The sequence below is a fragment of the Peromyscus leucopus genome, chromosome 19 (assembly GCF_004664715.2).
Source record: "Peromyscus leucopus breed LL Stock chromosome 19, UCI_PerLeu_2.1, whole genome shotgun sequence".
NCBI lineage: Eukaryota > Metazoa > Chordata > Mammalia > Rodentia > Cricetidae > Peromyscus > Peromyscus leucopus.
The window spans coordinates 48,559,359-48,838,448 of NC_051079.1; the positions used below are offsets into that span (position 1 = coordinate 48,559,359).

Here is a 279,090-nt window from a genome sequence, read left to right on the forward strand (position 1 = left end):
CCTAGTGGCTGGAGAAATGACTTGGTAGTTAAGAGTGCTTGCTGCTCTTGTTGAGGACCAGAGTTCGATTCTCAGCACCCATATCAGGTGTTCACAACTGACCATGATCCGACTCCATTGGATCCAACACCCTTTTCTGGCTTCTGTGGGCACCAGCACACACATGCACAGACATACATTCAGACACACACAATCAACAAAAATAAAAATAAATATTTTTTTTTTAAAAAAAAGCCAAAATATTTAACTATGGAGACTCATTTACCCTCAGGGGGCCATGGGGAAATGTCCACATTATTCTTAATTGTCACAATTACAGGGGACTTCTCTGGCATTCAGTGGGTGGAAACTGGGATAAGTATCTTCAGTATATAGGACAACCTTCTACAGTGAAGAATTACTTTACTCAAAATGTCACCGGGGCCAAGGTGAGGAGCCCTTGCTATGGAAGATGGTGCCACAGAAGAATGCTCTGTGGTCACTAGAGTGAAGAGAAGTACCTTTGAAAGCCATCCATGACATCTGGCAAAGAAGGAAAGAGCATATTACAGTCTGGTGTACAAGAGCATTCTAAAAAAGCTTTAAGTATACAAAAAAAATTTCATTTTTATTTTCTTTTTTGTCTTCCTATATTTTATAAAGTTCAGTAGTCAAGAACATGTAAAACTTATAAATTAAAAACAAAAAATGCTGAACACCAAAGATGTGCCAGACAGCCCTGGAAGAAGCCCTAGGGAGCATATCCTGATAGGTCCCTGCTCTCATGAAGCTCCCAGTCCAGTGGGGGGAGGCAGGGAGGAGGACAAGGGAGAAAAGCCAAGAGAATGTCTGGAAGGGATAAACACAATGAAGGAAATAGTATGGGATGACGGGCAGGCACCGGAAGACGGTGGTGTGGTGCTTCCTTGGGCTAAGATAACAAGAGCTGATGAGGGATACTAAAACTTTATAGTCTGCAGATTATGGAGAACTGGGCAAGAGTGAGCAGGCTGCTCAGGTGGATTATGGCATCTGCTTTAGAGAAGTTCAGATAGTCACATGGACTGTCAGAGTAAGGACAGCCTTGTGTTCCTCCCCTTTAAATATGTATATATATATACATATATATATATATACATATATATATTTTTTTTTTTTTTTTTGGTTTTTCGAGACAGGGTTTCTCTGTGTAGCTTTGCGCCTTTCCTGGAACTCACTTGGTAGCCCAGGCTGGCCTCGAACTCACAGAGATCTGCCTGGCTCTGCCTCCCGAGTGCTGGGATTAAAGGCGTGCGCCACCACCGCCCGGCTATTTATATTTTATACATATATACATACACACACACAAACACACACACACACACACACACACACTGTGACTGGTTTATCTCATTAAGAAAATGCTGAAGAGCAGTAAGAATGAATGAACTGCTGTCACACATGGTGATAGAGATAAAACCACAAACGTGCTGAACTGAGAATTTTGCCAAGGTAGCGTGTGCAGATGTCACGGCTTACCATTGGGTGGAGAGGGGTACCTTTGTACATAGTACTAAATGGGTACAATGCCCCCGAGAATTTATTACACTTTACAAAGAAGGAAGTAATCCAGTTTGCAGTAAAGTCCCCTTACAAAGGTCAAAGGGCCAGGAACTGTTCGTAACCGCACATTCCATGGTATTTACAAGGCACTGTTGTTCACAGCCTAGGACTGCCATGGAACCTAAAATAAGGTTTATCCACAAATAGAGGGCTCTTTCCCATGTCCTTTTGTGCAGAGGAGGCACAACAAGGAGAATTCTGGTGTTTCTAGATTCTCTGGAGTTGATAGTCCACAGACTGTGGCATGTATTTCTGATTAACAACCCAAGGAAACCCAGGCTAGAGTCAGAAAAAGCACATCAAGGCACCAGGAGAAAGATCAAGTTGAAAGGAACTAGATTATAAAGGTCAGCCTCTCTGGAAGGACCAGATGTCAATCAGAGGTTACCTCTGAGCAGTAGAATCACGTGTGCTTTTGACTGTCCTTTTGCATTATTTTCTGCAGAGAGCATGCATTATTTTTATAATGAAAATATTATGGAAGGCGTGTTATTTCTTTTTTACAAGTGCCCTTAAAATACTAAAATTAGAACATCATTGGAATCCAAACCCAAGAAAGCCTTGTGTGCAGAAATTATGAAATCAGGGCCAAGAGGCGGTTAGACCACAATATACCCGTGTACATGATGCAAGCAGCCTGGTAACAACCATGGCAATCGAAGCCCCACACTTGGGAGGGTTATGGAAAGAGGGAGTGACTGTGGGGTGGTTAGCTTTAACTGTCAAATGTACACAGCATAGAACCACCTGGAAAGACTGTCTCAGTGAGGGATTGTCCACACTGGATTGGCCTGTGGGTCTGTCTTTTGAGGGTTGTCTTAATTAAGATAATTGATGTAGAAGACAGCCTACTTCGGGCAACACTATTCCCTAGGCAGGGGTTCTGAACTGTAGAAGAATGGATAAGTCAAGCCGAGCACAAGCGAGCAAGCGGTCATGCATGCCTTTATTCTCTCTCTGCTCTTGATTGTGGATGTGATGTGACCAGCTGTCTCAAGCTCCTGTTGCTATGACAACTGCCCCCCCCCCCCACCACAACGTGATGGACTGTAACCTGAAACTGTGAACTTAAATACATCCTTTTCCCCCTAAGTTGCTCTTTGTTAGGGCATTTTGTCACAGCCCAAAAGAGTGGAAGGTTTGGGTTGGAAGGATGGGTGGGGAGGCTTGCAGCGGCTGTATCAAAGTTCTAGCCCTTCCTGCATGGAGGTCTATAGATACACTTGTTGGCTCTTGTGATTGACCAAGAAGCCAAATTATCCTAAATAGTAATGGTCAGGCATTGATGTCACAGACAAACAAAGCCCTGAGGGCAGAGAGGACACATTTACAGGTGAGCTGCCTGTGGCATCCTCCACACGAGTGCTGTGCAATTGAATGTCTTCTCTGAGCTCCTTATCAAACCAGGGTGTAAAGAGTCACCACTCCTGTTCTCTCTCCCAGGGCCCAGTGGCATCTGGAACATGCTGATCCTCATAATTCTTATTCTCAGGAAGTATTAATGACTTAATCCCTCAGCTTGCTCCTGCCTCTGTGTGGCCTTCTCAGGGAGATTTACAGACAAGATCCAGAGAAGTCCAGATTGACGCAGGGCACATTGAATTCAATTTGCTGGGAAAACGGCCCTGGGAAGGCCTGGGCTTGAACCCATCCGTGGGAGCAGCTGGAGGAAGTCCCAGCCATGGGTGAGGTGACAGCCGAGGAGGTAGAGAAGTTCCTGGACTCAAACATTGGCTTTGCCAAACAATACTATAATTTTCACTACCGGGGGAGAGTCATCTCAGACCTCCTTGGGGCCAAGGAGGCAGCTGTGGACTTCAGCCACTACCACACTGTGAATAGCGTGGAGGAGAGCGAAATCATCTTTGACCTGCTGCGGGACTTTCAGGAGAATTTGCAGGCTGAGAAATGCACGTTCAATGTCATGAAGAAGCTCTGCTTCCTCCTGCGGGCTGACCGCATGAGCCTGTTCATGTACAGGACCCGCAATGGCATTGCAGAGCTAGCCACCAGGCTCTTCAACGTCCACAAGGATGCTGTCCTGGAGGACTGCTTGGTAATGCCTGACTCCGAGATCGTCTTCCCTCTGGACATGGGTGTCGTGGGCCATGTCGCCCACTCCAAAAAGATTGCCAATGTCCCCAACACAGAAGAGGTATGCTCTCCCTGTAAGAGAGACTGTGGGGATGCACTGATTCCTGGGGTTCAGGGGTCCACATGGGCTGGGTGGGTTGTTGCTGGCCACCAAGCCTGGGTTAGTCATGGCACGACACTGCTCTCTATTTATTGACAATACTTAGAACTTTTTATTTAGAAAAAAAAAGAATATTCGAAACTAGCAGAAGTTTGAAATACTACAAAGGACTGTGTACCTTTCATTCATGTTCACCAATTATTAACATCTGGTCACATCTGCTTCTCTCTCTACTTCTGTGACCTACGAGAAGGAAGTTTCAGGCTTGCCCTTTGGTCCATACAGCCTTCATTCTGTATTTTAGAACAGGACATTTCTTCCTTATCCACAGTACAATGGTGGAATTTGGGGGGCACAACACCCACATAGCACAACCATCTAATAGTTCATATGCCGTGTTTTCCAGGTGTCTCACGTACGCTAATGCAGCCCTGTCTCTTTAATCTACCCCCATCTGAGACCGCTCCTCGGTCCGTCTTTGTTTTCTGGAAAGCTGGTGTTTTTAAAGAAATATATTTTTGTCAACTCAGACAAACCCACAAATATTTTACAGAAAAGTCCTTCCGTTTTGGCTTATCTAATCCCTACCGCCATGATGGATTTGTTAGAGTATTTGTTTGATTAAGTTTACTATACTCTCGGGGAGGAGAAGGGGAGACAGACAGACAGACTTGGCTGACTCATGTGGCATCCCAGGCTGGCCTAGAAGTCCCTGTGTAGCCTAGGCTGGCCTAGAAGTCCCTGTGTAGCCCAGGATGGCCTCAAACTCTTGGCAATCCTCTTGTCCCAGCTCCCTGAGTGACGTGATTACAGACACGAGCCACGACGCCTGGTTGTCTGATATGACTTCACAATTAGATTGGGTTTCACATTCTCACCGAAGCATCACTAAGATAATACTTTTTTTCTTCATATTTTATATCAGGAGACACGGGAGCTGGTTGTCCCGTTACTGAAAATGCTAACAGTGATTACCCAATCCTTCTTAAAATCCAGAAGGCTAGAGGGTCACTGAGAGTTCTAAGCCAGCATGAGCTACAAGGTCCAGTCACTACCTGGGCTGCAGAGAGACTGCCTCAAAAACCCAAACCATAGCAAGTCAACCAAACCTTGTGGCTCATGGAATTTTACCGGCAGGTCTGACAAAGATTCCCATGAGTAGATCAATTTCCCTGCTGGATATTAACTTCGATGGCTCTAAAGTAGTTCCACTTAGTCTCCTGCCCAAGTCAACTCACCCTTCAGATCTCAGCTCGACAGTCACTTCCTTGGGAACACCCTCTGCCATAGTTGTCCCCTTCCTGAAGTGAAGTCAAGGTGAGCTCTAGCATCAGGGACCTTATTTACTAGGTATTTATCCTGAGATCCTGCACAATGTCGGGCATAAAACAAGTGGTTAATAAACAGAGCCTAAAGAATAGGAACTTTGCAGGAATTTCCCATTCTCTCCGCAGGAAGCTAGTCCCTAGATGCCATGGGCCTCATTTACGAGTACAGCAGCCATGCTAAGATATCAAGTTTAACCATTTCCAAGGTCCAGCCCCAGGACATTCTGTGTCATTTTTATTTGTTTGGTTGTTTTGAGGCAGGGTCTTACTGTGTAGCCCTGGCTGGCCTGGAACTCGATTCGTAGACCAAGACGGCCTTGAACTCACAGAGATACTCTTGCCTCCATGTGCCGTATGCGGGGCCTCCTGGACATTTTGTGACTTTGTCTTCACCTTGCTTCTGTATTTATTTCAGATAAATAGTCTTAAGGTTAAAAGGGAAGAGGAGGGGCTGGAAAGTAACCCAGTCAGCAAGGTGCTTGCTGGGTAAACATGAGACAGAACCAAAGTTCAACCGCTAGAACCCACATTAAAAAAATAAATAAATAAAAATAGCCAACCACTCTGGCATATACCTATAATCCCAGAGCAGGGGAGATAAAGATGGGCAGAATCTGGGTTTGATGGGTAGCTAACCTAGTTAAATCAATGAACTCTAGGTTCAAAAAACAAGGTGGACAGCAATCTAAGGAATGGTACCCAAAAAGGACCTTTGCTCTTCACATGCAAGTACACATAAGTGTAACACACACACACACACACACACACACACACACACACACACACACACCCCTCATCCAACTGGATCCAGAGGTCTTGAGAGGGGCTCACCTAAGGTCACCAAAGCATTAAGCCCAGTCTAATACAAGAATCCAAAGGGGTCATCAAACAGTGATTACCTGGGCGTTTTCCAGCAGTTTTGAGAATCACTGAGAGTTCTAAGGTAGCATGAGCTACAGAGTCACGTCTCAGGCCAGCCTGGGCTACAGAGACCAGCTCTGTGGGAAACACTAGGCAGACTGCCGTGGGGTTAATGTCTCCCTGCGTGCCCACTTGACATCAAGGACTAGGGCTTTGGGCAGGGAGTCTTGCTGGATGCCATTTGTCTCTTTTCTCTCCCCCCCCCCCAAACTTTGGTACATTCTGTCAGAGACTGTGAAGACACAATCTTGTGTAATAGCTCTCACTATCTTGTGCTTATAGCATGGAAACTCTTGCTCAGGGTCACACAGGTATAAAGTACAGATGGAATTTAAACTTGGGTCCTCTGGCCTTGAACCCATGCTCTTAACCCTCTGCTGCCCCATACTTCTCCTTATCTGTGAAATAAGGTCATGGGATGGAGTGTTATTCAAGAAAGATCATTTCCAATCATATTTCAAGAGCTATGACCTTATGCCTTGAGGTCAGAGCAGAATGCTAATCTTGCCACTTCCTAAGAACACAGCCTTAGCAAACCATTTAGCCAGTTCAGGCTCAGTTTTTAATTTATGTACCATTGGTAGTACCCTGTCTCTGCCTCCAACATGCTGGGATTACAGGTAGGCTGTCACACCTACCCAGTTTTTACATGGATTCTGGGGCTCTGAATTCTGGACCCAGACTTGCAGGATAAGTATTTTACCCATTGAGCTATTTCCCCAGGCTCCTGGCACCAGGCATACATGGGCAGTTCCTGTTCCTTATTTTAATTCCATTACTGTTAGTAAAGATCTAAGTCACAGATCCATACCACATCTGTGTGGGCTCTGGAAGATTCTAACCTTGCCTTTCTGGAGTTTTCCTTGATTCTTTTAGTCTCTGGAAGTGCCGAGCCCTTTGTAGGCCTTGCTGTTGTAGAATTGAGGATCTGAGAAGGTCCTCTGATTCCAGAAGATCCAGGCCTAACAGTGTGATGAGCCTCAGGGCTGAGCTGTTATTTTCTGTTCAGCTCTGAAAGATCACCCTCGCAGCCACACCCGTCCTTCCTCAGAAGCCTTTCAATCTGGGGCCGTGTCCCAGGCTGTGAGTGACTCGGGCCTGCAGGTGAGTTCAGTGAAGACCAGGAAGTCCCGAGTGCTTGCCATTTGCATGCTGTTTGCTGCTGTTCTACTTGAGAAATCTCACTCAATTCCAGCCTCTGGGATGGACATGATCTTACCAACAGTAACTAGAAATTGAGTGGCCAGGGAGAAGATGGTGTGGACTGGGGTCTGAGCTGTCTCTGAACCTCTATAAAGTTCTAGTTTGAGCCTTCATTGTCCTAAAAAGTCTGGGAATGGTGACACTCACTCTTTTGTTGGAACGTGAAACTACAAACTAAACTTTCCGGGGCTCTCCCACGCTTCTGCACCCCTGGCAACTAACTCCCTGTTCATCCTCTGCTCTTATTCTTAAAAGCCTTAAGATCGGCATTGCCAAATAAAATGGAAGGTGATCAGCTAAGTATGGATTTTAAATAAACAGAGTAGTGTTTCAGTATAAGTATGTCCCATGAAATATTAAGATATGCTGCAACTGAAAATAATTATCATCTACCTGAAATTCAGATTTAACTTGGCATCCTATTTCCATTGTTGTTGATATCCAGCATTAATCCGTAGTGGTCGGGTAGGGTGCAGAGAATTATTTCAATTTTCTTGTATCTGTTGAGACTTGCCTTGTGACCCAGTATGTGGTCAATTTTGGAGAAAGTCCCATAAGGTGCAGAGAAGAAGGCACGTTCTTTTGTGTTTGGGTGAAATGTTCTGTAAATATCTGTTAGGTCCGTTTGATTTATTATGTCCGTTAGCTCCAGTATTTCTCTGTTTAGTTATTGTCTGGATGACCTGTCTATTGGTGAGAGTGGGGTATTGAGGTCTCCCAGCCTATGAGGTGTATGTCCCCATCTCTCTGCTTTACTGCTTGTCCCTGACACCTTGTCCAGTGCCTGGGGTAGAGTGGGATACTCACTGAGTGAACGAATGAGGGTCAGCCCTTCTTCAGCACCGAGCAATTCCATTTCTGAAGGCTGAACCTGTGACTGTCGGGCCTGGAAGGACTGTCAGAGAACTGTCCCCTGGAGCCTCTCAGGTGTAGCCTGCCTCTCTTCTTTCCTTATGTGCATGGTGTACATAGAGTCTTTTCCATCAGAATGTCCGCACGCCAGCCATAGCGTCTTCCCCAGGACCCTGGGAGGAATCTACTCAGGACGGGCCCCTAGGAAAATCCCGATATTTCTGGGGACTCAGAACTTGGCCCCCTAGGCAGGAGAAAAACCTCAGCCATCACTCTGACGTCACCGCAGGGGAAACCTAGGCAGTGTACTAAGTAACCACTGAAGCCATTTACCGGCAAGCTTCCCCATCTTTGGGGCTCATCCCATTGTCAGGTGCAGACTCACACTGTGGTTTGGACTGTATGTTCGTGTTTAACATGATATGCCGTCACGCTGTAAGCACCTCGTGTTACCGGTTGTCTTAGTTCCTTTTCCTGCGGCTGTGACAAAACCCTAAAGGAGAAGGTTTGTGCTCTCTCACAGTTCAAGGGGAGTCAAGGCAGGAGTTGGAAGCAGCTGGTCACAACACATTCACAGTCACGAAGCAAATGGGTCATGGGTGTCTGCTCGCTCTCTGTTTACACAGTACAGGATCCTAGCCAGGGAACAGCACCACCCACAGTGGACAGGTCTTCCCATCTTAATTAGCAGTAAAGATATTTCCCCACAGGTCTTGACCTATCCAGTGCCTGACACAGAGCCAAGGCTCAATAAATACAAATGAATGGATGAATCAACCCATTAATCAGTTAATAAATCTACAACTAGTGAATGGGTCCATCAGCTGCACTTCTCACCAGCAAGGGACTTGTCCGTGAATGAGAAGGGACAGCTGTGTAGCAGCGCTGCTTGTCAGGGCTGATGTGAGTGAATTCGATAATATATGGAAGTCATCTGGCTCTGAGCCTAGCACATCCTTACTATTCAGTAGGTAACGGATCCCACCATGCGTCCGACAGAATCAGTACTGTGAGTGTTTGAAAAGAGGAAGTGGGGAACAGGGATTGAGAAGCAGAATTGCATTGCACTTTAAATCTAGATGTGGTGGTGTATACCTGAAATCCCAGCACTCGGGAGGCTAAGACGGGAAGATGGTGAGTTTGAGGCTGCGTGGGGCTACGCAGTGAGTTATAAGCCAGCTGCAGGTATGTAGAAACTCTGCTGCACAATAAACAAATGAATAAATACATACGGAGGCTCACCCCTCCCCCTCTCCCCCTCTCCCTCAATGCTTCCGATGCACAGATCTTTCTTTTCTTCAAGTCTCCCAAACGCATTCCCACCTCCTGGACTTGGGAGTCACTATGCCTCTCCTTGGAATGAGTGCGCTCCCTCTGCCTCGGGTCCCAAGCTCAGCGTTGTGTCTCCAGACTGTGTCTCCAGAAGAGGCTTCCAGACTCCGATTCGAACCCAAGCAGCTTCAGTCTGCTGTCCCTCCCCTCTCTGTTAAGGTGATTCTGGTTTACTTCCTTCGGAGCAGAACATCTCAGGCTGCAGAGAGAATGCCGAACCATTTTCTTACTTATTTTTCCGTCTCCTCTGTTTAGCTGGATGTTTCCCTGGGACAGACGATGTCTCTTGTTCTCTGCCCTAGCCCCAGGGTTCACAGCAGTGCCTCACACAGAAAGCGTTCTGTCAATCCTGAATGAATGGATGATGACGCTGGACCTTCCTTGGCCACGTCTCTTGTGCCAGGGCTTTAAAGTCAATGGTTTGGGGCTGAGGAGATGGCTCAGGCAGTGAGAGGGCTTGCCGCACAAGCCTGAAGGCTTGAGTTCAAATCCCCAGCCTCCACACACACGCACGCACGCACGCACGCACGCACGCACGCACGCACGCACGCCCGTGAAAGAAAACATTAGAATAAATAGTTTGAGTAGAAATGCCTCCAAAACCTTTTGCTTCTGGTCCACTGAGGTCCTATGATGTGATTGGGGGTATTTATTATGGTATGGCTACAGGGATGGCGATGTTGGGATAGACTCCAGTCGTTTGGGGGCTGGGGTGTTTGTGAGGAGTTCCTTGACTGAGAACTCAGTGTGGGTGATGGTTAACAGGGTCAACTTGGATCTTGACTCACCTCAGAGACAGACCTCTGGGCCTGTCGGTGAGGGAGTGTTCTGATCAGATTAAGTGAGGTGGGAAGAGCAACCCTGGGCTCTTTTCCCTGGGCGGAGGTTCCAGACAGGATAAAAGGGAGAAAGCAAACAGAATATTATCCTTTGCTCCTCACTGCTCTCTGCAATGTGATTGGTTGTCTCATGCTCCTGTCAGCACACCTTCCTGGACAGGGTAGACTGTATCCCCTCAAACTGGGAGCCAAAATAAGCCCTTTCTCCCTAAAGCGGCCCTTGTCAGGTATTTGAACACAGCATTGAGAAAAGGGCCTACTACACTGGGAAAGAGGGCGCTGGTAGATTTAGAGACACCTGCCTCGGAGGCAGATGAGGCCCAAGTACTGGCTTCCCTGGATGAAGGTAAAAACTGTAAAGCTGAACTAGCTGAAGTGAATCTGAGCATGCTTGGCCTTGGGCTGTGCTCAGGCACTCAGCCGTGCCCTCCGAGGATGACTCAGAGCCCCCTCCCCCCCCCTCGGCTGCCACTGTCCTCCAGTTTTTTCTAATCCTCAACTGCTAATTCAAGTAGAGCGTGACTGGCTCATCCTAATTCCTTTACCCTTCACCTGGGTGAGCCAACGTCACTGACGGGACGCTGTTGCCTGTTTGTTTAATCTCACTCCCTCTGGAAAGAAATCCCGACCTACAGAGAGCATCACACCAGGAATAGGGGCTGTAGGGGAAATTCTGCCGCCTAAGTTCTAGAGAAGTTCCGTGGATTGGCTGTGTGGATGAATCGCCCTTCTCAGAGCAGCATGCACAGTACATGTTTGTGCTGGCTCATGTCCCGTGGGACGTGGCAGTCAGGAAATTTACCGCGGTGACAGAGACAGAAAGGTGGATTCTCCTGGCTCTAGACAATCCAGCCTCTGTCCCCTCTTCCTGGCCATGTAGCCTATGTCAATCAATGCCTCTAAAGCCCTGCCAGGCCGCGTGTGGGGGTTGGGAGTCAGGGTGTGTGGACCTCTGCACTCTACAGTTTTCGGCTAAGCCCTTAGGGCCTGTGTTACTGTATTACCTTCTTCTGTACTGCCGAGACCAGATACCCCACAGAAACAACAAGAGGCCCCCGGGATGGTTCAGTGGCAACTCCAGTTTGATCCCCAGAACCCATACAAAGGTAGAAAGAGAATCTATTCCACAGAGCTCTTCTGATCGCCACACAAGCACTGGTGCGTGTCTCTCACTATAAACATCATGCCTCTCCCACGATAATAATAAGTAGTGTTTTTACTTGAAGGAAAGAAAGATTGCTTTGGCTCATGGTTTGGGGCTAGGAATCCATCATGGGGAAGGTGTGAAGGGACAACAGGGCAGTTCATACGGTGGCCGTTGAGCAGAGGAAGAGAATGTCCCGGATGGCTTTCCCCACCCCTCTGCTTTCTCTAGCTGGTGTACCAGCCTATGGGATGATGCCGACGCCTTTAGTGATCTTTAGTGATCCTCTCTGGAAGGGCCCTCCCAGACACGCCCAGAGGTGTGCTTCCCTAGTCTCCTAGGAACTTCTCAACCCAATCAAGATGACAGTCAAAATTACGGTTAGTGATTCATCCGTGAGGAGCTTGAGTCCTAACCACTTGGTAAAGGGCTGACATGTAACAGAGCTTTCACAGAGATTTGTTGGATGGGGATGGCCATTGAAACGGCCATGTACTCTGTAACCAGCTTGTTATAAAAGGTGAAAACACATGCCTATGATTCCAGCACTCGTGGGAGGCTGAAGCGGGAGGATTGAGTGTTCAAGGTTGGCACGGACTGTATAGTCAGACTGTGTCCAAGTAAATAAAAGAAGAGATGGGGCAGGGATGGGGGCTGAAAATAACGAAGCCTTTGGTTCAATGAGTGGACCCCGGAGTCACTTCACTGGGGCTTATGTGAGCAGAGCTGAGCTGAGGACAGGCTCTCAATGCCCCCAAGTCGTGTTAACTTTGTGAGAAGGGCTGCTGGTCCCTCTCCCCTAGGCTGTCGGGAGGATGGAGATGAAAGGATGAGAGGGAGCGCCATGTGCAGTGCCCACTGGTGGTCATCGTGGTCATGCCCCTAACTCCCTCACAGCTGTCGCTTAAGTTTCCACCTTGGGCTTCACTGCCAGGAAGTGTTTGTCCTCCGTGGCCCTTGAGGGGGGGGGCTGCCTCTCAGGCCTTCTTCTCTTGATGGATGTTGGAGGTGTTCATGATCTCCTCGGGTCATCCTGCCCTTGCCAGAGGGGAACCAATGAATGCCTTTACCCCCTCTTCAGCAGGGGCTCCGAGATGCTCTTCCATCCTTATATTCATTTACCTCCCTGTCCTGGCCTCTGCCTTCTTCCAGGATGAGCATTTCTGTGACTTTGTGGACGGCCTCACCGAGTATCAGACCAAGAGCATCCTGGCTTCCCCCATCATGAATGGGAAGGATGTGGTAGCCATCATCATGGCTGTGAACAAAGTGGACGAACCCCACTTTACCAAGAGAGACGAAGAGGTAAGACTGCTTGAGATGCTGCTGAGGACACCATGGTAGTCCATCCCTCCTGCTCACAGAATCCCCCAACCTTGCTAATTGGCTTGGCTTTTATTTCCCCATGCATAAGGCAAGAGGACAGGCCAAGTATGGTAGCCCATGCCTGTAATGCCAGTATTTGAGAAGCTGTGGCAGAAGTATTGTCACAAGTCTGGTGTCACTATAATTGCATAGCCTGGGTTGTATAATGAGTTCTAGGGCATTGTGTGCTACAGATCAGATAGACCCTGTCTCAGAAACTAAAAGACAGAGCGGGCAGGGTTCACCTGCTAAACTCTGCGGGAGGCAAGGGAACATAACAGTCCAAACATTGGATTTTGGAGTTAGGAATGAGAGGTGTTTGTTCTGGATCTTTCAAAATCTTCTTGTTTTATTTGGATAAATCACTTATCTCCTCTGAATCTTTTTTTTTTAAGTGGGGGCGATTAAACAATATCTCCCTCATAGTGACTTGTAATGACCAGGTAACACACAACAGTGACTTAACCCAGGGACACCAAGTTCAGTAAATTTTTATGAATACACTCTCATTGACAAATCAACAAGCACGGTGAGGTTCCGTTCATGGAGCCACGTATGGCTCATCTGTGCAAACTGCCTCTGTGCAAGTTTTGATGGTGGTCAGACATTTACTTGCCGGTGGCAGAAGTAGCCCGAGGAAGGATTTCTCTGTTTCATCTGCCGTTTGAATTTGTAGATTCTTCTCAAGTACCTCAATTTTGTGAATCTGATCATGAAGGTATTCCATCTGAGTTACCTGCACAACTGTGAGACTCGGCGTGGCCAGGTGAGTGGCCCGAGCCTGCCCTTCTACTGAAGCTTTGGTGTGGTCAGGGCAGCTGGTGTGAAGGTCCTGGGAACTACTGAGCTGCGTCTAGTGGGCGCCCCCTGTATCAGGAGGTGAAGAATGCGTGTGAAGTTGTATCCTGCAGCGGTTATGCTTGCATTGGAATGCTTGCTCGCTAACGAGCTGCCAGACCTTAAGCGAGTTGCTTATCTAATAATCTAATAATGTGGATATGTAAGGTGGGCATGGTGGTGTAGGCTTGTTATCCCAGCGCTCAGGAGGTGGAGGCAGGAGGATGAGGAATTCAAGGTCAGCCTCAGTGACGTAGCTAACTGGAGGTGAGACTGGGCTGCACAAGACCCTGTCAAAACAAACAAAACATGGGGATAATTGTATATATCATTCCCAAAAGAGTGTGTTATCAAAATAAATAAGGTAACCTAGGTAGGGTACTTATACTCAACTGCTTATTATCATTTTATTGTATGGTTTTTGCAGTGATGGGAATTGAGCTCAAGACCTGTATGACTGACCTGCATCCTTAAACCCTGTGCTTAATATATTTTATTAATAGCATATGAGATAAAATAAGTGGAAAGAGTTGGACCCGATGCCTCAGTCTTTCCACCTGTAAAATGGGGCACATGAGCCTGTTTCTCTAGGTTATTGTGAGAGTTAAATGGAATAAACGAGAAAACTTTGCAGAATTGTTATTTTCTATCTAAGAAACATCTACTTTGTGCTTCAAAAACTCTGATTAGTGTTTCAAATGTCTTCAGATATTGCTGTGGTCTGGGAGCAAGGTCTTCGAAGAGCTCACGGACATAGAGAGACAGTTCCACAAAGCCCTGTACACGGTCCGAGCTTTCCTCAACTGTGACAGATACTCCGTGGGCCTCTTAGACATGACCAAACAGAAGGTAAGAAAACCACAAGAACCGGCCTTTCCAAGAGACACAGGGTGACGAAGCGCAGCCTAGTCAGGAATTCAGCTAGCACAGGGCACACACAGCCTGGGTGATCCGGATGGCTGTGAAAGGTTTCACATATGGGGTAGGGAGATGGCTCAGTCAGAAACGTCTTTGAAACTGTGAGGACCTGGGTTTGACCCCCCAGAACTGATGTAAAAGGCTCATGCCGTACATAACACAGGTGTAGAGGTCAGAGGACAACTTTTGGAAATCAGTTCTCTCCTTCCACCGAGGGGTCTGGGAAGGAACTCGGGTCACCGGGCTCTCGTGGCAAATGCTTTTACCTTGGCACCATCTTGCTGCCCGCGGGAGAGTTCTTTACAAGTGCGGACCCGGGTCCTCTGTCTCACAGCCATCTTCTCCCACTCGGTGCTTTCTTTCTCTTAAAAGTGTGTTCTGGTGACTATAAATCGGAGTCATAGTGTAGTGGAAGGAATCAGTTTTTCTTATGGCTATTGACTTCTGTGGCCTGTTTAAGAAGGCACAAAGATCAGAAAGGCATTTACTTATGCCACTTCATGTAAGTTTTATTTTTATGAATTCTACATGTAGCTCTACAGTATACCAAAAATTTTAATGTATACTATAATACATGATAATAATAATAAATATTACTGTTCCACGTGGACACACAACCAGCCAATTATCTCATCTGGAAAAGACCCACACTGCCCCACTGCATTACTGAAAGTCCTCTTCCTCACTGCACTATAGAAAGTCCACCCTTCCTCACTGCACTATAGAAAGTCCACCCTTCCTCACTGCACTACAGAAAGTCCTCTTCCTCACTGCACTATAGAAAGTCCTCTTCCTCACTGCACTATAGAAAGTCCTCTTCCTCACTGCACTATAGAAAGTCCTCTTCCTCACTGCACTATAGAAAGTCCTCTTCCTCACTGCACTATAGAAAGTCCTCTTCCTCACTGCACTACAGAAAGTCCTCTTCCCCACTGCACTACAGAAAGTCCTCTTCCCCACTGCACTACAGAAAGTCCTCTTCCTCACTGCACTATAGAAAGTCCTCTTCCTCACTGCACTACAGAAAGTCCTCTTCCCCACTGCACTATAGAAAGTCCTCTTCCCCACTGCACTATACAAAGTCCTTTTTCCCATTCCCCACTGCACTACAGAAAGTCCTCTTCCTCACTGCACTACATAAAGTCCTCTTCCTCACTGCACTATAGAAAGTCCTCTTCCTCACTGCACTACAGAAAGTCCTCTTCCCCACTGCACTATACAAAGTCCTCTTCCCCACTGCACTATAGAAAGTCCTCTTCCTCACTGCACTACAGAAAGTCCTCTTCCTCACTGCACTATTGAAAAGTCCACCTTTTCTCACGGTCCCATGGAAAAGCTCATCTTTCCTTGGGTTGGTTTCTGGAATCTCTATTTTGTTGCGCTGGTTTATTTCTCTATTATTCTATGTTACCTTAATTTCAGTATGTATCCACAATATCTTGATACTCCCTTGTGAAAAGACCTCTAGGGTTGGTGTTTGATGTTAGAGCTCTTCACTATGTCTTACATTTCTTGTAGTTTCTCTCTGTACTCTCCACCCTGTCATTAGGGACTTCAAAGTGAGTATTTCTTTTCCTCTACCTGCTATTGCTTATCTTCTTCATGAAACATTAAGTTCTTCTAGGGCAGTGGTTCTCAACCTCCCTAATGCTGCGACCCTTTAATACAGTTCTTCATGTGGTGGTGAGCCCCCAACCATAAAATTATTTCTTCGCTACTTTATAACTCTAATTTTGCTCCTGCTATAAACCATACTGTAAATATTTTTGGAGATAGAGGGCTGGCGATGGGGTCTCGACCCATAGGTTGAGAATCTCCACTCTAGGCCCTGTGCCTAAACAGGTGGCAAACATGACATGGGGCCCTGGTAGGTCCCCAGTTCACATGGTCACCCAGACCAGAATTTCTTTCTTTTGTCAGAAATCTAGGGAAAGAGTCTGGCTGGAGAGAGAGCATGCCGAGGGCGTGGCATCTGAACTTCATGTGACCTCCCTTCTGTTTGTCCTCCGGGGTGACATTAGCATAAGCAAACCACCAGGATTAAGTGTGCTCAAAGGAACGAGGCAGAGGGGGTGGCATCTACACACAGCAATGCAGGCCTGACAGGTCACTGTTTGTCCCCAAGTGTTAACAGCTCAGTGATCAGAGGGAGCTCTGGACCAGGAAGACCTTCTCTGCAGGCAGAGACTTTGACCTAACACAACCTTTGTCCCTCCATAGGCAAAGAATAGTGGCAGAGAAGCCACAAGCCACAGGCGGAAACCTGGGTAGCCAGCTAGCTATTGGGCTGGGCGGTGGTGCAGAGCACTTGGGAGGTAGAGGCAGGCAGATCTCTGAGTTCGAGGTCAGCCTGGGCTACAGAGCGAGTTCCAGGAAAGGCTCCAAAGCTACACAGAGAAACCCTGTCTCAAACCTCCCCCTTCCCCCCCCCCAAAAAAAAAAGAAAAGAAAAATAAGGTTTCTTGGGCTTGCTATGTAGTCAAGGGTAGTCTTGAACTCCTGATCTTCCCATCACTACTCCGTAAGTGCTGGAATTCCAGGCAAGTGCTTCCACACTCACTTTATTCAGTGCATGGGGTTGGAAGCCAGGGTTTTAGGCCTGCTAGGCAAGCAGTCTATCATCTGAGCCCCATCCCCAACCCTTTTTAATTGGTCTTTCTTTTGCATCTCGGACCACGGTAAAAAGGAAAACTTAAGATAAAATAAGCTCAGTAAGGGATGATTCGTGAAGCAGGTGGTACCCAGACAGGAAGCTGCCAAGGGTGCTGCTTACAGCATGAGCAGTGAGCTCTTCTGGGTTGAATGGAGTAAAGAACAGGAACAACGTGATTGGCTGCCGTTGCACATGTGTCTGATCTCGGTGTGATCTGATCGGTTGGCTGTCTGTGATCGACTAAAATTTAATGTCATAAAAACATGTCTCTTAGGTTATTACTCCAGGGCTGGGGGTGGAGCCTAGGGCCTTGCACATGCCAATCAGATGCTTTACTTCTGAGCTCCAGTCCCAGCTTTTCTTTGTTATGAAGGGACATGTACTGTAGTGCAGGAGGCCAAACACAAGGTCAGGTTCAGGTGCGTGCCTGTTTATTGCATTTAATAGCTTCTAGGGTCTTTTGGATTTTTTTTTTCCCACAACACTTTAACAGTTAAAAGCAGTGTTTCTGGGGTTGACAGTGGCATTGGGTGATGTATTTTGGGGCCTCATGGATAGGTTTTGAATCCCCGGTTGCTGGGTATCCGCAGCTGCCAATGTAATAAGTCAGTCAAGCCGAATTAATAAATCCAGGTTTAATGAACAGAGCAAAGCAATCCTGGGTGACCCTGGGGAAGACAGGGGTAGTAGAGTCACATGGCAAATACGGCTACCAGGCCTTAAAGGTAACCTGTAGTCGTGGTCTTGAGCAGCTCCAGGGAGGGACTGGCTTTTGGTGGGCTTCGAGGGGGCTGGGGTCTGGAATGGGAGGGCAGTTCTAGGGGAAGGGCTGCTGTTTGGCGGGCTTTGAGGGGGCAGGTTTGGGGAGAGAGAGGTGAGGGAAGGGAGTTGAGGGGGAGCATCCACCAGAACACTCACAACGCCTTTCTGATTGGCAGAGACACACCGCTACATGATTATACAGCTGCGGCCTCACTGCTCTATTAACTCCATTCCAGATGCTTGGATTGTTCTCTACAGAGATCCCACTTTTAAAAAAAGTAGTGTGTGTGTGTGTGTGTGTGTGTGTGTGTGTGTGTGTGTGTGTGTGTGTGTGTTTTATGTATGTTTCCATGTGAGTGGGGTGTGTACATGCCACCACTCACAGAGGCAGGGGACATCTTCAGGGGCCCGTCCTCTCCTGCCAGGTTGGCTGAGACAGGGTCTCTTACTGTTTGCTGTTGCATGGGACGGGGTGGAGAGCTTCTGGGAATCCCCCTGCCTCCACCTCGCATGTTGCCCTCAGAGCATCGACAGTATACAGAACGTGCAACTGACCTGGGTATCTAAGGATTCGAACTCAAGTCCCCACACTTGCAGGGCAAGTGCTTTTACCTACTGAGCTATTGATTTCCTCAGCCCCAAGACCTCATTTCCCTGACTAGCATCTACAACACTGGGGACACCCCATCTCATCACCCACATTTTGGCTGATTAGACAGATCCTGTTCATCAATATTTAACAAATATGATTATTCTCTGACTTTGTCCTTCCAGCCAAATTCAAGTGTCAGTGACCTTTCTGCCTTCAAACTTCAGTGGTAGACAACTCATATAGGTTGGACTTCACTTTAAAAAACATGTAATTATTATTATTATTATTATTATTATTATTATTATTTACTCCTAGGAATTTTTTGACGTGTGGCCAGTTCTGATGGGCGAGGCTCCAGCCTACTCAGGTCCCAGGACTCCAGATGGAAGGGTAAGTTGCTTTGTGGTTTTTTTTTCCCATATGTAAGGCTTGGCAGAGTTTGCTGAAGGATACTTATTTTTCATTTGTATTTATCTTCAGATATTAGTCTGTCTTTCCTGTATTATGGTAATTCTTCACAACTCTCCAACCCTGTCACTCACAAATGTTAAATATCTTGCTGGAGTTTCGAAGGGACCCAGAAGAGCAGATGAGGCAGGAATCCATACCCACCTTCTACAGACAAGAATGCGTTAAGAGATGTCACGCAGCTGGCTCATGTATCTTCCCAGCAGGAAGTTAGAACCAGTTTGGAACTAGAAAGAGGCTTCACATCTGATCCAGAATGTCAGCTTTGTGGCCAGAGCCCAGTCCTAATTACTTGATACGCTTGTTAGCTGTGTGCATTCCAGTTCTCGTTTGTTGGTACTTACCAAAACTGGACTGGTTTATAGTGACAGTCAGTTTTGTTTTGTTTTTTTGTTTTTCATTATGATCTCTCAGTTGATTTTGAAAAGGTTGAAGGTCAGTTAGATGGGACCTAGCAGCCCACAGGATAGATTTGATTGGAGCTATGTAAGAGCTGCATCCTTGGAGAGTGCCAGGAGCTACCCGGTTAGCCACAGTCCACACCACTCAGGCTTCTTCTATCCTCCTGGCTGGGTGCTCCTGTTTGGCCCCCACCCCTCGATAACGCAGGGTCACAGGGTGTCATATAATCAGGTTATACTTGCAAATGCTGCGGTTGCTCCAAAGAGGGAAGGGAAAAGAAAATCAGCATTGACTCTGAATTTCCGAATCAGTGAGTGCCTCACTGTGTGTGTGCCGGGCAGTTCCGTGTAGTGGCTCTGACAGCTCTCCTTTCAGGGGTGGCTGAGTGGGCAGTGTGTACCTTCTAGAACACTACAAAGACACACAAGAGAATCCCTGCACAAACCCACAGATATCCCAAAGAACAGCCTTGGAAAAGGCGAGTCAACTTTATACTGTTGTTCATTTAAGAATGGGAAATAATGAACTGGAAAGACGGCTCAGTGGTTAAGAGCAGTGGCTGCTTTTCCAGAGGACCTGGGTTCAATTCCCAGCACTGATATGGCTGCTCCCAACTCTTTGTAACTTCAGTTCCAGGGGAGTTCACACCATCATACAGAGTATATACAGGCAAAACACCAGTGCACATCACATCAAAGATATATATATATATTTTAAAAAAAGAATGGGAAACAAATAAACGACAACAAAACCCAGGTATGGTGGCTCATTCCTACACTCCCAGCAATGCAGAGGCTGAGACAGGAGGCTCACTGCCAGATCAAGTCCACTCCGGGCTACATAGTGAATTCTAGGCCAGCCTGGACTATACTGTGAGACCGTCTCAAAACAAACAAAAACAAAATGGCAATGAAAGTTAAGCCTAGTGGCCTAGATCTGTAATCTTAGCTACTTACATAAGAGGCTGAGGCAAGAGGATCACAAGTTCAAGGCTCCTGGGCAACATAGAATTCTATTATTTATTTATTTATTTGGTTTTTGTTTGTTTGTTTGTTTTTGTTTTTGTTTTTCGAGACAGGGTTTCTCTGTGTAGTTTTGTGCCTTTCCTGGAACTCGCTTTGTAGACCAGGCTGGCCTTGAACTCACAAAGATCCTCCTGCCTCTGCCTCCCCAGTGTAGGGATTAAAGGCGTGCGCCACCACTGCCCGGCTTTTTGTTTTGTTTTGTTTTTTGTTTTTTGGGTTTTTTTTTTTGTTGTTGTTTTGTTTTTTGTTTTTTGAGACAGGGTTTCTCTGTGTAGCTTTGCTTTTTTCCTGGAACTCATTCTGTAGACCAGGCTGGACTTGAACTCACAGAGATCCGCCTGCCTCTGCCTCCCAAGTGCTGGGATTAAAGGAGGCGTTCGCACGCACCACACTGCGGCCAGGCTCTCTAGTTTGAAAAACAGAAAAAAAAAAAAAAAAAAAAAAAAAAAAAAAAAAAAAAAAAAAAAAAAACAAAAAGTAAAGCCGGGCGGTGGTGGCGCACGCCTTTAATCCCAGCACTCGGGAGGCAGAGCCAGGTGGATCTCTGTGAGTTCGAGGCCAGCCTGGGCTACCAAGTGAGTCCCAGGAAAGGCGCAAAGCTACACAAGAGAAACCCTGTCTCGAAAAACCAAAAAAAAAAAAAAAAACAGAAAAGTAAAATGAGGGCTGGAGAGACAGTTTGATGGTAGAATGCTTACCTAGCGTGTGTGAGGTCCTAGGTTCAATCCCTTGTGTGTGTGTGTGTGTGTGTGTGTGTGTGTGTGTGTGTGTGTGAGAGAGAGAGAGAGAGAGAGAGAGAGAGAGAGAGAGAGAGAGAGAGAGAGAGAGAGAGAACATGGTTGATGTGCATCTGTTTCTGGGGACAAACTGAATGTGGTTGGTCCCACTTTAACTGGACCAAGTGGATCTGTACTGGATCAGAAGTCATAATAATAAGTGTTAGAATTGGTTGATATACCCCATAGTACAGAATAGGGATTCAAACAATGGTGTTATGTGCTGAAGCCCCTTCAGCTTGAAGTTCATTCCAGAGAAGAAGTGAATAGACAATACCACGCGGGACTCTATTTTGGAGTCAAAGATACACTGAAGACTTGGAAACAGAGCCTGCAGAGATTCCAGAAATCGATAAAATTCTAGATATATTGAGTTCATCACTAAGGCACACAGGAGAAGAAAATTCTCCAGGGAACGAAACACAGATAAATCTTATTTCACAAAGACCACCCACTGGATGCTGTCCTTAAACTCACCACCAAAGCTGAACCTAGAGGAAACACACACAGGCATGATTTGGGCCCAGACACGGTCACAGGATTGGCTGGGCCTGACCATGTAAAGAAGGTGGGTGTGTGGCCAGTGAGATGGCTTACTGGGAGAAGATGTCTGCGGCCAACCCTGACAACTAGGGTTTGATGGCCACTACTCATTCAATGGAAGGAGAGAATGTACCTCCATCAACTTGTCCTCTGATGCCCTCTACACGCACACACACATAATACCTAAAGAAGTAGTAATAAAACTATTTTTTTGAGACGGGGTCTCTTTATGTAATTCTGAATGTCCTGGAACTCTCTATGCAGACCAGGCTGACCTTGAACTGGCAGAGATCTGTCTGTCTCTGCCTCCCAAGTGCTATGACTAAAGACATGGAACACCATGTCTGACTTTTTATTTTATTTTTTTTAAGAATGTGGGTACAGTGGGAAGACACCTGAGTCGTGACACTAACTGGTCTTGTGGGCTTGGGACATTTCCAGAAGCTCCCTTCCCATTCTGTCATGCTGGGGTAGGCCATCCTGTCCCTGGGACTTAGGTCACTAATGCTGTGCTTCCCACTGGCATGCAGTAGGCACTCTGGTATAAAACCAGAGCTGGCTGGTTGCATCTCACATCTGCTGGGCACTGTACTTGAACTGCATTGTTTTGTGGTACTATAGATTGAACCCAGGGCCTCTCGAATATCAGGCAGGTGTTTTACCACTTCCTCAACCCTTTTTTTTTTTTTTTTTTTTAGAGACAGGATAGTTTTGTTGCCTGTCCTGGATCTCAAGCTGTAGACCAGGCTGGCCTTGAACTCACAGAAATCCTCCTGGCTCTGCCTCTCGAGTGCTGGGATTAAGGGCATGTACCACCGCTGCCTGGACCTTTTGTATTTTTTTTTAATTGCTTTTATTTTGAGACAGCTTGCATAAACTGGCCTTGAACTCACCCTTTAGCCTAGGGGGTGCTTGAACTTGCGATGCTCTTGCTTCAGACTCCCAAACAGCTGGAATTACAGACTCGCACCAGCAGGCCCGGCTGCCATTTATTCTTTCTAATTTGTCTACGAACCAGTTGTTTTTATTTCCCCGCTGGACAGTTGAGGAGGTTAAGATCTGGAAAGGGCAAATCATTTATACACATTTAAGACCAGGATGCTTTTCTCGCTGGCGGCTGTCACCACAGACATGCCTTCTCATGGCCCCTTTCGCCTTCTAATAGGACTCGTGCTTTACCGGCTGAATTCAAATGCACTTTAAAAGTGCAGTGTCTGACTTTTAGCCAGCCCTCCCTCAATCCTAGGTCCAAAGCCTTCTAACAGCCAACTAGATCTTATTTCATCTCCTTTAGAAAGTAAAATGGCGTGAGTGTGTGTGTGTGTGTGTGTGTGTGTGTGTGTGTGTGTGTGTGTGTGTGTGTTAAAGTAAGAAAAAAACAGTACAGGCTAACTAGGCCTCATGGAAAAAAACACAACACGCTTGTCGTCAAACTGCGGTATTTCCAGGCCCTGTTATTTGGCTGCCGCTGGACTGGCGGCTCTTTCAAAGACTTCTGTCACAGCGTCGGCTGTGCAGCACAAGGTAACAAAGGTGCCCTTGATGGCTGTGGTTTGGTTTTCCAGAATCTGTGAATTCGTACATGAATGTGGCTTGAACACTCAAGAGCTGCCGTGTGTGGGAAAAGCCGTTTTGCCTAACACACTGGTTCTATTTTGCTGCTTTTTTTTTCTGAAAGCAAACTGATTCTCCAGTAGGCTTCGGGAGGAAGAGAACATAAAAACCCAGCACACTAGCCAAACCTGTTAGACATGCTAGGAACTTTTCGGACGAGTCCCATGGCAACTGTACTTGGCACTATACGTCAGCCACGCAGGCAGCCCCAGTGGCCACATGCTCACTCACCTCCTAGATGCTACAGCAGCCTGTGTTGCCCAGCTGGGATGTTTGAGAACCTTTTCTTCTCTTGTCTTTCTTTATTATTATTTATTTTTTATTTTATGTACATTGGTGTCTTATCTGAAGGTATGTTTGTATGAAGGCATCAGATCCCCTGGAACAGAAATTACAGACGGCTATGAGCTGCCATATGGGTGCTGGGAACTGAACCTGGGTCCTCTGGAAGAGCAGCAGGTGCTCTTAACCACTGAGCCATTTCTCCAGACCCTTTTCTTGTTTTTTTGTTTTTTTGGACAAGGTCTTACTCTATAGCTCAGGCTAGCCCAGAACTTACTATGTAGACCAGGCTGGCCTCAAACTTGTAGTGACCCTCCTGTCTCTGTTTCCTGACTGCTGGGATTACAGGTGTGACCACCACAGTTAGCTGACCCAGAGTCTCTTAATATAGCTCAAGTGGGCCTGGAACTCACAGTCCTCCTGCCTCAGCCTCCGAAAGTGCTTGGACTACTGGCATGAGCCACTATACCCAGTGTTTTTCAGTATTTCAACTTACAGTGGGTTGGTGGAGCTGTAACCCACTGTGCGTGGAAGAGATGCAGGCTGTGTTTGTTTAATCACTTTCCCAGTGATAGTTGTGGTCAGGTGTGGCCTGCTCAAAGTTCTTCTGGGGTATAGAGAATAGTGCCTTCAGGCTGTGCCTTACCCTGAGTGATTCCTCATTATAAAACAACAGTCGGTTCCATCTCAACCACAGGTGCTGATGAAGAATGATTTGGTATGTCATTTGTGCAAGTAAACAGCCACCATCTGTCCAGCACCAACCACGAGGCAGACTGATAACTCACTTACGCAAAGAAAGTATGACTCCCTCTGAATGTAGCATATTAAATAAGGAACATATGGTTATTTGCATCAAAACTATTATCAGAGCCCAGGTCATACATGTCTTTGATCCCAACACTCTAGAGGCAAAGTAGAGGCAGAGGACCAACCTGGTCTTCTACATAGTGGAGTTTCAGGATATCCAAGTCTACATAGTGAGTCCCTATCTCAAAAAGTCAAAAACAAAACAAAACTGCATCAGAAAAACCAGGCCTGTGAGTCCACTGAACACATGAGACTAATGAATGAATGAATGAATGAATGAATGAATGAATGAAGCAACTCTGTACTTGATTATATAAAATAAAATAATGCTGGGTACTACAGCATTCTCCAAGCCCTTCATCAGACCATCCTGTACATGAGTCATGAATCAATAGGTACTGAGCTCTCAACTCTTCTATAACATGTTTTACATGCACACACACACACACACTCATATACATACACACACACATACACACACACACACACACATGCACACACACACACACACAGAACACTATGTGAAGTGTAATGCATACTCTGAGAGTTAATATTTGTATGTAAGATCGGATTGAAAAAAATCCCAGGACGGCCAAAAACCACAAATGCCAAGTGAGATCAATAGTAATTGGTGAGTTTAAGCCATTGACATTGATATAGTTGTGAACTTGTTATTCAATAAATTCTGACATTATAGAAGGAGACAAGTGTGTCAATCTATGCTTCTGACATGACTTGCTCACAGAGGAGGTTTGGGGCTCTCGCAAGGCCTTTTAAAGTGATGTGGCCGAGATTTGTGGATGTGACGGGCATCCTTGAGACGGTGTCTATAGGATGCATTGCCATACATGGAAATGCTGAGTCAGAGAATATGTGCACTTTGGTTCTAGAGACATCCTGCTAACTCTCCACTTGCAACTGTAAATCATAGGTAGGAGCGTGCATCAAAAAGATTTTTTTTTTTATTGCTGTGGCAAATATTGAGACAAGAATGAGGTTTATAGGATGGAGGATTCCCACGCCGTCTGGGCCTGGCAGAGTTCTTTGTCTGCAGCTCCATTTCTTTGACTGGTAGAGAATGAGAGCCTTCTGTAATTTTTCTCTGGGAGTCAGATTCAAGATCCAGATTCCTGAGCCAGGTGGTGGTGCATGCCTGTAATTCTAGCATTTGGTGCATGCCTGTAATTCTAGCATTAGGTGCATGCCTGTAATTCTAGCATTTGGTGCATGCCTACAATTCTAGCATTTGGTGCATGCCTGTAATTCTAGCATTTGGGAGGTCGAGGCAAGATCAGACGTGTAAGGTCAACCTTGGCTGCATACCAAGTTTGAGGCTAGTTAGAAAGGACTACATGAAACCTTGTCTCAAAAAAAAAAAAAAAAAAAAAAAAAAAAAAAAACCTTACCAACAGAGCTGGTCAGATGGCTCAGCAGATAATAGCACGTGTTACCAAGCTCAATGACCTGAGTTTGATCTCTAGGTCCCAGATCATGGGAAGAAAGAATCAAATCCTACAAGTTATCCTCTGACCTCCCCACCTTTGCTGTGATGTGTGCACATGAGCACACACACACACACACACACACACACACACACACACACACATACACACAATCAATCAATGGATGGGCTGGAGAGATGGCTCGGTGGTTACTTCCTATGCAACCATGATGGGGAGGGTAGGCAGAGGGAAAAGAGAACCCTTTGGGCTTGCTGGTGGGCCCACCATGCCTCAGAGGCATATAAGGCGGCAAGTGGTGGAGGAAGATACTGAACACCCTCTGCTGGCCTTCCCACATCCGCAGAGGTTCATGCACCTGCCAGCACCGACATGTTGCACACACACCCACACACAACCCAAACCAAACAAATTATCCAGACTCCTGTATTTCAGCTCATCACACTATTTTTGTAAATGGAAAGAGGTCTAGTAGCTGAGGGAGAGACACGAGTGTGGAGTCAATGCTTCTTAATAAAAGCAGCCACGTGTCTGTTTCAGTAACAACTAGTTTGCAGGCTTGCAGCCGTCCAGTGGTCATTGTCTGAGTAGCTGTGTCCCAGGCAACAGAGATAGAGATCGCAGTGCCATTTTATGCTTCTATCCCTAAGTCATATAGTTGAAGGGTCTCTGAGCTAGAGATCAAGGACCCAGGCTCTGGTGCTGGCGCGTTGCATTGTCTCACTATGCAGTAGTCCTTCCTTCTCCTGCATCTCAGTTCTCATCTATGAGATGGTTGCTAAGCAGCCCATCACTCTCAGGCATACAAAGGACCTGATAAGATAATAGAATTTTCCATGGAGAGCAAGAGGATTGGAGCCATCTGTCCACTGGTTCTCTGAAGGCCTGTGACCTCCTATGACCTTCTTTGAGGGTCAGCTAACAACAGTAAGTGCTGGAAGGCAGCCGAGTTGACCTTAGAGGGAGCTAGGAGCAAGCTTGGTGCCCCTGAAAAACAGGGGCAGATGACAGTGAAGGACATGGGTGCCATGTCTTAGGCATGGGTAAACTTTGTGTGCTCTTTGCCCTGTTTAAAACTGAAACAAAAAAAGGGAACGGAGAAGAAAGAATCGGTCTAATCTCATGGTGCACTTCTGCGGAAGCTCTGCCCTTATTCCGTGTGTAATTTTCCTCTTTTGGCAGGAAATTAACTTTTACAAGGTCATCGACTACATCCTGCACGGCAAAGAAGACATCAAAGTAATCCCGTAAGTTTCACCTCCAGACACGACACACTGCAGGCATGTTTCCAACATCTTAAGTCTGTGGCTCCTGAAACGAACTCTGATCAAACCCTGGACAGCCATGCCCAGGGTAGTTGGAGGCAGAGAGAGCAGGGGGAGCCGTGTGAAATAGTGGAGAATTACAAGGTGGTGGAACCCACAGGGGAAGAGCTGCATCAAAGACAAGCATGCTGGATTATGTATCGGGAGAGTCAAACTCCCGTAGCAGTCTGTGTTAAGAAGCAACCTCAGCACCCCACCCAATGGAAAAAAAAAAAAAAAAAAAAAAGATGATTGAGGCTTTCAACCACTTCTGGGCTCCAAGAAAAGGGCAAAAGCAAGAAGCTGGGAAAAGAGCCAGGGAGGAAGGACGCTAAGGGTGTGTAGAGGACGATTTCAGGAGTAGAGAAGTTGCAACCCTTTTCGGGATAAGCTTGAGCTGTTTTGAGCAGCAGCATATTCCAGAAAACGCATCTCCCGGAATCACTCCCTGTACGGAGAACCACCCCCAGAACTCTTCCTGGAGACCGGGCTCACTTTCTCACCTTAACTGCAGGCTCCTTAAGCTGCCATCAGTGAGAGGGCCACACCTTTAGCTGCTGCCCCCTCCCTGCAGAGCCAGAAAGCTGAAGGGATTTACCCTGCATTGCTCTAATCCTCAAACAGTGGAGAGACCCGGCAATGCTGACTCAGCCTCGGCCACCAGGTCAAATCCTAAAATACTCCTCTGTCATTCGGAGAAGCAGTGCTCGGGTCTGTCTTCTGCTAGTTGAGGATGAGAAATTGTCTCATGTGTTATGCCCGTGTCATGAGCCCCCCCAGAGATCATCAGGAGTCTGAGTTCGCATGCAAAAGCAAAGAGCCTTTATTGCAAGATTAAGCTTGGGCTTCCCATCCATTCGGACACAGCGTTGGATCAGGGAGAGAACATCAAGCTCGGTTGAGGCAGGGTTTTTAAGGAGTAAAAAAATGGAGGTGTAGGGGAATTCTAGATTCAGATGGGGGTTGAACTCCTGATTGAGCAGGAGTGAAGTAGCAGAAGTTTTGTCAAACAGTGATTGGTACTGGCGTTGCTACAAGGAAATTGGCAACCTATACATAGATTATGCAAACTATCCTTTATGTTTTAGAGCATTTAGTACTTGTTTGTCTCAATTCTGATTGGTCCCCTGCAGGGTACAGTGTGTGGCTTTTCCTGGTTATTGTAAGGGTGAGGCCTAGGTCCAGTCCTAGCCCTGTCATGGCTGCACTGATGTTAAGTTAGGCCTCTTCATCTCACATCCCCCTGTTGCCGGGTTCTCTATTCCAGTGCATTCCTGTTTGTATAACTACTGGTTCTGGGGATGACGAGATGGCTCAGTGGTTAAGAGCAGTGGCTGCTCTTCCAGAGGACCTGGGTTCAGTTTACAGTACCTACATGGTGCGTTTATAACTCCATAACTTCAAAGGACACCAGACACTCACATGGTGCACAGACATACATGCAGACAAAACACCCATGCATATAAAAAAATTATTAAAGTAACAGTTCTTCGCTGCCACCACCCCTTTCTCCCTCCCTTTCTCTCCCTCTTTTTCTCTTTAAATAAGGTCTCACTATCCCTGGCTGGCCTCCAACTCATAATCCTCCTGCCTGAGTGCTGGGATTACAGGTGGGTACCACCATGCCTGGGTCTGAGTTTTCCTGAGCACAATTTTCTTTTTCCTCTTTAGTTTTTCAAGTGTGTATTCTTCAAACACCATGCTCTCTAACCTCCTTTTCTTTTCCTTTTAAATTTTATTTTTGGGGGCTGGAGAGATGGCTCAAAGGTTAAGAGCACACTGGCTGCTCTTCCAGAGGTTCTGAGTTCAATTCCCAGCATCCACATGGTGGCTCACAACCATCTGTAATGAGATCTGGTGCCCTCTTCTAGTGTACAGGCATATATGCAAGCAGAATACTGTATACGTAATAAATAAATAAATCTTTAAAAAAAAATAAAGTTTATTTTTTTCTCCCTCCACCCCTCTCCCCTTTTAAAAAACAGGGTCCCATGTAGCCCAGGCTGGCCTAGAACTTGCCATATAGCAGAGTCTGGCCTTCAGCTTCTGCTTCTTCTGCCTCCGTCTCCCAAGTGCTGGGATTACAGGCAGGAGCCAGGACTCCTTGCTTCTACCCCCTTTCCTAACTTCATACTTCTTAGACTCATTTTATGTCTTTTGCATTATCACAAGTCACAGCTTTCCTCCATGGTTTTTTTTTACATGTGTGTACTCATATGTGTACATACAGGTTCATATGCTGTGAATGTATACATGTGTGTGCACATGTAGAGGCTAGAGGTTGATGTTGGGTGTCTTCTTGGTCTCTCATATGAACCTGGAGTTTAGTAGTTTGCTCTGGGGTTTCAGTCTCCTCCTACTGCTGCAATCACCCTGCCCAAGTGTTGTTTGTTTGTTTGTTTTCTTTCTTTCTTTTTTTCTTTTTTTTGTTTTTCGAGACAGGCTTTCTTTGTGTAGTTTTGAGCCTTTCCTGGAACTCACTTTGGAGACCAGGCTGGCCTCGAACTCACAGAGATCCGCCTGCCTCTGCCTCCCGAGTACTGGGATTAAAGGCGTGCGCCACCACTGCCCCAGTGTTTTATTAATTCAGCACACCTCACCAATAATTCGGAGACACACTCTGTGATATACAGAGCTGAGTTAGCAGTGCTGTTTCACCTCCTCTCGAACTGGGAGAGCAGCTAAGAGGTGACCAGCAACATGTGAATGAATCAATTGGGCTACCGTGGCAAGAAGGAAAAGTGCCCAACATGAAAAAGAAGCCAAATGAAATAATAAGCATTGGATAATTCCTTCTAAATGAAGTTGAAAAACAGGCCAAGCAGGTTAGCGAGTACAGGGAAGCAACCCAGGTGGGAAAATGATGCCGAAAAGCAACATAATTTTACTAGAATGATGGTTCTTTTGGGTTAGGAGGAAGGCCACGGTTGAGAGGGGCTGGGACTTCCAAACTGCTGACACTTCTGTCCTTACTGGTGTGGGATTTCTGAACTGTTTACTTGCAGGTGTGTGTGTGTGTGTGTGTGTGTGTGTGTGTGTGTGTGTGTGTGTGTGCATGTGCACATTCTGAGGCCAGAGGAGGATATCGAGAGTCCCTTTCTAGCACACTCTGTCTGATTCTCTTGAGGTTGTCTCTCTTGAACTTGGAGCCAGGCTGGAACTTGGAGCCAGGCTGGAGTCTAGCAAGCCCCAGCCATCTCCCCCCCCCCCCTGTTCCTGTGCTATAGCCATGGGTATGTGCAGCCACACTCAGCCTTTTACGTGGGGTCTGGGGATCTGAATTCAGTCCTCAGATTGTGCTCAAGCTCTCTTACCCTCTCAGCTGTCTTTCCAGCCCCAAGTCCACTTTCTCATGAGCGATGATGATGGTTATGCATTTTTCTGAATGTGTGTATTTTTTTTCTTACAATAACTGAGCCAAAGTAATAGAACCATGTGTCTCCTCAAGGAAGGGGACACATTTTGAGAAGGGCATTGCCGGGTGGTTTTCTCATTGTGCCAATGTACAGTAAAGAGGCTATGATATCACCGGGTGATACATCTTCTGGGACCACTGACACATGGGTGACCCACTGTTGACTGAAGCATTGTCATACAGCATGTAACTGTAAGCCCAGGAGCCACAGTGCTGTTGCTCCTAGAAATGAGTATCAAAGTATTAGCTTCGGGCTTAGTCCGTGGCAGGAGCTCACCACCTCCCCACTTCACGAGGGAAGACAGGGCTTACGCTCTGCAGTCTGTAACCATCCATAGAATGAATGTTTGGATAGTTCAGCCTCTAGGACTATCAGGAAAAGGTCCTATTTGTGACCTTCTTTTCCATTTCTGGATGTACAGTAGATGGCTGGCCAGCCTTTGGGGCTGAGACAGCTGCAGGGGATGGAAGTGGGGGGGCTGCACCAGTGGGAAGTGGGGGGGCACAGTCCCTGACTTGAAAGTCACTGTTTATTTGTCCTTGGCCTTTACAGGAACCCGCCTGCTGACCACTGGGCTCTCGTAAGTGGCCTCCCCACTTACGTGGCCCAAAACGGTCTGGTAAGTGACACATCGTGGGAGGGGGAAGAGTGTGATTCAGTAGGACGGCAAAAAGATTTTGAATGAAGATTGGCGGGAAACTGGGGGCTAGTGTGACTCTTTCGAGCCAGAGTTTCTTGTTTTTCTCGTTTACTCAACAGCCGACCCACAGAAAAGAGCAGATAATTGACATTTGGGGGAAATTAGCAAATATAGAGAAATCATTCTTACACAGAAAGGTGTATAGCGTCACTGACGACAGAAACTTGCGCAAATCCGTCAGGGACCATGTCATGACGAGCTGACCTGCCAGGCTCCCCAGACACCACGAACCAAGCTCTTACACCAGACTTAATTGCCATTCCCAGCCTCCCCATCCCACCTACAGAAACAGCAGAGCACCAGGGTGTCACCTCCTGCCATACTTGAATGACAAAATACCTGGCCAGGGACCGCATGTCACTTTGAATATCACACCTCCGGTGACCTATTTCCTCTAGCCAAGCCCTGCCTCCCAAAACAGCTCCTCCAGCTGGGACCAACCCCAAAGCCTGTGAGGACATTTCATATTTAGACCAAAACGGTGTCCCACCCACTCAGGGGCGAAGGCAGAGTGACGATGTGCTCTCTCTCCTGTGTCCCAGAGCAGGGTCATGTCTGATAGCTACACACACATCACCCTCATGTGCCGTTTTCGTCTGTGGGAAAGCAGTCCATCCTGGTAATCAGGTGGCCAGGAAACCAAAAGGAGACAGGGTAATGGGGGGTGGGTTCCACGGTTCCCTTCGAGGGCATGCTCCATTAAGTGGAAGAGCACCTCATAGGCCCACTCACCTCTTAAAAGTTTCTACTACTTCCCAGCAGGGTCTCGTTGGTGACCAAGCGTTTCACCCGTGAGACTTTGGGGGCCCTCCGTATCCAGACTCCACGGCATGCAGTCCTGGTGCGGAGACTGGGAGCAACCTGATGTAAACGTTTAGTGTTATTGGAGGTTAGGTCTGAGACAAGCAGACAGATTTCCAGGTGGCTTGTGAGGGAGGAAGGAGCCAGATCAAGTGGGCCTTGGATGTCACTTGGATCGAAGGCTGGGACTTTAATCCTCAGGGCCTGGAGGCAGCCTGAGAAGAAGAGTACAGTTCAAATAAGAGGTGATAAGAATCTCCAAGGAGGGGGCCGGGGATGTGGCTCAGGAATAGGGTGCTTGATGTTATTTATTTAGTGGTACAATGTTACTCATTAAGTGGCACTGTGTACCGTGTGGGAAAAGCCATGAGGCACAACAAAACCCACTACAATTAGAGTTTATTAAGGGAAGGGAATAGGAAAGATTTGCATAGGCCTATGGAACGACCATGCAGGAAGAGAGAGAAGAAATACGTGGAACCCAGTTTTATAGGTGCCCCCCACAAGTGCATATGGGTTTACATAGCTATGCCACGCATGCACATAGATTACGTGCTCACACTGTGTGCAGATTACATAGGACATAAGGCCTTGGGATGACTAAGCATCTTGCCCGCGCATGCACACAGTCGTGTAGCTGGGGGAGTGGCTAGGAATGTTCGCACTTGAAGCTCTGCAATTCATTAAACCAGTTATGGTGGTCCCACTCCTGAAACCCTAGCACCCAAGAAAGAGGTAGAGGCAAGAGGGTCTGAAGTTCAAGGTCACCCTTGGCCACAGAGTGAGTCTGAGTCCAGTTGAACTAAATGAGACTCTCAAACACATCAACAAAAACCACTCTCGATGAAGGCAGACAGACACGGCCACTAGGTACTGACGGTGACCCAGGCCCCAGTTAAATGTGCTCATTGAATACAACTCCAACAGAGATGAGACTCAGAGAAGAGGATACAGGGTCAGGTCTCAAAGGGAGAAGTCAGAGCTGGCAGGACTCGGTGACAAAGCCAGAGGGCAGAGGAGCGACAGGTCAGAGCGAATCTTAAACTTCCGGATGGCTGGACATCGTGGTTGTTGAGCTGGGGTATACAATGACACGTCACTCTCGGTCGAGAAGAAGTGGAGTCATTTCTTAGGAGCAGGTGGATGAAGAGACGGTTCTGATATCATAGAGAGAGAAGTGCAGAGACAGAGATGGGGAGTCTCGGTCCAGGGTCAGGCAGCCCCAGGAACCACAGGTACAGATTAAGGCTCCAAGGGAGAGAGCATCTGACGCAATACAGGGAGATGCCAGGGTTTCTGGAGCAGGTGGAGAGAGAGGATTCCATGAAGACCAACAGGAGAGGTCAAAACGTTTGGAGATCCGGGAGAGGCAGCGCCATGGTAACCAAGGAAGCAGCATGAGAGACTTTGTGGATGTAGCACAGGGATCTGATGAGAAAGAAGCAGGAGTTCCACTACAGCATTGAGGCCCTTGGCAGCCCCAGTGAAAGCAGATTCCGTGGCAAAGTGGAAGCAAAAGCCAGCAAGAAGGCCACTGAGGAATGGTGGTCAATGAGCAGGCAGAGAAAGTATGAGAAAGGAGGAGAATGCTTGCCTGGGTGGCTGCTATGGTGATTGTGTCAGCTGAAGGAAGTTTAGCAAGGTTGTGGGAGAGACTGGAGCTTGCTCCGGGCTGAGGGGAAACAGCCCTGGGAGAGAGCAACAATGAGAAGGGAGTAAGGGCATCTGATGGACACGGTCCTTGCAGAGGCGGGAAGGATGCTACAATGCACCAGCAGTACTTAGAAAGGAGCGGGGGCCTGCTCTCCCTCTGAGACCAGGTACCCCACCTCTGCAATGGGCACTCATGGGCCATGTGGGAATGTTTTGAGAACTGAAAGAAGGCATCCCTCCACAGGTGGGTTTCAGCACTCAGCCAGTGTCTTTGTGCAGTGTACACACTACACAGCTGTGTATAGTGGTCCCATTATGGATGCTCCAGAGGGATCAGACTGATTTAGTCTTCAAGAGAGAAATCTAGCAATATAGATTTAGAGTTAGAACACTTCTTGTTTCTTAATCTATTTTACAGCCCAAGGAAAGAATTCCTTCCTGCCAAACAAACAAAACAGAACTCGAATGTAACTGAGCCAAAGATGCTTAGAGTAGCTTGATGGAACATGCTTGTAACTTCAGCCCTTAGGAGGCAGAGACAGGTTGGCTCCAAATTCCAAACCAGTCAGGGCTATGTAATGGGATTGTATCCCCAAAAGAAAACAACACATGCACACACACACACACACACACACACACACACACACACATACCTAAACACCCAAATACCTAACAAAAGAATCACAGAATGGGATACTGTATAGTTATTAATAATGATGCTGTACATTTAGCTTTTCTAAAGCCTAGAAATGCCTTGAGAATGTATAGAAGTATACTCTATCAAGTGACCTTTCCTACCTGGTAACCTCAGCTGGTAACCCTGAGTCATTTTGAATCTGTCCACCTGATGAGGACAGTGTCGCCTTGGGCAAGGACATGTGTTCTGAATAGTGAATAGGTCTTGGAGGCTCTTGCTCAGCTCTGACCAGCTGCATTATTCCCCTCCTGGCTTGCAGATCTGCAATATAATGAATGCTCCTGCAGAGGACTTTTTTGCGTTCCAGGTAAGCCATTTTTATTTGTTCTCTTAGCCATGGGACTTTTTTTTTCTTTCTTTCTCTGAAAAGAGCATTAGAACACACTAGGATCTGCCTACTTTCTTGGGGATGGGGAGAAGATGCTAATTGAATAAATTCCAAGGTCCCTTCTAATTTCAAGACACATGCATCTTTTTGACCTTGCAAACTTTCTGACCTCAGGACCAGTGCCTAGGCTACTTCCTGTCTGGGATAGTTCTGATCCTGGCATCTAACATCATGCCTGGCTCGTGCCAAGCCTGACATCTTAGGGATGGGAACCATAGTTCCTGGCATAGGGAGTTCACAGTGTTTGTAGGCAGCTAAAGCCACACAAGACCCGAGTTCTGTCCTCTCAGAGCTGAGCCAGGACATTGAGGTCCAGCCACAGCCCCGAGTCTACCCCAGCTACCCGAGCAGCATGGAAGTCGGGGAGCCTGCAGCCCTGTGCCGTTCTCCTGTAGAAAGAGCCCCTGGACGAGTCTGGATGGATGATTAAAAACGTGCTGTCCATGCCAATCGTCAACAAGAAGGAAGAGATCGTTGGCGTGGCCACGTTTTACAACCGCAAAGATGGGAAGCCCTTTGACGACATGGACGAGACCCTCATGGAGGTGTGCGATGCTGGGCGGCCCTTGGTGGGTGGGGTTTGGAGTCCACCAGCCTCAGGCTTGGTCTTCAGAGAGTCGTGGTGGGGGACACTAGTGTACAACTGCCTGACCGCAAGGAAGGATGGGGGGCCATCCTGAGGAGCCTCGAGAGCCATTTTTTCATGCCCCTTCCTCACCACCCCATGTCGTTAATTTATTTCACTCTTTGGGGCGGTTTTAGGTTCACGTGAGAACTGATAAAAAAAAAAAAAAAAAAAAAAAAAAAACCACAGAGTTCCTAAGTGCTTTCTGTTTACTCCACACACTTCCCTTTGTGACATTATTATTTTTTTTTATAAACCTTCGTTTAAAATGCATTTGCCTCCATTACTTTATCACAGCCTGCCTGCCCCCCACAGCTTGGCAAACCCACTTTATAGCTGACGAAACAGAGGTCTCAACAGTCTTACCCTCAGTCAGCATCAGGACCCAGGCCGCCTTCGCCTCTAATTCTCTCTTTCTTCGCAGTCTTTGACTCAGTTCCTGGGCTGGTCAGTCTTGAACCCTGACACTTACGAGTCCATGAACAGACTTGAAAACAGGAAGGATATCTTCCAGGACATCGTAAAATACCACGTGAAGTGCGATAACGAGGAAATCCAGAAGATCTTGGTGCGTAGCTGCCGTTCCTTGTTTCCACATCTGGTAGAGTATGCCACGGAGACGTGCCAGCCTGAGGCCAGCTGTGAAGCCCAGGAGGCACAGCCTGGCATACGTGGGTTCATCTCCCACCTAGCACAGAGATGCAACAGGCCTCAAAGCTGAATGGATGGGTAGGTGAGCACCAGAGAGTAGCCATTAATGACTGACTGCCCCAGGAGCAGAAGTCCTTGCAGGGTCACCTCTATCTTGGGTCTTGACAGCACTAGAAGCCCACTTTTCCCTGGGCTCAAGATTGACTTGGCACTAGAGACCGCGGCAACCAATCTCAGCCCTTAATTCTGGCAGGATGCTTGTATCTGGCAAACCTGTGGGTCGGGGCCATTTCTTAGAGCCTTCCTTCTATAGGGTCACTCACTTAAAAGTCCCACACGTGTGACAGAGTTTGGCGAGCAGAGCGGTAGTTCAGAGAGAGTAGGAAACCTTTCCATAATGATACCATTTTGTAATTTAGGGATGGAGCTGAGGCTCAGTGGCAGAGTGCTCGCCTAGCATCATGAAGCTCCAGGTTTGATCCTGAGTGCTGTACAACTTAAGCATGGTAGAGCACACTGTAATCACGGCACTTGAGAGATGGAGGGTCAAGAGTTCAAAGTCATCTTTGGTTGCATAGTGAGTTTGAAGCCAGCCTGAGCTCCATAAAATCCTGTCTCAAAACAAAATACAGTCCACATAGTAAATTCCCATTTATGGATATGTTCCAGGCTTCATATGCATTAGCCCCATGGGGAGCAGGGAAGGATTCCTTCCCTAATGCAGAGATGAAGAAATTGAGACCCCAAAGAGGGAGAGGACTTGGCCTCCAATCACCTAGTAGGAGAAGAGTGTTCTCACTTAACCTTCGTCAGGAAAATGAACTCCTGTTCTTAAAGGATGGCTCAGGAGGTGGCAAGCCTCCACCGGGACAGTACAGAAGCTCTCGTGTATGAGGGGAGCTATTGTGAATGGGGAGATGGATACGTGAGGATTGGTGGTTCATTGTTCCTGGAGAGCTTGGTGCTAAATAAACCAAGAGCCTACAAACAAATTGAGTTAGTCAAATGGCTTGGGATACGCTACCCAGCTGAAATCCCAAGACCTTGGTTATACACATCACACACTGAAACATCCAAAACCAATGTTCTCAGAGATCTCCCTTCCCTTCCCTTCCCTTCCCTTCCCTTCCCTTCCCTTCCCTTCCCTTCCCTTCCCTTCCCTTCCCTTCCCTTCCCTTCCCTTCCCTTCTCCTTCCCCTCCCCTCCCCTCCCCTCTCCTTCCCTCCCCTTCCCTCCCCTCTCCTTCCCTCCCCTTCTTCCCTCCCCTCCCTTCCCTCCCCTTCTTACCTCCCCTCCCCTTCCCTCCCCTTCTTACCTCCCCTCCCCTTCCCTCCCCTTCTTACCTCCCCTCCCCTTCTTACTTCCCCTCCCCTCCCCTTCTCTCCCCTTCCCTCCCTCTCCTTCTCTCCACTTCTTTCTCCTTCCCTTCCCTCCCTCCCTCCCTTCCCTTCCCTCCCCTCCCCCTCCCACTTTCCTCCCCTTCTCTTTCTTCTTTTGTTTTCTAAGACATAAGTAGTCCAGGCTAGCCAACCTCCCAGTGCTGGGGCTGCATGTGCATTCTGGGTTTGCTTTGTTCTGCTTTCTTTAGAAAAGGACTCACATAGCCCTGGCTGGCCTCAGACGTGCTCTGTACTCGAGACTGACCTTGAACCTCTGATCCTCTTGCCTCTCTTTACCTGGGATTACAGGTGTGCACAACTATGCCTAGGTTCTGCAGTAACCCAGGGCTTTGTGCACGCTGGATAAGCTCTCTACTACTGACCTATATCCCCATCCCAAGGCCAGTTCTTAATCTTAGAAGATGCTAGAAAAAATCTTATTATTTCTTATCCATTCATGGTCAGTTCGCAGGAGAAAACACCAAGTTTAGAAGAAACTATGTTTAGATGCCTCAGGGTTTACTTGATTCAGGCCACAGTACCAGTCAGATGCTGCATACGTGGACCAGAAGGACACATAGCTTCAGTGAAGCAGTTGGAAATTAACAGATTTCTCTCTGGATCAAAAAACAATGAACAGGGCCCCTTGATCTGGCACAAGGGGACAAAGGCCCAGAAAGGGAAGGAGCTTGTCTCAGGTCACACAGCAAATGAAAGAATCAAGACTGGGGTCAGACCTTTATTATTCTCAGTCATTAGTAACAATAAAAATATTAATAGCAAAATTATTTTGTTAGTACTACACTGTGACAATACCTTACACACTTACGTTAGTTGTACTTTTGTTTGCTCAGGGATAGTTTTACTATATAGCCTGGGCTTCTCTGTATAGCTTCAGGTGCCTTCAAGTCTCAGATGCCCCTGCCACGGCCTCTGAGTGCTGGGACTGCAGATGTGTTCCCCCGTGTCTGGCTAGTTCACATATTTGGTTTAAAAACAAGACCCAGGTGTGATGGAGCATACCCATGACCCCAACACTCAGGAAGCCGAGGTTAGAGGGTGGGATGTTGCAGGCCAGCAAATCTGAGCTAGCCTGGGCTGCACAGTGGGACCCTGTCTCAAAAACAAAATCCTGAGGGTGTAGCTCAATGCTAACATGCTTGCCTTGTATGGGTTCCAATATTATAAATAAAAAAAAAAAAGACTGAACAATCAAATGATTAGTTATAGGCTTTGATTATTCCCATTTCATAGATGGCAGAATTAAGATTCTAAGGCATTTGGTAACACAGCTAGAAAGTGTTTTTTCTATTCACAGCCTGAATTTTTTTGTTTGTTTGGTTGGTTGGTTGGTTTGGTTTTTCGAGACAGGGTTTCTCTGTGAAACAGTCCTAGCTGTCCTGGAACTCGCTCTGTAGACCAGGCTGGCCTCAAACTCACAGCGATCCGCCTGCCTCTGCCTCCCAAGTGCTGGGATAAAAGGCGTGCACCACCACTGCCTGCTTCACAGCCTGAATTTGAATGTAGGACTCGATGGCTCTGAAGCCCAGGACTGATTCGTCAATAAAGGCCGAACAGCAGTCTCTGGGCGCTTCTGCTGGAGGAAAGAGCAAAGCAGAAGTGGGGTGTGGAGGTCTCCTTGGGTTCCTGAGACAATAACCTATTGCATTTTCTCTGCTGTTTTTGTTCATGGCAGAAAACCAGAGAGGTGTATGGGAAAGAGCCGTGGGAATGTGAGGAGGAGGAGCTGGCTGAGATCCTGGTGAGCAACTTGACCCTGGTGCAACAGGGTTTGGGCATCCCTTCACCCTGCTTGGCTTCTCTCAGCAGACCTGGGGGAGGGGCCCAAGAACACACCGTGCCCCTTAATCACTGGACTCCGCTCCCACCCAGCAAGGAGAACTTCCAGACGCGGAGAAATATGAAATCAACAAGTTTCACTTCAGCGACCTGCCCCTCACGGAGCTTGAGCTGGTGAAGTGCGGCATACAGATGTACTACGAGCTCCGAGTGGTGGACAAGTTCCACATCCCACAAGAGGTGAGGCCCAGAGCCCCTCATCGCCCCCGGTCCACACTCTGCAGCCCCTTCTAGCTCGGAGCTCATCGTGTAGTCCAGTCTGGCCTTGAACTTGTGGCTGTTGGTCCTGCCTCAGCCTCCGGTGTGCTGGGACTCCAGGTGGGAGCTACTACATCCAGATCACTTCCCCATCCCCTCCCCCATCCCTCCTTGACTTTAAAAGAACAGCTTGGTCTGTAGAGCATGTGGGAAGAGTGTGTGCTCTGCATTGGGGATTCAGAGAATGTGCCTAGGACTTGGCTGGGTCCTCTGTTAGAGAAGGCACTGCTCTTCCGGATCAAGGTCCTGAAGTTCTCGCGTGGGTGGGAGACGTTCGTTAAGTTCATGGAAACAGGCCTCTTTCACTGCAGGATTCCATACAAAGGTGCACTGCGGGAGAGTGTGTGCGGAGGAAAGGGTGCACAAAACCTTCTAGACTTGGAAGGCAGAGGTTTTCAAAGTATCTGCCCAGACCACCTCAGTCCTGCCTGAACCACTGCCCAGATGCTTTACACACCCATACATCCCACAGTCCCAGACACAGAGCATCATGCTATCAGCTCTAAGAAATCTGACCCTAACGGGACCTCCAGGAATTCCGAAGTACACTCCCACTGGAGAACCATGGGATTAAACAGTCCTTTCTCCCAGGACCGTTGCACCCCAGGCACTCTTAGGGATCACGGATGGAGCTCAGTCTGTGAAGGATGTGGGCAGCTCACGGTTACCTGTCTCTAACACCATGACGGCATGTCATAGTGCCGAGCAGTAGATGACTTTCCTAATGCTTCTCCGTCTGTGGCTCCTCTGTGCTGTCTGGGTCACTGATGGGGTCGGAGGACCTTGGGTCTCCCGAGGGAGGTCCTGGCCACTTGGGCAGGGGCATGCTGCCTCACTGACATGTGTGTTCACAGGCCCTGGTGCGCTTCATGTACTCACTGAGCAAGGGCTACCGGAGGATCACTTACCACAACTGGCGTCACGGCTTCAACGTGGGACAGACCATGTTCTCCTTGCTGGTGGTATGGAGGGCCGTGGGGTGGGGCAGTCACAGAGAGGCCATTTTTATGTATTGATTTTTTTTCTTTTTCTTTCTTCTTCTTCTTCCCCCCCCCCCCCCCCCCGAGATAGGGTTTCTCTGTGTAGCTTTGCACCTTTCCTGGAACTCACTTGGTAGCCCAGGCTGGCCTCGAACTCACAGAGATCCGCCTGGCTCTGCCTCCCGAGTGCTGGGATTAAAGGTGTGCGCCACCGCCGCCCGGCTATTTATTGACTTTTAAGAATTGTGAAATTCTGTCTGGGAATGTAGTTTAGTGAGAGAGTACTGGCCTAGGAGGTTCAAATCCTAGTACGTGGGGGGGGGGGAGGAAAAGAATTGCAGAAGTAATACAAGCATAAAAAGAGCTCCATGAAAAAGCCGGGTGTGGTGGGGCGTGCCTGTAATCAGGACACGCAGGAGGCCAGAGTGGGTTAGCCTCCACCACTTAGCCAGGCTCTCTCAAAGCACAAACAACCACAAAACTCCAAGAATAGACAGGTGTATAAATCTTACCAAATTTTCTTTTTGTACAACAGACACACACACATACATACACACACAGCATACATGCCATTTATTTTATGACCAATGGAATTATCTATAATATATATTTGATATATATATATATATATCATACATTGTTATGTTCTTCCATTATATCTGTCAACCAGATATTTTTTTAAAATTTATTTTAACTTTATTTTATGTGCATTGGTGTGAAGGTGTCAGATCCTGGAGATCTGAACTTACAGACAGTTGTGAGCTGCCATGTGGGTGCTGGGAATTGAACCAGGGTCCTCTGGAAGAGCAGCCAGTGCTCTTAACCATTGAGCCATCTCTCCAGCCCCCATACCAGATTTTTTAAGATTTATTTTCATTTTCTGTGGATGAGTATTTTGTCTGCACAGTGCACCATATGTGTGCAATGCCCACAGGGACTTGAAGAAATCATCAGATCCCCTGGAGCTGGAGTTTTAGACTATTGTGAGCCACCATGTGGGTGCCGAGAATTGAACCTGGGTCTTGTAGAAGAGCAGCCAGAATTTTTATCTGTTGAGCCAAAACTCTGCAGCCCCAAGATTCTTTTAATATATAAACACATACCCACATAAAACACATCTTCTACTATATGAAACATAAAGGTTACCACAGAAGTCATTTTTAGATGTACAATCCAGGGACATTAAGTACATTCACAATGTTATGCTGTGTTTGCCATGATCGTCTCTGGGACATCACCTTCTCAAACAGTAGCTCTGTACCCATGAAACAATAATGTCAATTTCTCCTAGCCGCTAGGCAACTCCACTTAATCTTCTCTCTCTATAAACTTGACCACTCCAGACACTGTTGTAAGTGAAAACATACAGCATTTGTTCTGTGTCTGACTTATTTCATTTAGCATTGTGTCTACAAGGTGTATCCAATTAAGTTTTTACTGCTGCACAAAACACTTGTCCTTTGCAATGTGTGTGTGCGGAGGGGGTTGTTCTAGAACACCTCCTTATACCAAAACTTCGTGTATGGTCAAGTCCCTTATATAAAGCAGCAGAGTATTTGTGTGGACCTCTGCCTCCTGTATATTCTTGTTTGAGATAGGGTCTTGGAATGTAGCTCAGTTCAACCTTGAAGTTGAAAATAAGAATTAAAAAAATATCTTTTGGGTCCACTACTGGTTAGACCCACAGATATGGAGCCCATACATACAGAGGGCTGTTTGTAATTGCTGTACTATAATTTCTTCATACAACACCCTATTGTTGACTATGAAGGCTGTTTTTTAATTTTCTACTATGACAAACATTGCTACAATGTCTTTGGGTGGCCTTGGTATCCTTGCATCAATATTTTTTACTCAGAAATTTCAGAGATCATCATAGCTCATGGAAAGTGTTTCACTATACAGCTTAAGCTCCTTGTCTACATTCCTGCCCCTTGTGACCAGCAAGGGCTAAGCACTAGGACTTGGGAGCAGGAATTCTAGCTAGGCCACAGAGAGTGATGCCAGCAATCTTAAATTTGGCTTTTCTTCCTTTCCCTTTTCTTCTGTCTCTCCCTACCCCCTACGTGTGTATGTGTGTGTGTGTGTGTGTGTGTGTGTGTGTGTGTGTGTGTGTGTGTGTGTGTATGTGTGCATATGTCTCTCTCTGTGTGTTTTTATGTGTGTGTGTGTCTGTGTGTGTGTTTGTATGTGTGTGTGTGTGTGTTTAGTGTGTATGTGTCTCTGTGTGTGTGTTGATACAAGGTCTCATGTCACTCAGGCTTGCCTTAAGCTCTCTATGTAGCGTGAAGATGACCTAGAACTACCGATCTTCCCGCCTCCACCATCATAGGCATGCAGCATCACCACACCTGGCAATTTGGCTTCCTTCATGGCGTCAGTATCAGCTCCACAGAGTTCTCCCCACCTTCACATCAACCTCAGCACAAACAACACTGAGATATTTGAAGCATCCCCAGAGAAAAATCCTGGGTGTACCTTGACTGGTAGACCAGGTTTGGAAAGGCAGCTCTACAAGTCTGGCCATGTTCAAAGACTTCACAATGACATAATGGCTGCAAGGTTTTCAATGATCGTTACGTCCAACCCCCGCCACTTCCAGGGCACAGCTACAGAGGTCCGATTAGGATGACATGGGACTAGAGTGCTCAGTGTCCCTGTTTACCCGGAGTTGTCTCAGTTCGGTACTGAAACTCTACAGTCTGAGTGGAGCAATCCACTGGTCACCCCGTGGAGCTGCAAACAGAATGAGATCAGACCTGGCTGGGGACATAGTTCGCTTGGCAGAGTGCTGGCCTAACACGTACAGGTCCCTGGGTTTGATCCCCCAACTGTGCATGGTGGCGCGTGCTTGTAAAGTGGAAGCAGGAGGACCAGACAGACATTCAAGGTCATCTTCAGCTACATAGAGAGCTCTAGGTCAGGACCTACAAGATGGCATGGTGGGTAGAGGCGCTTGCTGCTGAGCCTGATGAGGTGTGTTCTATCCCCATGAACTACTGGGAGAGAGAGAGGGAACCAGCTCCCAAAAGTTGTCCTTTGACCTCCACATATGTGGTGTGGCACATACAGGCAAACACGCACACGCAAGCCTGAGTGCATGTGCGCGCGCGCGCGCACGCGCGCGCACACACACACACACACAGAGAGAGAGAGAGAGAGAGAGAGAGAGAGAGAGAGAGAGAAGTATAGCAAATTTTTTTTTAATGAGTTCTAAGCAAGCCTGGGATACATGAGACACCGCCTCAAAAGCAAAAACAAAGGAGCAGACTTACATGTGTAGGCTCCAGCCTTGCCCTGTCCGCCTGTCTCTCTGCCTTGCTTCCATCCCACTAAACGGTAGTGACTTCTACCTCTAATACCCTTCCAGACAGGAAAGCTGAAGCGGTACTTCACTGATCTGGAGGCCTTGGCGATGGTCACTGCTGCCTTCTGTCATGACATCGACCACAGAGGCACAAACAACCTCTACCAGATGAAGTGAGTCAGCTCCTACCACTGCACCCCTCTCCTTGTCCCTCCCCTCCCCCAAGATTCATTACCCAGCTGTGTATAATCCCTGGGCTAGCTTACCAGAGAAAAGCCTCTCTACCCATAGCCTCCCACTTTCCTTGCACTTAAGATCTAGGTTTAGTCCTAATGTAAATGGAATAATGGATTTCCCAAAGATGTCCACATCCCACATCCAGGGGCCTGGGAATGTTGACTGGCACTCAAAAGGGACTTTTCAGCTGTGGTTGAGTGGAGAAGCTTGGGATGTGAACCAGGATGACGTGCAGGGCTCCTGCAGTCCGAAGGGTCCTGACGAGAAGGAGGCAGGGAGTTAGGAAGAGCTAAGGCTCCATCTGCTGCCTTTGAAGATGTCAGAAGGGTCTACCAGCAAGGAAAGCAAGTGGCCTCTAGAAGATGGGAAGAACACGGAGACAGACTCTCTCTTCCAGGCCTCCAGAAGGAGAGCACCCGGGGGCCCCACATTAGCTAGCTGAACTCCAAGGCTGAAAGGAGCTACAATGTATTGTTTTACACCAGTAAACCAGTGACATTTGGTTACTGTAGCAACAGGACATGATAACTTTGTACTCTTTCGCTCTTCCCCCTTCCCTGTCTTGTGTGGGGAACTAATTTCAGCCAACATGTTAGTTAGTCATTGTGAAAGTTCATTCAGTCACCTTGCATTTGTAATGCTCCTGGGGTAATGAGCTGTATTTTTTTTTTTTAAAAAAAAAAAAAGACTAATAATCGTAATAGTAATGATCATGATGATGACAAAAAAAAAAAAGACAGCCCCCATCTTAACCAAATTGTATATTCCAGTTGACCCCTGAAGCATTGTCCTTGAAGAATAGTCTCATTGAAACTTCATGATAAGCTTTGAGCTAGGTAGACCACACGTGTTACCTCAGTGTCTTTTTTTTTTTTTTAAGCTGAGGATCGAACCCAGGGCCTTGTGCTTGCTAGGCAAGTGCTCTACCACTGAGCTAAATCCCCAACCCTCTCAGTGTCTTAAGTAGGTTTCCGGTGCTGTGATAGACACCATGACCAAAAGCAACTTGGAGGAAAAAAGGGTTTATTTTATCTATAGCTTATTATCCATCACTGAGGGAAGTCGGGGCAGGAATGTAAGGCAGGAACCTGGAGGCAAGAACTGTAGGTAGACTTTTCTTTCCTGTCTGCCGGTTCCCAAATAACCAACACGGAGACTTAAAATTATTCATAAATGTTTGGCCAATAGCTCAGGCTTATCACTAACTAGCTCTTAAAATTTCAATTAACCCACTTCTATTAGGCTCTGGAAGAGTGCTGCTCACTGGCATGTTCCTCAGGCTTCCATTCAACTACCTTTCTTATACCTCCTGGGATCACCTGCCTAGGGGTGGTACTACCCCAGTGGCTGGGCCCTCCCCCATTAATTATTAAAAAAATGCCCCCAGAGACTTGCCTACAGGCCAATCTGATGGAGGAATTTTCTCAGTTGATGTTCCCTCTTCCCAGATGACCCTGGCATGTGTCAAGTTGACAAAAAACAAACAGACAAAAAGTAAATAAACTATGCCGGGTGGTGGTGGCGCACGCCTTTATAAATCCCTGTGAAGGCAGCCTGGGCTACCAAGTGAGTTCCAGGAAAGGCGCAAAGCTAGAAACCCTGTCTTGAAAATAAATAAATAAAAATAAATAAATAAATAAATAAATAAATAAACAAACTAGCTAAGCAGTTCACTCATGCTCCATGAGAACACTGAGACTCCACTAGATTCCAGAGCCCATGGCTTATAAGACATTCAGCACTGGAACTCATGCTTCCCCGAATCTTCTCACTACCCTGGGGTGCTCCAAGGATCATGTTACAGTTTACACTGTGGACTTTGAGTACTAGGCATAACATTGTAAATGTTCAACAAATATTTATTGAATTACAAAAAAAAAAAAGAACAATTTTTTTTTCTCGTGGGAATTCAATGACTTTCCCCTAAAACTTGGCTATTTTCAAAAACATGGTCCTCTGTGTGTGTATGTGTCCATGTGTGTGTGCGCGTGTACGTACGTGTGTGTGTGTGTGTGTGCCCATGTGTGTGTGTATGTGTGTGCGCATGCGCGCGCATATGCTTGTGTTCTTTTCCGAGCTAACAATGTCTAAAGAGTCCATGACCCAGAAGAGGCTCTCAGTCACTTGTGAAGAAAGGCAAAGGAAAAGTTAGGTTATTTGACATCTGCTCCTCATCTTCCACTGATTCGTTTTTATTTTGTGCAAGACCCTTCCTATTCCTTCCCCATCGGCATCTGCCCACAGAATTAGAAGATGGCGGGACTGGGCTATAATATCTTTAGTCTCCATCTTGGCCATTGTATGTTGGATATTCATTCTCTCTCTCTCTCTCCCTCCCTCTCTCATTTAGATCACAGAACCCACTGGCCAAGCTCCATGGGTCCTCCATCTTGGAAAGGCATCATTTGGAATTTGGCAAAACATTGCTGAGAGAAGAGGTAGGATTGACCCTGGTCTCCCAGGAAGCCTGCATGAGCACAGGCGTCCTTTTGGCCCTTGGCCGAGGTTGTCATTGTCTGTCATCATTTAGGATGGCCACCAGAAGAGTGACTTTACTACCAGAGCCATTTCTCAAAACATGTCTAATTCTTTTCTTTAGAGCTTGAATATCTTTCAGAACCTGAATCGCCGGCAACATGAACACGCAATCCACATGATGGACATTGCAATCATTGCCACAGACCTGGCCTTGTATTTCAAGTAGGTATTTCTCCTCGCTTCAATGTTAGCAATGATTATAGTAGCAAATGCCATAGTTCCTACTGATCTTTGTTCTGTGTCAGGTCTAACACATCATCCCTGTAAGGTAGATAGATGCTCTTACACCCAACCTCCAGGATGTAACAGATTTGCTAAAATCACGTAGAACAAGGACATCTAACCTAGAATGAAGTCTTTATTCCAAGCTTTTTCCATATTGTTTTGCTAACTATGTGGATTTAATAACTTCCCGATCTGGAACAGCCCATGTTGGCAGCCCAGCTGTCGCCTCATTCTTAGACTTGATCTCTTTAATAAACTGGTGTGTGTTTCAGGAAAAGGACAATGTTCCAGAAGATTGTGGACCAGTCAAAGACATATGAGAGTACTCAGGAGTGGACCCAGTACATGATGCTGGAGCAGACGCGGAAGGAAATTGTTATGTGAGTCAAGGCGGGGTTAACCCTTCGCAGCCTGGGGTCCAGAGGGTGGGGGCTCCACCCACAGCTCTCGCTGCTCTCAACAGGGCCCTGGGACACTTGCCACCTTAGAGGTTTCTCACAATGAAAAGCATGAAGCTGTGTCCAAACAGAATGGCACAAGTCACGATATATGTTTCACTTTTATTTAGCACCGAAAACACAAGAGAAAATACTGTTTTTATTTTATATATCTGCATACAAAAAAGCATAATATTTGAAGTATTTCAGTTATAAACTCTAAGACTTGAACAGAAAAGTGATACAGTGTTTAAGTTTTGAACAAAACATGTACTAATGATAGAGTTTAAGCACAAGGGGACCTGAGTATGATTCCCAGAAATCACATTAAGAAAAAGCCAGACATGACAGAGCTCCAGGCACTGGGGACATGGAGAGCCTAGCCTTGAGCTCAAGGCCATTGAGAGACCCAATCTCAAAAAACAAGGTAGATGGCTCCTGAAAACAATATTCAGGTTGTTCTCTGCCTTCTAGACACACACAGATGCAACTTGCACACACATGAACATACACACACTTTCTAGCATCTGTAATCCCAGCACTTCTATGGTAGATGGGAGGCAAAGACAGGAAAATCATTCAGAAGTTCATAGACTAGTTAGCCTGGAGTGCGCAGCCACCAAGAGTCACCTTGCTGAAGGCGAGAACTGACTCCTGAAAGGTGTCCTCTCACTGCCACACCAGTGCTGCGGCATACATGTGTCCCCACTCATGCCCCTGCACAGAACATCCAGAAAATTCTGAAACAGAGGATAATAGGGCAGTTCAGTCTTCAACGTAAGTCGGTGCTGAAGGCCTACCTGCTGTAAAGGGGGATTTTCTATCAGTAGAGAAGGACATACACTCACACACAGCCTTGGGACCACAGGGTGTCTCACTCTACATCAAAGTAAATTCCAGATGAACCAAGAATTTTTAAATAATTTGGGGGGGGGTGATGGGAAAGGAATAATTTCAGAATAAATTTTTCTAAGAGCGACCTGACATTCATAAACTGTAAAAGATGATTGGATACAATTGACTATTTGAAAATTAAGAATCTCTGCACAACACACACACACACACACACACACACACACACACACACACACACACACACACACGAGAGAGAGAGAGAGAGAGAGAGAGAGAGAGAGAGAGAGAGAGAGAGAAGCCAAAGACAGAATTCCAGTGACAGTCAGAGATCAAGTATTCATGGTCCTTCTAACAGACAAGCAGCTAATCTTCTCAGCAGATGTCGATACAATTCGAGAAAAGGGCCAAGTCAACAGAAAAAAGACAAGAGGCACACACAGACACTTGCCAGAGAAGGAATTACAGAATGTCTGTAAAGGAAGATGGTGGACCGCACACCACATGCTGAGAGAAGCAGGAAACAGAACTCAGATGAGAGGCACCCCTTCATCTTGGCAAAGATGAAAAGATTTAGATCACTGTGTTGGCCAGAGGGAGGGGAGTGGGCACTCTTGCCCACCAGGGTGGGAGGGTGAGTAATAGGTATAGTCTTTACAGAGGACGGTGGGCTGGGGTACTACTGTCTGTGAAGCTGTGACCCCAAACTTAGCTGTCTTCTGAAAGCAGTTTTCCAGTTGAAATAAAACTGGGGTTGGAGAGGGGAAATGCGGGGCAGGGAGGAACAGAGAGGTCTATTCCAGTCCCGCAATAAATCAGGGCATCTTTCCTACCGTCTCAGTGAAAAGTGTGGGGCTTCAGTTTGGTTTTGTTTTTGTGTGTGTGTGTTTGTGTGCGTGGCTTTGTTTCTCACGGCGCTAATCTCTTTAACAACCGCATCTTCCTGGTCCACAAATTTCACTTCATTCCTTTTCTGGTCGGACGGCACATTTTCAAACCCTTCTACGCTTCTTTTTGTTTCCTGTTCAAAAGATTCCAGCAGTATCTCTGCCCTCTTGACATTTCCTCCATCCAATCAATTAGACCATTACTCTTAAATCCAGCCTCAATCTCCGAATACAAAGTATCTGTCAGACAGAATGCAGATGACTTACAATCCACTTCCTAACAGAGCCCTCACTTCTGCCAGAAACCTTGTGCCCACTGTCTATACTGTCTCTGTTTTTATCAGCGTTGCGGTCTTTTGAGCGTTCATCAGAATTAGGCACTGTACTTTGACAACCAAATCCTGGGCTTACTAACCTGCTTCCCCAAACTCAAAGGTCTCTCACAGACCAGTTCCAAAGGCTTAAGAATGACATTTTTCAGGTAGTCACAATGCCCTCACCCCTGGTACTGCCCCTAGTTTCTCTTGTGTGGCTTTGACCAAGCCAGCCGAGAGAACAACCTAAAGGCAAGAAGAGTCAGGCTGTAATCCCAGACTTGGGAGGCAGAGATGGGATTACAGCAAGTTCAAGGCCAGTCTGAGCTACTTAATGAATTTGAAGTAAGCCTGGGCTAGAGAGCAAGATCTTGCCTCAAAACCACCAAAAAGGGAAGGCACTGTTCTGCACGTGGTCTCTTGCTCAGCCCCAGGCACTTGGGCAGAAACTATGGTGGTAGGAAGGTATGGTAGAGAGGCTTCTTCACATCTTAGAAGACAGGAAACAGTGAGAGGGAAGGACTCTGAGCCAGCCACAGCCCCCAAGGACACACACAATGACCTTCTTCCTCCAGCTAGGTCCCACCTCCTAATGTTTCCAGAACCTTCCAAAATAGGACCACCAGCTTGGGACTAAGCAGTCAGCATCTGAGCTTGTGAGAGACACTTCATATCCAAACCCTAACGTTGTCAACATTGCAAACACCAATGCTCTGACCCAGAAGCCCCACCTCTAAGATTTCATCACCACACATCCTCCTGCAGTGCACCAAAGGGTGTATGAAAGTCTTTGTCACGTGATTTCTAGTCACAGAGAAGACTGGAAACAACTTATGCTCCCCCCAATTAGAACCCAGGCTAAAAAGTTACAATGCTGTTACACATGGCACTATCAATTAGACTTTGCAAAGAAATATCATATCAAAGATATAAACAAACAAACATGGACAGGACTTTGGTTATTGTAAAAACCGAAGCAGTTTCCAGACTGAGCACTCTTATCCTCCAGGGAACCCAAAGCCTCCCAAGGCACATCTGGGTGTGGTAATCAGTGTTCTCTTTCATAATACTAATCTTCCTGAGGGGGAAAAAAAAAAAGGCTTAATAGGCAAGGCATTCCCACCCTTCTCTCAGTTTACAAACTAAAGCCACATTCTTCCCTTTCTTCATCTGCCCACAGACTTTGGCCCAGGTGCAAGATTCTCCAGACGTAAAACAACAGGAAACTATCTAAATACCTACATGTTAGAAGTGCTGGTGTCTTCAAAGCCCCTTCTGATCGACATGTTACAAGCCTGAGGAAGGGCCTCGGGCCTCCCCTGTCTTATATGTTCTGACAAAAAAAAAAAAATACATTCCTCTATATTCTCACGAGGACACTTTTGACATAGGATGTGCAGGTTTCTTTCTCTGTGGTCTCTAGAAGGGTTTCCTATAATCCATTCACTGCTGAACTATTATCTGCCCATTATAACTATTATCTGAACTATTAAGAGTCAAATCCAACAAGTTAAGGGCTCTTCTTATGAAATATGCTCTCTCTCTCTCTCTCTCTCTCTCTCTCTCTCTCTCTCTCTCTCTCTCTCTCTCTCTCTCTCTCCCGGCACATGCTGAGGCAAGTCTCCAGAGTCTCTCTCACCCCAGCCTTCAGTTCTTATGTGGGTGCTGCACACCGATCAATTGCGCCACTGGAACCTTCTCCTGCCTTCGTTTCTGACGCAAATCACATGTCCAGGCTTCTCCTATTTCAAACAAATGTATGAGTCATCCTCATAACTTCCTTCACAATTTCTTTGATTTTTCCATAGTGGCTTATAAAACTGCGGGAAACATCTCACATTTGCCTGTTAGTGTTGGAGGATGGAATGGCTGTAGATAAGTAACCGGACGGAGGGTACCTAGGAGCAGTCTGGAGACACCCTCTCTCAGCATACAGGTGTCCACTACCCTGGAGGCTCATCCCAGAACTGCTCAAAAGGTTTTTTGGTTGTTGTTTGTGTTTGTTATTGCTTTTTTTTTCTTCCCCTGAGACAGAGTCTCACTATGTAGCCCTGGCTAGCCTGGAACTCGCTTCTCAAACTAACCTGGCCGTGCTAGAACTCACAGAATCTACCTGCCTCTGCCTCCAGAGAACTGAGATTAAAGGCGTGTGGCACCGTCCCTGGCTCAAAAGGTTTACCCAATAGTTCAATCTCTAGCCAATCTTCTCCTCTCAGAAGTCAGTGAACAGGGCTAAAATATCCAATCCTGAAATCAGTCGGTCCTCCTGGTAATTGGTTCCAATCCAAGGCTATCTAGGGGGTCCCACCCTAAGCCACCTCATTGGCATAATATAAGGTCAATCCTAACGAGCTCACTGCAAACAAGACACTCCCACTACTCAGAGGATTTAAAGGCGTTAGGAGAGCTGTGTGCAAGGACCTGAGGACAAAGGCCACATATATTTCCTATTATGCCCCATTATAAGCAATATTTTAAAAGCGAAACAAGGCATTAGAAAGGGGGGGGGTTGTTCTTGGTCATTTAGCACATAGGTTAGCACATAGGTATGTTCCATTTAACAACCATGATTTCTTCAGAGAACGTGTCACTATCTAGGAACCATGTTATTAGAGCAAAGGCATTCTTAGAAAGTACTGAAGTGACAAATTCTGCTACTTTGTTTGTTTGTTTGCTTGTTTGTTTTGAGACACGGTTTCTCCGTGTAGCCTTGACTATCCTGGAACTTGTTCTGTAGACCAGGCTGGCCTCAAACTCATAGAGATCCACCTGCCTCTGCCTCCTGAGTGCTGGGATTAAAGGTGTGTGCCACCATTGCCCAGCCCTGGCATATATTTTTTTTTTAATTACTGAAAGGATCAATTCTCATGATGTTAGGTGTAAGGACTCTCCTGAGTTACACTATGGCCTAGTTCCTTGCTTGTCTGTCTCTCTGCCTGCCTGCCTGTCTATCTGTCTGTCATCTATCAGTGTGTCATCTATCTGGTCACCTGTTGATGCTAGGCAGTGTTCTGTGGGTGTGACACCTGAAAGGGGAAGCTCTATCGTGAGTCACAGCTCTAGGCGCTTCAGTCTGAGGTTAGTTGGCCCTGTAGCTTTAAAGGGTCTCTAGCTGCATAGTAGATCATGATCATAGCATGTGGCATAGGAGACCTGGCCTGCTCTCCTCATGGTGGCCAAAGAAAGAGGATGAGGGACCTTCTAAGGGCATGCCCCAAGTGACTCAACTTCTTTCCGCCTAATCCCAGCTCCTAACAGTTTCACCACTTTGCAAGAGAGCTGTGGGTCGAAGACCAAGTCTTCCACACATGGACCTTTAGGGCGTATTTAAGATGAGGGAACATAACACTATTTGTCTGTCTGTCTATCCATCCATCCATCATCCATCCATCCAACTGTCCATCCATCTATTCATTTGCCTATCCTACATACCTGTACATCTATCTGTCTCTACTTGGAATTAATAATAAGGGAGAAAAACAAGAGGGAAAAATACAAATAAAGGACTAAATAGATGTCACTGGGGTGTATTACAATGTGCTTACTGAACTGAAGAGTTCCATGTCTGATTCTGACGATGTGACTGCTTCAACTGACAGCAAAAGCCTCCCATTTCCAGTGATGTTACACGGCAAACATTTCCATAGATTAAGTGAGTTAAATCTGAAGCTTCCAAGTTTCGTTGAAAGCAAAATTGAAGCTCATTATGAGATAAAATCCCTTTATAAAAATATAACCCTGGAAAGTATATCAGAATTAACAATGTTTTAATGCACCTGCCCATTTTTTGGTATCTTAGATGAACACGGTGCTCCTGAAGACATGTCAGAGGGGTAATTAACAGTCCTCTGAGAAGTCTTTGTTCTCTCTTCATGGCATGCATCCCAGAAATGGAAGAAGTGAAACTCTAGTGTTGGCTTTCAACAAAATGGAAGGAGAGTGTAATTGAACTGTCAGCAGATGGATCACTCAGTATTAACGATCCCAGGATGACTTTTAACAGTTAACTCAGAAAAATTCAAAGAATGAGTGATCTGTTGTAATGGAACTCTTTCCATCTCCAGGGAATTTATAAAAATGAAAAAAATGCACATAAAATAGATGCTGATTTTCTCAGTCTAGCAGTAAGAAGTATTCACCCATTATCTCATTCTAAAATTCCTGCTCAGCTGGGCAGTGGTGACGAACTTTGATCCCAGTGCTTGGGAGGCAGAGGCAGGTAGATCTCTGTGAGTTCAAGGCCAGCCTGATCTACAAAGTGACTTCCAGGACAGCCAGGGCTACACAGAGGAACCCTGTCTCAAAAAACAAAACAAAACAAAGCAAAATAAAAAATCCTACCATACCTTCTACTGAAATGAAGTTCCAAAATCAATCACTTTGAGTATCAAATAAATATTTATAAAAATAGACAATGTATTTTGTTCTTTGGACTAACTGTATGACTTAATCCAAAGGGGGAAAATTAACACTTGAAGGCTTATGGTCAATGAAAAAAAAAAACAGAACTAACTAAAGCTAATCAAGATATTTGGTTAGGAATGGGTGGTCAGGAAAGACTGTAAAGTACACACATGTGTACACAGATAAAAACGTACCCATGTATATACAGTATGAGGATATAGCTCTGCAGAAGTCATGTAGAAATACAAGTTTAAGGAGAAAAACATCTGTTTTTCTGTCATAGATGACGATGGTTGATATCGAATTAACTACACTCTTTACATTCCTTTGGATTTTGGAGAGTGAAGTAACAATTTTCTTGTGCTGTCAGTCTTATAATGCAATGTAAACTAGAACCTTGCAAATATGCAAACATATGATGAAATAGTTCCAACTGTCCAAGAAGGTTTACATTTTTCTAAACTGTTTACGTAGGCCTTCAGTGAACATGGTTTGCAGACCTCGAAAGCGGGGCTTGACGATCTTAGCGTCACTGATCTGTAACGTCAACTCTTTTTATGGGACTGTGTTGTTCCCTATGGGATGTTGAACAGCGTTCCTGGGCTTCACCTACCAGATGCCAGTAAGCGGACTTTCCACCCTGGCTGAAACTATCAAAAATCATTTCAGATGGTGGCAGGGATGCTGAGGGGCAGAAACCTCCCTGGCCAAGAAGTCCTGCTGTGAGGCAATCTCAGCTGTATCCATTGATCTCTCCACCTAGCTTCAGAACTTCTCACCTGGGCAGAGTGGGGCAGTTACACAATTGGAGTCTTAGTACCAGACAGTCTGGGGTCAAGTCCTGGCTCTCACTTATTGATGGTTTGACTTGAGCAGGTTACATCACCTGTCTGTGCCTCAGTTTCCTCTGCGGCTCAATGGGGATGAAAGTAGTCTCTCTCTCTCTCTCTCTCTCTCTCTCTCTCTCTCTCTCTCTCTCTCTCTCTCTCTCTCTCTCTCTCAGAGCTGGCTGGGGGTAATTGGAATGCTTTACAGCATGGCTTAGGTAGGTGGTGCTTTGGGGCACTTCCTGTAATATAATGACATATAGATCTGGTCTTTGTTCCTGGTTCCTCACATGGAGCTCCTAAGAGCGTTGGAATTTCCTGAGTGGTTATGGTATCTTTTGTTCTAATGAGGTCACTCTTGGCAGGAGCTTAGATAATTTCAGAATGGGGGCTGCTTCTCAGAGAGACCCGTTATAAGAAGCTTGGGACTTTTAGCCTCATTTCTACCCTCTAGGGAGGTGGAGAAGGCTTGGATCAAGTTAATGACCAGTGACTCATAGCTTAATTCGCCAAGCCTACAAGATAAAACCATCATAACATTGTTTAAACATGGGAGTCTGGAGACCTTTTGGCTTGCTGGCCGCATGGAGGTCTTGTATGGCCTAAGAGACCTTGCTGTTCCCGCTCCTTCCATGCTCTTTTCATCTGTTTCTCACTTGTAGGATACACAGCAAATGCAAGCAAAATGCTTCCCTGAGTTTCGTGAGCTGACCCAGCAAATGAATGAACCTGAAGGGAGGTTATGGGTGCCCCTACACCTGGTGAAAGGTAAACTAGACAGAAAAGTGGCTAATGTAGGGTCGACTTCTGAAGTGAGAACCTTCTGTGAGACCACACTCTTAAGTTTGTGGAGTCAGAGCTAACTCCAGTTGGCAAGTGTTAGCACTGAATTGCATTGTGAGAAAGGAAAAATTCTGAGATGTCCTAAACTTAGTTAGAAAGTGGGGGGCTGGGGATGGGAATGAGAGATGGAGAGGTGAGATGATAAGATACTGTTTGGCTAACAATTTAGGCCAAACCAAGAAATAGAAAAATCAGACTTCACCTTCCTAAATGTATGGTGAAACCTTGTCTCTAAAGCACGAGAGGCAAAACCCACCAATGTGCCGTCACATTCTGCTTAGGACATCTCAGATAATTCTGAGAAGCAACAAGCACTTCTCCACATTATCCTCTTATTCCAGACCTACCAGCTCCTCTGCACTGTAGTCATAGTAGGTTGTGGTGCCTTCTTTCCCAAAAACTCAGGTACTGTGGACATCTTCTAACTGTCCCCACCCTGCAGCTGCAAGATTTTGTCCCAGGACCTGGCCCTTTATTTTTCTGGCTAGCATTTACAATAGCTCCACAAACCCTTGTTTCCAAGATCTCTTGGTCTGCAGAGTTTGGGTTTAACATAAAGAAAGTCCAGCACTGTCTTCCGGTACTTTGATTGTCTTGGAGGTGTTCACATCGTGAGCTTCCTGTGATCTGAGACTCACATCAAACCCCTAGCTGTGTCCTGAGCCACATCACGGTATCAGAGCCCTGCCTGGCTCTTTTTTATGTTGTCCTGTTTATTGAACCTAAGGCCAGGATGTCCCACCAGCTCTTGAGCAAGGGCGTGACTTCCCACTCCTTATTAAGCTTTTTCTGTCTCTTAATGTCGTTCTTGATTGTGGCCCAAGCAGAAGCTGGAAGCCCTCAGCCTCCTCAGGGCTGGGGTGTAGAGCCTGCTGCCTGATTTCATAGAACGTCTGAGCCAAGAAGAGCTAATTACTTTCCTCCTCCTCCTCCTCCTCCTCCTCTTCCTCCTCCTCTTCCTCTTCTTCTTGAAATGATCTCTCTACATAGACCTACTCACTATGTAGATCTGACTGGCCTGGAACTCACAGAGATTTGTCTTTTTATACTTCCAAAGGGATTAAAGGTGTGCCACTGAGCCTGGAACTAATTAGGTTTTTAAGTGGTTGGGGGAAATTTTTTAAAATATCATTTCACGACAAAGAAAAAAATAAATTAAAGCATCCATGTCCATAAATAAAATTTGATCCATTTATGGACAGTTACATTCTGACTTTATGGGCTGTGGGTCTTTTGCCTTTATGGCACCTTCCTCCATAAAAATCAATCAATAAGTTAGTTAACAAATAAATAAAAATGTTTTATGACTTTATTGGTAGAAAGATAATCTTGGAAAATTTGTTATCATTTTCCTTTTAATTTTGGCTTTATTAATTGATTCATGAGGCTCTCTCCATAACCCAAGCTGGCCTGGAAGTCACAGCAATCCTCCTGCCCTAGTCTCTTGGAGTGTTGGGATTATAGGCATGAATCACCACATCTGGCTTTCTTCTGTCAAAAGCAATCAAAATTAAGGTATGTTCATAAGTTTCCAAAAATATGTGTGCCTTTGGCATTCTGCCTAAGAGATAAGCTGACTCTGCTTTCTACTCCCACATCACCCACGGAGCTGAGCAGATAAAATCAAGACCATGTCTTCTACAAAACCTAATCATCGCTGGGACCTTTGCATAAAGTTTATCAGCTCTTGCTTCCGTGTTTTACAAAGGAAAAAGAGAGTACCCGAGAGACAGAGGAGTGACTTACCCCATGACACACAAGCTGTGTGACCCCAGGATTGTAGCCCAAGAGGAACCTGCTCCCACATACCCACCCATTCTCACGCTGCTGCAAGGCTTCGCAGGGAGCGTTTGCGCCAGCATCCTGCAGAGCTCTGGAAATTAGAAAGCTGCAATGCTTTCTCCTGAAAGTCAGCCAGAGGGCAGGAAGAAGGCCTCTGGGCCTCACAGTTAAGTCCTGGAAGGCTTTGAGGGTGGACCAGGTAAAAGAGCTCATCTGTCCTGAAGCAAGCTGAGCTCTCCAAGCAGCTGCCCTCCTAAGAGGTAATTTGATAAAATGATGCAATGGGCGCTCTTACAAAACCATGCTTTGTGTTCCTCATAATACCTCTCAGGAGGAATGTTATGACCGTATGAAATGACTGAATTCCTTTTGACCCACAAAACCAGAATTTCATAGGTTCTAATCTGGTATGACCGCCACACACTGAGGTTTGCACACTCAGCTGAAAGACATTAGGCATCTTGTTCTGACCACTGCAAGTCGAGGGAAGACAGAAGGGCCGGATTCTGCTGGGTCTGACTCCAAAGCCCTGCGCTGAAGCGTTAAGCTCCACCCCTTCCCTTGGTGACTTTGGCCTAACAAGAGGCTAAGGTGTAGGTTCCTGAGTCCTCAGATCTTCCTGACGCTTCTTGTACACACACCCTCCTCCACTCTGTTCTGTCTCCACACCTCCCTCTTCCTCAAGTTGAGTTTACTTTTCTCTGCCATTATTCCCTGGGTGTTTTTGTGATGATTTCTTCCACCTTCTGCCCATTCCCACAATGGTTCCCTTCTTGGGTTCCCTCATGCAGGTCTCCACAACAAAACCTCTGGGACATGAAAATCTGACCGTGTCTCTCTTCACTTCAAATCTTCCAGTGCTCTCTCTGAGACAGGGTTTCTTTGTGTAGCCCTGGCTGTCCTAAAACTTCCTTGGTAGACCAGGCTCACTTCAAACTCAAGAGGTCTGCCTGCGTCTGCCTCCTGAGTGCTGGGACTAAAGGCGTGCGCCACAACGCCCAGCTCGATTTGGCTTCTCTTAACAAGGCTCCCAAGGGTGCCCTGAGATTCTCCCTCCCATGCCCCAGCCTTGTGAATGCACCAGGCTTCTTGTTACCAGGTGTTCTCTCTGCCTTCTTTACCAAGCTGACTGCATCATAACCTCATCTAACCTTCATTGCTTGCTAAGGCTTCCTTATAACCATCACATTGAGGTTAAGGCTTCAACAGATGGATTTAGGGGAACACAGGACATGGTCCATACCAGAGAGTTCCTATGCACTCCTCTTGGCCCAGCTCTACTATTGTATCTTAGACAGCCCAGGCAGGACTAGTTGCTATCACTTTTAGGCATTCCTCTCGCCTCCTTTTTCGGTGCCTTGGGCTCTACTGTCTTGCTAAGCATATTGCCGCGTGGGTGCTTTTTTCTCTGTGTGCTTCGAGCGACCATGAGTGCCATCTGAGCATCTCTAACCCCATGCCTCATACAGCAGCTGGGACTCTAGGACACATCTGGAGGGAGTTGGGGTGGGGGAGGGGGCAGCAGCGGGGACCTGCAATGCCGTCTTTAGGACGTGAGGTTTGGATTGGCTATTCTGGGGCTACGTGGCCTTCTCCCAGCCCGTGCGCATACCAAGTCTGTCTATAAAACACACGGGTGTGTTTCCCCAGCCTTCAGGAGTGTATTTCCAGGTGATGCTTCTGCCAAGTAAAGCAAATATCTTGTACTCTCCTGAAGCCACACCTATGATTTCAACCCTGGGGACAATGGCAAGTACCAGGAGGTGGTCACTCTTGTATGCACAGCTGATCATTTATTCGCTTGATCTTTTTATTAAGAAGCATCACATGTGCGCACACCTAACATTCGACACAGGGCACACATTCTGAGGTTACTATAAAACATTAAGGCGTTTCTAGGAGACGTACACATTTCTGAAAGCGTATCCGCTTAACACTAACCCACTGAAAATCACATTACATAATTAAAGAGTTTATTTAAACTTGCAATGTGTTATGAGTGACCCAAGTGGCCTCCTACACCAGCTGACATAAAATGTTCCCATCTGCAGAGGATTAGTTATAAAAACTACCTATGAGGCTACAGTGATCGCCCAGACAACAGCGAAGTGCCTATCTCGAAAGCAGGTAAATCTGAGTTCAGATCCCCAGCACTTGTAAATAAATAAACAAATAAATAAAAAGCATGGAAGATACACTCCTGCAACCCCAGACTTGAGGAGGTAGGGACTGGAGGATCCCGAAGGCTTTCTGTCTAGCCAGGGTAGCTGAATTAAGCTCCAGGTTCAGCACGAGACCCTGTCTCAAAAACGAAAGCAGAGAAGCAACTGGAGAAGACATCTGACTTTGGACTCTGTCCTCCACACTCACACACACACACATGCACCTGCAGGCACACATACACGTGTACACAGAAGCATGCATAAACTCATACACACAAATAAAGAAAATGTAAAAAATGAAGAGAAGAGTCTTAAGAAAAAACTCTAAGCAGAAAACTTGGTTCAGAGTCCAGTCTTTCCCCACTGGTCCCCGCCAGTGGGTCTCACGGAGTCAGGTTGGCCCCTTATGCTTCATCTGTGTCAGGCATGGCTCTAGGCAGGCCCTTTTCTCCTCTCTTCTTTGGCTCCTTCCTGCAACACAGCTCTGAGACGATGACCTCATACTCTGAGTTTTATGTCCCGCCCCCTCCCCCACCTTACAGCCCAACACGGACCTTCACCTCAAAGGCCGGCACAGCTGACTGGGAAGGAAGTGTTTCCTCCCTCTGTGGCTCTAGTTCTTCCCTCTCCCAGTCCTTCTCTCTCCGCTGTACCCACTGTGTAGGGATTCATGGCCTGCCTTCCCATCAGTGTGAGACGTAACTACTCACTGAACCCTGAGGTTCCCGGTTGGCTAGTGGGCTGGCCAATGAGTCCCAGGAGTCCCCTCCTTCTCCCCACTTCCCTCGCCTCCAGGGTTTGTGGTATAGGGGTATCGCACCATGCCTGGCTTTGTGTATGGGTGCTGGGTGGGAATCAAACCTCAGGTCCTTAGTGTTGCAGTTGCAAGCATTCAGGTGACTGAGCCCTCTCTCTAGCCTGATACCCTTTTTACTTTTGGGAATAAACTATCAATCTGTGCGTCATGAGTGGTGCTGGATGGGAAGTGATGTTTGTATGTCCGGCGAAGTACAGACTCATCCTGTCTCTGTGTGTGTGTGTCCAGAAAAGTACAGACTCATCCCGTCTCTTCTGTAAGACGGAGTCAACTCAGGACAAGGCCCAGGCTGAGCAATCAGTTTACATAAAATACTGTAGCCTGGAACGGGGCCCAGCCTGATCTCAACAGTAATAAATACGCAGTGTGTTCACTGCGCGCGCATGTGCGCGCGCGCACGCGCGCGCACACACACACACACACTACACACACATACACACACTCCATAGCTGGGTGCTATAGGCTGACTTTCATATTCATTATCTCATTTCATCTTGTGTCTATTCTATGACGGAAACGCCGCTATCATGACAGACAAGAAAACAGAGGCTTAGAGGCGAGTCCCATGGCAAACCTCTGATCATATACGGAGGCGGGATTCAACCTCTGACTTGAAACTCCAGAGACAATGAAGGGAGCGAGCCCTTGCCTCACACAATGGTGAAGCGACCTACTGGGAAGGGGGAATATGAAAGTGAGGGAAATTGAGTTAATTGGCGTTTGGGGCTTTAAATGGCTCTGGACTGATGGAGAGTATCCTGTGCGCAGGGCCATGATGATGACTGCCTGTGACCTCTCAGCCATCACCAAGCCCTGGGAGGTGCAAAGCAAGGTATGGACACTTTCTGCCCCGGGGCAGTTTGCGGACCATAGTTAATGAGGCTGGACCCCTTTAGCCCAACTCCACTCTCGTGGTCTCTCCAGTGACAAACAGGAGTATGAGGGACGGGTGGCCTTTCCTCTTTTGCTGAGCTTGAAACACAAGGGAGGGGCCGGGCGGTGGTGGCGCATGCCTTTAACCCCAGCGCTTGGGAGGCAGAGGCAGGCGGATCTCTGTGAGTTCGAGGCCAGCCTGGGCTACCAAGTGAGTTCCAGGAAAGGCGCAAAGCTACACAGAGAAACTCCATCTCTGTGTGAAAAAGCAAAACAAAAAACAAAACAAAACAAAAAACCTCACACAAGTGAGGTGGGAGCGGATAGGAGGGTTTGGGCTCTGTATATGTGATCGGGTCCATCTGTTGCAGGTAGCTCTGCTGGTGGCTGCTGAATTCTGGGGAGCAAGGTGACCTGGAGCGCACCGTGTTGCAGCAGAATCCCATTGTGAGTAGAGAGGGGGTGTGGGCGAGTACAGTTTCTTCCCGACCCACAGATGTGACCAGTGACGTAGGGCTGAGTGACCTCAGCTCAGGATGATCTTTCACTAGCACAGTGGTTCTCTGAGATGATCCATGGTTCCTAGACCACCCTCAACCTCATTCCTTGAGAACAGAATGGCGGTGGTGGTGGTGGTGGGGGCGGACACACGACAACCCAGAAACACGTGCTCTACCATTATTCACCCCTCTGCAGTTTGAGGGCCTTGCGGTCAACATGTGGGTCCTTAGGTCCCTCAGCTAAGTAGAGCTTGACCAGTGGACACCAAACTGATTGCTCTTGATATAGAGGTGTGTGTAGGGGCCACTTCCCCGGGCTCTGTCCTAATCTGATAGAGCCTGCTAGGGGAAGCTTGTCTATCTGGGAACTTATCTCACCCCTGAGAGCTGACTTGGCTGCGTCAGTCAGCTGGCTTCTGACAGTTAGAAACTGTCCCCAAAGGGCGGAGTTAGGGAGAAGGCTTGGAGAGGCTGAATAAAAAGAACAAACCACCGATGGAGACGGATTGAAGTGTGAGGGCACCAAGGGTGCACGATCACCACGTTAGCCCTTAGGAGTCCAGGGAGAGGGAAAGGCTGGTGGAACAGGGGGAGCGTGGACAGGGACTCTGAGAGTCCCTAGGATTTGAGGTCTTTCCTCCTCCGCCTCGCCTTGCCCCACACAGATTTTTAGGACCAGGGCAAAAAGCAGCCACCGGCTTTGCCAAAATATCGTTAAGAACGGTCTCTAGGCCGCTTACGAAGACTCATGTCTAGAACTTCTCGGGCCGAGCGATGAGCACCACTGTCTGTTTTGTTTTTCTTCATATTTTTAAACGCTGACTGAAGAGTTAGCGATCTCGTTGTACCATTAGCCAGAGTCAACAATTAGCAAAAACCTGCCGTTCTTGCTTTATCTGTTCGGCCCAATGCTGCCTGGTTTTTGTTTGTTTGTTTTGTTTTTGTTTTTTGTAGCAGGAATCTTAAATGGTCTTATTAATAAAATCAAACCCAGTGCCAGTTATTGGGGTGAATGCTGGAAGACCAGAGAAGCAGAACAGGCCACAGCTACCTCACCTTGCTAATTCCTCAGCTGATCCTGTTTCCTCAGACTAGAAGCCTCTGTGTCCTCACCCAAATGGATCTCAGCTGAACTGTGCTGCTCAAAAGCCTGAAAGCTTAACCAGCCAAATGCTTCTAGTTTCTGGTCTTCACGCCTTATATATCTTTCTGCTTTCTGCCATCACTCCCTGGGATTAAAGGCGTGAGTCACCATGCCTGGCTGTTTCCAATGTGGCCTTGATCTCACAGAGATCCAGAGGGATTTCTGCCTCTGGAATGCTAGGATTAAAGGTGTGAGTGCCACCATTTTCTAGCCTCTGTATCTAGTGGCTGTTTGTCTCTGACCCCAGATAAGTTTATTAGGGTGCACAATATTTTGGGGAACATAATACCACCACAGTTTTTTGTTTTTGTGTTTTCCTTTTCTTTTGGCTCAGTATTTTATGTGAATCCCAGAGGCAGCCATTTTTTTCTAAACACTTGAGCTCTAAGAGAGATTTGATTACAGATAAAAAACATAGGCTAGGGCCACCAGCATTTCACGCTTCCAACACCGACAGTGATACTTTACAGTGACTTACTCCCAGTCTCTGCTCATTTCCCCTGACGGAGAAAAAGAGTTCTGTTGATTTGTCCAAATCAGGATGCAAACAGTGGGGGCCAGCTCTGAAGCCTCATGGGAGCAGCGGCAGGTCGCTCCAGCCTCCCTTTCTTCCTCCCCTTTCCTCTCCTCCCCTCCCTGCTCTTTCTCTCTCTCTTCCTCTCCTCCCCTTTTTCCACCCCCATGTCATTGATAAAGGCAGTGTGTCTGTTGGTATAGTATTTCTTTCCCACACTCTGGCTTGGTCACTTACATTCTGTATGCGCATTAACACATTCCTCTCTGTATTCTATATTTTCTCCAAATTGCTCGTCAAATCTGGGGAGTTTGGGATTTTATTTTATTTTGTTTCTGAAGCAGAGTCTCACACATTGAAAGCTGGCCTTAGACTCACTATGCATCCAGGATGACCTTGAATTTGTTATTTTAGGCTTGTACCACCATTCATATTTTCTTTTTTCTTTCTTTCTTTCTTTCTTTCTTTCTTTCTTTCTTTCTTTCTTTCTTTCTTTCTTTCTTTCTTTCTTTCTTTCTTTTTCTTTCTTTCTTCCTTCTCTCTTCCTTTCTTCCTTCTTCCTTCCTTCCTTCCTTCCTTCCTTCTCTCTCTCTCTCTCTCTCTCTCTCTCTCTCTCTCTCTCTCTCTTTCTTTTTGCAAGCATGTTTCTTAGGTTAGGTAAATCCCTACTGTTGCCCCATGTCATTGCATTAACTCTTTCTCTCCGATGACAGCCCATGATGGACAGAAACAAGGCAGACGAGCTCCCCAAGCTTCAAGTCGGCTTCATTGACTTCGTGTGCACCTTTGTCTATAAGGTAAGCGGGCTTCCTAGAGTCCATTGGCCAGCGGGGATAATGAACCCTGGCAAGCACGGAACACTTTGTAGAAACATTTTTACCTCCAGTGGCACGTGGTTCTCAGGACAGGGCTCTAGAGGCAGATGGTGGGTACTTCTGGCTGAAGCCTGGAGCTGGGGCCTCCTACTTGCTCAATAAATGCTCATTGGGACAAATGACTAAGCATGCTTTTATGGACATGATGTCGTTGTGAAAAGGTGTCAGAATTTCTCCTGGAGTTCTTGTCACGGTTAGTCCTCTTCTTGAGAGGCCCACACCACTGCCAAATCCATCTCCACTATCCACCTGCCCCCTCTTTGTTTTTGAAACGTGGTCTGGCTATGTTGCCCAGGCTGACCTCTAACTCATGATCCTCCTGCCACAGCCTCCAAAGCGCTAGTACAATGTATATACTACCATGTATAATGTACAATGTATATACTACCGTGTATAATGTATATACTACCATGTATAATGTACAATGTATATACTACCATGTATAATGTACAATGTATATACTACCGTGTATAATGTATATACTACCATGTATAATGTACAATGTATATACTACCATGTATAATGTAAATTATATACTTATAATGTATATACTACCATGTATAATGTATAACACTGCCGTGCCTGCTCCACCTCCCACTAATTATTTTTCTGTTGGCCACATTATACACGGGGAGAGAGAGGTCAGAAAGGGTAAGTGGCATGGCCAGCACCTCTGGACCCACCTGTGCAGCAGGGCTGGAGCTGGGCCACCGAACACCCAGGCCAGGGCTTTCTACAATATGAGCTGTAGGTCCTTTGCAGGGAAGACAAACAAATGATCCCAGGGGGCCCAAGGGTCTCTGTTGTCACACAGACCAAGCAGGACTGCGGTCAACAGGACAACCTGGCTGATGTTCACTCTGCCGGTGGTAGTGTCAGGAATGGGAGAGCTGGGCTTCCTGTGTACTGACTTAATCCCAGCTTCTCTTGGCTGGGTGCAGTTACTACCCTGCTATCTAGATGAAAGGGATCTCTGGCAGGGGCTGTCCCAAAGCCACATAGCTTCTGGTAGAGCCTAGACCACAACTTAGACGTCTCTGGGCGCAGTAGGCCTTGACTGGCCCCTGCGGCAACGAACCTTCCTCACCTCAGCAAACCTACTCGGCCAACCTGCAACCCATTCTCTCACCTACGGATGCAGGAGCGATGAGACATCCCTCACGGGGAGCCTCGAAAGACCCAGAGAAATAAATGGCCCCACGGATCGCAATGCGCTTTGCCCAAGGCATTATTCAATCTGTAGAGTTGCAGGAGGGTGGGTATGAATCATCTCAATCACCCAGTTTCAGTCAGTGAATATTTATGAAGTGTTTGTGAGTTCTAGACCAGCGCTAAGCCAGAACCAAGTGAGGGGATGAGGCAGCCAACGTTCCTGCCATCTCCAAGTGTCACCCTCGGGGAGAGAGAGAGGCAGAGGGAGGCACTGTAAGGAAGTGGGAGTTGATTAGGGAGGGTTTGGGGGACATGCAACGGAGGGGACGGACGGACTCGGTTTACCTAGAGAGGTTAGAAAAGGTTTTCCCTGAGGAAGTGTCGGGGAAGTAGGGACCTCAAAGAAAAGGGGAAGGATAGAGATATTTTCTAGAAAGAGAAAAGTTGTAGGAAGTTCACAGATGAGAAGGAACACTCTCATGAGGTGAGATTTGTGGGGGCAGGGGAGGGGGGAGGAGGCTTCTGGATGGAGATACAGATCAACAAATGGCATGCTAACACGTATGTTTCACCCCGAAGGAATGGCCTGCATGCAGGAAGGCTCCAAGCAGGGGGCGGAGGGGCCAATGCCAGGCAGAACGCACCCCACCTTGAGCCAGGGTCCTGGGGCAATGGCCCCTGCTTTATAGTCTCGCGCTCTCTCTCTGCCTCTCACTTCCTCCGTCCCTCTCCCCTGCCTCTTCCACACTTCTCCTCCCCCAGGAATTCTCCCGTTTTCATGAGGAGATCACACCCATGCTGGACGGGATAACCAACAACCGCAAGGAATGGAAGGCGCTGGCTGACGAGTATGAGGCCAAGATGAAGGCGCTGGAGGAGGAGAAGCAGAAGCAGCAGGCAGCCAAGCAAGGTGGGTAGGGGAGGCGAGGTGGGGTCTTGGCCAGGCACACATGCAATGCAGTGTACCTGGGCCAGGACGGTTGTCTCCAGTCTGTGTGGGAGGGTACTGAGGCTGCCGGAGGCGAAGTATCATGGCCAAACCACACAGTCAGTGCGGGGCTCTCCCCGAGATGTCAGTCCCCACAGCTCCCTGTGTCTCACAGGCAGCCAGGCCATGGTTGCCACTTGTCACCCTGGGCTGCTGCTTCTCAGTGGGGAGGCACTTCTGGTTCCCCAGCTTCTCCTGACCGTCCCCCCACCTCCCTCATCCCCACCCCACCCCCCGCCCCCCTGTTCTCTGCACATGCTAAGCCTTGAGCTTCGTCCAAACAGGTCAAAGGCAAGTTTGCTGTAGGTAGCTTCATCTGACCTGCTGTGTGCTTTCCTGTCTGTCCTTCACAGCCGCTTCCGGGACCCAGCCGGGAGGAAACCCCAGCCCAGGGGGCGCACCGGCATCCAAGTCCTGTTGCATCCAGTAGCTGAGGGCATTGCGGGCAGGTGGCAGAGCCCTCAGGAAGGAAGAGGTCCCGCAGGCCAATGGGAAGCCCCGTGTCTTCCTGGACAGTTAAAGAAGCGGGAGTTGAGAGCTGATGGAAGATACAGCGGGCATCTATACCATCAAGTGGTTTTAGACGTTGTTTTTGTTGCAGTTTTGTTTGATTTTTTGTTTTGTTTTAGACAGGGACTCAGTATGTAACCCTAGCTGTCCTAGAACTCACTCTGCAGACCAGGCTGGCCTTGAACTCATAGAGATCTGCCTGCCTCTGCTTCCCAAGTACTGGGATTAAAGGCATGCGCCACCATGCCTGGTTTAGAGGTTGTTTTTAATCTTGAAATGTCTACTGAGTTTAGCCCAATATTCTAGACTTCATATACTGACTTACTTTACTTTTTGTTCTTACAATGCTTATAATTCTTGTAAGTCCTTATAATTTAGTGTTTTATTGTAAAAGTTTCTTGCTAATTTTCAAAAGTGGAGAATTATACATCAAATACTCATAAACTTACCCTCAGATTTGAACATCAAACTTTGGTCATATTGTGCTTTTACATTCATTTTCAATTTTTTCCCCCTCTCTTCCTTCCTTTCTTTCTCCCTGGATCCCACCATGTGGCCCAGGCTTGCTTTAAAATCTCAGGCCTCCTACCTCTGTGTTCACCACCTCCCATGACTTAGCTGAACTACTTAAAGGTCATTTCCATACATATCGCTTCACTCTTCTAAGTCTTTGGAGGAATTAAGCATCTGTAAAGGTCACACACATCTTACCGGGCATGGCAGCACATGCCTGTAATCCCAGCACCAAGGAAAGAGACAGGAAGATCAGGCGTTCAAGAGGTCCTGATTATACGGTAAGACTCTCTCTCAAGGGGAAAATCATGTGTCTTTTTTTGTTTGTTTGTTTGTTTTTCAAGACAGGGTTTCTCTGTGTAGCTTTGCTCCTTTCCTGGAACTCACTCTGCAGACCAGGCTGGCCTCGAACTCACAGAGATCCGCCTGGCTCTGCCTCCCGAGTGACTGGCTTAAAGGCGTGTGCCACCACCGCCTGGCAAAATCACGTCTTTAAAGGAACAGAGCATTTTCTAACACAGCACCGTTGAATGGAGAAGGTGCGCGCTTCATCCCCAGCCATGGAGTGTATTCTGATGAGCTACAAAGGGAGGATGTGGGGGCTTCAGCAGACAGCTTCTTTGGGGGTGTCTTAATGCAGGACACTGCATTTCTCAAGAGGACCTAGGCCTGAGGTGGAAAAGCCTGGCCACACTGCCCAACATGGGTCAACCGTGCAAGGCCATTCTAGCTCAAGGCCGGTAGGCTCTTGCTGATCTCACATCACTGCTTATACATAGAGATCAAATTAGAGCCTGTTTCCTGGGAAATCCAACTGCGATGTAAACCTTAATAATTGTCCCCGCTATGGTCACAAAACTCTTCAAGAGTCTATTTGTGCTAGGTGTGGCGGTGCACAACTTTAATCCCAGCACTCAGGAGGCCGAGGCAGGAACACTACCATAAGTTCAATACCAGCTTGGCTTACACAGAAAGTTCCAGGCTGGGCTACAGTGTGAGACCTTGTCTCAAATAAAACCAAAGAATAAGGACAAAAATCATAAAAGAGTTTGGGGTTCAACACAATGACTTAGAGCAAGTAAAGGCTCCTCCCTCTAGGCCTGATGACCTGAGTTCTTTCCTAGGACCTACCTTCACGGGCACACACACTGCATACATAGTGGAAAATACAAGTACTGGTGTGCTTCAACTTAATCCAGATGTCACATACCGAATTTAGTCATCCCATTTCTTTTTGCTTGCTTTTATTAAGATCCACTTCTTAGTCTTGAATTTCCCACTGATTTCAGTTGGAGATCTTCTGTTCAACTAACGGGCCCTTTTGGCTTAAAAACAAGCCAAACCAGCTGGGTGGTGGTGGCACACGCCTTTAATCCCAGCACTTGGGAGGCAGAGAGAGGCAGGCAGATCTCTGTGAGTTCGAGGCCAGCCTGGGCTACAGAGTGAGTTCCAGGAAAGGCATCAAACCTACACAGAGAAACCTTGTCTTGAAAAAAAAAAAAACAAGCCAAAACAACAACAACAACAAACGAGGCCAAAGCTAAGTATGCCACGCCTGGCAGAGTTAGCATCCACATAAACGGAAACTGAAGACATCAGCAAAAGTTCCCGAAAGTTGTCAATATACCAACACGCACAAAAGGCGGTCAAGAATATCTGCCAGACTTGCTCAAATTCCAACTTTATTTCTATTGTTTCTCATCCCCCCCCCAACCCCACCCCGCTTTTAAAAGCTCTAACGAAGGCTAAATTTAAGGCTCAGAGTGATGCCTTGCTCTACCCAGAGGCTGTGAGATGAGTTGGGCTAATCACCATCGCCACTGCGTGCAGGCACAGGCAGGCAGTGTGGCTCTTGGAACCTGCAGGAATTCATTTTTTCCCCCTTGGCCAGTGTCGTGCTGCTAAGACAGCATCAGTTGCCCCATATTCTGTTAACTGTTTTTTTTTTTTCCCCTCCTGGGGTGGCACACAGCGCCGCCCGCCTTCCATAAATGGCTATCTCTTATACACGTCTTCCTCCCAAACTGGGGGTTGGTTCTGCAGAGCTTACATTAAAGCAGCTGCCTCAAGGAGAGGGAAGTGCATGGCTTCCCTCCAACTGTTTATGGACCACAAGCCTACACGAAGGCCTCTTTTTAAATAAAGCAGGAAACTGAAGGCCAGTGCGGGGAGGAGGCTGGGTCACGTTACAGCCCAGGTCCCTGCCTTCTTCCAGAGGATGTCCAAGAGCAGAGAACACTGCCTGTAGCACACACCTCCTGTGACTTCCACTGCAGATCTACCTGTGCCACGTTCTGCCCTTCTGTGCAGGATGCATTGCAGCAGGGATGCGCCTGGACTCCGGTCTTTTAATTCTGAGCTGTTTCCAGCTTTGTTATAAGTGATACGAAGGACACTCACTGTCTTTTCAAGCAAAGGCTTGTCCCTTTGTTTAATCACTGTCAAGAAGAAGAAGAGAGACGACGGGACTGGAGAGACGCTGCCCCGGAGCATACCGGGTCAGTTCTGTTGGACTTGGCTTTTGTCACTCTATATCTGATGAGGATGGGAGGAGAGCTGCCCTTGGCTGGGACCCAGCATGGTTGTGACTATCCTCCTCCTAGTCACGCACGAGGTTGGGGCAGGAGAACTGTAAGTTTGAGGTCAACTTGAGCTACATAGTTCTGAACTCAACTGTCTAAGACCATGGTACCAACACACGGGACCTTGGATTTAATTCCCAGCACTGGGCAAATAAAAACCAAACAAAAACCAAACCAAACGTTGGCCAGGACTTTTTCTGAGGCAAGATTGGATCTGGATGCTCTCCTTCATTTGGCGAATAGAGTGTGTCGTGTCGTCGTGTCCCCCCCCCCCCCTCAACACACACACACACACACACACATAAAATGAGTTCACAGGACCAATAAAGAAAGACACCCCTGAGCAGGGCTGTGGGTGGTATTTTTTAATTTCCATAGTGTATTTGTTCGGGTAATTTATAAGCAGATCACTTCACTATTTACAGTACATGAGCATAGATTCTACAGTTTTTTGTGATGTAAACAATAGCTCCCAGCAGGAGCTGAGAAAAGAAACCAGTTCTGAAGTATTTACAGACGTTAAAATAGAACTTTATACCCACAGAATAATAATACATAGAGCAATTTGGTTAAATTATCTACGAAACTATAGAATCTGACAATGTACAAATACAGGAAAACAGTTCCTCATTTAGAAGGTAAGACAGAAAAATCACACCGGAAATAAAATAGGGACAATGACAACCACAATAATTAAGAGCAAAGAAGTCTTCTTCCTCGCCGCTCACGGATAAAGTATTTATATAAATAAGGACACAACCCAACGAAATGGGAAAAAAATATATAAAAATCTTCTACCAATTAAAAAAAATAGCAAAACTAAAAACTCGATTTTCAATCATTAGCGTGTCCTTTAAAAAATTAAAATTTAGCTTCTATTATAAATAATAAAGCAGATGTGTCCCTCTGTATAGGTGAAATTCTTGCACCTTTCTCAAGAAATGCATCAATGTAACACACACACACACACACACACGCACACGCACACGCACACGCACACGCACACACACACCCACAACCTTACATTCACATACCCCAGGCTACAGTCACCTTGTTGAGCTCCCTAATACATAATGCCCCCTACCGTAGTACCCTGGGTATGACAAAACCTCTCAAGTTTAGCCATTCCCTGGTTTGACCCTGTCACAGAGCTAGGGAAAGCCCTGGCTTCCTATTGCTCAAAATTCTCTAGACTGCATGGTCACACTAAGAGAAAGGGGTTTGAGTCCAAAATCTGGAACTGCTGGGAGGGAGCACAGGAACCACCTTGCCCAGTCAATTAAGGCTAGCTACCGACATCATCTCTTGAAACCTAGGGCTTGGGAGCTGGGGAGTCTTGCTTTCAACCTCAACGGCTGCTTCTGATGGAAGCATGTGCCCAGGCCAGTGCTAACAGGACTCAGGAGACAAGGAGGCGGGTGTGAATCTCTGGAATCTCCCGGATGGTCATTGTCCCCAGCAGCCACCTGGAAACCCAGGTGCTCCACTGCCCTGTCCCATGTACTCCCAGACCATGCGTCCCTTGAGATTTCCAACCTGTTTCAATTGGAATCAGAACACCCCTTCAGAAACCAAGGTGGGAATAGTTTATGACTTATTATTCCTAACATAAAAACATCTGACAAGATTTTAAAATACAGAACACAAAAAATTAAAACAAAAAAAGAACAACAACAACAACAACAACAAAAAACCTGTTTGGCTATTCAGTGGACCATATCAAAGGTCATGGCCAGGGCCCCTTCTCCCCCAATCCTCATACCCAACTTCTTTACTTGTCCCAAAGGTCCCAGGTAAGCCACCTAGCAGAGGTTCACTTAACAAGGTTGGCAGCTTGGCTGCCAGTATTGCAGTTACAGTAAACCCCTCTGGACACCTGGATACAGGGTTCCACCCCATCTCCTCTACCACAGGATTAACTAGTGACTTCCCGGACTGTATAGGCATCTAGGTAGTTGCTAATGTTCCGAGTTGGTACTGAACACATAAGATAACCCTCTTGTGTCATTGTATTTCACTGCCAAGCTAATGTTGGCCGGGCATGGTGACTGACCAAAGGAACTTAATTTTGCCTTCCATCATGGTGGCCAGTGGACACCAGTCTTAAGACTAGACTGGTGTCCACACATTGATAAGGCAAAGTGCTGGCTAAACCCCCTCACAAGGATACTACCCAAGGCCAGCAAGAGGGAGCAAGGAGGCTTCTTGCTAAGGCTTCCTTGGAGAATCCATTGACAAAAAATAATATGGCACGGAGGGGTTGGAGCCACATGAACACCTTTTGGAGGAGCTGCTGTACAGTAGAGACGACCATCTACAAAACCATATGCTGCAAGCCCCTCAATTTGGGTATCTGGATGTCCGTACTCCTTCCGAAGTGCAAGGCATTCTGATGAAATGGCTTCGTGAAAAAAATCTGTCTCCCCAAATCCCCAAAGGCTTGGTCACTGCTGCTATACCATTAAAGATTCGAAAAAAACAAAAGCTGCCCTAAACATATGCAGTGTGATCCATGCCTCCTGTTGCCCCATGTGTTTTTACAATCATCTGAAAGCGATGTGTGAAAACTGTCTAAGTCGAGCTGTTTGGGGAAAACAAGTGTATTGCTAGTATTGTCTGCAAGCAAGCAAGAGACGGCCAAGTGGTCACAACATTCAGATTCAAAGCTGTTCGGTGGGGACAATGACAAGGCTAATTAACGCAAGACTGGAAGTTGTCGGCCAGCCCAACCGAGGGGTTAATTCCTTACCATCCCCACGAGAAACTATGGCTTGAGTCTGTCCTGGCAAGCTAGCCTCTTCATGTAAGGCACCTCAGCCAGGGCTATGTGGATCTCATCCTGTCGGAGGCTGACGACCTTGCCGGAAGTGCCCCTCCTCCCCCAACACACACCCTGAGCTAGCCAAAGAGTGGAGCTCGGGGCTCCCCTGGCTCCAGGATGAGAGTGCTGTGAACATGGGGGCAGCCTCATTTGCTAGCTCAGGGAACAGGGGCCTCAGGTCAGAGAGCAAGTAAGAAACTTAGAGGGAAATGACGCTCCACGAAGCATTACGATTGGCGAGGCTGTTTTTTTTTTTAGTCTTTACAAAAGTGGGTACCAAGATGTAAACCCATATCATTCTGTTTCGTGGGCTTCTTTCTAGTAGAGAGGACAGCCAAGGACTGGCTGGCTAGCTGCAGGCTCTCGTGGCTACTGCCTTGGAAGATGCCCGTATCCTTTCTCACACTAGCCCCCTTCCCTACCCCCTCACCCAGCCTTTACGACAGCACCTCACATAGATAAAGGGTACATGTATTGGCCAGAGGAGAATGTGGAGCAAGGCTGAGGTGTATAGGTTTCTCAAAGTGCTTTCATCAACTAGTGCAACGTGTCTGACTAGCTACTTCCGGTTTGTTCCGGTGTTCCCGCAGCTAGCATCAGGGGCGCCCCGCCCACGCTCCCATCCGTTCTAGGTCAAGGCCATCTCTGTACATCCAAGTTTTTAATCCCAGGCTCTCCCTGCACTTACCCTGTATCCTCTGACTCTTCAAACAGCAGCCCTGGAGCTCATCTGTGTGCAAAACCCTCAGGGACTTGGAGAGTAGCGTCAACATATTGCACATAAGTACTAGCTAGCTTCCTTCTGCCCCAGTGGGAAGGGTGAAGGCATCCCTTTTCTTTGGCTAATGAAACCAACAGGTTCACTCTATTTACTATTACACACCCAATCCCTTTCCACTGTCACGCGTGACACTGGGATATGGCTTTCTCAAGCTGATCTCGACCACTGAAGGTCAAAGGTTTAGAGAAATACTTTTGACCTCAGTGAACGACATCACACAACACACCCTCCAAGGGTGACTTGGGTTCAGAGAGAAGTGCCCAGCTTCTGCGGCAGCAGGGTCAGCTGAGAGGTGAGCTGAAAACTCCAGGACTGGGGGAAACCCCGAATAGAGCTAGCCATGCAGAAAAGAGCTGCCTGTACTTTCTCCCCATTTACTACCTGCTCAGTGGCCACGGCAGGCATATCACATCTTCCCCGCAACACTGATTGACCTGTAAGGCTTGAAGGTCACAAAAGACTTCTTACTGTATGTCTTCCCACATTAGGACTTGAGGGCCAAGTCTTTGTGGCTGGCTCAGAGCACACCTCCCACCCCTGGAGTCTTGCTGTCCACCAGAGGATACCAGATCAAGAGATATAAACACAGGCATAGGATGGGCACTTCCTGACTCAAAGCATTTTTCTAGTGGGAGCCACAATGTTTGGGGGGGGGGATGGGGAGTAGGGACCTTAGCTGCATTCCATCCACTCATATCCTTTACCGATTTGATGCATTTACCTTCAGTAACCAGAGTCCCCGCCCCACCCCCGAGAGGGAGGACTCTGATTCAGTCTTGTAGAGACTGAGGAAGGAGATGGAAGAATTCCACTTAGTGGTTGGATTGGACATTTCTAGAAAAGATACCAGCCCAGCACAGAGATGACGCGGAGCCTGCCCTGCCTGGGCGGCGGCCAACACAGTCTACAGGAAGCTGTATGGCAATCACAGGTAAACAACATTGAGACACATCAGGACAGCTACAATGAGATGGTTACCAATAGCAGCTGCTCCCTCTGGGTTCCTCCTTGATTCAATGGGAAAGAGACCAAGACGGACTCGTGGTCTCGGAGGGGCCTGACAGTCTCCTTGGTAAATGGTATGCAGCACCGAGTGAATCTTCCAGAGAGAGATAATCTACAGGACTGGTCATCTGCCAAGCTGGTAGCCTGTTTGTTTGTTTGTTTTTGTTTGTTTGTTTGTTTTAATGAGAGGGTAAGTGGAGAATACTAGAAACTCTTGGTGGACATGAGCTCTCAGCACGGACCTCTGGAATCTCAGGCATCAAAGCCAGGCTCAAGTCTGCTTTGTTCAAGAGCCAACATCTCAGTGACTTGGAGCGAACTGACTGAGCAGCTCCAATGTGAACCTGGCTGGGGAGAGAGAGACTTACTGTTTGCTAAGAATTTGTTCTTTTACCCCAGCGATCACTCATCTGGCTCAGTGTAATGGCGGAAGCAAGCAGGAAGAGCCCAGGAAGAAGGGACCCAAAAAGCCACAAAAGAAGTTCTTGGTAGGGTCAGAATTCCAATGGCTCTCCAGATTAAATCTAGTCCCTTTCCCATCAGCTTCTTCAACCAACACTCACTTTCCCCTGTGATTATAGCCCAAGCTTTAGTGGATGCAACTGAAGACCTTTAATTTGGTTTTGTTCTATCCCCATTTTCCATGTGTCTACCACGTGCTAGGCAATGACCAACTATGAAGGAATTCAGAATGACTGGATCTGTGCTGTGAAAAGTCCCGTTTTGGATCTATCCTTCGAAGCCACACCTTCTCCAGTTATATTCCTGTTTGCTATTCTACCCTTCCCCTCTCTATACAGTATTGGGACGTCTTCTGCCAAGTAATGGCTTCAAGGGCATTTTTTCCCCTCCAGGGATCAGGTCATGACAGGGATGGGGCAGCATAAAAACCAGCCAGCATATGGTTCTACAATGGTAGTCTTCCAAAGACTACCACTAGATCAGGACGCCAAATAAGTTAAACACCAACCAATTCGTAGTGCCTGCCCAGAGTCCTGTGTTGAGGATTCTAATAGTACAACCAGGCTCAGAAAAAAAAAAAAATTAGTGTTATGCTCAACCAAGTATGTCTGCATTAACCAAGGATGTGGGAGTCACAACTGTGACTAGACACTAAGCAGAAGCTAAGACGTCGCTGTCTGTCTGTGCCCCTCAGTCTGTCTCACAGAAAGGGAAACTGGGGTGTCGGGAGGCCAGTGGATCTGACACACAGATCCTCTATTTCCCTATTTCTGCTAAAGCCAGTCTCTTCCAGCCTCATCTGTGGGTGGAGAGTCTTCCAAACACCAAACCTAAGATCATGGGCTCACTTTCTTTACTGAGGTATTTGAAAATCTTAAAAAGAACAAAATTGACCGCCAATTCTCAAAGGAATAAGCCTGGTACTAGCAGCAGATTAATTTAGCTTGGTTAAGTTTCATGAGTCAGTTACTCCAAACTTTCTTATTTGGCAGAACATTGCAGGGGGGGGGGAGTGAAAGCAAAAAAATGTCACGAGACCAAGGAGGAACTGATCTATATGAAGCATTAGAGTGGACACTGCCTGGCTGGTTCTCCCTCATGAAGGGCCCCGGGGAACCCAGAGAATGTCACACTGGATATGGCTTTGACAGTAGTCAAGAACGGTTTGAAGAGGAGCCCACCGTGAATGCTCCTTGGGAGTGCCTTGTCCACCCCCGACCTGTCCACCTCTACCTGTCCACCCCCTACCCTGTACCTTTACAGAGGAGGGACAGCAAGGACAGCAGTAGAATACAGGAGGGGCTACCAGTTGCCCTCCCTGCCCGAAATGACTGCTCCTAGGGGAAGCCTGTGCACCACGGCAGGTGTCTCAAAGCCTTGAGAGGCATCCACAGGCAGGGCAAGTCACAGGACACTGAGGATCAGAGCTGAGGGATGCCTGAGCCTGTGCTGAATGAAGCTGGAATTTGCCTTAATGCTGGTAAGTCCACTGTTGACCTAATTCTCAACTGAGCTATGAGGCTTCTAGCCTATTGCTCAACTCAGCTAACTCCACTCTGCCAGCCTCTGACTTTAGCATCTTTATGCTAACTACCACAGCAGGCTGGGGCCTGGAGTCAGGAGGCATGGTGTGGATGCTGCTCGGCACGCTCCCTGGCCATGGGACCTTGGGCAAGACACTTCACCCTCACAGGGCACTGTCCTCTTTTCCCATGGAATGGGTCTAACGCAGCTCGCTCCACCTTCCTTCCAGGCACTCACGGCTCTGAGCACTAGAGACAGGCACTCTCCAAGTGTGAGTCAGACAGGGGAAAGGGATTCTCCTTACAACGTCGTGAGTGGAACACACTCCAAATAAAAGACACCAGGGCTTGGCAGAGGATACCTGGATAATCTCTCTCCACTTTTCCAACTTGTGACTGCAAGCCAATCTTTCCTGGGGACCTAGTGGCCACCCAGCACTTCCAGGACTACATGACCAGGGGAGCAGGGCAGCTTGGTAGCAAACACCTCATGACAGTGCATAGTTCAACAATCAAGGAAGCAATACGATAATCCCAGGCACAGGATAGCTGAGCCATAAATACATTTGTTTTAAGGATATACTTTTTTTTTTCTTCAATTAAAAATGAGTTGCTAATCCTGATTCTATTCACAAGTAAAAATTTCATCATCACACGCTACAGACAGAAGATGTTATGGGGAACATAGCTCAAGTCTACAGAAGGAAGTCAGGTGGGTGGGGGGGGAGGGAAGGGAGGGGAGGGGCAGAGGGTGACTGACAGCACTCTGAGGTGCACCCAGGACGATCCGCTGGAAGCGAGGACACTAACGTGGCAGTGGAACACCATGGAAACTCACGGACAGAAGCAGCTTTGTTCAATGTAAACATTGATTTGTTTTTCAAAGGGAACGACAGCAGATTCAAGTCTCTCTCTCTCTCTCTCTCTCACGCTCGCTCATTGGCTCGCTCTCCTTCTCATAGACTTATTTCCTTGAAAACGTAAACATATTGGAAGGGCCTTGTCTGAGGTATTGAGGTATTCCTCGAAGGTTAAGGCTGATATCAATGCAGGCTCTGCTGGGCCTCTCTCAGTAAGCTGTCAAAATCCATGGCTTCATACTTGCTCTTCCCAGATGAGGGCAGGGCCTCTTCTGACGCGGGATCTGTGGGTCAGGGAGAGGTAAGGCGGTGAGAAACTCAGCCCCAACCAGCAAATCTGCCACTGAGGGTGGGGCCTCACGGAGCTGGGATGGCCAGGGTGTCACAGTGCAGGGAAGGTACTACCACAGCATCCACTGCCATCCTGCTGAGACGACCTCTCCTCGCGTTGGCAAGATCTCATAGCTTCAGCGGCCCTGCTGTAGAGCGATGGCCACTACAACTTGTTCCCAGCCAACATCCTAGAAACGGACTTTGGTCGACACCCTCCCACCAACTCGTGACACGATGATACACCGTTACTAGCCAGTCACAGAAGAATGCCAATGCACCTATCTCACAGGGATGGGGAAACGGAGTCTCAGAATGGACTGCGGCCAGGTGGAGTGCCGCCTGACCTGGGACCCACCTAGATGCCCTGATGCTCAGCGCTGTATCGTGAAGGCTACCACGGGCTCTCCTCTACAAACAATTCTTTTCCAGGTCATACTTCTTTGGACCTCACCAACTTGTACACAAATGGCAAGGCCATGGTGACGGCGACACCGTCACCTATTAACGGGGAAGCTGCTGCCTGCTCAAGGGTCACCATGGAAGGAACAGAAAGAGGCAGGACCGCCATGGTGCCGCTAAGAGGCTGAGCACGCAGACTGCACCTTCCTGTGAGAACAGCAAGGTGACTGGTTAGAGTCACCCACAGGACCAACACAAGCCAGGTGGCAGCCACAGACAAAGCTGCTATGGAGTCACAACGGGCAGGAGCTTGACTAGGGCCTTCAGTCTAGGTGTTATTAAAGGAAGTCACTGTGCCTCATGTGCTGGGACTCACGAGAATAAACATAGTTAGGATTTGCTCTCTTACCATAGTCAGTGTATCTGGGCCAGCGGAAGTGCCGGAGCCCTCCATAGCTCAGGTGGAAGGAGGGCTCATTACGCTTCCTCAGGGTTGCGCCGTTCCTCAGGGACAGGGCAGCGTGCTCCGAACACCGGAAGGTGATGAAGCCGTGCTTCTCGCCTCTGGAAGGAGAGGATAGGGTAAGGGAGGATGTTTCTAGGCTGGTCTGATGGACGTTATAAGAACGAGGAGCAGAAAACCATGCCACATGCCCCCTTCTCATCGATGAGGGATAATGACATTGGATAGGCCAACCTCTGCAGCGTGGACGGCAACAGGAGCAGCTGAATGACGTCTGTCAGCTGCTGGACACCATGCATTGTATCATATTCAGATGGCTGCGTGAGGGGGTACTGTCATGTCCACCCCCCAACCCTCACCAGGGAAAACAGGCTGTGTGGAGTTCAGGGTTCTGCCCGATGGCATGTGGCTCAGCAGGGACTCTGACGAGCCCTCCTGACCACGAAGCTAATGCTCCTGATGCTTCCCTATCTCCCTCACCATTCCCCTGCTTCTGCTATGTCTCCTCCCCATCCATCCCACTCTGCCATCCGCTAGACCAGCGGTTCTCAACCTTCCTAACGCTGTGGCCCTTTAATACAGCTCCTCATGTGGTGGTGATCCGCAACCACGAAATTATTTTCATTACTACTCCATAACTGTAATTGGGATACTGTTATGAATCATAATGTAAATATCTGCTGTGCGGGATATCCGATATGCGACCCCTGTAAAAAGGTCGCTGGCCCCCAAAAGGATAGGGACCAGCAGGATGAGAGCCATTACTCTAGCCTCTTTAAAGACAGCTTCACCCTCCATTTCCTTGACTGCCAACTTGTCCTTCCCTTTACCTGATACTGCTGATGTTTCAGACCCCTCTTAACTGGCATGGATGACATTGTTGGTTTGCCTGCATAGCAACCACTCCCTACCTCTTCAGAGAGCATCAAGTCAAATGATAGTACTTCCCTGAACATGGTGATTTTATTCAAGGATGAACCTAACACCCAAAGCTAACCCCCAGAGGCCTATCCCAGATGTCTCCTGGAACAGTGAGGGTGACTACTTCTACCCAGGGATCTCTTAGCTGCTAAGACGTAAGCTTGGAGCTCTAGAAGCAACCAAAAGTCAAGTCTACCTAGGGAGGAGTCAAGGCTAGGGAGACCTCCAGCCAGCAGTGCTCTGGTAGTTCAGTTCTACCAATAAGCAAAGAGCCCTCTGACACCCAGCCTCCCCAAGCTCCTACGACTCAGGATGGACCAACAGGGGAGAGTCCTAACAAGCACATACAGGAATCATGAATACTGATGCGTGTCTCAATCAGGGCCAAACCTGAACCCTTCTGCATCTATGAATGTCTGAAAATAGTTATCTGTCCAGACTCCCCCTAAGGAGCCTATACACCTTAACAATCCTAACAAACTGAGCCTCTTCTTTGGAGATTGCTTTGTTTTTCCATGTTATGTTTGCATGAAATCATGAAGACTGCAGAAAACTTTGCAAACTTCTATTTGTGTTGTGACTCAACATAACATAAACAGCATTGGCCTTCTTGTGACTAACCCATTCCCTTAGCATACTGTCTTTAATGGATATCCACACATATTCATCTATGTGAAGTGTGTTTTGCTTCTTTCTTAGGACTGCATAATACTCCATTATACATATACATTTGTATATACTTACACATACATATACATATATATTTGGATTATTCTCACCTCTCTGCTATTGTGATCTATGTCTTTGTAATCCTGTTTGCAGCTCTTTTAAATATTTTACTATATACCCATAAGTAGAATTTCTAGATCACATAATAGTTCTACAATTATTTTAAGAAACTGCTATAATGTTTTCCAATATTAGTGATGTCACTTTACAGTCCACTAATACCTTACTTGGTGTGGTGGTTTAGCCCCCAGAGACTCATGTGTTTGAATGCTGGTCCACAGAGTGGCACTATTAGGAAGTGTGGCCTTGTTGGAGGAAGTATGTCACTGTGGAGGCGGGCTTTTAGGTCTCATAAACTCAAGTCTGGCCAGTGTAACACAGCTTTTAACTTCTACTGCCTGTGGATCAATATGCAGGACTCTCAGCTCCTTCTCCAGCACCATGTCTGTCTGCGCCATGTCCTGCCATGAAACCTCTGAAACTGTAAGCCAGCCCCAATTAAATGTCTTCCTTTATAAGAGTTGCCATGGTCATGGTGTCTCTTCACAGCAACAGAAACTCTAACTAAGGTAAAAGTTGGTAGCAGGGAACAGGGTATTGCTGTGATAGGCCTGACTATGTTTTTGGAACTTTGGGTTATGAAAGCAGTGGAATGCTTTAAGTGTTGCTTAATGGGCCATTCCAGTAGGAGCATGGAAGACAGTGGTGATAAGGGTGATTTGAACCACAGGGGCCTGGCTCAAAGGAGAAGAATTTAAGTGTGTTGCCTAGATCATTCTTGTGATATTTTGGTAAAGAATGTGGCTGCTTTATCTGAAGAGTCTGCTTGAGGCTAAAGTGAAGAGTTTTGGATTAATTGCATTGGCAAAGGACATCTCAAAACAGCCTAGTATAGACTCCGTTGTGTGGTTACTAGTGTTGGCTCTTATGAAGATTTATAATGAGAAGGAGCAAGCTGAGAAAGGAAAAATATAAAATGTACAATTTGAGGAAGAAAGAGGTACCAGGAAGTGGAATGGAGCTAAGTCCTGTCTTCAAGGAGATAAACAGAGTAAGAAATGGAATACAGGGAGTGGTGACCTCAGGGCAACACCCCATTCAGCTAAGCTTCTAACTTGTGAAAAGGAATTAAAGAACAGCTTAGGTCCAGGTGTGATGCTTCATGCCTTCAAGCCCAGTACTCAGAAAGCAGAGGCTGGCAGATCTCTGAGTTTGAGACCAGTCTGGTCGATGGATCAAGTTCCAGAACAGCCAAGCTTAGGCAGTGAAGGGAACCATCAAAAACAGAAGGCTGGTGAAGATGTAATCGAACAAGAGGGCCGTGTTCCAGCCACAGCAAGCAGCAGAACTTGGCAGCTTCAGCCATGTGGTTCTGCCTTTAGAGCCAAGGGTAGAAGAAAGGGGTTATGAAATTTGCCTCCATGACTAAGGAAACCCCAAGCTAGGTGCGTGGCGGGGGTGTCCCTGCATGCAGTCCATTGTGTGAAGCTGTGAAGGTGAAGCCTGGATTGCCTTGGAGACCCCAAGATGTTGGAGATGCCAGACCCATGGGATACCTGCTAAGGAGAGCTGCTAACAGGGAGTGGAACCAGGCCAAAAGAGAGAAGTGTGTTGTAGTCAACAAAGCTGAGAGGAGTTGGGGATCTGAAGAGAGCTTTCACCTCAGACATGGAGATACAGAGTTTGGAGTTTGCCCAGCTGGCTTTTGGTCTTGCTTACTCACAGTATTTCCTTACTATGCTCCCTTTCCTCCCTTTTGGAATGATAATGTATATCCATGCCATTATGTTGGAAGTATGTGATCTTTTTTATTTTTATTTTATGAGGGATTACAGTTAAGATATTACATGAATCTTAGAAGAAGTTTTAAACTTTGGACGTTTAAACATTGTTTAGACTCTAATAGATGATAGGGACGTTTGATGGACTAAATGCATTTCACAATATGTTATGGATACAAACTTATGGGGCCAAAGAGTGAAATGTGGTGGTTTGAATGGGTATGGCCCCCATAGGCTCATGTGTTTGAATGCTTGGCCCATAGGAAGAGGCACTATTAGGAGGTGTGGCCTTGTTGGAGTGGGTGTGGCCTTGTTGGAGGAAGTGGAGGTGGGCTTTGAGGTCTCAAATGCTTAGTTGCTCTTCCTGCTGCCTACAGATTCAGATGTAGGACTCTCAGCTCCTTCTCACCATGTCTGTCTGTCACCATGTCCTGCCATGAAACCTCTGAAACTGTAAGTCAGCCCCAAATAGACCTTTTCCTTTATTAGAGTTGCTGTGGTCATGGTGTCTCTTTAAAGTAATAGAAACCCTGACTTAGGCTCCATTTTTCCACATCCTTAGCAGCTCTTCTTTATTTCTATTTTAATAGTACTATGCTGGTTAGTTCTTGTCAACTTGACACCAGCTAGATTCATGTGGGAAGAGAGAACCTCAATGGAGGAACTGCCTCCATCAAACTGGCCTGTAGAAAGACCTGTGGGGCATTTTCTTGATCAACGATTGATGGGGGAGGGCCCATCCCATTGTGGTGGTACCATCGGGGGCTGGTGGTCCTGCACTATATAAGAAAACAGGCCGAACAAGCCATGGGGAACAAGTGTAGAGAGAAGCATTCATCCATGGCCTCTGCTTCAGTTCCTGCCTTGAGTTCCTGTCTGACTTCCCTTCATAGTGGACTAAGGAATGAGCTGAAATAAACCTTTCCACCCTAGGTTGCTTTTGCTCCTGGTATTTATCATAGTAATGGACAGCAAACTAGAGCAGTAGCCATCTAACTGGATAGGAGGTATGGAATGACAGTTATACAAGAGGTGACTTTCTGGCTATAAAGAGTTTTATTGTGATTGTTTTTGTTAAATCAGAATTTAAAAATCATAACTTACTTTGCAGGTATGATAGTGGATAATTTGAAAAATGCGTGGCATCTACATTGAACCTTGATAGGCAACTTGGCTTTTTGCTTATTCCCTTACAGATAAAAACCTGCTCCCCTAGGTAAATGAGGACCAGCCAGGCCTGCTTAGCAGACTGCAGGCCCAGGACTTGCTGCAGAGGAAGGCAGGCCTGAGAGTGACATGGAGACGTGCCACAGCGAGGTCCCCAAACAAGTGCATCTTCAAGCTGTCAAAGAGCACTTCCTGGCCTGCGTGGTTGCTGGACCAAAGGTCTTGAACATGCATGGGCTCCAGTTCTTCCCTGTTAACATCTCTGAGATTCCTCCAGGAAGGGAAGCGGCAGACTGGCTGGGTTCCAGTCGCGCCGAACGTTCAGAGGACAGAAAGCATGGAAACTATTTGGCACCGGGTCACGCCTCAGCAGGACTTGGTGCTGTCACCAGTTTTACAGTCATCGAGGTCCTTCTCCCAGCTCCCCGCCCCCTCCCACGTGCACCGGCTGCTCCCGGCTCACCTCTTACTTCTTGTCAGCACCTGGCACTCTACTATCTCGCCGAACACCTCGAAGCGCTTCTTGAGCTCCCGAGAGCTCATGTCACTGGACAGATTTCGGACGTACACCACACGGCCTTCACCCTGCTCAAGGAGGACCGAGAGGGGACCCCCGTCATTATTCTCAGGGAGTCTCTGTCTAGGCCCGTCTGGGCAGCCACATTGCTAGAGTCACAGAGAGAGGACCGCGGCAACCTCTACACCAAAGGACCTGTCCTTGTTGGAGCAGGGACCACCACTGAGTGCAGGAGAAGCATGCCGAGGGACCTGGTGCGTGCGTGGGGGGGCGTGCGGGGACTAAGCAGAGCCTGGGCAGAGAGGAGCTGCACCGTCAGACACGTCCTGCTCAGCACTGCGCTGAGCCTGCAAGCTGCGGAGAATACACTGGGGACCTGGTGGTTTGTAGGGGTCAGAGTACACTGGAAGGAAAGATAATGAGATGGGCGTTAGAGCCCAAGGAGTCACCGTTTTATCTCTGAATTTACCAGGAAAAGCTGGATGAAGCCATGGCACAGGCACTGTGCCCCACAAGTCACCTTCAGGAGAGGTCAGCTCTATGCTAGATGGTAGTGGGCATGCAGAATAGACAGGCAGAGGAAATGAGCAGGGAGGCCAGGCTGCAACCTCCTGCCTCTCCTTTGAGATCCGTGATGTGATGGACTTGCGGCCGTTGCCTGGATACCTGTGCTCTAGTGGGTTGAGGCAGTGTGTGGGCCCGGACAGGCTTTCTCTATGCACAGGAACAGCCAGCAGCTCTCCACACAGCCCATCCACCAACCACAGATGGCAGGAAAGAAACTCCAGAGCGAGCCTCTACAATAGGACCGCATACGTGGTCATGAAGCCTGCTCGGACACACTGGAGTCTATCCAGGTCCAGAGAGAAAGCACCTCCTCCCCAGACTCCTGGTAACTTCCCGAATTTCTGCCCCCCAACCCCAATTCTTGAACTCCGCACACTTTATCCCCAAGCTCCTTATGGATACCCTTCATAAGTCACCAATGTAAGTACGTTACCCCAATGGTCCAAATTCTAGTCAGGACTCCATCAATCTCAGGGAATCTATACCAATTCTTAATCCCATCAATTTTTCTTTGCTTGTGAGTCTGTCGTCTTTCTCTCCTTTCTGTCTCAACTACGGAGTAGGGACTTAATCTGTCTTTATACTGCTGTCCCTTGAAGCCTAGGGTTATACCAGGTGTCAAACCACCGAACCCAAGAAGACTATGTTCACTTGTGGTTTTGTTCTTTTTTTTTTGTTTGAGACAGAGTATCACTATGTAGCCCTGGCTGGCCTGGAACCCGCTATGTAGGCCTGACATTTATCTTTGGTAAACTCAAAGATAAAAACGGTGGTTCCGACGGCCATAATGCCCGTCTCATTCTCTCTTTCCAGTGTACTCTGACCCCTACAAACCAGACAGAGACCAACCTGCCTCTATGGACAGGGCCCCACCTCCCAAGTGCTGGGATTAAAAGTGTGTGTCACCACGCCTGGCCAACAACTTTGTTGTTGCTGTTTTTTTGTTTGTTCGTTTTGTTTTTGAGGCAGGGTTTCTCTGTGTAACAGCTCTGGCTCTGTAGACCAGGCTGGCCTCTAACTCACAGAGATCCGCCTGTCTCTGCCTCCTGAGGCTGGGATTAAAACCACTGCCTGGCTTTACCTGCAGTTTTAAGTACCCGTCGAACAGGCGGGGTACCTCTGGGATTTGTGTGCCCCCAACCCCAACGCACATCTCCCAAAGCATGGGTACCAGTGAGGCTGTGGGTCCTTTAGTGTTTCTGCTACACCCTCCCTCCCTCCTTTCAAGGGCAATGACGTAACTGGCTGGCCCATGCACCCTGCAGGCTCCCGGGGACAGCTTGGTGGGTAACCCCAGCATCTAGGGCCAAGCTCTGAGAAGAACCTCCAGGTGGGTGGAGGAAGGAACAAGCTTACTGAGGGACCCCTGATGAAGCATAAGGCCCAACTCTCTTGTGTACAGATGTACAAACTGAGGCTCCAGGAAGCTGGCCGCTTGCCCAAGGTCACACAGAAGACGCAGATTATGACCTGGCCCACCCAGCCTATCTCTGCTTGACCCCCGCCACCTTCTGTTTTGATCCTTTGAGAATCCCTCAGGCTGAGTCCTAAGTGGCTACCCGCCGCACACCTAGGCCCGTCACGGGCTGGCTCTGCACGGTGCCACCCTTAACGGCTTTTGGCTACCCTTGCTACTTTCAAATAAGATAAATAGTTGTGTCCTACAGGCAGGCTACGGTCCATTATTGCCCAGGCAGAGGCTGAAGGCTGGCGGGCTTAGCATTTCCTGACGCCCTCGGCTTACCCCCATTTCCTCCAGGCCCAGGGACCCCGGATCACTTACGATGGCCTTTTCCCGCCGCTTCCTGGCATGGCGGGCACGCGGGGTTCCGTCTGAACAGGGCCCTCTGCTCTCACGTCTGTCGGGGAACAAACGGCACAGCGCTCAGTCTCCTTCTTGCAGACACCCAGCCCTAACTGTGGGACTGAGCACACTGGTCAGCTGTCCTCTGCCGGCTCCCAGGCTGAGAGCCCTGGGAATCACCCTGTTCTAATTCCCTGCTTAATCTCTCTAAAAAAAAAAAAAAAAAAAAAAAAAAAAAAAAAAAAAAAAAAAAAAAAAAATTCCACTGCTAATAACCACTGCTCTCTGAAAGTTCCTACTCCGGTCTGGAACAGCCACGTCCACGGCAGAGCTCATCATCTCCTCCTGTTCTCAGGGCTTGCAGCCCCACCCAGGGCCTGCCCTTCCCCAAATAGAAGATAAGAACATGAGGCTTTGGGCCACACAGCCTGAGCTTCAGCCCTGGTTCTACCTCCCTATGGAGGGTGACCTTGGGCCAGTCTACCAATCCTCTCAATTTACTTCTTCATCTGCAACGTAGGTATATATGCAACTGTGCCCACCTCCTTGGCCATTGGTGAGCAGTAAATAAAATGCACTTAAAAGGTTAGATTAGTACTGCTCATTTTTTTCCTATTTACCATATCTGACCTCAGTTTCCTCATCTATAAAATAGGGCTAAGAAACACATGTGTCCTCTAACTGCATCTGTGAAGCTGAACTAAATAGGATACCAGAAGGCGATGTGACTCGCTATCTTTCAAGTGCTATTCCAGTCAAGGATGACCATTCACTGAGATTCGAGTTAGCGGACCTTCCCTTCTAGATTGAGACTGGAAGTCACGGGATCGAGCTGGCATTGTTCGACTGGCCTCAATGCATTTCTTGTTGATGGCCAAGGGAAAGAAAGTCTGTCTAGAGAAGGCTGTGGTTTTCCAAGCTTGTCAGATACACAGCTCTGTGGGCAGGTGAGCAGGGATAACCAAGTCATTCTGTCCAGTGAACAGAAATCGCTTACACTGGGCTGACATCTGAGAAGAGAGAGTTAGGAGTCTCAAGGAAGGTCTGGTCTCAACTTTTGGGCCTCTGGAATGCAGACCCTGTTTAAATCCATGGGAAAAGGAGGCACTCAGGAACTCTCATGCTGACCCTGGTGGATGGGCTCAACATTGGGGAAACGTGGGTGGCATTAGGAACAAACCTTCACAGAGAGGTGTGTCTCAGCAAACTCCTGGGAAAGGAGAGAAGAACGGGAAAGCAAGCCTCGAGAGTTCTGTGAAGCACAGTGCTGACTGTTTGTAAGCGGAAGCTCGGGGGAAGCCATTTGTAGTAACACATAACTTAGCACTTCTTCACACCGGTTTGTAGGACGTCCATGAGCCCTCTAGAATTTATGTTTATGTAGAGTCTGGTGAGGAGAGGGACCTTTGCTTTCTTGGGGTCCTCAAAGAGCCAAGAGTAGCTGGTAGAGATGCGTGCATGTAAAGCTGACTCTAAGAAAAAGTATCTATAAGATCTGGATTCTGATCTCAGAATTAGAAATGCCAATTATCCACACTCACAGACTCAGACACTTAGCATACCTCTGACCCACCAGCGCTTCTTAATAAATCCCCCATGACTCCAGGGCTCTGCTCCAGGCTGAAGGGTACCATCTAGTGGCCACCCAGGTAACCTCAAGCACAGGGCTGGGAACCTCCCAAATCTTTCTGGAGTCTCCCAAGGACAAAGCTGGTCCAATTATCCTCTGCGATCAGAACAAGTAGAAACTGCTCTCCCCCAAATCTGGCTCCAGGTTCCTGCCTAGAATTCCTGCCCTGATTTCTCTAGGTGATGGAATGTGGTCGCCCATTAGAGTTGTAAAATGAAATAAATCCTTTCCTCTCCAAGTTACTTTTTGTTACAGCGGGGTTTTTTGTTTTGTTTGTTTTGGTCTTTCATGACAAGGTTATTTGTGTAGCAGCTCTAGCTGTCCTGGAACTCCCTTTGTAGTCCAGGCTGGCCTTGAACTCACAGAGATCCGCCTGCCTCTGCCTCCTGAGTGCTGGGATTAAAGGCGTGCGCCACCACCGCCCGGCTTGTCATGGTGTTTCATCACAGCAATAGAAACTCTTTTCCAGGTCCAGGGCTCAAAGACGGGATGCTCAGACTGGCTCCTGATGTACCAGCTCCCCAGTGGGCTCTTTAAGGGTCTGCTCACAGCAGCAGATAATGCAGGACCAAGCCTTGGAGTAAACTTCAGCTTGCTTTCATCAGGGTGTTTTCAGAACATAGATGGAAATTACACTGATCTTTCTTTAGCATATTAACATCACGTTCCTTTTCAAATATGTGGGTCTGTATGTTTGCATTTAAAAAAAAAAAAAAAACAACCTATCTCTTGACAAACACAAAGCAGAAAACAAGGGCCAGGCTCATTAGGATATAAAGTCGCAGGTGGCCAGAAGGTGGGTTTCTTTCTTTCCCACAGTCTCCTGCCAGCCTTGACTTGCTTCAGACAGCCCAACTCTTGAGGAGCCCCTCTCGTGGGTTCTGACTAGGACTGGAGCCACGTGCAGAGATGCAGCCTCAGGTTTTAAAGCAAGTCCCCAGGGCTCCTCCCCTCGGGCAGCTAGTGGGTGCTCCGACACCCCTCTCCCCAGGGCCACCAAGCATACCTGAAGTTCTTCCGGGTGGCTGGTGACCAGGAGCCACAGGACGAGGAGCCAGAACTGGAGCGGCTGCGGGAACAGAGTGGCCGGCTGGCCTTACTGGGTGGGCTCTGGTAGGGGCAGTGGTCAGAGCAGGGAGGGCTGACCCCTGAGTCCTCTCCTTCCTCCTCCTCCTCCCCTCCCTCCTCCTCTTCCTCCTCCAGCAGGAAGCTGCTGTCACCACTGCTGCTGCTGCTGTCCTCAAACACGGTGTCATACTCTGGGCTTTTACATGAAGCCAGATCTTCATCCTCCAGGGCCGTCTCGAACAGCCCAAAGTGCTTGGTGAGGCTGGCACGGATCTCATGGTCTCTCAGCTGCATGCTGTCCTTGGGGGCAGAGTCACAGCTCTGGTCGGCCTCCCTCCTAGGGGCCTTCGTTTCAGTTGGTAGGGAGGCACCCTGCTGGGGCCAGGCCTCAAGATGGACCCCGGTGGGCTCCCAGGACCGCAGCACCTTCCGCTGCAGGGCAGCCTCTGGCCTGAGCACCTGGCAGTAGTCGTGGTCTCCAAAGGAGCAGGAGAAGGGGCGCTTCTGCCCAGCCTGGGAGACTGGCTGGGCTGGGGCGTGCTGCAGGTGGGACAGGAGCTGGCTTCGCTCTGGGTGCCTCTTGGGCAGCTTGTGGGAGGCCCCTGGGGTGGCTGGGAGCTGAAGGGCCTCAGGGGAGGGGAGGCTGGGAGCTGCGTCTTGGCCCGGGCTGTGCTTGGTGTCCGGCTTGAAGGGGTCCTCCTCCATGGGCTTATACGGAGGTGTGGTGGGGGGAGTGAGTCCTACCCAGGCAAGAGGAGAAATAAGTGAGGAAAAGGCAGGTCTCCTCCGAGGACACAAGAGTTCCATTTGACATTTTCCAGTTTCAAATAACCCTGGACTCTTGAATTGCAACCTGTTTTTATGTTCAAGCTATCTGTGTATTATTTCTCCTGCAGTTGTACATAAAATGTTTTTACATTCAAAAAAAGGACAAATACTATAGGATTGTACTACATGAAATACATAGAATATATGCCGGGTGGTGGTGGCGCACACCTTTAATCCCAGCACTCAGGAGGCAGAGGCAGGCAGATCTCTGTGAGTTCGAGGCCAGCCTGAGCTAGAGTGAGTTCCAGGAAAGTCACAAAGCTACACAGAGAAACCCTGTCTCGAAAAACCAAAAAAAAAAAAAAAGAAAAGAAAAAAGAAATACTTAGAATATACAAATTCATAGAGACAGAAAGATTAGATGTTATCTCAAGATGGAGAAGAAAGGAATATAGAGCAATGATTTCCTAAGTACAGAGTTTCTGTTTTGTGCGATGGAAAAACCCCACAAATGGACAGTCAGTATCAGGACATAATATCATGAATGTAATAAATCAATACAATTAGTGTAATTAATGATTATCATAAATATAATTATTGAATGAATACTGTGAATGTAATCAATAAATACCACAAATGTAATTCATATCATGAGTGTAATTAATATCTTGAAAGTAATTCATGCCACTGAATTGTGAACTTAAAAATGGTTACAATTGCAAATATTAAGTTCATTTAAAAAAAAGGGAAAAAAAGAAAAAAATAATGAGGAATGTTAAAAAAAAAGAAAAAAGAATAAGTAAATAAATATACATCCATTAAAAAAAAAAAAAAGAGTTCCACTTGAGAGGAGAAGTGGCTGAATGCCACAACATTCCTACAGGTGGATGGCAGGCGTAACTAACTGGTCACCACACTGCTGCCGAGACCCGTACGCAGCCCAAGAGTCCTCCTGTTCTTGGGAGCTGGCATGAGATGAGATGCATTGGCCATCCCTTTGGTACTGGTTAACGGCAGCTGCCGTGTCCGGGTCAGAGACACCTGTTCCTGCTCTACAGCCAATCATTCAGAGAGCCCTGCCTCAGGAGTACCCCAGCACAGAGCAGGCAAGTGTCCCTGGGACGACCACCCACCCACTCGGTGTTCCTGGTGCTTCTGGATCCGACTACGTCCTCTGTTCTCCCCAGTGCGCTGCAGGGCCTTGCTAAAACGCCCACTCCTTATTCTCTTCCAGAGCCTATCAGAGAGCACCCGGCACCTCGGGGCTTTGGTCCTTGGGGAACAACTCTTCCTTCACCCCTACTTGTTCCTTCTGGCCAGACCAGGGGACAACTCAGATGGACCCTGAACCTCTGCTCTGTCACGTCTTTACTTGTACTGATCCTTCGGCTAAGCACACCCTTCGGCTTGGTCTTCCCAACACCTGCCGATCCTCCAACCCTTCAGTGCCCCGCTCCCCGCGCCCGACGCCGTGCTGGGCACCCCACAGGCCACACTGACCCTCTTTGTCTCAGCTGAGTTTCTGCTCATACTTTGAAACGAGCACACGGCACACCAGGCTCCTGAGGGGTTAGCCCCACCAGACAGCAGTCTCCTCCTCCGGAGCTGTATCATTGTCTCTTGAACTCAGTATCACCTCAGCGGCTGGGACCGGCCGTGGAAGGGCTGGCCCTGGGCCTTGACCCCTCCTCCCAGCCTGCTCCCCATGCACCTCAAGGCTAGGGTAGCTCATGGGGCGGTGGTCGGAAGTGCTCCTGCCAGGGCCCTGCCAGCTCCCCACGGGCACCCCACTGGCTGAACGCCTGGCTCACCTGCCGTACCGCAAAGCTCCACCGTCAAGGACTCCTCAAAGCTCTTCTTGCCGAGAGGGTCGCTGGGAGAGGCAGAGAGGACAGAAAGGAAAGAGGCTGGTCAGTAGGAGGCTTCCACGGCCCCAGACTTTTGAGGAGAGCACACAGGACACTGTGACAGGCCTTGGTTCTGCCGTGGAAAGGGGCCTAGAGAGATCTTGCTGAGGGGCCCCCCCGCCTGGCTGCTAAACTCAAGTCGCACAGTTTGGGAAGGCAGGGGCAAAGATGGATGTAGGGCAACTCAGGCCCAGAGAGAGAAGGAACCTGACTTCTAGTCCCAAAGCACTGTCAGCCTCCGGTCCCCACCCCAAAGAACACACTTCAGGGCCTGGAGATGACAGCTTCTGAAATGGCTTGACCCTCCATCTTTCCCCTCAGCTTGCAGGGGCTACCTCTTTAAAAACACACTCCCCCTTTGGAGGGAGTCTGGATCCTGAGGGCTCAAGATGGCAATCAGGGCAGGGCCTGAGGACAGGGCTAGGGCCTCAGGGGCTGGTAACCTCCCACCCAAATTGCACAAATCTTAATCTCGTGGCATAATATACCAATAACTTCTGAAAAAAGTCTACCTTTGTGACAAGGCCAGCATGAGGCACCTGGGGGAGTCTGAAAAGAGAAAAAAAGAAGGGAAGAAAAGAAAAAAGAAAATAAGATTCCCCATATACACCATCACATACACTCTCCCCTTGGGGGAGCCCTCACATTTTCAGGGGCACCATGCACAGCTGCCCTTTAATACGACGCATGGCCTTGGTCATCTAGGGGAACGGTCAGGCACAATTCAAATACACATGGCATTGCTGGGTCCCCGTGAGGCAACCCCTGCTGGCCACAGAGTGCAGCACATGGCCAGGCCTTCTAAGCCCTAGGCCCCAGGGTCCAGCTGGGATTCTAGATGGTTCTGGCAAGGGGTCCTTCACTAAACAGCTCTGAGCCTCGGGCCTGAAGTCTCTGTTGGTTCTTTTATTTGGGACAGATCTCCATATGCCTCCCAGGCTGGCTTCAAACTCTATCTTCCTGGCCCTGCCTAAGTACCGTGCTTATCCCCATGCCTAGCTTTGTTCACTTTTTTTTATTGACCTTCTCCCCTAGCCCCATGGAGGCAGGCCTCTTATTCTCTGTTCATTAAGCAGTGCTTTGGTATGCATGATGAAAATCTCCAAGAGCAGGTGTTTTCCTGAAGACCTGCCCAGTACCCCATTGTACAGAAAGGGCAGCGGACAGCCAGATGGAAACTCATTCAACACACACAATGGCGGACTCGAATGCCGAGCTCCCAGCTCGCAGTGGGGATGCTATGCCCACCCCACCCTCTCGAGTGGACCACAGACTACCTCTGGAAGGGGGCCGTGGGCAGCTAGGGTCCTCATCTGTGTCTCCACATCCACTCTCACAGGGGCTTTCCAGGGCTGGGATCTGGGATCCCTGGGGAGCTGCTGGTCTTGACGACTGTCTGTGAGGCTGACCAGTTCCTCTTCCAGGCGGTGGGTCTCTGTAGCCAGGCACATGGAGGGCAGAGCACCTAGGGGCTCATCGGTGAATGTCAGCCAGGGGCCCAGCTCCGGATTCAGTCTCCTGGAACGCCGCACCGGGCACACAGAGCTGTCCAGCTTCCTCCCTAGTTTGGTCCATGGCAGGCTACGGCCTGGTCTCTTCCTGCCCCACTCCTCTTCCTCCTCCTCTTTCTCTTCCTCCTCCTCCTCCTCTTCCTCTTCTTCCTCCTCTTCCTCTTGCTTTTGCCTGACAGGTTGACTGACATCCCGCTTCACCTCCAGCCTCAGAGGGCGCAGGCTGGGTCTAGGCCCAGTGCTCTTGGGGGAAGCAGTGATTGTCACCTCTTCTGCCATGGCAGAGTGGGCAGGGGAGGTCTGACTGTCTTTGGGGGGCCTGGGCCTGGACTGGGGTGTGAGGGAAGCATAGACAGGTGTGGCCAGGCGGTAGGGCTTGCTGACGTCACAGAGGACGTCTTGAGCCAGAAGTTCCCTTAGGATGGAGAACTCAGTCCAGAAGGCTTTGGGAGGATGCCGGGACCGGGGTGGGATCTGTTTGGAGGGGCTGCTGCAGGGCTGGGGAACCAGCTCTGGGGCCCGCTGGGACAGCTTCCTCTGGGGCAGGCAATAGGTGTGCATGTAGCGAATGAGCTGTACCATGGACCTCACATCCTCCTGGGGAGCCTGAGCACAGCTGGGACTGGCCCTGTCCTGTGCTAGGGAGTCTTGGGGAGAGGCTGGAGCTGGCCAGGGGCTGGGGCAATCCTCCCCCACCTCCTCATCCTCCTTGGTGAGGAGCTGAGGACTCGGGCGTGGGGTCGGGGTGCAGGCTTTCACTTGGGGGCAGGGCAGCACCGAGGTGAGGTGCTTATGCAGTTCTGTACAAGGCCGACTCTGAGACCGCAGCATGGGGGTCTTCTTGTCCTGGGTGCCATCCACCTGGAGAAGGAAATATGCCAGAGTGAGCAGGGAGGGGCACAATGCTTCTCCCTCTGCCTGTTCGGGTAGCCAGCAGACCCAGCGTCTTTTTCCAGGACTGTGGGAATAGCCTGTTCCTTCACTTGGTCCCCAGCCTCCAGCAGGGCTGGGACCTGGCAAACTGAGTTGCTGAGGAAGAAAGAGATAACCAGACTTCTACAGGGCTTCCAGACTTGGAGCCTCTGCAGATCCTTCAAAAAATAGGGCCAGTACGGGTATGAGTGTCACCTTTTGTGTACAAAGCTCTAAAGTGGCCAGTGGCTCCTCAGAAAAGAAATCCTAAAACCTTAATATGACAGGGACTATGGCCTCCACAACCAGTGAGGATCCTGTTCCCATCTGTCCCGGGGCTACACCTTCCTGTCCCTGCTCTAATGTGTGTCAAGACCTGTGTCAATTTATCTCACAGGCTGAAGCATTCGAGTGTGGGAAAGTACAGGGCTCTTTCCAGAGCCTCAAACTACGCTGCTTTCAAGGATTCTGACTCAACCAGGGCCGTGTGAGGACAGAGGGAGAAACTGAGGTAGACTGAATCTGCCACTCCTAGTCACCGCTGACAGCCACCTGGGAACCCAGGTCACTTCTGGGCATATGCAGAAATACCTTGACACAAGGCCGCTGACTTCTGGACCTGAGGCTGGCCTGGGACCAGGTGGCCCCCTCCTTCAGAGCGTCAGAGCTTGCTGTTGGGGAGGATGTGGCCAGGAGGAGCTTCTGCAGCTGGGAAGAGGGGAAGAGGGGGAAGAGACTAGGCCCAACACACTCAGAGACACAGGGCACCACATGTCAGCTGACCACGCCCTGGCCAAGGCCAGAGACCCCAAGGGGACCAGGTAACGCAGAAAACCAATTGCTCTCTACCGAACTCCCAAACACCATTACCCCACTGATAGCGCAGTCAGTGATTCAAGAGAACAAGCCTGGGTGATGCCTGCTCATCCTACCATTAGGACAGTGTCAGTTCATGCTGCATGTGCCTGTAATAGACACACATGTATGCACACATAGACACGCAGGAGAGGTGAGATACCATAATGATGCTCTATATAGGATTCCAGTTGACTTCCTCTTTGTCCGTGACATTTATCAATGTACTTCTTCAATTAAATATACAGTACTCACAAATGTTAACCTATGTGTGTGCCTGTGTGTGTGTGTGTATGTGTGTGTGTGTGTGTGTGTGTGTGTGAGAGAGAGAGAGAGAGAGAGAGAGAGAGAGAGAGAGAGAGAGAGAGAGAGATACTAAAATACTAAAAGGTAGACAAATTAAAAGCAAGTTTCCTTCCTTTTCAAGGTCCTTTTTCCGACCCAGAGGCAACTCACACTATTCTCTTGTGAGCCTTCATGAGGCTTTAATCATACAAGAATATAAAAATCATACAAGAATACACACACACACACACAGTGCACATTACCACCAACACACTCAACTGTTTCCATACAAGTTAAAGAATGCTAACCTTTAGTTTGTTCTTTCTTCACATATTTTTTTCATGTGTGTGGGTGGGGAGGGGAGGGTGGGAAGCAGGGTTGTTGTGGGATATTTGATCACACTGTAAACCTCAATATTATGATAATTAAATAAAATCAACATTGGGTCAAGAGCCGGAGCCAGCAACTAGTTGACAGGAAACATCCATAGAGCCAGGAAAATGGATAGAGAAATGCACAGGGAGTAGGGAGGGTGTGGTGATATATTGTTTGTAATCTCAGAAATAAAGCTTGCTTGAAGATCAGAGGACAAAGCCAGCCACAGAGTTAGTCATAGAGGTCAGGCGGTGGTGGCACACACCTTTAATCCTAGCACTCAGGAGGCAGAGGCAGAGATTTCTGTGAGTTCAAGGCCACACTGGGCTACACAAGATTAATCTAGTTTAAAAGAGAAACAGAGCCAGGCAGTGGTGGCACACACCTTTAATCCCAGCACTAGGAAGGTTGAGACAGGAAGTGATATGGCTGGGCAGAGAAAGGAATATAAGGCAGGAGGAGACAGGAACATGTGCTCTTTCAGGCTGAGGAGTTGGTGAGGTAAGAGGTGGTGGCTGCGGCTTGCTCTGCTTCTCTGATCTTTCAGCTTGATTCACCCTGATATCTGGCTCCAGGTTTTTATTAAGACCATTTAGGATTTGTGCAACTTTGGCAGCTTATTCAGTTTGAGACGGTGGAAGAGAAGCTCTCTTTCTGGGATGCTGGCTAAGGAGGAAGGTCAGCTGGTTGCTCCTCATCCTCTCTGAGCTAGCAGGTTTTCACCCCAGCTTCTGACTCCCAAGTCTTTATTGGTCAAACCATAAGACTGGGATTTAATTTAAAAACAACTCAGGGTCACATGTACCCCAGGCTGCCCTCAGACTATGTAGTCAAGGGTGGACTTGAACTTCTGAGCTTCCTGCCTCTACCTCTCAAGGGCTGAGTTTTCAGGCATGCATACAGCACCGCACCCAGTTTTATGGGCTTCATATGTGCCAGGCAAGCACTCCACCTATTGGACTACCCTCTAGCCCTCAGATAACTTTTGAAATAAAGACTGTCGAAGCTTTCCTGCTGGCAGGTGCACAGTTCATCCACCCTGAGAGTGAAGAGGCTGAAGAAAAACATCTTCAGATTCCACCGCAGCCAAGGGTGAGAACAAGACGAGAAGTGTCCTGGGATAGTACTATAGCACCAAGTGTTTCCTGGGGAACATGCCTTCCCAGCACCCCAGCAGAGAGCCCCCCAAAACCCAAGAGTTAGAGAAAGGCCACACCCTACATTTCAAGTAGCTGAGGATCTCTGACACCTTACCTAGACTGCAAACACACACACACACACACACACACCACTCTGCTAGAGAGAGGGGAGAGATCTGGTTCTAGTCCACTTCAGCCCCATTCCAGGCAATACCCTGAGCAATCTATTTCCTTCTCTGAACTGACACAAGGTGGGGGCGTGGGGGGGGGCACGACACTCCAAACCAATGGATCTGAGACTTTTTAAAAACACTCCTGAGTCCAAATGCTGCCACTGAGAGACACTGCTGACCTCATGATATGCACAGATCTGTACGAGGCTCCTTGTCTTCCAAGTCCACAGGCTAGTTCTCTGGAATCCAAGGCAAGGCCTAGGGTCAGCGTGACTTCTCTGGGCCCCTCCAGAACTATCAGCATGCCTGGAGACTTGACATTTAGTCTACTTTCCATAAGGCTAACACAGTGTGGGGGAAACAGAATCACTCAGGCAACCGGTATGCAGTGTAGGCAGAATCCAAGGCTCAGCTCAGGACTAGGACAATCTCGGACCAGCAGGGGCTGCTCTTTCCCTTGACAAGGTTTCCTGCAGTGGCCTGGTACAGAAATAACACTGAGAATTCTTACTACGAATGGCCTTGTCAGGGATCTGAGTCAGCCAGTGTGTTGTAGGTGGGCCTGTACACTAGGCACTGTTCTAAATGCTCCCCAGTACTACCCACTGTAATCCTCCCGACGGCCTTTGACCCAGGCCCTGCTATCTACTCCCATGGATCAGAAAGCTGAGTCATGGAGAGGCTGAGAGAGGGTGTGTGCCTACGGACCCACAAGCTCTCGTTGGCAGGGCTGAAATTCAAATCTAAGTGGCCTCTTCCAGTCTGGAAGGATGCAGGACCCCACAAGAGGGAGCCATAATGTGAGACGGAACACAGTCTGGGCTGGAACACAGCAGACACTTGACAAATGTCTCCCCAGTGCTCTGGGCTCTCGAAGGCAGCAGAAGAGAAGCCTCAGGGCCCTGGTACCTGAGTCAGTGTACATGGGTCTAACTTGATTGGCATACCAATTTACCATGAGACTCCGCCCCTAGGTCTTAACGTTTGTTCCCCAGAGCAGAAGTCGATGCTCATGGAGGGCCTTTCCAGGATCTAAGAGCCCTCTCAGCACTGACAGGCTTTAACACCCCCCACAGCTGAGTCTCAGCAACCCCCGAAGTGGCAGCTCCAAAGGAAGGGAGGAACCCCCTGCATCCGCACAAAGCTGACCATGTACCTAGGCTTTGATGTCCTCAGCCAGAGTCCAGGACAAGTGTCCTCGGTAACTTGGGAGGTCCAGACCCTTGAAAGGTCAGTCAGAGGCAGTATCTACTCCCCACATTTCCATATACCCTCTACACACACTCATACAGAAAGCTTTTAACTTGCACTCAGTGTGAAAACTGGCCCGATCTCTTGGAAGCATCATCTACAAGGATCTATGGGAAATGGAAAACCATGTATCCACGGACCCAGAATTTGCATTTCTGGAACTTATCTACCTACACGAGGCAACCAATGGCTGTAATACTGTGTGTGCCGATGGAGCGGTCAGCAACAGATGTCCATCAGCAGGGGGACGGTTAAACGATGGCACATCCTTGCCTGGAATACTACACAGCCAACAAGGGGGAGGCAAGACTCCACACACTCGTCTGAAGGGTTTCCGGGACACACTGCGCTGAGGAAGCAAGGTACAGAACAGTCTATCATCACGCAGGCTCTGTTGGTTTTGTAGTTTGAAAAAAAAAAAAAAAGGTGAAGAGGAAAGTCATGTCACAGATCAGTAACCATGGTTACCTCTGGGGAAGGAAAAGGCAATTGTGGGGGTGCTAGGAAGGTTTTGCTTTTAACTGTCCACGTTTCTGTTTCCTGCTCGGGCTTTTATCCTGTGTGTGTGCCATCTTTGTGAAAATGTTTGTGTGTGATTTCAAGGCTTAAAACAGAAATAGAACCAAGTCCAACGCCACTGTCCAGGCAGGAAAGGTAAAGGCCCAGCGAGGCCTTGCACCCGAGGCTCTCTGCAGAAACCATGTCCATCCTGGTGCTCAGGGACCCTGACTGAGCCGGAACTGACAGCTCCAGCCCTCACTCACCAGTCTACAATCTGATACCAGCCCCAGGCCCCAGTCCTCACCAGTGAAAGCTCATCATCCACTTCAGACACTGGGGACAGAAGCCTCTCCAGGGCGGGGCTGGGGGGCTCCGACAAAGGGGCAGGTGAAGCCGAGACACAGGATGGTGTGTCTCCTTCATCCAGTCCCGGGAAGGCAGCCAGCCCCACGTCGTCTTCGGGGATGTCATCCAGGGTCTTGGTGAGCGCAGCCAAGAGAGCTTCATTTTCACTGTCGATCTGGATGGAGGAGAGAAAATGGGGAGGGGAGAGGGTTAGTCACTGTGGGAGACCCAGCAGTCTGCAGGAAGGCGACCGATTGCCTACCCCGATGAACCACCACTACCTTCTCGCCATCTCCATGCCTGCCCCTTAACCCGACAAATCTGTTCCATACTCCTGGAATAGCACATGGTCAATAAACAATCAAGTTCAAGAACCATAGAATTTGATAAGCACGCTATGGGAAGGGCCTCGCCTGGAGTCCCAGTCCTGACTCCGCTGCTCATTGAGCTGTGACCTGGGCAGAAGGCAGCCTACTTGAAAACACCCGCCTTTTCTATCAGAGTCTCAAGCTCCTCTCCATCATTGGTGGCAGGGTCCCAGGCCCTTGAACCTTGAGGCCCAGACAGGGTAGAGACTGGATACCCCAGAGCTCAACTGTGGCAGTCATAACCAGAAGCGTGGAAACCAGCTTGGACTCTTGATGGGACCCTGGGGCTTGTGCTCACTCGGGGAGAGGCAGTGGGTGCTGGTCTTAGGAGCTGCCGACTCACAGAGGCCACATTTCCTCACCAGCCAGATGGATACCAGACAGGACGTACTCCAGGGAGTTCCTGTTGAGGATGGGGTTGGGGTGGGGGGCGGTTGCAGGTGAGGTGCTTAGAAAGCAGTGCCCGACACAGAGCAAGCACCGATTCCTTGCTATGCTATACTCGATAACTGTACCGCTATCCTTTCAGCGACAAGGACGGAAGCCAGCCGCCACCTCACTTCCTGTCTCCCCCCCCCATCACATGCTGTACCGCATCCGGCTTTGTGTTGGACGTAGTCATCGGCACACCAAGACCACCATGCCCCTGCCCTCCTAGAGCTTGGCTTTTGATGAACGGAGCGAGATAAGAGAACAAGGGAATACATTTTAGAGCTGGAGAGAGGCTGGAGGAAGCCAGGGGAGGCTGGCGTAGCAAAGAACAAGACAAAAACAAACCAAAAAAAAAAAAAAAAACCCAAAACAAAAACAAACAACAACAAAACCCAAGAAGATGGCAGGCTGCCTCGAGTGGCCAGGAACCTTCTCTGAGCAGCTGACACTTAAACTTTAGTAGGTGAGCCAAAGGCTGACAAAACAAGGCTCAGACTAAGGGGAGACCCAGGGTGAAGGCCCAGGCATGAGAGGGACAAGAAAACTCTGTCAATAGCACCTAGGAGCTCACACAACACCCCTGTGAGCGTGCGGGGGGGGGGGGGGGGGGGGGGGGGGGGGGGGGAGTGCTTCTAATCTGCATTTTACAGCAAGCATCAGGCAGAGTCAAAGCCTGAGCACAAATGGACTGGTGTCTCATCTTCCCGGCTGTCTGCAACCCCTGAGGGGCCTAGCCCCAAGTCCTAAGCTTGAGGCTGGGGACACAGGCCACACTGCTTCTAGATCAGGCCAGGCGTCCCAGTCAGAAGCCCCGGTTCCCAGGGTCTGTGCTGGCAGAAGCACTCGCTGTCACATGCTCCCTTCCGAGGCAAGCTTTCCCATCCCGGGTCCAGCTGCTCTTCCTTTCTTCAGGAAGTTCCTCTGAAACACACATCTCGTGATGGCCTTTTGGCTGCACTAAAACTGTTCCAGGCTGTAACCTCACAGTCAGAGCTGCAGCTGAGTAACTCAAACGGGGACTCAGGGAGAGGAGAATAAACGTGTTCGTCATTTTTAGAACAGAGCTAAGAATAAAAAAAAAAAAAAAAGAGTCAAAAGAAGTTGTTAGCGGGTCTGAGCCAGGGCTCTGTGGACTCTGGATCTAGAAAGCTATGAGAGAACTCGAGTGGCTGCCCCCACATGCAAAACCCCCCAAATCCTCAGGCAAAACTCCCTATGCTCGATTCCCAGAATACCTTGCTAGCGTGATGGGGAATTAAGAACCTGGAACTTGGGACCCAGTGATACGATTTGGGGGATGACCACACGGAGCTCTGCCACCAGGATGGCCCTGAACAAGGTGAGTCCCTCCACTGAACCTGCACGCGTGGGGGACATAACCCCAACACCTCTCCTAGCTCCAAGCCTGGGGCGTGGGAAGCAGCAAAATTGCTGAGTGAAGGAACCAGATGGGGAGCAACAGGGAGGAGACTGGCTGACTTCAGTTTCCCAGGTTCTAGAGAAGCCACTCGGAATGACGTTACGTCATCAGTGCTGGGTGGAATGAGAATTCCCAGGGTGCCATAAATTATCAGACGTAACAGAAACGGAAGGGCTTTTGGGATCACCCAGCAGCTGGGGGTGTCAAACAAGTGGTGTGTGTGTGTGTGTGTGTGTGTGTGTGTGTGTGTGTGTGTGTTCCAGCTCATCTGCGCCATGGATGACGTCATGCCAGAGTCCTGGTGACCCAGGAGGGCTCTAGGCAACAACCTCAACCGGTCACAGCTGGCGCTCCTTGGGAAGGTGGGCTGAAGCCCCAGAACAAAGACCTGCCAGAGCTACATAGCCAACCAGGGCAGGGCCGAGGATGAGAGGCCCCTAACTTGTAGAGCATAGGCATGGGGTGGAGATGAACACAAAATGGCAAGAGACCGTGATGAGGCTGGATGTGAGCCACAGTGACGAACAAAAGACCTGTGTCTCAGCCCCTCTTCCTGAGCTGCCTAGCACTGGAATGGCTGGGTGGGGTTACCCACCTTACCCACACAGCCCTGGCTCCTTCCAGGCCTCCTGGCTGCCCTGTAGGCGCCTTTAGATATCACTGGAGCTGGCCACCTCATCCTGCCTGGGCCCATTAGCTTGCTCCCCCTGCTCAGCTTAGAAACGGAGCGAAAATTAATGGAGAGTTAATCAGCTGAGAAGGGATATTAATAGACTTGCCCCGCCCCCAACCTTCCCCGGCTCATCTCCGGCTGGAGGAAAAGGAGTCTTGGAGAAGCCTTAGTGACATACTCCATTTGGGGACTGGAGTGGCATGAAGGAATGGTACAGGGCCAGAAGAATACACAGAGAAAGTCACTCACTGCCCAACATGCCCTTCTTCTAAGAGGGTCCATGAATTCCCAGCATCTCTAAGGACTGGTGACTTCCTCCATCCTTAACACACCAAGAAACTGTGATACAGTCCGTGTTCCTTCTTCATTCCTCACACGGGGAAGCTGAGGCCCCAAAAAGGGAGATTGCCAAGGCCATATTGCATGAAGTAGCCAAACATCTGCTTACTCTAGAGCATTCACTAAGTGCCTGTCATACCCTGGCCCCAAGACTTTGAGACATACAGAAAATGGGGAACAATGTCCATGTAAATCTTGTCAACCCTTAGAAGCATAGCTTGCCCCCCCTCCTTTCTCTTAGTTTGTTCCCGTAGCAATGGTGCCATTAGATTGTCAGAACAGGACACTGACACTGTATCATGCTCCAGCGTGCTCCCTCTGCCGCCGTCCTCCCCTCCCCCAGTGGGAGGAAACTGTCTAAGTTAATGGCAGAAAGAGGGTCAGAACCAGTGGACCCTGGGTCTCAGTCTCAGCTCAAGGTTTTGGAAGAGGTCAAAACACCTACTAACTGAACCCTTACCATGGGCAAAGGCTTCAGAAATGAGTAAACCATTCAGGGAGCGCATAGACAGAAGATGTCCATGGGCAGAAGTGACCAAATGCCTCAGGAGGCGTGACCCATGGCTCTGTTTATGTGATTTGCTAGGGCTGGACACAAGGCTAGACATAGACAGGGTGGAGTCCTGGGGTACAATACGCAAACTGAGGACCCAGCCCCAGAGTCGATGAAGGGGCGGAGGGATGCCAGGCAGATCATGATGGCCACAGACTGCAGTCACCCCATCACCCAGACAGCAGGTTCAGGTGCAGCATACAATGGCCTGGTCTGGGGGCGTGGCCATGAGCAGGAGAGGTACTGGCTGGCGTAAGAGCTCCGCCCACCATGAAGGCTGACTGCTCACTGGGCTGGGAGCCTCAGCAGGCTCCTTCAGCTGGGAGCCCATTTCACCCATGATGTGACTTCTCCAGAGGCCTGCTGAGGCTCTGGCGAGGAAGAGCAGGTTCCGGCCCGTGCAGTCTCCCGGGGATGGTCTCCCGCAGCACCCTGACCCCACTTGAACATTAGTTCTCTGCAATCTGAAAGCCGTTTTGAAAAACTGTCCCCGAAGAGAGAGGGAGCAATACTGTTTTGGCACTGTGTCTAAGTTTTGCTTTTTGGGGGGGCGGGGAGGGCGTTTCGAGACATGGTTTCTCTGTGTAGCTTTGGAGCCTGTCCTGGATCTCACTCTGTAGATCAGGCTGGCCTTGAACTCACAGAGAGCCGCCTGCTTCTGCCTCCCCCGAGTGCTGGGATTAAAGGCGTGCGCCACCGCCGCCCGGCTTGGTTTTGCTTTTTTAAACTTATTTAATGGAGAGGGCTAGTGAGACAGTTGGTAAAGCATTTGCCTTGTGAGCAAGAGGACCAAGTTCAAGGCTCAGAACCCATGTTCCAAACAAACAAACAACAAGAGTGGCAGCATACACTTGTTATTCCAGGGTCAGGGAAGTGGAAACAGGTGAACTCTGGACCAGTGACAGAATCTGTCTCAAAAAGCAAGATGTGCCTTTGAAATGCCAGCACTCAGAAGGCAGAGGCAGATAAATCTCTGCCAGGAATACATACATGGTGAGACCCTGTCTCAAAAACAAACACAGACGAAAGGCAAGGTATATGGTACCTGAGGAATGACACAGAGGTTGTCCTCTGGCCTTCACATGCACGCACAGCACGCGCGCGCACGCGCGCACACACACACACACACACAGAGAGACAGACAGACAGACAGACAGACAGACAGAGAGACAGAGAGAGAGACAGAGAAACACAGAGAAAGAGAGAGAAATACAGAGACAGAGACAAAGACAGAGAGATCCTGGATGGAGCCAGACAGGGCCAGAGCCCAGCTCTCACGGATTGGCAAAGGGGTTCCACATAGTAGCGCATGCTATGGGCTCCTAAGTTAGGACCTTTGCCCTGATCCTTCCCAGCTGTGTGACCTGGGGCCAGTCGCCCCAGCTCTCTGAGCTCTGTCTTCCTCACCTATAAAATGAGTGACTAATAATATGCAATTTAGAGGCTAGAAGAGTCTCAAGGAAAACCCATACTATGCACAAGACTCTGTGGTGAGGTCCCGACTACCTGTACTTCCTCACCAGCACTGCTAGCTCCCAGCGGCTGCTCGAGGGTCACCGTTCCTGCCCTTCCACTTCCCCTGGCTAACCAGAGGCCTTTCCCTGACACCAGTCTCCAGCCATTCTCTGCCCTGTGCCCTGGTAGTCCCTGCCGCTGGCTTATGTGTGTGCTAATCTAGGGACAACTCCCCCTCCAGACTTTGAGTCTACTGAAGACCTCAGCTCCTGACACACAGGGAGCTTGTCAGGCTGCTCTGGAAGGACAGACCACAAGCTCCGTCTCCAGGACTATCCGAGATGCGCAATGACATACAAGCCCCATGTGGGCATGGTACAGTGCTACCTGGCCACCACAGAGGCACACTGAGCCTAGGCACCTGCCTCCATGGGAAAGATGATCTTGGGAAGAGATCAGTAAATCTGCAGGCTCCATCACCCAGCCTCAACATGGCAAGTCTTTTTTTCATCTGTGGCGATTCATGCGGGGCACCCCCTGCCCTAACACACACAAGCAAATATCTGTAGAACTTTCTTTATCCTGAAGAACCACCCAGACATCTCATGCTATTAGTCTATTTGAAGAGGCCTTCTTAAAGGGACCGTTAGTCATCATGTGTAACACAAATCTTAAAAGGTCTTATAATAAAAAACTCAGAACCAGGTATGGGGGTGAAAGCTGAAAGATCAGAGAAGCAGAACAGCCAGCCACTAGTTCTTACCTCTACAAAACCCTTGGCCTCAAGAGAGCGACTTCCTGTTTCCTCATGCCTTAAGTATCTTTCTGTGTCCTGCCATATTACTTCCTGGGATTAAAGGCATGTGTCACCACTGCCTGGTTCTGTTTCTCTCATGTAGCCCAGTGTGGCCTTGAACTCACAGAAATCCAGACAGATCTCTGCCTCCCGAGTGGTATGATTAAAGGAGTGTTTCACCACTGCCTGACCTCTTTGTCTAATTTAGTGGCTGGCTCTGTCCTCTGATTCCCAGGTAAGCTTTATATCACCATAATCATGTGCCTGGGCTGGACGCCCAAGCCACTGAAGGTAAAAGTAACTTTGCAGAATGGCTGGTTTTGTTGAGCCTCTGGGTGCTCTTCCTGGTAAGAGGGGATGAGAGAACAGAGTGAGGCAATACACACACAGGCAGAAACAGTACTGCAGAGATGCTCAGTACTGCAGAGAGAGATGCTCAGTGCCATAAGCCCCATCCCAGAGTCCTGATCGCAAAGTCCTGGCTCAGGTAGCAGGTTGGATTTATATCGCTGATGTCATGTTAAGATTCGTTTATCCATTTATCTATCTATCTATCTATCTATCTATCTATCTATCTATCTATCTATCTATCTATCTATCTATTTTTTGAGACAGGGTTTCTCTGTGTAGCCTTTGCTTTCCTGGAACTTGCTCTGTAGCCCAGGCTGGCCTCTCTAATTCACAGAGATCCTCCTGCCTCTGCCTCCCGAGTGCTAGAAGATTTTTTTTCATTTTCTATGTGTATGTATCTGTGCACATGTGTGTAGTGTCTGCAGAAACCAGAAGAGGGTGTCGCGTCCCCTGGAGCTAGAGTTACAAGTGGTTGTTAAGTGCTGAGCACCAAACTTGAGTCCTCTGGAGGGGCAGCAAGTGCTCTTGACTGCCGGCCCATCCCCCCAGCTCCTGGTTTTTGTTTCTTCAAGATAAGAATTCGCCCATGGAAGGAAGCCCAGGCCGACGTCAAACTCATGGCCATCCTCCTGTCTCAGTCTCCCCAGTGCTGGGATTTACAAGCACGAGTCGGGGATGCCTGGCTCAGAGTCTGAGTCTAGTTCAGTTGCTGAGGAAGTGACTTGCCCAACTTCTCAAAGCCTCAGTTTCCCCATTTATAGAGCCAAGAAGTAACGGCACCTGCCTCATGGAAAAGGAGCTGAGGATTCAATGAGATGATGTGGGTGCAAAGGACTCAGACCCCCCTGGCCCCCGAGGGGGCTTGCTTCCGCCTGCGAAGCACCCAGGGGGCAGACCCTACTCTCTGGGGGTGGCACAACAGGCCCGCCAAGGGTGCTAGAGCTGTCCTAAGCCAGGTGTGGGTCCAGAGAGGGAAAGGGGACCCCAAGATCTTGCGTGAGGGGGTGCACGTTGGTTTGAGCAAACACAGAAGGTAGGGAATAGAGCATAGGACCGATGAGAGTCGGGGGCCCACCTGGAAAAGCTCGGCGTCATCGGGGCTGTACTGCCTGGGCTCTGTCTCTGAGGTCTCGGGGCACCACTGCAGCTCCCCAAAGCACGCGGCTGAGTCAAAGTCACTGGTATCCAGCTGGGAGAGGTCGAGCTCTGGAAAGTCAGCACACAACTGCTCCTCCCCGGATTCCCCATCCTGAGGAGACAGGAAGAAAAGAGGTGATCAGAGCTGAATGTGGCCACACCCAGCCAGGAACCTGCTTGTTCATAATGCTGGGATCCGGACTCTACCAAGACCCAAGTTTGCCAAATAACTGGTAAATGTAAAGATCTGCTCCAATCCTTAAAACTGTTGAGCCTACTGGAAGATAAGGGGGGCCCTACAGCACAAGGCCCCTCCGCCTTTTTCCTTTCTCTTTGTACTCCTACACATCCCTCAAAACCCTGCCCACACAGTAGGTCTTTCTTCTTACCAGGACTGCTTCATTGAACACTTTATTAGCACCTCTAAACAGTTACCATTTTATAAAAGTCCCCCTCACCTGGAAGGCGATGGATGCCTCATAGCTAATGTCCTTTATTTTATTAGTCACAGAACAGAACAAGGAGATAATAATGTCTGACACGGAAGGATTCCCAAGCTCTTGGGAATCACCTAAGTCCACAGGCATGTTCTAATTATTTATAATGTCTGTAGTGTGGAAGACCACCCAGAGGATAGGTTGGAGATAAAACCGCAACACACCTTTATTACAGAATAAGTCTATGCAAAGATCGCTTGAAAATGCAAAGAAGCGGGCGGTGGGCACGCCTTAATCCAGCATCGGAGCAGAGCAGGATCTTTGATCGAGCATCCTGGCTACAATGATTCAGGAAAGCGCAAAGCTACACAGAGAAACCTGTTCGAAAAACAAAACAAAAAAAAAAAAAAAAAAAAAAAAAAAAAAAAAAAAATGTGCCAAAGAAAAACCCAAGTTACGGAACAGCCTCACGCAGAAGACAATCCACATGCTTAGGGAAGGCCACCAAGCTGCAAGCTTCCCCACATAGGATAACATCCACGTAAGCTCACAGGGAGAGGTCACGGAGCCCCCACCCACCTGCAGCGAGGTGAGTGAGCGAGGGAGGAAGTTAGAGGGCTCTGGTAGCAGCAGCATCCTGACCAATGGCTCTCAAAGGACCAGGGCCAGCTGCGTCCTCGTCTCCTGGGGATTTTCTTTTCTTTCTCTTTTTAAAGACATCGGTGTTTTGCCTACAGGTGTGTCTGTATGAGGGCATCGGATCCCCTGGAACAGGAGTTTACAGACAGTTGTGAGCTGCCATGTGGGTGCTGGGAATTGAACCGGGGTCCTCTGGAAGAGCGGCCAGTGCTCTTAACGGCTGAGCCACCTCTCCAGTCCCATTTCTGGGGATTTTCTATCAGTGCAGACCCTCGGGCCAGCCCACCTCTGCTAAGTCACAAGCTGCCAACTTTCTCCTGGTACCCAAGGTCATCCATCACCAATTATGGGCCTGCCCCGAAGACTCAGAAACCCTTGAGGCAGGAGGATGACACAGAAGTGGGACATCACAGATTTGAGGGAGGTAGCTGAGGCCTGGCTATCGAGAGTCTATATTTCTACTCATCAGCCATCAGCCTGATAGGGAAGGCCATTCACATGACCCTCTGAAACCTAATTGTCTCACTATAAAATGGGCACAGCACCAGTGCCTTATAGGCTCAAAAGCAATTGAGGTGGAGTTCCAGTCCGGCCCAGTAAGCACTCAATAAATGTCAGCTAAGGGTAGTGACCTCAGAGAAAGACACTGGTCATAATAAAAGCAGCAGGGTTCTATGGCAGATGGGTGGGACTGGTCTGGGGGGGTGGGGGGGAGAGGCAAACATGACACTCAGGAGAAATAGGCTTTTCCCTGGCCTTTTCCTAATTGTTCCCACTTACTAGGCCTTATAAATTATGAATAAATGTATATAATTAGCTCGACTTGAAACAGGAAAAGGTCTTTTGCCCAAATTTGGGTCAAATATCTTAATTGGCATTTTGCAAGAACCCTGCCTATATGGGCAGCATGGGAAGGAACCAGGCCTCTCTGGCCGTGGCCATCCCCGGCTGAGCCTCAGGCCAAGCAGCACTGTGCCAGCAAATGTGCTCCAGGGGGGCGGGGGGCATGTCCCTACCATCCCTGCTCTCCATCTTCTCCAACACACGTATATCCAGCAGCCCTCAGTACTGAGCTGCGGAGTTACTCAGAACCGTGGACTAGAGAATACGCAACAGCCAGGAGTGGAACAGACAAAACTGACCACTGTCCTCCCAGAGGTGGACCCCTGGGGCTGAGGAAGAGACGGTGCTAGGCAACCCACACCAAAGATAGGATTAGAGCCATCTCCTCTTATCTGTACAGAAAATTCCAGAAGTAAGCAATTCAAAAGTTATAAATTGCCGGGCGGTGGTGGCGCACGCCTTTAATCCCAGCTCTTGGAGCAGAGCAGCGGATCTCTGTGAGTTCGAGCAGCCTGGCTACCAAGTGAGTCAGAAAGCGCAAAGCTACACAGAGAAACCCTGTCTGAAAAAAAAAAAAAAAAAAAAAAAAAAAGTTATAAATCATGCGTCCTTCTGATCTGCCTGGTAAAAGCTTAAGTAGTCTGGCCCTGTCTCTGAGTCCTCCATCTGTCCAGCGTATCCATAGGGTGTATACTGCCTGCCCACTAGGGTCTCCGGAGCCATCCTCATTACCCGACAGTCTGTTGTGGCATGACGGTGCTGTCTCCAGTTACCGATTACCTCACAGCAAATGCCCCCGAAGTTCAAGAGCAGCCATGCTGCCGTGGCAAGATGCTCACGTGGAGCCATGAAGCACTTCTCATGGGGGAAAAGGCAAGCTAGCACTCTAATCAGGAAAGAGAAGAGTCCTATGACAAGGTGGGTTAAGGTCTAAGACTCAATCTAAGAATGTGTGAAGGGGCGTGGGGGAAGAATTCCATGCTGGTTTTGCTATCGCACACACACGCACCTCAAACATTTACAGTTAAGGTCACAGAGTGAAGGCTTTTTTGTTTTGTTTTGTTTTTTTCGAGACAGGGTTTCTCTGTGTAGCTTTGCGCCTTTCCTGGATCTCGCTCTGTAAACCAGGCTGGCCTCGAACTCACAGAGATCCGCCTGCCTCTGCCTCCCGAGTGCTGGGACTAAAGGCGTGCGCCACCATCGCCCGGCAAGGTGGCAAAGGGCTTCACATTCTGTGCACATGCATAGAAAAACAAAAGCCTACGGTATTCAGAGTCTGGTGTTATCTGTGGCTTCAGGCACCTACTTGGGACCTGGGACACAATCTTCAAGAATAAGAAGGACCACGGCATGAACTGTGATGAGGCCAGCTAGATGCTTCTGGGCCTCACTGGGAGTCTGAAGATGAGAGGGGACATGCTGCCTTAACCCTGAATCCCTGCGGTGAGCCAGCCACCCCAGTCACGCCAGCTCTGAATCACCCATGCTCCACAGCTGCTGCCACCACTAAAGGTGGGTTCTCTCCGCTATCTCTGGGCACTTCTCTGCCCTTTGTACCCGGTCTGTGGCAATGCAGATGGTGGCTTTGACTTTTGTGGACGGTCAGTGGGCTTTACTTCCACGTTTGGGCCATTTTAAATCTGGAATAGCTGTGTGTATAAGTCTTTCCGTGGACAAATGCCTTTATTTCTCTGGGGTATATATTAAGTCTGGATTTGCTGGGTCCTGTTGGAGCACAGGAGCTGACCGTTTTAGATGGAGGGGATGAGGTGGGGGGGCAGGCAAGGCTTCCTAATGGAGCAGACAGAAGCCAGGTGATGGAGGAGGCAGAAGGGCCATCAGACAGGGCGAAGACCTCAGTGAGGGCGAGCCTAGGACATGCTAACATGGATGGAGGCACTGGGTGCTGAGGTCAGCAGGCTGCAGCTCATTGCCTGGAGCTATCGGGGGTGGCAGCGGATGGAGAGGCAGGTGGCAGCCGGATCAGGTGGGATTGTAGGAGATTTGGGTTTTACTCTGAGTGTCACAGGGGTAGGGTCAGCGCAGCAACGGTATCAGGCTGTTGGAGGCATCCAAGAGACAGGAAGCGGCAAGCTAGAGAGCCTGTAGAATAGGAAGGAGGCCCTGAAGCTGGGACAGGACTGTGAGAGAGCAGGGGCCTGCTGACCAGCTATGTCCTTGGTCTCCCTGACCCCGGTCACTCAGAGCGGCTACCGCCCCAGCGCCCACTTTTTAGAAACAGCCTTAGAATGGAAGTTTCAGAACCCCAGTTCTGCCAGGAGCCGGCAGTCCTGAAAGGTGGCCCAGGTGAGGGAATGACCTGGGGGGTAGAAACTCCTTGCAGAACCAGATAAAAAAGACCGGAGGGTGCGGCATAGTGGTCGAGTGCCTGCTTCTTTTTTTTAGCATGTACAAAGTTCTAGGTTCAGTCCCCAGAACTGCCAAAAGGAAAGAGAAACACAATGAAAATTCTTCACACGTACGCACATACACGTGTGCACACAGAATCCACACACAACTCGGAGGTCTTCACTGCCTCCTTCACTTGGCAGATGTGGAAACCGAGGCCCATGGAGGATCACGGGTCGGCTCAGGGTCATCCGGGGAGCGTCCCTCCTTGGCAACCACGCCACCTCCTTCACAAAATGCCCATCAGTGCCCATGATGGCTGCACATATTGATCCCCACAGCAGCTCAACATACTCAGGGCAGAGCCAGCGTATAAAAATAAAGAGCCGCAGCCTTGTACCCTTTGTCAATTAGGCCCGAGACCACGCTCCGGCTAAAAACCATTAGGCGCTCTGCTAATGGGGCATTCTTGGCCTTCTCTACATTTAGAGGCTTTTGAAGGGGTGCCTAAGGTGACCCAGTTCCCAGGGAAAGGTCTCAATCGGGGCTTTCTGGCCCTGTCCTGGCTACCTGCCTTCTACAAGCTCTGCCGGTAGAGCCAAGAGGTCACACAGCACAGGACTAATAGCCACTGCTATTATTGTGTGCCTACTATATGCCAAAAGCCATGCTAATGCCTCGTGTACACCTCCTCACCAGAGTCCTAGAACAACCCTAGATGCTACTGGGCAGGAGACCGGGGCACCGAGGTCACCTGAGTTTCTTGCTATGGCTGCAATAACAGCATACTCCCTGTGTATGGTACTTCAATGACAGAAAAATCAGGATCCATAGGCCTGCCGGAGGCTAGCAGGCTGCCACCAGGATGCCATCTGGGCCCCTGCAAGGCTTTCAAGAGAAGGAACTGCTCTGTCTCAGTCCCCTCTCTTGGCCTTGGAGGTCGCTGGCTTCCCTGTCTGCACACATTCCCCCTTTTGATAAGGACACTAGCCCGCACCAGATCAAGGCCCACCTAACTGACCTCAATGGAGCGTGATCTTTTCTGTGAATACCTTATCTCCAAATAGCACCCAAGGTCCCCGAGAGGTGAGGCTGAGTCAAACCCGAGGCTTTCCTCTTAAAAAGCCGGTGCGACCATCTATTACTGTTGGTGAGTGTGAAAGAACACTGAAGACCATTCATTCCCACTTAGAGAGGGGAAGTGTGGCTTGGGATGGGGGTTGGGAATGGTCCAAGTCGTGTGGCTGAGCAGGGACAGGCCGGGGGACAGCAGCAACACTGCGCCATGCCTCCAGCTGCCTGTGAACAACTTGTTCCCGGCATTGGCTCTCCTATAGAGCGGCTGTGCCATACGGCCCTTCCTCCGGCAGCACCTCACCCCTCACCTGAAAGGGTTATGGCTTCCTCAAGCCAGGGATAGAAATGACCCTGGCAGAGGACTTGCAAGGCTTCACTCCAGACGCACATAAGTGGCTTCATTGGAAGCTTGTGTATCTTGTTGGAAATCGATCCCCTGCTTCCGAAAGAATGCATCTTCAGGGGAAAAAGAAAAAAAATGTCCAGTCCAGTTTTCTAGCCTGCAATCAGCAAATCTAGCTTACTCCACAGAGCAAATTCCCAGAGTTCCTTGAGTGGAAGGGAGGAGGTGTGGCAGGTAGATGCAGGGACAGCTTATGTCTTTCCGTGGATTCTAAGAACTTGAGACTGGAGAGACTGCAGAAAGACTTGGCCCCTCTTGCCCAAATCTCGCCTACAATTCTTGAATTTATCAAATGTCTCAGAGCCACATAAGCTTTGGGGGCAATATGTAGGCTGAACCCAGCAGGAAATGAACAAAAATCAGTAAGTGAATTCGTGAATGAACTTCCAGAGTGGGAACACAAGTACTTGTATTGAGGTGCAAAGCTGTTAGGCCAGGTGGGCAGTGGGCAGGCCCTGGCCTTGCTGCTGATATCGCCTCTGAGATCAAGACAGTGATTTTCGCTTAGTTTTACAGACAAACACTGACAGTAGGAGAGTCCTACCTCCCAGGCCTCTTAAAAAGTAAGGAAGAGGGGGTTGGGGATTGAGCTCAGTGGTAGAGCGCTTGCCTAGCAAGCCCAAGGCCATGGCTTCAGTTCTCAGCTCCGGGGAAAAAAATGTAAGGAAGAGGGCTGCAGAGATGGCTCAGAAGTTAAGAGTATTGGCCATTGGCTGCTCTTCTTGAGGTCCTGAGTTCAATTCCCATCAACCACATGGTGGCTCACAACCATCTACAATGAGATCTAATGCCCTCTTCTGGTATCCAGGCATACATGCAGGCAAAACACGGTATACATTATCATCATCATCATCATAAGTGAGGAAAATAAGCCAAGTGCCTATGCCAGGCCCTCCATGAATGACCCCACAAATTCATATGTTGAAATCTTGGTCACCAAAGTGAAGAATGATAAAATATTAGGAGATGGGGCACTTGGGAGGTGACTGGGTCATAGGGTAGAGCTCTTGTGAATGAGATTAGTGTCTTTAGAATAGGAAGCCTTAACAGTCGTTACTAATCCATTACAACTAGCCTAGTCTAGACCATGACCCCGAGCCTCTATTACTTTCTAAGAAAGGAGGAAAGGAAATACACACAAGTTATTCCCTTCTTCTCTGACATCCTTGTTTGGTCTACCTCTCACCCGTTCCCTCCCAAGTGGGAGGAGTCCCCTGACTATCCTTGGGAACTGCTCCTCCCCTAAAGCCAAGTGGCCAAAGTAAGCATGTCTGCCCAAGTGAGCAGGATTGGATACAGGCTTTGTGGGCTCAGCTCTTCCAGAGAGGCTGGCAGCCATCTTTGCCAGCACCTCAGAGCAGCAGCCTAGACTGCCGCAAGCTAGGACAATGCAGAGCCAAGCCGGATAGGTGGAGGATTCTAAGAAAATCATTTACACACTGGCGCTGTACAGTTGTGCATGTGTGCAAGTAAATAAACCCCTTCTAAACTGCATGCAAGCTGGAGTTTGTATCACTTATCAATGGCCAAGCGATGGCTAATTCATCTCTCTTACATTAAAAAAAAAGAATCCAATCTTCTTGTTGTCTTCCAAATTAATATAAAACTCCTAAAGCAGTCTAGGAGAACAGCAAGAAGTGTAGGCAAGCTTTACCTCCCCCTCCCCCAATTACTTACAGCATCATCCGAAATAACATACACACAAAGCACAAATGCAAGGAAGAATAAATAGATAAAACGGAGGTGCCCTTCGCCCAGCCTGAAAAATACCGAACTGCCTGAAATCAGAGATCCTTGGAAGGGCCTTCCCCTCCACACTCAAGGCTAGACCCTTGGGCCAGGCAACCATGGAAGTATCTGGCCTTGGGCCAGCTGAACACAACATGATGCTCAGCCCCAAGTCCTAGCCAAGCAAGTGGTCAGGGACCCTAAGAGAAGGACTCCAGGTCTGGTAAGAATGGACCCTCCCACTGAGAAAGCAACCCAGGGTCCAGAACTCATACCCCTGTCAGTTGTGAAGGAGCCAAGGTAGCAGTGTGCTTGGGACAACGGCTCTGCCCCAGGGTCAGGGCATCAGAACAACAACCTTTGTGTCGTGGCCTAGCTCTACTCAGAACTTCTTACCAGGCTAGTGTTGCCATTGGTTGTAGGCAAACCTAACCTATCAGGCCTTTGCTCCCCTGATCTGCAGTCTCCAGCTGGCCGGCCAACCAGGTTAGCTGGTAGGCTCCCATCCCGCATACCCTCATCGCTCACCTACCTGCTTTCTAGAGCCGGTGATCTGCCCGGCTCTGCTTCCTCCCGACTCCTTTGTTACTACCAATTTTAAATAGTTTTTAACTAGAAGATATGAGTAGATAAGAAGAGAGCTCTGTGAAAAACTAAGGTGTGGGCTGTGGAAGGGTCCAGGACGCTTGAGTTACTAAAACAGACGAGCAAAAAAAATCTGCTGTCAAGTTTCATGTGGATGAGATCGGAATCAAAGATGAGACACTGACGAGGAAGGAGATCCGGATCAGAGATGAGGAGACAGTGACGAGGCCTCGGAAAGCATCTAAGATCCAACTGTGTGTGTGGCTCCCCCAGCAGGACATGGGGGGCTCCAGCCCTGGGGTTGGAATGATGCTGGAATTACTGGGACTCTCAGTTCCATAGTCCTCTAGCCAAAGAGGCAAGACTAAGGCATAGAAAACGTGGTTTTGTTAAGAGGATAGATGCGGCATTCATTCCATGACTCGGTGCTCTGACCTTTTCCTAGGAATTCCCATCCCCCACACAGCCCCTCTCTCTGCCATCAGATAAGCTGTGACTGCTGAACACCTACCTAGTCTACCTTTACCGCACCAGAAACAGCCTTGTATCTGTTGGGGGGGGGCACCATAAAAAGTAGGGTGCAGGAATGGTCCCTTGCCGCACTTTCCCCAACGATTCTCACATCTTGCAGGTGAAGAAATCCGAGGCTCACAGAAAAGGGAACAGGGGAAGGATACCCAAGATCCACCCAGCCAGCTCCTAGCCAGAGCATACAACTAGGATCTCCCTGTATAAGATCTTTTCAAAATGACAGGTCACTTCCTCCACAGCTGTGGTCCACCAGAATTCTGGGTAAGATTCCCGCCTGCCATGAAAAGGGGCGGGAAAGAGAACAGAGGTCCACAGGGCAGGTGCTATCTTGCTTAGACATCCCTTCCCAGACTCCCTGTGGCCTCCAAGCAGTCCCTTTATCTCTCTGAGATCTGTGAGCTCGGGTTGCTGGGCAGGGTGGGATTACCTGGGTGTTGGGAGCTCTTGCAGGACCTGGTTGCAGGCCTTTGGAGTCCAGTCTCCCCTTGTCTGGCACCTCGGACTGGGGGGTGGAGATGGGGGGCGGGCAGGTACTCTCTTCTCTACCCATGGCAGCATGGATACAGGATGATGACATTAGGACCTCTCAGCAGGCACACTGACGCCCAGGCCCAGGAAGGCACTGTTTGTTTTTAAACAATAAAAGCACAGTGTATGTTGTGACTTGGGCTATGCACTTTGTGTTTGCCTGGCCTTGCCGCTGATTGTATGCACTTGAACTCAAGGGCCTCTTGAATTCCCACGAGAGTGGCAGGAAAGACACTCACTTACTCAACTGCCCAGCGATGCCTGCATGAACATCCAGAGGCAGAGCTAGCCCTGGCCTGGGTCTTCTTATTCACAGGCAGCCATTGTGCCTCTGGGCATCTCCAGAGTCCCTGCTGCATGCATGTGGGCTGCCACCTGGGGGCCTTCGGCACTGGCACCCCTCACCTGCCAGTATCTGCTTCCCTCATGGTCTCCAACCCACGGCCACTTCTCCAGGCCACCCTGACTCTGGCTTTTCCAGCCCCAGCCCCCCCCCCCCTAAGATTCTCTCAATAAGCACTTCACTTCCCAGAATAATTTTCACTACTTCAAGCATGCAATTTAGTGGCATTAACTACCTCCACACTGGTGTGCGACCATCACCACCACCCACTTCCTGAACTTTCTCCTGTTTTAAATGTATCTGTTCCTTCACTAGGAGTTCTCGGGCAGCAGCCGGGCCCCGCCCCCAGCGCACAACATTGTGTCTGGCATGCAGTAGGTGCTCAGCGAAGGTGGTGTGCAATAAACAGGGCAAGTGCTTTCTGAACTGTGAAGGGCAGTGAGCAAGAGTCAAAGGGCATGCGTGAATTTTTTCCCCCCAGACAACTCCCAAACAAAGCTCGATGGCTTTTACAGCCCCAGTTAATCACATGATAATTTCACATCTGTCAAACCCTGTCGGGGGACAAAATGCCCCGTGTTCCTTTTCTCTCCTGGTTCTAGGCCCCTTTTGCGAGGTCAAGAATTAAGCTATGTGATCGCACAAGCCAGCTGACATCAACACTTACCATTTCGGCACCATCCCCTCGGCCCAACGCGACATCTATCAGCGGCTGAAGGGCAGGCCCAAAAATAAACCACTCGGATCAAATGCCACTCGGAGCGGTTCTGCTGATACTCGCGTGGCTAAAAGGCCTTGCGAGGCTCGGTGATGGGGTGAGGGGGTGGGGATCTGTCACAGTAATGTGCAGGAATTGGAAGGCAGAACCATAGCTGAGAAGAGGGTCACTTGGGCATCAAAAAGCCAGGCAGCCAAGACCATCTTATTCTAAAAGCCGCATTCAAGAAGGGGCAAGGGGAAGTGGAGACAGAAGAGCCACCCATGACTAACAAGCTACCAGAACTTTAAAGGTGGGGTGGGCCGTACTGAGCTATCCTTTGGCCGCAGGCTCTGGTACAGCCACCCGGGCAACTCTCAGGTTCCTGCCTTTATTTTTAAAATTGGTACCTTTATACAGATTATTATTGTTTTGAACAATGAATTGAAATCCAGTTTCTTTTGATGGCTGAATCGTTTGCACAGGAGCCAAGGGCCTTCCTGGCGGAATGGAGTGAAGGAGTTGCTCCGTGTGTAGGAGACGAAGATGGAATTATGCCCTCAGTCATGTCGTTCGCTGAGCCTTGGCATCTCCACCCCTACCTCTCTGCAATGGGACCGCTAGGCCTTCCTGGGCTCTGGCCTTGTCCTAGCCTGTTTGGCGAAGTATTTTGGGGTGGGAAAGTGTTCGGGAAAACTATGAAATGCTTTCCGTAGGAAAGGTTATTAAATTCTTCTCCGGCCACCAAGGACTAACATGGGTATAGTAAGCACCGTTCCGTTGGGGGCTTGAGTTTTTCCTGAGACAGGTTCTCAATGTATACCCAGACTGGACTCAGACTCTTGGTCTCCAGCCTCCTAGCCTCTTGAAGACTAGCATTAGAAATATACACCATTGTGGAGATGGAGACTGGGGCGATTGCACAGCATGGGGATGCCACTTTTTGCATACATGAATGTACATTTTGTATACTATAGTGTTGTGTTTTGGTACAGGAAGAGCAAAATGAATGTTTCAAAGTTCCAGAGACCTAAAAAGACTAAGAGAGGGGGGAAAAAAAGGGAAAGCCACACACCCCATCTAAAGGCTCCTTGGAGTCCTGGAAGTCCATTTTCTCTGGTTCTGTTCACGCTGTCTCCTGCCCCAGCTGGCAGCAGAGACGGCAGCGCCCGGCCAGAGCTCATCTGCAAAGCCCTTTGCCTGTTAGCACTGTTATAAATAACCAGAAAGGGGTTCTGGCAGGAGAGTGAAGGTCAGGCAGCCCCATGCAGCAACTGAGGAAATGTCATACTCCACAAGCCAGCAAGGGGCACGCTCACATCTTCAGCCCACCTGCCCAGGTGGAATGAGGAGGCCTTGCTGCCACCTGCCCTGAGGTGGCCGGCTCCTTGGGGCTCTGAGCTGGGACTGGACCCTTGAGGAGTCCCCCCTTTCCTGGCAGGCTGGGGCCCCGGCAGGCTGAGCCAGCCAGGTCCTTACACCAGCCCAGGCTTCTTGGCTAGCAGCCCTCCACTCGACCCACCCAGGGAGCATGACTCAGTGCTCAGCCCACCAGTGGCCCTGCTGCCTGCCACACAGTGTGGGAGCTGGAGGGCCGCATGGCCCATCTGGTCCCATGGTTCCCAAGCTGGGCTCCCTGGGGAACCTCCAGACTGTTCTTTTCCTCCCCCACAGCCCCAGTAAGGCACTGGGCTTTGAAGAGAGAGGAATTCCGAGGGAGTTAATTAGATTTTCCATTTTTATTAGACAAGAGCTGTACAGTAGCAAGGCATCTCACTACTTAACCTGAGTGAATTCAACACAAGATGCCTGGCTCTAAAATAAAATAAAATAGCCATGTTTCTAGTTTCTAGATTTGAAAAAATGAGGTACACATTTTGCATTTGGAGTATGACTGCACATATACACATACACACACTACCCACAAGCACACTTGGCTGGCGACTTAAAGGCTTTAGGAGGCTAATTGGACCCAGACAGCAGACGAAACAACCACTCCTGAAGGATTCTCTCCATCACTGGGTCTGAGTGGCCCCTGGGAGTCTAGTCAAGTGGGTATTCTCCATTTGAGAACAGAGAATCTGAGGCTTGAGGGTAATGTGGTTTTGCTGAGCAGGAATGTGAGTCTAGACCTCAGCCTGAATTCTGTGTTGCCCTAATAGGGCTGACCCATCCTGTGATTGACAAAGCAGAGAAAGGCCTCCTTGACTCTGGGCTACTAGACTCTGAAGCTCTGGCAAAGGGGCATGATCTCAATGTCCATTGACTCCTTTTCGACTTTCTGATTCAGAACCCAGGCAACACCTAGTAGAAGTACCCAGAGCAGGGAGTTCAGGACCCGCCAGCACTCCAGCAAGCCAGGATGGGTACACAATGTGGCTGAAAACCCGACCCTGGACCACAGCTTCACAGGATTTCCAACCTAGCTTGCCCAGGAGCCCTCTCTTGCCCACCTCTTCCCTAACTTCAGAACAGAGGTCTTCCTCCTCCCAGAACACAGCTCTTGAAGTTTGGACTTGTGACCTCTGCCATGTCCCGGCCACTGTCCTACCATTCAAATCAGGCAGATCCCTGACACCCCACGTTACACATTCTCTGAGGCTTATTTATAACACTGTACTTTGGCCACAGCACCAACCCAGGGCCTGGTTGCCTCTACTGTGCAGGAACATGGGCCCGGCTGCATCTTCTCTGAGCTGATTCTCAGCATCCAGAGATGCTCAACCTTTGTGGGAAACGGTGGGAGGGGAGCTGAGGAAAGGGCCCCCACTCCTCTGGCCAGTTTTGGTAACTGCCTCACATTCCTATGACACCCATCAGCTCCTTCACACTCTCCCCCTTGGAAGGGGGCTTCTGTATCCATTTATTCCCTATGGAAACTTCTTTCCTTTTCAGTGGGTCAGATGAGAAATCCAGACGCTCAGACTCCCAGATAAAGCTGGTGGGAAAAAGAGATTCTCTTTGGTCCCATAGGCTTTCCTTGGTCATGTGGTTAGGGAGAGCCAGAGGCCAGGCAGGCTGCTCTGCCGGGGAGGCCCTGCAGGCACCACTGATGATGATGGGTTTTCAGTCACAGGGGGGTCTGCCTTCTGCAGAACGGCCAGGGGGAAGAGCTGGACAGACCAAGAGATCTGCCACTCAATCATAAGTACCCACTGACTTCTTAAGAAGCAGCTGACCCAGGGTGGGAGTGGCATTGCCCACAGAGGTATTCAAAGGGGGGCACACAATGTCCAGGGGTCACTCAAGCCCGAAAAAGGAGGCTGGCAGCCCTCGCCCACACTACATAACACTGAGAGCAAACCCCTTCTCTCTCCTTGCCAGGACTTGGGATCGCAGCGCTTGTAAGAATTCTTTAGGTCTAAAGTGGATGTTCTTCCCTCTGCTCTTCCCAACAAGGCAGAAGTTAAACCATGTTTCCAATAGTGATGCTGAGGTGCCCAGGAGAGGAAGTGCCAGCTATAAAGCTACCTAGCAAGTCAAAGAAAGGAAGAGGACTCCAGCCTCTGGACCTCCAGCTCCTGGCTGAAGCAGTAACGGAGAATACCACCAAGTCTGAAGCCTGGAAACACATTCTCTGGGCAGTGGCATGGACCTTGGACTGGCTTTTTCTCTGAGCCTGTTTCCCATATCCCACCACTGGCTAGCCTCAGAGCCCAGGAGAAGTCACCGGGGCCTTGGTACATGCAGAGTCACCAAGAGACACCCTGGGCACAACAGAAAGACCACAGAAGCCCCATAAGCAGCTCCTAGTGAGGAGGAGGAAGACATGAAGGGCATGAGTACCAGAGGACCAAGTGTATGGGGTGAATCATGGGTAAGGGTAAGAGATCTGGCACCTGTTCACTTGTTCCTCCCTGTGGGGTCCCAGAAGCAACATCCTCACCTGGAACACCCACCTTTCATGCTGATCTAGACCTCAGGCCTCAGACCCCGCGTTTAATAAGCTCCCCTGGTGATACACATACACGCACATTCAAGTTTGGGAAGCAAGGGTATTAAACTCGGGATGAGACCCTAGCCCGTGATGGAGTCCAACCTCTAAATCCTCCCGGCTTGCAATCCCCATCTAGTGAGAACAGATAATGCAGAGTACCATTCTAGGTACTACTGCCCGAGGCTTGGTGAAACCACAGAGGCCAATCACCGCACCAGGAACCTGGCAGGTAACAGCTGTTCCAACTGTTAGTTTTCTTTTCCTTGGGGGGGGGGGGGTTGCGGCGGTGTGGAAGGAAGTTGGCTTCTGCTTCAATTCCAAGTCCTGCCTGCACATCTGGGAGGCGAGGCTGAGACCCCATGGGCAGCAACAGATGGGGACAGGGTGGGAGCAGAGAGGGAAGAGGACAGGAAGTCCGCAAGAAAAAAAGATCAGCAAAGACCATCCAATCCCCAGAGACACCACAGCTGCTCAGCTCCCGTGCTAAAGCAGGCGTGGCCCAGAAGCCAGCAGGCCTGAGCAAGGATCCAGAACCACCAGGCTGTGTCCCCTCAGGCCATACACGACAATGCCTTTCTTTCTAGGCTCGGCTCTGAACCGGTTCTTGTGGCTAGGGCAGACACAACAGGGTCAGTAGAGCAACCAGACTGACGCCCAGGCTATGGGCCACGCCCTGAGCAGGGTCAAAACATATCGAGGCTGTCCAATGGGAGAAGAGGTCCTGCACTGTGTAATTCTGGCCAAGTGATTTAATCTCTCTTATGTTCCAGATAACGGAGCATCAGCAGTCCCGTGTGGCGCCCTCCGATTCTTGGGAGGATTTAATGAGAAGGACTTTACATGGTATCTGGTGCAGAAGTCAGTGCTCAAAAGACAATGGCTGGGCTGGAGGGATAGACAAGACGGACAGATGTTAAGAATGTGTACTGCTCTTGCAGAGGACCTGAGGACTTGGGTCACAACTATTAGCATTAGGCATCTGTACTGGCCTGCCCTTAGGGGTCCTGACAGGATATATCCTCAGCTGCAGCCACTAAGAGCACCACCTCACTATATGCATCCGATACATTTCCTTATAAAAGGTGGGCCTTGTCCACCTCCTGTCTCTTTTCCTTCACTTTCATTCCCAGGGGACCGGTCCTTGCCCCTTCTCTTCCTTCCCCTCAATAAACCTCCCGCGTGGGCCCTGTTGTATGGCGTGACTCCTTCCCGCTGTTTTTAAAAATAACAACAACCACCTGTAACTCCAGCTCTATGAGGTCCAACATCTTTGGCCTCTGTGGGCCTGTACTCATGGGCACATACTCACACACAAACACATAATTCAATTCTTTTAAAGCTTTGGAAAAACAAACAAACAAACCAGGCAATGGTCATTAGGGAGACGGCGACATTGTCCTGTAGAACCTCTGGAACAGCTGCAGCTACGGCTGATGGAGGAGGGCTCTGCAGTGTGCCCGCCACACAGGCACGGTGGTGACCTTCGGTTCTGAGGCTGGCCCGGTCAGAGCTAACCATGGCCTCTCGCCTCCACTTGGGCTCCTTCCAGCAGTTGAAGGCAATTCCAGGCTGCTGGGTAAAGCAGCTGTGGCCATCACCCTAAGATGCAGATCTGAGACCACCAAATCCCCCCAGGGCCCTCTCGGGGGAAGACCAAACTCTCTCTTTGTCTGTAGACCTTGGAGGGTCTGGCTCCTGGATTCCTGTCCTGGGTCATTTTGCTGGAGCCTTCCTCTCACTCAGATCTCGGCCTTGGCCAACTGTTTTCTGTCCCTGACACACCTCAGGATCTCTCCTCACACTCCGTCCTCTCTCCATGGAATACAATTCCAACATGGACATTCCTATCCACCTATCACTCTTTCCTTCCTTAGGGAAGCTTTCCTCAAACCTACAGACAACACTGGAAACCCAACTGTGCTGGGCACGCCTTTAATCCCAGCACTTGGAATTAAATCCCAGACAGGGATTTAATTTAATCTCTGTGAGTTTGAGGCCAGCCTGGGCTACAGAGCAAGTTCCAGGACAGCCAGGGATACCCAGAGAAACCCTGTCTCAAAAAATAAAAAAAAAAAAATAAAAACCAACTGTTTCTTCTCATAGCCTTTTAGACCCAGACCCAGAACCTTCTAGAACTTATAGTGAGAAATCAGACATACATCTGCATGGCATCCCTGGTACCTGATACACAGTAAGTGTTCAATGAACACTTGGAGTAATCAGGAGCCTGTCCAACCTTGAACCTCCACCAGACCCACTTGTCCCACAGCACTGGGCCCTCCTTTCTCACCTTCTCCCCCAGTCCCACCCACGACACAAGGCCAGACGCCGCCTGGTCCTTAGTCTACATCCAGGACCCAAAGGCCTTGTGCCAGAGGTCCAAACATTTCTAGATCTGATTTTCTTGAAAGCAGCCCGCGGCCTGGCCCGCGGCCAGGGGAGGCGTGTGTTGCTGGCCTCGACAGTAAACGCTGATGAAGCTGTCTGGACCAGCTGAGCCAAGATCAGGAAATGCCAAGATTTAAAAGCATCCGGAACCCATTATTTATTGTTGCTCTTACACTTCCAGGCTATTTTGAGCTGCAGATCGATCGGCTGGCTCTCCTCCTTCCAAATATTACTCCCGAAACTCCCAGAATTCACCTGGCCTACCTGTCAGGGGTCAGCTCCCCAACCCCACCCATCGGCAGGGGATGACAACAGCTGTTATAAGGTGTCTCTTCTTGAGGATCGGGTGTCCCTGGGGGAGCGGGGGACTTCAATGACACATCCCCAGCAACCCCAAAAAGAAGACTGATCTAGCAGTGCAGAAATGGACTCCGGCAGGCAGAGAGGCTTGTCTAGAGGCGGAGAGATGGCTCAGGGCTTGAACGTATCTGTTGCTCTTGCAGAGGACCCAGGTTCTATTCCTAGCACCCACACGGGGCCTCACAACTGCCCGGGACTTCAGTCCCAAGGGACCCACTGCCCACGTCTGGCCTCCGGGGGCACCAGGCACACTGGCGTACAGACATGCATGCCAATAAAATACCCACACACCTAAAAGCACTAAAGTTGAAAAGTGAAAAAAAAAGAAAAAGATGAAAGATGGAAAGACGTTCTGAGTCACACGGCTGGGAAATAAATGCTGAAGGAGAACGGAGCTGGGATTTGACACTGAAGTCTCCCAATGCCCCAAACCAGGTCCTCACCACTTCCGCAAGGGGTCCCTTCCTAGCTCCAGCCAGGTTCCTCTGCACGCTGTGGGGTTTCTCTCATCCCTGAATGCCTGGATACACCCTTCTAGCCATGGGCAATGATCTCCGTCATTCTTGTACTACTGATCAAAACACATTCCCTCTTCGGGGCTGGCCAGATGCCACGGTGGCTAAGAGCACCCGCTCCTCCTGAAGAGAACCCGGGTTCTGTTCTTAGCACCCACGTGGTGGCTCACAACCACCCGGAACTCCAGCCCCAGGAGATCCACCGCCCTCCTCTGGCCTCCTGGGGCACCACGCACATTTGCGGTGACATTCATGCAGCCCAAACAATCATACACATAAAAATAATGTGTAATTTTAAAATACAGTTAATTAAAACACACACACACACACACACACACACACACACACACACACACACACCATTTCCATCTGCACAGCCATTGCCGTGGTGGCTGTGGAAAGGGAGGATCAGCTCTGAATGATTCTGTCTGTGATTTTACATGGATGCAGGGATGAGCCCTTGTTCCTGCATACGTAACTGTTAGAAGGACACACAGAAACATTGAGCGCCTGAGAGAATAGAAAGAAGGGGTTTCTTAGAGGAAGGGGGAGGCCAGAGAATAGTCCCTTCCTATCTAATGTCCCTGGCAGTTGGAAAGCTTTCATTTTTAATCATATATATGTTTCGGTCTATCCTTTGAAACGCAATTCCTATGCCCCACACATAGCCACCCTGACTGTCCCAGCTTGTCCCTCCTCTTCCTCTGGTCATCTAGGCAGCCAAGTCTCTCCTCCATCTGTCCATGTCTTAGGACCCTCCCCACTGGGAGTCAGAGACCCAGCAGGTGGGTCAGGACTTGCCTCCTCCCACCCACTTCTGCTAGGGGTGGGATGTGAGGCAAGCAGGTCTGGCTTTCTGTCTAGGCCTACAGGCTAGCAAAGCCAAGTACGTCAGAAGCACTAAAATGGAGGCCGGGGAGAGCAGAGGAGGCAGAAAGCAGAGAATCTGAGGTAAATTCCACTGCTGGCAGCCAGCCCAGAGCTCTTCCCCGAGCAATGACTCAAAGTGCAGCTTCTGCCAACAGACGACAGGCCATCTAGGCCCTAAGTCACCACGACTCATCATGGCCCTGCTTATTAAATAGAGAATGCGTAAAATAGAGCCACCACTCCTCATTACCGGGGCAGGGGCAGAGACAGGGATGAAGGGCCATTCTTCCAGACGGCTCATCTCTGATGCTCCTAGGCTCAGCAGGGGCTCAACGATGACGTCATCTCATATAGCCAGGAGGCATCTATCTGTCCCTCCCCTGAGATCTGGGAGAGTTGGGGACCATCGCATCATAATAACTACTGTCCTTGTAGGACCCCTTGGTACCAAGTGCCTTACAAGGCACCTTACTTTACTGTCTGACAGCCAAGTAAAAGCAGAGAAGAGTATCCTGAGCATCTTGGGAAACTGAGTTGAGACAGGAAGAAGTGAGCTCAAGATTTCAGTGCTACCAGGTTCAGGACTGGACCAAACCAGCAAAGGGCCTGAACTGGAGCTTGCTGCCTAGAGCTGTGGGACTCTAAGCTGGGCCCATAACCCCAGCTCTACTGATTTACTTGCGTAGAGCCAGCCCAGGCTCCTTTCTCTGTCTCTGGTCACGAACTCAAAAGGGGCATGAAATAGGGTCATGAAATACTCTATCTCCTTCCCCTCTGAGATCTACCAGGGCACAACGGCGGATCTTCTTTTTTTTTTTTCTTCTTCTTCTTCTTCTTCTTCTTCTTCTTCCTTCTTCCTTCTTCTTCTTCTTCTTCTTCTTCTTTGTCCTCCTCCTCCTCCCTCTTTTGTCTTTTTGAGATGGGGTTTCTTGTGTAGTTCTGGCTGGACTGAAACTCACTATGTAGACCAGGCTGGCCTTGAATTCATGAAGATCCACCTGTCTTTGCCTCCCAAGCTCTGGGAAAAAGGCGTGCGCCGCCACCACCATGCCCAGCAGAAAGACAGATCCTTGCCCTGGTAAGGAAAGCATTTGAGTCAGATGTGAAGAAGCCTGCCTTTTCTCTTTCCTCTTTGTTCGTTTTTTTTTTTTTTTTTTTTTAATTGCCATTGCTTCGAAGCAGGGTCTCATGTAGCTCAGGCTGTTGTGAACTCACTATGTAGCTAAAGATGGCCTTGAACTCATGATCCTTCTGCCTCTACCCTCAAGTATGAGGGTTGAAGTCATGCACCACGATGTCTGGAGTGCATGTGTGCATTTGTGTGTGTGTGTGTGTGTGCGTGTGCGCATGCAATGGCATGTATGTGCAAGCACTTATATGCATGTACAAAGGGACAATGTTAGGCATCATCCTCAGGAATCTTGGCTACCTCTTTTGAGACAAGGTCTCTTATTGGCTGGGAGCTCACCAATTAGATTGCCTTGTCTCCACCTCCCCAGCACGGGGATTTCAAACATGTGTCTTCTGGCCTCCCATCCTCCTTTTTGGTATGTACTCTGTAACTGATCTTAGCCAAAAGGTTGAGAAGCAATAATGGTGTGAACTCTGCTCAAAGTCCCTGTAGGCTTAGCTGATGGGGCTCCTTAGAGGCACGACAGACTGTGAGGAACACTAATTTTGAGGCCCACGAGATGGCTCACTCAGCGGGTAAAGGCGCTGGCCACAACATGGTGGAGAGAACCAACCCCCACTCCTTGTCCTTGACCTCCATCTGTGTGCTATGGTGTACATTCCTGCATGCACACAGAAAGAGAGACGGACAGACAGATGGACAGAGGAGAGCACTTTGGAACCAGACAGAGCTGCATAGGTTTGGGCACAATCACCCAGCTCTGTGAATGTGACCAAGATAAGATCCTCAACATCTCTGCACCTCGGGCTTTTCTTGGGAATGAAAGATTGTGTCTATAAGGAAAGAGGCCTTGACTTTTTCTGAACCACGGGCCCCTCCACAATACAGTGAAGGTTATAAACTCCTCAGAATGTCTGTGAATGCATAAAGTAAAAATAAAATACAGGATTATGAAGAGAAGTAGTTAATATCAAAACACATTCTTAGGTTTTCTATTGCTGTGAAGAGACACCATGACCACAGCAACTCCTATAAAGGAAAACATTTAACTGGGGTGGCTCGCTTACAGTTCAGAAGCATAGTCCTTTATTGTCACGGCAGGAAGCAAGGCAGCATGCAGGCAGACATGATGCTAGAGCTGAAAGTCCTCATATCTCAATCCAAAGGCAACAGGAAGTGAACTGTCTCACTGGGCATGGCTTGAGCATATGCATATATACATATACACATACATATACATATATATATATACATATATATATGACTCCAAGACCACACCCACCCCAACAAGGCCACACCTCCTAATAGTGCCACTCCCTCTGGGAGCCATTTGATTTCAAACCACCACCCACATTTATAGAATATTGAAAAGACAGGGCTGGAGAGATGGCTTAGCGGCTAAGAGTACGTGTTATTCTTGAAGAGTCTGTCAAGTGGTACACAATTGCCTGTAACTCCAGCTCCAGGGGATCCCATGCTTTCTTCTGACCTCTACAAACATCTGCATTCACATGCACACACCTATACACATACACACATATACACATAATTAAAAATTGTTCCTTTTTTTGTTTTGTTTTTTGTTTGTTTGTTTGTTTTTCAAGACAGGGTTTCTCTGCGAAACAGTCCTGGCTGTCCTGGAACTCACTTTGTAGACCAGGCTGGCCTCAAACTCACAGAGTTCCATCTGCCTCTGCCTCTGCCTCCAGTGTTCTGGGATTAAATGTGTGTGCCACCACCGCTCAAATGGTATTTTTCATATCAGTAGTAACAGCTAGCGGCAAGTCTAGTAATTACCTACAACTTCTAATTAGCAATAAACCCAAATATTTCTAGAGCACGTTGACAACTGTAAAGTGATATGAAAATATCTGTGATTTCCACTGGTGACAAAAATCACAGGCACCACTGACACGACTTTTGCCACCTACATTCATATTTCAAGGAAATGTTAAACAAAGAGAGCTTTTCTCATCCACACTCACATACCTTGTAAGCATGAGGTTGGCCAGCATTTTACAGAAAGGCAGGCAGTACTCTCCTCGACCTAACAGGACTGAAGGCTCCACCTTCGTGTCCACAGAGGTCTTCCGAAGGGAGTGAGGGTATTACAGAGAAATGCTCTGCGTGGCTCTGCGTCCTAGGGGCTCAAGGTAGGATGTGGGTTATATGAAGTGGCTGGGTAAGGGCTGTGGTCCTCAAAGCGAATCCAGAAGCTCGGACCGGAAGAGGGCTAAGCCTCCATCAAACATAGGCACAGCTGTCCAAGCACAGAAAAAAAGATGCATTCTTGCCCTGGGGTGTAGCTCTGACGGGAGAGTGTTTGCCTAGTATGTATGAAGCCCCGGGTTTGACCCATAACACTGCCTAAACTGGGCATGGTCACACATGCCTAGAATCTCAACACTTGGAAGATGAAGTCAAGAAGGTTAGAAACTCGAGGTTATTCTTGGCTATCTTTCGGGCTGTAAGCCAGGATAGGCTACAGAAAACCTTGTCACATATGGTGCCTCTGATCCCAGCACTCGGGAAGCAGAGGAAGGTGGTTCTCTGAGTTCCAGGCCAGCCTGGGCTACAGAGAGTGAGTTCCAGAACACCCAGAGCTGTTACACAAAGAAACCCTGCCTTGAAACACCAAAATAAATAAATGAAATAATTTTGTATTGTTTCGAGGCAGAGTCTCTCTGCGTAGCCCTGGCTGCCCTGGAACTCGCTTTATAGACCAGGCTGGACTCAAATTCTGCCTGCCTCTGCCTCCTGAGTGCTGAGATTAAAGGGGTACACCACCATGCCCAGCTCATAAGATATTTTTTAAAAGAACAACTAGCACAATACCCTTCGACGCAGCAGTCATGTCCCTGCCTAGACCTGCAAAGGAGAAAAAGACCCTTTTGCATCCTGCCCCCAGGACACCTCCGTCTAGGACAAGGACACCAGCCATCCTGTGCTCTCCATCTCTTGCCATCACCACACTGGTCTGGTGCTACCCTCGTCTCCTCCAGAGTTGGGGGAAAGACTCCTAACTTGTCTGCCATTTGTCCATGCTCCTCCCACCCAATATGGTCTCCCCCATGGCCGCTGAATTCATCTCTTAAAACGTACAAATGTGATGATGTCCCCTCACATGCAGCTCAGAACGGTCTGAAGACCCCTACTGCACTTAGGAACCCGAACATCTAAGGCTCACAAGGCCCTTGTCAACAGTGCCAGCTCTTTACAATTGGACTCAGCAGCTGGTCACTGCTCCCACAGCCTTCCCACAAGCCTCTTGTATGTGGCCGGCTCCTTTTTTTTTTCCCCCTGAGACAGAGTTTCTCTGTTTCTCTGTGTAGCTTTGGACCCTGTCCTGAATATCTCGCTCTGTAGCCCAGGCTGGCCTTGAACTCACAGAGATACGCCTGCCTCTGCCCTGAAGCCTTCCCTGACAGTTGGCTCTGCAGTGGTCACTTGTCCCCTGTCTGTCACACTTTATGACCCTGACTGAGTTTTACTCTCTTCCAGAGGCACACCGTTGTGTTCACTGTTACGATTTTTCCAAGCTTACTGGAATGGAAGCCCCTAAATGTTGTCCCGCTTCCCACAGAGTCCTATTCAACACATAGTTGGCACTCTTCAGATTGTACTGAGTGGGCTGACCGTGTGTGAGAAAGTGAGCTAAGTCCTTACATGTATGATGTCACTTAATTCCTTGGCTGGCATCGTTCCCATTTCATATAGGAGGAAACTGAGTTTCTCCTGTGTGACTTCAAAAACAGGTTCTTAGTCACTGTATTATTCTTCTTTCAACACACACACACACCAACCCTAAAAAGAAAATAAGGAAGGAGGAATCATACAAAACACTACAGAAGGATGGGACCAAAGTGACAGCATCCCAGGTCTCATGGGCTTACAAACTCATCCTGCTCAGACACCACTGACTCCTGAACCCAGCACCCAGAGGAGCTGGCAGGGCTATGGCACCCACACTTGGATTCACGTTTGCATGTACAGCCGTGGGAATTCCCTACTGTTCCCTGCTCCTTGACCGTTTTTTTGTTTTGTTTTGTTTTGTTTTTAATTCTATGCCTCTAATCTCCAGGTCAGGTTTCCAGAGCTCTGAAGTGTCCTCAGCCTGGGAAGCTGCCCAGCTAAGGCTGCCTGAGCCTAGGGGTCTGGGCGCACACTTGCAGAGTCCCAGTCGGAACAACCTTTGGTTCAGCCTCTACCTAATGCTTTAACCACCATGGTGGCAGATGTTGATGGGAGGACCCATTTCTGTTTGCTGCACAGGTGAGGGCTCCTGGGGCCCAGGGAGAGCCACTAACTTCCTTGGGAAATGCCCAGCTAGGGAGGTGGTTGAACTGAGTTAGGAAACCAGGAAACCTAACACCCTACTCCATGACATTTAACCTCTCTTCTGTAATAAAAACAAAAGCCTTCTTGTTTCAGAGCTGTTCCCAAGGATGCCCAGGAGGCAGAATTACAGAATCGTGAGTGAGAGGGAACCTTTGCCTCAACAGGTCTGACTGAGAGAGTAGGAAGTAACTGAGGCCTGGTGGTGTATGGTGCGTTTTGTTTTGTAGCTGGGATTGAACCTAGCACATCATGCATGCCAATCAAGTGCTCTACATCTAATTCATTCCTATCCTCGGCCCTCTTTGTACTTTTTGTTTTGAAACAGCATTTAGGGGCTTTCACTAGGTAGCCAAGGTTGGCCTTGAACTCGTGGTTCTCCTGCTTCAGTCTCTTGGAATAGCTAGAATTGAAGACCTGTGCCATTCTGCTTGGCTGAGAAAGCCTTTGATGGAGTATCTGGCATTTCTTTGAACTGTATTATGCTACCCTGTGTGTTCCCATGGCCCTGGACACAAGTCAAGGTATACAGGGGTCATATATCCCCGGGGCACTGGGCCCCATGATGGACACACTCCAGGAAAGCAGGCCCAGTGGGTAGGGCTTGCATTCCAACCTGGTGACATCAGGGAGGGCAGGTGTTGGGCAGACAGTGTGCCACCAGCAGCCGCCACCAGCAGCCGCCACCAGCAGCCGAGGGGCAGCTGCTATGCAGGAGTTGGTCTCAAGCAGAACTGCCTGTGACCGTTTTAGCCATGTTGCCATGGGGCAGCCCTGGCCAGGACAACAGCCTCCTTATATAGGACAAAGTGGGGATCTGTGCCCCTCTTCTAGCTCAAAGGCAATAAGCACAGAAGAGGCAAAATAAGCAACTGCCCTTTAGATAAGGCGAGCACATCTCTACCATTTTCTCTCTCATGCTCACCTGTGCATCCCTGCATGCATGGATAGAATAAAATAGTCATTCAGAACAAAGTGCTCTGATCTGGGTTCTCTGGGACTTAGCCCTGCTATACCTGCTCCAGGCAAGTCCCGTTGCCTCTATGGGCCTCAGTTTCTCCACATGGAGAGGCAAGAGTCAAACCAGGCACTGCCTATCATCCTTCTGACCTCAATGCTTGTTAATTCCACGGAACCAGACAAGCTTCCCATTCACTGAGGTCTCAACACATGGCTGACAACATTTGTCACACTGGGAAGGCTCCAAGAGACTTCTCTTGGCCTTCTTCATCCAAAGTTGACTGTTAACCTTCCCTTGATAGTTTATATCAAAAGATGCTGGCATGTTTTACTGTTTAGACTTTTAAGCCAGAAGGTCTCTTTACAACTATTCCACATTGTGCTATAAAAGCAATCCCAGATTCCACATAAAGAAATGTATGTGGCAGGTTCTAATAAAACTTTATTTATGGGGCTGGAGACGTGGCTCAGAGGTTAAGAGCTCTGGCTGCTCTTTCAGAGGTCCTGAGTTCAATTCCCAGCAACCTCATGGTGGCTCACAATCATCTATAATGGGATCTGATGTCCTCTTCGGGTGTGCATGAAAATGGAACACTCATATACATAAAATACATAAATAAATAAATAAAATTTTTTTAAAAATTTTATTTACAAAACCAGGCTACGGAGCTGTAAAGAAGTCTGCTAACCCCTGGAATAACCATCGTACCAACCTCTCAACACACAGTAGGTCCTCTCTTTGCCTTGCACTGCCCTCCAGGCACGGGGGTCTTTAGAGGGGCTACTTCCACTCTGGTAGAGCTTCTAGCCGCCATTTTTTCCAGCAAACAAACATACCTCTTTGAAATGAGATCACTGTCTCAGGAAATGCCATAGCTCCCTGCTTAGGCACCATCCCTGGCCTGCAGTGACTGGTCCATCACCCCCGCAAGCACAGGCTGTATCTAAAAATGAGAGGCTCAGGGCTCGGAAGGAAAATCACTTTGGGGACAGCAATTTAAGGCCTCTGTGATGGTCCCAACAAAATGGCTCACTAGATTCAGGAAGACAAGGCTGCTGTGTGGGACATGTGGGGAAGTTGGGGTGCCCCTTGCCTTCCCACAAATACTTGTGGCCTGATCACGAGGCAGGGTGATGCTGGGCACTTCTTTAAGCAGCATGCTGGATCTTTCAGGAGACAGAGGCTGCCCTAATGAACCAGCATCCTTCTGGTTTTCCCCTAGGACTTGATGATCTGACGACTTCTCCCTGCTGGCAAGAAACCTCTCCTCTGAGTCAGGGACTCCTTCTGGCAGGCAGCAACACTCCAACCTACACAGAGCACAGCTGCCTCACCTGTTCCCAGGAAGGCCAGAAGGAAGGAACAACCCAGAGGTCAGAGAGAAGGAGGGACCCACCTAGGGCAGACATAGAGATCCACGGGGAGATGCGCTGGAGAGGGCAGCTGAGGATGTCTGGTCCGCCATTTCATCTGCACAGCTCAAGAAGAGGAAAACTTCTGCTGTGCGGTCGTAAGGGTGGATGCAGAACACCAGTGGATGACCGGCACATTCTTTTCCTCACAAGGGAGGATGTTAAATTAAGCTGACCATTTTCCTTTTTTGCTGTGATTTATCCAGAGGGTGATGGTTGCCAACCGTGAAGGTGGCGAGGGCATCATCACAGGCTGATCTAATGAGAAAGGAAAACTCGGCGTAGGCACACTTCTGTCTCTGCTCTGGTTCACATTCATCACAGTTTCACAAGGTGAGAGCCAGCACGAGCCCACCTTACAGATGCCCAAACTCAAAGGGCACCACAGACAGCCACTGTGGTCCCTTGGGGACAGAATCAGAATCCGAGCTCTCCAGCACTGGCGTCTGCATAGAACCCATTCCGGAGGCTGGGAATATAGCTCAGTTAACAGAGTGCTGGCCTAGCTTGCTTAACGCCTCGAGTTTCATCCTAAGCAACACACAAACTGGTGTGGTGGTGTGCATCAGTAATCTACAACTTGGGAGGCAGAGGAGGAAGGACCGGAAAAGGTCAGGTCATCGTCAACAACATAGTTCAAGGTCAGCCTGGGCTACATGAGATCCTGTCGTGCATAGATGGATATAAATAGAATCCCTGCTCCTTAAACAAAACCAGGAGTCTGGTTCTCTATGCCACCTCGCCTGGGCCAGGCCCCAACATGGAATAAACTGGCTCTGGGAAAAGGTCCTTGCGGTTACTTGGCCCCTTTGGCCTCTGAGAAGATGTTCTGTAGAAGGAGGGTAGAGACTCTCCTCTCTCACCCCCACTTGCTCCCAAAGGATCCCAGCTCTCCTATGGGAGTGCCCGAGGACTCCCAATACAAAGTCTACCTGCCGTTCCCATTTTACAGCATCCCCACCCTTAACTCCAAACAGCAGCACAGGCTCCAGCCTCCCCTCCCACCCTGCCCTGCCACGTGATGGCCCTCAGCACTTCCTCCACATCCTCTCTCTCTCTTTGACTTGCCTAAGGGTCACCTGTGCCCTGCTGGTGGCCCCTCCAGTGGCTACAGCCCTATTTCCCCATGAGGAGCTCTGGACTCAAGGCAGGGATTTACAGTATGTGCCCTGGACTGAGGAAGGGCTCATTAGTCCTATTTACTCAGTGAGCAAAGTCTTCGTTAGTGTGCCCTTTCACATACACACAGGAAAAGCATGCAGCGCTGGGCTATGGCCCTCAATATCTTCATCTATAAACCACTACAAGAAGGCCAGAGGGGCCTGGTGGACATTGTCTCCTTTGCTCTCAGGGCTAGGCTGGCCTTGAAACTGTGGCCCTCCCATTCTGCTTCCTGAGTGCTAGGATTACTAGAGAACAGGGAAATCATCACACCCAGTCCTGTGTGTGTGTGTGTGTGTGTGTGTGTGTGTGTGTGTGTGTGTGTGTGTGTGTGTGACTGGGATTTGAATTCAGGACCCCACCCTGTTAGGCAAGCATACTACCACTGAGCTGTATCCCCAACCCTTTTTGTATTTTTCATTTTGAGAAAAGATCTCACTAAATTTCCCAAGCAGGACTTGAACTTGCTCCACAGGCCAGGCAGGCTTTGAACTTACCTATCTTTCTGCCTCAGCAGGCTTGCTCTACTACGAGGTTGGGCTCTTGTCAGTATTCCTCCAAGTTTGGTCTCTAGCCACTCACTGCAGAGTTTTCCTGGGGAGCAAAGATCCAGCATCACAGATTCCACGGCCCCCAGAGGTGTTGAATCCATCAAGGGGGCTCCAAGAATCTGTACTTTATCCAAGGCCCCAAGCAGTGAAGTAACCATTACCTTAACTGTGTGAAAGCGCGCACACACACAAACACACACACACACAAAACCACAACCGCCAGACCCCAATACACAGCCAGGCTCCCTGTCACCTCCAACAGAAAGAATGCACTCAGCATTAGCGGTAGGAGAGGGATCCACGGTGTGCTATCTATCATCTGTCTTTGCTTAAGCACAAGCACTTTGCACGCTCCTCACACTAGAGGCAGGAACAGGCCCTTCCAACATGCCCCTCGCCATGATCGTCTTTTAAGCAGGAGAGGCCTCCCGGAAACAAGTGTAGGCTGCATACCCGCTCATTCTGGATTGGACTGGGTTGGGGCTGCAGAAATAAGACAAGGATCCAGATGCCAGCTGCTGACTGCAGAGAAGTCTGACCAGACACAGCAGGTAAAGGGAGCAGGCCCCGAGGCAAAAGCATGCTCCAAGGAGTCAACCCACCCCAAGGGTCAGCTTTCCCATGAGCTGTGGTTGGGAGAATGGTAGTTTCCACCTATCCCCAGCAAAGAAGAAGTCTGCTCACAGCTGACTAGAGCAAGCTATAAATGATACTGCAGCAAGGTCCTGGTCCCTGGATAGTACCTATGATTGCCATTCATGCTCAGACAGTAACTAACTAAGGCTTAGAGACAGTAAGTAACATGGACAAGGTCATCCAGCTAGGAAGGCAGAGAGCCAGTAGACGAACCCAGGCAGCGTGACTGGTGATCAGGCAGATCCTTAAATTTGTTCTGTGTCCCCTCTCTTACTATCCATGAAGTCTAGGAACAGCGTCATCAAGCCCCGCAAGGTAGGTACAGATAAAAGCAAACCCATTTTCAATTTCATGGGTGTCAATGAATGATTGAACTCATAATGCCACTTCCTGAGCAAGAAAGGGCACAGCCCTTCCAGGAGCATGGCGGTAGATTCTGTGGTGAAAAGCACCATGATGAAGGAGTTCAGGACATCAACTCCACAGCCAGGCTACCTGGGCCCAGACCCTGCTCTATAGCTGTCTGATCTGGGGCATGTGACTTGGCATTTATGCCCAGGTGCCGTTTTCTATAAACCAAAGAGAACAATAGTAAATACTTCATAGGGTTATTTTGAGGATTAAATGAGGATATAAACAAAACACTTAGAACAGTGGCTAGCACATAAAACTGCTTGCTGCTATTTTAAGTAGGACAAAATGACTTCACATTTATGAGTTCACTTCATCCTCCTTAATGACCCTGCTTAGTTCTCAAGAAGGAATAGTTTGCTCATTCCGCCGACGAGGAAAAGGAACTCATCAAGGAACATGCCTTCCACAAAGTCACACGCCCAGTTAGTATAACTTGGAATTCTCAAGTCACCTCCCAAGAAAGCCTCTATCTTACATTTGTCTCTCTTTTGAGCCCTAAGGCAATACTTAGTTTTGCTCTGTTGATTCATGTCTAAAGTAGAAGATCTGGAATCAAGTACATGAATGGCTCCTATACAATGAGCATACCCACTACTTTTAGTGTCTTTGCCCATTGCAGACATTACTAATCAACACAGGCCTCTTTCCTGCTGAGCCAGAGCACAGCATTGAATTTTCCAATGGTTGTTTCTCAATCAAGCACAAATGGAAGATGATCAAATCCAATTTTTCCACTCCATAGAGACAATCTTTTTTTTCCAAACTCGGGATATTTCTATATCTAGTCATGACAGGAGATGGTCACACAGCCCTATCCATATTCCTATATACATTAACCTTCCCTACAGAGTCCATGATAAATCATAGTGCCCCGTGTGGAGAAGACTATCAGAGCGGCATCCCTCCTCTACATTCTGACTGCTGGACACAGACATCCTCACCTTCCTGACTACCAAGTCACAGCAGCAGATGCTCTCAACATTCTGCATCAGCAAGACTCCTCTTGTGGTTATGGACACTAGCAGAGTGAGTGCTGAGTAATTTGTTACTAGCCACAGTTAAGTCCTAACTGGGAAGGTGACTGCCATGTTTAAAGCTGGGGAGTGTCTGTGGGCATCAGGGTCTTCTTCATCTGAAGTCTGCTGTGTCAAGAGAGGCTGTGCCATAGACACATTCTTGCCCTAGTGGTAGGCTCAGAACCCAGTCCTGAGCAATCAGAGCCATCTTTCCCAGCTACCATGATGGGCTCGAGACTTACCATGTGTCCTATTAGACAGTGAGAGTTAGCCCAGGAGCGAAGGCTGATGTTATTGGAAAAGAAGTATTCTCCCCACCGCCACCAAGCTGACCCTCAAGAAAACTCATGGGAGCTCGCACTGGTAGCAAAGACCTGTAATAGGAAGAGAGCAAGTTCAAGACCTGCCTGGGCTAAGTTGCATGTGAAAAAGTGAAACCCTGTTCCAACATAACTACTGAAAGGGGGACTGGGGAGATCTCCGTGATAGAGTGCTGCTGGCTTGATATGTGTGAGGCCCTAGGTTCGATCCCCCAGTACCAGGAGTGAAAAAAGAAAAAAAAAAACACTTTGCCATTTCCCCTTTGACTGGGGGGAGCCAGAGAGAAAACAAAGGTGCCATACAGGAAGGCAGGGTTGAGAGATGGTGTTCCTGCATCCAATGGATCCACATTTTCAATGATAGGAATCAGTCGATTTCTTTAGGAAGAGGTGGCTATGAATCAGCCCTGCCACTTAGAACCAAAACAGACCTGACAGCTAAATAGATTGTAATGAGGGTAGGAAAGAAACTCACTATGGGCACTGCCCCTGTGGCTTCTCCTCCCACATCCACCACTGGTACACAGACCAGCAAGCCTGGCTTTTTTAATCTATTTTTTCCCCTGCATTTGTGTGTGTGTGTATGTGTGTGTGTGTGTGTGTGTGTGTGTGTGTGTGTGTGTGTGTCAACATGCAGGAGTTGGTTCTCTGGTTCCACCATGTGGCCTCCAGAAATTGTACTCAGGTTGTCAGGCTTGGTGGTAAAAGCCTTTACCTACTGAACCATCTTGCCACCTGGTCCCCAAGCCTGGCTCCTTAACATGTACGTTGTGGTAGAAAAAGAAGAGCCATGGGAATCAATGACCTTAACCCACCAGTTCACTTCTGATGCATTTCTGTCTACTAGTCAACCTGGACGGGCACCTAATAAAATTGGTCAGCCACGCGGCTCAGCGCGCCGCTCTCAGGCAGAGGAGAGACTTCGGCATCTATGAGACAGAGCTATTCATTCGCCATCGTTGGCTGCTGTCTGAGGGTCTCCACACTTATCTTTGCTACCAAAGATACTCCTACCAAACCCTCCACCTTCAGTTCTGCAGATGGTCTGATGCATGCACACGGCAGGGACCAACAGGGACCCACCCTTCGATGAGGGTGTAAGCAAGTGTGGGACAGCAAGTGTGTAAAACCTGCCTTTGCATGGTGGGTCCTGCATCAGGCATCTTCCTACGAAGAAGGGTACTGGCTTACACCTTTGGGTTGCCTTTGCTCTAAACCAAGCATGGTGTAAGCCTCGGGAACTAACCATATAGATGTGGGGAAGGAAGGATAAGCAAGTCATTCTATTCTTTGTCCCCAGTTGTGCCGTCCTGGGTTAGAGTACCACTGGTACCAGACAGTCACAGCTCTGGCCCCCAGACATACCCGGAACACTCCCGCGGCCCCTTCAAAAAGAGTCTTGCCTTTGCCTAGAAGACTTCATAGGAGACTGTGGAGTCCCAGGAGCCAGAAAAATGGCATGGCTGGCTTTTATGAGCGTCTAGTACCACGAGATAGAGGAGGAGAGCAAAAAAAGGCCATGCTAATGAAGACATAGGAACCATTTGGGCCACCTGGTTCCTGCACCGGGTCAGAAAGGGGTACTAACTGTCTTCTTGTGCTCACTAAGTATCAGGACGGACTGTCTCATTTGATCGTCCTAGCACCTTGATGAGAAAACAAGGGGTCCGAGAGCCCCAAGATAACCCAGCCTCTGCCTCTTTCCTACGCTACCTTTAGAACTAGCGAGTCCCTTAGGTGAGCGCAGATGGCCCAGTCTCCGGTCCATTAAACATGGAAAACCAGAGAGGAGCTGAGCTCAGACAAAGAAGTCCACCTGGGGCTCCGGGCTCCCAGTGCCCTTGGGAAGACTTCTATTCCCATGGCCTCAATCCTGAATATCAATGTAATGATTCCTTGTCAGTCGAGGCCAAGGTCACCTGAAGGCCTGTGAACTCTTCTATATGAGAACCATGACTTCGAGGCTAAGCCATGCCAGGTCCTATCTGGAGCTGGATGGAAGGGGAACGCAGTAGGAGAATGATGTCCCTGCTATCCAGTCCGAGCAGGAAGCCACCAGACCAAGAAATTAGAACCCATGGGAAGGAACTGAGAGGAACTCACCTGGATAGAGTGGGCAGCAGGAGCCTGGGGGGAGCAGGGTCAAGTTCTAAGGACTATATCCTGATGGACTGACTGCACAGGCCATGGTGAGGCCGGCTGCTGCCCTAATGTTGTGAGTCTACTGAGGAGGGTATGCAGGACAGAGACGGGACAGGGACAGGAAGGTTACAACCTGGCCAACACACAGAAGAGAACAAAAACATCGGGTGGCTTTTCTGTAGGCCAGTATGTGACAATGGGGTCTGGGGGGAGGGGAGTAAAATGAAGAGGTGAGGCCTCCTCATGACCTAGCTGTGAGCAGGAGAAAATCAGGAGAGCTCCCTGGTTCAGGCCTGCAGCAACTTGGGTGGGGGCTGCCTTGGGGAGCCCCATTTCAGACTGGCTGAGGCAGAAGTATCTAGACACAGGCAAGCAGAGCCTTGGCGGCCACACCAGGAGATCTCACACTCACCTTGGGCTAAGCTGTCCCGCGTGCATGTGTGTGGCACAGCTGGGTAGACAGGAAGGCATGGTACATGCATGAGTCTGGCCTTGGCCATGCCCCAGTTATATAACACAATAACACAATAGGCTCTCTCTTTCTCTCTCTCTCTCTCTCTCTCTCTCTCTCTCTCTCTCTCTCTCTCTCTCTCTCTCTCTCTCTCTCAGAACCACAAAACACCCCTGTGAGACCACTTCCCAGATAAGGAGCCCAAGACCCAAAGAGTTATCCACCAAGGTCATGACTTCAGCCCATTTGGTCTCTCTAGACCCTTGTGGTCATGGTTCACCCGATCCCTTTTGCCTGACACTTGCTTCATGAAAAATCCCACACAGGGGGGCGTGAAGGCACGCCTGTCATCTCAACACTCGGAAGGCTGAGGCAGGAAGCTCATGAGTCTATGGCTAGCCTGAGCTACATCCTGTGACCCCGCCTCCAGGTGGGAGGAAAAGAAAGGGAGGAAGGAAGAGGAAACACAACCAGTACAGCCTTAGCTGAGGTTCAACAGAGCAAAATAGGTCAGGTGGGCTGCAGGTCAAGGCAGTCTCATTGGTGGCCGCGTGTCTCAGGAAAGTAACAAACGGGCCTTTGGGGTGCTGAGTACGGCACGAAGGGCCAAGTGTGCACTAACTTGAGGATGGCCTGAAGGAGCTGACAGTTTCTCTTTCTTTTAGCCCGGTGTGGCTTCAGAACCTGGGTGTGTCAGTGTGCACCCCAGGGACTCTGCCCTGTAGGCTCAGGATCACTAGCTGCTACGTGCTGGCTCCTTTCCCCCTTCCTTCCCTATATATCCCCCTCCTCGGTCCCAGAAGGCCTCTCGGCCCCTTGGGGTTGGGAGCACTTGGTGGGAATCCAGTCCTGCCCCGTGGGTTCACATGAAAGCACCTGCTAAAGCTGCAGGACACTGAGGTCAGAGATTCTGGGCAGGCTGCAAGCTGAGGCACTCAGCCGTGCCAGTACCCAGGGCCCCATGACCCCAAATTCCAGCTATAAATATATGAGAACCTGTCAGTCCCTGCCCATACCAGCTCCCTCCCTCTGGCGGGAATGAAAGGGTGCCTTGTGGGGGCCCAGAGGCCTGGATACCAGCTCCTGTGCTCAAACTCTCTCTTGTCCTGGGGGTGGGGGGGGGGACTCTGTTCTCCAGAACTGCAGGCATCTATCAGGCAGCCATGCAGACCTCTTTAGCCCACATCTAGTGGAGTTCCCGTTTCCAGCCCCCTCACTTCTGAGCCATTTGGATCTCGTTCTCACAGACTGCCACCTCCACAGCAGTCATTATCCCAGTGCTCGAGAGAGGGGAAGGCGCACGCGTGTGCATACACACACACACACACACACACACACACACACACACACACACACACACACGGCTGCTGCGGATGCTCTTTGCAAAACCAACATCAAGAAACCCGAACCTCCCTCCTTCCTCCCCTCCTCAGGTCTGTCCCATGACCACCTCCACCAAGAGGCCACCCCAGACCAATTGAATTCAGCTCCCATCTGTCCCGGGCCCCACTGGCTCCTCCTTGCCAACACAGGAACACTCTCCTGGAGGCGCTGGCTGAGTCATTTGCTTAACGCTGAAGAAGACTGACATTCATGCTCATTTCCCTTGATTCAGCAGTGGCAAAGAGAGTCTGCCTCATAGGTCAATCTTATCAGTAAGTAGTAGCTGTCGCAGATGAAGAGTATGCGGCCATACAGCCAGCAGGAAAGGACAGTCACGGACTCTCAGCCGCCCACTCGTGTCCAGCTTGGCGATCCCTGCTTGCTCATTTGTTTGTTAGTTGTTTTGTTTTTGTTTATTATGGTGCTGGTAATCAAACCCAGGGTCTTGCGTATGCTAAGCAGGTGCTCTACCAACGAGTTATATCCCCAGCCCTTGTTTTTGTTATTGTTGTTGTTTTTAGATAGAATTTCACTATGTCCCGCAGGCTTGCCTTAAGTTGCTCTGTACCCCAGGTTGGCCTAGAACTCACTACGTATCATCCCAGATGGATCTTGAATTCATGATCTTCCTGCCTCAGTCTCCCAAGCCCCTGTATTACAGGCCATGCATCACTGAGGCCAGGCCAACTTTAGTATTTACCCTTTCAAAACCGAAGTTCTGAAAGCAGTGATCTGGCTAGCTAGACCGGATGCTGTAAGCTCAGAAAAGATGGATTTCCCTTCTTTCTGCCCACCACCTAAGAGCCAGCAGGATGGCATGCAGACAACCACCTCCCTTGGAGCATTCCCTTGGATGAGGACTCTACCTCCATCCCTTCAAGAAGCCACACAGGCAGACAGGCATTCTGTATTCTGTCTCTTTTCTCAGGAGGAAACTGAGTTGTGACTGTCCCAACGTTATTTGTCAGGCCTGCACTGGAGCCCACAGGTCAACGCACAGAAGGGCACACATCCAGAACCAGCAGAGATCACCCAGACCAGAGCTCCAGAGGTCAATGCACAGAAGGGCACACATCCAGAACCAGCAGAGATCACTCAGTCCAGTGCCCCAGAGGACCAAGAACAGCTGTCAGGTGTCCATGCATGTGCCTTCTCATGACTTCCATGGAGAGAAACTCCCTACCACCCCAGACAGGCAGCTCATTCCACCTAGAGCCAGCTCTGTGGAAAGATCCTTCAAGCCCACACTGGAATCTCTACCCAAGATCTCCATTCACTCCTTTCCATGCCAGGGATTTTCAAATGGCTTTCATGCCCCCCTCAAGCTTGTGTCCTCTGGGCCACACACCTCTACAGTCGTGGCCCACAGATACTCTGAGAGAGGACGTGTGCCTTGGCTACAGAATTCTCTCCCGCCTCTCTGTTCCCAGACTTCTACTAATGTAGCCCAATGCTAGAAGTATCGACCCCTTTTGGAGATTCATTATGCTCCCTGTACCTGCCCTCTGTCAAAGTACTCCTCCGGCAAAGAGCTCCACAACAGGACAGCAGAAAGAACCGGCTGTCAGAGCCAGAAGGGTCTTAGAGACCCGAGTTCAAACCTCTCACTGGACAAATGGGAAATGTGGGGCTGTGGAGGGAGAAAATCCTGTCCGTTTCAAGGGTGCCACGGTGAAGCCAGATCAGACCCCCAGGCAACCTCTTCCCCGCTTGGTTTGACTCTGCCCATCAAACACCAGATGATGCCTGACCGGAAGTCTTGCACCCAGTTCAAGGTCAGGAGGGCTAAGTGGGATCATGTGAGTCTTGGTGACCAGTGAGGAGGAGAAGAATGTGAGCCCTCGAGCCTGGGGCCAGGCCTTGGTCGCAAGCAGCTCCTGTGCTGGGGGCGGCATGAGCTTTGGGAGTGCAGACTCACACTGCTCGCTCCTCCTGGAAGCGTGTCTGCTTCCCCACTCCAGCGGCGCCCAAACTCTGCAGTGTGAGCAGTTATCAAGGAGCCTGGGAGTTCACCCCAGGTTCCCACCCCTCCCCTCAGCCTGGGATGGGCACCCTTTCACCCAGATCTCCTTTCAGCCGGTCCGGTTGGGGGCAGTGGCTCCCGCCAGGCAGAGGGTGTTAAGAAACACCACCATGCCGTGGTGTGGTGCCGTGGGAACAATCTGCCTGGGCCAGCCTGCATGGAGGGGCTGGAAAAGGCTGCCTTCTGCTCCTTGATCAAGTATCACCGAGCACTGGCACCCCATCCCAGCCACAGCCAGCACCGCCTCGGCCCCAACCTTCTCTGTCCTCCACAGCGTCACACTCCTTCGGCACACCGGCCTCTCTCAAATTCCCCCAGGCTTCTTCAGCGTCTCTCTTGCCAACCAGTCTCAAGAGTCACTCCTGGAGCAAGTGTTCTGAGGCACCTCCTGCCGCTGTTCCTTCCTGCCTCTCCACAGCCTGCTGCCATCTTCTGACGTCTCCTTGTCTCCGCCGCCGCCACCAGAACTCATGGATAGAGCATCTCGCGGGTCTTCAGTAGACCCTCAGTTTCTGGGATACAATAGATGCTCAATAAAAAAAACCTCCCGAAGACACAAATGTTGCAATGGTACCTGAGGCAGGCCAGGAGTACTGGGGAATGTGAGAGGTACTGAAATGTGACCTCTAGGATGGGATAGGCACCCCACCCTTCCCAAGACAGCTTACAGTTGAACTTGTCAATTACATACACTTACCATCCCTAAACGGTTGTTTGTTTGTTTGTTTGTTTGTTTGTTTGTTTGTTTTTCCAGGTACTGGGGGAGGAAGCCAGGGCCTCGGGCATGTTAGCAAATGCTCTGTCACAGAGCCACATGCGAGCCACTTTATCTGAATGGAGAAGACCCATTCCGAAAGGCTTTGTCGGGGATCTGTCCGAACTGGGTTGCCAAGCTGCCCCCGTGGGCTGCATGAGACTTGAGCAGGCAGTAAGTGACCTGGGTAGGAGGATACTGGCCTCTAAAACTTTCTGGAAGATCTCCTTCCTTGAATACTGGGAGCCGGAAGGGATGGTTCATGACGGGACCGTCTGTCAAGCTTCACCCTTTTCAACAACACAGAAACTGAGGCCAGACAGTCCCGAGTGCTCCTGAGGTAACCCAGAATGGGGGAGAGCATGAAAGGGCCGTAACAAGAAGGGGAGCCTTGGTCTGTGAAGGTTCACAAAACTGAGCCCAGGGCCCTGGGTAGCAGCTGGGGTGACAGTGAGAACTTCCCAAAGATGGTCACAGGTAGCCTGGGAAGCAATGAGGCTCTGTGATGGGGCATGTTGAAAAACCCAGGCTTTTTCTGGTGGGCCAACATAGCCTTTAAGTTCCCCTAGCCCTATCAAGTCCAAGAGCCTGGCTTCTGCCCTGGGCGTCTCCTCACGTTCTCCAGGGTGTTTCTGATCGCTGGAGATCTAGACCAAGTCAGGGAAACTCACCAACCCGGCCCTCTTGCCAAGCTACCGGCTGGGGAAACAGATAAACAGGCCAGCAATCTGGTCCTCAGCACTGGTTACAAACACAGGTCACCTGCAGGCATCGACCCAATGCTGGTTGAGGCGTGTGGGGCGGCTGGGTAACCACGCACATGTTTTGGGAAGAGAGCTTGAAAACGTCTACGTCTCAGTGTCCCCTCCTGGGAAGCTGGAGGCCCTGGGAGGAGGACTGGGACGGGGCTCCTCGCGGCTCTCACAGCGGGGAAAGAGGACCAAAGAAGGCAATAAGTCCAGATGCGGGGGAGGGGACACGGCCCAGCGGTTTCCTGAGAAAAGTCAGGCTGTAAAAGGAGTGAAGAGGCCTCTGTGATCCTCAGGCACAAGGCAGCCGGCCACTTAACTCTTCCGGCCCAGCATCCAAGTGTGGGAGGATGGAGGAATTTCCCAACACATTCCTGGGCTAGAAGCCAGGCAGGCCCCCCCTCCCACTCCTGGCTGTGAGCACTACTCAGGCCCCACCCTACTACACAGGGGCAGCTAATACCCGGGGAGGGGGGGGCAGCATTTGAAAGGGGTTGGAGGTGGGTGGGGTACAGGGTACAGACTCGAGACAGGAAGTACTGGAGAGACCAGGCTATCTGTTTCTGGATTTCTCTCTGAAGAGCAGCTTCCACATCTGTAAATCGGGATGTGTGTATATGTGTGTGTGTGTGTGTGTGTGTGTGTGTGTGTGTGTGTGTGTGTCCAGGGCACATACTAAATACTTAATGGATAGTAGATGAAGTACAAACCACAAAGCTGCCTCTGCAACATGATGCAGGGCACATTCACACTGACTCCAGCCTTGGTCTTGGAACTCTACATAAGCCATGCGCCCCCCCCCATCCTAGTCTGAGGCTGGCATTTGCAAAATGAAAATTACAGTCTCCCTCTTGTAAACTAAAGTGTTCTGCCAGCCAGGGAATGTCTGCTACTATTATGGAAGAGCTGAGGGGGCAGGGCAGGCCTCTAAGGAAGCAGGTGGGGTACCAGCAGGGTATGTGTGCACACAACACGTGTGTGTGCCTCCGCGTGGAGTTCAGAGGCCTGCCCGGCCTCACCCAACCTAAAGATGCTGCCAAAGGGAAAAGGTCCCTGGGCTACCACTAGCAGAGAGTCACATTCGCCATCGTGTTCCAGCTGTCTGAAGTCCAGATCTAGCCAGGCAGGGGCAAGGCAGAGACTTGAACACAGGAGCTCCTCCGTCACTGTAGAGTGGGGCTTCTGGGTGAGTCATGTCACTGGTGGCCTGTGGTCTCATCCTGAAAACAGCTGCCACCAACAGCCCAGCCAGCCCTCTCCCAGCCAGCATCCACCTCATCCACAGTCTCAGGCACCCCCGGGGCTGCCCACCACAGGGAGGAGCGTGGCCAGTAAGCATTGGGTGTGAGATCTTGTCCAGCGCTGCATGTCCCAAATGCGCAGGACTGTCCCCACCCCACAGAAAACCTTCCAGCTAGGAAACATTTTCGTTTCCTTTTGGAAAAAAAAAATACCTCATTCAGGCAAACGTTTCATAGTATAGATAGGGAAATGGAGGCCTAAAGGGAAAAAGGAATCGGCCCCATCACGTGACAACCTAGAAATGAGATAAAGCTACACATAGCTCAGCACTTTTCTACTCCTAGTGAGTGCCCTTACCATCTACCTGCTGATTTATATATACATTACATATCTATACGTACATATGTGTATATATGTGTGTATATACAGTATAGCAGTGCCTATTAATTACAGTCAGAGCATGGTGCAGAAGGGATCCAAAAGAAACATAATTGTTTAAGGAAGCTAAGGGCAGCAGCAGACAGGAACTACGCGCCTGGGCCCTTGACAGCTAACCACCAGGGGGCAGTGCTAGCCTCAGACAGCTTGGTTATGCTGGAACGAGGCCAAAAGGACACCAGCACGGAGACACAGGAATGGAAGGACTGTATTGAATATTGATTTCTGTCTCTCTTGATTTACTTTCCTTACAGACAGCCCAGCGCACCTCCAGGTTGCCTGGGAGAGAGGGCGAAATGGAGAAGGCGCTGCCGCACATGCCAATAATCCCAGCGCTTGAAAGATGGAGGCAGGTTAGGAGTTCAAAGTCCTCCTCAGCTACACAGTGAGTTAGAGGCCAGCCTGGATTACGTGAAACACACACACACACACACACACACACACACACACACACACACACACACACCACACACCCCTGAGATCCAAAGTTCCAGGTACTTCCGGGCCAGAGGAAGGGAAGTAGCTGTCACAACAGGGCATCCATACCCAGATGCCTTTCTAGACCCAGAACATGTGCCCAAGTGCCAGCTAATCCACCTATAAGCAATGTCAGAGATTCTTGTAAGAGAGCCCGCGGCCTGTCCAAGTTCAGGGGTGAAAGTGAAGGAGCTGATAAGCTGTCTGCCATGGGTCCTTGAGGGCGCCTCAGCCCCGCCTTTATGGGCGAGGGCCCATGGAGCCACCACTGGCCATGCCATGCTGTGTCCCTCTGAGGGAGCCAGGTGAACGTGTCTCCTTGAAGGAAGGAAAGAAGGCAAGAGAGTGCCTGCCACAGACTGGGGGCAAGCACCTAGGTTCCCTTACTCCTCCCATAACTCAGAAGCGCATTTTCCTAACTCTAGATAGGGCTTCCGCAGTAAACCCAAAGAGGTAAGAGTTCACCACTGGGCTGTGTCCTGACCCGCCCTACACACCCCTTCCACACACCTCAGGAGCCTGGTACACATCCACCAAAGGCAGGGAGGTGACTCCGGGCGGAGCTGAGATCAGTCCCTACCATCGGCACCTGCCAGCACCCACCCTAGACAGCCCTGCTCTCTGACTGCGGGGACATGTCCCAGAGGAAGGCAGCTTAATCTTGGAAAGAGCCCAGCCACTGGGTATTCAACTCCAAACCAGCAGCCTCATCTGGTCTCCATGACTCCCCCAGCAGGTCCTGGAGAATCCCAGTCAGTCTGGCCCAAGGGGACCCGGCTGCAAATGGAATGTCTGTGGTCAGCACAGGGGCAGAGACAGGAGGGATAAAAATTCAGGCCCAGCCCCACAGCTAGACCACACATGGGGGCAGGAAACCCTGAAGGACTGGAACCCCCAAGAAGACCTGCCCCTTAAGAGGTGTGGTCTGCGTGCTGAATGAATGAACGTCAAACTGTTTTGTTTTTTTTTTTTCCCCTAACTTCCCCCAAGTGCTGACACTTGGGATGTGATAATTCTGTCCAGGTGATGGGCACAGAACCGGAACCAAGAAAGATACTACAAATAGCAAGCCTTTTTCTGGGGTGGGGGGCCCTGACCGTAGACCAGGACCCCAGCTGAAGAGGGCCTGTCCCAGTTCACTTCCATTTCACAGCCCCTGGGTACACCGTTATCACTGGCCCTGTTTCCCAGGGAACAGAATGAGGTCTATACACAGGTTAAAGCCGAACTAGCAGGCCCTGTGTCCTGGCTTTGAAGGGCCCTACTACGGTGTCCCTCACAAGACGGGGACATGACCTCATAGCATTCCCTGTAGACTTTTCTATTAGCATCGGGATGCCCATATCACCACGACCTCTCTCAAAAGAACATTCAGGCCACCACTGAGCGGACAAGGCCAGACAAGTGCCTCCTATCTGGGTTAAAATGGCCAAATGACCAAGCACAGGCTGGAACACTGAATGTGCTGCCGAACCCTTCCTTTGTTTGTGCCTGAAGGGTATCCAGGCTGCCACGGTGTCCAAACAGGCAGTCACCAGGCAAGGGCCAGACGAGTATGCAACCTTGCGGACTAAATGGTGCCCTGTCCTACCCCTGCCTGCTGCCCTCTGGCCTGCAAGAGCCAAGGGTGTGTTTTCACCTATGGCAAGTGTGGCCAGTTCACACAGTTACCTCATATCCTCGTCCCAAGCACCAAGGCATAAGCTAGAAATACCAAGGGTGGGCTCTGCCGACACATGGTAGTATGGTCTTTTGAAAACACCACTGCACCAAAACCAACTGTCCAGTTCAGCCCAGGCAGTCATCACCCCATGAGTCGGTCATCCTTATGGCTAAGTGTGGCCAGGGGAAGCCACCACATTGAACATGCTAACTGATCACTGGGCACTTTCCTGCCGCCGCCACCAGCACCAGCACCAGCACCACCAGCACCACCACCACCAGCACCACCACCACCACCACAGTAGTTATAGTTACAGAAAACAGAGCCCACAGAGGCCAGCCCTAATCCACGCCACGCTCATACTAAAGAGCTAAACTCTTCCTCGGGTGTATTTGGAGAGGGTCTTCAAGGAGGGACGTTAAAGTTAGGTTGTCCCTGGGCGTGACACACTGGTGTCCCCTCTGAACTGTCCTCAGCAGCTGCGATCACCTATAGGGGACCAGCACACAACTGGGCCCACTCATGTATCATGAATTGGGAGAGACTCCCATAAGCCCTGCCCCTCTCTGGGGATTTGCGGGCCATTGGCGGAGAGTGAGACAATTTCTTCAGTGATGTGGCTGCTCGTAAGTAGCCGAATTAAAACCACTGGTTCCGCCAAGCTAGACAGGGGGAGCCTAGGTCTGCTGTCAGTCGCCTATCTTAATGTAAAGAGGTGTCTGTGTTGTCTCCCCAGGAGACATTCACACTGCAGTGGCCAGTGTGACTGGTAGCCACTGGAGGACACACAGTAAGACAGTAAGATGGCCAGGTGAACAGGAAATCACAGAGATAAGATGTCAATGAGAGAGACCTCGGGAAACCAGTCCTGATGATGGCTGTCTAGCCTCCAGGAGGGGTGAGTGAGAAGACACATTTCTGTTGCCCAGGTCACAAGTACCACAGTAACACAGTGCTGCCATCACAACCAAAATAATGACTTCTGCCCGGCAAACCAGATCCCACCACAGCCGGGCCACCACCAACGCCGTCACACCCAACCCACCATTGACAATGTCCTTAGCATGTCTCCTCTGCCAAACACCTCATGGCAACACGTCATCTGTGCGGGCCCAGTGAGTTCACAGTGGAGGCCTTTTCACCACCAAAGCTGTTAAAACCAAGCCTGACCCCATACCTAGTGGGTGGCTTATTGAAGGTTGGCGCATGTCCCTTGGGCCCTCTCCTCCCCCAAAGTATATAGAGTGAGCACGCTGTATGACCTGCCTAGTCTGGCTGTCCTCTCCACACCCTGTGCCATAGAAGGCCCATCCTTTCCACACAATGGCCTTAGCAGGTGGCTGGCTTGGCCGTGGCCTTGCATGTGACTGCAATATAGAACTTAATATATAGGAGTGCCTAGGGACTGTACTGAGACTGTGCAGCCAAGGGGCTGAAGCAAGTTATGTCATCCTGTGGTGTCACGGGAGTGGCAGAAACTGGCCCTGTTGGGATTGTCTACGGCATGGTGTGTTCGATGAGGCGCATACACAGGCTAGAGGCCCCAGGACCCTTGCCCTTGGCTCCACAAAGCCAGTACCCAATGCCTCCAGGGTTCAAGAACATAAACTTTGGAGACAGTGATGACGGCCTGCAAACTGCAGGGCCTGCTCGCTTCCAGCGCAGCCGCTTCTGGGGACCCTCAGTGAGCCCTGCCTGAAACAGCTGTGGCTCACACTGCCCCAGGAAACCTTTACGTCCTCATAATACCCTCTAACTCCTCTCAACAAGAGTCTTAACGTTCTCACTTAACAAATTAAGAAACTGAGTCTGAGAGGTGCCGTTATCTGTTCAAGGCCACTCAAGTTGCTGCCTGGGAGTGAAAAAAAGCTACTCCCCACCTCCTTCCCCCACCCCCAGGGCCCCAAGCATGCTGCAAGGAAAGGCTTCACCACTGACTGGACATCACCAACCAAAAGTCACCAAGTTTATGATGGCATGTTACTACATCCACACCAGAAAGCTCACACGACCCCAGCTCATTGGTCAATATGAAGTCCCAGCCGGCAGGAGGATGTAGCCAGGGCCTTCAAGTGGGGAGAAAGGCCAAAGAGAGACAAGAGTCATTCCAGCTCCCTGAAGGGAGAAAGAGGTTGAAGCTGTGATGTGGTAACAACCTTCCTGGAGCTAGCTGCCATGCTTAGAGTCACAGCGGCATCCAGAGAGGCCATGAGTGTGTTGGGGGAGGGGACACACATGGGGGAGGGATGGGACGACTTTTATGTATGGGGAGCAAAGACAGGCCAAGAGAAGGAAGGCTGAAAACGCATGATTTGTGAAGAATTCAATCACACTTGGAACAAGGCTCTCGCTTCCTCTTTAATTTGAAACACCATCATGACTAGACCCATGCCTGTGAGCACAGAAGGACATCCTGCTACTCCTCCTCAGAGCCCTCTGGTATCTCCTTAGACCAAGAAGAAACACCAGGAAGACTTTCCTCGTGGGGCTGAATAATCTACCCTTCCTAAACAATGATTTGACTGCATGGGGTCTTTCAGCCTGCCTCACCACACCACATCCTCTAGAGCTGGGAAAAAGACTAGGGGCAGAGGAACACCTGTGTGGGGAAGTGGTACCCCACTGTACCACACCACCCCTAACCCAGATCCCAGAGCTCACCCCACACCCATCCCTCCAACGGAGCCAGTGTGAGAAGTGGGCCAGGATGGCCAGCTTTTCAGAGAGAGGGCTGTTTGTTCTCCAGTACAAGACAAACTTCCTCCCCATGCATCAGAGGGCAGTCTTGCCAGGGGCAAGACAGCTCTGTCCTCACTGAGGGGACCTGGTCTTCATCTCATGATAGCCAATCAGGCAAGTCCCACTGGGCCAATAGGACTGGAAAGGAACTCCTCGCTGGTTCTGTTTCCTGCTCCATCTTTCCTTTCCTCCCCCTGGGATGTTTGCAGACTCTGGTTCTCCAAGCACAAGCCAGGCCCCTGCGTTCCTCGGGACCCTCTCAAGACAATGATTTGGATGGGGAGAGGCAAGTCAATCATCGCAGGATTTTGGTGGGATGCAAGAAATCCTGTGGACGACACTGTGCTCAGTAACAGACACAGGCAGGACTCTTAGGGCACAAACCCGGCCCTGTAGCAGAGTCCAAGAGCAAAACCCACAGAACCTCTGAGGCTCTGGGGCAGGACTTGGACACAGGTTACCGGCCCAAGTTCTTGCTCTGTCACATATACGAGCTGGGCACCATCAGCAAAGTTGTTTAGTTATTTCTAAACCACAATTTCTTCTTGTTACTACTACTACTACTACTACTACTATTATTATTATTATTATTATTTACACAGGGTTTCTCTGTGTAGCCCTGGATGGCCTTGAACTCACAGGATCCACCTGTTTCTGTCTCCTAAGTGCTGGGATTAAAGGTGTGCGCCTGCGCCACCGCCACCACCACCACCCAGTGAATTTCTCTTTTTGAAATCCAGCACTAGTAACATGTTCATGCCATGCAAATTGGTTTACAAAGAACAGATTCAACATGTTAATCAAATTGTCTGGCTTACAGAACATGCCTAATAGGTGATAACTTCGGATATATGGATAGTTATTCATTAAAGCTCCACCAGGCCTGGTATTCTGTAACCTGGAAAGACACTCAGCCTGTCTTTTACTCCATAACATTATTCCACAACCACATAATTTTTAAATTTTCTGATTGATTCCTTCTTTCAGACTACTTCATCCTAGCAAAGAATAATGAGCATCCTCATCCTCATCATCCTCATCCTCATCATAGTGAGGCAAGATCGGGCCGTGGGGGGGGGGGCTAGCCAGACTTTAATCCCAGCTTGGGAGGCAGAGATAGGCAGATTACTGTCGGTTCAGTTCAAGGCCAGCCTGCTGTACATTGTGAAACCCTGTCTGGAAACAAACAAAAAACAAAAAACACTGAGCTTGCAGTTTGGGTAAATTGCCACCAGGTGGCAGATTGCTTGGTGGCAGGTCAAAGTTAAGCTTTGCAGATTCAGATGTACCATCTGTGCTGTGTCACACAGAACTTAGAACCTCTAGAAGGAGTCACACACACACACACACACACACACACACACACACACGCACGCACGCACGCACGCACGAGTGCACAAAAGTTCTATTAAAATAGTAGCCTTAAATAAACTGAGTATGTGCAAGGTACTGTCAAGGGCTTTAAATACATTGACACATTTAAGCTCAATTCTAAAGCTATTCTCAAAGGCTTGGGCTGTGTTTTCCCCATTTTGGAAAGAAGGATCTGAAGGCTCAGGAGGATGGACACAGCCACCCTCAGACCCCCTGAGCCCTGGCCCGTCACATGGTAAGCTCCACACAGCTGCCATCTGTTCCAGAGCAGCGGGGGACAGAGCACAGTCTGCTCCATTTTCCTCAGTCACATAGCTAGAAGCAGCCTAGAGTTGAGACCGGTCCCACGTGGTTTTAGGTTGAAGATGCCGCTCTACTCACGCTGGAGTCTGAGTGAAGTCCCAGGGGACAGCCATCTCTGGAATGTGACATCACTTCCCGGGCTCCTCCCATCCTGCCCTGTCCCTGGGGAGGGGGGGCACTCTAGTAAGGGTGCAGGGAACAAGAATGTCTGGGTTGTACCTCAACCCTAAGAAAAGCCATCATGGGGACTCAGGGACCAGCCAGGGTCAAATTTATCATGAATCCAGATGGGCCTTTTCAAAAAATTATTTATTTATTGGTGTAAAGGGTAAAGGTGCCAGCTACCGACCTTATGACTTGGCAAAAAGAGAGCCAGTTCCTGCAAGTTGACCTCTGACCTCCATACATGCTTTAGTACATTGGTACACATACTAAATTAACTAACTTGCCTTTTTTTTTAAAAAAAGGACTTTTACTCGGTTCTTCCTCTTAAACTTCTCCTCAGCAATAAATTAGATATTTCTAGCAGTATATTCTCCCACGAGCATAAAAATAAACATTTAGTATCAAAACAAACTAAGTCACTTCCACCCCAAATACCAAGCATACTCCCCAGGCCACACACGGAGGCTTTCATTATTAAGCCATTCACATGTACTGACCCGATTCCAGTCACCTGTCCTGGCTGGGCCTCAGTTTCCTCCTTGGTCACCTACCAAAGCAGGTAGCATATCTGAAGTCATTCAGCCCAATACCTGCCATCCCTAGGTCTCAGAACTCAGCTGGCCAAAGCTCCCGCAATCCTACACAAGAATCCATCCATGGTCAGTCCACCATTAAATCCTGTCATTAGCGTCTCCCAGACCACCTGATGCTCCTGTGCAGGGCAGGAGAAGACCAAGCCTGGCCCAGGGCCTTGGGTCTTTCTCTGCTCAAGCCTCCCCGAGGCCCTGGTTGCCCTCCCATTAATGACTGTGAACACAGGTTTTTCTAGGGCGATTTCTCTGAGAAAGGAAGGAACAGCAGTCCTTACTTTAGGCCTGTGCCTGGCTTTCAGGGTCTGTGAAAGCACATGCAACCTGTCTCAAGTTGACATCCCTCCATGTGGGGTCCACACTATCTCAGAACCTCCCTTCAGGGGCTCGTAACTGAGGTAAATAAAGCAACGTCTCTGAAGACCCTTCTGGCAATCCCATTCCACGCATTCCACCCAGCCACGCCCAGACAGAGCAACTCAGATCACCAAGAAGGTGATCCACCTTCCTTTCCCTGGACTGCACCCTGCCTCACCAACCTCCTGACAGCAAGAGGAAGACAGTCACACCGCTGGCCTGTGCCTTTCCTTCAGCGGAAGAGTCAATATGAGCTGGACCTGCTAAGAGATTGAGTTTGCCCAGGGACTTTCATGCAGATTCCACCGTGGGACCTGCAGGGCCAGGGCAGCGGACAGAGGACAGCAGGGTCTCTCCGGAGTACTACATTACGACACGGAGCAGCAAAAGAGGGGAGCCAGATTTAGTTCCCCACACAGACTGCCACCCAGCCGCCAAATGACCTACTTCCAGGGAGGGCCAGCCCACTCAGCAGTCAGCAGGTGGATAATCCAAGCCCACCCCAAAGAATGTTGGGTAACAGGTCCTCTTTTCCACCCGGGAGCGCCTTGGAATGACGCCTCAGGACTGGGAGGGTGGCGGCCAGGCTACCCAGAACCAACACATGGGTTCTACCAGCCTTCTGCCCTGCCTCACGCCCCGTCTCTCAAACACACACACATGAGCCTGCAAGGAAGAGCATCCAGTCGGAGAGGAGGCCAGGCGGCACCCCGGGCCTCTAGACAGCAGAGCCAGCGCTGATCTGGCAGGAAATCCACACGATGATCTGAGAATCCCTTAGCCACACGGTGTCTCACAGACTTCTAGGTTACAGATGGGGAGACTTACGACAGTGGGGACCCACAGTCTGTCGATGTAATGTCAGGGGCTGTTCTTCAAGAGTCTGTGCAGAAGTGAGATCATGCGGTTTGTGTAAGCACCTGGCTTATGTCGCTGCCACTGTGATCTCCAGCAACACCACACTTCGTTGCAAATGTCAGAATGTCTTCCTCATGGCTGAAGAATATCCCTCCTTGGCGTGTATCGTGCTTTCTTTATTCATCTATTTTGTGGGTTCCTTATGTAACTTAGCTACTGTAAATGACGGTGCAATACCAGGGGAGTGCAGCCACCTACCTCTTCAAGGGTCTGCTTTCATTTCTACTAGCTATACATCCAGAAGTGCGAGAAGCAGTTGTACCAGGGTCCAAGGGTGAAGAAATAGGGAGGTACTGGCCAGAGGACACCGGAGGGCTAAGTTCTAGAGTTATAAAGTAAATAATGTGATTTTAATAAACACAATATTGTATCCTTCAAGGAGAGACCTAAATATTCTTAGTACACACACACACACACACACACACACACACACACACAAACAAAGAATGCCTAAAAAATCTGGAAAAAGAAAATTAGAGGCAGGATTAAACCCCAAGTAGTCTGTCTTCTATACCTCAAAATCTTTCCTTTTTACTTGAATGCGCAGAGGTTCGGTTCAAATAGGATTCTGGAACGCCCTGCAGAAAAATTCCCTCTTCTTCTTCTTCCTTTTTTTTTTTTTTTTTTTTAAATAATTTAACTTTATTTTATGTGCATTGGTATGAAAGTGTCAGATCCCCTGGAACTCGAGTTACAGACAGTTGTGAGCTGCCATGTGGGTGCTGGAAATTGAACCCGGGTCCTCTGGAAGAGCAGACAGTGCTCTTAACTGCTGAGCCATCTCTCCAGCCCCACCCGCTTCTTCCAAGGGACCTTACACATATCTTACTTGTGTGGCAGGCGCATGAAACTGTTAGGAGAACAATGGTGTGCCAAGGTTTGGAAGCACTTGCCTTCCACTGGACCCACTGGACCGGACAGTCTCCAACTTCCAACAGTATGGTCGGCTAACTCAAGTAGTCATCTTGCCCACAGCTGCAGGTGCAGAGAGAGTGCGGGCCTTCACGGTGTGTGCCGAAGAGGTGAGCATGTGGACAGCCTTACTCCTGTCCGGGCCCTTGTAGTATCTCCACACTGCATGGTGTTGTTTCCCTCAGATTCCCTGATCACACTTACCTCAGGGCTCCTTGCACACAATGCACACTCTAGCCACTCGTGCAAGCGTTAACATGGAGAATGCTTGTGGGAAAGCCTCACTCCATATCCAGCACTGCCACTCTGGACATATCTGACCTCACTGAGCCTCACTAACCAGGTATGGGGGGAACCCCAGTCTGAGGGCTAAAGGCAGCCAGGCTCCTTCCCCAGCTCTAAGGTGTGGCTAGAAAATGCCCAGTGATGATGGGGGCCATTCTTAACAAAACCCTCACTCTCTCTCTTGCTGGTAAAAACAAGAAGGATGCTTCTGTAGTACACTAGAACGCACCCTGCCCAGGGCTCAGCCCAGTCTTCATTTGTATGTTGTTCCATAGTCTCTGAACAGGAAACAACAGTAGCTCTGCATCCCCCCAGCGCCTGTTCCTTGGTGACAACCACACCAGGTCCACTGTTGACTCACTCCACTCGACCAACACAAGGACAGCCATCTCCCGTGTTCTAGGCTAAGGAGACGACAAGGACCAGTCCCTCGCCTGGAATCAGGAGTGAGACAGACACAAGCAGGTTCACAGGAAGAAGAAACCACCAAGCAAATCTCGAGGCGAGCAGGTCACGAAGCACCGCTTCCTATCACCATCCGTGGTTAAGTGGCAGAAGTCACAGAGACCATATGAGCAGAGAGTCTTCCAGAGGGAAACTGGATGTGGGAAGGAGAAGGTGTTCAGAGTGATGTTTCTCAATAGCGAAATGATGGCCGAGGCGGGCAGGGCAGGCTTCCTTTAGAAAAGACTATCTCAACTTCCTCAACTTTCTTCAATAAAGACTGTAAGAAAATGTTAAACCAAGTATTGTTTTAATTCCAAAAAACAAATCGGGACACTTGGAAGCCGGAGACAAGAGGGTCAGGAGTTCAAGGTCACCCTAAGCTACTGAGTAAGTTTGAGGCCAGCCTAGAGATAAATAATAAATAGGTTAAGGTAGCAAAAACTTTTCAAAGAAAAAGAAAACAGGAAAAGATATTCATGATGCCTGTACATTTTGAATATATGAAATTGATGGTCAATTCTTGAACTACATGTGATGGTTAATCTCAACTGTCAAATCTGATGAGGTCTAGAGTCACCTATGAGACAGGTCTCCATGCCTGGGGGGCGGGGGTGGATTACTCTGATTAGGTTAATTGAGGGGGTAAGACTCACCCACTGTGGGTGGTACCATTCCCTGTGCTAGAATCCTGGACTGTATAAAAAGGGGAAAGTGAACAAAACGCAAGCTTTCATTCATCCATCTCTGCTTCCTGAACTTGGATACAATGTGACCAGCTGCCTCAAGCTCCTCCCACTTGAACTCCCGCCCCTCCCCCCCCCACGCCATGATAGACTGTGGGTCAAAACAAATCTTTCTCCCTTAAGTAGCTTTTATCAGGGCATTTTGATACAGCAACAGAATAAGTAACTAAGACACTATATCTTGCAAAATATAAAAACAAACAAACAAAAGCCAGGTGTTGGTAACCCATGCCCTTTAATCCCAGCACTCGGGAGGCAGAGCCAGGCGGATCTCTGTGAGTTGGAGGCCAGCCTGGTTTACAGAGTGAGATCCAGGACAGGCACCAAAAATTACACAGAGAAAGCCTGCTTCGAAAACAAATGTGTGTGTGTGTGTGTGTGTGTGTGTGTGTGTGTGTGTGTATTGACAATTACAGGTATTTATTGGAGTGACTATAAAGCAAGAAACAGCCAAAGAGTAAAAATACAGCATGCTACAAGCCTGGATGGAAGGTTCTAGAATGTGGGTACAGAAGCCTGAACCATCTTCAACCCCTTGGTAATTGGTTCCTAGCTTTAGGAACCTAAATGTTGTTTCCTGAAGAGGGCCATGAGCATCCTGACCACAGCTTGCCTCCAGAACACCTTGGTAAGGCCATGTCCCCAACAGGGACCGCTCTACGTGGTGTAGGTGACAAATGAAATCCTAATACTAGCAAGTGCATCACTCACAAGACTTTCCTGTCCTCCTCCCAGAGGGAGCTAAGCCCTAAGTGTGCAGGAAGAGTGGTCTGTCCTCTGCACAAACACACAGCTCGGCTTAGACTGGGTCAGTAGACGCCGGTTAAATAAACGAAGAAAGGAACAGGCGACTCTGCTTCGGGTGGCACATGGATAAACCTGTGACTTCTGATCTGAAACAAGGTGAGTTGGCTAGATGCGTTCAAAGCCACTCACCACCGCGCCCCCCCCACCCCCGCCCCAGCAAGCATGGCCGATGACTGAATGAACTCTAGCCTTATCTCTGTGAACTGCACACTCATGGGGTCGTCATGTTCTCACAGACACATGCTGACCACACATGTGGCATTGGCTGGCAAAGGTCATGGTGGAAGGGAACACAGGAGGGATGGATACTACCAGACTGTGAGCGGAGCTGCTAATCCGAACCAGGAAATATCCCAAGCTGCCCACTTTAAGTGGGACAAGGCCTCGCGCCCAGGACAGCGGCTCTGGGTCCTCGCCTTTCCACCTCTGTGGTGATGGTGGCGGCTGGTGGCTGATGGTGATGGGTGGTGGTGGCTGGTGGAGGTGGAGGTGGAGATGGTAGAGGTGGAGATGGAGGTGGTGGTGGAGGTAGTAGTTGTTGGTGGTGGTGGTGGTGGAGGTGGTGGAGATGGTGGTGGTGGTGGTGGAGATGGTGGTGGTGGTGGTGGTGGGGTGGTGGTGGTGGTGGTGGTGGTGGTGGTGGTGGTGTAGAGGTGGAGATGGAGGTGGTGGTGGGTAGTAGTAGTTGTTGTTGTTGGTGGTGGTGGTGGTGGTGGTGGTAGAGGTGGGATGGGGTGGTGTGGAGGTGGAGGTGGGTGGTGGCGGGTGCGGCTGGTGGTGGTGTGGAGGTGGAGGTGGAGGTGGTGGTGGAGGTAGTAGTTGGTGGTGGTAGTTGTTGTTAGTGTGGTGGTGGTGGTGGTGGAGGTGGTTGGTAGTGGTGATGGGGCTGGTGGTGGTGGGGGGGGGGGGTGGGGTGGTGGGTGGTGGGGGGGGGTGGAGGGTGGTGGTGGTGGTGGTGGTGGAGGAGGTGGTGGTTGGTAGTGGTGGTGGTAGCTTCCTTTGATCGGGACTCCAGACCAGGCCCTGCCCACCCCCGCCCCCAAGTCTAGCCCCTTGAACCGGCCTGGGACCTGGCTATTGCAGCGGTAGAAGCCGCCCGTTCATTAAGCAACCCAATTAGCCCCTGTGACCTCCATTCCCTGCAGCCGCTCTCCAAGCAGCGGGGCGTTAAATAGGAGATCCAAGAGTGGAGATTGACTTTATGTCAGCGGTGGCTGTGGATGCTGACACCATCAGATGCGGGGCCAGTAAGGAAGACTTCGCCCATCAGGACAGTCTGCCGGGGTTACTAAATTCAGAAAAGCACGATTCTGCAACTTAAGAGAGGATGTAAAATGTCCTTACTTTAGTAGAATCTGTAACTCCAGCCGTGGCCTCAAGTGCATTGATCTACAGACCTCACTGTGGCTGCCATCCTCTCAGTGAGGCCTTGTAGTAACTTCAGCCCAGGCAGCTCTAGCCAGGAATCTAGTCCTTGCGTGCTCTCCTGTTGTGTATGTGGGGAGGGGGAGGGGGGAAAGTATAGTGTGTGTGCGTGCGAGTGTGTGTGTGAGTGTGTGTATGGGTCTTTGCGTGGTCTCCTGTCGTGTTGGGGGGGGGTAAGTGTGGTGGTAATGGTTTCGTAGTGTGTGTGTGTGTGTGTGTGTGTGTGTGTGTGTGTGTGTGTGTCTTTTGTGGTCTCCTGTTTTGGGGGAAGAGTATGTAGTGAGTGTGTGTATGTGTGTCTGTGTGGTCTCCTGTTGTGTGTGCGTGCGCACGCGTGCGTGCATGTACTTAGAGGAGAATGACAAGGGCTGGAGCTCAAAGTCTTTCCTGGGACACTTTCTCCAAAAGCCTTTTGACTTCCCAGTCCCTCTAGGATGAACATCGAAGAGCGGCCTGGACCACCCTCGCCACTGTGGCCACCACCCCTTCATACACCCTTGCAGACTGATGGTTTTTCTCAGGCTTCTCACCCTCTGAAATCCTCTTTGGACCTGCCTTCCTGGGCAGCCCAGGGTCAAGTCCCCTGCTGGCTCTGCAGGCCCAAGCCCAGTGGTTGTCACACCGGAAAAAAGGCATTAAACATGGGCTACATTGGTGGAGAAGGGGAATCCTTTTGGCAGAACGATTTATAAGCTAGAGTAACTCAAGACCAGTGTTCCAGAAGCCAGATCTATCCTCCGTGGAGCATGGAACAAGCCACCAGACAGCCAGTTCCAGGAAGTGACTTCTGCTCTGTCCAGCCAGGTAACCCACCCCCCCCCCCACCCTGGAGGGAAGAAAGCCGGATGTGGGGTTTCCTAGGGTTATAGAAAAAGAACAGCTCACAGGAAGCAATCTGCAGAGCCTGTGAGGGAGGAAAACACCCCAACTTCCTCAGGATGTGTCCTATAGCTTATAGGCGTGGACAACAGGATCCACGCCAGGATGGACACTGGTTCCCAAGGCCGGGGATCCTGCCTCTCTATTAACTAGCATTTCAGTGAGGATTATTTAAATAACATATTCATATGTACCTCCTAAGTCTGCACTCAAAGTCTCTCTATTCAAAGCCCACCGACTTTGCGTTTGTTTGCAATGGTCTATACTATATCCCAGGCTGCACTTAGAACCGTGTCGTCCAGGCTGGCCCTGACTGATGGCACCCCGCCCATCTCAGCCCCCATTCCCACCCCAAGTGCCAGGATCACAGTCATGAGCCACCATACCCAGGGATGAATCTTTAAACAGGCAAGACTCCCGTTCTTATCCTTTAGGGCAGGAAGTGTACCCAAGGATACCCAAGCAGCAAGGGAGAGCTGAGCAAGGTCTTGAACCTAGATTGCCTCACCAAGAGCCCACATAAAGCCAGGGCTCTGCCCTCTGGCCTTCTCTACAGCCCTGTGTGCTCCAAGGGGGAGGTCATGTGCGAGTCATCCTCTAAGATCCACAGCTAACATCAGAGAAGGAATTCCAAAAGTGACATTTTCAGCAATGAGGGCTCAGCCCAACGGGAAATGCCATCATGGAGGTGAGTTGTGTCTGATGTAACTAGGGGCGCTCCTAAGAAGCTGCACCTCACCAGGGCTCCTAGGTGCAGGCCAGGCCAAGTGACCACCTGTCAGACCCAACCTTCACGGGCAGCTGCAGAAGGCCCTCGACTACCTGTTTAACCGGATCACTGGGCTCTTGGGTCTAAAATTCTTACCACTCATTTGAAACCAAGTAACTCTGAGTGTGATGTTATGAGTGGCTGTTCCAAAAGTTTATAAAAATACTTTTATGTTGATGACCTCTTGTAACGCACCAGACACACTCACAGACACAGCAGGAAACAGGAACGAAGAGAAGTCACGTGACTGAGGCACACTCACTCACTCACTCACTCACACAGCAGCCAGGCTGTGGGCACCCCATAGCTAGCAGAGGTGGCCTTTCTCCTTCAATCCAAGCTGCCAGAGGAAGGGAGCGCACAAGAAGGCCCCCAGATCCTACTAGGAAATGTGGGTAACAACAAGCTCACCCACACTGAACAACAAGAACCAGCAACCTGACAGGCAGTTCCCCAAAAAGGAGACAGGTGAGCCTCAATCATGAGAAGCACTGCAGCCCCAAATCCCTAAGAGATAGCAGGTTTGGGCCAGTGAGACACTGGCCACACAAGCCAGTGAGACGGTGGCGCACGATCAAGGCGCTTACCCACAAGCCTGAGGACCTAGCCCAGAACCTATGTAAAACTGGAAGGAGAGAACTGACTCCACAAAGCTGACCTCTGACCTCTAAGTGTGTGCCCAAGTACACATGGCCACACTCACATACACCCCAAATAAAATGTGATTATTTAATTCTAATCACATTATTCTGTTACAATGTTATTAAAAATAAATATTTTTAAAAATTTAATAGCATCACATATTGGTGTTAAGTATAAGGAAACAAAAGACTTTTCATTCACTGCTGTACAGACAAACTGATAGAATTTAGTGAAGATACAAGTGTCAATAGACCCCAAAACTAAAAGTGCACACCCCTTGATTCTGGGCAATTCCCCTTCAAGGAAGTTATTCCTGCTGCGCTTATACTCACATGTGTGTAGAATGGACAGCTGTGCAGAGACATTCAACCCAGCCGCACGACATCAGGAATACCCTAAATACTCAACAGACATCTAAATCTCTGGTCAAGCTAAAACATGAAGTCGAACTTTGCACACTGACATGAAAGGATTTTCAAAAACTATTAAGTGAGGGCAAAGCAAATTGCACAACAGAGTTCTTAGCTTGGCACTGTTCGCTCTAAAAAGGGGGAAAACGGAGGCAGGAAGTCGGGCTATCTACTGCTACTGTCTGTTCCCTTCTAGAAGGACATTAGAAACTGGTCAGAATTGCTCCGGGGACGCAAACACAAGAATAGGAACAAAGAATAGCTTCCATTTATAACTTTGATAATTTTTAAACCACGGCCTTTATTACATTAAACACAACACACACAAGGAAGTCCATTTGTTTCTTCCTCACGGAACCACAATGTATCATGAAAGCCGTGTGGAAATCAGCTCACCAGGCAGCTGGATGGGGCAGGGGTGGGGTGGGGTGGGAGGTGGGGGTGGGAAGGGGGTTCTTCTCTTGACCCTCCCAGCAGCTTCCCCTTGGGGCTGCTCCAGTTGCAGCCTGAATCACAAGATGGATCACTTAGCACTTCCAACAGCCTGGCTGAGTAATAGATTCTAAGTCAGGAAGCTTGGGTGTAAATGTCTTTCCTGCCAAAGGTGTTTACCCTGCTCTGTACACATTAACAAAAGCTTAGGTGTGACTAAAACCTGACAGAGTGCTGGAGGTCCTGGGAAATACTTGGAGATGACCAAATACTGAGTTAAAACATGTGGGGAGGGGACTCCAGAGCTGCACATGGGTGTGCAGGCCAGTGAAGTGTTCAGGCCTCAGAGCCTCGTGCCCAGCTAGCTCACTTCCATGTCAGAGGGTGACCAAGACCGGGCTCTCAGACCCACTGCGTACGGACGTTCCTAGCCAGGGAGGAGCTGTTCCCACTTTATTAAAGGAGGAGACGGAGGCTCAGGCAGTCACATGGTGAGCTATAGTTAAAACTACGACTTTCCCTCTCAAGGTCATGGGCAGAAGTCAGCCCATAAACGAACACAGCCTGGAAGGTAAGGCCAAGCGTGTGCGCCCAAGGAGGGAAGCTCGGCCAACGTGGACCCCACAATGGGGTTTTTATGTATGTGTCTGCTTTAAGTACTGCGGGTGACGGGTCATTCTCTTTTTGCCTGTTTTCATTCTCAATAAATTAACAATGGTCATCTTTTATTTTATGCATGTATGTATGCATGTATGCATGCATGCATTTTCAAGGCTGAGTCTCTATGTTTTCCAAAGCTGGTCTCAAACTCACAATTCTCTTGCCTCTATCTCCATGTACTGGGATTACACTTGTGCATCATCACAGCTCACATATCTATTACTTTTTAAACAACAACAACAACAAAACAATATATATAATTTAGTGGGGGAGGGTGAAGACACTTCAAATGTACAATTCCTTGTATACACACACACACACACACACACACACACACACACACCAAACCTAACATAAAAACAGGAAAGATAATCACATATTCATCTGAGAGACATTTAAAAACCAAACCCCTAAGAGTAGCTCCCTACCAAGGAGAAGAAACCGTGGGAACCGACAGTCAACCTCTTTTTTTTTTTCTCTGACAGCTTAGTCTTTAATGCTGACAGCTTTTAAATACAACTTTTAAAATGTCTTTAAATGGCAATTTAAATATATATAGTACTTGTTAAGCAAGACCATCAAAATATAAAATTTTAGAAGGAGCGCGGTATGGTGTCACATTCAGGAGGCCTGAGACTGGAGAAGCGGGAGCCAGAGAGGTCCAGGCAAGTCTCGGTAACACTGTAGGACCATCTCTTAACAAATGAATTATTTAATTAATTAGGGGAAATCTAAGGGAAGGCATGACTTCTCCAAAACATCTTGGAACTATGATCCACTACACAGCCCCATTAAACTAATGTGTGCGTTTCTGCCATATAACGCTCTCACACTGAACTTTGTCATCTTCGGCTCCCTTGTAACTTGACAAGGTGGCTTTGCATGGACTCGGTTTGGGAGTCTCCCTCGGCCTCGGCAAAGACAGTCCTCCCTGCTAAAGGGCTGCCCCACTGCACACTTGGCCCTGTCTGTCATTCCCTGGTCACTTAATCCACTGGCTGCACTATCCGATCCGGCAGCTGAAGAGCTCAGGGGGAGCTGGGTGACTCTGGTATTGAATTGCCTGCTGGCCACATGGCATGGTGACGAGGGCCACTCTTTTTCCACTTGATGTGAGCTTTCTTTAAATAATTACAGACCTCATGTTAACAGCTGCAACTCTGTGAGAGGCACCAGAAGCCAACACCCAAGAATGACTATGCTGAGACTCAGAGGCCACCCAGAATCAGGTCTCCTGACCCCAGGATATCCAGGAACTCTCCTGCATGACCCCCCCTTATTAAAACACTTTTTAGTTAAACCAGTTACCAAAGCTATAAGCAGTTTGTTTGTGGGTTTGGAAAAAAAAAAAAAACATGATTCAAGATAGATAAAATAGTGTGTGCGTATGTTTGTGTGTGTGTGTGAGAGAGAATACATCTGTCAGTAAAAGATTTTAATGATTTGTTCCTTTAAAAAAAAATCTGACCCAAAGTTCCCAATTTTCACCCAATCTTGCCACCCCCATTAATGACTTATCCAATGTTCCATGCTTCGCTGGGGAGGTTGGGAACAGGCATTCTCTAGCTTCAAGTTCCTCCTCCTCCTTCTCCTCCTTCCAACCCACTCACTTAAAGGCACACGATCCCATGACACATTTCTTCCAACTTCACAATTCAAAGAGAAGTCAGTCCCTGTCACCAGAGAAGGGGAACAATCTGGGGGGTGAAGCACCTGCAACTGAACGGACGGACACACACACACACACACACACACACACACACACACACACACACACACGCACACACGCAAACACACAAACCACCCACCTGAAAAAAGACTGCGCCCTAGCTCCATCTGTGTCCAGGGCCTTCTCTGGTTCTGTCCAATATTTGCTGGTCCTGATGTATGTAATACAGACCAGAGAAGAAAACCCCTCACAATTGAGATATAATGAGATTACAGGCTGGTAGAGAAAAGGAAGACTGGGGCACACCAGCCCCGAGAGGAGCCAAGACTGAGTCAAACCTACACAGCAAAGGAGGTCCCCCACCCCAGACTCTCAGAGACCAGTTCCCTCCAGAGCACTCCAACTGCCGAGCAGGAACAACAATCACTAAGAATTTGTTTTCCCCTTGCCTGTCTCCCAACTGAAGAGAAAACAATGGAAGTTAGGCTTTTCTGGGGGAGGCTCTCCCTCGCAACTGTTGCAAAATCACACAATGGTGGATGTTGCAACTTCAAAAAGACCGGGAATTATCCCTGAGAAGAGAATTGAAGACAATCTAGGAACTCAGTCTAGACAAAGCCCAGACACCTTTCAGACATCATCCTTTCTCCTTAGGCAGATTTGGGGGTGGGAGTCGCAAGTCACATATTTCTGCCAAGTTCACGTACCAGTGTCCTTACTGAGCAAGTCAGTTCCACCTCCCCAGACCTCAGGCTCCCCTGTACATGGTGATGAAGATGTTCACAAGGATGTGAATTCTGGATGTGAGATGGGCTATCACAGCAATATGCTACAGGGCCTAACAGTAAAAGAGGAACAATAACTATCATGGCAATAATCATCATCCTTGTTAAATTTATTGCGGGCTTCCTCCACAAAGCAACTATCTTCCCTGTTCATCAGGAAGGTACATGGTGGGTCCAGGCCATGAGAGAGGTTACTCCTCCACTGAGGAAGGACTCCAGTCAGGATTAAGATGAGAACTGTACCCGAGGCCTTTCCTGTCTGCAAATCCCTGTGTACTTCCTCCCCGACTCAGGCCTGGGGGTGAGCTGTGCAGACCACAGAGGGCAACACTCATTCCACCCTGCTGTGTGGTCCTGGGAAAACCGAGTCATCCAAAATCACCTGCCCTCGGGAACCTTCCCAAAGCTTTTCTACTCCAGAGCTGCCTGTGGCTAGTTGTCCTTGCTGAAAATCCTGCCAATCCTCCAGATACCTCTGATTCGGGCAGACCTGGCATTCCTCCTGCCTGTTGTGAATTCTCTGGGCCATCCTCAGAAGACTCATAGCTTCCACTCAGGCCTGTGACCCAGTCACTGGGCATGCATGTATCTGTCACGCCCGTGCAGGCTGCTTCCGCCCTAAGAGGCCTCTCCCACCATGTCAGCCAACTCCTTCTCCCTCCACAGCCCTCTGCTTCCAAAGCTCCATGAACGGCGCTCTCCAGAGCCTTCTGTAGGTAAACCTGTTTTCCAGAGCCGAGGAGGAGATTTGTAGTATACAAATTTTGCAGTATACAAAGCAAATGACTGCTCACGGACAGAGAAAGAGATAATAAATAATGGTCTACTGTTTCATAACAGTTCTATTGGTTCCCTTCACCAGAGAATCGTCGCTGGCAAACGTCCCTGTGAGGGACAACCCTGAAACACCATGCAAAGCAATCCAGGTTAGATGTATGATGTTACCACATCCCACAGATGAGGAAACCAAGACCCAGGCGGAAGAAGCCACACACTCCAAGTGAATTGGCGGCGAAGTGGCAGATCCTGGACTCACCCGGCTCAGGCCGGCTCTTAATCAGTTCTAGGCTGCCTTTCAGGCTGGGTTCCTCCCCAGGAACGGGCTCATACCGGTCCTTTGCTAGTCTGATTACCTGGTAACCCACACTGTTAAAATTACCAACAGATCGCCTGAGCTTAGCAGAACTGCCTTCCACCATGGACACCTCTCTACCCCCCCACCTTCTCCTGACTATCTCTTCACCCTATACAACAGCACACCCACAGTGACACCCCAGCCCCCAGGCTTCAGAGCACGGAACAGGCCTATATGGAAACTACTCTCTGACTCTACAAGGAGGGACCTCTGGCCCACAATCACCTTCACACACACATACAGACCCCAAGGAGGCAGAGCCCCAAGCTCTAGGGGGCATTGCCACATTCCTGCGGAGGGATAGACCAGGAAGCAGGAGTCAGGTGACCTCTCTTTCAGCCACTGGGACAAAGAGCAAGAGCTAAAGAAGGCTAAAAGCCCAAGGCAGGTACAGGGGCCACGCCCATAGGCTAGGGGGAGGTGTGGCCTAACCCCAGGGAAAAGGTGGCCTGAGGTCACTAGGGCACTGGGGCACAGTGCTGGCTACCCTTGCTCACTGAGCCCCAAGGGCTTGATCAACAAAGGAGCTACATATCTCAGTGAAACACTCACCCTGAGGCCTAGGCCCTCCTAGGGAGAAAAAAAAAAAAAAAAAAAAAAAAAAACAGTTGAGAAATTTATCGCCAGGACTTCTGGGAAGAAATGAATGAGATCAGGGGGCCACGGGGGCCATTGTGGCTTGAGGGATTCATTCATTCAGTTTCCCTCATTCACAAGATGAAGGAATTCCCCCAATCAAATCCCATGCATAGAGATGTTAACTCAAAATGCATCAATTTGCTCAAGGTAAGGCTTCACACTTCCAAATGCTTAGGAGAAAAGACAGGCAAAAGCATTGTATCACCGGATTTAGAGGAACCATGATTTCTTTTTCACAGTGCCACAGGCAGAAAAGAGGCTGACAAACTGCATCTCATGAAAATTCCAATCGGGATATTTGCAAACTATATACCTGATAAGGGACTGATGTCTTGTTTTGGTTTGGGTTCTGGTTTGAGATGTTCTCATTATAAACACCAGGCTGACTTGGAACTCACAGAGCCTGTTGGGATTAAGGTCTGCACCATCATGGCCAGCTCAGGATTAATACTTTGAAATGAAAGCGATAAACTTCAAACAATCTAATCCAAACACGGGGGCAAAGGACCTGAAAAGAGCTGTGTGTTGGGATGTGCACTCATCATCCTAACGCCTGGGAGGGAGAAACAGGAGGATCAAACCAAGTTCTAGGTCAACCTTGGCTACGTAGTGAGTTTGAGTCCAGCCTGGGCTACAAGAGACCCTGCTTCAAAAAACGCAAAGGAAGACCTGAATACTACTATTTCTCCAAAGAAGAGATTCAAATAGCCAATCAACACACGAAGAAAAGATGCTGAATCAGGAGGGAATTACAGTCAAAACCACCAGGAGATACATACTATCTAGAATGGCTACTACTATGGAAACCTAAGAAACAGCCCGTGGGGCAGCAAGTGAAAAAACTGGAACCCTTGCTCACTGTCAGTGGGAATGGAAACTGGTGCAGCTGCTGGGAAAAGTGTGGCAGTTACTCAAAGAGTAAAAATAGAATTGACACAGGATCCAACAGTTCCATTTCTGTGTATACCCAAAAGAACCAAAAGCACATTCTCAAATCAGCTATCTTTACAGCCATGCTCATGGCCCCATCGTTTAGACAGCCAGCCACACAGCAGGGAAGCAATCCAAAGATCCATCGACAAATGAATGGAGAAGCAAAATGTGGGCACGTGCATACAATGGAGTATTATTCTGCCTTAAAAAGGATAAATTCAGACTCTCACCAGGGTGAACTTTGAGGGTAGGATGTTGTATCAAGTGAAACAATCAGTCCGATGCAAAGGACCCATACTATATGACCCGCTTCCATGATGAACCTACAGTAACCAAATCCCAGAGACAAGAGAAGGAAACAGCAGTGGAGGGCTGCTTGCTGTTGAGTGGATACAAAGTTTCAGTTTCACAGGATGAAAAGAACCTCAGAGGTGGACAGACTGGTCGCACAAAAATGATGAATGTGTTTAATGTCACTGAACTGGATACTGAACACGTAACTAAGAGAGTAAATTGTATCTGTATTTTGCTACAGTAAAAATAAAGAATGAAGGAGAGAAAGAGAAGGAAGGGAAGGGGAGGGGAGAGAGGGAAGAAGGGAGGGAGGAAGGGAGGGAGGGAGGAGGGAGGAAGGAAGGAAGGAAGGAAGGAAGGAAGGAAGGAAGGAAGGAAGGAAGGAAGGAAGGAAGGAAGGAAGGAAGGAAGGGAACACAAGTGTGAAACTGCTCTTGCCTAGGTCCAAAGGATGCCACGGGCACAGCTCTGGCAACATCAGTCCCGTACCTTCTATTGCCCAGAGTGGTAATCGGGCAAGCAGGAGGGTACACACTGGAGCTGGAGAAATGCCTCAGTGGTTAAGAGCACTGCGTCCTCTTCTAGAGGATCGAGGATCCAAGTTGTATTTGTTAACATTCGGGCATCTGTACCGGCCTGCCCTTAGGGTCCTGACAGGATACACCTCAGTCGCAGCCACTAAGCACCCCTGTGTACATTTGCTAGGTTTCCTTATAAAAGGCGGGGCCTTGTATACCTCCTGTCTCCTTTCTCTTTCCCTTCCTCGTCCCCAGGGACAGGTCTCTGCTCCTTTCTCTGCCCCTTCCTCCCCTTCCTTCAATAAACCTCCTGCCTAGGCTCTGCTGTATGGTGTGACCCCACCATTTTTTAAAATACAACAGCATTCCCAGCGCCCACATGGTGACAAATAACCACCTTCTAATTCCAGTTCCAGGGGACCCAACACCCTCTTCTGGACTCTGTGGGCACCAGGCACACATGTGGCATACAGCCAAACATGCTAATATATATATATATCTGAGAATAAAAAATTGTTTAAAAAAAATACACATTAATAAGCCAGAATGAGCCGGGCAGTGGTGGTTGCACACTTTTAATCCCAGCACTCAGGAGGCAGAGCCAAGCGGATCTCTGTGAGTTTGAGGCCAGCCTGGTCCACAGGCACCAAAACTACAGAGAAACCTTGTCTCAAATAACCAAAAAAAAAAAAAAAGAAGAAGAAGCCAGAATGTCCCCATATGCTATAATATACCTTAAAGAAAAGACTGGGTCCTAAGGTAGATAATGTGGAGAAGAGCAGAGTCTGAGACAGCCTGTCTTGAGAAGGTATCTGGGGGCCTGGGGACAAGAAAGACTTGAGGGAAGACCATTAAGAGAAAGGGAACGGAGGGCACAAAGGCCCCACAGCTCCGTCATAACTTGGGACCATCATGCCCACTGGTAAAAGCGGCATATGGGGGCTGGGAAGATCATGCACTGGGCACCAGATGTGGACTCTGGTCCCTTGTTCCCCTAAACTCCTGTGGAGCTGGGACCATGAACAACATCCTCTAATCTTTAAGGGTTCTGACAATCGAAGAAGCCCCATGCAGAGGGGTCTGCAGGCAGCATGCATTTCCTCTGGCTTCCTGCTTTCCAACCCACTCACCTCTTAAAATAACCCTACCTTCTATGAGTTGCCCCATATGTGGGTGTGTGCCTGAGGATGGAGGAGAGCAGATGTGGGGTGAAGATGTGGGGTATTTGGGGTTTAACTTTCTTTTAGACTCATTTTATGTGTGTATTTTACCTACATGTATGTCTATGTACCTACACACTGTCATGTCTGGTGCCTGTGGGGGTCCTAAGTGTTTCCGATTCCCTGGAACTGGAATTATGAATAGTTATGAGGCTTCATGGAGGTGCTGGGAACTGAACCCAGCACCTCTGGAAGAGCAGGCAGTGCTCTTAACCACTGAGCCACCTCTCCAGCCCCAGAAGACAAGTATTGAAACCTGTTAAACTGCAACGTTCCATCAAGCCCTCTTCAGGCACTCAGTCTCCATTTCCCCTATCCATAAAACAGAATGGGTGTGACAAGTAAGGAGAAATCCTACCTAGGTGAGCCAACCTGCTTAAGCCAGATACTACAATGGGTCCTCCATCAATCCCTAGTCATTTGTAAATGAAGTGCTAGGTACCCTGTGCTCCAAGCAGAAGCAAGAAAGACAGAGCCCAGAGAAAGCCCACAAAGTCAGTGCCAGACACTCTTCAATTAGTATCTGACTTTTTAGGACCAGAGAAAGGATATCATCTGAGGAAGCTTCTTTTGAGGGGGAGGGGGGAAGGGGGGGTCCCGAGACTGGGTTTCTCTGTGTAGCTTTGCGCCTGTCCTGGATCTCACTTTGTGACCAGGCTGGCCTTGAACTCACAGAGATCTGCCTGCCTCTGCCTCCCGAGTGCTGGGATTAAAGGCGTGCACCACCCCTGGCACCCGCTCAGAGGAAGCTTCTTAAAGACACAGAAGAGAGAAAAGGGGAGAGACACAGAGAAACGTAAGCCAACAGGAAGAAGGAAAGACACAAAAGCTTGGGGCCTGCACACACAGAAGCCAGTGTGTAATTAGGTGGCACACAGCTCGTTCTTGTGTGTGTGCAACCCTGGCTGACAGCCATGACGGGCTCCGGAGCCTGTAAGGTAAATCCTATCTATAGCCTCACGTGGGAGCTTGCTAACTAGAGCACAGAGTGGCTGTCTACCTGCTTAGTTCACACAGCTGAAAGGCACAGAGCTAAGGCTGACCCAGGCCCGTTAGTCCCTAAGCCTAAGTCCCATGTCTTGAGGGCAGGGTTTGCCTATCACCCAGTTCTTTGTACTATCCCCAGAAGCCTTGGAAAGGCCTGGAAAGCTGCGAGGCAATACCTCATTTTCAGACTCCATGAATTCTCAAAGAAAGGTCTATAGTGGATCTAGTCCTTACTCATCTGCAGCACCAAAGAGAAGTTACAAATAAGAAGCCTGAAACTTTTGACTGGTGTGGATAGACTTCTATATTCTTCTCTCTCTCTTCTCTCTCTCTCTTTCTTTTGACAGCAGGGTTTCTCCGTGTAGCCCTGGCTGTCCTGGAACTCACTCTGTAGACCAGGCTGGCCTTGGACAGGATTAAAGGCGTGCACCACTAACACTACCCAGCTAGACTTCCCATTTTCAAAGACCTTACCAAATTGTACTACACATCTTTGCTTCTCTGACAAAATGCACCTCCCTCGGGGATAATACCCTGGGGATTTGCGGGGAGAGACAGGGGCTCCTGGAGGCCCGGTCTGGCCTCAAACTTATTGTGTTGTCTGGAGAGTGGGAACACTTCCCTGGGTTATGAAGATCCGGGAGCTCCCAGGGCTTGTCCCTAGGTGGACCACAGCCATGCCCTGTAACTGGAAGAATTCCTACTAGGACCTTCACATTCCACAAGGACCTGCCCTCTGAAGGTGTGTTCTGATACGGTTCCAGGGACTCCACAGAGTTTGTCTTTGAGTCCTCCGTGTGCAAGGCATTCTCTTGGGTGACAAGGGCGGTAGCCCCTTGCAAGGGCTATTGCAATGTCTCTGAAGGTCTCGCCCATTTATCACCATGCGACTCCAAGTGCAAAGGCTGTAGCTGGTGGTGGCCACCTTTTTGCATTTAACCAGGCTCTGGGCAAGGTCAAGAGGGGGTGGGGACAAGCCTGGCACACAGTGGGCCCTGAAGGACTTCCTTCCTATACAAATCACTCCTCAAGCCAAGGCCCCTCTTGTCTATTTTCCCGGCCCCACCACTGCCTGCTCGGATGCCTCCAGGCACCGCATTCTAATGCTTTCTGCGTCCACTTGCATTAGGGCCCGCTGCAATGGTCAGGAACAAGTGTTTTGGAGCAGACACATCTAGTTTCCTCTCCCAGCCCCGCCAACCTGAGCCAGGATCAGGTGATCTGGGGAAAGAAAGTGGCTGCAATTCCCTAAGTTCCGTTCTCAGACCTTAGAGTGCCCATCTCACTGACGGTTGGAGGATAAAAAAGATAATGCCCCCTGAAGATCCCAGCTTGGGCTCTGGTGTATCGAGCAGTCTGCATGGCTGCTATTAATATTAATAACGCTAACGGTGATAGGGAACCTCTTTGCTGACTCTCAAGGCCCACCCAGCCAAACTTCTCACGTGGATCAGACAGTCAAAGCTTCCCTCGTTAGTCAGCCTCCTCACGTGGGATGTTTGAGGTGGAAGGTGGGGGTGGGATGTAACTCAATGTTAGTGTCTACTTAGCATGCACGAGGCCCTGGGCTCCATCTCTAGCACCAAAACAAAACACTCCTCAGGGTGACAGAACACAGCGCAAAACCCGAGGAATGTTAAGTCTAACAGATTTGTGGGGTCCCAGCAGAAAGAACATTCTGAGAGTGGGAACTGGAGAGCAGGTGGCATCTGAGCCGGGTGCGAGAGAACATAAGAGGACAGGAGGGCGGTGAGGAGGATCAGACCCCTCCTGGGAGTGTCTCTCAGAAGCAACCTGAGGGGAGGAATTAGAGAACAGCACCAGGGCAACGCTAAGTCAGCCTCAGTCTACCCAATGGTGAAATGGAGCTCGTAGAGACTGCGTCATGGGGTTCCTTGGAGGTTAATTGGGTAGAATCAAGCACAGGGCCAAACCGTCTCTTGGGCGGGGGGGGGGGGAGGGCAGACAGTAGTCATTACCTGCCCTCCTCCTCATTACCGTTGAAGGATAAGGTTGAAGATGCCAGTCAAGAAGTATCTAATGCCAGAGATCACATTCCAAATACCATGTGTGATACTGCTTATCACGGCAGGTCACCCAAGCAGAGGCTGACTGACAGGTGGAGAGGAGGTGAGATGGGCCTTTGAGATCTTGAAGGTCATAGCCAGAGGTCTGTTTTTGCAGGTCATACAGAAACCTAACAGAGCTGCAGAGGTTTTTGACCAGAAGATACTACGGCCTGAGATCACCAGCAGGATGAAGGCTGGGCCACCTTCAGTGCCAAGGAGCCGTAACAGAGTCCTTCTCACTGTTCTGGGTACCACATTTCCCCACAAGGATCCTGAGACCAGAAATAAAGGCTCGAGCAGTCACGTTGCCAAGGCTGTTTGCCATGGCAACATCAGGGAGGGACTCGTGGGCCGGCTGCTGCAACTGCTCAGGGCCTGGTTCTAAATGGCTATGTTCTGCCAGGCAAGCACAAGGAAAGAACATGGCATCCATTTCAGCCAGGCAGGGCTTACCCAGCTAAGTGTCCAGGCAGTGGGTCCCAGGAAGTGGAATCCCTGTCATGCAGAGCCAGCCATGGCAAGACAGCAGTCCAGGGTTCCATCCTGTCCCTGCCGTGTGGCCTGGAGGCATCTCATCTGTCTTTTAGACTGTTTCCTCACTCTGAGGTGAGAAAATTAAGCAAGGTGATCCCTGAGGAGGCGCTCCGAACACCCCCAAAGCTCAGGATGACATCTGTATACTGCACATCTCCATCACTGCTATTGCCATCATCGACGGGGCGACTGGTCATCAGGCACTTACTGTGTCAGTGAGGCAAGCTGTCTGGGTCCATTGGTTATGTCATGTGTCCCTAAGAAGGGCCAAACAATAACCCCCTGACACTCATCTGAAGCAACGAGGCTGAGAGAGATCATAACACCGGTGTGAGGTCACAAAGCTAAGAAGTGGGAAAGTCCTGATTTAAAATGTACACAGCTAAGCTCCAAAGCCCAGAGTTCTCGGCCATTACCAAATGTTCCTTCACTCATCTCTCTTCCAGTGACGTCCAACTGGATTTAGTTTTCTATTCATATTCTCTCTCTCTCTCTCTCTCTCTCTCTCTCTCTCTCTCTCTCTCTCTCTCTCTCTCTCTTCCTTGTTTTTCTCTTTGCCTGTTTTGAGACAAGAGTTTCTCTGTATAGCCCTGGCTGTCCTGGAACTTCCTCTGTAGACCAGGCTGGCCTCAAACTCAGATTTACCTGCCTCTGCCTCCTGAGTGCTGGAATTAAAGGTGTGCGAGCCAGCACGGCAACAGTTGCTAAGGCACCATGGGATAACCTCACCAAGGACCGTGTGTGTGTGTGTGTGTGTGTGTGTGTGTGTGTGTGTGTGTGTGTGTGTGTTGCGGGTGGGGGGCCCAAGTCTGTCTCTTCATAGGAGGTTATATACCAAACATCTCTACACACCTCACAGACACAGCTTCAGGCTGTTTGCATGACAGTATGCTACTACCATCCCCATTTTGTAGATGGAAAATACTGAGACACAGAGAAATCCTTTGCCCAGGCCACAGGGCCTAGTGTCACAGAGTCCAATCCCAGAACTCTAAGCCCGTCACTTCTAGAACAATCAGGGCAAAAGTTTATGGGCTTTGTTGTTGTTTTTGTTTGTTGTTGTTTTTTTATTTTATTTTATTTGCATTGTTTTTTTTTTTTTTGTATGTCTATGTGAGGATGTCAGATCTTGGAGTTACAGACAGTTGTGAGCTGCCACGTGGGTGCTGGGAATTGAACCTGGGTCCTCTGGAAGAGCAGTTAGTGCTCTTCAACCACTGAGCCATCTCTCCAGCCCCTGGTTGCACTGTTTTAAATACTGCACTAACGGCGGGATTGTGGAGCTAACTAGCCAGTGGACTTTACCTTTCCATTTGTAAGTCTCTCTAGATCAGGTGGCCACTCTTTGCCCTAGGAAAGAGCAGAGCTGGATTCCAGGAGCCCAGCTGCCACCTACAGCCTGCAGACCAGACCTTAAGACAGGACTCATCTCTAGGAGCTCTGTGAACCAGGCTGCTGACTAGGACACCTCTTCACGCGCTCTCCATCTCCCTCTCTAGAGGGCCCGAGTATCTGGTGAGAGGACCTATGAGTGTCAACTGCAAACAGTGCACATGTGTAGTCTTGGGGATTTAGGAATGTGAGAACCGGAAGAACACACTCTAAGGCCAGCAGTCCAGGCAGTAGTATTCCTGAAAAAACTTCCAGCCCTGAGTGCTCTCTGAGCCAAGATACCCTCTCCCCCAACCAAATCCTAGAGCTGGGCAAGACCCAGTTGGAGAGGAAGAGTCTGAACCTCTAGGCACCTCAGGCCCTCATCTTCTGTGAAATGCAGGCTAGATATGATGCTCTCTTAGGGTCCTCTCAGAGCCTGGAGGAAAGAAAGCAGCTCAAAGTTCAAATTTCTTTTTTTTTTTTTTTTTTTTTTTAAGCGGGCCAGCCCCCGGGCCAGCTTTAAGACTGACCCAACCTTTCTATACCTCCATTTCAGAATTCACCACATGGAGAATACATGACCAACCTCCAGCATCACTACAGGAAGCCCATCCCCGGTCATGACCATCCGTTCAGAAACGGAAACACTCAAATAAAAGACGTGGTGTGCAAGATATGAAGTGATACCCTGATATTGCTGATAATGGAGCAAGGGTGGGCTGAGGGATTGGGGGGACCACTAAATACTTTATAGGCACTGTCTCAACGAGCCATCATCATGGACAACCACACTGGTGACCCGGGAGTTCTTTCCTTCCTACCCTCCCAGAACCCTCAGGGAGGCAGCAAGGAGGAATTCAGAGGCAAACTCTGCCTGAGTGGAAGAGGCTTCAGTGGCTTCCCAAACAGGGGCTGAAAGCTCAGGTTGGCTCTAAAGACATGAAGACAACCAACAGCAAGGGCAGCGGCCTTTCTCGGGAACCCTAAGCCACAGTGAAAACCAGTGGGTGCTCTGCTCCCAGGAGAGCACATACACACGCCCAGGGGTGCTAACCTTGGCCCGCTCTCTCAGGAAGAAAAGGGTGTCAGAAACCAAGTTCCATCCCTGGCCCCGACTATCCAGGAGCAATTTCCGGAGGAGCAGTGCCTGTGGCCTCTCTAGGGGATGTTTTAGCACTGGTCCCCCAGACAAGCAAGTGCTACCAACTCATCATGCTGTCGTGTGATTTGCATCTACTCTTTACAAAAATGGAAGCCGTCGGATGAGGACACTGCGCTAAAGGTCTGGCATAATATGTCATTAGGGGCCATCTTATGACTGTGTTTTGTTTTGTTAAACAGAGTAATAGTAGTATATTTCCGCCCCCACAAGGCCTATGAATTAACTAGACTCGGGGTTTTTTTTGTTTGTTTTTTTTTGTTTTTTGTTTTTGGTTGTTGTTGTTGTTGTTTTCGAGACAGGGTTTCTCTGTGTAGCTTTGTGCCTTTCCTGGAACTCGCTTTGTAGACCAGGCTGGCCTCGAACTCACAGGGATCCGCCTGCCTCTGCCTCCTGAGTGCTGGGATTAAAGGCTAGACTCGGGTTCTTGGACACTTCGGCAGTGTCCAGTACATGTTCTATCTCACGCAGTGGGCCTCAAATCCGATCAGAAAGTGGTTGGTTACTCCCATGCTATCTGGCCACTACTGCACCAGTATAACTTTCAGGCAGATTGCTGCTGTAGGCTACAGGGTCTGCAGCTGTGTGGTATTGATGATTACCTTTCTCCTCCAGGAGCATGCAGTGTACATTCCAGCACCATGAATACTGAGTGGTCAGTAGTGCCAAAGCTTCTAGTGGGCACTGGATCACCTTCTCTGTATTGGATGATGACACAGTGAATTAACACAGAGAGCCATCACTGGACAAACATGCCGAGCAGGAGAGAGACTTTGGAGCACTCAGTCCTAAACGGGATGTGTTCATCAAAATCCTCCCTTCAAAGCTCAGGGATCTACGTGGAAGAGGAGATAGAGTGTAAACAGGGCCAGCAGTGAGGGATGACCCCGAGGAAACAGTGTCTGCCAGACACACAGGATTGGTGCACATATGAGCTCACAGAGGCTGTGGTAGCACACACAAGCTAGATGGGGTCCCAGGACAGAGAGGGAGAACGAACGCTCTCACCCCGAAACAAGAAGCTATTCACAAAGGGAAAAATCAGTTCTCTCCAATACTCCAGTCCACACTCCAGAGCAGGACCCATGTCCAGAAGTAGCTGTCCAGCACAAAATGAATTCAGTTTTCTTTTCTGCGTATGTGCGTTTTTTGTTTCACCTTTGTTTTGTTTTGTTTTGTTTTGTTTTTTTGTCTTGGTTGGTTTTTGTTTTGATTTTTATGGGGGTGGGCGCTTTTTTGAGAGAGAAAGAGAGAGAACAAAAATGGGCAGGTGGGGAGGTAATCTGGGAGGAGTTAGGGAGGGAGAAAAACATGATCAAAATATATTGTATGAAAAAGAAAAGCAGCCAGGCGGTGGTGGCACACGCCTTTAATCCCAGCACTTGGGAGGCAGAGGTAGGTGGATCTCTGTGAGTTCGAGGCCAGCCTGGACTACCAAGTGAGTTCCAGGAAAGGCGCAAAGCTACACAGAGAAACCCTGTCTCGAAAAACCAAAAAAAAAAAAAGAAAAAAGAAAAAGAAAAGTAATAAAAAGGAATGGAAGGAAGCTTGTGTGGCTGTGACCTCCAGTGGTTTGGGAAGGTTTCCCCAGCAGACAAACTGCAGACCAGGATTCAAATCCAGTGGAGGTCATTCCAGAGCTCTGCAGGCCCAATACTCTGTGAAAGCCTGGCTGGAGCCAATTGGGTCCAGAGATGGGAAAGTCCAGGTCCAGCCCAGCCAGGAGAGCTGTGGGAAACAGGAAGGCAGAAGAGCGATGAGGAGATGGCACCGGGCAGCGTGAACCTAGGTCCCAAGGGGAAATTTCATAGCTCATTCTGGAACGAGCCTCAGAAGAATATACCGTTATCCCCAATTTTATATAGGAGCCAACTGAGGTCGGGGACATTAAGACATTTACCCAAGGCCATGGAGCTTGTAAGACCTGCCTGATTTAAAACTTGGGAAAAGTAAGCGACCCGGGATACATCCTGGGGCCTGTACTCCAGCTTCAAGCACCCTGATGCCCTCGTACATCAAACTTCAAGTTTGGGGGTTAAAAGTAGTAGGGAGCTGAGCCATCAAACTAGGAAAAGACATGAAGGAATCTTAAGTCTCATTACTACCTGAAATAAGCCCATCCACACCCACATACTACATGATCGTAGCTCCGTGATACTCGGGACAAGGCAAACCTATGGACACGTAAAAATGCCAGTGACTGCTGGACGGTGGTGGTGCATGCCTTTAATCCCAGCACTCGGGAGGCAGAGCCAGGCTGATCTCTGTGGAGTTCGAGGCCAGTCTGGGCTACCAAGTGAGCTCCAGGAAAGGCGCAAAGCTACACAGAGAAACCCTGTCTCGAAAAACCGGAAAAAAAAAAAAAATGTCAGTGATTGACAGCAGCAAGAGGAAAAGGATGGAAAGACAGTGCAGAGAGCTCTTAGGACACGGGACAGTCCGTGCAATGCTATAATGCACTATTACTACATGCTTGTCCCAAAATGCTCAGTTCTAGGAGTGAGCCATGCTGTGAACCAGGGATGGGGTTGGGGGGCCTCTGGGCAATCGTGAGGGGTGTGTGTGGGTTTCCTCAACTGTTATAGTGGATTTCTGCCTAGGAACACTGATAACCGGGGAGGCTGTGCATGCGGGGGGCAGGCTTATATGGGAAAATGTCGGTACTTTCCTCTCAATCTTGTGACCAAGGACAAACGAGAGAAGGCGATGTCTAGTGTGGCAAAGACTGGCAGCAGTTATGAGAATCTAGTTGAAGATGGGACAAGGACCTTGGCAAGAGGAAAGAGAGAACACAGGAATCAACCCAGTACAAAGAATTCTGCATCCTAGGGGTGTCCACAGGAAGGGTATGAGCTTCTCCACGGCCTTGGAGGGACTGAGGGAAACTGGGTGTGGTAATCAATCTTCTCACCTTCACATATTCAAATGAATGATCCTTCTTTTTTAACATAAGAATAATTACAGATGGCTGGTAGAGGTACACACCTTTAATCCCAGCACTCAGGAGGCAGAGGCAGGCAAATCTCTGTGAGTTCAAGGCCAACCTGGTCTACAGAATGAATCTCAGGACAGCCAGGGCTACACAGAGAAACCCTGTCTTGAAAAACCAAAAATAAAAACAACAAAACCCCCCAAAAACAGAATGATTGCAAGCCAGGCCTAGTGGGCCAGGCCTGTCATCCTGGCTACTCTGGAGGCTGAGGCAGGAGGATCACAAACTCAAGGCCAGCTGGAGTAACTTAACGAGACCCCATTTCGAAATAAAAAAGTAAGCCAGGCAGCGGTGGACACGCATTTGATTCCAGCACTCCGGAGGCAGAGGCAGGCGGATCTCTGTGAGTTCAAGGCCAGCCTGGGCTATAGAGGGCTGGGGTGGAGCTCAGTGGTAGAATGCCTGTCTAGCCTACTAGGTCCTGAGCGCAGTCCCCGGTACCGCAAACCAAACCAAAGATTGCGTGCAGAGAACTAGCTCTCAATTTAATCCTGTCCCATAAAAGCGCTTCAGTGAGAAAACTGTCCAAGTTGTCTAGGCAGCAAACAGGTCAACGCTCACTTTACAGTCTACTATTTCATTCCTGACAAGAGTTTGTCATCCCCATTTCACAGGTTGAGAAACTGAGGCCCAAGTCAACGGCAGTACTTTAGACTCTCTCCTCTCTCTCTCTCCATGTGTCATCGTTTGTTTGAGGTGCCAGAGAGACAACCCTGAGCACAGAGCATGGTCCATTCCCAGGCAGCATGAAGAGCCGGGTTGTATGGGCACGTCACTACTATGCCCCTCCACCTCTTCTTCCCTTACTCCAAGGCGGCGTAAGTGGCGTAGCGAGTCGGTGAGTTCTTAGGGACCACAGACTCTTTAAAACTGGAAAACACTACCTAGATTGTACAGATCTTTGGGAAGAAGAAATGGAACCGTGCCAACAGAGGCTCGGCAAAGAGCATGTGACCTGGGGGATGTGCTATAAATGCCGCTGCTGCTGCTGCTGCCGCTGCCGCCGCTGCCTGGGAAGGGAAGGCAGCTGTTAGCCCTGCAATGCTCTCGTCATGACCTCACTTCCAAGCCCGAGGCCCCATTTGCAGGGCTGCTTCTGACTCAAGCCAGCGCGGCTCCTAAATGAGAGGGAAGGAAAAGGGTGACTCAGAATACGGCACAGTGGCGTTCCTGGCTGACCTGTACCCGTTGGGGAGCAGAGGCCCCCCCAGGCCAGGGGGAAACATGAGCCCCAGGGGCCCAACTGCTAGGCTGGTGCCTTGCCTGGGTTATCATAGCCATGCTCAGCAGCAGCAGCAGCCAGAGAGGCCAGAGAAAGTGGAGCTCAGGCCTCTGGGGACTATGTTGCCAGATGTACTCATACGAAAGAGCGACGCTGCCCGCAGTCTCATGCAGGCCAAAGGTGGGCCCAAGCATCTGCTAAAGAGAGCTGTAATTCTGACTTGGCCAGCAGCTCGCCCTGGCTTCAAGGGCAGTGGAGGCACCAGTATCCCGGACCTCTCAAGGGGCACTAAGACTTCATTTCTCCAGTTCTCCTTGTGCCCTACGTGGGGCGGGGCGGGGTGTGTGTGTGTGGGGGGGTCTGTGTGCTCAGTTCCAGCTTAATGGTGATGAGGAGACAAAGGTCCAACTGTAAAATGGGACAGGTTCACAACCACGGTGCCATATGGAACCAGCTGCAAGTGATTCTCTACAGAAAGCGGTTGAGCATGGGGAGCGGAGAAAGCCCTGAGTGAATGAAGTCCAGAGTGAGTGGGCATTGCTGGCATGGGCATGGCTTCAGACCCATAGGAACATGGCAAAGAGTCCTACCCCGCCCCCACCACCAAAGTGAGACTCAGAGGGATAGCAAAGCCTTCCGGGCGTCCAAGCGTGGAGGTTAACAATGAATGCAGAAAATGCCCACCATAGTTTTCTTCCCCTGGATGATTACAGTCTGAAGACTATTCCCCTACGGAGACAGCTCCTACCTAAATTAGCTAAACTTAGCTCCTTGTCCAGCAGTATCTAAATCCTTTATCTGTGCTCACTAGCCCTGCCTCCTTGATTCAGCTGTAGGCAACAGCCCCACCTCCCCATTCCACTGTGTACAATAAACATTCTGAGCACCTGAGGGTTTCTCCATCAGAGAGCCCAGTCCACCCATCCCAGTGATTTCTGTGTTTCCATGTGTCTGTCTTTTCTTTACTCCCTCACTGCCCTAGTCAGGTCGAGTCCCTGGAGCCATGCAAGGGGGGAGCAGTTGAACATCACAAGTTACCAAAGAAAGGCACAGTAAACGGCAAGGGTAACAGTGTATTATTGACCGAACTGGTAAGAATGAAAATAGTAGGAATAACTGGGGTGTGGCCAATCAGGCATTCCCACACGATGCCGAGGAGTGTGTAAATGAATACAATCTCTCCAGAAGACAATTTAGATATGTGTTTACCAAATGCCTGCATGGTTCCTTTGATGGAGCAATTTTACTTCTAGGAATTTAAATGAAGGAAAGAACACACGCACACAAAGATATTCATTTCAGCACTGCTTACAACAGGATAAATGCAAACAGCTGAGACATCACAAAGGACTGATTGATGCCTGTTGGCTCAACCCTCCATGAAATACTATACAACCATCAAGATATTAAGCACAATATTTATTGATGAGGAAAGATGTTCACAGCATATTGTGGGGAGGAGAAAAAAGCAAGTTACAAAACAGCGCTCTTCCAATTTACAAATTAGTGTAACAGAATAACTCCATTTGTTGTTTTCTTGGCTTTTTTTTTTTTTCCAAGTAAGTGATCTATATGAACAGGAAAGAAAAACATCTTGAGATACATATGACTTTAAAGTAGCTACCTTTGGATAATATTAGGTGTTTCTGGACCGGTGAGGTGGTTCAGCAGATAAAGACTGATGACCTGGGTTCAATCCCCATGTCCCACTCGGTGCCAGAGAACTTCTGCAAGTTGTCCTCTGACCTCCACACGGATGCCGTAGCACCCACATGCAAACACACACACACACACACACACACACACACACACACTTAAACATTTTTGAAATATTAGATCGGTCACCTTTTTTTCATGATGCTTGGCGGTGTTTTCCAACAATTTTAAAATTTTATAATTTTTAAATAAGGATTGGACTAGATGATGTATAATGTCCTTTCATCTCTGACACTCTGACTGTCACTCCAAGCACTTGAGTGATTTCACAGAACCCCTTTATTGACTGGGCTTTCCGTGTGGCCTTTGGAGTCAAGGCTTTTGCTAGCAGCTGTGACCCTGGACATTCCTCTCTCCCATGTTCACTGCCCAGCTGTCTCCCCCTGTCAGCTCAGGAGCTTCTGTTTGGCAAGGCTCAACTGTACCCCTACTTGTAATCCATGAACCTCATCAAGCACTGGGCAAAGGAACATTGCTCAGCATGCTGGCAGGTGCCATGTGGGCACAAAGAGATAAAAGGCACAACTTAGAGCCTGCTGGATAGGCCCAAACACACAGTGCTTGGTTTTATAACTGACAATGGAAGACAGGAAGGAGAGGGAGAAGGGCAAGCTGGCAGGAAGGCCTACGGAGGGAGAAAGCCAAGCGGGGTGGTGGGCCAGGACTAAGCACAGAGTTCTTTGGGACCCATTCTTCAAAACATTTCCAAGAAGCTTCCACAATCCTGGTTCTGATAAACATCTACTCTGGTAACAACAGATAAAAGTTCAGTCTCTGAAACACAAGTTTTCTTTAATCTAAGCCTAGGTTGGCCACCAAAGACAACAAGAAATCTTTTGGGCACAAAGACGATCCACTTTCCCCAACCCTCCCAAGGGGAGAGCTGAGGGGAGGGGAGGGTCCGGAAAGGGCCGTGGGGAAGCAGCAGCAGGGACAGCTAGACATCTCACATGCATCCAAGGCTCACCCCCAGCAGCAGGCCTCTGGCTTCTCCGGCGGCAGCACCACCGACCCCATTGGACAGCTGGAGGAACCGGGCTGGAGAATTAAAATGGCTTGCTCCAGGATCACCCAGCCAGAGAGCGGGGAAGGCGACTCCACTCAGGCCTTCTGACTCCAAGTCCAGTGCTATTTCGAGGTAACACACAGGACCTGGAGTCAGGAGCCCTGGGTGGCTCTGTCACCCCCTGGCTGAGTGGTCGTGGACAAGCAGCTCACCCCTCACAGCCTCTTCCCCCCCCAACTGTAAAATGAGGCGGCGGGCTGCCCCGCCCATTCCCGCTCAGCTCTGAGCCTTCTAGGGGCGGCTGCAAAGCTCCTGGTATCAATTACATTTCCCAAGTTGGCCCGGCAAAGATCACCCGGAGATCTTCGGCCTGTCACGTGGTTAAGTTAAAGCCGGGGGGGGGGGGGGGGGGGCAAACGTCCCAAATTAACTTTCACTGCACTGCTTCTGCTGACACCTGACTACTCATTTTTTTTTCTAGTTTCCTTGGTGAAGCAGCCCTACTAAGTGAGCTAGGCTGGCGGCTAAAAGGGCAAACAATTAATTATTGGTGAGCCAAACACCAAAGCTAGAGTTAAAGGCTAGGGACATGTCCAGAGTGAACAACCTTGGTATGGGTGAAGGAGTCTCACTGGCTATTTCTGGTCTCTTCTACTAGGTTCTTAAGTGTAGAGATAAGGAGACGACTCCAGGCAATAGGGATCTGGGGTGCAGATCTTTGGGGGGGGGCACCAGACCCCCACCACCTCCAGTCCTGGTCCCAGACTATCCACTCCTAGGGTACTGAGACTAGGGCCCGACTTCGGCAGACACAAACACCGGGCGTGTGACCGAGCCCGGCGACGCTGCCGGGAGCTCCACCGCAGTTTCGTCAGAGGTAAAGGTACGCGCCCGGCGCGCGCGGCGTGTGCACACGCGCAGGGGACACACAGACACGCATACACACACACACACACACACACACACTCGCGCACGGCCCGCTCATTAACACCCCCCTCCCGACCTGAGCAAGAGCCATCATCCCTCACCACCGTCCCCTTGGGCCTCTGCTGCGAACCCACCCGAGCGCGCCAGCCACACACCACGCAGCCCCGCAGCTCCGGGACGCCGCGGCGTTTGCAGAGGGCTACCGCCCGCCGTCTGCCGCGCGCGTGGCGGGCTTCCTCTAGGCGACACCTCGCCTCGCCGCCCGTCCTAGTCGCCAGCCTGAAGTCGCCACCGGGAGCCTTCCCGGAGCAGAACGTCTCGGCCGCTGCGTCCCCCTCCGAGTCGCGTCTCACCGCAAGGAGTCAGCTTGCAAGCCTCTCCCCGCCCACCCGGTCCCATGACAGCTGCTACCGCCCAAAGACTGGTAGATTCTAACCAGAAGCAAAGTTTCCCTCTCTCCTCCCACCTCCCGGCCCCCCCCCTCCGCCTTCCCCTCCCTCCCAGTGTTATGCAAAACCGACCGGCACAAACGCTTCCACTCCAGGTACTCAGTCTGTCCCCGCGAGTCCCGCGGGTTTCCGTACGACAGCCCCGTTCCGTACCCAGGCGTGTCCCCGCATCCGGGGGTCTCCTCCCAGGCTCCGCTGCATCCCCAACCTCTCGGGGACACGCAGCGAGGAGCCGGGAGCAAAAGCTCGAACTCGGGACCCAAACTTTAGGTTTGCAACAGGCATGGGTCGGGGCGGGGGGGGGGGACGACGACGGAGGAGGTGGGGGCGCGCACGCCGCGTGCACACATTTCCCCGCAACTGTTTGTCCCAGCAGCAAACCCCATCTTGGTCTCCAAGCCAGCAGATCTCTCGTCCTCCCTCCTGAACACCAAAACACACTCCTGTCACGCGCGTGTAGCCGGCGAGGCTCCCAGGCTCAGCCAGAGCCCGGGACGCCGCCTCACCTTCCCTTCCCCCTGCATCGTGGAGCGCGCGCCGGGGCCGCGCGCCGCAGGGGGACCCAGGCACCCCCGAGATAGTCCTTCCGCCCCGATCCAGCCTTGCTCTGCCCTAGAGGGTCTCCTCCGGATAACGAAAGCTGACAGACACTATCTCCGCCCGCATGTCCACGTGCCCCGCAGACCCCTTAGTTCCCCTAGCCGGCAAGTGACAGGAAACTCTGCGCTGCGGGAGCAGGTGGGGGGCTGCGGGAAAACCAGCGGCAGCACTTGGGGTACCCGATGCTGGAGAACGAGGGGACTCCAGGGCTGCGGGCCGCCTCCCTTACCCCCGCCACAAGTGCACGTGAAAGTACGGCAGCAAGTGCTGGGCGCCGAGGACGCGCCTACAGCACCCAGAGCCAGTCTTAGGGGTCCCTCCGACCCTGGCCAGATTCCACCTGCCCAAGGAATCGCCGTACCCCTCAACTTTGCCGGTGGGGGAACCGTAGACTCCAGGTAGCCCTGGCCAGACCCTCCCGGATGGCTGTGTCCCCCCAATGCTACAGCACGCGCCGGCGACCTGCAGCTCGCTACGCCTGTAACGGAGCGCAGCGCAAGGCACGTGGAAGGGGGGCTCTGCAGCCTGAACCCCCCGATCGCCCCGGTGCGCCCACCGCTGCGCTCCTGCCTCCGCAGCGGCGGCTGCAGCCCCGCGGCTCTGCACCCGGGTCCCCGGCCTGCGCTCCCAGCTGGCCCGTACCTGCGTGTCAGAGAGATAGTTGAGGAAGAAGGACGAGAGCTCTTCATCCAGCAGCGCGCTGCAGTCGTTCCCCGCCATCTTCCAGCCGCGGCTGCAGCGTGCGGCGGAGTCAGCGCCGAGCCCGCCCGGGGGAGGGAGCGAGCGAGCGAGCGAGGAGGAGGGAGGAGGCAGCCGGGCGGGCGGGTGGAGGGCGGAGCTCGGGCCCCCGGCTGCGGCAGGCCGGCTGGCTGCGGGGGCGGGGCCGCGTGAGCCTGGGGTCGCACCCCCACTTCCCCTGCTCTGGAGTCTGTCGCGGCGACCGGGTCTCGCAGCCCCCCGCGGGGGGAAAAACGCGCCGGCAGCCAGGTGGCGGTGCCCGGGCCAGCCGCCCGGTGCCTGCGCAGCAATGCGGGCACCCCCCTCCTTACTGCTAGAGCGAATCACGTTGCGTTAGCGCTGGGCGGGCCCTTGCCTGACAACCTGCTTCGGCACAGCTGGGGAAACTGAGGCTCCGGGAGGTTCCGAACCGCGTTTGAAGCCGCCGTGTGCTCCGGCAGCAAAAGAGAAAGCTTCGGAGGCCTAAGTTCTCTCTCCAGAGTGCAAGGCCCGGAGAGGGAGGGAGGCAGGCTCAGATCAAAGGCGGAGAAATCAGAGAAGGCTTCTCGGAGAGGGTGGCATTCATATGTTTTCTTTGAGGAATGTTGTTTTTTTTTTTTACCCATTTCCTGTTAAGCCTAATCATCTCTCTCCCCCAGCGCCACCCAATAACCTCCCGTGAAAAAAATTTTCAGTCATGTCTTTTACCATAGCCCACAGTGCCTTGAATTGACTAGACTTCTGCCAGCTTCCCAGGCCCATTGGCCTGCTCCCTTCTTAGTATGAACCTTCTGGAAAGAAGCCTCTATGCCGATCGGCCATTCACCGAATAACGGCATCTTTAGGGCATCCTCGTCCTTCTCCCTGAAGTATGCGACCCCTTCCCTTGGAGGTATCTCAGCCGCCTTTGTACCTTGGCTTCAGTGAAGAATGGATCTGAGTCCATCTGTCCTTGCTAGAGTCTAAGACACATGAAACCAGGCTTAAATCTTGCTTTGGTTATTACTCTGGGTAACCAAGGTATTTAATAAATAATGTGTTGATTGAAAAGGCTTCTCGGGCGGTGGTGGCGCCCTCCTTTAATCCCGGCTCTTGAGAGGCAGAGGCAGTGAGTTCGAGGCCAGCCTGGTGAGTTCCAGAACAGCCACAATGTTTACACAGAGAAACCCTGTCTGGAGAAACCTTAAAAAAAAAGGAAAGAAAGAAAAGGCTGGAGGGCTTTGCTTCCCCCGGCCCCACCGCCATCACCACACACTCCACATGGATGAGCGAACTGTAGGTCAGGACTGCACACCAGGAGAGCTCTGAACCAGAGCCAGGAAGCAAACCTTCTGACTTCAACCTTGAACTCTCATTGCTTCTGCGCTTGGCAAGCAGGCGTCTAGGTGTGTGCGCGAGGGAGGGGTGGAGGGGTGTGTGTGTGTGTGTGTGTGTGTGTGTGTGTGTGTGTGTGTGTGTGTGTGTGTGTGTGTGTGTGTGTGTGTGCTGGGACTGAATAAAGGCTGGAAGGCAGGAAGACTCCGAGCTGTTTATTGGGCACACCTGCCTCCCGCCCTGCTTCCACCGGGGGCTGACAGGGGCTGCCCCACCCTGCAGGGCCGGCAGGCTCCTTCCAGCAGGAGAAGGAAGGAGCCCCGCACACCTGCTCAGACTTGAGGCACACAGCAACAGCTTCCTTCTTCTCCAGGCTGAGGTTCCCAGAACCGCAGGGTGTGATTTCACTCTTTGGGCTTAAGGCCAGCACGCTTTTAAGGAACGGTGCTGCCAAGGGAGAACGTACAGCTCGCCTCAGAGGAGTCCTGGGTTCTGGTTCAGCCCCTACTGTCTCTTGTTCCAGTACTGGGCAACAGAGTCAGTGTGGCTGCCTGGTTTTGAACCCCAGCAAAGTCATCTGATCTCAGGCCTTGGTCTCTCATCTATACAAATGGGGATAGTAAAATCACTTACTCATAGTGATGTTATGAAGATAAAGAAATAAAATATGTAAAGTGCTTGGCACAGGGCCTGACCTCAGGGGGAGCGCTAAGCTGGCTGGGAGAAAATACCCTTACAGGCACTGGCCATTAAGTCTTCCCTTCCCTCCCAACACTTAAACAGACTCCGTACTCCATTCAGGTCTGAATCCTGGTGCCAACTAACTAACTCTGTGCCCTGTTACCTAAAAGGAAAAGGGAGAGTCAGGCATGGTGATGCATGCCTATAATCCTAACTCGTGGGAAGTGGAGGGGGGTTGGGGGGGGTATTCAGGAGTTCAATGTCATCCTTGGCTATATAAGGCCAGCCTGGACTACATGAGATGCAGTCTCAGAAAAAAAGTGAAACAAGGGCTGAGAACATAATTCACTTGATAAAACGTTTTGTCTATCATGCATGAAGTTCCGGGTCCAATAGAACCAGATAAAAAGCTGGGTATTGTGGAATATATTATAATCCCAGCACTGGGGAGGTAGAAGGATCAGATATTCACGTCATCTTTGACTGCATAGCAAGTTTGAGGCCAGCCTGGGCTACATGAAATCCTGTCTTACAAAATCAAAACAACAACAAAAAAAAAAAATAAATAAAAGAATCACTGGCTTGACCGCTCTGAGCCTCAGTTGCCTCATCTACAAAATTGGGACAGCAATGGTGCTATTCCACATAGACCCTGGGAAGGGTCAAGTGAAACAATGTGGGTAAAATAAATTGCTTGGCCAGGGTGGACAGACAGGAAGTGCCCACCACCATCATCATCATCCTCGTTATCGCCACGATGTGACTGCTCCTAGGGCTGCTGCTGCTGCTGCTGGACCAAGTAGGAGTCCCACCGAAATGTTTTCCAGAACTGTCCCCATTCAGCCTGACCCTTTGGTGGTGTGCCTTTTAGAGCCCAAGGAATACATTGGATCCCCTCCCCAGCCAGCCGTCTCCAGCCATGGCCGTGCAGATGGACCGCAATGTTCAGTGCCTTGCTAGAGACTAATTCGTCCAGAGGCTTTGTTTGTTTTTAAAACTCTGGCGTTGTTGTTAGAAATACTACCATTTGCCCAGCCTTAAAGACTTTATCACTGATCTATGCATCCTCTGATTAGGTTGTGGCTGCCAAGACATTTAGGTGAGCCTTCACCTGAGAAGCTTAGCTTGCTTTTCAGGAGTTCTTTCCTCAGAGGCAACTCACAGTCTCGGCCCCATGACCCTCTTGCCTCCTTGCAGGGGTGTGGAGTTCTTCCTTGAGAAAGCCATCAAGCATTCTGTGTAATAATTCACACCTGTGGCCCAGGCCCTCAGGAGGCTGAAGCAGGAGGACTCCAGAGGAAGTCCGCTCAAAAAAGAGAAGGAAAGAAAAGTCCTCAGGAAACCCAAGGCGGCAGAAAAATCTCATGTTGTTTGCTTGTCTTCTCCCTGGCTGAGGAGAGAGCCACTGGATGAAGCTGTGCGGAGTCCCTGACCCAAATGCACGGTTAGCGTCTGGGTCTCAGGCCAAACCTCCCAGCTTTTCCCTGCATCTGAGCCGTGTCATCTCTAATCCTTCCCACAACCTTCAGTGGAATGAATTTATCCATTATATCCCTGGGGAAATGAAAGCTTAAAAGATGTTAAAGCTGGGGCTCTAGCTCAGTGGTGGACCGTTTGCCTAGCACACTCCAGGTCCTAGGCTGAATCCGCAGTATTCACCGCAAAAGGGGTGATCAGCTCCGGACCCAGCAGCTAGAGGTCCAGCTGAGGCAGGTACCAGGTCCAAGCTACAACCTCCTAGGAGGGAATAAGCGACAGCCCCCAGCAGCTGGCCACCTGGAGGATGCCAGAATGGTGGCACATTTCTTAGTTTATGACTTTCAAGGGAAGGGCAATAATACTGCCAGAGTTGGACTTCACGCGGCTCCACTTCTACCTCCTCCGCCTTTTGATTGGCCTAGCCTCCCTTGAAAGCAGTGAAAGTTAGTGTGGTGCATATCCAGCCTAGCCCAAAGCCAAGAGCACTCCAGGCTCCTCGGAAATGGCTCGAGTGAAAGGAACCTACAGGATTGGACTTGAATATTTTAGTCCCTACCCGCCAGTGCTCAAAGTGGAAACATCAGCATTTCTTCTTCTGATAATAGGAGAAAGATCTATTCAGACACTGCAGCTGAGCTTCCCAGACTCTCGAGGACATGACCGTCACCTGGGCTCTGTCACCAGAGATTTCGATTCAGGAGATCTGAAGTGGGCCCAGATTGAGCAGGTTCCCCTAGGTGACTCTGCTGCCCATCATTCAACAGATGTTTAAGGAGCACCTGCTAGGTGCCAGCTACTGCAGTATGTGCAGACACATAGGCCAGGGCACATAGAACATCTGCCTCCACCCATGCCCACATACTGGCCCACACAACTGTTAAGCAAACTACTGTTCAGGGAGGGTGGGAGGACATGGGTCTTAACAGGCCGGGAGGTTTCCTGCCAGCCACCACGACCTCTGTAAGCCTGTGACCGAAGCTAGGGTGCCACATAGCCACAATGCTGCTCTGTTTCCCAGCTTCTGTGCCCAAGGCAGGAACTCAGGCAGGAACTTTTTAAAAACAGAACCTTTGTACAGCTCATCCTAAAAGTCCCTGTCTTAGTTAGGGTTTCGAAACACCATGACTATAAGCAAGATGGGCAGGAAAGGGTTTATTTGGCTTATACTTCCACATTGTAGTTCATCATTAAAGAAAGCCAGGACAAGAACTCAAACAGGTCAGGGACCTAGAGGCAGGAGCTGATGCAGAGATCATGGAGGGCTCCTGCTACAACTGGGCTGCACTTTCACCAATAACCTCTCCTGGGTTCTCTTCATGGTGCCCATGAAGAAAGCACCCATGTGTGGTGATATTGTGTTCCCCAAAATATTGTGCACTCATCTGGGGTCAGAGAACAGAACAGCCACTAGACATAGAAGCCAGAAAATGGTGGCACACACACCTTTAATCTTAGCATTCCAAAGGCAAAGATCTGTCTGGATCTCTGTGAGTCCAAAGCCACAATGGAAACAGCCAGGCGTGGTGACACACACCTTTAACCCCAGGAAGTGATAGCAGGAAGCAGAAAGGTATATAAGACGTGAGGACCAAGAACTAGAGCTGGTTAAGCTTTTAGGCTTCCAGTAGCTGTTCAGCTAAGATTCATTCCGGATGAGGACTCAGAGGCTTCCAGTCTGAGGAAACAGGATCAGCTGAGGAATTGGTGAGGTGAGGAAGCTGTGGCTTGTTCTGTTTCTCTGATCTTTCAGTGTTCACCCCAATACCTGGCTCTGGGTTTGTTTTTATTAATAAGACCTTTAAGATTCGTGCTACACCCATGGTCTTCTCTTTTCTCCATAACCCTCTCAATCCTACTACTCCAGCTGAACCTTTACCAATGGCTTCTCCTGGCCTCTCTCACTGGGCCAAGCCTCAGCCGTTCTTTATGACCCTTTCATGCCTTCAACACCAGTACCACCTGGGAGGCCCTTACACATAACCAAGTTTGGCTGCCAACACAAGCTACAACCTTGGCCACCTCTGAACACAGCGTGTGTGTGCAGATTCTGAGGAAACACTTCCCAGAAGACTTCACCTCAGTGATGCTGGTCTCTTCTTAATCACCACTGGTTTCTCAGCTCCAGCCGACCAGCATCAATTGTCCCAGTAAAGCAAAAGTTTTACTTCAGTGGTTCTGGTATCTTGTTAATCACAGCAGATTCTTCAGCCCCAGATAACCAGAACCACAGATTATTAACTCAAAATAGCAAAAAGTCCTGAAAGGGTCATTAAGAGAACCCCAAACGTCCCTCTGAAACCTCACAAGGCAGGCCCACAATCTCTGCACTGCTTTCAACATTCTCTTTTATTTATTTATTTATTTATTTATTTATTTATTTATTTATTTACTTACTTATTTATTATTTTTAGATTTTTCAAGACAGGGTTTCTCTGTGTAGTTTTGGTGCCTGTCCTGGATCTCGCTCTGTAGACCAAAGCTGGCCTCCAAACTCATAGAGATCCTCCTGGCTGTGCCTCCCGAGTGCTGGGATTAAAGTTGTACGCCACCGCTGCCTGGCCAGTCTTCAACATTCTTATCTTCAAAGTTCCAGCAAAACAGCTCACTGAGCTCCCACTAAACACTCGATGGCTTTTTCTAGCCCAAAGTTCCAAAATCCTTCCACAATCCTTCCAAAAAACATGGTCAGATCTATCACAAAAATACCCCACTCCTGGTACCAATTTCTGTTTTAGTTAGGGTTTTTATTGCTTCCATGATCCAAAGCAAGTAGGAGAGGAGAGGGTTTATTCTCTTACACGTCTACATTATAGTCCCTCACTTAAAGAAACCAGGACAGGAACTGCCATGTTTGTCTTCCACTGAGTGAAGAACTTCAGAACTGTAGATGGGTCAAGAATGTCACCTGGATCACAAAGCCCCTTGTGGCAGATACAGGACTAGAAGCCAGGGTTCTAGAAATCATCTAGATGATTTCATTTGGAGGTCTTAGGGTTGAGGATGGGAGCATCTGCCACTTGCTTGAAGGCCCAAGGTAAACAAGGTACATCTTGCGTTTGCTCTCCCGGCAGTGATGTTCTGTGCCTTCACTGGTGCGTTTGAAGGAACAGCACTTCATGTTCTTTTGTGTGCTACAAAGGACTAAGGGGCCTCAGAATCAGCAGGTGAGCGATGCTAAGCAGCTCTGGAGCTGCTTACTGCTTCTTGGCTTTGCAAGGGCTGCCCTCCATCAACCCTCAGTCTCAAAACAAACAAACAAACAAACAAAACAAAACATGGGGGTAGAGAAATTTGGAAGAGGTAGAAACTTGCTTTCTCTTATCTGTTTACAGGACAAAAGGCTTGAACGGGATTCTTCTCATGCCCATTTCATAGGTGAAGAAACAGGGGCCCAAAAGGTGTTGTGCCTTTCTTAGGTTATTATTCAGTATGTACTCTACACCAGCAGGGCATGGTGCCACACACCTTTAATCCCAGCACTCAGGAGGCAGAGTCAGGAAGAGCTCTTTGAGTTAAAGGCTAACCTAGTCTACATAGCAAATCCCAGGATAACCAGGGCTACATAGAGAGACCTTGTTTCAAAAAAAAAAAAAAAAAAAAAATACAGCCAGGCATGTTAGCACACACCTTTGATTCCAGCACTTAGGAGGCAAAAGCAAATGGATCTCTGTGAATTTGAGGTCAGCCTGGCCTATAAAGTGAGTTCCAGGACAGCCAAGACTGTTACATAGAGAAAACCTGTCTCAAAAAACCAAACTACTACAGCAAATAAAAACCCAAATACATACACATATAATATCTATATTTATATAAATATTAAAATGATATATCTATATATCAGAATAGTAACATTTAAAGAGACAGTATTCAATCAAAAGGTAACATAGTGTGGCTGGAGAGATGGTTCAGTGGTTAAGAGCACTGGCTGCTCTTCCAGAGGACCCAGGTTCAATTCCCAGCACCCACGTGGCAGCTTATAACTATCTAAAACCCCAGCTCCAGGGGACCTGACACCCTCACACATAAATACACGTAAGCAAAACACCAAGGCACATAAAAACAAATCATTAAATAAAAATAAATAAATCATTAAAAGGCAACAGAGTTTACATTCAGTTTAATATATGTATATATATATGTATATATATATATATATATTCATATGTATGAAATAAAGTATCAGACCAAAATGATATCAGAGTGCTCTGTCATTTGCTAGCTTTGGGGTCTTGGGGAAATCACTCCTTAAAGATTATGTCTCCAACTTGTCCTAGAGTTTTATGTTAGAGAAGATTGTGAACTCAATACTTATTGCTCTAACTAATTAACAATGCTCCTTTAGGAGAACTTAAGTTTGGTTCAAAAGACAGAAAAACTACAGCAAGTTGTTTACATATACTTTGATTCAACAACATTTGTATATCCTGCTGGGTGCTCAGCACCACGCTATCGGCCCACAAACAATGGCCACACTCAGCTCTTCCTGTCAGGGATCTCAGGGTTCTGGGTTCCACGGTGTACAGGGGTGAGGAGTCACCGGACAAATCAGGAGAAATAACGGGTTCTTCACTGGAAGCTGGAAGGGCTGAGGACCCCTGAAGACAAATCTCTTTTCTCCTTGGAGACTCGGATTCTCACTTTGCCCAATGATGGTCTTGAACTGGGCCAGCCTCAGGCATCTCTCCAGGGCCTAGCCGCAGTGAGGTGTTCTAACTCCTGTTTGTGGGAGAAGTCATTTGGGCGGTGCATAGTTTGGCAGCAAAGGCAGCTAGCTGGAGTCAGGATGCTGAGAGGAGAATCCAGGTCAGTAGGTCACCCCAGGAGTGTTTTATATGAAAAGGAATCTCCTTAGCTCTAGAGCAGCCAAGAGGACTACAGGATCCAGAGGGAGAGCATGGCCTCCAGGCGTAACACACCATCATGAGGAGCAAAGCATAGTAGGTCCTGAGTGCAGCAGAGTACCTGAATACTGGCATCTCTCTCCAGCTTCCTCAAGAATCCCACAGACAATTTGGGGGGGGGGGGGAGGGGGACAAGTTGAAAGGGAGCATTCACCATTATTTCATTGCTTTACTTTTAAATTGTAAACTATTTTAAATTACACCTAATCCCCAGGACCCTCGTGGTGGAAAGAGATAACTCACTCCCGCCAGTTTTCCTGTGACCTACACGCCAGGGCTGTGACACTCACATGCTCCATGTTAATGTGTCATCAACTTGCCTTGTAACCCTGGGTCCCTTGTGATGCTAGATTCGTTTTCTCCGGATGGTAATTTAGTCCCAGCCCTAGTACTAAAGGACATGTAAAGTTGGTTAAGAAAACAGTGAGGATGGATGAGTTCCTTTACTTGTTAAACCTTCGAAGGCCTGGGAGACACTTGCACCGAACCTCGGTCTTCTAATACACTCAAGTCAGATATAGTGAGCATTAACCATGTTGGATTATTTGGTGTTCATTCATCATCTGTAAGACGAATTGCTAAACGGTCTTATTAATAATAAAAAAAAAAAAAAAAAAAAAAACAAAAACCCGGAGTCAGATTTTGGGGTAAAAACTGAAAGATCAGAAAACCAGAAAGAAGCCAGCCACATTCTTACCAATTGGAAATCCTCAGCCAAAGAGACCTACTTCCTGTATACCCACGCCTATATGCCTTTCTGTTCTGCATCTCACTTCCTGTCTCTGCCCAGCTACATCACTTCCTGTCTGTCTGTACAGACCTCTAGACCTCTATGGCTAGTGCTAGGATTGAAGGCATGTGCTACCACTGCCTGACTTCTAGGTTTAATATAGTGGCTGGCTTTTTCTCTGATCCTCAGATAAGCTTTATTAGGGTGCACAATATATTGGGGGATACAATATATCACCACAATCATCCTGCTGTAAACAGCCTACTTTATGCTGGGCACTCTGCTACATTTAATGGGACAATATTAGCTATAACTGCTTCTGTGGCAGCGAGCAGAAAACCCTCCGCAAACTGGCATCCACGGATAACTTACAGGCCAGCATATCCAGCACACCAAAGGCAGAATGGTCAGGAAGAGTGGATGCTTACGCCTCAGCTCTGTTCTCCTCTGTGGTCTCTACTGTGGATGTCCAGGTGCTTTGGTCCAGGTCCAGGTCCAATCCTGAGTCCACTGTGCTGTCCCCCCACTCTGGGCTGTTCCCCCACTCTGGGCTGTCCCCCCACTCTGGACTGTCCCCCCACTCTGGGCTGTCCTCCAACAAATCCAAGTTCACAGATTGTAACAGTCTGCTGCAAAAGCCTATTGCCTAGCCAGTCCCTGCTCTGATTGGCCAGAATTAAGTTACATGCCTTCTTAATCCCGGAGTTGAGAGGTTTTATACAAATTACCTAAACCAGGGTTTGTGAACAAAGACTACGTGGTGCTTTGAAAGAAAATGCCCCCCCTAAAGGGAGTGGCACTATTAGGAGGTGTGGCTTTGTTGGAGTACTATTGCCTTGTTGGAGTAAGTGTGTCACTGTGGAGGCGGGCTTTGAGGTCTCATATATATATATATATATGCTCAAGCCACACCCAGTGTCTTAGACCACTTCCTGTTGCCTGTGAGTCACGATGTAAGAACTTTCAGTTCCTTCTCCATGACCATGTCTGCCTGCATGCTGCCTTGCTTTCCACCATGACAATAATGGATTAAACCTCTGAACTGTAAGCCAGCCACCACAATTAAATGTTTTCCTTTGTAAGAGTTGCCGTGGTCATGGTGTCTCTTCACAGCAAGAGAAATCCTAACTAAGACTAAGATAGACTACTAATTAGATGGAGAAACATAAAGTTGCCTGGATAGAGATGTGAGGAGAATCTGAGAAGAGTTGGGGTGGAGAGGAGGGATAAAAAGATCAAAATAAATTGTATGAAAAAAAATAATTAAAAACAGAAAAAAGGGAAATGATGTCCCAACGGATGATCTAGTTACCTTAAGACAATAGAAAAAGAAGCACAAATTAGAAGAGAAGGGTAGAAATAATTAAAAATTGAGCAGACATTAGTAAAAATGAGGATAGAGAAAAATTGAATCACCTAAATTGAATAACTGATGCTTGGAAAGGACCAACAAAATTAACATAACTTTAGACCAGTGCTTTTTGACCTTCCGAATGCTGCAACTCTTTAATAGTTCCTCATGTTATGGTGACCCCCAAGCATAAAATTATTTCATTTCTACTTCACAATTATAATTTTTCTACTGTTATGAATTGTAATATAAATATCTGCTAGGCAGGATATCTGATATGTGATCCCCAAAGGAGTTGGGACCCACAGGTTGAGAACCATTGCTTTAGATTGATCAAGAAAAATAAAGTGACTCCATTAAACAAGAAGTATGACAGGGACATGACTACCCCTTTAACTGAGATAAAGAAGATTATAGCAATGAGAAACAATAAAATAGAGGAATTCCTGCAAAAGCACAACCCACTGAAACTGACTCAAGAGGAAAAGGAGCCTTCCCATAGGCCTGAAACAAGAGCTTCAATTGGTAATTTAAAAAAAAAAAAAAAAAAGCAGTCCACAAAGCACTGGTTGGGCATGGTGGTACATCTTTGTAATCCTACCTCTCAAGAGGAAAAGACAAGGGGCGGGGATCACAAGTTCAAGGCCAGTCTGACCTACACAGCCAGACTTTGTCTCCAAAAAAAAAAAGCCAACTCCCTACACTCAAAACACAAGGTCTTGGGTGTAGCTTATTGTATAACACTTGTAGCATGCACACAGCCTTCTGATCCCCTCAAAAAAAAAAAATCTATGCAATGAAAAAAGCCTGGATCCACATAGCTTCACCGGTGAACTCTACCAATCATGTAAAGAATTAGCAGCAATTCTTCATGACCTCCTCCAGAGAAAGCAAGAGGGGGAGATACTTCTTGTCTCATTCTGAGGCCACCTTACTCTGCTATCAAAACAAGACCAAGACATAACAAGGTAAGTCTAAACCAATGTCTGTATGAAAATCAGTACACCTGGAAAATTAACAGGAATTAAATAACAGCTATAGAAAGATATGTATAAAGATGCCATTGATTCCCAAAAGATTCCAATCATCAAAAACAATAAAGGATAATGGAGTGGGATCATTTTGGGAAAATATGCAAAGACAATTCATAAGATTTTTGGTTCATAAAGCAAGGTTAATATTATACTTGTAGCATGTCCCCAACCTTTCTGAAGTTATTTTGGGGATCATTTATGAGAAAGGATATGAGAATATTTTCACGACCACTTGTAGGGTAGTTATTATAAAGACTCTTCAGTCTGTAGATTCTACAGTGTAGAACACAGCCTTACCTGTGGGCACCATTCAGTGTCCAGCATTAAACTGTCTCCTGTCTTGTAGCCTTTGTGCTCCATGTTCCCTTGGCCTGGAATGTTCTTCCTTCATCCCAACCCTTCATAGCCTGTTAATATCCTTCCTCCTCTGCTCACAGCTCATCCCCTCAGATATCTGCCCTGACTGTCTGATAGAAATTCAATCTTGGAAATGATCTTGTTGGTTTATTCATATGACAAGCCACGTAGTGGGAGCAGGTTCCACTTGCTGTGTTCCCCATAGTCTCTCTCAGGGTGCAGGCCGGGCCTGCGATGGGGAAGTGGATGCCGAAAGAACAGGGAACCGAGTGTCGGTAATGTAAGTAGAAAGCTCTTGTTTCTGATGAAGAAGCTCCACGAAGAAAAATGACTTGCCCAAGTGTCAAGGAGGGTGATCATAAATTTGGAGTGTGCTCCAAATTTGGATCTGTGCCCTCGACAATACTAAGCTGGACAGGACACGGGACCGTAGGCAAAAGCAAGGAGAGACAGGTTGCATGTCAGAGGGAACACTCCACACTGAGATCTTGTCATCTAAGTCCTGTGAAAAGTCGGATGCAGCAAATTGCTTTCTCCAGGCATCCCTGCTGCTGCTGGCCAGTATGACGCTGCTGACTTTATTATTTACCCAGAAGTCCTGAGCAGGCTCTCCCCTGCACAGCTGAGATCTCCCCTACTAAATCATCGGAGACAACGAGAGTGAATGAAATTAAACCTGAGCCTCCCTTGCAAAGAGAAAGGAAAAGGTTGGGGGGGGGGAGAGAGAGAGAGAGAGGCTTAAATATGCATGGTGCTTAGAGTGGTGCCATTGCGGAGGCCATTTATCTTGGCACACAACAGCCTGCTGCCCTCTCAGGAGTCTACCCTGAAAGTGTGAATGAGAGAAAAGGCTTTCCAAGCAAAGCATGCCCAGGTTGAACAGGTGTGTGGGACAGCACCGTCCCATCCAGCCGAGGGTGTGCTGTTCCTCTAGGCATCGAAGGTGGGATCTGTTTCTTACCCCTGTAATTCTGAGCGGGCCTTATGACTTGCTTTGATCAAAAGAATGCAACAGAAAACGTGTTCAGCTAGCTCATTCCCGGGCTATGTGTGATTTTGCTCTCTGGGCAGCCAGCCACCACGGAAAGACCACACGGAAGACGAGAAATGCACAGCCACCCCGAGCCATTTCTGCTTCTTCTGCTGAAATCTGGTTTGAGCATCTGGTTGAGCCCATTCTGGGTTCTCCAGCCACGGGCCTGCCACCCTGTCAGCGGGCTAAACAGTGTCATAGAGACCAGCTCCATAGCACAGAGCTCTGCTCAAACCACAGCGTGAACAAGTGGTTACCATGGCTTTAAAAAATAATATTATTTATTTATTTATTTAGTAGTGCTGGGGTCAAACTTAGGCTCCCATGCATGCTAAGCAAGCTTTCCCACTAAACTATATCCTTCCAGCCTTATGACTTTTAAGCCACTTAATTTGGGAGCAAGTTGTGTATGTATATATGTGTGTGTGTGTGTGTGTGTGTGTGTGTGAACACATGTGTGCCAAGGTGTACAAGTGTAATTTCAGAGGACAACCTTGCATGCCCACCTTACTTGAGACAGGGTCTTTGTTCACCACTGTGACCCCCTCCCCCCAGCCAGCTGGACTGCCAGCCTTTAGAAGTTCTCTTGTCTCTCTCTCCCACCTATGGGAACCCTGGGATTACCATGTCCAGGTTTACATGGGTTCTGGGGATTCAAACTCAAGTTCCCGTGTGTTCGTGGTAACAGCTTCCCTGGGGGCAATATTTTAAATAAAGTGATAGATGGCAGAAGCATTGACTATATAGATGTCGTCAAGGTGTTGGCATTAGCTGAGACCCGGGGCTGCATCTGTCAAATGAGGTGACCGTAGTACTTTATAGGATTGTGGTGGTGTTCAGTCTACATAGCAAACCTCCAGTGGTTTTGTGGATTGTAGAAAATGTAATCTCTCAGGCTTGGTGGCTCACCCCTCTAGTCTCAGCATTCTGGAAGCAGAGGTAAGCTGATTTAAGTGAGTTCAAGGCCAGCCAGGTCTACCTATCTAGTTTCAGGACAGCTAGAGCTACAGAGTGAGATCTTGTTTAAAAAAGTAACAATAATAACCACCTCAGTGTACTCTTACTGTTGTCAACTTCTTAATAATAAATGATTTTAATGAGACTCCCAAATGAGGGTGAACTTTCGAATTAAAAAAAAAATGGAGACATAGAAGCAATATATTTGAGGTTAGATATTTAGAAATAATGTTCTCTGCTAAAATTTCCTTTAATTTGATCTTCATTATAAAAACTCTTCTATTTAGTGAAATTACTAAATAGAAAAACCAGACCTTTGGTAATTTGTCCACTGATACTGTAGAGTCAGCGGGGAACTAAGAGCTTGTATTTCTTCATAATTTCATAAGTAGTAAAGCGCACAGCTCCAGGGGACGGCTTTCTAGACATCTGTCGATGTTTCTGCTTCTACTAGACATCCTTCCACGATGCTTTGGTGCTGCTGCCATGCCCCACTTGACAGGCGGGGAAACTGAGACTTGGAAGATCGTGAGTGACAGAGCTGAGATCTGTGCCCTTGACACGTTGTCCTGTAGCAGTACACACTGCTCCCGAAAGCTTGTGAACTCGATAAATAAACAGGGATTGATCAAACAATTGAAATGTGCCCAGAGACACCGCTCTCACAGCCTCAGTCAGGAAGCCTCGGCTTGGGCTGTGTGTGACTCACGATGAGCTTTTCCCACTGAATGAACCCCACCCTCGGGCATACTGCGAGGCCAGAGCAGGAATTCAGTAGATTTCTAGAAAAGCCTGGGTAATAATCCAAACCATAATCCTTTGGACCTTAATTTTAACTGGTTGGGGTTAGTACTTTAATCCTAAAATTGTACTAAAAATATACCAGTCATACTTAGACAACTCAATGTAGTAGTTGAACTTAAAGGCCCAAGATTTAGACTGAGACATTTCAGGGCCGTTGGGCCAGATCTTAGCTCCCTGGCTCTCAGATTCAACGGTAATAATCCTGACCTCTCTCATCGATCATACAGCCCAAGTGAGGTAGCCCTCTGAAAGAGCTGGATAAATGTATATTTAATTTAAAAATCACAGCGAAGTGTCCATGTGAAATTATACAACATTTACAAGCAAGAGAAACCTGTCTAGGCGATTCTTGCCACTGAACTGTACTCCCAGCCCTAAGTAGAGTTATAAAAAAGTAGTACCTTTTTCTGTCAGAATTGTCTATGCTCAGCTAGTCACAGTGTAATCCCAACACTTGGGAGGTGGAGACAGGGGTCAACCTTGGCTTCATAGTAAGTTTGAAGCCAGCCTCGGCTACATGAGATACTGCCTCAAAACAAAGGGAGGGAGGGAGGGGGGGAGATAGAGCTTAATTAATTAATTAATTAAGATAGAGCTTAATTAATTAATTAAGGTAGAGCTTAATTAATTAATCAAGATAGAACTTAATTAATTAATTAATCTTGGCAATTCAATAAGTAGATTTAAAATTTAAAACAAAAATCTATTTGCCCCAAAGAAAGGAAATAAATGTGTCACTCCTAGTAGTGATATTTGTATAGATCATGGAGGGCCACCATTTTCCTCTTCATCTGGGCTTACTTCCTATGTCCAGAGACACTGAGAGAAAACTTGTTTTTGTAATTTTTATTTTATGTGCATTAGTGTTTTGCCATGTCCCCTGGAACTGGTGTTACAGACCGTTGTGAGCTGCCATGTGGGTGCTGGGAATTGAACCTGGGTCCTCTGGAAGAGCAGTCAGTGCTCTTAACCACTGAGCCATCTCTCCAGCCCCCTGAGAGATAACTTATAAAGCATCCATTCCCCACCAGGAAGTGAAAAGAGCAAGTTGTTGGCATCCAGACTTCTCATCTAGTACAGGATGCGGGACAGAGAAAGTGGTCTAGAAGTACAGGTCGACTGAAACAGACCAACAGACAGAGCTTAGAGATTTCCTCTTGTTGTTTGTTCATTTATTTACCTATGTTTAAATGTTATTTATTGTTATTATAAGCAGTGAGGGTGTATAGGTAGATGGGGGAGTATTGCCACGCTGCACATGTGGAAACCAGAGGACAGCTGTGTGAAGATGATTCTTCCCTTCCATTTTTTTTCTAGTGATCGAATTCAGGTCCTAAGCCTTAAGCAGCAAAACCTTTACTTGCTGAGTTATCCATCTCACTGGCCTTTATATTTATTTATATCAGACAGTGTCTCATGCAGCCCAGGCTGACCCCTAAGTGCTAGGATTATGGTAAGTGTGCCTGTATGCCCAGATAGAGCTTGAAAATTTCCTCCCTCCCTCCCTCCCTCCCTCCCTCCCTTTGTTTTGAGGCAGTATCTCATGTAGCCTAGGTTGGCTTCAAACTTACTATGAAGCCAAGGTTGACCCCTGTCTCCACCTCCCAAATGTTGGGATTACACTGTGACTAGCTGAGCGTAGACATTTCTGACAGAAACAGGTACTACTTTTTTTTATAACTCTACCTAGGGCTGGAAGTACAGCTCAGTGGGAGCACTGGCCCGGCAGGCGTGGGTGGAGCCCTGTTTTTCACTCCCAGACCTCCGAACACACGTGCATGTAGCGGTAACGCCCGCATTACCAATACCCGTTTACCATGTCTGAGTGAAGGGCTGCGGATTAAAAATAGAGACAAGAGACAGCGAGTCATTCGCCATGGCTGAATGCCGAATGCCGTTTATTGAAAGAGGGAAGAAACCTTAAATACAGGCTTACAATACAAATGGAGGATCCCCGGAGGGCAGAAGTTCGCTACCAATGGTCTACATTCCAGACCCAATGTTCTACATTCTTGCATCTAAGTTGTTAACACCCAATATGCAGGATACACAAACAAGGAACTTCCCTTAAGCATTCAGAAGGGTGGATACTGGCAGGGAATCTGAATAGGGAGGACATCTGATCAAGGTCAGCAAGCAAGGCCGCAGCCACTCACAGTCAGGGGCCAGGGCCCATGGCGCCCACACATGCACACATGCATCACTACAGCGCATAGCATGTGAGTAGCAGATAAGCACATGGGAAAATCGTGAGGACACTGGAAAAAGCACCGTGCATACTTCCTGTGGTGAATACAATCATAAACCGGCCGCACCAATGGTTTGTGATATTGTGCAGCAACTTGAACTCCCGTGCAACATTTTTAGGCATGGAATACGCGATAAACATTTTGGAAAATAGTTTGGCAGCTTCTAATAAAATTAAATCTATATCTTCTGTATGACGCAGAACCCCCAGGCTAGGTATTTATGGAAGCCAACTAGAGCAATGATTACGTCAAGATACGTGTGTGAGAATTTTCATAGCTGCCCTGTTAACGTTAATCGAGAACTGGAAACTAGTTTTTCAGCTGATGAACGAGTAAACAAACGGTGGCATGTCCATTCAGTTAAATACTATCCTGCAATAACAGAATCACACACCACCAACACACATGCAGCAGCACAGACGCATCTCACATATACGACAACACTAAGTGCGACATGCCAGACATAGTCCGAGGACTATATGGTGTATAATTCTATTTAAATGAACTTGTAGGAAAAGCAGTGTTATGGTAACAAAAGCTAAAGAGCAGACTGGCTGCAAAGTAGCACAGGGAATCCCTTCTGTGATGGAAATATTCTAAAACTGCTTTGTGTGAGCGGAATGGCGGCCACCCTAGTCGAACGTCAATGCAATCAAACAGGAGTATCTTACTGGATGCAAACTGAACTTCAGCGAAACTAGTGTTTAAAGTACATACAGTACATGTTTGCTGTTTTGTTTTTGTAGATGAATTGCTTTTTAATTTTTTATTACGTCTATTTATTTTGCAGATGTAGGTGGCTTGGGTGCGCTCGTGGAGGTCAGAAGACAGCTTTCAGGAGTTGGTTCTCTCCTTCTGTATGTGGATCTTAGGGATGGAACTCAGGTTGTCAGTCTTGGTAGCAAGTACCTTCACCTGATGAACCATTTCATCAGCCCTGAATTCCTCTTTGAGGCAATTCTCCTGTCTCAGGAGAATTCCAAAGACAACCTGAATGGGTATTTGCCAAGTACATTGTATAGGAAATCCCTGAATTGGGCCTTTAAAAACATTCAGGGTTATGGAACTTAGGCATAAAGCCAGTATGATGTGCAGTAGAAAGAACAATGGTCCAGAAATGAAGAGCCATTCACTCAATCATTCATGCATTCATTCACCCAACACCTGCCGCATGCCTGGCACTACACGGCAGAGCTGAGCATGAGCTGGTTTGAGTTGGGTCCCTCTACAACCACACCTAAAAGAATCCTACCAAATACAAGCCCAAGCTAGGCATTATATACGTGACTACTGACTTGTTAGCAAAGGATATGGATGTGACTCAAGGAAGTCATGGAGACTACCAGTGATGACCTCCGTGTCTGTTGCTACAGCCTCCATCCAGGCCCACTGCCTCCTTCTGCCTGAACAGCCAAGACAGTCTCCTCAGTGGTCTCCTTGAGCTGCACTAACTGCCTCTGGTTCCCTCTACATGCAGCAGCCAGAAGGTTGCAGTTGCCACGTGAAATCCAGCTCCTTCTCCATGCGCCCCTACCTCAACATTCTTTCGGGGGAGCCTCGTGGGCTCTTATTAAAGTCCAGAGTCCTCAGGTTGCCTCCTAAAGGGGCTGGCATAACACACCATATATTGAAAGATCAGCTAGGGATGTGTGGTGCCCCATGGGTTGTTATTTGACACCTCTTCCCCGTGCCTCTGCCTCTGCCTCTATGTGCCCTTATCACACACCAGACACCTTTACGAAAATTGTCATCTGCCCATGTGAGTCACAGATTATACTGGCTCAATCTGCAGGAGGCTTCGCTGCCCATTCTGCTGAGAAAATTCTCTGCCTAGAGCAGCCCCGGGGGGTCATGGTAGGGACCTCAGGTGCAAAAGAATCCTGGTGAGTGAGTATCCTTTGAAATGGGAGAGGAGGGGCAGAACTCTTCTCCAGCCAGGGCTGTCTTGTGTAAAACAGCCAAAGGGAGTGAGGGAGAAGACGAGGGGGGGGGGGGGGGGGGGGGGGGGGGGGGGGGGGGGGGGGGGGGGGGGGGTGGCCAGCAGAGCCCAGCTTTGCAGCCCTCTGGTGCTCTATCAGAGGCACTCAACACACTGCCAGGGAGGTGTTTTCTCCTGGTCAAGTGGAGAAGTCATGGAACCGGCCATAAATCAATGCGCCACTCAGGCTCCTCTTTGACCTTGACAATGTTGCTTGAGCTCTCGCTCGGTTTCTTCAGCAACGGATCAGATCTAGTTAAGCTCAGTTCAGCATCATCCAGCATCTCACATCCTCTTTAATTTCATGAGCAATAGATGCGGATGAAAGGGAAGTATAAAGCGTGAATAATCAAAGGGGAACTCCCTCGAGTCACCACCGAGAGGTGATGAGCAAGTGTTTTTCTGTTTTAACCAGCATATGGTTGACATGGCGCCGCCTCTTCTGTGTCCGATTATTTTATTTCACAATATATTGTGACCTTCTTTTCAGGTCATTACATTCCCATCTACATTCTGGAACTCCGAGGAGATTGGATGTCCATGGATTCTCTCTAGTTGGGGCCAGTTTCCATACTTCAATTCACCCTCCAAAAACATACAGTAGTCCACAAACTGGCAGACACTGGACACTTTCCTAAAGACTTTGTAGGTCACCATCCAATAAGTATCCTAAGCATTCTATTTCTAATTATTTTTTTAATTTTTGTTGTTGTTTGTTTTTGTTTTGTTTATTTGAGACAGTCTGAGTTATCTCAGCTGGACTAACACTCTCTATGTAGACCAGGCTGGCCTCAAACTTAATATATAGTTGAGGATTACCTTGAATTTATTTTTTAGCATGAGCAAGTAGTCAAGGTTTTAATTTTAGCAGGCAAGACTGTAAAAGCAAAGTACAACCTCCGGAGAAGAGGGCAGACGAAGAAAAGAGGCAACAGCCAGCCTCGAACTTCTGATCCTCCTGCCTCGACTCTTCTGAGTGCTGGGATTACAGACATGTTCCGATCATACCTGGCTTTCTGTGGGCAACCTTTATATCAACTGAGCTCCGTCTTCCCGCCCAGCAGTCTACCTTTTGTTTTTCTGGTTTTTGCTTTTACATTGATGGTGTTTCCAGTCCCCCACATCTCCATGATAAACAACACTCAAGGTGAACATCTTTGTGGCTTCTACTTCCATCTCATGAATTTAAAAACCTTTCTCTTGACAGATGTTGATTTTTCTCTTTATAATATTGAGAGATCATCCCTAAAAATGAAAGTCTAAGAAAGACCAAGTAATTTTTTTTGTTTTTTGTTTGTTTGTTTGTTTGGTTGGTTGGTTGGGTTTTGTTTTTTTGTTTTTGTTTTTTTTCTGAGACAGGGTTTTTCGGTGTAGTTTTGGTGCCTGTCCTGGATCTCACTCTGTAGACCAGGCTGGCCTCGAACTCACAGAGATCCGCCTGGCTCTGCCCTCCAAGTTGCTGGGATGAAAGGCGTGCACCACCACCGCCAGGCCGACTCTAAGTAATTTTCTGACGGTGACACATTTGGCTGTTTCACAGTGGACAGAAGTGTCTTTTGCAGAGGAAAGTGTGTATTCACGCCACCACTGCCCAGCACCCTTGGCCTGCACAGCCAGAGCTGCACATACCACGTGCCACCCACCCTCCTCTCTGTCGCTTCACCAAACCCTCTGCTGGCGACACCCTTCTTCCACAGAAGAGCATGTGGCCGGCAGCAAAGTGACGGCAGGGCTTGGGGCAGAGTCGGTCCTCCACCCCAAACCCTTGCTCTGCAGGACCCCTCCACCTTGCCTGGGTGCCCCGAGTGTGGGATTCCAGCTGTAGAAAACCGGCCTGCAGTCTTAAAGCCTGAACGGCCGCCGTTTGCCACTGCTTCGGACGATGGTCATCAGTCTAAATCATGTTCACCAGGCGATCTGAACAGTAAACTTCTGTCCTTCTCTGTGACGTTTTCACGTTTGATTCTGACACACACACACACACACACACACACACACACCACCCCCCTAAATGCTTGTCCTTTAAGACCCAACCAAGCATTGGCTTTTCCATTTCAAAGTGCCTCCTGGAACACTTCTTCTCCAAACTGCAGGCCAGGGTACTGTGTTTCTGTCAGGCTCTAGTGCCAGTCTCTGGCCCTGGGAGGAAGAACAGGTTCCCCCACCCTAACCCCACCCCCCCCTCCACCCTACCCCCAGTTCCTAGCATACACCAGGTATCTCATGAAAAGTTTTAAGAAGCACCTTTAGTCCCCCTGGAGATTCCTGGGTGGGAAGTGAGGGCTGGAAACCAGAGTCCTTTGCTCCTGCTCACCACAAGACCTTTCTCCCCACGCTTCCTTTGAGCTCCAGCATTTCAGGTTGTTTGAGTCTGTGTGATGTGTATGGGTAGAGGAAAGGAAAATGGGAAAGGGAGTGTGGTAAGAAGAGGAAGCCAGTGAAGGGAGGGAGGGGTAAGGGAGGGAATGGGTGGATGGAATGGGTGCAGAAAAGACAAGATGAACCGCTGAGTGGAAAGAAGAAACGCCCGATGGAACAAATGAATGGATGAGAGGGAAGAAGGGGGAAATACTTGACTGGATGGAAGGGTAGTGATGGATGGGAAAGGGGGGGAAAGGCGGCAGGAGAAAGAAGGAAACGAAGAGGAAAGGAAGGGCTATGTGTGGAGGCCACCTGTAACCTCAGCACTCCAGCGGCGGAAGCAGAGAGACTGCCAAGTCAAGGCTAACCTGGGCTACACAGAGCAGCAGCTCTGCCCCCCCCAAAAAAAAAAGGGTGCGGGGGTGACACTGGCTTGGTTGAATGGGATCCGGGCTGCCTCATCCAGAACCCCCCTAAAGAGTGATGTACCCAGGACGCACAGGCGTCCGTTCGTACGTGAAAAGGATTAAATTTGGACGGCTGGGGAGATGGCCCCGTGGAAGTCCGAGTTTGGCATCTGTTGCTGTGGCTACAATACCATGACCAAGAACATCTCGGGGCGGGGGTGTGGGGGGAGGGGAGGGTTTATTTCCATTCATCATTATGGTTCATCGTTGAGGGAAGTCAGGACAGGAACTCAAACCAGGAACCTGGAGTCAAGGACTGCAGCAGAGGCCGTGAAGGTCTGCTTGCTGATCACTGCTTAGCCCTCATGGTTTGTTCAGTTGATTTCTTCAAGAACTCAGGACTACTTTCCCAGGGGGCGGCACTGCCCACAGAGGGCCATACCCTCCCACATCAGTCATCCATCAAGAACAGGCCCACGGGCATGCCCACAGGTCAGTCCAGTGGAGACAATTCCGTAGCTGAAGTTCCTCCCTCCCAAGTGCCTCTGGTTTGTGTCAAGTTGACAGAATTGACCAGCGCAGTTGGGCAAGTGCTTGCTTTATATAAGCATAAGGACCCGAGTTCAACCTCCAGACCCAAATTTAAAACAAAAAACAAAAAACAAAAAAGCTGGGCGGGCATCATGGTGCACACTTGCCATTCCTGTGCTGTGGAGGCAGACGCAGGGGCATCAATGGAGCTTGCTGGCTGGCAGCTGAAGTTCCAGGCCACTGAGCGATCTCGGCCCCCAAAAGTGGAAGGGAGTGGGCATTGCCTGAGAACAACATCTGAGGTTGACCTCTAGCCCCTACCTATGTGTGCACACGTGTGCACCTGCACACATATATACACAGATATGTATACACACACAGACCCAAGGATTAAACTTGGGACCTGGTCAAATGGCATGGATAGCTCACCTCTACGTGACATCAGCTTTCAAAGGAGGCCTTTGCTTGCTACTTCATGGAAGAAGTAAAGTTGTATGAGGTGTAGAAAATGAACAAGAGCCGGGTGGTGGTGGTGCACGCCTTTAATCCCAGCACTCGGGAGGCAGAGGCAGGCGGATCTCTGTGAGTTCAAGGCCAGCCTGGGCTACCAAGTGAGTTCCAGGAAAGGCACAAAGCTACACAGAGAAACCCTGTCTCGAAAACAAAACAAAACAAACAAACAAAAAGGAATAAGGAAAGAGGACTCTTGAAGGGTGCTGTGAACTAGATAGACCTCAAAACTGTCTATACCAATTAACAAAAGGAGAACATAACACACATTCTCTGTTGGTTTTTTGTTTTTGTTTTTGTTTTTGTTTTTTTTGCGACAGGGCTTCTCTGTGTAGTTTGGCCTGTCGTGGAACAGTCAGTAGACCAGGCTGGCCTCAAACTCAGAGATCTGCCTGTCTCTGCCTCCCACACGGTGGGATTAAAAGTATACACCACCCCATCCAGCAGAACACACATTCTTGTCTGGATCACATGGAATGTTTTGCAGGATACACCATGTGCTAGGCTATAAAAGAAATTTCCATAAACTGAAAGGGCTCCAAGTATACAACGTGTATTCTCTGATAACCATGAAACTAGAAATGAATGATGGAAAGAAAATTTGGGGAATTCACAAATCTATAGAAATTGAACAATACACTCCTGGAGTCAGAGCCTTCAAGTTGAACCTTAAATGTCGGGAAGGATTTTTACAAAGTTAACAGAGTATTAAAGCAAGGCCTCTAGACTATTCAGGCACCAGGAGCTCCCCAGAGTGGCCGCTGTGGGCTGTGAGTGGGGGGAAGCTGGCGGGGTGGAGGTGGCGGGGTCTGTGAAGGTAGGCTGAGGCCTGAACACCACACGAGGAGCTCAGGCTTCCCTCTGCAGGGCGGAGCTGTGGCGACTGTTTTTGAACACAGAAGAAAGCTGAGCAGATAATCCTTGGTGTGTGGATCCCTGTGTTCCTTCTGTTAATTTGCTAGGTGATACAATCTTCTGAGGACACAGTGCAGACATCCAGACTCAGGGACAGAGAATTGTGAGTCAGCCATTCTGGGAAAGTGACTGTGGGAGGCTGGATAGTGACCACCGAGGGCAGCTCCTGTTTTGGATCTGTGTCTTTCATGTCATGGCTGACCAAGGATCCCCTCACTGTACCTGGGCCTTCTGTTCACTGTGTGCCAAATCTCACTCATGTCAGTAGATAAACAATTAAGAGATAAACAAATCACAGATTGACAGTTCATGGGACATTTCTGTGGCAGGATGTGTGGAAAGACCAGTTGGGGGAAATGGCTTCTCCCCTGGTGACCCCAATTTCAGTGAACCTGTTCCTATACTCATGGGACTGGTCACTCCTTCCCGCCCTCCAGCTCACAGGCGCTAGAGAGAGGGAGCCTGGCCAACTGGTATAAACTTTGGCCTCATGTTATCATTTTCCTCAGAAACTCAGAAGTGGCCAAGCAATGCAAAGGTCTTTTATGATGAAGAGGACAAAAGTCAGCTCCAGCCATTAGCCTATTGATTTCTCCTTATCACACCTTGGGCGAAATCCTTGCTCCAGTTTTACCGAGTGAAACTGATGCCTTGGGGTTATTCCAGGAGGCCCCAGAAGATGCTAAGAGGCCTTATCATAATAGCCTTGTTCTAAGAAGGAAGTTTCCTGAACTCATACCCGTTGAAGCTGTGAGTAACGAGACTCAATGTCCTTCCCCAGAGATCAGGGTGACACCAAAAGCCAGGATTCTGTCTCTCCTGGCTAGAACTTGGAAAGGATCCGGGACCCTTTCATCCAGCAATTCCTTTTCTGGGAACCTCTTGTAAGGAATAAATCTTCAGTGTGGACAAGGGGTAGGGAATGCGGTGTTATTTGCACACCCTGAAAAGTGAACTCACCACAGCATCGAGGAAGATTGATACTTGTTGCACTAGACTGTCGGCAAAGCATTTTGCCTGTATTATCACACCGGCTCCTCACAGGAGCCCTGTGTGGGAAATACACGTATTAGCCCCATTTTGTAGAGAAGGAAACAGCCTAAAGAGATTCCTCAAGATCTAACAGCTACAGCACAGAGACTGGACTTAGGACAACATCGTCTCCTGTTGTAAAACAAAGGGTAAAAATTGCTGGGTGTGACTACCCCAGGGCTCAGAGGCTGAAGGAGCCTGGGAAGCCTCATGAGACTCTACTAAAAAAAAAAAAAAAGCGGGTGGTGACAGCCGCCATTAATCCCAGCACTCAGGAGGCAGAGGCAGGCCGATCTCTGTGAGTTCGAGGCCAGCCTGTCCACAGAGTGAGTTCCAGGACAGCCAAAACTATACAGAGAAACCTGTCTCAAAAAAACAAAAACAAAAGAGCTGGAGATGTAGCTCAACTGGTAGAGTGCTTGCTTAGCATGCACAAGGCCCTGGGTTCGATCTCCAGCAACGCCTGAGCTGGGCAGTAGCACAACCCTTTAATCCCAGCACTAGAGAGGTAGAAACGTGAGGATCCGGAGTTCAAAGTCACCCCCAGCCCCATAGTGAGTTAGAGGCCTGTCTAGGTTTTTGAGACTCAGAAGCTAAATAGTCTGAGGAGATGGTATAACAATTAAGAGCATGGCATGAGCTGTTGTGCCAGAGGACCCAAGTTCCCATCCTAGCACCCAGGAATGCAGAACAGATCATACAGAAAGGATGGTTCTCAGCGGGGGGTGGGGTGGGGGGGTGGTCCCAGCACTTGGGAGGCAGATCTCTGTGAGTTCGAGGCCAGCCTGGTCTACAGAGTGAGTTCCAGGACAGTCAGGACTGTCACACAGAGAAACGCTGTCTCTAAATAAATAAATAAACAAATAATAAAGAAATAAGATGATGGCTGTCAGTAGAAGGACCCTGGGGGTCAATCTGGATCTGGCTGGAGCTGTCCCCTGGAGGTTTGGGAAAGCTGGGACCGGCCACTCCCACCTCACTCAGCCTCTACCTCGCCATGCGCAGGGAGCAGCAGAGAAGAGAAGCCAGGGCTCAGAAAGGCTCAGAAAGTAATTCCAGGAGACAGGACACATGCCACAGGCCCTAGGTGACAGGAGAGTCCGAGAGCGGTTTCCAGTGACATGTCTGGACACAGAGGCTAAGGGACAGGCGCATCTTAGGGCAGTCATACCAGTGATCCCCCTTCTGCTGACCCTTTAAAAAAGTGTTTTGTTTCCAAAAACATTACTTTTCTGATCTATATATAATATCAAAACCCAAGCACGATGCTTGTTGGATAAACAGAGCTTCGAAACAGCCTAAGTACCCCCAGGAGGACCGTGAAGCTGTCCAAAGGCCCAAATAACTCCACAGGGGGCCCCAGGGCTCTGTCAGCGAGGCTGGGCAGCTGCAGGAGGGTAATGAGACAAGCAGGGCCCGTGCCAAGGAGGCTGGAGAGATCGGGGCCAGAGGGGACTGGTGGAGGTCAAGGTCAGCCCGGCATCGCCCTGCCAGCCACCTAGAACTTAAGTCGGCGCGAAAAGTGCTGACTTTTCCAGAGACAATAATAGATAGCTCTATAAAATTTAGGCATGGTGGGAGGGCTTTCCCTCATATCTTAAATTTTTTTCTTTTGTTTGTTTTGTGTGTATATTTTAATTTCTATTAATAACATTTGAATTGGCATATTGTATGTGATCCTGGGAAAAATACTTCTTTATAAATATAGTTTCTCTTTGAAAGTTAGCTGGGAAGAAGGTTCTGTTTTTACTGCAAACATTCCCGGTTGGTTCCATGTGCTACAGTATGTTTGCTTGTTTCCACGTGTTAAATAATGTCTTATAAAAAAAATGGCAAGTACAAAATGGGGTAGAGACAAGAAAAACATTTTTTTTTTTTTTTTTTGCTTAAATGGCTTTGATCTCGTGAGTGAGAGACTTGCTTTATTACACAAGCAGGTGCTCTGGCAGAGGATGAGTCTGTTTCCAAAGATGAAGTTCATCCTAGCAGGTATGAGTACAGAGGTGGCGTCCACCGCCACAGTTAGGACCATGGTGCGGCCGCGCTGGCCTGGTCTCTCTGTTCCCAGTTGCCAGATCAGAAGAAAAAGAAATTTAAGACAGTCTCACTGAGTAGCCTTGGCTGGCCCCGTAACTTACCCTGTAGACAAGGCTGGCCTCAGATTCACAGAAATCTGCCTGCTTCTGCCTCTTTTGGGTGCTGGGATTAATGCCAAGTGCCATCCCACCCTGTGACAACAACTACTTCCACCTCCTCCTTCTCTTCTTCTCCTTCTCCTTCTCCTCCTCCTTCTCTTCTCCTTCTCCTTCTCCTTCTCCTTCTTCACATTTATTTAGTGTGTGTGCGTGTGCGTGTGCGCGTGCGCGTGTGCGCACACCCGCATGTGCACACATGTGCCACAGGACATCTCTGGAGAATAGAGAACAAACTCCAATAGTTGGCCCTCTCCTTCTACAACTCAGGTTCTGGATATTAAGTTGTCAGTCTTGGAGGCAAGTACCTTAATCCACAGAGCGACCTTGCCAGCCCGGGGAAGACCTTTCTTGCTGGTTTTCATTCACTTTTGTAGAGAATCTTTGCATGTATAAGTGCATGTGTGGCGGGGTGGTGGTGGCGCACGCCTTTAATCCCAGCACTGGGGAAGCAGAGGCAGGCAGATCTCTGTGAGTTTGAGGCCAGCCTGGTCTACAGAACTAGTCCAGGACAGGCTCCAAAGCTACAGAGAAACCCTGTCTCGAAAAACCAAAAAAAAAAAAAAGTGCACGTGTGTTTGCTCTGTAGCAATCAGGTGTTTATCGTGGGTCTCATTAACAGTGGCACTGAGTTATGCCATCAAATATCTAGGGCATCTTTCCATAGGACATGTGGAGCTGTGTCGGTTGGGAATTCTGCTGATCTGGAGTCCTTCCTGGTGTTATCAGAAACCCTTGCGGCTCCCAGCCTGACATCAGCAGGGCCTTCATCGTCATGGGCGGGGTGGGGCGCAGTTCAAAGGCTGGCTTTCCTCCTCTCTCCCTCCTTCACCGACTCCCTTCCACCCTCCCGCTCTGCTCTCTCCTTTCTTTCCCCCTTCCTTCCTTCTCTTTTCTTTTTGCTGTTCTTTCTTACGTGTGTAATGCACGCATGTGTGTGTGTATGTGTGTGCACAAGCGCTCATCCTTGTGTGCACGTGTAGAAGCCAAAGGTCAGCATCAGGCACCATTCATCGTTCTTGGTCATTCTCCTCCTTATGCATTTTCATTTTCTTTTTAAAATCATTTTTAAAAGTTTCACAGATGTGCATCATGTTTATATCGCTTCCGCCCCCTCCTCCCTCCACTCCCCTCCTGTGGGCCCCCTCACAAATTCATGGCCTTTTTTTCTTTAATAATTATTCATGCATACTTGTTATTATTATATTTAATTATTTATATATAAGTTAGTAAGTACATAAATACAACCTGCTGAGTCCATTTAGCATTGCTTGTCTATATACACGATTTAGGGCCGATTGTTTTGTAGTGGGTAACCAAGTAGGGAGCTCTTCCCTGGGGAAGGCTGATTCTCCTTCAGTAGTCATTTTTTTAAAAATATAGATGCAATTTATTTATATATTTTTATCTTTTTTTTTTGGTTTATCGAGACAGGGTTTCTCTGTGTAGTTTTTGTGCCTTTCCTGGAACTCACTCTGTAGCCCAGGCTAGCCTCGAACCCACAGAGATCCGCCTGCCTCTGCCTTCCGAGTGCTGGGATTAAAGGCATGCACCACCACTGCCCGGCTCTATATATTATTTTATAATTTAACTTAATTTCACATGTCAACCATGGATTCCCCCATCCCCCCTCCTCTCACGCCCCAGCCCTCCTCCCCAACCCACCCCCCCACTCCCACCTCCTCCAAGGCAAGATCTCCCCTGGGCAGTCAGCCCAGCCTCGTAGACTCAGCCAAGGCAGGTCCAGTCCCCTCCTCCCTACACCAAGGCTGAGCAAAGTGTCCCAGCATAGGCCCCAGGCTCCAAAAAGCCAGCCCATGCACCAAGGACAGGTCCTGTCTCCACTGCCGGGGTCCTCCCAAACAGTTCAAGCTAATCGACTGTCTCACTTATCCAGAGGGCCGGTCCAGTTCCATGGGGGCTCCTCAGCCATTGGTTCACAGTACTCATTTCTAATGCAGCTTTTTGTCTAGGAGCGGGGTTTTGTGAGACTTCTCCCATCCACACTGGCATGTCGTCCAGTATTGTCATTATTCAGGTCTTATTTAGACAGTCATATTGTTGAGAGTTCTTGGGTGCAGCTCCCCTATCATGCATAGAAAACACTGTCTCGCGGGAGATTTTTCTGGTCCTCCAACTCTGGTGATCTTTCTGCCTCTTCTTCGGAGATGTTCCCTGAGCCCTAAATGTAGGTAGGGCTTGTGTTATAAATGCATTGGTTGGGGCTGGGCACCCCATGGGCAGCGGTTGTCTGTATTTTGATCTGTTGTGGTTTTCTGTAATGGTCTCTGTCTGCTGTAAAAAAGGAGCTTTTCTGATGAGGGGTGAGAGCCACACTTACCTGTGGGTGTAAGGATAAGTATTTAGAATGCAGTTGGGAATTATACTGGTTTGCAAAGTGGCAGGGTTAGGTTTTCTCCTAGGTTCCATGACCTCACCAGCCATGAATAGTTTGGCCATGTTTACAGTACCAGGTATGGATTCCCTCCTGCTGTGGGGTCTTAAGTCCAATTAGACAGTTCTTGGTCACCCCCAAGATACAGTGCATCTTTGGTGATATTTTGGCATTCTGGTCATTGTTGTGGTTCGTAGGTGTCGCAGCTGGGTAGGACTATTGTTTAGCTTCCTCCCTGTGAGGCCCTTTCTGGTACTACGAAAGGTAGTTCAGGGACACAGGTCCTGGATCATACCCAGTTTGACTCCTGTGTCTGAAGTCTATGGTGTTTTCAGCAAGAGGGTTGGTTTTACCCTCGAATTCTGGGAGGCAACTGAGGGCAATGGTAGCAGCCTGTATTGTTTTGGGGTGTCTGGGACTCCCTTGGCCAACAACTCAAAGGGAGGACTCTCATGCTTGGCACCCAGAGTTTTGTTAGGTAGTCCACGGCTCTCGAGGGGAGCATTATGACCCTGTGTGGTGGAACCTCACTGAAACTGTGGAGTGTGGGTGTGTGTGTGTGTGTAGGTGTGTGTAACTCACATACACTTGCATGTCATTTTAGGTAAATACTAAACAGTGTGGTTCCCTGTGGCTCTTTCAAACATCCTTAGTGTTATTTCTCTCTCCTCCCTCCCCCTCTCTCTGTATTGCCTCCCCTTCCCCTCCCCAGGTAAAATCCCTCCCTTTCATCATCCCTCCTTCCTAGCCTTCTTCCCCCTCCCTCCCCCCACTCTCCCCCCCCTGTCAGATCCAGGTATTCTCCCCACCCCTTCCCCCATGGTCTCTTTCTACTTTCCTGGTTTCTGTGGTTATTCCAGGTCATATCCTCACATCTGGAGATTTGGAGCTAGGCACCACAAATAAAAGACAAATGCGATGTTTGTCTTTCTGCATCTGGGTTACCACCCTTGATATTATATTTTCCTGTCCCGTCCATTTATCTGCAAGAATCATGATTTCTATTTTTTTTTTAACCATTTTCAACATTAAGGTTTATTTTTTCTCTCTCTAGGATCAACTTAAATAATTAACAGAATATATCAGTGAGTGTTCATTCAGATAATGTTTTCTCTGCTTCTAAGTGGCTACCCACCCTATATTTCTAAACAGGATTTCTCGCCTAGAGCTCACTAGAGTTTCCATAGAGTAAGTGGCCAGCAAACCTCCAGAATCTGCCTCCTCAGCACTAGCAACACAGGAGTGTGGTGGTGGAGTAAGCACGGCCCCCATAGGCTCGTGGATTTGAACACTTAGTTATCAGGGAGTGGGTATACTTAGAAGGATTAGGAGATGTGGCCTTGTTGGAGTAGGTGTGGACTCATTGGAAGAAGTGTGTCACGGGGGGTGGGGGGTGGGGTTTGGGGTTTCAAAATCACAAGCCAGGCCCAGCGTGTCTCTCTCTCTCTCTCTCTCTCTCTCTCTCTCTCTCTCTCTCTCTCTCTCTCTCTCTCTCTCCTGGTGCCTTCGGATCCAGATGTAGAACTGTCAGCTGCCATGTCTGCTGCATGCTGCCATGCTCCCTGCCATAAGGGTGGTGGACTAAACCTCTGAAACTGTAAGCAAGCCTTAGTTAAATGCTTTCCTTTATAAGAGTGGCCGTGGTCATGCTATCTCTTCACAGCAATAGAACACTGACGGAGACAAGGATACCCTGCCAGCTGTTAACATGTGTGGGTGCTGGGAATCCCACCAGGGGCCTCAGGCCCAGCAAGCGTGTTACACACTCAGCCATCTCTGCAGCGCTTGGTCCGGATTTTTCTCCTTTTGATTTCATTGACTTATTAATGTGGGAGGGGGCATGCTTTTGGAAGTCAGAAGACAACTTTTGGGAGGGAGGTCTTTCCTTCTGCCGTGGGTTCTGGGGATTGCACAGAAGGAACCTTGCCTACTGCACCGCCTTGCCGACCCCTTCCTTGTTCTAGCTTTTTTTGTTTGTTTGTTGGTTTTTTTTTTGGTTTTTGTTTTGTTTTGTTTTGTTTTGTTTTGTTTTGTTTTTCGAGACAGGGTTTCTCTGCGTAGCTTTGCGCCTTTCCTGGAGCTCACTTGGTAGCCCAGGCTGGCCTCGAACTCACAGAGATCCGCCTGGCTCTGCCTCCCGAGTGCTGGGATTAAAGGCGTGCGCCACCACCGCCCGGCAGGACTTGTTCTAGCTTTTTAAAATAAAGTTTGTTGTGTCTTCTTTCCCACTCTGATTGCTAATGCAAAAATATGCTTTCTGTAAACTATGCAGACTGTAAAAACTGGTGAAAAGGCACACACACACACACACACACACACACACACACACACACACACACCCGCATATACAGTCAGCTAACATTCGATTATCTGTCCTGGTGGTTATTTTTTTCTAGATTAGACACATTTTTTCTCCATTTTAACCACTTAAAAGAGTGCAACTCGGTGAACTCAGCATGTTCGCGATACCACACAACCACCACCATTACCTAGTTCTAGACATTAGAGTGTTGTCATGTCCCCAGGAGGAAGCTGCACTTTTTAATGCTATTCCCGGTCCCCCTGTCCCCAGCCCCTGGCAACCACCACTCTGCTGTCTGTCTCCATGGGTCACAGTGCCGGGTGTTTCCCGTGAACGACACCAGGCAGCATGTAGCTTTTTGCATCTCTCTCCCTTCACCTAACACAACGTGTTCAAGACCAATGCATGCTGCAGCGAGAATCAGTTCTCCGTTCCGTTTTAGAGTCAAATAATGCTCCATGGCGTGGATACACCCTGTTTCATTGCTCCACTCATCAGCTGAGGTGCCTTTGAATCGTATTTCTTTTCTTTTCTTTTTTTAATTTATTTAACTTTATTTTATGTGTGTTGGTATGAAGGTGTCAGATTCCCCTGGAACTGGAGTTACAGACAGTTGTGAGCTGCCACGTGGGTGCTGGGCATTGAACCCGGGTCCTCTGGAAGAACAGCCAGTGCTCTTAACCACTGAGCCATCTTTCCAGCCCCTCTGAATCATTTTTCACCCTGGTACTCTTGTGAATCGTTTGTGCGAGCGTGTGTGTATACTTTTTTTAATTTGAAGGCCATTGTCGATTCTAGGGGTTGACAGTTGAGGTGGGATTGCTGGGGGGCAACGGTCGGCCTATGCTTGACTTACTGAGGAAGCCACAGACTAGTCAGGCCAGGGGCTGTGCCACTCTGCCTTCCTGTCAGCAAAGCCCGGGGCTCCTCGCCAGCCCTTGCTAGTGCCCTGTGCTCTGGGCATGCCGGGGTGGCTTCTTGTGGTTTGGAATTGGGCTTCCCTGATGACAGTGTCAGTCAATGTCTTTTCACACCCTTAATGGCTATTTGTTTATCTTCCCTAGAGAAAATTTATTCGAGTCTTTGGTTGTTTGCATTTTCTGGTTGAGTTGTGAAAATTCTTTCCGTATTCCAGATCTTTCTATAATCAAACATATAATTTTCAGATACATTTCTTCCACTCTCTGGGTTTCCTTGAAACAGGGGTGCTTTTTATACAAAATTTTAAAATTTCAATGAAGTCTGATTTATCTGTTTGTGTGTGTGTGTGTGTGTGTGTGTGTGAGAGAGAGAGAGAGAGAGAGAGAGAGAGAGAGAGAGAGAGAGAGAGAGAGAGAGAGAGAGAGAGAGAGAGAGAGAGAGAGAGAGAGACTTTTGGTCTAAGAAACTATTAGCTCTTCTGGAGTCTTCTAAAAGTGTCTAGCCCCAGCTAGCCTCGGTTTTGAGTTGGTTTTGTGTATGGTGTGAGGTAAGGTCCAGTCTCCTCCTCTTGCTGTTGCTATCCAGTAGCCTAGCACTATTTGTGGAAGAAACTCTTACTCTCTTCAATGGCCTCAGAGGTACCTGCTTGAAGACCAAGCGACCCCAGCTGCATGCGCTTCCTCTGGGCTCTCAATTGCCGGATTGTTTACTTGCTGCTTTTAAGAAAGGATGCGTCCCAGGCTGGCCTCAAACTCACTGTGTAGCAAAGGATGCCCTAGAACTTGTGATCTTCCTGCCTTCACCTCTAGAGTGCTGGGCTTGAAGTGTGTTCCTTTTCTTCAGTCTTCATACAGTGTTTTAAACCAATATTTTCTTACTTGGCTGATAATGGGCATCTTTCTATATTAGCATAGAAGGAAAAGAATCATTTTATGCCATTTACTGGATGTCCTACAATTAGTTTCAACGATCTCTGATTATTAACTATCTTGATCACTTCAAAATTTTAACTGCCAGAAATAAGGCTACAATGGGTTTCCTTCTAATGTGCATCCCTGTGCACTTATCTAATTATTTCCTTTGGAGGAAGTCCCAGAAGCCAACTTATTAGGTCAAAGGAGAGGCATTCTTTTAAAGCTTTGACGGATGTTTCCAAATTTTTCTCCCAAAATATCAGAACACCACCTTCTCTGAACAGCATTTGGAGGTGCCTGTCACCCAAGCAGAACCCAGACACCTTTTCCCCAATGTCACTTACAGGCAAAAATGCCGGGAGCCCTGACACACTCCTTCACCGGACAGTGAGTGTGAGCAGGGCCGTGACATTGCCTATCGGCAGAGGCAGCCTCCTCTCAGGCCTGCAAGTCCGTCAGCCAGTCACTTGGGATTCTTACTGCCAAGACACTTTGTCTGCCATTTGGGGTTCTGTCTGTCATCTGTCCATTGTTCCTTCTAGACTTCAAGCAGCCAAGGGGACAGATACTATCTGGCTTATTCCCTGTGTGGATTTCATGTCTTATGAAGTACCCAGGACAGGGCATTTCTCATAACATGTAAAAGTAACTGTTAGGATGGGGCCAAGACAGCTTACCAGTGAGGGATGACGGTGACGAGGGTACTTTCCCTTTTTGTATCTCTAATGTCAGCACAAGTCTTTGTCACCCAGCAGCTGTTCCCTGTCTGTTAACCGAATAAATGAGAGCAACTCGCACTGGAGTCTCAATGGTGGGAACCATGCCCTCCTCCTTGCCACATTCACTTGCTGACATGCATTCCAATGCTGTTTCCCTCGGCGAGTCTATAGTCACGGTCCCTTTGGCTCCTGGGCTGCAGCCATTTTTCTGCAGCCAAACCAAAGGATGCACCGTGTCCCCCAGCACCCTGAAATAATTGTCCAGTGGAGAGAAGCAGGGAAGGGATTGCCCCTCAAGGGCTCACTTAGCTCCCTTTGCTTGGATGTGGTTCTCTGGGCTGGAGTCAGCAAGGAAGCTATTTTTGACTAAGTGGCTACCTACACTCGCATGCCCTCAGCAATTCAGGCCAAGGTCATTGAACTTAGTTCATCAAAGACACTTGAGCGGCCAGTGATCTCCTTCCCTGGGGTCCCTTCAGAGAGAAGAACTGGGAGGGGCATGCTCATGATGGTTCTGGCCCTCACTGCAAAGCCGTGCAGCATCCCTGGGAGGTTACCTCTTCCTCTGTTGTTGCCATGGAACCTGAACAGGATTATTGTAGTAGTCACCTTTTTCAATTTTGTTTTTTTAATTAGTACTTGAGGAGGGGCTATGATGAGTATGTTGCCTGGTGGCCAGACCGCTCTGTGGATTCTGGGGATCAAACCCAGATCACCAGACTTTTGAGGCGTGTACTTTGACCGAGTGAGCCATCTCATCACCCCCAAGCTACTTTTCTTGTTGCTCTGACCACTATAACAAGAAGTAACTTCAATAGGAAAGGTTTACTTGGGCTCCCATTTTTAAAAGGCAACCGGGACTCGTGATGGAATCCAAAGGGCTACCTAAACCCTTTCCCTCCAGCTCTGCCATCTGCCACACACACACACACACAGCCTTGCTCTGGGGCCAGCTACACTCCATGCATGCAGCTTTCCTTGGCTTGATGCTCCATAGTCCTGGCATCTCCAACATGCTGGAGCTGCAACTTGAGTTTTAACGCCACCCTGTCCATACCATGGAGCCTCCTTGCAGAGATTCCAACCCTGCCACGCATTGCCTGCCTTTGACAGCTCCCTGGTACGTGCCACCATGACTCACTCACTTTTTCACCTTTCATACCAGCAAAAACAGTACCATGCAGACAATGCTGTTAAGTTCCGCTGCTAGATGGAGACACACCCATGCTCCCTTAGGCCAACTCTGTAATGGCCTTTGCATGCCTTTGGTGATAGACTCTAAAACACTTTGCTCAACAGTTGGCTTTTTTGATCAAGGACTTCTTCGGCAACAATTGAAGTTCCTCTTCTCTCTCCTGAAATGAACTTGCTTTTTCGCTAGATGGACACTGATGGGGGAAGTCATGTCCTCAAGGCATCATTTTTATTGCCCCAGTGCAGAGTGAGAGACTTATCATGGCTGTCGCTAACCTCTTCAGCAAGTAGCGTTGCTTTTGAATGCGAACCAGTCATGTCTGTAACTTTGAACTCTGCCGTGTTCTCGCTGGACTGCACATTTTCCATGACTTTCTGCCCCGTTTGTCGTTGTTTTCATTGTGTGCGTGGATCAGAGCGATGAACAGTAACAATGATACAGCCCGCATGCCATCACATCTTGAAATTTCCTCCACCAAACAATTTAGTACCTTATTTCTTTGCCCCTACGTTCCCAAACTTGATTTAAGGGAAAAAAAAAAAAAAAAAAAAAAAGCCATGTTGATAAACCTTCAGAACATAGTCAATCTTCTCGGATTCCTCCCTTGAAAATGTGACATGTGATTTCCAAACATAGGCTGGTGCACACAGTTCCCATTGGACTGTTCAGGTGGGAAATCCTAACATGCTCATAGTCCAGCATTCCCCAGTCTATGGTCAGTCTTTGACTCAGCGATCATTGTCTGAACAGCTCCATCAAGTTTTACTGCAGATTCTGAGCAGCGTCCTGAATTAGCTCCTGCATTAAAACCAAGAATGTGTTCGTCTAAAGCAACAGATAAGCCCTCTTTTGTTGGATTTGCTTTAGCAATTACATTCTGTGTTAGACAACCCCTGAATGAAAATACAAATTGCCTTAAACATCACTAGGTAAGCATCTGGACCCAGAATCTGAAGAAGGTTAGCCAGAGTCATTACACTAGCCTTAAAATCAGGATTATTGACGGCCAAGTCATCAATGGCTCTGCACTTTTAGTTGGATTGTCCATATTGTTTGTATCATCAGGTACTAAGTCCTTGTGTTTCTCACCATCATCTCCATATTCAAGTTCCACAGCTAACCTAAGTAGCCAGTCAACTTACCGCAGACCCTGAATCTTGAAGAACAGCGAGTATCTCCAATACATTTTGTTGTTATTGTTGTTGTTTTTCGAGACAGGGTTTCTCTGTGTAGTTTTGGTGCCTGTCCTGGATCTCGCTCTGTAGACCAGGCTGGCCTCGAACTCACAGAGATCTGCCTGGCTCTGCTTCCCGAGTGCTGGGATTAAAGGTGTGCACCACTGCCCGGCTTCCAATATGCTTTTCAAAGAACTCGGCCCAGTCATTGCTGTGGATATTTCTGAGTTACCCCGATCTTCCGTCTTTACTGTCTGTTTTTCTGGTTTTCAAGCCAAACAATACAGTTTCTAAATTCTGTTTCATCTTTGCAGTTGAAGCCCATGGGACTGTGGTCGTCCAGGGCTGTGAATTTACATCAGAGCACGGTCCCTGCTGTTCACACTAGCCACCTAGGTGCCAGGACAGGAAAAGCCAATCCCTTACTTTTTAATTCAGCCCCATTCCAATTCTCAGTAGAGAGGCAGAATGTAGTCATATGCTTTGCCAGAGCACAGCAGGAATAAGTCTAGCTCAGTGCTCGATGGAATCCTTGTTCCCCTCTGAAATCTCATGTGTCAGGCCTCCGCTGTCTATTTCTCTCCACATTCTAGTCTTCCAAAGTTCCACCAGAATGGCCAATGAAGACTTTCCAGAGTTTTTCTAGTCTGCAGCGCCAAATTCTTCCACATTCCTCCGGCAAACCAATTCCAAAGGCTTATAAACCGTATGGTCTGATTTATCACAGCAATCCCCCCACTCCCAGTACTGGTTTTCTATATTAGCTTGTGGTGAGATTTTGTTTGTGTTTTTGTTGTTGTTGTTGTTTTGTTGTTGTTTTTCGAGACAGGGTTTCTCTGTGTAGCTTTGCGCCTTTCCTGGGACTCACTTGGTAGCCCAGGCTGGCCTCGAACTCACAGAGATCCGCCTGGCTCTGCCTCCCGAGTGCTGGGATTAAAGGCGTGCATCACCACCACCCCGGCTTGTTTGTGTTTTAACAAATAAATCTTACCTGAAGATTAGAAGGCAGAGTTAGCCACTAGGGGCCAGGCAGTGGTGGCACACACCTTTAATCCCTGTGCTTGGGATCTCATGCCTTTGATTCCAGCACTTAAGGAGGAGGAAGCTGGCAGTGATATGTCTGGGTGGAGAGAGGGAATGATAAGGCAGGGTGGAGACAGGAACTCGGCCCTTTCAGTCTGAGGATTCCTAGAGGTAAGAAGTCTTGCTAGTGGCTGGCTGCTCTGTTTCTCTGATCTTTCAGCTTTCACCCTGATATCTGACTCCACGTTTTTATTATTAAGACCAATTAGGATTTGTGCGACATTAGCTAGTGTTCTTGTTGTGACCAAATAGCTGTTAATAAACAGCGTGCAGGAGGAAGGATGTGATAGTTTTAACCATCGACCTGACAGAATCTAGAACCACCAGGGAAGAGGGTCTCCATGAAACACTGTGTAGCGCAGGTTGGCCTGCGTATCTCTGAGATATCTGTGGGAAATGCTCTTGATTGTGTGAACTGCTGTGCCGCACCCCTACACAGCAATCCCAGAGTTTGGGTCATGGACTGTATGAAACCGAGCACAGCTGTGCATTCATTTACTCTAGGCTCCTAACTGTGTGCATTCATTTACTCTGGGCTCCTAACTGTGGGCCTGACTTGCTTCTTCAGGTCCCTGCTGCCATGGCTTTCCTGCTATGATGGACTGTACAACCTGGAATTGTGAGGTCAGATAAACTCTTTCTCTCATAATTTTTTTTTTTTTTTAAATCAGGGTGTTTTATCACAGCAACAGGAAGGGGAGCTGTATTAGTTATGTTGTGTTGCTATGACAAAATGTCACGCCTAAGAGCAGCTATAGAAGGGTTATTTGGGCTTAGGATTCCAGCCGGAGAAGGGTCTATCACGGCAGGGAGACAGCAAGCTGCAGGCATGGTGGCCAGGGCAGGAAGCTGAGAGGTCACATCTCAGTGCAAGCACAGGAAGTGGGGACACTGAGCTAGAGGTGGCACGTGGCTGTCAGCTCCCAAAGCCCACCCCCACTGATGAACTTTCTCTAGCCAGCCTGTGCCTCCTCAAGACCCTATAACCTTCCCAAACACTGACACCAGATAGGTTCAAATACCCAAGCCTGTGGGGAGCACGTCTTATTCAAACGACCGCCAAAACCAACAGGAAAGGTTTATGTTTGACCCACAATTCACGAAAGAGCCCTAGCATCGTAGTGGAGAAGTCACAGCAGCTGGAGCAGCTGGCTGGTCACGTTGTGTCTGCAGTCAGAAAGCCGAGAACAGACAGGAAGTGGGACCGGTCTGTAAAGCCTCAAGGGCCAGACTCTGGGGAGCTGACTTGTCAGTCAAGAGAATTTGCTGCTTTTCCAGAGGACCTGAGTTCAGTCCCCAGCACACACATCAGGCAACTCACAATCACCTGTAACTCCGAGTCCAGGTATTTGATGCATTCTTCTGGTCTCTGAATGTGTAGAATACAGAAACAGACAGACAGACAGACAGATTAAAAAACAAAAGCTCTCAAGGTCCACCTCCAGTGACCCACTTCCTCTAGCTAGGCTCCACCTCTTAAAGGTTATGCAACTTCCCAAACCAGCACCACAGCTGAGAACCAAGCACGTCAGACTATAGGAGACATTGCACATGCAAACCACAGTTGTGACCCCAGGAAGGAAGGTGTGGAGACACTGTCCCGCCTCCTCTTTAAAAACACAGATGTGTGAGCTGTAGGCACTCAGGAACTGTATATGAGGAAGACAGACCTCTTCTAAAAGAAACCCACATTTTAGTTGTTTAGGTGTTTTTGTTTTGTTCTAGGGTTTTTTTTTTTTTTTTTTTTTTTTTTTTTTTTTTTTTTGGTTTTTCGAGACAGGGTTTCTCTGTGTAGCTTTGGTGCCTGTCCTGGATCTCACTCTGTAGACCAGGCTGGCCTCGAACTCATAGAGATCTGCCTGGCTCTGCCTCCCAGGTGCTGGGGTTAAAAGCATGAGCCACCACCGCCCGGCTCTTTCTTTCTTTCTTTCTTTCTTTCTTTCTTTCTTTCTTTCTTTCTTTCTTTCTCTCTTTCTTTCTTTCTTTCATTTCTTTCCTTTTTCTTTTGAAATGGGTTTTATGCAGGCTGGTCTCAGACTCATTTATATAGTTGAGGACCTTGAGCTTCTGATCCTCCAGCCTCCACCCCACAAGTGCTAGAATTATAGGCATGTACCACCACACCCAGCAATAAACCCACATTTTAATCTCAACTTTACTGGAAACAGATAGAACAGAATTCGAGGCCCTCGGGACTTAAATTCCAAATGCTTTCTTAGCCTACTAAGCAAGCCCTTAGCCTGACACATAATAGATGCTCACTAAATATCCACAAGTGGAATTTGCTACATGTTTCATCATGCTTCACTGTACACCAACCACCTGCTAACTCCAGGTCCTCCTGGTGAGCCTCTTCTCCTTTACATGCACCAACCTCTCCTACTGGGTAATGTGCACATTCAGGGTTCATGGCCCAAATGGAAACCCAGTATCTCAACACTACCTCGCCAGATCCCCTTAAATGGAGTATGTTATCCTTTGATCTGTATTTTCCTAGTAAAGTGCTCACACTATGCTTTGAGTTTCTTTTCTTTCTTTCTTTTTTTTCCAAGATAGGGTTTCTCTGTATAATAGACTAGCTGTTCTAGACCTCACTCTGTACACCAGGTTGACCTCAAACTCACAGAAATTAGCCTGCCTCTACCTACTAAGTGCTGGGACATTGTGGAACAGAATATTCATTTAATAAATAATGGAGTACTTTTATCTGAACTTGCCCAATACAAATAGACTGGATAGTGTAAATGTAATTCTTCCTTAATAATTGTTCTTATTGCATATAGTCTTACTATGTTAAAGTTAAAACCTTTCTTTTTATTTAGGTAGAAAAAGAGGAAATGTTGTGAAATATTACTTTATGTAAAGATGTGTTACATTTGTTTATGTTGCAGACTATTGCTTTAACTATGTAAAAGTGTGCTACATTGGTTTATGCTGCATTTGTTTAACCATGTAAAGATGTGTTGCTTTGCCTGCCTAAGGCACCTGATTGGTCTACTAAAAAGCTGAATGGCCAATCGCTAGGCAGAAGAGGGGTAGGCGGGGCCGGCAGGCAGAGAGAATAAGTAAGAGGAGAAATCTAGGCTCAGGAGGGCAAACAAGGGAGAAAGAGAGGGAGATGCCCAGGGCCAGCTAGCCAGGCAGTTGCCAGCCAGGCAGCCATGGAAAAAGCAAGAAAAGTAGGACATACAGAATGAAAGAAAGGTAAAAATCCCCAAGGGAAAACATAGACAAAGAGAAACAGGTTAAATTAAGTTATAAGAGCTAGTGGGACAGGCATAAGATAAGGCCGAGCAACTAATCAGAAGTCTCCATGTCATGATTTGGGGGCTGGTTGCCCAAAAGAAAGCCTGGTACACTGGGATTAAAGGCATGCTACACCACCACTGCCCAGCATGCTTTGAGTTTTCTTTCTTTCTTTCTTCCTTCCTTCCTTCCTTTCTTTCTTTTTGTTTTGTTTTGTTTTGTTTTTTGAGACAGGGTTTCTCTGTGTAGCTTTGTGCCTTTCCTGGAACTCGCTTTGGAGACCAGGCTGGCCTCGAACTCACAGAGATCAGCCTGCCTCTGCCTCCCCGAGTGCTGGGATTAAAGGCATTTGTAGAGGTCACAGGACAGTCTTCAAGAGTCAATTCTCTCTCTCCACTGCGGATTCCAAGGATTGAACTTGGGTCACCAGCCCAGCACAGTAAGTCATTCACCCACTGAGCATCTCACTCACTCAGGAAGACCACATTCAATATTTTTTTTTTTGTTGTTGTTGTTTTTTGTTTTTCGAGACAGAGTTTCTTTGTGTAGCTTTGCGCCTTTCCTGGAACTCACTTGGTAGACCAGGCTGGCCTCGAACTCACAGAAATCCGCCTGCCTCTGCCTCCCGAGTCCTGGGATTAAAGGTGTGCGCCACCACCGCCCGGCCACGTTCAATATTTTAAGACCTCATTTCAGATGCTTCCATTAAGCACCTCCCTGCATACTCCCCTCACAGAAAAGGGAGCTCTCAGAGCCCTTGGAATAGAAGAGACATGAGGATCTCCACCGGTCACCTTCCTAGGAGCTGTCCTTCCTCTTCTTGGTTTAATTTAGAATCTCCCATAGTAGGTCTAAGAAGCCCCACCGCCTGGTCTTGGTTGGTTGCTATAGTCTTGACTCACATTGGGCCAGTCACTCCCGACTGCTCCATTCAACACAGTTCAGTATTCCACCTGAGGTGGCCAGTGTATTTCTGGCTTAGGATTCGTGGAGTTTGCATTAGAGACAGCTTCTGGGAGATGCTCTCCGTTGTCTCCAGCCTCAATGGACACTGTGGTCTGCCATAAGAAAAGGGCATGCGCAGAGAGGCAGACACAGCTGATGGAGAAGGTGTCCTGGAGAGCCCTGCATTTTAAGGGGTCTTTGGGCCTGGTCACCCTGGGCTTCTCCTCCTCCCCGGTTCTCCAACTTGCCTTCAGATTCCATGTGCCGACAAACCCTCCCCCGTGGAGAAGAATGTCTGTCACTTGCTGTTGGGAGCTCCTAACAGGCACACAGCATGCTGTGGACCTAAGACCACGTCTATAACAGCACACCTATTTCATTTCCTCTGAGCAGGAGGGTAGTGTCCGGATTTCCATGTTTAACTGATTCCCTGTCTTTGGGAATATTGACTGTGCTGAGCAGTGCTTTGTAGACCTCTTCCTGAATTCATCTTTGCTCATACACACTGCTTCATTAGAATGGCTTCTTAGCTAGGGATTGTTCTGCAAAAGGCATTTCACATTGAAAGGCTTCTGGTGGCTTCCGTGCCCGGCGACTGTTGCCTCCCTCAGGGCTTCGTGCAGTAACATCATTTTAAACTGAGTTGCTGCTATGTGTGACCCTTGTCGGTCCTTTGGGAGAAGGGTACAGGTTTGGTATCTGGTTTGCCTGTAACTGTGCCCAAAATTCAGTTGAAAAGTAGGTGTGGGGTCAGCTGTGGTCACGAGTATTTTCAAGGGATTTGGTAAACATGGAGCATGTCCCTAAACGCCCAGTGGACTCTGGTCTTGCTGGGTGTGTATTACGGACAAAGCTAGACACCGCTTCACGGCCGCTGGCTGGGACTCGTGGGTTTAGTCCAGATGGAGAAGGAACATGGCTCAGAGGACACATCTGAAGGAACATGGCTCAGAGGACACATCTGACGTGACTCCAGAGAACAGGGCTGGGAGCTCAGGGAACAAGCTGATCAACCCTCAAATGCCCCATGCTGGGGGAACAAAGGAAGGAAAGGCACACACAGTCCCCTCTGCCCTGGGCTCACAGCCTGTTGCCAAAGAATAGGTGATGGTAAGAGCAAAGGTCACGTGAGGTCAGTGCTGGTGGCTCACCCTGGTCTACGACACCTTCCTGAAAGCTGAGGCACATGCTGGGAAGTCCAGAACAAGCCAAGCCTGTTTACAGCTAGAAATCAGAAAGAACCAGAGCAGCCAGTGGGCAGAAAGTCTCACCGGGTTGAAACATAGAGTCTACCAACGGCTGAAAGCGGTAGAGATGACGATACTCTAAAAACTCTCACCTCAGGGCCAGGGGAGAGCTCTGAGGGAACATAGCAAGGGAGACGTACCATCTTGTTCTTCAGGGGAGGCAAGAACAAGGATACTAGTAGAGCCAGTGTCTCTGGTCACGGTGGCCTGTCTCAGATCCAAGACTGTCTGAAAACTTCTCTGCCTGGTCCACTGATACCCACCCCTACCCCTCTCAAACGTGCCCTCCCATGGTCTGATCTCCTGCCATATCGACTCTATCAGCTTTTTGTTGTTGTTGCTGCTGCTGTGGCAATATTCCTGAGAGGAATAATTTCAAGGGGCACAGGTTTGTTTTGGCTCACGGTAAGTGTCTCTTGTTGGTAGACTCCATTGCCTTGGGGGCCTGTGGTGAGCAACATGGCGTAGGGAAAGGCATCACAGGGCAAAGCTGTTCACCTCATGGTGGCCTAGAAGCAGAGGGTGAGGAGAGTCAGGGATAAGAAACACCCTTCCAGCTGGGTAGTGGTGGCGCACGCCTTTGATCCCAGTGCTAGGGAGGCAGAGGCAGATGGATCTCTGTGAGTTCGAGGCCAGCCTGGGCTACAGAGTGAGTTCCAGAAAAGGTGCAAAGCTACACAGAGAAACCCTGTCTCGAAAAACCAAAACCAAAACCAAAAAAAAAGAACCAACCAAACAAAAACACCCTTCAAAGACACAGCTCCAGTGATGCACTTCCTTAACTAGGCCTCATTCCCTGATAGCCCAATGGCCTATGAAGTCAATAGGTTAATCTGTGGAGGTCAGAGCCTTCGTGTTCCAATCACCTGACAACCACCTGTCAATCACCTGACAGTGTCAGCAGCTGGGGACCAAGCCTTCAATACATGATCCTTTAGGGCACTTCATATTCAAGCCATCGAATTGACTTCCCCAGTCTCGGGGACAACCAAGCTCTTTCTCTGCCCTGGAACCCACCAACTGGACACAACAGTTTCCATCTGGCCTGCTCTGCTCACACTATGTCTAAGGTCAGCGAAGTTGCTTCAGAAAGGCCTCTCCCGACCTCTGCGGAGCTCAACGCTCGCCGGATTCAACCACAACTAGGAGTCAATTGTGTCAACCAATAGACGGCCTCGGATTGGGACGGCCATACTCACCTACGCTGGGCAGGCACCTTGGCCAGTGTCCAGTGAGTATCATGTGGCAAAGACTGTAAGTAAAATAACCACCAAGAGTTTGAAGTCAGAGCCAATGAGACGGCTCAGAGGGTGAAGGTTCAACCCGAGTCCCATCCCGGGATCCTGCATGAAGGGGGCAGGAGAGAACTGACTCCACAAAGTGGTCCTCTGACCTCTGCACATGGGTCATGTCATACATTTCCAAACATACATCATGTACACGTACATATGCATGCAGATGCACACACACACACACACACACACACACACACACACACACACACACACACACACACGATGGTGATGCTCTTAAAGTCACATAGAAACACAGAGCTCAACCTCATCACTCGCCATGTTTACTATTTCTCTTACCGATGCTGGATGCTGGAGAGCCTCCCTGCCATGCTTTTAGGACATTTATCTAAGCTGTCTGGCCTAAGTTTCCTCCGTAAAGCCGAGAGATCATGCTGGCCCCCCAGGAAGACAGACACCCTAAGGACCCCATGGAAATATATGTACACACATTGCCTCACTCAGCACTCAGGTCAAGGCAAGTGCCGACCAGACACAGATGTACACACTGAAGCCTAGCCATAATCCTGGGACAGACCCTCTCCTGAACGCCCATCTTGTAGATGAAACCAAGGCCCAGGGACCTTAGGGACAGGCTTAGTCACTTCAGCTCCAGAGCTAGGCCCACTTGGGCACTGAAGGTGATATAAAGTATAAGATCAGTGACCAGAGAAGAGCTAGTGCGAGCCATACCCCAATTGCCACACCACAGACCTCCATTCATCTCCATTAAATCCTAAGGTTAGGATAGTATGGAAATCACTGAGCTGCACAAACGTCTGTGGCTATTTATAACTCTAAAGGAAAAAATGCAAGGCTGTGATTACATTCTGTATAACCAAAGACATCACCAACAAGGCCAAAAGGTAAATAGGAGCGCAGGAGAAGATATTTCAACTTTATATGGCAAAGATTTACTACCCTGGTACAAACATGTTCTAGCGAGTAAATGGAAGAACCATGAATGGCCCAAGGGGAGAATGGGCAGAAGACTGTGAACTGTTTTCAGAAGAGGAAATAAAAATGAGCAACGAGCATGGGGCTGGAAACTCTGGCTAGGATCCCAGCACACAGGAAATTCAGGAATATCAGTAGAGGCCAGCCTCGGCTACATAGAGACTTCCAGGTCAGCCTGAGCTACATAGCAAGACTCTCTCTCAAGAGACAAAAATCAGGGCCCAGAGCTTTAGTTCAGTTAGTAGAGTACTTGCCTAGCAAAGCCCTGGGTTCGAAACACACCATCACATGAACCAAAGCACTGTGGCATAAGCCTGTATATAATTCCAGGACTCAGAAAGTGACGGCAGGAAGAGAAGGACTTTAAGATCATCTTCAGTCTGAGGCCAGTCTGGGACACACAAGACTCTACCTCAAAAACGAACAGGCCTGCAAAAATGGCTCACCAGGAAAAAGTGTTTGCCACCAGAGCCTGATGACCTGGGTACAATCCCTGAGTCACACACGGTAGGAGGGACAGAATCCCATGGGTTACCCCTCAACCTCCACTTGTGTGCCTTGGCTCCCAGGCACAAGCATGCACACACACATACATACACACACACACACACACACACACACACACACACACACACACAATAAAAAATGTAATAAAAACTAGCAAACAAAAAAGAAAATGATCAATAAACATGTAAGTAGAGAGATAGAACTTACATAAGGAGCTCCTGTATATCTTCTAATAAAAAAGGGGGAAAGAAGGGAAAACTAGCAACATTTATGGCTGATAACAACACAAAATAACCTTACACATCCATTGTTAGGCTGTGAAACATTACACAGCCTTTACACAAATTTTCCAAAATATCATCACACAAAAAAATGTATGAGGACTGGGGATGTATGCTAACTTTCAGAAATGGAAGTAATTATATAAAAAGATAGATGATAATAGACAGATAATAGATACATGATAAATCAATCCATAGACAGATCATTAACAGATAATGGATGGATGATAGATCTACATGGTAGATAGATGACAGATAAATGTAACCTGGTTCATAGGTAGGTAGGTAAGTAAATAGATAAGTAGGTAGGTAGGTAAGTAGGTGGGTAGACAAATGGATGACGAACAACAGCTAGAGATACCTATATTCATTGCGACATCTCTGTAATAGCAAGAAAAACAATACTTTGCCCTTCTGTCAATCCTATTGTATATTGTGTAGCTACTAAAGCAAGTAGGGTAGTCTCGTGCTTGCCAGTCTAAGGTTACACTGAATCATCTGAAGGGAAAGGTATGTTAAAGAGTAGCCAGGTAGTGGCGGTGCACGCCTTTGATCCCAGCACTTGGGAGGCAGAGGCAGGAGGATCTCTGTGAGGTCAATCTGGTCTACAAACTGAGTTCCAGAACAGCCAGGGCTACACAGAGGGATCCTGTCTTGAAAAACAGAGAGAGACAGAGACAGAGAGACAGAGAGACAGAGACAGAGAGAGAGAAACACAGAGAAACAGAGAGAGAGAGGAAGGAAGGGGAAGAGAAGAAAGAAAGGAGAGGAAATAAAAAGATAGATGGATGGATGGGTGGGTGGATGGATGGATGGATGGGTGGATGGGTGGATGGGTGGGTGGATGGATGGATGGGTGGGTGGATGGGTGGTGGGTGGATGGGTGGGGATGGATGGGTGGGTGGATGGGTGGATGGATGGATGGATGGATGGATGGGTGGTGGATGGGTGGGGGTGGGTGGGTGGATGATGGATGGGTGGATGGGTGGGTGGGTGGGTGGATAGAGGATATGCACATGACAGAAACTCAAATATCCTAAGGTTACGTAGTTAAAACTGGTCTCATTCTCTCCCTAATGTCCTAGCCCGGTTCTTCCTCTGGAAAACAATTAGTACTGCAGCTTCTTGAACTGCTTTCTCAGAGAACTTGACGTAGATACTATATGTCTTATCTTTAAAGTTGTACCAATGCACACACAGATGAGTGCGTCCCTATGGAAAGCAGTGTCCATTCTTTCTATGCAGTTTGATTTAGCTCCAAGGCTACGACTCCTTCAAGAAGCCAACCCCCACCCATGAAGAAGCTTACCCACCCACTCGTCCACCCATTCATCTGTCCACTAACGTCTGCAAACAAGCAGTTATTGATCACTCACCCTGTGCCAGGCACGAGGCTCAGGGCTGCAGATAAAGAGGTGAGAAGATAAGGTCCTTGCCCTCACCCTGTTGACCTTCCAGTGAGGGAGAAAGAAAATATGCAGAGAGAATGAGTAACAGGAGGGACCGAACCACCTCCAGATAGAGGGATGCTGCACCCAGAGACATTCATGCTCACCCAAGGAGGGGCGGGAGGAGGGAAGACATGAGGGGTGGAGAGCACAGGAGAGAAAAAGGAATGATTTGGAGAGGCAGGCAGGGAAGATCCCCGAGGCAGTGACATCTAAGCTCAGAACTGCACACAAGAAGGGGTGACTGCCACTGGGTCTGGCCCTCATGTGTTCCCAAGGAGCGTTCCTACTGTCCTACCTCCTTTTGATCTAGAGGTAAGGAGACAGGCATGGGCTCCAGGAGCTGCTGCTAAAATCTGGGTGAGTCTTGGGGAGTTGATTTCAGCTCTTCGTGCCTCTGTTTCATCATCTGGAATATTTGAAGTTAGATAGAAACAGTGCCACATTCATAGGACTACAGTAACTATTAATTGGCTATGGAATATAGGCAGGCAAAAAAAAAGATGATAACAAATAATGATACCAGGTGAGCTGTTAAATATGGCATCAAAGACATAATCTAGGTGAGAAAAAATTGACTAATATTGTCTTCATCAAAATTAGAAATCTAACTGGTCAATGGTGGCGCACACCTTTAATCCCAGCACTTGGGAGGCAGAGGCAGGCAGATCTTTGTGAGTTCAAGGCCAGCCTGGTCTACAGAGTAAATTCCAGAACAGCCAGTGTTACACAAAGAGCCACCACAGCTGTACCAAATGATCTTGAAAGGCAAAGCCAGAGGGATGGATGAAGATCTCCTAGCTGGTAGGACCAGGAAAGGCTGTAGGAGTTTTTCAGCTGACAAAATGGATCTATATTCCAATTATGGTAGTGGTTACAAAAACTATACCCATGTCAAAACTCATAGAACTGGGTAAGCACGAAAAGTCAATTTCACTGAATGCTAATTAAAAAAATAAAGGTAATTAAAAGCAAGCAATGATCATGTTGCCTTAGCTCAGCCCGTCATACCCAAGCTCCTCTCTCTCTCTCTCCTTTCCCTACAACTATGAACTTCTTTTTTGTTTTGTTTTTTGTTTTGTTTTTTGTTTTTGTTTTTCGAGACAGGGTTTCTCTGTGTAGCTTTGGTGCCTATCCTGGATCTCGCTCTGTAGAGCAGGCTGGCCTCGAACTCACAGAGATCCTCCTGGCTCTGCCTCCCGAGTGCTGGGATTAAAGGTGTGCACCACCACTGCCTGGCTTCAACTATGAACTTCTTAAAGGGGAGACACTTCCATGTCATACATTTATGAAGAGAGCCTAATACAGAAGAAAGAATACATTTGATTGGAAGAAAGAGAGGAAGGAGGAAGGAGTCACTACAGAAATATGCCAAGAAGAAAGGAAATGACAGGAATCCCAGCCTCCGCCAGCACCATTTCCAAGCCATTCTTTTAGTCTTTGCCCCATCAGGTCCAGGATTCAAATTATGAAGTTTACTTTGATTGACAGCTCAGGGATAATAGGAGGTGGAGGGCACCTAGGGAGTGTGACCCTGACATCTGCAACACCAGTGGGGGTCTTAGGGTCATCCAGTCCATTACAGTTTAGTCTTCTCTTGTTCCTTGTCTCCCACAGCAGCCTCATTGGTACCCCTCACTCTCGGCACCCCCAGCTGCTGCTTCCTACCAGCCAGATCCAGTTAGCGCTCAACTGATCTTTTGCTCCACAGTCCTTCATTCACATGTACTTACTGAGCACCTACTATGTGCTGAGGCGGTATAGACTAAGTTGCATGGATACCTGGGTGAGTTCTTGCTTACATTACCACCAGAGTTATAGATAGCAACCACAAAATGACTTTTGCATGTATTTCAATAGCACCTGGGTTATAGTCCACAAAATGGAAAGTATAATGTGGTGAGACCAAATCTGGCCAGGCTAGGCTTTCTTGCAGAAATCACTGCTCAGCTTAGACCACCCTTTCCATAGCATCCACCTCCCCTTCCATTTGAATGGGATTGCTTCTGCTTGGGGCCTGGTGGCCTGGAGCTGAACCGATAGAAACCAGTGGCCTGGCGTCATCACCTACACTGAATGTGCAGTCAGATGGCTTGATTTTCTATCCTGTGTCATTTTACCTGTAAAGTGGACAGGAATGTCTACTATGGCCTTCCAGGATTGTGGTTCAGCGGGATCAGCCATGTACAGTCACATAAGGGCATAAGCCCACTCACTGCTCCTTATCAGCCGAGCTCAGCCCAGGAGAGCTAGTGCTGCTAGGAATATTTAGGAGCCCAGGCCCCTTGCCCTGGAGATGCAGCCTCTATATGGCTAAATATGGAGCTAAGACGAGGCCAGGAAGGGTCTTCTGGCCCCTGGACTCTTGCAGTCAAAAGTGTAGGCAATGACTCAGTAGGGATAATATTCCCTGCATCCATCAAGTAAGTTTCAGGAGAGGGCTCATGTCTGTCAGTGACACAGGCAGGAGAGTGGAGGACAGCTGAGACCCAGGAAGGTTCCTTAGATGACAGATGTGTGCTGCCAGTTGACATGGGCCCCCACTTCTCTTCTCACCCTGCCCCCCATTCCTGAAGCTGGACTCCCTTCCCGAAGGATTCCAGCCACGCTATCAGTCACGGGAGCCCCCGCTACGCCTTCGCTAGGCGGGAGAGTCACGGGTTTTGCGTTCCCAGAAAAGCACCTTTGCTCCAGTGGGGAGAATGCCTTTGGGCTGATAAAGACTTGCCGTGTCCAGTTATGGTAGGAATATTGCAAGGGGGTGAAGCTATTTTCTGCCACATGTCTATCTCTCCAGCAGGCACGGTGACATTACTGGAGATCCAAATAGTCCTCGGCCATAGAAGGTCACAGGGCTGAAGGCAAGCCTAGCTCTCCAAGCGCCACACTGAAGGAAGAATTATTTTCATCACCCGTGGGGGGCGCGGGGGCGGCGAGGGGGAGCAGTCTGGGGACTCTGACCACTGAGGACTGCCATCCCGTCCATCCTGTACCAAGCCCATCTCACTGTCTACAGACCTCTGTTGAACCAGTCTGCCCTTGTGCCCTGGTCTGGTGGCGAATGTTTATTTTTAGTCTATGATTCCCTAAGAATTCGGGTGGGCCCTTGTGGAGGAGGGGGAGGGAGGAGGGAGGAGGAAGAGAAACTTGAAGGCCTGGAGGGCCAGGGAGGACACAGACCAGTTCAAGGTCAGGCCTCTCCCTTTTCTGCCTACCCTAGCTCAGGGGTTTAGGGGTGTTCACATCCCTTCCTCTCTTCCCCTTTTCTCTGAGGGCTTTGGAGAGCCATGAGCTTTCCCTTTCTCTTTCTAGTGACCCTTGCTATTTGGGGTTCTCCTACCATGGGTGCCCATGAGCTTTCCCTTTCTCTTTCTAGTGACCCTTGCTATTTGGGGTTCTCCTACCATGGGTGCCGAGCAGGACTCAAAGGCCCTCTCCCTTCTGCCAGTGAAGAGATGTGTCTAGGTCCGTGCCCTTGGCCTGCCCGGCACCACAGTGGGACATTAATAAATGTGAGCAGCCAGAAGGGTAGGTTTCACTGCCTCTTCCTATAGGCAAAAAGCCTGAGAAGTGGAAGAACCAGCAAGGGGAAGCGATGGAGAGTGAGAAGTTCTTACAGAATCGTTAAGTCATTGTCTCTAGTTCCTGCCTCTGTTCTGAGACGTTCTCTGGAGCCCTCTGGGCCTTGTCTTGGCCTGAGTGATCCACAGGGGAAATGCTTGTCTTACTCCTCACCTTCTTATTTCCCTGACCTTCTCCCCAGCGTACCCAGGCCCTGCTCGGCCGCCTGCAGGAGAATCCTGCCATGCTGACTCAAACCTTGGCTCCGCTGCACACAAGCCATGTGACTCCTGGCAAGCTGCCCTGCCCCCAGCAAGAGATTGGGAAAGGTCTCTGGAGAGTGGTGCTGAGGACTCCCAAGAGTATGTGTAAGATGGCCGGGGCATAGTAGCTGCTTAACAAATGGCTGTGTTTTGTTTTTTAAACCATTCAATAGCATTTCCTTTTCCTGTACATCTGATCCTAATTCCTACTTTTTCTGCCAAGCTGCTTCAGTATTTTATAGAGCACTTGCCCATCCATTAGCACATCTCCACACGATGTCTTGAGGAAAGCCCGGTCATTATATGTGATCATTAGTCCCATCACACAGGTAAAGACACTCTTGATCCAGAAGAGTATCTGTCCATCCTCAGGCCAGGGAAGCAACACAGAGCTAGCTGCCCCAGCTGGCACTCACAGCAACCTGGCCAAGAAGATGTCATCCGATACAACCCGCACCCGTCCCTCCCTGGTAAAATGGGGACTTGTGCTGTGGAGCATTCAGAGGAAAGTAAAACTCTACAAGTTAGCCATTTTTATTTTGTTTGGGGTTTTTGTTTGTCTGTTTGTTTTTTGAGACATGGTCTCACTATGTAGCCCAGTCTCTGTCTTCTGAGTGCTATGATTAAAGGTGTGCACAACCAGGCCCAGCTTATTTCTTTTTTGTTTGTTTGTTTGGTTGGTTGGTTGGTTGTTTTTTTTTTTTTTTTTTTTTTTTTTTTTTTTTTGAGACAGGGTTTCTCCGTGTAGCTTTGGACTTATTTCTGTCTGTCTGTCTATCTATCTATCTATCTATCTATCTATCTATCTATCTATCTATCTATCGTCTATCTATTATCTATCATCTATCAATCTATTATCTGTCTATCTATATACCTATTATCTATCATCCATCTGTCTGTATATCTATTATCATCAACTGTCTATCTATCTATCTATCTATCTATCTATCTATCTATCTATCTATCTATTATCATCATCTATCTGTCTATTATCTATCTATCTGTCTGTCTATCATCTGTCTGTCTATCTATCTATCTATCTATCTATCTATCTATCTATCTATCTATTATCATCTAACTGTCTATTTATCTATTATCTATCTGTCTATCTATTATCATCATCTAACTGTCTATCTATTATCTATCTGTCTGTCTATCTATCTATCTATCACTGAATTTTCCTTCATTGCTCACCACCTTATTCACAGGGTCCCTCAGTTGAACCTAGAGCTCACCTATGTGGACTAGTCTAGCTAGCCAGCTGGCTCTAAGGATCCCCTGCCTCCGCCTTCTGAACACAGGAAATACAGGTGGCCACTGTTCTCACCCGGCATTTATTGGGTGCTGGGGATCTGAACTCAATCCTTGTGCTTGCCTAGCAAACTCTATCCATTCAGTCATCTTACCAGTCTTGTGGGCTTTTAAAAAGGGGTATGTATGTATATATGTCCCCATGGAGGCCGGAAGAAGGTGGTCAATCCCCTACTTGGATCTGAAGAACAGACATTGTTCTTAACAACTGAGCCATCTCTCCAACCCCTGTTTTGGTTTTTTTGTTTGTTTGTTTGTTTGTTTTTCATTTTTAGAGACATGATTTTACCCTGAGTCTGGGCTAGCCTCAACCTCAGGACCCTTCTACCACAGCCTCTCAAATACAAGGATTACAGATGGGGTGGACCACACTCAACTTCATCTATATTTTTAACAACTAAAAGGAAACGCCTTCCTTTCTGAAAAGAGACCAGGGACTTCTGACAGGGAGATGGATGGATCTCATTTCCAGAAGGTCCCCAGACCACCCCTTCATGTCCTTATTCTCTGGGACATTGACTCCTCTAGCCAAAAGCTGATTTGAACAAAGGGGAGATGTGTGTGTGTCCAGAGCGGAATGGAAGGTTGCTGCCAGTACGAACACCCTGTGGGAATATTCTGCTGCATTAGGAGAGACAGAGTGGGGTGGACACAAAGTTAAAGAAGGATTAAAATGAGTGCAATCCCTTTCTATCTAGGTCAAAAGGTATTAACTTAGGGACATAAAATGTATTATTTAGAAATTGAGTTTCTCTACAAATTCTCGCCATCAGTTATTGCATTTCCAAGTATAATCCTTCAGACAATAATTATAATTTTGTGGTTGGCTGTTGTTAATTTGTCAGAGTTTTCAAAAGAAACAAATAGACACAGTGATGACTCTTTAAAGAGTCTCTCCTGCTTGCCTGTTGGAGAGAGCAGAAATCAGACACACTTGACTTCAGTAAGGCCTCTGGAGTTCAGGGCATTTAGGGGGAATAAATAGATATCACACATCTTTAGAGGCATGCCCGAGACAGGTCAGGAGGGAGCGCCCAACCTCACTGATGACACTTGTCTTCTGGAAATTATCTCATTATAATAAGTATATATTTAATTGATTAGTAACAGTCAATCATATTTTCCCTCTAAATAATTTAAAGTGCTTCTTTATTCTTAGAACTGGGCTATTACAGAAAGGGAAGGGGAGATGAATTATTATTAAAGCTAAAGAAATAATTATTAACACTAAAGGCAGGATCTCACGCTGTCCAGACTGGCTTCAAACTCATTATGTAGTTGAAGATGACCTTGAACTTCCGATTCCCCCACCTCTGCCTCCCAAGTGCTCGGATTACTAGCGTGTGAGGGCTTCATGCACACGAGGTGAGAACTCCTAACTGAGCTCCATCCTCAGATCAAACGCTGAATTTGTTTCTTTGAGACTGGGCCTCACTATGGTAGCCCAGGCTGGCCCCTAGCTCACGATCTTCCTGCCTCAGCCTAGAGTTGATCTTTATTGAGTACCTACTATGTGTAGAACACTGGCTTTGCTTTTTGAGACAGAGTCTCACTATATGGAACTGGCTAGGCTGAGACTTGCTGTGGAAGCCTGGCTCATACTCATCCGCCTCTGCCTCCTTCACACTGGGATTAAAGGCATACACCAGCACAGCGAGGAGGACAGTCTCCAGAACTTTCTATGTGTCCATTCAGGTGATTCTGACAGCCCCATACCAAAGGTGCCATGATTATCCCTATTCGTGGGATTGAACCGACTTGTCCAATGTCACGTGGCTATCAAGTGGCAGACAAGATATGAGCCAATCCTGAAAGCACAGCCATGGGTAGTTCTATATGCAAACTAGGTGCCAGTCAGCCCAAGTCATTTAGTCAACCTACTAATGAGACTGAACCAGGGCAATCTATCTCCCTCTATCCTCAGAGACCCAGGGAACCACAGGAGCCCTCTTAATCCTGACCCTTCCACCCTGGGACCATTTAGGTAGTTAATGGGAACATGGTAGCTTTCCTTAAACATTGCTTTAGATTTTGATCTCAGGGCCATTTAAAACTCTTTGAGCTTTCATTTTGAAAACATTCATTCTTTAATCCCTTTTACGGATTATGAGGTCACGGGGGGCAAGAAAAGTCCAATTTCCTCCCAATTCTACATTTTCAGTCCTGCACTAATGCATCTGTCTGGTGCCTGGGGGTGGGGGCGGGGGCAGGAGAGTGGGATCCTGTCCCTGGCCTTTGCGGGGGGGGGGGGGGGTGGGGGAGTGGGAGTGGGGGGACGACACTTCCTCCTTCACCACAGACCCTCTAGGCAGTACTTGCTGGGAAAAGTGTTCCCACTGGACTCCATACTGAGAGCCGTGCTCTGTCCTCTTGATTTAAATGACAAGTAAACACAGACAGGCCAAACTAAGGTGACTATCTGGTAGCTCTGAAGGAAACCTTCTAATTACAGTCTGGCAACAGGACTGCAGGCAGGAACACACACACACACACACACACACACCGCCAACACTAAGATGGAAAGTTCCCAAGAGGAAGCCCCCATGGACAAGACACCACGGCCTCACGTTCGCAACAGTGGCAATCCCCAGCCCTGGAGCTGCTTCCCCTTGCTGAAGGAGGCCGGGACTGTCTGCCTCCCTCAAGGGACTCCACTGCGCTGACTCTAGGGATACCAGACCTTCCAAATTTTCCTGAGGTTTGATTTAAGACACCACTCGAGGAGAACAAACCCGGCCTGGCAGTAGTGGTTCAGCTTACTTGGAACCATTTCATCTTTGAAGAAGCTCTCTCCCTTTTCCTCCCCCTCTCTCATCGGGGATCGTGCCACTGAGAGCTGAGCATGCTAGCCAAGTGATATGCTGAGCCATATTCGAAGGCTTCATTTCTTTTACAAAGGAATAATGTTGATGATGATGATGATGATGATGATGATGATGATGATGGTACTACCTATTCCCACACGATCAACTCTACTTCATGTCTGATCTATCAGGAGAATCACCACGGAATTACATCTTCTTGCCATTTTGAAACAGGTTGATCCAAGAGCCACCCCTCACTGGCCTCCCTCTCAGGATCCTGAAGCTTCTTCCCAGCCATGGCACCCATCATACCCCACAAGAACAGGTGCTTATACACTCACGCACACCACGGGCCTTCCAACTCCACTCTCCTTGTTCTCCTCAAACTTTTAAGGTAGTCCGTGTTTTATCCTCAGCCTTTGTTTAAAAACAAATGTTAGTGTCACTGCCTTAATTGGAAATCTGGTGTCACTGACTCTAAGTAGAAGCCAGCCATGAAAATAAATGCAGCATGTTCTCAGCACCCAGCCAGGCTTTCTCCCTGAGGCCTCCAGGGACTGAGAAAGAGATGCCTTCTTTCTCACTGTGAGCAAAAGCTCCATTGCCCATCATGCTTACCTGCTCACCTGGACTCCATCCCACAGGGGCCTTGTTCTCACTCTCAGACAAACCTCAGCCCCGCCCACGCCCTGTCCACCCCACCTCCCTCCCCACCCCAGGATTCTCTGCGGCAGCATCAGTCCTTAGTGTGCAGCTCAGGCCACCTCACCAGACCTGGAGGCTAATTCCTGTCTTGCCCTTCTAACTGCAAGCTCTGCCTCTGCCACCCACCCATCAGAGCTCCCTAGCACGGCTGTAACTCCCTCCCGGGCTGTCCTCGGCTTCCCACATCTATTCCTCCGGGATCCGTAAATACCCACCAGGTGCTGAGGGTTCTCCTGCTCAAAGGTCTGGCTGGGTCTGTTTTCCTGTTCCCAGGACCACGGCCCTTCTCCTGCCCTGCTTGCTTGGCACACCCCGCTAGCAGCCTCGCTGTACACGCCTCAGCTGAAATGGCCCTCTCACTTGGGAGACCCCTGGTCTTCCTGGGATGCCTCCTCCTCTCGTGACCCTGTGATCTCTCGCATTTCTCTCATACTATGTGGGAGGCATTCACATCTGGTGTCCGTCACAGGACCACCTCTCTGTGGAATGTTCATACCCATTGACCACATGGAGATCGTGAGTTCTTTGCGCCAATCAATGCCCACACCCATCCATGACCCGCCCTGCCCTTCATCTTGTCCTAAACTTCTGCTAACATGTCTAACTTATCCAAGCTGTGAAGTCCTGGGTCAGCTCCCACCTTTCCCATAAAGCCACAGGAGATCGCTCCAGTCCACACAAAACCCACCTCTGCTAAGTCCACAAATGCATGGGAGAGTGCCTACCATAACTGAGGCAGAGACAGAAAACGTCTTTTAAAACTCAAACTCATGGTAATGACTTCTGCCCCCTAAGCGGGAAGATATAATTCTTGAGTGTGAGGGGAAAAGATTCCCCGTGAGCTTTCTTGTCTTCGGCTAGTAAGTTGAGACGACCAGGGCTTATAGCTTTGCCTCTGTGGTAAGCAGTGAGAACCTAAGAAGGCCTCTCTAAGGAAGTTACTTGGCTTGTTGGAAATACGTGTTACTTGTGTGTGTCCCGCAATTAAATGTCTGTGCTGTGCATGCCACAAAGTGACTGAACGTGCAAGGGTTAGGAGGGGTGGGGGTGGAGGATTCAGAAAAACAGCCAACCGTCATAGGGGTGGCCCAGATAGAGGACTCTGAGGGTGGCAGGCCAGGCACCCACACACCCATGAAGGTCTCTGAAAGGGGGTGGCCCAGGAGGGGTCAGACTGGTGGCTTGAAACCTCGGCGGCGGCCAAAGCCTGCCAGGGTTTAAGCTCCAAGTGTTTGCCTCGATGACTAGACTGAGCTGTGAGTGGAATAGCTGCAGCTGAGTTCCAGGGAAGACAAGAAGAGGAGCAAGGTCTGGTGGCCCCACAACCGCACAGCCTCGGGGAGCGCCGAGCCCCGGGCCTGAGAACCAGGGAATGGACTGAACTGCCTTTGAACTTGTAAGAGCCTCTGGAAGGCGCTGAGCTGCTGCTGGGGGCAGGGTACACTCCGGTCAGTTCTTAACCTTCAAGGACGCAGGGCAGACGCAGGGCATCAGCTGACACTCAAGTCGCAGGGACCTGCTCTGTGCTCCTATCTTCTTGGCTTGTTGACTCTGTGTTCCTGACTACACCGCACGTTCTCTGAGGCCAGGGACGGCGTCTGACTTCTTCTTACTCCATTACCAACAGTGGTGATCTGTTCTGTACCCTAATAAACTTGCCTGAGGATCAGAGGACAGAGCCAGCCACTAGATTAGACATAGAGGTCAGGCAGTGGTGGCACACACACCCTTAATCCTATCACTCAGGAGGCAGAGATCCATCTGGATGTCTGTGAGTTCAAGGCCACACTGGAAACAGCCAGGCAGTGGTGGCACACATCTTTAATCCCAGGAAGTGATGTCTAGACAGAGAAAGGTATGTAAGGTGTGAGGAAACAAGAACTCACTCTCTTTCCCCGCCCCCCTTTTATTTTATTTTACAATACCATTCAGTTCTACATATCAGCCACGGATTCCCTTGTTCTCCCCCATCCTGGCCCCTCCCCTTCCCCCCAGTTCACTCCCCATTCCCACCTCCTCCAGGGCAAATCCTCCCCCGAGGACTGAGATCGACCTGGTAGACTCAGTCCAGGCAGGTCCAGTCCCCTCCTCCTAGATTGAGCCAAGTGTCCCTGCATAAGCCCCAGGTTTCAAACAACCAACTCATGCAATGAGCACAGGACCCAGTCCCACTGCCTAGATGCCTCCCAAACAGATCAAGCCAATCGAATGTCTCACCCATTCAGAGGTCCTGATCCAGTTGGGGGCCCCCTCAGCCATTTGTTCATAGTTCATGTGTTTCCATTCGTTTGGCTATTTGTCCCTGTGCTTTATCCAACCTTGGTTTCAACAATTCTCGCTCATATAAACCCTCCTCTTTCTCGCTAATTAGACTCTTGCAGCTCCACCCAGGGCCTAGCCGTGGATCTCTGCATCCAGATTCCTCAGTCCTTGGATGGGGTTTCTGGCACAACTATTAGAGTGTTTGGCCATCCCATCACCAGAGTAGGTCAGTTCCGGCTGTCTCTCGACCATTGCCAGCAGTCTTTTGTGTATTTCTGTGGGCCTCTCTAGCACTTTGCTTCTTCCTTTTCTCATGTGGTCTTCATTTGCCATGGTCTCCTATTCCTTGTTCTCCCTCTCTGTTCTTGATCCAGCTGGGATCTCCCGCTTCCACAGGCTCTCTTTCCCTCGACCTTCACCCTTCTTTACTCCCACTCACGTCCAGGTTGTTCGTGTAGATCTCAGCCATTTCTCCGTCATTGGGCGATCCTCGTGTCTTTCTTGGGGTCCTGTTTTCCAGGTAGCCTTCCTGGTGGAACTCACTCTCTTTAGACTGAGGATTTCATAGAAGTAAGAACTAGTGGCTGGCTGGCTGCTCTGCTTCTCTGATCTTTAAGCTTTCACCCTGTTATCTGGTTCTGGTTTTGTTTTGTTTTTTTATTAAAAGATCATTTAAGATTCAAACAACAGCCAATGACAGTGGGTTCAATACTGAATCGCTTCCCCAACTCTGTAACCCCGCCCCCACCCTCCCGACAGGGTTTCTCTGTGTAGCCCTGACTGTCCTGGAACTCACTCTGTAGACCAGGCTGGCCTTGAACTCAGATCTGCCTGCCTCTGGCTTCGGAGTACTGGGATCAAAGGCATGCACCACCACCCCAAAACCCACCTCCTGGCTAGAATTGCTTTTTTTAAAAAGATGTATTATCTGTTTACTTGTTTATAGTGTGTGTGTGTGTGTGTGTGTATGTGTATGTGTGTGTGTGTGTGTGTGTGTGTATGTGTGTGTGTTCACATCCATGTCACGCCACACGTGTGGAGGTTAGAAGACAACTTTTGGGAAGTCAGTTCTCTCCTTCTGCCTTGTTTTAGTCAGCCTGTCTCATTTCTGCCACTGTTCAGGACATTCATCAGCCAGTTTTCCTGTCTCTCCACAGGAGTGCCAGGATTACAAACGCCAGACACCATATTTTTACCTGGGTTCCAGAGGTGGACTCGGGTTGTCAGGCTTGCCTGGCAAGTGCTTTTATGTGCTGAGCTGTCTGTCTTAGCCAGGGTATCTATTGCTGTGATAAAACACCATGACCAAAGCAAACTGGGGAGGAAAGGGTTTATTTATTCCTCTTACTCTTCCACATTGCTGTCCATCATTGAAGGAAGTTAGAATAGGAATTTAGACAGGGCAGGATCCTGGAGGCAGGGGCTGATGCAGAGGCCATGGAGGGGTGCTGCTTACTGGATTGCTCCTTATGGCTTGCTCAGCCTGCTTTCTTACAGAACCCAGGACCACCAGCCTGGAGATGGCACCATCCACAATGGGCTGGGCTCTCCCACACCAATCATTAATCAAGAATACACTCCATAAATGTGCCTTCAGGCCAACCTCATGGAGACATTAAGATTAATGATTAAGATTCCCTGTTCCTGTTGAGTGGTGGTGGCGCACACTTTTAATCCCAGCACTCTGGAGGCAGAGGCAGGAGGATCTCTGTGAGTTTGAGGCCAGCCTGGTCCACAGAGTGAGTTCCAGCACAGCCAGGGCTACACAGAGACACCCTGTCTCAACTGCCCATCTCCCCCCCCACCTCCCCACCCCACAAAAAAAAAGATTCTCTCTCCCCAGATATGTCTAGGTTTGTGTTGAGTTGACCAAAACCAATCAGCACACCATCTTTCTGAACTTGTCTCACTTGCATAGAAGAGAATTTAACATCTTACCTATTTGAAGTGTACAGTTCAGCGGTACGGCATGTGTTGGCAGTATTGCGTGCTCACCAGCACTATCTCCTTAACTCTGCTTTCTGAGACAATGATTCTATACCCATAAAAGAACTCCAGGTCTGGAGAGATAGTTAAGAACTCTGGCTGCTCTCCCAGAGGACCGGAATTCAATTCTCAGCCCCTACATGGTGGTTTATAACTGTCTATTACTATATTCTCAGGGGATCCAATGCCCTCTTCTGGTGTGCCGGTGTACATGCAGACAAAACACCCATGTACATAAAAATACATAAAAAAAAAAAAAGCCAGGTGATGGGGCATGCCTTTAATCCCATCACTCAGAAAGCAGAAGCAGGGCTGGAGAGATGGCTCAAAGGTTAAGAGCACTGACTGCTCTTCCCAGAGGTCCTGAGTTCAATTCCCAGCACCCACATGGTGGCTCACAACCATCTGCAATGAGATCTGGTGCCCTCTTCTGGCCTGCAGTCATACATACTGTGTACATAATAAATAAATAAATCTTAAAGAAAGAAAGAAAGCAGAAGCAGAAGCAGGTGGATCTCTGAGTTCAAGGCCAGCCTGGTCTACAGAGCAAGTTCCAGGACAGCCAGGGCTACACAGAGAAACAAACAAACAAACAAAAAACCCAACTCCATTCCCTTCCCAAAAGGCCCCTAGCAACCTGTCTGTCTGAACAATCTTGACTCCTCTTAAGTGCCTCATGTAAGTGAAATTATGTGGGTTTTGTCTTTTTGTGTGTATGACTTGTTTATTTTGCTCACTCCAGGGTCGTAGCCGCCTTCCTTTTTAAGGCTGAATATCATGCCCTCTCATGCTGTAGGCCACACTTTACTTCTCCATTCCCCCACTTAGCCGGCTTCTCCGTTTTCGCTGTCGTGCGCAGTGCTGCCGGGAGGGGAGTGTACAGATACCTCTTGGACTGCTCTGTAGTCTCTCCAGCATCCATCTAGAAATGGCCGTGCTGGAGCCTCTGGTAATTCTCTTTGTAATTTTCTGAGGACGTACCATCAGTTTTCCACAGTGGCTAGGCCTTTTCCTATTTCAACCAGTTTCTCCGCCCCCCTCACTGATACCCGGGTTGGGGTTTTTTCCCCCTTTTTGGTTTCAATAGCCACCCTAGTGTGCGAGGTAGCGTTTCTTTGTAGGTTTTTTTTTTTTAAACTGGAGCTGAGGACCGAACCCAGGGCCTTGCGCTTGCTAGGCAAGTGCTCTACCACTGAGCTAAATCCCCACCCCCATAGGTTGTTTTTTAAGGTGGGAGACTGATGCTGAGATAGGAGCTGCTATGGAGCTTGGACTGGCCTGGAACTGAGCTCTTGCCTCTGCCTTGGGTTCTGAGGTTACAGGCTGTGCCACCATGGCGAGCTTTCCATTTGTGGTTTTGCTTTCCATTTCTCTAATGATTAACGAGGGCGAGCATCTTTTCATGTATTCATTGCTCATTTGCATATACTATTTGGCAAACTCTCAAACACTGTGTTCATTTTAAAATTAGGCTGCTTTGTTTTTTTGTTCTTTATTTTTGCGGTTCTCTATATATTCCAGATGTTAGTACCTTATCAGATATATGATTCGTAAATATTTTTTCTCATACTGGGGGATTGTAGTTTTATTCTTTTTTTAGACATGGTTTCTCTGTTTAGCCATCACTGTTCGACTGTAGTTTTATTCTTCTCTTCCTTTATTTCTTCTTTTCTTCATTCTTTCTTTTCCCAGTTGAGTCTCACTAAACAGTTGCTGGCCTGGAACTTACTGTGTAGATAGACTAAGCTGGCCTCAAAGTCACAGTCATCCTCCTGCCTCCGCTTCTTAGGTGCTGGAATTACAGTCGTAAGCCACCGTGCTTGGCTTGTTACTTTATCCATAGTGTCTTTGTTTTGTTGTTTGTTTTGTTTTGTTTTTTGAGTAGTTTTGGTTTGATTTTTTTAGGCAAAATTGATTTTTTTTTAAAGATTTTAATATAGAGCCGGGCGGTGGTAGTGCATGCCTTTAATCCCAGCACTCAGGAGGCAGAGCCAGGCGGATCTCTGTGAGTTCAAGGCCAGCCTGGGCTACCAAGTGAGCTCCAAGAAAGGTGCAAAATTACACAGAGAAACCCTGTCTCAAAACACCAAAAAAAAAAAAAAAAAAAAAAAAAGATTTTAATATAGATTTAATCACAGCTGCTGAGAAAAAGAGTTTTGGTTTTTGGTTTTTTTTTGGGTTTTTTTTTTTTTTTTTTTTTTTTTTTTTTTTTTTTTTTTTTGGTTTTTCGAGACAGGGTTTCTCTGTGTAGCTTTGCGCCTTTCCTGGGACTCACTTGGTAGCCCAGGCTGGCCTCGAACTCACAGAGATCCGCCTGGCTCTGCCTCCCGAGTGCTGGGATTAAAGGCATGCGCCACCACCGCCCGGCGAAAAAGAGTCTTTTGATGCACAAAAATTTTAAATTTCATCAAGTCCAACTTGTTGTTTTTCTTTTTGTTGCCGATGCCTTTAACATCAGAGCCATGACATCCCTGCCAAGTCTAACTCACAGCTTAGCACCAAACTGATTTGGATCTGCTAAGAGAAGGACGAAGCTTAATGGTTCATATGTGCCCCCTTTACCCAGCACACAGACACACATGGAGACACAGATACACACAGATGCACAGGTACATACAGAGACACACTTGGAGACTCAGATCTAGACACTCAGAGACACACAAGAGACACAAGCACACACCCAGCACCTGGAGTGTGAATGTTCCACCCGAGCCTCAAAGCACCCACCCTGAGTGTGAGCCAAGTTCACCAGCGATGTGCCCTTTCTGGACAACCTTGGGCCAAAGCCTCAACTGAGTCAGCTTCTGCTTCCCTCTGCACCTTCCAATCAACCGCTCAAGGGGCCACAAAGCAATCTTTATGGCTGTCATACTGGCCGAATTGCAGTACAAATAAGACCGTTTCTAAATAATTCCCAAACCGCTCAGATAGGAAGGCTATAATGGGCCAGGACTGGCATCATCTGGGGAGCCCAGCAAGGAAAGATTGCCAGAGGCCTTTGTAACTGCCTCTGTGGCTCTGCTGGTCTGGAACCAGCTCCAAGTCAAATACATGTGCAAAGAGGACACTCAACACTCCCTCAGTGGGCCAGCCCAGCAGCCCTGGTGCCTCCGCTGGGTAGATAAGGAAGAAAGGCAAAGAGAAGCTGGGAGCCTCATGGGAACACCTACTGGAGTCAAGGATTAACCCCGCCAGGCCAATCCCTAACTCCTGACTTCTTACAGGCTCCAAAGTACTGAACGTCTGCCAAACAGGGGTTTTTATGAGCTTCCAGAGAAAAGAGATTCTGCAGGGTATACTTTCATTCTAATTAGAGTGTGGGGCTCTGTGGGTGCACAAGGTATCCATCAGCTTCCTGCCTTAGGTTCATTTACTTTTCACACACACACACACAAATCTAAATTAAATTAAGCCGGGCAGTGGTAGCACACACCTTTAATCCCAGCACTCAGGAGGCAGAGGTAGGTAGATGGATCTCTGTGAGTTCTAGGCCAGCCTGATTTTCAGAGTGAGTTTCAGAATAACCAGGACTGTTACACAGAGAAACCCTGTCTCAAAAAGCAAATAAAATCAAATTGATGTATTTGTGTGTGTGTGTGTGTGTGTGTGTGTGTGTGTGTGTGTGTGTGTAAGCCATAAGACAAGTTGGACTTTTGGGAGTTGGCACTCCTTTCACTCTAGGGTGCTGTAGATCTACCTTATGTCATCATGCTTGGTGCCCTTACCCTCTGAGCTGTTTGGTCAGCCTCAACATTGTCTCTCTATTATTGTTGTTATTTGTGATGTGCCTTGGAAGTCTCAGGAAGTAATATGAAGCATTAACTCTGGACTGGGGAGTAGTTCAGTGATAGAGTGTTTGTCTAGCATGGGTTCAATCCCCAGAAACACACACACACACACACACACACACACACACACACACACACACACACACACAGGAGTTGGCTTTTTATAAAATATGGTTCCTTGAAAATTTAGCTAACTTGGGTTGTGATGAGATAATAGAAGTATAAGTTTGTGTTTGTTCTTAAATAAAAAAAAAATACGGCTCAGATGCTAAAAGTGACAAAGTCCATCCAATTCCTACACAGCAGGAAGAAAAAGCAATTCATAAACTCATTCCAAGCAATTACAAAAAAAAAATGTTAACAAAACCCATTTTTGATGTGGAAAAGCACTGATACTGTAACCCCCTGAGGATGTGAGCCTGGGTGGGGGTAACGTTCTACAGTGAGCCAATTACCTGAGCACACATGCAAACTGCAGGTCCTCCCGCTGGAGAAGATCAGAAGCCCCTGGGAAGTCTTACCCTATCCCATCCACCTGTCAATCTTTCGCCTTTACCCCCTACCATCTTTCCCAATTGGGATGTATAGCAGTGTGCCATCTAGTGATTATAAAAATCACTGTAAATAACTCCTTTTATATATGTGTATATTGTAGGAAGCTTCTACAACAGTAGGTTTCTATATGGCCTTTTGAAAGACCTTTAGTGTTAATTGTCCCTCCCTATAGTCTCTCCTTTACCCTACCTTCCCATCCCCCCTCCATTTAATTTACAGTGATTTTTATTTAATTCTCCTTTTCTATTTTCCTCTTTATTGCTTTACACACTGTATTGTATTTCCCCTTACTTGGAGAATCCCCTCCTCCTATCTGGTCCCTTACTATCTATCTAATGTCTTTGGGTATTCCAGATCATACACATATATCTAAAGCTTAAAAGCTAATGTCCACATATAAATGAAAACATTTGAGTCTGAAGAGATGGCTCAGAGAGTAAGTGCCCTTGTTGCTCTTGCAGAGGACCCAGGTTCAATTCCCAGCACCCCCATGGTGGTTTACAATCATCCATAACTCCATTTTCCAGAGATCCTATTCTTCATTTGACCTCAGTGGACATGAACGTGTATGTGGTGTATACACATATATGCAGAAAAAATACACATAAAATAAGATGCATGAATAACAACATTTTTTAAAAAGAGAAAAACATGCAATGTTGGTCTTTCTGGGTCTGGGTTTCCTCACTCAAGGGGATTGTTTCTAGTTCCATGCATTTACCTGTAAATTTCATTCTTTTTAACAGCTGAATAATATTCCATTGTGTAAATGTACCACATTTTCACTGTTCATTCATCAGTTGATGGACATCCAGGTGTTTTTCCAATTTCTGGCTGTTAGGAAGAGAGCAGCAGTGAACATGGATGAGCAAGCGTCTCTGTAGTAAGATGTAGAGTTCATTGGGTATATGCCCAAGAGTGATATAGAGGGAATCCTGTGGTAAATTGATTTTCAGCTTTTTGAGGAATCCTGCACAGTGAGGCCAAGAACCTGAGACTAGATAGATCATGAGTCCAGGGGACAATCTGCTACTATTGTTCTGCTAAATGATCATAGCAACCAAACAACTCCTGGTGACATACTGCTGTACCCATAGATCAGTGCCTCGCTCAACCTTCATCAGAAACTTCCTCTTGCAGAGGCTGGTAATTAACAGGGAGACCCTCAAGTGGACAGTGTGCAGAGAGTGAGGGACTTTGAAGCACTCAGTCCTAAATGGGATGTCTTTTTTTAAATTTATTTTTATTTTATGTGCATTTATGTTTGGCCTGCATGCATGTCTATGTGAGTGGGTCGGATCCCCTGGAACTGGAGTTACTTACATACAGTTGTGAGTCACCATGTGGGTGCTGGGAATTGAACCCGGGTCCTGGAAGAGTAGCCAGTGCTCTTAACCACTGTGCCATCTCTCCAGCTTTATCTGGATGTCTTTATCAAACTCCTCCTCTCGAGGCTCAGGGATGTATGTGGAAGAGAAGGAGGAAAGATTGTAAGAGCCAGACCGGGTAGATACACATATGTACTCAGAGACTGTGATGCATGCCCAAGGCAGACCGGGTAGATACACATATGCACTCATAGAGACTGTGATGCATGCACAAGGCCTGCATGAACAGACAAAACCCCAGCACAAAGAAGGGGGGATGGGTACAAAGAAGGGGGGATGGGTACAAAGAAGGGGGATGGGTACAAAGAAGGGGGATGGGTACAAAGTCCCACCCCTAGCCAAGAAGCTGCATGCTATTTGTGCCTGCTGGGAGAGGGAAAATCAGTTCTCTTCAGTGAAGTGACACTTCAGTGCAGGCCCCATGCCCAGGAGTAGCTGAACAATACAAAACAGACCCCATGTTGTTGGTGTGTGTGCGTTTTTTTGTTGTTTTTGTTTTTTAAGGAACAAAAGAACATGGAATTGGATAGGTGGGGTGACCTGGGAGGGGGGAGTCAGGGGAGAGGAAAGAGTATGATCAATGTATATATTGTATAAAATTCTTTTAAAAATTAAAAAATTTAGCCGAGTGATGGTGGCACACGCCTTTAATCCCAGCACTCGGGAGGCAGAGGCAGGCGGATCTCTGAGTTTGAGGCCAGCCTGGTCTACAGTTAGTTCCAGGACAGCTAAGGTTAGACAAAGAAACCATGCCTTGAAAAAACAAGCACACACACACACACACACACACACACACACACACACACACAGACAAAAAAAAAAAATTAGAGAGAAAATGAAGCAATCTCATAGAATCTGAATTTCTCTGGACCCTAGCTTACAGACCTCACCTCTCAGAGTTCACACGCCGCCCTTGAAGAGTGGGATGAAGCTTTTAAACTTGTTTTCCTCTCATACTGGAGCTGCTCGTGTGTGTCCTGGGCTGCGGCCATTCTTCAGGCAGAGCCGAACCCCAGCTCTTGCAAGGAGACATCTAACTGCTCCAAAGTTTGTTCTTAGGGCCAACGTACTTGATGGGGAGACATTGGTTACTCTCTAGGTGAGGTCCTCGAGACTCCCAACTCAGTGTCTTCAAGGGCATTCATTTAACTAAGAGGCTTCCCAGGCCTGCTAAGGCCGGGCCCTGTGTTCGGCAAGGGAAGGTTCTAGAATGGGCCTTTGTGCTCAGGTGATCATGGAACCCATTCAGGCTAGAAGCGGTTTCAGGAGTGGGAGCAAGCCTCTGCGCTCAGTCCCCTCATATGGCCTGCTTTGTCCTGGTGTGACTTGGCTGTTTGGTGTCAATCTTCCTAAGCTATTGCTTCCCATTGCTTGAAAACGAGAACAATAATCATAAAACCGGTGGAAGAGGTTATTGAGGCTGAAGGAGATTATCCATGAGTGTGCTTGGCATGGAGTCTGTCACACAGGAAATGTTCAATAAAGGTGAAAGGCTAAAATCGGTGGCCAACTGTATTTCAGTCACAAAGGGCGGCAAGTGTGTGTGTGTGTGTGTGTGTGTGTGTGTGTGTGAGTGAGAGAGAGAGAGAGAGAGAGAGAGAGAGAGAGAGAGAGAGAGAGAGAGAGAGAGAGAGAGAGGTGGCAGGCAGGCAGCAGGGATGAAGAATCAAGGGCTAGAATTCAGAGGAATCAGATGTTGAGCAGGTCAGACACCTCACCCAGGGCTGAAAATGAGCAGGCTAGAAAGCAGTCTGCCTCCGGACAGGTAACAGCCCAGGAAGAGCCACAGAGGGCCTAAGTGCAAAGTACAGAGGGTGTGAAGCAAATCTCCATGGAGTGTTCAGAGCCAAGGCTCTGCCAAGCCTGAGTAGCAGCCATGCCCCTTGCCAATGCTAACCAGCCTGAGCAAAGAGAGTGTCCTATGTTCCTTCCACTGACGAGGCTAGAGCTAGGTAAGGACTTCAGGCAGAACAGAACCAGTTTAAACAGGACCATCAGGAACTGGTCTCACTCCCAGAGCCTTTTGCTTCTATGACACCTTCTTATTCCTAGGCTAGATTGCTCTGCACAGTGGCAAAACCCTCCTATAACAGCCTCAGGCCCCTCTCTTGAGAGCACTAGCGGAAGTCTTGGGGCTGCCATTCATGGACACACACATGCCTGCCTCTGAACCAACCACAGTGACCAGGGGAATGGAATAATCTGATTGGCCCAATCTTGTATCCAGGATTGGCTCAGTTCTATCCATGCTCCTTGAACTGAGAAAGAATTCAGGGTGATGGTGGCGCATGGCTTTGATTCCAGCACTCAGGAGGCAGAGGCAAGTAGATCTCTGAGTTCGAGGCCAGCCTGGACTACAGAATGAATTCCAGGACAGTCAGGGTTTCTCTGTCTTCAAACAACAGTAATAAATTACTCAGGGTGCCCAACTATATTTCAGTTACAAAGGGTGGTGTGTGTGTGTGTGTGTGTGTGTGTGTGTGTGTGTGTGTGTGTGTGTGAGAGAGAGAGAGAGAGAGAGAGAGAGAGAGAGAGAGAGAGAGAGAGAGAGAGAGAGAGATACAGGCCTGAAGAGTTTCAGGGAGAAAGGGTGAGAACAAACAGAAGAGATATCCTCCGTCATCCTTGTGTGACACTGGCTGTCTCTAGAGCCAGGCTGTCCCTGGACACATAGTTCTGCTGCAGCCACCAAGACTTGGTCCTTCGGCAGGGGATTCCGGATTCCGTGTGAGCAGAGTCTTCCCTCATTCCCAGAGATGAAGGACCTCACAGACGGTGCTTCCTGACAAGACAGCCAGCAGAAGCTGGAGCCAGCATCCAGCTCGACTCCTCTGCTGTCCCCCAGGAAGCTGTGAAGGACAAACGGAAGCAGGAACCTTATGGGGGATGGACAGTGGGAGGGGCTGGGACCCCTTAACCACGGCTCTGCAGACCAGCAGCTTCAGCCATGGCCTGAAGCAGCACTGGGGGTCATGCCCCTGCTCTGCCGTTCTGGGCCTAACATCTTCCTGGGTCGTTCTACCACGGCCAGACACACCCTTCCCTAAGTGTGCATCCCTCTGTGTGCACATCTTCCGCTGTTTGTTTTGTTTTGTTTTGTTTGTTTTTTTTTTTCGAGACAGGGTTTCTCTGTGCAGCTTTGGTGCCTGTCCTGGAACTTACTCTGTAGCCCAGGCTGGCCTCGAACTCACAGAGATCCGCCTGCCTCTGCCTCCTGAGTGCTGGGATTAAAGGTGTGCACCACCAACTCCCAGCCACATCTTCCTCTTAACACACATTCTTTGTTCCTTCCCACTCTGTAACTGTGAAAGGCCTCAGTGGGCCATGCTCTATACTAGGGTCTAGCCTGTGCTCCAGCAGAGCCTACAACCAACAACATAGGCCTCTAAAAGTGTAACGGTCACTGTATGGATGCTGCCTCCTCCTCCTCCTTGTCGTCCTCCTCCTCCTTTTAAAATATGGAACACTTCACAGATTTGTGTCGTCCTTGTTCGGAAGCCTTGCTAATCTTTGTATCATTCCAATTTTAATATATGTACTACCAAAGCAAGAACCATTCTTGTTTGTTTTAATGACTGCATTTTTGTTGTGGTGGTGGTGGATTTTTTTTCCTCTTCATCCTTCTTGTTTTGTTTTATATTTTAAGACAGGGTCTCATAAAGCCCAGCTGATTTGGAATTTGTGATTTTTTTTTTTTGGTCTCCACCTCCCCAGTACTTGGATGACAGGCATGTGTCTCCATACCAGACATTGATATGTTGCAGGAAGCCGGGGCGGTGGTGGTGCACGCCTTTAATCCCAGAACTTGGGAGGCAGAGGCAGGTGGATCTCTGTGAGTTCAAGGCCTGCCTGGGCTACAGAGTGAGTTCCAGGAAAGGCACAAAGCTACACAGAGAAACCCTGCCTTGAAAAACAAAAACAAAAACCAAACCAAAAAAAAAAGATGATATGTTGCAGGAATCCTAAATGGTTTTATAATTAAAACCCAGAGCCAGATATTGGGGTGAATGCTGAAAGATCAGAAACAAAGGAACAAGCCACAGCCACTTCTCACCTCACCAACTCCATGAAACCTCTGAATGCCTCTGAGTCTTCAGTCTAAAAGGCTTTAGATCCTATCTCCTCATGCCTTATATTTCTTTCTCCGCCCAGTCATTTCACTTCCTGTCTCAACCTTCCTAGTGCTGGGATCAGTGGCATGTGTGCTCCCCAAATACTGGTGTTAAAGGTGTGTGTCACCACTGCCTGGCTTCTGTGTTTAACTCTGTGGCTGGCTCTGTCCTCTGATCTTCACACAAGCTTTATTTATTAGATTACAAATATTACCACATTGATACATCTTCCTTCCTTCCTTCTTTCCTTCCTTCCTTCCTTTCTTTCTTTCCTATTTATTTATTTTGTGGTTCTTGAAGACAGGGTTTCTCTGTACAACAGCCTTAGTTATCCTGGAACTCATTTTGTAGACCTGTGGTGGTATTGTGTTCCCCAAAATATTGTGTACTCTAATAAATTTATCTGGGGTCAGAGAACAGACAGCCACTAGATACAAAGGCTAGAAAATGGTGGCACTCACACCTTTAATCCTAGCATTCCAGAGATAGAAATCTCTCTGGATCTCTGTGAGTTCAAGGCCACATTGGAAATAGCCAAGCATGGAGACACACGCCTTTAATCCAGAAAGCCAGCCTTTAATCCCAGGGAGTGGTGCTAGAAAGCAGAAAGATATATAAGGCGTGAGGACCAGAAACTAGAAGATTTTGGCTGGTTAAGCATGTGGCTGGTTAAGCATTCAAGCTTTGAAGCAGCAGTTCAGCTGAGATTCATTCCGGATGAGGACTCAGAGGCCTCCAGTCTGAGGAGACAAGGCCAGCTGAGGATCCGGTGAGGTGAGATAGCTGTGGCTTGTTCTGTCTCTCTGATCTACCAGCATTGACCCCAATAACTCGCCTCAGGTTTGACTTTATTAATAAGAACTTTTAAGATTCCTGCTACATAGACCATGTTGGCCTGGTCCAGAGATCCACCTGGACCAGGATTAAAAGTATGAGCCACCATTGCCCATACATCTTTATTTTCAATTGCACACTATACATAAGTGATTCTCCTTATAAAACATCCACAATAGACAGGACCTTCAAGTGGCTCAGCCAGCAAAGGAACCTACCACCAAGCCAGATGATCCAAGTTCAGACCTGAGAACCCATCTGGTAGAAGGAGAGAACTGACTCCTGCAATTGTCCACATACACACCCAAGTAAATGGTAAATGTTAAAAAATATGTCAACAATACACAAACACACACAGAGATACATATAGTTAAAACCACTTTATTTCCTCCTCAGCTAGCTCTTCTCTCAAAGAGCCCTCAGTTGTCCGTTTGGTGTACAGCTATTAAAATATTCATATATATATATTTTATGAATAAAATATTCATATATAAAATATTCATACATATATCACTGGACCTGGTGGCACATGTCTTTAATTTCAGCACTTGGATGACAGTGGGAACTCTGTGATTTTGAGGCCATCCTGGTCTACATAGTGAGTTCCAGGCCAGCCAGAGCTACATAATAAGACCCTGTCTCAAAAAAAAAAAAAAAAAAAAAACACATATCCAGTATGTGTACATGCATGTCCTAATGTGGAAGTATACAGAGATATATATCTGTGTTGACATGTCCTGTTGTTGCTGGGTTTTAAGGCAGAGTATCATGTAGTCCAAGCTGTCTTTAAATGCACCATCTATGGAGCCTAACCTTGAACTGTCGATCATCCGACTTCCAGCTCCGAAATGCTGGGATTACTGTATTACCACTACATTCATCTTGTGTTGACTTCTTTTAATGGGTCCAAAAGGTGCAGAGTGAGCTAGCTCTCTTCAACCTCTGCCTCTAGGAACTCAACCCCAGCCAGCTCAGTCCACAGGACAAAAGGCTTCAGTATTTCTTTTCATATTTATTAGTCCAGGACTCAGCAAACCTTGTCTATAATGCGCCTGGTTGTGAATATTTTAGGCTTTGAAGGTTCATGGTCTCTGGCAACTAATCAAGTCTATCATTAAGAAAATGGCCATTGACAACACATAATAAATAAGTACGGCTATATGTCAATAAAACTTTATTTGTAGACACGAATTTTAATTTTGAGTACTATGACACTTCAGTACTAGGGACTGAGCCTAGGGCCGTGTGCCGGTTAGGCAAGTGCTCTACTACCAGGCTGTATCTCCCAGCTGACCGCTTTTGATTGTTTATCAACTTCTGAAAACTCTAAGTAGCGTTCTTATCGATGACTACACCATGACAGGCAACAGGCTGCACTTGACGTGGGAGCTGTACCATGTTAACGTCTAGTCTATGCATTAAACACAAACAAGCTAATAAGATGCACAGACACTCTCACTGCCCAGTGTCTTCAGGATGCGACAGGAGGAATCCATTGTGTACCTCGCTTTTCCTACTGTGTGATATGTCGTGGAGACCATGCAATACCCATTCACACAGGCATCCTCTTTTAGTCTCCGGCAGTCTATTTCATCGTAATTTCCCCAGCCCATCACTGACTGAAGGACACTGAGGCTATTGTGGATTGTGTTGTTGTAAAACTATGCATCTATTTTGGGTCTTTTCTGAGACATAGACGGCTCACCATGTCACTTACCTATTCTAGGTGTAAAACTCAGGGTGAGTGTATTTACAGATTTGGGCCTCATCTGCCGAACTCCTTACCCCTCAGCTATGTCCCGCCCTGTATCCTTCCAGCTCCAATCCAGCGTGGCTCATCGTTCTGTGTCTGTAGATAGATGGACTCATACAGAGTGTTTTGTGAGTGGCGTCTCACTTAGGAGGATTGTCAAGATTTGTCTGCGTACCACGTCTCTGCTCTTCTTCTTTTTTTTTTTTAAGCTGAATGAGCAAGATTCCACTTTGTGACTATGCAGTTATTTTATTTGCCCATTCATCCATTTGTGGACATGTAGATTGTCTCATACTTTGGATTATTACAATATGTTTCTATGAATACTCATGTATGAGTTTGTGTTTGTATTAGTGCGTGCTATACATCGTGGAGTGGAATTAATAGGATGTATGGTGATGATTTTTATTTTGCTTTGTTTGAAATAAGGTCTCATGTGGCCTACACTGGCTTCCAGCTCCCTATGGACCCAAGGATGACCTTGAACTTGTGTCTCTCCGTCCTCCACCTCCTCCGTGCTGGGATTTCAATTACATGCCACATATATGGTAAGTCTGTGCTTAGCTGTTGGAAGGACTTCCAGGCTGCTCCCCTAAGTGGTTGCACTATTCTACGTTCTCATTGAAAATACGTGAGCTTCCGGTTCCCAGCCCCCATCACTGCCCTCGACTGTCTTTCCTTTCTGTATAACCATCATGGTGGCTAGGAAGCTTCTCACTGTGGGGGTTTGAGAACCAACGATATTCTGAGACCCGCTTTTTTCCCCGTGTAGCCCTGGGGAAGTTTTCCGTGTCATCCCATACTCCATGTCATCACACACATCTCCTGGTGGCTGGCTGCTGACTGCCCCCACTCAGCCCAAACACCACCAGCACACCAGTGAGGGGCCTTGCTTTGCCTCTTGTATACAGGCAAAACAGTTTGATTCCTTTTACATTTGTGATTATGCTTTTTCACTTCTGTACTTATTTGCTGTGTGTCCTTGTGTGGAGGTCAGAGGACAATGTGCAGGGGTCAGTTCTCTCTTTCCACTATGTGGGTCCCAGAGATCAAACTCAAGTCTTCAGGCTTGGCAGCAAGCCTCCTCCCCACTAAGCCCTCTCGCTGGCCCAAGGGAAGCCTTTCTTTCTTTCTTTCTTTTTTTTTTTTTTTTTTTTTTTTTTTTTTTTTTTTTTTTTTTTTTTCTTTCTTTCTCTTTCTTCTTTCTCTCTCTTTCTTTTTTTTTTTTTTTTTTTTTTTTTTTTCTTTCTTTCTTTCTTTCTTTCTTTCTTTCTTTCTTTCTTACCCTCTTTCTTCTCTCTCTCTCTCTCTTCCTTCCTTTCTTTCTTTTGGTTTTTCCTAGACAGGATTTCTCTGTGTAGCTTTGGCGCCTTTCCTGGAAATCACTCTGTAGCCCAGGCTGGCCTCGAACTCGCAGAGATCCGCCTGCCTCTGCCTCCCAAGTGCTGGGATTGAAGGCGTGCACCACCACTGCCCGGCAGGAAGCATTTCTTGAAGATAGTTTTTGGAGTTGCTGGATTAAGAGGTGCATTTGTTGGGGCTGGAGAGATGGCTCAGAGGTTAAGAGCACTGGCTGCTCTTCCAAAGGACCTGGGTTTGATCCCCAGCATCCTCATGGCAGCTCATAACCATCTATAACTTCAGTTCCGGGGAATCAGACACCCTCTTCTGGCCTCTGTGGGCACCAGGCACACATATAGTGCATAGATATACATGCAAAACACATATACATAAAATAATAAAAGACATTTTAAAAGAGGTACATTTGTTAAGATTTTGAAGGTTACGAAAATTCACTCTCTGAGAAAGCCGCACAGATGCATCGTCCTGCATTAGTGGGTGGGAATGCTCACCCCTGCATGCCAGCCCAGGATAAGAGCCCTTTCTCTGGAGGCTCAAACTTCTCATTTCACTGATCAATGCGAGGTGTGGACAGGATCATGCTCCCACCGATGGCTCCCCCCTTAACACTAGGGTGCTATCCCTTCACCTCTGTCTTTCTTGCTCACTAGCACCACGCCCAGTTAGAGGGAACAGGTAAATGTTGATGAAATCACCACAGTCTGCTTTTTTTGTTGTTGTTGTTTTTTTTTTCAGTTTCTCTTTGTTTGCGTTTCTATATTGTAGCAGTGTCGAATCACAGAATCGCTCTTGTCAGTCTGAAAAGGTCACCCCGCACAGTCTGCTTTTGCAGTCCTCAATGATAAGACACAGAATTCTAGAATCTTCTCAGTCCTCCAAGATGGGGAACGTCAGACCTCCTGTAGAAGTTGTATTTATTGTCTAAGGCTGGAAAACAGATCTCAGGGATCCTTGAGGGCTCATTCCGCAGCAACCAGCATGGCTGTAACAGGTGCAGGGGCTGGAACATGGGGATACAGGGGCGTAGCAAGCAGGCCTTGGGATCCCAGAAAACAGGTAAATCTGTTAGGACCTCCCCCATGACATCATTGTGCAGCTGAAAAGAAGTTAGGGGCCTGTTAGTGTGATCCCATTATACAGAATGAGAGACTAGTACCTCAGTAACTTACTGGAAGTCACAAGACTAAGCGGTGACCTGGCTCTGATTTAGGCCATGTTTCTTCTGCAAACCTGTGATGCCAGAGGGTTTGCCTGCGACCTTCTCCCCAAGCTCTTCTACCCCTGTTAGAGATGAGGCCTTTCCCAGAAGGCCACACAAGTAAGCCTGAATATATATATAATATAATATATTATTAACTAATAATATAATTAATATATTATGATATATTGATAATATATTAATATGTAATGTGTAATATATCTATATAATTATATATAATTAATATATTATATAATTAATAATAACTAATATAACATATGATAATACAATATGCAATTAATATAATTAATAATATATTATATTAATATGATATATTGTATATATTCACATAAGTGCTTTGCTGGTATGTATGTGTGGCACCGTGTGCATGTAAAGATCTGATTTTCAACCCAAACAGCCCTGGATTGAAATCCCAGCTCAGCCACCCAGGTGTACATTACCATTTGACCCTCAGCGTTTTCCTCTTTGAATTTTCTCTCACCTTCTGGTTCTGTTTCTACTTAATCATCCCCCTAGTTACATGCCTGTTTGCCATGACCTACCTACCCAGTTACAGTCCTTTTAAATATTACCCGCCTCCCAATTTGTCTTTCTCCTAACAATTACCTAACTCATACTTCTATTTCTGTTGATTAACTCACTTTGCAAGGGTTGTGTCTGATTGAAATGAAAAAAATACAAAAATAACTTTAAATCCATGTCTACTTCCCCGCATGGTTTTCCCTGTCTGGGGAGAACCAATCCTAAGGGTGGGCAGATTAATTTGTGCAAGAGGGAAGTTCCAGGTTCAAAATTCACAGTCACCGGCTTACCACTGCCCCCACCTTCATGGTTCATTTGAGCTGGTGTGAGTTGCCTCTCCCAAGTCCCTCTTCCCAGGCCATTCTTGGCGGAGCGCCTGCTCACATTCTTGTTCACAGCATGGGGTGAGTCAGGAATTGTGGAGGACAAGATTTCTTTTCAGTGGGGTTTCTAGTGGGGTCATTTGGAGGAAATTTAGATTCTTTAATTAAGTGTGTGTGTGTGTGTGTGTGTGTGTGTGTGTGTGTGTGTGTGAATGCCACCTGTGTGTAGGAGCTCATGGAGGTCAGAAAAAAGCATTGAATCCCCTGGTGCTCAAATTACAGGCAGTTGTAAGCTACCCAACCTGGGTGCTAGGAGCCAAACTGGGATCCTCCAGAAGAGCAACAAGTGTTCTTAACAACCGAGCCATTGCTTCCAGAACTGGAAACATTTTCTAAAGGGACCCCCTTCCTCTTTATCCTGAAAGAATTGATTGGAAGTTTTGTGTGGCAGTGTACACCTGTAATGCCAATCCTTGGGAGGCTGAGGCAGAAGAGTCACAAGTTCAAGGCCAGTCTGGGTTATGTGGTAAGACCTTGTCTAAACACTCAGCTTGTTTAGGAGCAGAGTCCTGGCATCAAGAATACTCCCCAGGGAACGACTGTGGTCTGGGTGACACATGGTAAGATCCCTGTGTTTCTGCAGAGCTTTGCAGCTTCAGGGTGAATTTGAGCTCTCACTGGGCCGGACCAATGCCCATCCGAGGACACTCTTGAGGGACTCCTGCTGAACCGGAGGGGCGTCTGTGGGTCTTTTTTTCCCCATCATGATCTCCACCTCTGGCAACAGTCCTGGTATGCCCCCAAAGAACCATTCCCAGCCACCACCTTTGTAATTCCCCTGCATCCCAACTCCAAGGGTAGAGGAGGGCTTGTCACCAGAACCCACCCAGTGGATTCTCTGAGTGTATGAGGTGGGCTGGCTGGCATGAGGAGCACATGACCAGGGATGAAGCAACAAGAGATCCGAGTCCCCCTGGCTCCCTTTATTCCTGGTGCCCAGCCCTTTGGAATCCAAAGCTTCTCAGTGCTCTGAGCCAATACCCCCACCCCACACCTATCCTAGCTCATTTTGGGTGGGTATGTGCCATGCGCAGTCAACAGAGGGCTGACCGCGTGGGATCTTATTGTGCCTCCGGGGCCCTGGAGTGTGACTCCAGCTCATTCCCCGGGTGCTTCTTTCATCAGGCCCAAGGTTGAGCAGCAGATCCTTAGAGGTCACTTTGTCCCATCCCCTCCTGTGTGAGTGAGAGACTGGGGGCCCTGGGACCAAGGACTTGTCCTGAGTCACACATACAACAAAGTCAACTCAGGTATCAGCCCTTGGCTGTGTCAATAACTACACCCAAACCAGTGGGTGATAATGGCAGCGGGCAGTGCCATGGTGCCAGCCAAGGCTCCTCAAGGACACGGGACAGGGCACTTGGCAGCCCTCACTGCCTTTCTCTCAATGTCTCAGGCTCTCTGACTGCGGTAGAAGCGACACACACATACACGGCAACGTCATGGAACCTGTGGCAACGAGGAACGAAATGGGAGCCATGATGTCGCCCCAGGAACCTCACCGGCCCAGCTGTCACTGCCAACATTACCTTAGGTTTGTTTTGTTTTGTTTCTTTCTTTCTTTCTTTTTTTCTTTCTTTCTTTTTTTTTTTTTTTTGTCTGTGCAGTTTTATGTAGGCCAAGGTAGGTGTTTCCTCTTGGGTACCCAAACTGTCTTCCTGAGGAACAAGCAGAAGCAAGTATTGGAAAGAAGAGAAGGGCAAGGCCTTCTCCCCTGGGAGACTGTGTCAGACAGGGTTCCTGATACAAGCTCCAGAAACTAAGGAACAGGGGAAGCTTCCCACATCGGTGAGAGACTGGAAGATAAGGCTTAGTCAGCAGAATTCGGCACACAGGAAAAACAGCCGTTGCCTGCATCCTTAAGTCAGGATGCTCTACACAGCTCTCCAGAAGGGCCGTCCCCACAAAGCCACCGGCTAGAACCCGTTTCGTTTTCCCTGCCAAAGTTCTGGGAAAGAGCATTTGAGATTACATGTCAGCAACTGACTCCCAAGAGGTGGGAGAGGAAGGGTCAGACTCCTGTGAATGCAGCTGACGGAAGTCAGAAGTGCGGTACAGGAACGAGAAGGACCCCGTTCCAGTGCAGTGGGGAGCCGCCATTTCCCTCCGTGGAGTGGAGTGTCTTTAGAGGAAGGGGGGCTGTAAGACTCCAATCAAGAGCCCAGAAAGGGTCAGAGCTGAGGGACTGCTGCCCCCAGGTACAGTTTGCCACCGAGCCTGGAGCCTGTCCTGACCTGGCTTCCTTTGCATGCTGCTGGCAAGCCTGGAGAAGTACAGAGTGGTTTTGAGTGTGTTCATGTAAGTAAAGAGCTGTAACCGTAAATGTTCAGGTCTGTGTGGCCATAGAGTGAGCGTAGCTATGCGGGAGATCTCCATTCTTTTTCATAGAACATTCTGAGAAACGAATGCAAGATAATCAGGCATACTATGACCAATAAAGCACTAGGCTCTATCCCCAGCATCACACACACACACACACACACACACACACACGCACGCACGCACGCACGCACGCACGCACGCACGCACGCACGCACGCACACGCTATCCTTACGGTATAGGGACTTCATCTAGGCTGGGCCCACAGGCGCTATTGACTATTTCCAGGCTCCTGCCACCCAGCAACCAAGCTAGGTCTTTTCAACAAGGCCCTCATGTGGCAGAACCCAGAGCTGCAGCCCGAAGATCAGTTTATTTCCCTCTGGATATGGAAATTAAACTAAGTAATCACCCCAGAGTTGCCCTGGGAGAGGGATCCCAAGTTGGGGAATAAAGTATTCCCAGAAGTGGTGGGACAGAGTTTAAGTCATCCAATTTAAGTCTTAAAGATTTGTGTGACATAGCATCCTTGGTGAAAAAAGACCCATCAGCATCCACCCCTTGGGTACCACTCTTCTGTTGTCTCCAGTCTACCCAGCTGCCCCCGGAGTCCATCTCATGACTTTCTGTTGTGCTTGGCTACTAGGACATACACTGCATGGTCACTGCCTTGCTCTCATCAACATAAGATGCCACTGTCAGCTGCGTGGCGGCGGCGGCGGCGGCGGCGGCGGCGGCGCGGCGGCGGCGGCGGCGGCGCACGCCTTTAATCCCAGCACTCAGGAGGCAGAGCCAGGCAGATCTCTGTGAGTCGAAGGCCAGCCTGGGCTACAGAGTGAGTTCCAGGAGAGGCACAAAGCTACACAGAGAAACCCTGTCTCAAAAAAACAAAAAAAAAAAAAAAAAAAAGATGCCACTGTCACTGTCAGTTCCTGGTCAAGCACAGACTTCAGGGCCTCACTTACTGAAGGGAGGAGAGGAAATAGGCACCCCCATGCTGTCCTTCAGGGGAAGACTGGAAGCTGTGCAACCCCCAATCAAGAGCTTCAAACTCATATGAAGCTTGCTCACCCTCGGCACAGATGTGAGTGTGGAGACTACATTCAAGTTTACGATCGTCCACTTAGTGACTTTGGGAAGATTATTTAATATATATGCCTTAGTCACTGTCATATCCCCTGGGCACATCTTGCTCTGGGATCCAGAAGTCTTTGGGCCTGTTTGTTTTTTTGTTTTTTGTTTGTTTGTTTGTTTGTTTGTTTTTCGAGACAGGGTTTCTCTGTGTAGCTTTGCGCCTTTCCTGGAACTCACTTTGTAGACCAGGCTGGCCTCGAACTCACAGAGATCCGCCTGGCTCTGCCTCCCAAGTGCTGGGATTAAAGGCGTGCGCCACCACCAGCTTGTTTTGTTTTTAAATTTACATTTAATTATTTGTTTATCCATTTATTTGTTTGTGGGGTGGGGCAGGTGCTGGCATGAATGGGTCAAAAGACAACTTTCTGGAGTTGGGAGTCAGTTCTCTTTTTGGACCTTGTGGGTCCCGGGGTTTGGACTCCAGGCGTCCAGTTTGGCAGCAAGAACTTTTACCTGCTGAGCCATCCCACCAGCCCGGCCCTTTTGTCATGGTGGTTGTTGTTTTGAGATTTTGCCTCACACATGCTAGACAATTGCTCCTGCCTACTGCCCTAGCTCCCAGGGTTGGGAGCCAAGATCCTTGCACCAGCTTAGCCGTTGACTTGGTGCTACTGGAACAAGTTTCTGGAACTCTCTGAGCCCCACGTCCCTTCTCAGGTAAGTGATCTTCTGCTGTGGGATGGTCTGTATGTCAAATGTGTTGCTCTGATTGGGCCAATAAATAAAACACTGATTGGCCAGTAGCCAGGCAGGAAGTATCAGCGGGACTAACAGAGAGGAGAACTTGAGAGAACAGGAAGGCGGAGGGAGACACTGCCAGCCGCCGCCATGACAAGCAGCATTCGAAGATGCCGGTAAGCCACGAGCCACGGCAAGGTATAGATTTATAGAAATGGATTAATTTAAGATGTAAGAACTAGATAGCTAGAAGCCTGAGCCATTAGGCCAAACAGTTTAAATAATATAAGTGTCTGTGTGTTTATTTTATAAGTGGGCTGTCAGACTGCCGGGACTTGCAGGACCTGGAGAGAAAACTCTCTAGCTACGATCTTCGCATTGCTCACCTGAGGACCTTGCTCATTGTTTGAATGACGTTAAGGCTGTAGGAGCCCATAAAAGAAAAATAGCAGTAAGTCCAACAGGAAGGTTTCTGGCTGCAATAATGGCTTTTTTTTTTCTCCCTACTGAGTTAGGGATCAAGGTAATAGGGTTCTGGTTCAGAAGAACAATTCATCTCTAAGACAGCATCTTTCTGTGCAGCTCAGGCTGGCTTCAACCTGTGACCATCCTGTCAGCTTCCTGAGTTCTGGGATTATAGGCATAAGCCACCATGCCTGGCTGAGAAACTGCTCTTAAATAACCTCTATGTGAGTGTGTCTGAGTGTGTGTTCACAGGTGTACACGTATGTGTCTACAGCTCCCAACTTGGTGTGCTTCTGGGTCTGTCTCGGTCTCTTCTGCCCTCTCTCTGCTCTTGTTCCCTCCCCCTGTCCTTCCCCAACCGGACCAGAGCTGAAATATTTTCATAGGTGACATCGCAGGGCCCTTTGCGTCTCTCCTCACTTAGTGGCTGTGGTAGACAAGGTTAGATGAAGGCAAAGCTGTCGTGGGATATTTTGTTTGTGTTCTGACAAATGAAGCCCGCTTGGAGTCAGAGGGTGGAGCTAGCCACTAACTAACCATAGAGGTCCGGAGGTCTGTGCAGAGAGGAGACAGGAAGTGATAAGGCGGGGCAGAGAGAGGATGGGCCCTTTTGGACAGAGGAAGAGTAGAGGTAGGAAGCGATTGTGGCTGCTCCCTGCTTCTCTGATCTTTCAGGTTTTTACCCCAATATCTGACTTCTGGTTTTTATTGATAAGATTAATTAGATTTATGATTCACAAAGCAACCTCTGGGCTTTTGCTGGGGCTCTGGCTCCAGGCTTGGAATGCAGAGCATTTATGTTGCTTGCAAGTCCCAGGTGGGTATGAAATGAGACTGCAGAGGCCCGTGGGGCAGGGGCTCTGATCTAGTTTGCTCTCCATTGCTGTGATAAACATCATGATCAAAACCAGCTTGGTTTATAGGTTATAGACCATCATCAGGTGAAACCAAGGCAGGAACCTGGGGGCCAGAACTGAAGCAGAGGCCATGGAGGAATGCTGCTTACCGGCTTGCTCCTCCCTGCTTGCTCGATCTGCTCTTACACATTCCACATCTTCCCAGAGGTGGCACCGCCCACAGTGAGCTGGGCCCTCCACATTAATCATCAATCAAGAAAATGCCCCACAGGCTTGCCTATAGGCCAATCTGATGGAGGCATTTTATCAATTAAGAGTCTTCTTTCCAGCTAACTCTGGCTTGTGTCAAGTTGAAAAACAATACAAAACAAATAAACAATAACAAACCCCCCCCACACACACACACCAACCAGAACAGGTCCCTAGGCTGTTATACTCAGTTGCTGGGGTAGTAAGGAAGTTCTACCAGCTCTTGGTGGGCTGACTGAGTCAAGGTAAACCAGGCAGTGCTGAGTCCAGCCTCCTGCCTGCCTGCTCAGCTAGCCCTCTTGACTAGCTGCAGCCCAAGGGCTAGAAATTCTGACCCCGCCTCTCCCTGAACACTTTGCACAAGTCCTTAACTTCCTCAACTCATTGCTGGGAAATGAAGATGATAAAGGAAAGTGTCAGAATCTGGGACATCACAGGGCAGAGTCTGGCCACCACACATCACCCATGCACAGGACGTGAGTCGAGAACGGATTTTAAACCTGTAATCCCAGGGACTCGGAAGGCTGAGGCACAGGGGATCACATGTTTGAGGCTGGACTGATGGATATAGCGAGACTGTGTGAGACACAAACACAGACAAACAAAAAGCCAAAGCCACTTTGATTTATGTTTTTAAATAGTTGGGAGTCAAGAGAAGAGTATCTCATGATGTACAACCTGATGGCCTCAAACAGACCTGCCCTAGCACACAGCACACGAGTGCATATACAGGTTGCCATGACAACAATGAAAGCAGCTATGGCAGAGACTGTGTCCAGCCATCCTCAGTGTTTAAAATCCTACCTGTCCCCTAACCGAGCAGTGGTGGCACACACCTTTAATTCCAGCACTCAGGAGGCAGAGCCAGGCAGATCTCTGTGAGTTCAAGGCCAGCCTGGGCTACAGAGTGAGTTCTGGGAAAGGCTCCAAAGCTACACAGAGAAACCCTGTCTCAAAACAAAAAACAAAACAAAACAAAACAAAACAAAAAACCAACAACAACAACAACAACAAAAATTCTACCTGCCCCTTTAACAGAAAATGTCTGCCAGCCTTGGTACAGGCTTAAAGGTACAGAGTACTCCATCTCAAAGCTCTGGTCACTAATTGAATGATGTTGGGGAGGTCACTTAATCTGTATACACTTCAGTTCCTTCTTCTTCTTCTTCTTCTTCTTCTTTTTTTTTTTTTTTTTTTTTTTTGGTTTTTCAGACATTGACTAACTCTGTCCATCATGTTATATTCATTAATTATGGCTAGGGAGAATTAAGCATTTCTTTCGTGGTTTAAAGTTAGCTGGAAGGAATGGTGGCCCTGGACCTGTCCTGGGGTGTAGCTGAAGTTTTCCTGTGTCCTGCCCAGCCCCACAGACCCTGCAGCCACTTATAAAATAATCACTCAGAAGCTTATATTAATTAAAATTGCTCGGCCATTAGCTCAGGCTTATTACTGACTAGCTCTGACACTTAAATTAACCCATAATTCTTATTTATGTTTAGCCTTGCGGCTTGGTGCCTTTTCTCAGTTCTGCCTTCACATCTTGCTTCCTCTGTGTCTGGCTGGCGACCCTGACTCTTCCCAGAATTCTCTTCTCTGCTTGTCTCGCCTATACTTCCTGCCTGGCTACTGGCCAGTCAATATTTTATTTATCAACCAATGAGAGCAACAGCGTACAGAGCAATATCCACAGCAGGTCGGTGCATGTGCTGCAGGATGGCCAAGCTGGTAAAAGCTCTTGCCACTCGAGCCTGATACCCTGCTTCTGAGCTGCAGAACCCAGTCCGCTCTCACAGGCGCAAAGCTGGTAAATTAAAGTGAAATTAATTTTTTTAAAAAGTAGGTCTGTATAAAGAGGCAAAGGATATCTATCCCATCACTATGACAGTCTGTGGCCTGTTCTAGGCCGTCTAAGAGAAACATGGATCTACTAGATGGGGTCTTCAATCCTTCTTGTAAGATATATTAGTGTTTCCCACACCCGCATCACCCCAGTTAATAAATAGAAGCAGCTCCTGGTCTTCCCGATACCCTCAGCCATGCAGAACTCACCAATTCTCCTCTAGCCAAAGTGTCCCTGGAGGATGGTCCTGCTGCAGGCCAAGAATCCGGCTTTGTCGGCAGTTCTGGAAGCATAAATAGATTCCTTGGGGCAGCAGAGATCCTGTTTAGCAAGTCCCAGGCTCACCTGGTGTCAGGAAAGACTACATTCTCAATGATCACAAAGATCAGGTGGCCCATCTAAGGGTTGTCCAGTTCTGAGCATGTGACAGCAGCATCATTCTCTAACCTTATCACCCATTACATTCCTCACACATCCATGCCCCTGCCACAAGAAAGCATCATCAAGGCCACCTGCTGTCTCTGTTGCTTTTTGGTTACCAGGACAGAGCACCAAGACAGACCGACCATCAAAGAGACTTGCGACTCACATGACTGAAATGTCTTGAGTTTTCTGGCATCAGGCTCAGCCGGACCCAGTAGTTTAGGGTCTCTCCGCCTCTTGTAGTAATTCCACTCCTAGACCAGCCTTCTTCCAAGAAGTTTCAAGATGGTCACTAAAAGCACCAGGCTCGAACATGGCAGCTTGCAAAAATGAAACTCCCACTCAAGGCTCTGAGCCCAAGGCCTAGGACGTGGCTTTTCACAAGAACAGACCAGGGATGTTGTCCATCACAAATCAAATCTTGCAGAAGAAGTGTCAGACACAGGGACTGGATAGGCCTAAGTCATACAGCCCAGGCACACTCTTCCTTATAGAAGACCCCCATAAGAGTTATGGGTCCCCATAGGGTTTAGGTTGCTCATACCACAGGGTTTGAGAGTGGAGATGTGGGTACCTTAAGGGCAGTGCTCCGCATTCCGTCATCAGAAGCAGGGAAACAAGTGACAAGTATCCACAGCACGTGCCTGCCACAGTATTGGCCCTCTTGGCAACCCAGTGACCAGCTCTGAATCCGACAGGAAGTGAGCTGTGCAGAGTCAGAAAAGAGCCTGGCAGTGTCTAAGGGCAAGGTTTCTTCAGGTTGCCTTATGGGCAGCAGCGTTGGCTGGCTGGGAAGACGGGAGCCGGGGAGGCGGTTGAACTCTGACGGTCGATTTTCTTTTCAAGGCCCACAGCTACTGAAGAGGGAACGAAGGAGATCATGTATGTGGCTCTGTTACAAGTTGTTGTCACAATCAGCTTAGAGAAAGAAGGACTGTGTGGGCTCACGGTTTTAGAGCTATCAGTCTATGATCAAGTGGCCTCATTGCTTCGTGTCTGTGATGACATATCATGGTAGGGGCACACAACACAGCAAGTCACTCATCCCGGGAAGCAAAAAGACAGAGGAAGGGCCTGGAATCACACAGTCTCCTTGAAGGCCACTCTCTGATGACCTAAAGTGGTTTCCACCTCCTACAACTTCCTTCGTCTCCTAGTAATACGTTCAAAACATTGGCCACAGAATCCTCTGCTCTTCCTAGGAAATTTTCAACGAGAGTGACTAACCCGAGTAAACACGTCTAGCACCACACTAGGACAAAGCCCGGAGAAGATGGAGCGCAGCCTTAGGGCAGACACACCCCAGCAATGCTGGTCCTCTTCCTTCTGGAGAAACTCACTTCCTTTAGGTATTTTGTCTTGTTTTAAACTTTCGATTATTATGTTCACTTGTTGCGTGGGTGGATGAGGAAGAGGGTGTGTGCCACAGCTTCTGTGGGGAAGTCAGTGGAACTGAGTCAGCCCCCTCCTTCCCTCATGTGGGTGGCAGGGGATCAAATTCGTGTCATCAGACTTGGCGGCAAGCACCTCTGCCAGACTGAGCCAGCTCACTGGCCCCTGGTTCTAACCCGTCCCAGCCGGGAGCAACACTTTTCAGGACGTCCTGCGAAATTGTTGGAGGAATGCAAGATTCTATCTGCAGGACTCACAATTTGGTAGAGCCCAGGTGGCAGCCAAATGAGCGGATGTGAAAATAACAACCAAACCAACAAAAAACAGAATTTATTGTGGAGATTGAGGTGAGACTGGATCCACGCGGTCCGCAGCAGCAGCAGCAGCAGCAGGCAGCCTGTCTCTGCTGTGTCTGTCAGCAGCCCCTCCCTCTTGTCCTGATCCGCCTCTCTCTCTCTCTTGGCTCCCTTCTCTGCTGGCAGTTCCAAGCTGACAGCCACCACCAGCCTAGGACCTCTGAGGGAGGAGGAGGGCGTTTTTCTCTCTCTCCCGCTATGACTCATCTCGGGGGCTACTGCTACCGGCTGCCTCCGGCCTTGGACTGTCACCTTCCTTTTGATTGGCCGCGTCTGGGTCACCCTTGTCCCCTCAAGTTCCGGGGGACCAGTGAGGATCTCCCCTGAAACCTTGTGGATTTAGGGGGAGTCAGGAATGCCTCCCTAAGGAAACACAGAGGAAGCAGATGGGTGCTAGGCAGGAAGAAGTGGTTCTAGGCTCACAGGATGTATTTCTTTCATTGCCGGTTAATTCTGATCCAGAGGCAAGGTAGGGGATTAGGACATCTTGCAGCCATGGAATCTCTTTTTCCCTAGAAAATCTTCAACAGGAGTAAATAAACTAAATAGACGCCAAAATGGTCTCTGTTGTGCTAGAATAGCATCCATCACCTCCCGAGGCACTTGGGTCACCCTTCCTCTCCTCGCAGGCCTCCAGGGTTGATACCCTTGGTCCCCACCCTGCCTAGGAAGCCCATAGCAAAGGAGTAAACAAGGCAGAAGGAGCTGGTGGCTGTCTCAGGGGCACTGCAGACACTCCTGCTGGACGCTTCTGGCTTTGAAAGCCTCGTCTGGCCTCGGGCCAAATAACACCGTGGGCTTTGCGGAAGGGCACTGGGCCCCGGGGGCTGCGTGGGCTGCGTGGGCTGCGTGGGCACTGACGACGCTCCAGTCTGCCAGTGACGGAGGAGATGTCAGGACGCGCTGCATCTGCTGGATGGAGCACGAGGAGATGCTACAGGGACGGGCTGGCTGGGGAGACTTGGTGGAGGATGAAGTCAATTTCACACTTTATTAGTCAGCTCAGGGCCGATCGAGGCCATTCGGAAAGGAGGCTGAGGCCCCGACTCTCCCTCCTCCCTTGCCAGCAAGAAAGGCCTCTGCGGCTTGAACGTCTTTCGTGGTGAAGGAGCGGTTGTATTGCCACTCAAGACACCCCCACTCCCAATAGTCAACCATGAACTTGGGATCCTTCTTACTCCGCAAGAGGGTGCTGAAACAGGAAGAGGCCCAAAAGTCAAGAGAAAACAATGAGGCAGGGTGGGGCTTGGGCTGTATAGTACTACTCACTCACTCATTCATTCCTCCACTGAATGCAATGAATGTGTTTGGGAGCCTACTGTGTGCCGTGAATATAGCTTGGTGCTAAATGGTGGGTGGTGGCAATGCGAGAATCTCTACTGGTGCCTTTGTTCGTATATTTAGCAGTGGTTCACTGAGCACCTGCCATGGACCAGACAGGATGCCAGGTACCAGGGCTGCAGCCTGAGCCATCAGACAAACCCTTGCCCTAGCTCCATGGGAGAGATCGTTAAGGGAAATTTCACCCCAAATGGAGAAGAGCCTCATAGACACTCACATAGGAAAGATGCCTAATGCAAGCAAGGAAAGCTTCCTGGAGGAAGTGACAATTACTGAGATCTGAAAGGGGCCTACAGTGAGAAAGCAGGGATACAGATATTTCACTCTGAAGCAAGAGTGTGTGGTGAAGAGGCCAGGACCACAGCAGTGAAGATGATTCTGCTCAGCCAAGGATACAGTTCAAGGAGGGGACGAGAATGGAGGCCAGAGCATGCGGACATGGTCAAGAGCCCTGAAAGGAGTGATAGTGAATCTGCATATCTGAGGCAGACCAGGTGGTGGTCCTCTGGAGACTAGAAGGTAGGCAGAGGGACCGGAAGTGGGAAATACACACAGGCCGTGTGGAAGCCGCGGGAGTCCTCATGAAAACCAATCTTATAGTGTGAGGAAGAAAAGGTAGGTGCTTTGGTGCCCTATGGGGGATGTCATCCTCTGGGGAATCTCTTTAAGGGTACAGTGGACAGCCTGGAGTTGGAGTCAGATGGAAAGTATGTTCAAATCCTGCACTCTTCTTGACTACTAGATGGCCTTCGACATGTCCCTGGCCTCTAGGACTCCTTCACAGTTTGGGACTCTTCATACTCATCAAATAGGACAACAGTACATTGAAAGCTGTGGAGACCCATATGTAAAGGACATGAGGATGCCAGGGAAGACACTGAGACCAAAGCTAAGCCCACAGGAAAGGCTCCCCATGTGATCAGTCTACTTTCTAGTAGTAGACTTTCTAACCTCATCAAAGCCAGCACAACCACAGACCAGAGCTGAGAGCCCAGTTCTGGGTCTCTTTCCATGACTTTCTAGTCACTTGATTGCCTCAAGTCTCAGTTTTCTCACCTTTATTTTTTTTTTTTAAGATTTATTTATTATGTATACAATGTTCTGCGTGCATAGTCTGCCTGCACGCCAGAAGAGGGCACCAGATCTCATTACAGATGGTTGTGAGCCACCATGTGGTTGCTGGGAACTGAACTCGGGACCTCTGGAAGAGCAGCCAGTGCTCTTAACCTCTGAGCCATCTCTCCAGCCCCTAGTTTTCTCATCTTTAAACGGGAGCTAGCAGTTCCTACATGGTACTGATATCATGGAGACCGAGACGCGTATGAGGTGCTCAGCACAACGCTTGGATATGGTAAATGGTGAATTAACATTGACAATCTTAGTTAACACTCCCCCACGTCATCCTCACCCACCAAAGGCACCCAAGCACTTGCTTTGTGGCAGATCCTCTGCTTGGTGCAAGAGATGAATAAAGATAATAATAATAAGTACCTGTTAATATTTTAAGGACTCATGAGAGAGAGAGAGAGAGAGAGAGAGTCGTAACACCCTAAGACTAGACACTTTTATCATCAGCTCGAATTACATGAGAGAAAGCCAGGCTCGGAGGAGGTAAAGAACTTACTCTGAAGTCATGGGGTGGGTTAGGGGACCTCAGATTTGACCTATGGTCTGGCTCCAAGCCCACACGCCATCCTGCCCCTTAAGGCTCTGAACCCACTATGGAGCTCATCCTTCTGCTGAGGCTACTTCACCCAGTTGCCATGAAGGCAGGACATTCAGACTCAGTCATCAGTCTGACCGCCGGACACCTGCTACTTTCCCCTATCCCTGAGAAAGTGCCCCAGGGTCACAGTGTCTGCGACCTCAGTATCACTTTATGAGGAAGGAGTGTATGAGGGAAGGGGACAGCTAACGGAAAGGTCCTGAGTCAGAGCTGGACTTGGAGTGACCAGGACCACGGAAGCGTGAGCAAGAAGAGAACGGTATGAGCGGGATGACGCTGTGGGCTGGGCGTGCTGTGCTCACGGCGTAGGATGACCCTCTGGTGACAGCCTTGTGGATCTGAGGAAGGAGTTGGGAGTTTATTCAGTTTCAGCAGAGGCGTGACAGTCTCTAACTCACTTTTTTTTGAAGGAAGCAGTCTGGTGACTCTCTGAGGAGTGAGTTGTAAGTGAAGGACATGATGAGGCAGAGGCCATCGGGGACCACTACACAAGTCCAGGAAGAAGGTGTTGGGGAAAGTAGTGGAGAGGGTGCAGGTGGAAAAGGCGTGGGATGATCTCTGGAGGTTTTGAAGGTAGAGCCGAAAGGACTCGCTGAAGAACTGAGTAGAGAGAACTGACATGGAGAGGCATCAGGAGCATGTCCCTGGTTAGTGGCATGGACAGTTTCCTGAGGAGAGGACTGCGCAGCTTGGGGGCCCTGGGGTGGGAGAGGCATCTCTAAATGTTGTAACTTTCAGAGGGCTAAAGGAGCCGGACACCCTCTGGGTGGAGGAAGTCAAAGAATTGTAGTTCAGTATTCGACTTTAGTAAATAAGTATTACAGGCCTGTTTCCGTAAGTTATGAAAAATATCTTCACAATATTAACTATAGAAATAAATGCAGGTATGGTGATTTTGACTGTGGCTCTCATGAGGATGGGGGCTAGAAGGGACGCTTGGTCCTGAAGGGATGTGCCACACTTGGGAATCTCTAGCCTAGAAGATGAGGCAAAGAGTATATGAGAGGGCTGGGCGGTGGTGGCGCACGCCTTTAATCCCAGCACTTGGGAGGCAGAGCTAGACGGATCTCTGAGTTCGAGGCCAGCCTGGGCTACCAAGTGAGTTCCAGGAAAGGCACAAAGCTACACAGTGAAACCCTGTCTCGAAAAACAAAAACAACAACAACAACAAAAAGAGCATGAGGGGCAAAGGATGGATGTGTAGATGTTGAGATTTTTCTAAGTGTGTGTGTGTGTGTGTGTGTGTGTGTGTGTGTGTGTGTGTCTTTCACAGTTACTGTTCTAGCCCACAGATTTTAAGAAGACATTTTTAAAAGTGAAATAAAAACATTAAGAAATTTGAAAAAAATAAATCAGAGCCCCCAAAAAAGTAGGGGAAAGGAAGGACTTTCCTACTGTTCGAATCTTGGATAGTCTTAAAATAAAAAAAAAAAAACCCAAGCCGGGGGGTGGCGGCGGCGGGCGGCGCGGCGGCGGCGGCGGCGGTGGTACACACCTTTAATCCCAGCACTAGGGAGGCAGAGGCAGGTGGATCTCTGTGAGTTCGACGCCAACCTGGGCTACAGAGTGAATTCCAAGAAAGGCTCCAAAGCTACATACCCTGTCTCAAAAAACAAAAACAAAATAAAACAAAACAAAACAAACAAAAAAAAAAAAAAACCGAAAGCTGAAAGACCAGAAAAGCAAAGCAGCCAGCCATTAATTCTCACCTCTAGGAAATCTTCAGCCTAAAGAGAGTAAGTTCCTGTTTCCTCACATCTTATATACCTTTCTCTGCCCAGACATCACTTCCTGGAATTAAAGATGTGTGTGCTTTCCAGCACTCGGATTAAAGGTGTATGCCACCACTGCCTGACCTCTTTATCTAATCTAGTGGCCAGCTCTGTCCTCTGATCCTCAGGCAAGTTTATTAGGGTACACAATAGATCACCACACTCTCCCTGCCATCTTCCACAACAGCTCAACTGTCTACAACTGCACCATCAGCAGCTTGAGGAGGCCCTTCGAAGGCCGAAACAACCCAAGATGGCTGACTCGAGTCACAGAGCATTTGAGGACAGGGCACACTTACTTCCCAGGGGAACAACCCTTGGCCTCTGGAGACTTCCACATTCATGCAGCATTTCAGCATAGCGGAGTGAGTGGTCAGGAGCAGGGGCATCAGGGGAAAGGCCGGTGTCAAGGTTAGTTTGAAGCACAGTGTGGGGGTCCTGAGCCTGTGACACTTGAAGGAGAAACTGGAGAGGGCTTGGTGACCGGGGAGTGACCAGACACACTGCTCAGGACTACCATGCTTTATTCGGTTCCAGCACATCAGCAACCCTGTGACTTATCTGCACAGAGGAAAATGAGGTTTTTAAAGGAGATTAAGTGACTTGTTTCAAAGCGATTACTCAGCCCACAACTGTGGGTCGGGGTTTGAGCACAAGCATCTTGCATAGAAAAAAAAAAATCAGGGTTCCTGCTGGTTCCATTTCTTTATTTCCATACTATTTCCCCTAGCCAGCTTCCTTGGCTCTGAAAACCAACCTGTCTCCAAATGCAAGGGTTTGGGGGGGCAGCTCCAGGCTGGTCTCCAGGGACAATACAAAGTCCTTTGCACAGAGAGTGGGACCCTCCCTCAATACTATCTCCCGACGTTACGGTGGCGTCACTATAGCCTTTGATTTGAACCGGGGCCCAAAGCCCGGAACCCTGCTGCCCATGCTGAAACCCGGTTTTGACCTCTGTCTTGTTTGGATGCCATGAGATGCCTGTCCCCAAATGTCCCGTTGCAGCTGCGTCCACTGGACACCTGCTGCTCCCCTTCCCTGGGGAGAGTGCCCAAAGGTCACAGTGTCCTCCCGCTCTCCCTGCTCATTCTCCTGACCCAACGCTTCTTGCTCTGGCAACGAGATCTGTATGCTTGGGCTTGGCCCTGCCTCAGGGGAGAGGCCCGGAGCTCAATCCCAAGGCCTGTCTCTTGGGGTACCTACAGAGAGAACTCCACAGTGGCTGGCTGCCATGGTTGCTGTTGAAGTTTGTTTGTTTGTTTTAAGACTGTTGCTCTAATGTGACAGGCCCCGGATTAACCAGATAACGGAGATTCCCTCATGTAACCTCCCCAGACCCCTGTGAGTGATGAGGAAAAGCTAGTTAAGGCTACTACCATGCTGGCCTGCTCTGATACTCTATTGATGGGTCCAGGAGCCAGAGACCCTGAATCAAGACCAGCAGCCCCTTCTCTGGTCAGAAGCCTGCCGTACGTACTTTCTTTCTCTCAGACCTGGGGCTCGCTGCCCCTCCTGAGACACGATGGCCTCGGACTCTAGTTCCTCCTGTCTCTTTCCTCCAGAGCTTGGCCTCACCCACAGTTCTGCCCCGACACCATGGCCCATAAGTCTTCTCATTGTTCTTCTTCATGATAGGCCCCGCTGTCTGAGACGGGACCAGCTCAGCAGATTCCTCCAGCCGTTCCTCAGATGTCTGTGGCTGAAGACACTTCAGTAGCTCCAGGCGACGAGGGATGATGTTCCCTTGACCCCGGACACTGCCGGCAGAGCTGGTGAAGGTCCCTTAGTGTCCCTCATCAGATGGGCTAATCTGAGAGGCCGAAGTAGTTGAAGACCCAGCCTCTCCTTGAACCTGGGCTTCTGTGATATATCAGTCTAGGCAGAAACCAGAAACTACTCTATTGTGTCTTTCAGTTAGGAGGAATTTATCATAGGCAGTGGATTTCACAGGGAAAAGATGCACTCCAGTGATTAGCAAGAGCGTGGCATTTGAGCGCCTGGACTGAGGAACCCTGAGAAGAGAGTCTGCCTGGTAGCGCAGGATTTGGAGTCACCCAGCAGACACTGGAAGTGTAGCCAGGCCCGTTCAGAGTGACTAGGGACTATGAGATAGGACCACCCTCCAGCAGGTAAGTGGAGATAGGCAGACCTTGGCTCCTCCCACTGGCCAGGGCCTCCCGTGGATCCAACCTACCAGCTGAGCAGAGGGCAAAGGAGCCTTGGAAAGGTTTCCTGCAGTTCACATCTGCCAGGACAGGACACCAGACGGGAGCAAGCTTCTCAGCAAGCATGGCTGCACTTTCTGTCCCTCTGCCTGAGCGGGCCTCCCTCCCCGCCCCATCAGGGATGGCCCCCCAGCCTGCAGCCACTGTGAAGAGTTCATTCAGATGCCACTCAGGCTCCAAAGAGACCCAGATCCCTGAGGACCCATGCCAAGCACACAGAGAGGGGCTTCTACCCAGGGGTGTGACCATTATTCCCTGCCATGGCACATACAGGAGGCAGACAGGCTCTACAACCTTTACAAATGTCCTGCATCTCCCCCCACAACAACGACAATTACGTTGTTGAGCATGGACGAGCCAAGTGCTGGGCAAGGGGATGGATCAGTGTGCCATTCACTTTCTCAGGGAGTCCTGGTGACTAGCTCTCTGTGGGGGCCCTCGCTGGTAATTGCAAGGAGCTGACAAAAACTTGACATCAGGAATAATCGTAAGAGGAA

The 279,090-nt window shown here is 48.7% G+C and overlaps 2 protein-coding genes, 1 non-coding gene and 1 pseudogene across 3 annotated transcripts; 1 reads left to right on the plus strand and 3 right to left on the minus strand.

Moving 5' to 3' along the window:
• Positions 1-3,262: 3,262 nt before the first annotated feature.
• On the plus strand, positions 3,263-66,937 carry Pde6a (phosphodiesterase 6A). The gene is given in 23 exon segments (XM_028890120.2): positions 3,263-3,736; positions 12,547-12,699; positions 13,436-13,525; positions 14,305-14,445; positions 18,837-18,911; positions 27,084-27,148; positions 31,174-31,240; positions 34,732-34,779; positions 35,256-35,405; positions 35,910-36,053; positions 39,212-39,277; positions 39,409-39,555; positions 40,488-40,595; positions 43,984-44,093; positions 46,508-46,595; positions 46,757-46,857; positions 47,193-47,300; positions 61,014-61,077; positions 61,490-61,519; positions 61,521-61,565; positions 63,990-64,073; positions 66,066-66,213; positions 66,645-66,937. Coding segments are annotated over 23 exon segments (2,583 nt in total). The 3' UTR covers positions 66,722-66,937.
• Positions 66,938-70,220: 3,283 nt separating this feature from the next.
• Ppargc1b (PPARG coactivator 1 beta) lies at positions 70,221-185,773 on the minus strand. The gene is given in 13 exon segments (XM_028890121.2): positions 70,221-77,632; positions 78,490-78,644; positions 83,605-83,726; positions 86,009-86,084; positions 88,666-89,467; positions 91,307-91,368; positions 91,915-91,951; positions 92,680-92,775; positions 92,778-93,774; positions 94,417-94,533; positions 98,709-98,924; positions 106,212-106,385; positions 185,491-185,773. Coding segments are annotated over 13 exon segments (3,033 nt in total). The 5' UTR covers positions 185,569-185,773; the 3' UTR covers positions 70,221-77,531.
• Positions 185,774-221,515: 35,742 nt separating this feature from the next.
• LOC114707366 lies at positions 221,516-228,984 on the minus strand (annotated as a pseudogene).
• A 26,099-nt stretch (positions 228,985-255,083) lies between these two features.
• LOC114707412 lies at positions 255,084-255,185 on the minus strand. The gene has a single exon (XR_003736651.1). It is a non-coding gene; the product is annotated as a U6 spliceosomal RNA (small nuclear RNA).
• Positions 255,186-279,090: the final 23,905 nt, after the last annotated feature.